This window comes from Erinaceus europaeus, chromosome 3, assembly GCF_950295315.1.
Source record: "Erinaceus europaeus chromosome 3, mEriEur2.1, whole genome shotgun sequence".
In the NCBI taxonomy this organism is placed as follows: domain Eukaryota; kingdom Metazoa; phylum Chordata; class Mammalia; order Eulipotyphla; family Erinaceidae; genus Erinaceus; species Erinaceus europaeus.
In genome coordinates, this window is record NC_080164.1 from 30151535 (window position 1) to 30408332 (window position 256798).

General features: G+C 47.8%; 5 protein-coding genes and 1 long non-coding RNA gene across 21 annotated transcripts; 3 read left to right on the forward strand and 3 right to left on the reverse strand.

Annotated features, from left to right (window-relative positions):
* The first annotated feature begins 14104 nt into the window (after nt 1–14104).
* Nucleotides 14105–72126, forward strand: PLEKHH2 (pleckstrin homology, MyTH4 and FERM domain containing H2). 9 transcript variants are annotated; one of them, XM_060186948.1, is made up of 31 exons: nt 14108–14175; nt 19640–19733; nt 21010–21138; nt 26620–26682; nt 33340–33489; nt 34125–34208; nt 34868–34949; nt 36102–36284; nt 39869–40698; nt 41590–41665; nt 43184–43278; nt 43863–43989; nt 44835–44971; nt 45059–45169; nt 45403–45486; nt 45742–45900; nt 49137–49217; nt 49977–50156; nt 52158–52266; nt 52984–53096; nt 53600–53779; nt 54076–54173; nt 55127–55304; nt 56190–56345; nt 58428–58525; nt 64184–64325; nt 64904–65046; nt 67000–67129; nt 67752–67838; nt 69889–70026; nt 70810–72126. In XM_060186948.1, exons 3-31 carry the CDS (start codon nt 21016–21018, stop codon nt 71116–71118), a joined length of 4446 nt encoding a protein of 1481 aa, XP_060042931.1. In that variant the 5' UTR covers nt 14108–14175; nt 19640–19733; nt 21010–21015; the 3' UTR covers nt 71119–72126. The 9 variants fall into 9 exon arrangements, with proteins under 9 accessions (XP_060042934.1, XP_060042931.1, XP_060042938.1 ...); XM_060186949.1 differs by lacking the exon at nt 14108–14175 and adding an exon at nt 15982–16081; XM_060186951.1 differs by lacking the exon at nt 19640–19733 and having other exon boundaries at nt 14105–14175.
* On the reverse strand, nt 71958–73151 carry LOC132537468 (uncharacterized). Its single transcript, XR_009548909.1, has 2 exons — nt 73084–73151; nt 71958–72771 (listed from the first exon to the last, which is right to left on the reverse strand). It is a non-coding gene; the product is annotated as an uncharacterized LOC132537468 (long non-coding RNA).
* Nucleotides 73152–73200: 49 nt separating this feature from the next.
* DYNC2LI1 (dynein cytoplasmic 2 light intermediate chain 1) lies at nt 73201–89901 on the forward strand. 3 transcript variants are annotated; one of them, XM_007537259.3, is made up of 13 exons: nt 73202–73352; nt 75079–75190; nt 78185–78219; nt 78428–78497; nt 79003–79091; nt 81206–81392; nt 82454–82522; nt 82957–83034; nt 84063–84139; nt 84636–84706; nt 85078–85175; nt 85410–85502; nt 89632–89901. In XM_007537259.3, the coding sequence occupies exons 1-13, from the start codon at nt 73345–73347 to the stop codon at nt 89692–89694; spliced, it is 1050 nt and encodes a 349-aa protein (XP_007537321.2). In that variant the 5' UTR covers nt 73202–73344; the 3' UTR covers nt 89695–89901. The 3 variants fall into 3 exon arrangements, with proteins under 3 accessions (XP_060042943.1, XP_007537321.2, XP_060042942.1); XM_060186959.1 differs by lacking the exon at nt 89632–89901 and adding an exon at nt 87576–88173; XM_060186960.1 differs by lacking the exons at nt 78185–78219; nt 78428–78497; nt 89632–89901 and adding an exon at nt 87576–88181 and having other exon boundaries at nt 73201–73352.
* A 1752-nt stretch (nt 89902–91653) lies between these two features.
* Nucleotides 91654–99693, reverse strand: ABCG5 (ATP binding cassette subfamily G member 5). Its single transcript, XM_007537258.3, has 13 exons — nt 99537–99693; nt 97949–98070; nt 97125–97261; nt 96907–97005; nt 96300–96432; nt 94975–95114; nt 94507–94636; nt 93838–94051; nt 93494–93699; nt 93004–93142; nt 92505–92690; nt 92311–92423; nt 91654–92207 (listed from the first exon to the last, which is right to left on the reverse strand). Exons 1-13 carry the CDS (start codon nt 99674–99676, stop codon nt 92014–92016), a joined length of 1953 nt encoding a protein of 650 aa, XP_007537320.1. The 5' UTR covers nt 99677–99693; the 3' UTR covers nt 91654–92013.
* An 85-nt stretch (nt 99694–99778) lies between these two features.
* Nucleotides 99779–110861, forward strand: ABCG8 (ATP binding cassette subfamily G member 8). Of its 6 annotated transcripts, none has more exons than XM_016194368.2 (13): nt 99779–99900; nt 101385–101489; nt 102600–102750; nt 105544–105782; nt 106088–106220; nt 106335–106604; nt 106866–107016; nt 107107–107190; nt 107735–107934; nt 108072–108161; nt 108439–108706; nt 108974–109101; nt 109310–110861. In XM_016194368.2, exons 1-13 carry the CDS (start codon nt 99838–99840, stop codon nt 109432–109434), a joined length of 2007 nt encoding a protein of 668 aa, XP_016049854.1. In that variant the 5' UTR covers nt 99779–99837; the 3' UTR covers nt 109435–110861. The 6 variants fall into 6 exon arrangements, with proteins under 6 accessions (XP_016049854.1, XP_016049853.1, XP_007537319.1 ...); XM_016194367.2 differs by having other exon boundaries at nt 108072–108148; nt 108427–108706; XM_007537257.3 differs by having other exon boundaries at nt 108072–108148.
* On the reverse strand, nt 110860–199783 carry LRPPRC (leucine rich pentatricopeptide repeat containing). The gene is made up of 38 exons (XM_016194366.2): nt 199506–199783; nt 185722–185915; nt 184671–184793; nt 183451–183572; nt 183289–183347; nt 181704–181790; nt 180902–181028; nt 180119–180263; nt 179519–179664; nt 179167–179272; nt 178979–179086; nt 173702–173820; nt 170644–170743; nt 166850–166919; nt 161124–161151; nt 158973–159027; nt 157825–157931; nt 157540–157617; nt 157191–157229; nt 156767–156883; nt 155657–155787; nt 154834–154919; nt 153209–153416; nt 141627–141751; nt 141130–141236; nt 136093–136161; nt 135442–135532; nt 132452–132594; nt 132209–132314; nt 129254–129380; nt 123460–123548; nt 120194–120398; nt 116094–116233; nt 115883–115998; nt 113775–113849; nt 112816–112900; nt 111990–112132; nt 110860–111570 (listed from the first exon to the last, which is right to left on the reverse strand). Exons 1-38 carry the CDS (start codon nt 199754–199756, stop codon nt 111517–111519), a joined length of 4281 nt encoding a protein of 1426 aa, XP_016049852.2. The 5' UTR covers nt 199757–199783; the 3' UTR covers nt 110860–111516.
* Between the last annotated feature and the right edge of the window lie 57015 nt (nt 199784–256798).

Below are 256798 nucleotides of genomic sequence, written 5' to 3' on the forward strand. Positions count from 1 at the left end.
CCAGAGTCTTTTACTTTGGTGTGATATGCCAATTCCATTTCAGGTTCTACTTGTGTTTTCTTTTCTGATCTTGTTTTTCAACTTCGGCCTGAGAGTGAGATCATCCCATATTCATCCTTCTGTTTCTGACTTATTTCACTTAACATGAATTTTTCAAGGTCCATCCAAGATTGGCTGAAAACGGTGAAGTCACCATTTTTTACAGCTGAGTAGTATTCCATTGTGTATATATACCACAACTTGCTCAGCCACTCATCTGTGGTTGGACACCTGGGTTGCTTCCAGGTTTTGGCTATTACAAATGGTGCTGCCAAGAACATATGTGTACACAGATCTTTTTGGATGGGTGTGTTGAGTTCCTTAGGATATATCCCCAGGAGAGGAATTGCAGGATCATAGGGTAGGTCCATTTCTAGCCTTCTGAGAGTTCTCCAGACTGTTCTCCACAGAGGTTGGACCAATTGACATTCCCACCAGCAGTGCAGGAGGGTTCCTTTGACCCCACACCCTCTCCAGCATTTGCTGCTGTTACCTTTTCTGATGTATGACATTCTCACAGGAGTGAAGTGCTATCTCATTGTTGTCTTTATTTGCATTTCTCTGACAATCAGAGACTTGGAGCATTTTTTCATGTGTTTCTCGGCCTTTTGGATCTCTTCTGTGAATATCCTGTCCAAGTCCTCCCCCCATTTTTGGATTCCAACGGCATCTTTTAATTAACCACTGTGGGACTATGTGAAAGCTTGGTAGAGCTTAGGGGAGCTCTCCCATCCTTGGATGGAGGTCTGGAAAGACACCCTGCTTGTTAGCCTCTCTCCTTATAGAGATGAGCCAAGAGGGAAAAGTCTCCCAGACTCAGCTTCTCCTTGTTAGTCTCTCAAGCTCACAGAAAGCCTACAGGCCTCTCACACTTAGTTCCCCCTGCTAGCAAGCCAAATGGCTGCCTGCTTGAGGGTTCACTCAAAGTTCACACATCCACTATAACTTCACCTTTTGATCATATAGGAGAACACACTCTATCATACACGCCTGCCAATACCAGGCAGTGAAAACCCCAAATTCTATTTTTTTGTGTTCTTTGATATCTGTGATTTACATCAAGTTTTGTTTCTCTTCTTCTCTACCTCACCTTACTGGTTTAACCACTATGCTTCTCTCAAATGCCTTTGGATAGTTAACTCGCCTGCATCATGGAGACTAATTGTCTTGACCTTTATGTGTCTCATCAATTCTTGTCATACCAGCCCCCTACCATAGGGGCAAGCTGACCTTTAAGAAACCTGTAACTTTTGATATGTGAAAAATGTTCTTTGTTTTACTCTCTATAAAAACCTGTACTCTTCTCCCTCCCAATAAATGAATATTCATACCAGAATACTCCCTGATGCCTCCTTTCTGCGTCGCGCAGTCCCTTGAGCTGGCGAGGGAGGGTCGGAGGCTTACCCCCTGGTTGGAGCCACTCCATGTGAGCCCCAGCAAACCACTGCAATCATTTGCATGTTTTTTTTAAAGATTTTATTTATTTATGAGAAAGGTAGGAGGAGAGAGAAAGAACCAGACATCACTCTGGCACATGTGCTGCCAAGGATTAAACTTGAGACCTCATGCTTGAAAGTCCAAAGCTTTACCACTGCACCACTTCCCGGACCACCATTTGCATGTTTTTTTATGTTTCAGATACACCAAAATAGCTAAACTTCAACGATCCCAACCCTCATTTGTATTTATCATTGAGTAAAGGAGGACCTTAAGGCTTCATGAGTTTGTCTTTCACCTTGTTTTTTTTTTTAATTTTTTAAATCTTATTGGTTTATTTTGAATATAGAGAGAAATTGTGAGGGGAGGGGGAAATACTGTGGGAGAGAGACACCTGCAGACCTGCTTCACCACTCATGAAGCTTTCCCCCTGCAGGTGAAGACCAGGGGCTTGAACCCAGATCCTTGCACATTGTAATGTGTGCGCTTAACCAGGTGCGCCACCGCCTGGCCCCCTTCTTGCACCTTGTTCATTGTGTACTGAGACATGGCCTGGTTCCCCAAATATGGCCAAACAGAAATATGGACTGCACCCTATGTGTGCTGCACACAGCTAGACAGGAATGCAAATCAGCCCACTTTTACAATGAGGCCCCTTGTGAGCACTGGTCTTTTTGTTTTCTTTGGAGCAACTCTAGATTAGAGGCCAGTTCAAACTGAAATCTGGCGAGTGCTTAATAGGCACTTATTTTATTATTTATTTATTTATTTTTGCCTCCAGCATTATCACTGGGGCTCAGTGCCTGCACTATGAATCCACTGTTCCTGAAGGCCATCTTTTCCCATTTTTGTTGCCCTTGTTGTTATTGTTATTGCTGTTGTTGTTGTTGGATAGGACAGAGAGAAATGGAGAGAGGAGGGGAAGACAGAGAGGGGAAAGAAAGATAGACAGCTGCAGACCTGCTTCACTGCTTGTGAAGTGACTCCCCTGTAGGTGGGGAGCCGGGGGCTTGGACTGGGATCCTTATGCTGGTCCTTGTACTTTGCACCATGTGCACTTAACCCGCAGTGTTACTGCCTGGCTCCACTTATTTATTCTTTTAAGATTTTATGTATATGAGAGAGAAAGAGAGAGAGATCACAGAGCACACTCAGCTCAGGCATATGACAGGTTGCAGAGATTGAACCTAGGGCCTAGCATACAAATCCTATGCTCTAGTGTGCTGAGTTATTTCCCCAGCCCTACCTATTTTTTAATCTCAGAATTTTGGTCAATCAGGAAACTGATATTTAGAGTCTAGTATTTTAAAAAATATTTATTTATTCCCTTTTGTTGCCATTGTTGTTTTATTGTTGTAGTTATTGTTATCGTTGTTGGATAGAACAGAGAGAAATGGAGAGAGGAGGGGAAGACCGAGAGGGGGAGAGAAAGACAGACACCTGCAGACCTGCTTCACCGCCTGTGAAGCGACTCCCCTGCAGGTGGAAACAAAAGTAAACATAAACAAATAGGACTACACGCTAGAAGAGCCGCACAGTTAAGGAAACCATGGGCAATGCGGTCTACTGAAGAGAAGATAATACGGTTTGAGGCCCCAGCTCCCCCCCTGCAGGGGGTCGCTTCACAAGCAGTGAAACAAGTCTACAGGTGTCTTTTTTTCCACTCTACCTTCCCCTCCTTTTTCCATTCCTCTGTCCCACCCAACAACAACAATGGGAAAAAAAGATGACCCTGGGTGGGGGTAGATAGCATAATGGTTATCTCACACCTTTTAGGAGACTCTCATGCCTGAGGCTCCAAAGTCTCAGGTTCTGTCCCCCACACCACCATAAGCCAGAGCTGAGCAGTGCTCTGGTAAAAAAGAAAAAAAGATGTGAGTTGAGTGTAGCATAGCGGGTTAAGCGCAGGTGGCACAAAGTGCAAGGACCTGCGTAAGGATCCCAGTTCAAGCCCCCGGCTCCCCACCTGCAGGGGAGAAGCTTCACAGGTGGTGAAGCAGGTCTGCAGGTGTCTCTCTTTCTCTCCCCTTCTCTGCCTTCCCTTCCTCTCTCCATTTCTCTCTGTCCTATCCAACAACAACGACATCAATAACAACAACAATAAAACAACAAGGGCAACAAAATGGAATAAATAAATTTTTTTAAAGAAAAAATATGGCCTCCAGGACCAGTGGATTCATATTGCAGGCACCAAGCCCCGGCAATAACCCTAGAGACAACAACAACAAAAAAATAAAATGGAAAAAGAAAAGAAAGGAGGGGAAAATACCACCAGGACCAGTGGCTTTGTAGTAATCCTGGAGGCAAAATAAACAGGTGATCAATAGTCTCATTGTCAAAACCACTGTGAGAAACCACCTCACACACCTTTTAGAAAGGCTGTTGTCAAGAAAACAAAAAACAAGGATCAGCAAGGATATAAGAAGGGGCTCCCAAAACCTGGAAGCAACCCAGGTGTCCAACCACAGATGAGTGGCTGAGCAAGTTGTGGTATATATACACGATGGAATACTACTCAGCTGTAAAAAGTGGTGACTTCACCGTTTTCAGCCAATCTTGGATGGACCTTGAAAAAAATCATGTTGAGTGAAATAAGTCAGAAACAGAAGGATGAATATGGGATGATCTCACTCTCAGGCAGAAGTTGAAAAACAAGATCAGAAGAGAAAACACAAGTAGAACCTGAAATGGAATTGGCGTATCACACCAAAGTAAAAGACTCTGGGGTGGGTGGGTGGGGAGAATACAGGTCCATGAAGGATGATAAGTGACATAGTGGGGGGTTGTATTGTTAAATGGGAATCTGGGGAATGTTATGCATGTACAAACTATTGTATTTACTGTTGAATGTAAAACATTAATTCCCCAATAAAGAAATAAAAAAAAAGAAGGGGCTCCCATGAATTGGCCCAGCCTCAGTGAGAACAGTACTGAGGCTCTTTGAAAACTTAAAAGCAAATGGGTGGGAGGGTGGGTAACATAATGCTTATGCAAAGGTACTCTCATACCTGAGGGTCTGAAGTCCCAGGTTCAATCCTCCTACACCACCATAAACCAGAGCTGACCAATGCTCTGGTTAAAATAACAATAACAGCGCACATGGCACAAAGTGCAAGGACCAGCAGAAGGATCCTGGTTTGAGCCCCCAGCTCCCCACCTGTAGGGGGTCGCTTCGCAAGCAGTGAAGCAGGTCTGCAGGTGTCTACCTTTCTCTCCCCCTCTGTCTCCCCCTCCTCTCTCTATTCCTCTCTGTCCTATCCAACAACAATGACAGTAATAATAAAAACAGTGATAAACAACAAAGGCAACAAAAGGGAAAAAATAGCCTCCAGGAGCAGAAGATTCACTGCAACTGTTTGTAGTAACCACAATGTGGAAACAGTGGAATTCTGCAGCACAAAGCTGGGTAAAGGTGGGTGGTTGTGGCTGTGGGTGTAGGTGTGGGTGCTCTCACATGAAAGTGTAACCACACCCACAGAACAAGTGTTACAGGAGATGTTCTGAGGCAGGTAACAGCTTGTGGTGTGAATGCCACATTAGTCCACATACCTATCTGGGACAGTCTACTACCTCCCCGGGTGTGATAGAGCCCACTGGGACCCCCTCCATAAGGGGATGGCATTGAGAGATGACTAAGGCATGCTTGGAGTTATTGTGTGAAGTGTGGGAAGTCAAGGCAAGAGCAGCCATATGGCTTCAATTCAACACTGAACCTAAACGATCTGCAGAAGAGCTCATGGGGACAGTGCACCTGTTTTGCCAAGTGCACAACCCAGCACAGAGGACACTTAGCCTTGGAGAGGGCCATGGGGACTATGATTAAGACCAGCTCAGAGGGCTCCAGGAGGCAGAACCTGTCAGAGTGGGTTGAGTGGGGATAGACTGGCCACAGAGGCCATGGCTAGTCCTAATAGGAGCCTTGGAGCAGCGGGGGACATCCTGCACCAGCTAACCACTACACAGGCCATGGGGAGTCCTGGCCCGTGGGGGCCCATGGTCCACAGGGCTGCTGGTTCTAGGGCCTCTCCCAGACCAGCACTTGGGGGTGGAGGAAAGGCAGTGGCGTCAGAGCAGAGCTCTGTGGCGTCAGAGCAGAGCTGACTGCTCAGGCCAGCCTGTGCCCTGACCTGTCCCAGCCTTCCCTCCCTGACACCCACAGTCCCTTTCACTTTCCCACTTCAGGCAAAGTGACCTTCAGAATCCTTATTTCTGCTCACAGAAAAGGTGCTCAGAATTGACTATTAATCAGTGTGACTGTGAACTCCATGCCTGGAGTACTTTCAGTCTTACACATTGGAATGCATGGAGTCACCCTCTGCCATCAGGTTCAAACACTCTGAATTCACTGTCCCCACTCTAAATTAGCCACCCATCCCCTGAGGCTGGAGGGATCCGTATCTGAAATCTGGGTGGGCAAAGAGACACATTGTGGCACCTATTGGCAGCTATCTCTCCTCACCCTCAGCACTTCAGAGAGCACCTCAGGCCCCGCCCCACTGTACCACTCTTTCTCTTTTTTAAAATATTTATTTATTTATTCCATTTTGTTGCCCTTGTTTTATTGTTGTAGTTATTATTGTTGTCACCATTATTGGATAGGACAGAGAGAAATGGAGAGAGGAGGGGAAGACAGAGAAGATAGACACCTGCAGACCTGCTTCACCACTTGTGAACCAACTCCCCTGCTGTTGGTCTGCTTCTAAGACCCCTTCTGTTTCATTGGTTTAATCCCTCCTGCTTAACACTGTATTCTATTTACATAACCACTGTTAACTAAGCACTACCCTGCCTGCAGGGCATTGGTTTAATCCTCACTGGTTCATGATGTCTTTTTGCTCCACCCCCTCTCATAGTACACCCTGATTTGCACCAGTCACTTTTTGCTCCACCCTCTCTACATCACATCCTGTTTCCACCCTACTTGGTGAGTATATATATAAGGACAGGATTGTGATTATAGATAGTTTAGATGGCTTAGATTGTGCTGCATTCTACATGAATAAAGAGATACTGCTTCCCAGCTTAGTCATGAGTCCCAGGTCGTCTGTCTCCCGCCCGCGAAGCTAGCCCAGCATAATGGCACCCTGCAAGTGGGGAGCCAGGAGCTTGAATGGGAATCCTTACGCTAGTCCTTGCACTTTGCACCATCTGCACTTAACCCACTGCGCTACCACCCAACTCCCCACTCTTTCTCTTATTTATATGCTTTTTAATGAAATAGACCACTCAGCTCATGTGCAGTGGCAGGGCTCAAACCCAGGGCCTCAGGCATGACAGTAATGTGCTTTTCTTCTGAGTCACCTCTCAGGGCCCAGCACCATCTCTGCCAGGCCTCTGCCCAGCTGTTTCTCCTGAATTCTCTGCACAGCAGATGCTCAGCCTGACCTGGTGGCTCCCTGTGGGGTAGTCCCCCTGCCTTAGACTATCACTGCAGTATTTCTGGTCTTTGCCCACTCATGGTCAGCAGCAGACCTCACAGGTGACAGTCACAGCTGGGCAGGCATGGAGCCTGGGGGAACAGGGTGGCTGCTAACATGCTCAGGTCAAGGTGCTGTGATAAGACTGAGTCATACAAGAGTGATGTTCAGAGTAAAGGTGCCATCCCAGAGAAACTGCACAGGACCAGGACAAAATATAACCACAGAGTCAAGCAGTATCACAGCAGTGGGAGCAAGTGGGGTCCTTCTGTGTACAGGTATCAGCTGACTAGGGCCTCACCCTGTGACCCTGTGGGCCTGGCCCTGAGGGCCTCCTCCCCCCAACAACTAAAAGGCTGAGGCCCAGCTCATTGGACGAATGGGCCACACTCTGAGTACTGAAATGTGACTGCCCTGGAGAGGACATGCTGGGCTGGGGAGGCAGTGACCAGAGGACCTCCTATGACACCCAAAGAAGACTTACTGGGCATGTCTGCCCTAGGACATCACTCTTGGGTATGGCCTGAGGCCTCTGGGAGCCACTGGGTGTCCTCGCCGCATCCTGCCTCCCCTCCAGCAGTATTCCACAGCACACAAGCCCCTGTCAGCCCTGGTCCCACAGACACAGCAGAGGCTAAGGGTGCATTTATAGAGTCAGAACTGTGGTTCCTCACCCCTACTACTAATCAAACAAGAGACGGTGGAGGGGTGGGTGCTGGAGCACTCAGTCACAGGTAGATGACAGACTCAGGCGCTAGTTAGTGCTAGGAGATGCATGATAGATTGAAAATAGATGGATGATGATCAATAGATAGCTGGAAGATGGCTGATAGATTAGATGACAGACACACCGAGGATGGGTGGGTGATGGGTAGATGACAGAAGCAGGCACCCAGCTGTCTCCAAATTACTGCCAGCTTTCACTCTAGGTCATTCTGTTCTCAGCACAGGTGAGTCCTGGGGTTTCCCACCATTGCTCTCTCCAAGGAATGGAGTCGGGAATCACATCCAGAAATAGAACTCCTATTCGTTCAGCAAATGACGAGTGTGTGCTCAGACACAGGGCCTGGAGCCTGAGGACTTTAAGTGCTGGGAACATGCATGTCCTGTTCTCTGGGGACCCCCCTCCCCACATACCACCCCTGAAGGCAGGCGAGACTCATGGCTGCAGAAGGACTGCGCAGATGCAGGGGACATAGACTGAGAGGCCACTGTGACCGAGGACATGAGGACACAAGGACAGCTGCAATGAAGGGCGAGCAGGGCCCAGCAGTTCTGGTCCAGGGAACCCTCAGGCGAGGATTGAGGGCTGTATGCTGTCAGCCCTTGGCGAGGCTACGAGGCTGGCTCTAGGGGGACAACATGCTCCCCCTGCCCAGGTCCCCTCTCCCTCTCTCTGCATGCAGCTCTTGCTGTGCTCCTCTGCTCACCAGGGCCTACTTCCTCCAGGGGTGCTCCCTCCATCACTTGGGAGTCTGTGTCCAAGGGACCACACCTGCTCCCTGCCAGCCTCCCCCTCCCTCAGGTCTGACAGCACCACCCACGGTGTGGAACATGCCAGGAACTGAGGACCATGTAGAGCAACCGTCTGTGGGGAAGGCAAGCAGACTGACAGACAACCAGCACAAGAACTATCCAGCTAGGTGGGGAAGGGGAGGTCGCCTGTTGTCTGGGTTGGTCAAGGCTGCAAAGACCCTGAGGAAATGAGCCCTGAAGACTCAGCAAAGAGGGTCCATTGGGAATATCGCCACCAGTGCTACTTCTCTTTCCTCCTCCTGACCCTCTTCCTCCGTTTGCTTCTAAATTCATTCATTGACAACAGAATAAGAACCACAGTGTCACTCTGGCACATTTGATGCTGGGGTAAGGCTCAGGACCTCCGCCGCCTGTGCCCACCACTCCCCTGATCCTGCTCCCACCACTGTAACCCGGCCCCTGCTCCAGCCACAGCTGTCTCAGAGCCTCCTGCAGGTGCTGGCACCTAGAAGGGCTTGCTTTTCTCTGTGTTCATGGGTAGCACCACACATTTTGTTAGACTCTTATTTTTTTAATATTTATTTATTCCCTTTTGTTTTTCCTGTTGTTATATTGTTGTAGTTATTATTGTTGTCATCACTGTTGGATAAGACAGAGAGAAATGGAGAGAGGAGGGAAAGACAGAGAGGAGGAGAGAAAAACAGACACCTGCAGACCTGCTTCACCGCCTGTGAAGCGACTCCCCTGCAGGTGGGGAGCCAGGAGCTCGAACCGGGATCCTTATGCATGTCCTGTGCTACGCACCATCTGCGCTTACCCCACTGTGCTACCGCCCAACTCCCTAGACGTCTTATTTTTTATTGTGGCTGTCTCTAGATACTTAGCAAAACACCTAAAAACTCTTTAATTTATCCTCATTTTATAAGACTTCCTGTAATGATCAGAAAATCTGTTTTTCAAGCATTTTAAAGCCTTCAACTAATGCAAACAATAGCTCCTATCAGTGCAAACATTTTATCTGTTGTCAGCATGTTGAGGACAATTAGCATGTCCCCCTCTACACTGGCTTAGTTCCCACAAGACACTCACACCTCAGGGTGCGTCCAGGGCAGGCAGCCTGCCTGCTGGGCAGCTCTCCAGTTCTGTGTTCCTGTGGACTGGCGCAGACTTGATCCAGATGCTGGGGAGCCTGAGGGAGGTCCGGAAGGAGCGTGGGAGGTGCCTGTGAGGGAGGCAGCATAGCTCTCACTCCAGTGGATGGAGCACAGTGACTGTTACAGCAATGTGGGGAGGACAGGGAAGCGGGGCTGATGAGAGAGAGCCATGGAGAGCTCACACTGCTCTGTGAGGGCAAAACATGCAGACCTGGACATGCTTGGCTAGCAGCTGCTGTCACACTTCCCAACAAGGTGGCTGAGCTTTGGCTCTCGACATTCTGAAATTAGCAATAGTTCTCTGAAGAGACCAAATATTTGAATTAACACCACTAGTGTTTGTTCAGACCTTTGTGGACAAAAGGTGTGTGGTGGGGGGCTAGTATTTGTGAGGCTGGAACCCTGGAAAAGGCATGTCCCAGTCTGGGTGCTTCCAGAGAGCTGCCTTGTCACTTGTGGATGATGCAGGGAGGGTGAGACAGCACAGTGGTTTGCAAAAGACACTACTGCCTGTGACTCTGAAGTCACAGGTTTCATTCCCGCTATCACCACTGGACAGAGCTGAAAAGGACTCTGGAGTGGGGTGGGGGGAATGGTACAGTCATAGAAAGATGTGCATGTAAGAAATATACTTATGTGATTTACTAAGACACACTTTCTTTTTAAAAAATATTTATTTATTTATTATTGTGTAGAGACAGAGAAATTGAGAGGGGAGCGGGAAATAGGAGGAGAGAGAAAGAGAGAGAGAGAGAACTATAGCCCTGCTTCATCACTCGTGAAGTTTCCCCCTTATAGATGGGGACCAGGGGCTTGAACATGGGTCCTTGTAAACTTTAACGTGAGCACTTAACCAGGTGTGCCACCACCTGGCCCTCTCCTCTTTTAATCCTAAGCTTTTTTAAAAAGAACTATCATGGAAGATTTGGTGTGGTTAAAATATGGAGAATTTTATGTATTTTGTTAACCTAGTGTTAATTTGACACTAGTGTTTAACACTAGTGTTAATTGTTACCCTGGTAACAATTACATCCAGCGACCCATATTTTGTGTTTATTCATTTATTTATTGCTCAGCTCTGTCTTTTGATGGTGCAGGGGGTTGAACCTGTGACCTCAGAGCCTGAGGCAGGCAAGTCTTTTGTATCACCATCATGCTATTTCCTTCGCCCACATGTCTGTTTCTTCTTCAGAAAGTATTGATGGATCTCTGTCTTGTTTAAGCAAAGTGAGTTAAAGATCTGGAAGTTAGCAGCTGGGAAGGTAGCTCAACTCTTAGAAATTGGGATTTGCATGCTTGACAGTTTAATCCCTGACGCCACAAGTATCAGAGCGATAGCTTCTCCACTCCTCACCACTTGTCTTTTTATGTCTCGTGTAAAATAAATAAATCTTCTAAAATAAGGGCCTGTAAAGCAACATTTAGCAAATATACTAAATCCTTATGAAAGATAGCATTGTAAAATGTAAAGTTAAACCCTTTTCACAGACACTCATCCCTACTCTATGTGGTTAAATTTAGAATTTGTTCCCTAAAGCAAGTTATGGATTCAGTGACGATCTACTGAATTCATCAAACCAATGTAAGAAGGTGAGAAGCCTAGATTATAAGAAAATTTACCCTGTTCTTGAGCAGCCTGAATCAGTGTGCAGACTTCATTTCTGTATGGTGAACTGATAGCCAAAGACTGAGTTATAGCAAAACTGTCCTTTTATTTTAAAATTCCAGCATTTCTTTCTTTTCTTCCTTTCTCTCTTTCTCTCTTTCTTTCTTTTTTCTTTCTTTCTTTCTTTCTTTCTTTCTTTCTTTCTTTCTTTCTTTCTTTCTTTTTAGCTCAGAGCTTCTTGCAGAACATTCTCTAAGTCTGCTTTCCTGTGCCAGCAAGAAGAAGCAGCCAATAACTTTTTTCTTTTTTTTAGACAGTTGAGACTGTCTTTCTGAACTGTACTTTGGGGTTGAGAGTGCAACAACTGTTGCTACTTTTAAATCAGTTGGTCTTCAGCGTCTCCCCAGAGAGGAAGAAGCAACAGAGAAGCATGTGGGAGTCAGTGCAGGCAAATAAATGGGACACTGTTTGTACAAAAAAGTTAATCTGGGAAACAAAACTAGTAGTGTTTCCTCATCGAGGAGGGGACATTTAGATTCAGAGAAGCACATTCCTCACATGCACTCAAGGCTGGCTAGCCTTGGTGGATTAGCACCTTTTTATCAAATCACAAATGACATCAGATATCTCTATCTCTCTTTATATATTTTATTCATTTGTTGGCTAGAGACAGAACAAATGAGAGAGATGGGGAAGGTAAGGAGGGAGAGAGACAGACAACTGTAACCATGCTCCAACATTTGTGAAAGTTTCCCCCTGCAGGTGGGGGCTGGAGGCTTAAACCTGGTTTCCTGTGCATTGTAACATGTGCAGTCAACCAGGTACACCACCCAGTGCTGTGTCTCTTAATTTCAAAGTACAGAAACAGGAGGGAATGTCCTATGGTCAAGCAAATGTGCCTTGCTTTTAAAGGAGGACATGCTCTGGGGAAGTTTTTCCCTCCTGTTGAGTTTCAGAAGGCCAGGAATGCTATCTTAGGAGTACACACACAGAACTCATGGACACAGATGGTGTACTACTCAGCTGTGAACAGGACGGATCCTGCTACTGATGACAGCAAGCGGGAGCTGGGGTTCCTGTGGGGTGAGATCAGATAACCAGAGTGAAGCGCCATCTATGTGACCCCAACTCCTGTGAAGGTGACAAGTGACCTGCTGCAGACACTAAGGATGGAACAGCAGTGGGTGACCATGGGAAAGGTAACTGCAAATGTGATCTGGGAGGGTGGGGCAACTGGGGCAGCAGAGGGAACTGAGACTTCTGGTGGTTGGGATGAAATTTCGCCTAGAGCGCCAGCCTCTGGAGCTGTACCCTAAACCTCCAGGGCATTTCAAAACAACCAGGGCTACTTCAGGGGAAGTTGGTGAAAACATAACACAGATCCATGGGCTGAAGAACCCGCATTTCCATGCCCTGCTCTGGGCTTGGTCATGTGGCTTTTCAAAGCACCCACCAGTGCTCCCATGCATCGTGCCTTCCACTCTGATTCTGGGGACAGTCACAGGTGTCTTCTCTGTGCCTGAGTAGGGGTCAGACCCTGGGTGACCCTGAGGCTACCAGGAGTGCTCTTCCTATTTATTCAGCTCAGGCCTCCACTGTGTTCTGTGTCTGAGGACCCCCCCCCCCCAACCACCACCCTCTGCCCACCAGCCCTGCTGGGTCTCTTGGTGTGCCTGCTCCATCTGTCCTGGATCCCTGCCCCCAACCTTCCCTCTCCACCAGGTCTCTTCTCCCAAGTCTCAGCTTCCTCTCAGGACCGCCAGGCTGCCCCACCTCCCTCTGCTTCTCTGTGACTGCTTGTTTTGAGAGCCTGGGCCTCCAGATGGAAGGGGAGCTTGTGCTGTTTCACCATTCCCTGGCAGATGTTTTCATTCAGTCAGAGAAAGAGTTTCTTGAGGTGCCGTAGCACTTCCCATGCTGTTCCCCAGGGCTCAGTTCTGGGCTGAGCACATGGCACAGGAATTGTCCTACCAGGTGAGCCCTTGCACCTGCCCTCAGCTGGTCAGTTCTCCAGGATGTTCACTCAGGGTCAGCTTGTCAGAGAAGGAAGCTGGGTGTGTGTGGGGGGTGCCCTGAAGAAGGGCTCTTTGACAGTGCTGCCCACTTTTTTGCTGTGCTGCAGGGGACCAGGCCCTAGTCATGCCCTGCCCTTAGCACCAGTCCAGCCTGTGGGGGTGTGCAGGGAGCTGGACCTGCCATCAGCTAGCAAGAAGGGGGCTACTGGGGGAGGGCATACAGTGTTGGCGTGGGATTGGGGGAGTAGCATGTTTTGTGGGGGACAGTGGGGGGCCTGGCAAGGCTGGTGTGGAGGGCAGTGTGTTTGGGGACACTGGGCAGGGTGGGGGTGTGCTTGCGGCTTAGGCTCTGGGCAGCCTTCCTCATGACTTTCTTGCTCAGGAGGTTCAGTGAGGACCAGACAAGGGCCTCACACTGCGGCCCTTCCCCCCTTCCCCTCCCTCCAATCCTCTCACCCCATCCATCCATGAGAGCCTGGTGACCTACTTCATGTCCCGGAGAGCCCACAGCCACCTAGAGGGATGGGGTCCCAGAGGGACAGGGTCCCAGGTGCTGGATGCCCTCACTTTCCAATGGAAGCAGGTCCCCAGATGGAAGGGGAGCCAATGGCAGAGTAGGGTAGGGAGCAAGTCATGGAGCCTTGGAGGCCCCCAAAGTGGGAAAGACTTCCGGCCAGAAGGGGTTAGGGGTATCTGCAGTCTGGGGAGACCCAAGACAGAAAAGGGAGGACTAGGGGGGAGGGTGGGGAGTGGAGGTGGCTGGGAGGCTGTGGGGGGCCCAGAAGGAGGGAGCGGTTTCCGAGAGTCAAGGGGATGTGGGGAAAGGTGGTGTGACTGAAAGGGCGGGGTGGCCCTGGAAGGGGCTGGAGCGGGTGTGGTTAGAGGAAAGACCCCCCCTCCTCCTCCCGCAGCTGGGGCGGGGCCAGGTAGACCACACCCCCTGACGTCGATGGGACCACCCCCAGACTGGCTAGCGGGCGAGGGGTGCGGACTCTGGAGGGGACTGGGGCTGGAGGGGACGCGTGGCTGAGGTAGGCGGGCTGGAGGCGAGGGGGGGTGAGGATACCGGGGACAGGCGGGGGACAGGCGGGGGACAGGCGGGGCGGCGACCAGAGCCCCTCACTCTGGTCCTGGAGACCCGCGGACCCAGTTTTTGGGGTGCCGCGAGCTCCTCTTGTCCTTCCATGGAGCAGCGTTTTGGGGGGCGCCAGGAGGGCTTGGGGCACTGCCGTCGGGGTGACCCCCAGACCCACACCCTTGTCCCCAGCACAGTTTGGGGGAGTGACCTGATCTGGGACGTGGGTCTTCGGGGCGCCGCACACCCCAGCCCTCCCGGTCTCCGGACAGTTTGGGGCGTGGCCGGGTATGGGAGTGTGGCTGTCTGGAGGGTTTGGGGACCCCCACTGGGATTAAGGGACTCCTGGAACTGCCGGAGGGTCCGAGGCCCCTGGATTGCATTGGAGGCAGGATGTCGTTCTGTGTGGAGTGACGGAGGGACCCACAGATGCCAGGCACTACTATGCCCCCAGAATGGTGTCACCGAGCCCAGCCTTTCCACTGTCTTTGAGGCCCGCTGCCTGGTGGTCCCTCTGTGGGGGTCCTGTAACAAGCCTTCCACAGACTGGTGACAGATGTCTGCTGTGGACACTGTCAGCTGGCCAGTGACTGTACTCGAGGGAGAGGGGTAGAGTGACCTCCCCAGCTGAGGGGCTATACCCTCCTTTGCCTCTCCTCTGGGGTCTTGAGGAGAAACAGGAAATGAGGCGCCTGGAGCAGGGCCTCCCCAGCTCTGTAAACAGTCCCCTGTGACAGTAAATATTTCCAGAGCTCTCCAGGGCGCTTGCAAAAACAGTCCCTCCCGCGCCTGTCCAAGGACTTAATGGCCAGTCAACTCCCAGGGAGGGGTTGGGCTGTGGGCATGGCTGGCTTCAGCCAGGCCTGGTGCCGTGGACAGAGTGGCCTCACTGGGCTGGGGTGCTGTGGGCATGGGGGAGGGGGGCAGAGCTGGCCTCAGCCAGGCTGGGGTGTTGCGTGTGAGCTGGCTTCCAGGAGCTTCCAGGAGTGGGAGGCCGTCTAGACTCACAGAGCTGCCAGATTCCCTGCAGTTCTGGAATGTCTGTGTGATGACCGAGCCCTGGGGGTTCCGGGAGGGGTGTGTGTGCAAGGGTGCAGGGGCACCAGCTGGCCACCTTCTGCAAGCTTCATGCTGGGCTGCACACTCCTGACCAGCAGTGCTGGACACACCAGGTGTGCTCTTGGGTCCAATCACTGAGGCCTGAGCTGGGCACAGCTGAGTGGGGATGAGCCTTTGGGGTTCCCGCTGAGCTGGGGGGACAGCCACACTCAAGGCCCCTCTGGTCTCCAGATGCCAGCCTCAACCCTTCTACTTGGACACTCCCTCACGCCTTCAAACTTGCTCTCAAAGGAGGCTGACTCCTCACCCCTGGACTGGTCCCTGCCAGCCACCTGCCTTTTCTTTTCTTTTTTTTTTTTTTAATATTTATTTATTTATTTTCCCTTTTGTTGCCCTTGTTGTTTAACATTGTTATGGTTATTGATATCATTGTTGTTGGATAGGACAGAGAGAAATGGAGAGAGAAGGGGAAGACAGGGAGGGGGAAAGAAAGACAGACACCTGCAGACTTGCTTCACTGCCTGTGAAACGACTCCTGCAGGTGGGGAGCCGGGGGCTTGAACCGGGATCCTTATGCCTGTCCTTGAGCTTTGTGCCATGTGCGCTTAACCCGCTGCACCACCGCTGCCGGACTCCCGCCACCTGTCTTTTCACAGAACTACACAACCACCCACACTGCCTGATTCTAGAACATTCTCCTCCCTCCACCCCCACCCCCCAGCCAACTGCTCCATCCCCAGGCCCTCATGCCAGTCTGCCATGCCCTGACCTGCTCTCACTATCCCTGGAGTCACCCTGCCTGTGTAAATGGGTCACACAACACGTGGCCAATGGGCCTGCATTTTCCCGTGTCATTCAGGTGCATCCGCTGTTGCAGTTTTTAGTAGTTCTTCATTCCTCTGGCATATGGGTACTGTGTGCCAGGCTTTAGGTGGGCACACGTTTGCTGTACCCTTGGGTGTGTGCTCGGCACTGGGCCCACTGGAACATCTTAGCTTTGTGTTACAGATGTCTCTTTCCCTAGCTCCCCCTTTCCTCTTGATTTCTTTCTATCTTTATCTAAAAAACCAAAATGGTACAGCCATTATGGAGAACAGTATGGAGGATCTTTAAACAAGTACAAATGGAAATACCTTATGAACCTGTCCATTTCTAGGCATTTACCCGATGCGTAGGAGTTTGAAGGGATATATGCACCCCTGTGTTCATAGCGGTTTTATTCACAATAGCAAAAACTTGGAAACAACTAAAATGCCCTCTAAAAGATGACTGGATAAAAGTTATGGGACATATACTCAATGGAGTATTACTCAGCAATAAAAAGATGATATTGTGTCCTTTGGGATAAAGTGGATGGAATTGGAAAAAATTATGCTCAGTGAAGCAAATAAAGAGGTGAAGGACAACTACAAAATGCTTTCATTCATATGCGGAATGTAGGGAATTGGACCTATGAACATGAAAAAAAAAGTCATTCTATAGCTAAGATTTTGGGAGAACTATAGTGGTTAGCTATGTGGGTGGGGATGGGGACACAGACCTTTGGTGATACGAGTAATTTAAAAAAGGAGACATACTGATATAGTGATATTATCTACAATATTCTTCAGTATTATTTGTGTTTTAGCAGTGATTTTTGAAATATACAAAATATAAGTAAAAAATACACTTGAATTAATACAAAAGTTGCTTTTATAAAGGCTTTTTTGTGGGGCCAGGTGGTGGTACACCTGGTTGAACACATATATTACAGTGCACAAGGACCCAGGTTTGAGTCCAAGGTCTTCCCCCACCTTCCACCACAGGGATTGGTGAAGCCATGTTGCAAGTGTTTCTCTGTCTTTCTCCTTTTCTTTTATTTTGCTTCCAGGGTAATCGCTGGGACTCAGTGCCTGCACTATGAATCCATTGCTCCTGGAGGCTGTTTTTCCCCTTTTGTTGCCCTTATTGTTTATAGTTGTTGTAGTTATGATTATTGTTGTTATTGCTGTCATTGTTGTTGGATAGGGCAGAGAGAAATGGAGAGAGGAGGGAAGACAGAGAGGGGGAGAAAAAGACACCTGCAGACCTGCTTCCCCTGCAGGTGGGGAGCTGGGGGCTTGAACTGGGATCCTTATGCCAGTCATTGTGCTTCGCGCCATGTGCACTTAACCCACTGTGCCACTGCCCAGCCTCCCTTTCTCCCTTTCTTTTTTTTTAATTTTAAATATTTATTTATTTTACCTTTTGTTGCCCTTGGTTTTTGTTTGTTTGTTTTGTTTTGTTTTTTTGCTTCCAAGGTTATTGCTGGGGCTCAGTGCCTGCACCATAAATCCACTGCTCCTGGAGGGCATTTTTTTCCCCTTTGTTGCCCTTGTTGTGGTTATTATTGTTGTTGATGATGTCGTTTGTTGTTGGATAGGACAGAGAGAAAATGGAGAGAGGAGAGGAAGACAGAGAGGAGGAGAGAAAGATAGACACCTGTAGACCTGCTTCACCACCTGTGAAGTGACTCCCCTGCAGGTGGGGAGCTGGGCGCTGGAACCGGGATCCTTACACTGGTCCTTGCGCTTTGGGCCACGTGCGTTTAACTCACTGCGCTACTGCCTGGCCCCTGCCCTTGTTTTGTTGTTGTTGTTGTTGTTGTTGTTTTATTGTTGTTATTGATGTTGTCATTATTATATAGGACAGAGAGAAATGGAGAGAGATGGGGAAGACAGAGAGGGAGAGAGAAAGACACCTGCAGACCTGCTTCACTGCCTGTGAAGCGACTCCCCTGCAGGTGGGGAGCCAGGGACTCGAACTGGGATCCTTATGCTGGTCCTTGTGCTTAGTGCCGCGTGCACTTAAACTGCTGTGCTACCACCTGACTCCCCTTTCTCCCTATCTCCCTCTTCCCACTTGATTTCTGACTGTCTCTATCCAATAAATGAATAAAATTTTAAAAAAATAAAGGCTTTTTGTTGGTAATAAAAAACAAAACAAAAAATGCAAAAACAGACAAAATAAGGGCTGCCAGGAGTAGTGGATTCATTTTGCAAGCACCAAACTCAGCAATAACCCTGGTGGCAATTAAAAAGAGTGGTTGACTAGTCAAAGACTTCCAAGACTTCCAGGCTTTGGCTCTTCCACATAGGCCTGTGTATTACTTGAGTTCTTTTCTGAGGGAGACCTGACACAGGCTGGGGGTGTGGTGGGGGGTGTGTGTATCACACACCTCTGTCTGCCCTGTATCTCTACCATGTGCTGACCTTACAACAGCTGCCCTGGGAGTCAGGTGGTAGCACAGCTGGTTAAGCTCAGGTGGCACAAAGCACAAGGACCCTCTCTGTCTTCCCCTCTTCTCTCCATTTCTCTCTGTCTTCCCCTCCTCTATCCATTTCTCTCTGTCCTATCTAACAACGACATCAATAACTACAACAATAAAGCAACAAGGGCAACAAAAGGGAATAAGTAAATATTTTTTTCCTCTCTTTTTTAAGATTTTATTTATTAATGAGAAACATAGGAGGAGAGAGAAAGAGCCAGACATCACTCTGGCACATGTGCTGGCGGGGATCGAACTCGGGACCTCATGCTTGAGAGTCCAAAGCTTTACCACTGCGCCACCTCCCGAACCACAAATATTTTTTTAAAACGATAATATTAAAAAAAAGAAACAGCTGCCCTGCTGCATATGGAAACTGGGGTGTGGAATTCCTAGAGATTGTCAAGATTGCTTTGATTATTCTTGGTGGGTCCTTGGACTTTCCACATGAATTTTAAGGGCTACTTGTCAATTTCTGTGGAAACAGTGTGGCTGGAATTTTGAGTGGGCTGTTGGTTATGTTCATTTGTTTGCAAAGAGTCCCCCTACACGCGCACACGCGCACACGCACGCGCACGCGCACACGCACACGCACACACACACACGCACGGCTGAGTCTTCCGGTGTGAGGTCTGGGTCTTCTTTCATGGATGCTTGCAGTTTTCAGAGGACAAGTCTCATACTTCTTTTGTTAAATTCATGTCTAAGTATGTAATTCTTTTTGATATTTCTGTAAGTGAAGCTCTTACACATTGTTAGCGTGGGGCCAGGAGAACACACATGTGAAAACACTGCAGAGTGGCTCCCTGGACCAGTTTTCCATTCTGCTCCCTCCTAGAGAGAGAGAAGCAGATGGACAGAGAAGAGAGACACTTCAGCACCATCCATGGAGCTGCCCTGCTGCTTTTCATGGGGCTCACATTTAGTGTCAGGGTTCAAACCCAGGGCTTTGCACATGGTGAGGCATGCACACTCTACCTGTGGAGCTGTCTCCCTGCCCCTGTTCTTGATTTCATTTTCAGATTTTTCAGTACTTAGCAGACAGAAAAATTATCAATTTTTGTTATCGATCTAGTCTCCCTGAAGTCTCGCTGAGCTCTAGTTCTGATCATTTTGTGAAGGCGGTTCCTTGGAATTTTCTGTGAACAAGACGTGGGCTGGGATACACAGTGAGTACACAGCAGATTTACTTATTATTATTTTCGTGACTGAGGCTCCTGAGCCTCGGGCTCCATCCTAGGCGGTTGCGGAAGCCCGGGTGAGCAGTGGCCAGGCCAAAGGAAAAATCCTGACATCTGAGAGTGGAGGGAGGCTTCCATCTCCCTTTCCAACCCACATCTTTCTAATGTGCCCTGGGTAAGGCCTTCTGCACATCAGAGGAGAGAGGGAGGGCAGGCCTCCCTGTCTGTTCTGGCCCTCAGCTCACCCCAGCATCAATAAGAGGTGTAGCCAGGACTTTTTAAACTGCTCGTGGTTGAAGGAGTCCCCTAGCTTCTACCAGTTTGCTGGCTATTTTTGTTGTGAAAAAATGTTGAGTTTTGTTAAGTGATTTTTCTATGTTAGGATGAATATATGACTTGATCTTTTATTTTATTCCATAATGTGGGTTCTGTTGATTTTCTTTTTCATTTGTGTGAGTGTATGTCTCTCTCTGTGTAAAATGTGAGTATGACTGCATGAGTGTGTCTGTGAGTGTGTGTGTCTGAGAAGTATGTGTCTCTGTGTGTTTATTTTTAGTTAATTAATTAATTAATTATTGCTACCGGGGTTATATTTGGGGCTCAGTGCCAGAACTATGAATCCACTGCTCCTAGCGGCCATTTTTTTCCGTGTGTGTGTGTGTGTGTGTGTGTGTGTATGTGTGTTTACAGAACAGAGAGAAATTGAGAAGGGAGGAGAGATAGAGCAGGAGAGAGATAACAATCTGCTTCACTGCTTTTAGAGTGCTCACCCCCCATGGGTGGGAAGTGAGGGCTCAATCCCAAGTCCTTGCACACGTATCTGTATGTGTTTATGTGAGTGTATGTGTGTCTGTCTGTGTAACGTGCACTCAACCAGGAGTGCCACAAGCTGGCCCCTTTGTGTGTCTGTGTATGTCTGAGTGTGAGTGTGTCTGTGTGAGTGTGTGTATCTGCCTGAGTGTGTGTCTGTGAGTGTGGGTTTGGGTCTACCTGTGAGTGTGAGCCGATGCCTCTCCTGTACTGTGAGAGCCAGTAGCCCTTCCCTGCTTCTCAGCATGGAGAGGGAGAGTCACAGTTATCTGCACCCCTTATCAGCATCAGGTAAACTGAGTCTCAGAGGGGTTCGGTTTGATGGAAAGGTCCACAGATAGGCCTTCCTCCCAGGAGTTAGCCTCTACTCAGCCATGTGTCTTGCTCAGGACTTGGGCTGGGTGGGTGCAGGCACCCCCTCTTATGCGTGCTGTATCTCTCTACTCTCTTTCAGGTCAGTATGGCTGAGCCCCCTGATGCTGAGGGGCATGTGGACTGGAGGGAGCGCTGCGTGGCTCTGGAGACCCAACTGCTGAGGTTCCGAGTGCAGGCCAGCAAGATCCGGGAACTGCTGGCAGAGAAGGTAGGTGAGCACCCATGGGGCTTCTTACATACCACACATTTCCAGCAAACAGCTTGAGGCTCTGTGTTGCCTGAGTTCTCCTGGCTTTGGCCTAGACAAGCGAGTCCTTGTAAATGTTTGGGGAGCACACCAGAAGTATGTGGTGACGGGGAGTCTGCCTACTCAGAGAGAAAGGTCTTACGTGGTTGTGCAGGAGGGATGTGGCAGGCTCATGTGGCTAGGTGAGCCCTGTGCAGAGTGACTGCTGGCACCACCGCTGCCCACACAGCTGTCCCCACAGCTTTGGGTGTCTGCCTCATGTGGACTAGCAGGCACAGACAGAGGGTCTCTGGTAGGCCAGTGCTCCTCTCCCTCCTCCAAGCCCTGTAGCGGAGTGCCAGTGGTGTCACGGGCATTTGTGTCCAAAGCCTGTGACCTGGCTGACTAATAGATTCATCAACTCATCTTTGTGGGGAATGGTGGTTTAGAGCTGCTGTGGACCCCTGCAGGCTCCCACTAAGGCAGCCTGGGCCTGGGGCATCCACCATCGGAAGCCTCCTTGGGTGTGCACAGACCACACAGCCAGCTCAGAGTCCAGCTCTGCCTTCTGCTTCCATGTAGTACTTGAACCCAGGACCTCATTAGGTGAGCTGTCCCGACCCTCCCCAAAGATCAAAAATCTTCCTTCCAGAGCTGATGTGGTGACTCTCAGTACAAAAGTAGCTAGTAAACCAGTCAGACCTCCTCCAGACTGAGCTCTCCTGTGTTCTCTCATGCAGAGCAGGAGTGGACCCTGGCCCCGTGGGCGCAGAACACTGTGCAGCCCAGCCTTGCAGGGCCCAGTGTCTCAAATGGAAAAGCCAAAGTGCATCTGGTCCCTGCAGTCCATAGGGTGGCCTCTGTGGGCATTGTTGGGTGGGTCTGTCCCGCTGACTTGCTTTATTTACTAGGACTAGAATCCCAAGGACAGCTTAGACAGTGGATGTGAGTGTCTGCAGGCAAGGGGTGGTTCGGCCACTCAGTGCCTCCTTCACTGCTCTCTCTCTATCTGTGAGAGCCTCCAAGGGTGCTGGGCTCCATCTGGAACCTTCCACTGAATGCCACCTTTATGATGACTGTCCCCATCTCTAGCTCCCTCTTCGACTCTCCCAAGTGTTGCCTGGCTCTCCACTGGACATGCTGCAGACCACGGTCTCCATCAAGAATGTTCTAGACTTTCTAGACCCAGGAGCTGGGCAGTGGCACACCTGGCCCTGGTTAGGTGCACACATTACCATGTGCAGGGACCCAGGTTAGTGCCCTTGTTCCCCACCTGCAGGGAATAAGCTTCACAAGAAGTGAAGCAGGTTTTCAGGTGTCTCTCTCTCCCTCTCTGTCTTCCCCTCCCCTCTCAATTTGTCTCTGTTCTATCTAATAAAAATAGAAAGAAAAAAAGGAAAAGGAAAGATTGGCCACTGGGCGCAATTGATTTGCTGTGCTAGCGCCAAGCCCCAGTGATAACCCTAGTGGCGATTAAAAAAAAGTTCTTGGGGCGGGGTGGTAGTGCATCAGGTTAAACGCACAAAGTGCAAAGCGCAGATCAGTTCAAGGATCCTGGTTTGATCCCCCAGCTCCCCACCTGTAGGGGGTCGCTTCACAAGTGGTGAAGCAGGTCTACAGGTGTCTATCTTTCTCTCTCCGTCTCTGTCTTCTCCTGCTTTCTCAATTTCTCTCTGTCCTATCCAATAACAACAATAGAAAAATATGGCCTCCAGGAGTAGTGGATTTGTAGTGTTGGTAGTGAGCCCTAGCAATTACCCTAGAGGCAAAAAAAAAAAGTTCTAGATTACTGAATCTCCTCTGCTTTCCTGGTTTCTCTGTGAGATGAGTGGGCCATCTATGAGCTATGACCTTGAAAGTCCACACTTGGGCTGGGCTGGTGACTTAGCATCAATGCACAGGACTTGCATGCAGAGGTCACCGAAGCAGTTCCCGGTACCCCATGTCGGAGTTGAGCAGTGCTGTGGTCTCGTAAGAAATAGATACATCTTTAAGGAGGATTTCTATAGCCTGGGAGGTAACACAGTGCATAAAGCACTGGACTCTCATACAGGAGGTTCTGAGCTTCTCCTACTCAATTCTCTCCCTCTCACCCTCTCATAAATAGATAGATAGGTAGGTAGATAGATAGATAGATAGATAAGATAGATCAATCAGTCTTTTAAAAGAGTATCCTAATTGGTGTATCGCACCAAAGTAAAAGACTCTGGGGTGGGTGGGTGGGGAGAATACAGGTCCAAGAAGGATTCAGAGGACCTAGTAGGGGTTGTATTGTTATATGGGAAACTGGGGAATGTTATGCATGTACAAACTATTGTACTTACTGTTGAATGTAAAACATTAATTCCCAATAAAAAAAGGAGAAAAATAAAATAAAATAAAAGAGTATCCTTAGCTGTCTGAAGTTATGGCCATAGTGTCCTGCTCTTCCAGAAGCCCTGAAAGACATCTCTGAGTGTCCCTCTCAGGCCGTCTGTGGGCCTGACTACTGGGCTGGGGGTCCTGTGTGCAGCTGTGGTCTGCCTTCCTGGCCAGTAACAAGTGCGGAGAGGAACATCCCCTGCAGGTTGCTATTTGCATTGGGCTTTCTGTTCCTTTTTCCAGTTGCCTGCCTTTGGCATGTGCTTCCCCTGCTCTGGCAAGAATGACAACTGGCATCAGTCTGGCAGGTGGCAGGCAGAGGAAGGACTATAGGCCACTTGAGGGTCTAAGTAGCCACTGGCTGGGCAGTGAAGCCTCTTACAGTGTTTGGCAGGGCCTCCCAGTCTTGCTTTCCCCAGGATTAGAGGCTGTGTTGGGTGTACCCAGCACTGATGGACCTGTGCTCAGTGCTGGGGCCCAAGACATTTCTCTGGATGCCTGCAGAGTTCTCAACCTGACCCTGCTCTGGGGCCAGTGTGGAGCTGCCCTGTGTGATGTCTGCTGAGACCCAAAGGTGTGGGTGTGTTCATATGAGCTTGGACCAGTGTCATCTTGTGCTCCTGGGGGACACCTGAGCCTCATTTCCATTCAGAGAGTGAGAGAGAGGGAAGAGGAAAGACACCATAGCACTGATCTTCCCCCTGTGCTGTGATCCACCTTGTGGTGCTGGGCTCAGCCTGGCTGACCTGTCTCTCCACCCCAGCTGCCTGAGGTTTGCTTAAAAGCAAACATGGTGAGGGTTTTATAATGCTCTCAGCCCAACCCTTGCCCTCTAGTGTGGAGCAGGTGTCTATGTGGTGGTGTGTCTGTCTGTAGAAACAGATCTTGCAGAGCCAGGCTGCCCACGTCTCCTCCTGCCCTGTGTGACCTCAGCAGTGGCTCCACTCCCAGGCACTGGGCCTGTCCCTGCTCAGAGATACACACACAACACACACTTCCCAGTGCCCCAGAGCAGAGCTGGCTCCACACACACACACACACACACACATGCACACACACACACACACACACACACACAGACACACACACACACACACACACACACACACACACACACTTCCCAGCACCCCAGAGCAGAGCTGGCAGCAGGAGCCACCTGCCCACTCAGGGACACGGCAGCTAAGGGCCTGAGTTTCCAAGACCGTTTCCCACTTTCCTTCCAAGCAGACACAGGTCTGAGAAGAGACTTAAACAAGTGCAGTCACAGACTGATGGAGGAAGGACACCTTTCTGGTTTGATCTGGGGAAAGTGCTTGAGCTGCAGCTGGGCGGTAGAGCAGTGGGCAGAGCGCTGGGCTCGATATGAGTTCCTGGGCTCCGGCCCTGCCAGAACAAGACTGGTTTGTTCTGCTTTCTCCTTGTCTCTCTGTATCTCTCTCATTGGTAAGTAAACAAACAGATCATTTGAATGTTGAGATGGTCTCTGTCTTTATAAGTGAAAATGGATTAAAGTTCCATGTACCTCATCATCTTCCTTGTGGTCGTTATTTTGAGCTGGAGTCAGGGAATGCATGGGATTATTTATTTGTTTATGTTGCTGTTGTTGTTTTACACCAGAGCCCTATTCAGCTCTGGCTTATGTTAGTGCTGGGGATTTAACCTGGGACCTTTGATGCCTCAGGCAGGAGAGTCTTGCTGCAGAACCATGATGCTATTTTCCTGGCCTTGTATGGGATTAAAACAACAGTTTCTGTACCTATTTATTTAATTTAATTATTTATTTAATTCTTTTCTGTCTTGATTGCCAAGTGACTTAGGTGCTGGGGCTGATGGAGAAAGGGGCCTTTTTGAAGTCAGGGGAAAGGCTGCCAAGGGAGAGGTCTGGGGAGGAATTTGAGGAATGGCTCTGGAAGCCACTTCACATGCCAGCTAAGGTCAGCGGGGATGAAGTCGCTTCCCTGCTTCAGGCCTTTCTGGTTCACTGTCCTAGTTGGGGCTGGGGTTGTGGGGTGGGGTGGGGAGCTTTTCTAAGCATACTGGCAGCTGCTCCCTCTCACTAGGTTGTGGAGGGGGCACGGTGGGAAGAATGTCCTCTCAACCTCTGTGGCTGCCATGTTCCAATGGGGGTTTCCCATTACACTGGCTGCCCTGAGGATCTCCGCCACCATTGCCCCTTCCCCACCACTGACTGAAGGCAGCCTGCCCCAGGGACCGTTCCCCTGCCCTCACTCTTACCCTCACCCTCACCCTTCTGAGTTGGAAATGGCTCCCTGATGATGGCTGCTTGTTTGTTTCTTTTTCTGGCAAAGCTTTACCTAAATATCTGATGATCTTTGGCAGTTCATCTAAATTCAAGACCCAAGATCATTTTTGGTTTTTTTTTCTTTAATGATGTGGTGGGGACTGAGCCCAGGGCTGCAGTCCTGGATGACACCTCCACTGAGCAACCTTACACACCCAGTTATTTCTTTCTTGACTTCTGATAGAGAGAGAGAGAGAGAGAGAAAGAAAAAGAAAAAGAAAAAAAGAAGGGAGAGGAGAGGCACCATAGCACTGCTCCACCATCCATGGAGTGCCCCCAAGGCTACTCACAGAGTTTCCTGTGGTGGTGACTCTCAAGCTTGGTCTTTGCTCACAGGAAGGTATGCACTCTACTGGGTGAGTGTCTTCTCAGCCCCCTGCTGTGACCTCATCAGCACGTTACATGTGCTGTTTGAGGCCTTAATGCTGTCCTAAGCTGTTGACCATCTCACTGCCTGTTGGTGGATGTTCTGTTCCTGGGCCAGCGAGAGAGATGTGAAAGTGTGTGAAAAGTGCTGGTCCGGGTTCAAGAGCCAGCCATGGTACTGGGAGGCATTGCTGCTGCACTGTCTCTCTCTTTCTTCTTGTCTGCCTCTGTCAGAAACACTGGCTTCGAGCAGTGGGAGTGCTCATGTGTGGGACTCCCGGGGACATTAAAGTGTTAAGAAGTGTCTAGCCTTCGTCACATCACTGGATGGGTTTGCACATGTGCTCAGGGGCTGGTGGCCCATGCCCAGAGTGATGTCTCTGGGGGGACATGAGGCCCTTCAGTCCCTGCTCATACCTGCCCTCCCCTTGCAGATGCAGCAGCTGGAGAAAGAGGTACTGGAGGCTGAGCGCCGGGCCCAGAGAGCCGAGTGGCAGGTGCGTGTTCATGGGCTGTGCTGGAGGCCTAGCCCCACCCTCAGAACCCCCAGCACTCCCCACTAGGCTGCACAGGCCCCACCCACACCCAACTCCCCACATCACCCCCCCCCAACAGGCTACACAGTCTCCCCTGTACCTCATGGCATACCAACCTTTCACAGGCTGGAACTATGAACGGTGAGGTGGTGCAGTGGGTAGAGTTCAAGAATTGCAGGCTGGAGCCCTGGGTTCTATTCCCAGCACTACATATGCCAGAGAAATAAATGCTCTGGCCTTTCTCAATAAAAATGTTTTACTGTCACTATTCACAACTTAAAGTGGAATGTAAGTAACTGGGGGACAGCTGGGGACCGAGGTACCCCCTTTCTGTGCCATCCCAATTCCACGCTGTGTTCTGAAAGATCAGGCAGACCTCACAGCACTGTCCATGGAGCTCCTCCTGTGAACCCAGGGCCTCAGCCACTGTGTAGAGTGTGCTCTACCCACTGAGCCATCTTCCAGCCAGCCCTGGGAGTCAGTTTCTTCCCTCACTGTGGCCAGGAGGAGCCGGTCTTCCTCCCATCACACTACAGGGAGGCCCCTGCAGCACCTCAGGTATGGCCCCCACAATGCATTGCCCCAGACATTGCCACACACCTCCCTGGTCTGAGCCCTGGCACTACTGGGAGATGCTGTGGCATAGCCCCCTCTTTGTCTCTCCATCTCTGTGTGTGTGTGTGTGTGTCTGTGCATTTTTGTGTGTATGTATGTATGTATGGAAAATGTGCCCTGGAGTGGGGAAGTTGCTCACTCATAAGACCCCAGTTCCACAAAACAAAAACAGGGGGACGGGCGGTATCACAGTGGATTAAGCACACATGGCTTGAAGTGTGAGGACCAGCGTGAGGATCCTGGTTTGAGCCCCCGGCTCCCCACTTGTAGGGGGGTCGCTTTACAAGCGGTAAAGCAAGTCTGCAGGTGTCTGTCTTTCTCTCCCCCTCTCTGTCTTTGCCTCCTCTCTCCATTTCTCTCTGTCCTATCCAACGAACAACGACAGCAGTGACAACAATAATAATAACAACAACAACGAGAAACAACAAGGGCAACAAAAGGGAAGAAAATAGCCTCCAGGTGCAGTGGATTCGTAGTGCAGACAAAACCCTAGAGGCAAGAGAAAAAAAGGGATTAAGATAGAGAGACCGGAAAGACGTCCGGCACTGGGCCTGTCCCCACTCTGGGAGGGTCTCTGCTCTTTGCCCGCTGCTTCTCAGGTGCTCATTCTTGTTTTGTTTCTTTGCTTGCTATATTCTAGAACATTGCTGAAGCTGGCAAGTGGCAGAAATTACCTCCTTACTTACTTGGAACATAGAGAAAGTATTGTGGGTGAACCAGGCTGTGGCTCACCTGGTTAAGCACACACACTATAGTGCTCGAGGACCCGGGGTAAAGCTTCACAAGTGAGTCTCTCTGTCTCTCTCCCTCTCTATCTCCCTCTTCCCTCTCAGTTTCTCTCTGTCTCTCTCCGATAATAAATAATTTTTTTGGCCTCCAGGGTTATTGCTGAGGCTCGGTGCCTGCACTTTGAATACACTGCTCCTAGAGACTATTTTTTCCCTTTTTGTTGCCCTTGTTGTTTTATCATTCTTGTGGCTATTATTATTGTTATTGATATCGTTGTTGTTGTTGGATAGGATAGAGAGAAATGGAGAGAGGAGGGGAAGACAGGGGAAAGTAAGATAGATACTTGCAGACCTGCTTCACTGCTTGTGAAGCGACTCTCCTGCAGGTGGGGAGCCGGAGGCTCGAACTGGGATCCTGATGCTGGTCCTTGTGCTTCACGCCATGTGCACATAACCCGCTGCACTGCTGCCCGATCCCCCAATAAATAAATAATTTTAAAAAATTAAAAAAGAAAGTTTTGTAGGGGCCAGGCGGTGGCACGCCCAGTTAAGTACACTTATTACCACGTGCAAGGACCTGGGTTCGAGCCCCCACTTCCCACCTGCAGGGGCGAAGCTTCACAAGTGGTGAAGCAGGTCTGCAGGTGTCTATGCTTATCTTCCCCTCTTTATTTTTTAACATTTATTTATTTTACTTTTTAATTTATTTGTAAAATAGAAAATATTGGCAAAACCACAGAATAAGAGGGGTGAAATTCCACACATTTCCCACCACCAGAGTTCCATATCCCATCCCCTCCACTGGAAGTTTTCCTATTCTTTTATCTCTCTGGGAGCATGGACCCAGGGTCATTATGGGGTGCAGAAGGTGGGAGGTCTGGTTTCTGTAATTGCTTCTCCAATGGACTGGGGCATTGATAGGTTGATCCATACTCCCAGCCTGTCCCTATCCTTCCCTCCTGGGGCAGGGCTCTGGAGAGGTGGGGTGCCAGGGTACATTGGTGAGGTTGTCTGCCCGGGCGAGTCAGGTTGACATCATGGTAGCATCTGCAACTTGGTGTTTGGAATGTGTATTCCTTTGCATCCTCCTTTTTTGTGGGGCTCGGTTCAGTAATTCTTGTAAAGTGGGGTTAATTGTGGCAAATTCCTTTGGTTCTTGAATATTTGAGAAAACCTTTATTTCTCCCTCATATTTGAAGGGTAATTTTTAAGGATACAATATTCATGGCTGGAATTCCCCTGCTTTAGAACTTTGAATATATCATTCCACTCTCTCCTTGCCTCTAGAGTTTGTGAAGAGAAATCTGATGAAAGTCTTATAGCTCTGCTTCTGTATAGTAACTTCTTTCCTTTCCCTAGCAGCCAGCAAAATTTTTTCCTTGTCGTTGACTTTTGATAGTTTAACAATAATGTGCCTTGGCATTGGTCTTTTTGTATTTATAAATCGGGGTGATCATTCTGCTTCTTGGATGAGAATGTTCTGATGGTTTCCTAAGTGAGGGAAGTTCTTAGCTAAAATTGCTCTGAAAATGGACTCTGGGTCTTTGGCCATGTCCTCCTCTTCAGATACACTTATCACTCTTATAGTCGATCTTTTGATGGAGTCTGCAATTTTTTTTTACATTTTTTAATATTAATTAATTTATTTATTTTCCCTTTTGTTGCCCTTGTTTTTTATTGTTGTTGTAGTTATTGTTGTTATTGATGTCGTCGTTGTTGGATAGGACAGAGAGAAATGGAAAGAGAAGGGGAAGACGGGGGAGAGAGATAGACACCTACAGACCTGCTTCACCGCCTGTGAAGTGAACCCCCTGCAGGTGGCAAGCCGAGGGCTGGAACCAGGATCCTTATGCCGGTCCTTGCGCTTTGCACCACATGCGCTTAACCTGCTGTCCTACCACCGGACTCCCTGGAGTCTGCAGTTTCATAGAGAGTTGTTTCAGTCTTTCTAAACCATTCCTCTCCCTCCTCTTTGAATTGAAAGAATGGGCTGGCCGTATCTTCTGGGTTGGAGATTATTTCTTTTGAATGTGTGGATCTACTTGCTAAGCCTTCTACCTGGGCATGGGTTTCAGTTAGAGTGTCTTTTACCCCCTGGAGTTCTGACTGAATTTCTTCTTTCAAGATTTGACAATTCTTAGTGATCTCTGTTATATAAGTTCCTCTCTCATGCATTTTAATTCCATAGTAACATGCTCTTTTAATTCTTGCTTAATTTCTTGGAGAGTTCTCATAATGAGCACTGTGTAGTCTGTCTCTGAGAGTCTCTCTAAGTCTGTAATTCCTTGGATTTTCTCTGTTTCATTTCTGTCTGGCTGATATGGCAGAGTTGGCTGTTTAGTTGTTTCTCTGCTTGTGCATTTTTTGTGCTGGTTATCGATGGCCAACAGGTGGTGCTATTGTGATCTCTAGGTTTCTCTTGTTTGTATGATCTACTGTGTGTGGGACAGGGTGTGGGGGGTGGTTGCTTTGGGCTGTCTGTCACAAATGTCCTGTTTTATGTTGTGTCCTTGCCTTGAATTCAGAAGGCTAAAGCACCTGAGTCAAAGATTGAGAGGTTTTAAGCCCCCATCTCTTTTCTTCTGGCACTAGGAACAATGTTACTTACTTGCTGTGCTTAAAGTGAAATCGCCAGAGTGGTGCAGCTCAGCGCCCGTGCCACCCAGAGCTCTGATTTGACTTTGCTGCTCTTCAACCCATACCTGTGCCCTTTTTCGCTCCAACCGCACGCGAGCACCCACCTGAGGCTGCAGAACTTGCAGTTGTAGATTATGACTTCAGTTGGGTCTCTTGTATTTATTTGTTGTCTTGGGAGGAGAGGTGATTTGGTCCCAGTTATTACATGGCCACGCCTCCCGGAAGTCCTCTATCTCTCCCTCTTTTTCTCCTCTCCTTTCTCAATTTCTCTCTGTCCTATCAAGTATAATAGAAAGGAAGGAAAAAAAAAAAAGGATAAATGGTTACAGATAGTGGTGGGTTTGTAGTGCTGTTATCAAGCCCCAGCAATAATTCTAGTGGCAAAAGAAAAAGTATTTTACACAGAGCCCAGAGCATTACTTCATTTACAATGAGATTATTTATTTACAAGAGAGCATCTCTTGCAGGTGTGGTGTGAAAGATAGAGCTTGGATATATGCGAAGTGTTGCTTGGACCCTGCCAGTGGGGCTACCTCCCTGCCACCTCCCCACCCCCTCCCAGGCCACTTCCAGGGCTCCCATTCTCTTTTCTATTGTGTAGACCTCTTTTGGGTCCCTTCTTAGGCTTCCTTCTAATCTCAGGAGAGTTACAGAAGATCCAGGGAGGGCTGGCACAGCCTAGACACTAGTACCCAGCGTCTACAGCCTGAAGGTGGCAAGCAGCAGAGTTTCTGACTTGCAGACATGAGGCCCCTAGTTCAGTCCTTAACATCGCAAACATTGGGCAGATGCTCTTGCTCTCACTCCTCCACCTCCAAATGATAAACAAGTCTTTTTAAAAAAGCAAAAAATTCAATCAATAACAACAACAACAACAAACACCAAGGGTCCAATCACCCACAGCTATATACACATTTCTCCATCTTGCTCTCTTCTTTGTGTCTTTGTGTCTGTCTCTCAATTGGGCTTTCTCCTGTCTGTGGGTCTGGCCCCCAGTGGGGCTCTCTCCTACCCTGGGCCTACAAGCAGGGCAGAGCCTCTGATCACTAGGTCTCCCCAGACAGGAACAGGACTTTGCTTGGCAGGAATTCAAGGACCATCCACTCAAACCAACAGATCAACACCTCTCCCTAAGCAACCCCCCACCTCAATTCTGACTCACTTTCTTCTGAGTTCAAAATTTGGGACTTCAAGATTGTTTTCCTTTCATCTTGTGTTTCTTTTTCACTGAGGTCCAACTTTGTTTTCCCATTGGATTAGTATACCAGGCCACTCAATAGAAGAGTTCAGGGGTGTAGTTTCACACCCACACTTGGCGTGTATGAGTTACCACACCCTCCACCGCATCTGCCCATCCCTGCTGCCATGGTTCTCACAAAGTCCAAGTGACAGTTTGCTTACCTTTTCTTGCAAGTTTACTGGTTTCAGTTCTATATATTCCATGTGTAGGTGAAACCACCCAACAATTGCTCTTCAAGTCTTTATTTGTCACTTAGCATAATCACCTCTAGTTCCATCCATCTTGTTCCAAAAGATAAAAGATACAGTGTCCTCGTTCTTGATTGAAAATATACCCCTTAACTTCTTTTTTTTTAGAAAATTATTTATTTATTCTCTTTTGTTGCCCTTGTTTTATTGTTGTAGTTATTACTGTTGTTGTCGTGGTTGGATAGGACAGAGAGAAATGGAGAGAGGAGGGGAAGACAGAGAGAGGAGGGGAAGACAGAGAGGGGGAGAGCAAGATAGACACCTGCAGACCTGCTTCACTGCCTGTGGAGCGACTCCCCCCCTTTAGCTTCTTTATTCAATTGTTTATTATTTAGCATTTAGGTCACTTTCATGGAAGTCTTTTTTTAAAGATTTTTTTTGAAAAAATTTTGTATTTATTTATTTATTGCCATTTGCTACCCTTATTGTTTTATTGTTGTTATTGATATCATCATTGTATTTATTATTGTTGTTGTTAGGACAGAGAAATGGAGAGAGGAGGGGAAGACAGAGAGGGGGAGAGAAAGATAAGACACCTGCAGACCTGCTTCGCCGCTTATGAAGCAACTCCCCTGCAGGTGGGGAGCCGGGGGCTCGAAGCGGGATCCTGACGCTGGTCCTTGTGCTTCATGCCACATGTGCTTAACCCGCTGTGCTACCGCCCGACTCCCAAGATTTATTTCTATTTCATATGGGGGTGAGAGAGAGTCAGCATATCTTGCTGGCACTTGTGGTGCTGTGGATGGAACCAGGAATCTGAGGCAGGTCCTCCATTCTGTCAGCTGAGCTAGTTCCCTGGATGTGAAACTCTAATCTCCACTCGCCTTCTCTGGGCTTCACATTCCTACTCTCCTTAAATTATGAGCAGGGAGGGTGGGAATTGGTGCTGTGCTTGTATGAAGTGTGTGTTGCCACAACTCTAGACAACGTATCCATGACTGCATGTGGTGACAAGGTCTGCAAGTCCTTGCCTTCCTGCAACTCCCGTTAACACCAGCGAGCAAGTGGTGTGCAGACCTCTGCATGATCAGCAAAGGCCTCAAGTCTGCTGTTGACCATTTTCCTTTACCATGGCACCTCCCAGGAGCCTACTATTAGAGTGACTTTCTGAGTGCACAAGTAACGTTCATGTTTTATCCTTTCGATGTAGGTACAAGTTATGGAAGAGAAGCTGAAAGCAGCTAATATCCAAACCAGCGAGGCAGAGACGAGGTTGTACAGAAAGTGTCAAGACCTGGAGGCACTGGTCCAGGAGAAGGACGATCTCATCCATAGCCTGGGGCTGCAGCTGGAAGAGCAGGTCAGGGGGTGAAGCAGGCGTCTGTCTTTCTCTCCCCCTCTCTGTTTTCCCCTCCTCTCTCGATTTATGTCCTGTCCAACATCAACGACATCAATGACAACAACAGTAATAACTACAACAATAAAACAACAAGGGCAACAAAAGGGAATAAATATTTTTAAAAATTTTCAAAGAGGTCTAATGTTGATTTTTCTATTTAGAATTGTGTCCACTAGGGTGGGGGTACAGCATAATGGTTATTCAAAGAGACTTTTATGCCTGAGGCTCTCAAGTCCCAGGTTCAATCCCCCACACCGCCATAAGCCAGAGCTGAGCAGTGCTCTGGTAAAAAAAAAAAAAAAAAAAAAAAAAGAATTGTATCCACTTTTAGAACCATTTCGTTGAGATCATATGTAGTGCTTAATTGAGTTTAAATTTTTCTCAGGAAAATCTGGGAGATTACTTAAACTGCTAAACCACCACAGAATTGTCAATGTGCTGTTTTCGGCCCATTTTTTCCCCTCTGGGAGGGTCAGTGCTTCTTGAGGTCTTAACTGAAAAACAGGCTTTCAGTGGCTTTTCTTTATATTTATGTTGTGACTTTCCACACCAGTGTGCTTTTATTTGAACTCAACAAGCTTCTCTTGTTCTTTCAGAAACAATTGAGGAAACAAGAAGCTAAAATCATAGAAGAGAAAGCGGCGAAGATCAAAGAATGGGTAACAGTTAAGTTAAATGAGGTAGTTATTCCAATATTTTGCCTTTTTCTCCCTCTGAGTAGATAACTCCAGAGATTCTGTGGTCATTCTGAGTGAAAGCCAGTGTTGGTCAGCTGGTGGTGGTGCTGTCTCTTGGTAGACGACAGCTAGATGGGTTTGGCTCTAGCAACCTCATTCTCAGTTGGAGTTTGTTGTAGGTAGTTGATTTTCAACACAGCACACCTGACCCTTGTGTGTTTAGGGGCAAGAATTGGGTAAAAAATGAGTGTAGTGAAAAAGGAAATAGAAAATGAAAATAGTTTCAAACTCTTAATTTTGGGAAGCAAAAGTAAATACTAAAGCCATAGTTGTCTAGGTTGCTAACCTGTGCTGATAAAGTCAGCTGAGAGTTGCTTCTCATTTCTTTTGCATCCTGTCTGTGAGCCACTAGTGTCAGTATTTCCTGAATGAAGGGGGGAGGGGTAGATAGCATAATGATTATGCAAAGAGACTCATGCCTGAGGCTCCAAAGTTTCAGGTTCAATCCCCCACACCACTGTAAACCAGAGCTGAACAGTGCTCTAGTTTAAAAAAAAAAAGAAAGAAAGAAAGAAAGAAAAGAAAAAGTATTTCCTGAATGTAAGTTGCTAGAGTATGTTCAAGAAGGGATCCCTGTGTGACAGAAACCCATGTTCTTTCAGCTGGAACTGGAGAATCAGAATCTTCGTCTGATCAACCAAAACCAGACAGAAGAGCTGGGAGCTATGCAACTGAGGCTGCCAGGTAGGGCTTTGCCTCAGACAGTGGTTCAGGTGGGCTCTGGTGCCCTGTGAGTGCCAGAGCGTGCCCGCCACAGCCTAGACCAGATGCTGTTATTTCCTTCATTTCCATGGATGCAGATCCAAGGAGGGCCTCATCCAGCACAAGTGGCTATGCCACTCAGAGTTGTGGTGCTAACTCGAGGTTGACCTTCAACTGTGCTTCCTTAGAAAGTCAGTCATGTGTTTCCACTTTCACTTTGTATTATGTCATGAAGCAAAGTGACTGTTTTGAGCAGAATTTGCTCTTATAAATTAGCCATTTGCTCAAGGGTCTAGTGCCTTATCCACTGCACCACCTCCGGGGTATAAATAAGGACACTCAGAAGTGGTAAAAGGTGTAAGTGTGACTTAGAAAGGAAGTGAAGACAAGACTGTAGATGTGAATAAACATGGGCAATATACCTATCTATATATACAATATATCTACCTCTCCATATATACATATATATGTGTATATATATAAAGATATATAGTCAACCCATATCTGTGACCTGGGGAGAACTATTACAGTTTCCACTGGAAGGGATGAGGACATAGAACTCTGGTGGTAGGAACAGTGTGGATTTATGCCCCTGTTATCTTATTATTTTGTAAATCACTAGTAAATCACCAATAAAAATTTTAAAAAATAATAAGCTCTTTGCATCTCTCCAGGCCTCACATGCATTTTTATCTTCAAAGCTGTGGGTGCAGGCCGGGCCACAGACTGAGGCTCAGTGACATTCTTTCTGGGGCAAGCCATGGCCTAGGGAATGAGCTGCAGGCTTCCAGGGAGGACAGGCTTCCAGGCAGGACTTGCATTTTCCAGCAGGTGTTCCCCACCATTTCCTCTTGGTCCAGGTGGGCTGATTCTGTCACACCCCAGCCCTGGCCCCCCCCACCCCCCTCTCTGATATGGAGGTCAGCCAGCTGACTTGGTCGGAGAGAGCTTCCCCAGCATCACCTCCAGTACTCACATGCCCTGTTAGAGAGCAAAGTATCTTCCCTCCTTGCAGCTCATAAACCAGCTCTGCTGATCTTCCCTTCAGTGATTCTTTGCTCAGTTGCCTGCTGTTAGTCCCCTGACCCACAAGCTGTCACCAAGCTTTCAGCTTGGTTTTGAATGTTCTTGCAGAAACTGAGGGGATGAAGTGCCCGGCTGCCTCTGTTCCCAAGGCCCCAGAGGACCAACGCCTCAGCAGCCTGATGTCTGGCTGCTTTTCTCCCCAAGCTAGGAGCCCTCCCCGAGCAGTGAGACTCGCTGAGGCCAGCAAGGCTCCCTCTGAGGACTCAGAGCTCCCTGGAGAAGTGAGAGCAGGTACTTCCATCCACTGGGCATCACTGGGATGTCTTCTTTTTATTATCCCATAAAGATTTATTTCTGTTTATTAATGAGAGAGGAGGCGGAGGAGGAGTAGGAGAGAAGGATAAAGCCAGAATGAGTCTGGCACATGCAATGCTGAGGATGGATCCAGGGACTTCACACTTGAGAATCCAATGCTCTAGCCACTGCACCACTGCCAGGTGCTTGGACTCCTTTTTCTATTATTATTTTGTATTTAGTTTTAATATTTCATTTTATTTATTTATCTATTTTGGATAGTGACTGAGAGAAGTTGGGAAGGGAGGGGAAGTTAGGGAGAGAGACACCTGCAGCACTGCTTTACCATTCAGGAAACTTCCCCCTGCAGGTGGGGACAAGGGCTTGAAGCTGGTTCCTTACACGTTGTAACATGTGCGCTCTGCCAGATGTGCTACCTCCCAGTCCTTGGACTTCTTTTTTTTTAAGAGGCTATCATTTGCTCAGGTTAAACAAAACAGAGGGGGCCAGGTGGTGGCACACCCAGTTAAGTTCACATAGTACTAAGTACAAGAATCTGTGCAAGGATCCTGTTTCAAGCCCTTGCCTCCCCACCTGTAAGGGGGAAGCTTCTCAAGTGGTGAAGCAAGTCTTCAGGTGTCTGTCCTTCTGTCAGTCTCCCACTCCTCTCTCAATTTCTCTCTGTCGTATAAAATGGGGGAAAAAAAAAAGGCAGCCAGGAGCAGTGGATTTGTAGTGACAGCATTGAGCCCCACCAAGACCCTAGAGGCAAAAATTCAAAAAATTAAAAAACCTAATAGAGTTTCATATTTTTCTCTCCCTGACAGCTAGACGAACTAAGAATGACTGTTGAGAACAGCATGTCTGTCCAGCCTGTCTTGGCATCTTAGCCCGTACTACAAAGGAAAAACTGAGTTTCCTTTTTGGTATCTTTTTTCCCTGCCTTTGGCCACAGGGATATTTCAATGCAAGTAGCTCTTTTTTAATTTTTTTTTATTATCTTTATTTATTTACTGGGTAGAGACAGTCAGAAATTGAGAGGGAAGGGAGGGATAGAGAGAGTGAGAAACAGAGAGACACCTGCAGCACTGCTTCACCACTTGTGAAGCCTTCCCCCTGCAAATGGGGACTGGGGGCTTGAACCTGGTCAAGCACATTGTAACATGTGTGCTCAACCAGATGTGCCACCACCCAGCCCCTCTTTTTTTTTGCCTCCAGGGTTATTGCTGGGGGTTCAAGTGCTTGCACTACGAATTCATTGCTCCTAGAGGCCATTTTTTCCCCATTTTGTTGCCCTTGTTGTTGCCATTATTGTTATTGTTGCCGTTGATTTCAGTGTTGTGGGATAGGACAAAGAGAAATGGAGAGAGGAGGGGAGACAGAGAGGGAGAGATAAAGATAGACACCTGCAGACCTGCTTCACCGCTTGTGAAGCGACCCCCCTGCAGGTGGGGAGCCAGGGGCTGGAACCAGGATCCTTATGCTGGTCCTTGCGCTTTGCACCATGTGCGCTTAACCCGCTGTGCTACCACCTGATCCCCAAGCAAACAGTTCTTGGTGCTTTCTGCGTGGTGTTTGTTTCAGTGCTTCAGATTAGAACTACAAACTCTCTGTTCACTGTTTGCTTTCAAATGGCCTGGTGTTAACTGGGGGATTAACTGTTATGTGACAGATGCACAAGGACAAAACTGGCAGTATCTTTGCCAGCCGGGATCCTTCCCTGAGGAAGCCATTTCTGCCCAGATGTTTAGAACTGGAGTGCATGTAGCTTACTGCCCTTAATCCAGTCCTAGAGCCCCTCACAGTTTGGCACTGATGTGCAACCTCTGACCTCCATCTTGTTCAGCGTGGATGGAGCCAGTGGCTCATTCTGGCAGTCACACTCTGGAGGGAAGTGGCTGTTTGGTGTTGCAAGGAGCGGTGACCTGTGGGAGGATACTAGAGGCCACCTCGTAGAACTCAGGAGCCTCATAGAGGCTACTGTCTCTTTCTTTGCTGCCACCATGGCATAGAGTGTTCTCTGCTGGCTGCTAATCTCTTCTGAGATCCTTTCAGCTTTTCTACCATGTTTCTTTGTGGAAAGCACTTCCCTTTATTATTATTTTTTAAAATATTTTACTTATTTATTAATGAGGAAGATAGGAGGAGAGAGAAAAAACCAGACATCACTCTGGCACATGTGCTACCAGGGATCGAACTCAGGACCTCATGCTTGAGAGTCCAAAGCTTTATCACTGCACCACCTCCTGGACAACAAGCACTTCCCTTTAGATACTACTGTGGCCAGATGCACAGACTAGCCTGCACCATGGGTGGAGCCCACTATCCCAGGCTAGGGGTGGACACCATGCAGACTGTTCCTAATTCAGCTCTAGACACAAGGCAAGAGATTGTACCAGGGATGGCACCTGCCCACATGCTGTCTGCATTTCTTCTTTTTAAAATTCTTTTATTTATTTATTTATTTATTTATTCATTCATTCATTCATTCATTCCTTTTTCATGAAAGAGAAAGAGAACAGAGTATGTCAACTCTGGCTGAGGTGGTGCTGCAGTTGAACCTAGGACCTCAGGACTTTAGGCATGGAAGTCATTTGCATAAATATTATGCTGTCTCCCCAGCATTTAATACGTTTTAGAGGGCTAGTAAGGAAGAGTAGTCACAATCTTTCTCTCTTTCTCTCTTTCTTTCCTTCTTTCTCTCTTTCTTTCTTCCTTCCTTTCTTTCTTTCTTTCTTTCTTTCTTTCTTTCTTTCTTTCTTTCTTTCTTTCTTTCTTTCTTTTTGCCTCCAGAGTTATCACTAAGGCTCAGTGCCAGCACTATGAATCCACTGCTCCTAGAGGCTATTTTTCCCATTTTGTTGCCCTTGTTGTTGCCCTTATTGTGGTTGTTATTATTATTGCTGTTATAGTTGTTGTGGTGGTTGGATAGGACAGAGAGAAATCGAGAGAGGAGGAGAAGACAGAGAGGGGGAGAGAAAGATAGACACCTGCAGACCTGCTTCACCTCGCTTAATTCACGAGGTTCTGAGTTCAGTCCCCAGCATTTTGAGTACTAGAGTGATGCTTTGCCTCTTTCTTTTTTTAAAATATATTTGTTTGTTTTCCCTTTTGTTGCCCTTGTTTTTTTATTGCTGTTGTTGTTATGATTGTTGTTATTGATGTCGTTGTTGTTGGATAGGACAGAGAGAAATGGAGAGAGGAGGGGAAGACAGAGAGGGCGAGAGAAAGATAGACACCTGCAGACCTGCTTCACCGCCTGTGAAGCAACTCCCCTACAGGTGGGAAGCTGGGGGCTTGAACTCGGATCCTTATACCGGTCCTTGTGTTTTGCACCACGTGCGCTTAACCCGCTGCACTACCACCCAACTCCCCCCCCCCTTCTGTTCTTTCTTAAGTTTTTATTCAGTACATTATTTTAATGAGAGAGATAGATATGGAGAAAGAGACCAGACCCCTATTTAGCTCTCTCTAGTGCTGGTCCCTGGGGATTAAACCTGGGACCTCAGAGCCTGAGGCAAGGGAGTATTTCAGAACCAACCACCATGCTGTCTCTCCTGTCCTGCTGTATGCTCTTCTAGAAGCAGAGGTTCCAGAAATATCCATGGGGGAGCAGAGGCCTGAGGCCAGTGGGAGCCTAAGGACTGGCCCTGTGATGTCCTGCATCTCAGCAGAGAAGGGGACGGCCAGAAGCAGCCACGACCCCAAGGGCGAGACTGGCGCATCCCCCTGCTCAGGGCCCCCTGCAAGTGACTGGAGCTCTGAGGACGAGGGGAGCAGAGGCAGGTCTCTGTCCAGGCACACGTCCACCCTGTCCAGCCAGACATCAGAGGAGGGGGCTCGGGGTAGTGATCCCTACCTGACGGCCTCGGACGACAACAGCTCCGTGTGTGATGAGGATGCAGGCAGGGGCAAGAGGCTGGGGCAGCGGTGGCTGCTGTGTTGGCAGCGGGAGGCCCAGCGCTGGGCACAGGGCGGCTGTGCAGGACCTGGGCGCTGGCCGGCAGGTACCTCAGGGCAGTGGAGAGGGCGCCCTTGGGACCCTGCACCAGACGGCTCATCCTCCTCCAGTGAAGCCGCCAGCCCCAGCCCCAGCCTGACCTACAGGCAGCCTGGCCCCCTGCTCTGGGGGGGTGCCCCCTGGCTGGGCCTCCCTGCTGGCCTGGCCCGGAGGCCCCTGAGCCAGCCACAGCCTTGCTGCGACCGTGCGTCCAGTGCCCACAGGAACGCCCTCAGCATGATCCGGCCACTGCGGCCACAGGAGACCGACCTGGACCTGCTGGATGTGGCCAGTGGCAACCAGGGCAGCCCTCGAACCCGGGACTGCCAGGATCCAGCCCCTGAGCAGGATGGCAGGGACACTGCCTGTGGGCAGCCCCCAACTCCGCCCCTGCACCGCTTCCCCTCCTGGGTAACCAAGAGGCCACACACCCCACCCCTACCTCCCTTTCCTTCCACCTCCCCTGCACGCCTTCCCCTAGGTGGTAGGGCTAGGTGCTAGGCGCTAGGGCTGGAACCTGTTCACATGCTTGGCAGAGCAGGTGATCTGTCCAGTGAATGTCTCTTCAACATAATTTCTTCCTTTTGTTGAGCTGGGACCTTATGGTGCATGATTTGACTCCTCCTGGGTCATGCTTTCATCCAGGTAGACGGGAGAGACACCATGGCACTGGAGCTTCCCCCAGGAAGCACTGTGCATGGCAAGACTGAAGCCTACCTTGTGAGCGGTCTCTCCACCCCCTGTTTTCTTCAGCCATGTTGATGGAGACAGACTATTTTTTCATTTTATTTTTATTTATTTGATTTGCTAGAACAGAAAGAATTTGGGGGTGAAAAAGAGAAGGATAGAGACAGAGAGATACCTGCAGCCCTGCTCCATCACTTGTGAATCTCCTCCCTTGCAGGTGAGGCGTAGGGGCTTGAACCTAGGTCCTTGCACAGGGTAACATATGTACTTAACCATATGTGCTACCACCCAGCCCCATGGGCTAGACTATCCAAGATGCTGTTTCTGTAAGTCAGTGCTTGGGAATAAACTTTCACTAAACCTTTCTCTCACCTTAAAAAGAAGCTACAAATACCAAGTACTAGCTTCTTTTGGTAGAAAAGAGGGAAAGGTGAAAAATGAGTCAAGTAATGACCCAAAATACACTTCCACCTGGCACCGCAGTCTGGCTCAGTGGGCACCTGCCTAGGCCCATCCTGCCCATCCCCACACTTTTCTCTCATCCCGGAACAGGGAAGCCTGCCTGCCGGGAGTCCTGGCTTTGCCATGGACCTCACTCTCTCTTTTCTGCTCCAGGAGAGCAGGATCTATGCAGTGGCCAGGTCAGGCATGCGGATGTCAGGAGCCCTCACCTTGGACAGCACCAGCAGCGGTGAGTAGCTTTGCAGCCAGGTGGGCCCTGAGGGAGCAGCATCAGTGGCCTTAACCTTGGGATCTTGAGATCTTGAGATCCAGAGGGGTAGGTCAGGTGGGGGCTGCAGCAGCCAGGAAGACATGGGGTCTAGGCTTGAAGGATGAGAACATTCCAAACTGACTTATAGTGCTTGAACACTAACATGCCAGAACTGTCTGCCAACAATGCTGGTGCTGGGGAAGGTCACTCTGAATTTGTCTGACCATGAGACATCTGCAGGGTCAACCTCTCAATGGGAATGCCCTGCTAGCACTGGGCAGCGTGATGTGGACTTGCCAAGATGGGACAGTGAGCAGCCCCAGAGCTGGGCAGGTGTGTCCTGTCACTCAGAGACAGAGGGGAAGGCACTAGCTCTGCCACCTTCCAGCTTTCTATTTTTTTTCTCTCTCTTTCTTTTTCTTTCTTTATTTCTTTCTTTCTATTTTTTTTTTGATAGGACAGAGAGAAATAGAGAAGGGAGAAGGAGATAAAGAGGGAGAAAGACAGAGAGACACTTGCAGGGACCAGACAATGGCATACTTCATTAATGGCACATAGTACTAAGTGCAAGGGACAGTGCAGAGATCTGGGTTTGAGTGCCCCCTCCACATCTGCAGGGAGAATGCTTCACAAGTGGCGAAGCAGGTCTGCAGGTATCTATCTTTCTTTCTCCTTCTCTACCTCCCCCTCCTCTCTCAATTTCTCTCTGTCCTATCCAGAAAAATGGATACCAGGAACAAATGGGGAGCGGGGACTTGAACCTGGGTTCTTGTGCACAGTAATGAGTCCACTCAGCTGGGTGCACCACCCACCACCAGGCCCCACCTTTCACCTGTTTATAGCTGTGAAATCTGGGCATTCTCCCCAGACACTAAACGTGCTCTTCTATTTTATTTTATTTTATTTTATTTTATTTATTTTTATTTGCACCAGGGTTATTACTACACAACAAATCCCCTACTCCTGGTGGCCCTTTCTTTCTGTCTGTTTTTTTTTTCTTGTTAGGACAGAGAAAATTTGAGAGACAAGGGGGAGACAGAGAGGGAGAGAGACAGTGAAACACTCACAGCCCTATTTCACATCTTGTGAAACTTCCCACATTTAAGTGGAGACTGGGAGCTTGAACCCAGATCCCAGCACATGGAAATGTGTGCCCCCAACAGAGTATGCTCCTGCTTGACCCCTCCTTCCTTTTCCTCTCTGTCAGATTGCTCACAGCTGCTGGGTGTAATGGCCAGAAACCCAGGCCCTGCCTGCCCCACCTCCAGCCATGCTGGACATTGGGCCCAGCGTATGTCCAGCATGGGTCAACTGTGGTCCAGCATGGGTCAAGTGTGTGTCTGCAGGCTGTGGGGCCACACTGCGCTGCTCTGAGCAGGGGGCCGTGGTGGCCCATCCTGTGTATCACCTAGTGTCCCTAGAGAGAGGGAGATGACTCTCTCCCCAGGATGCTCGGTGACATCCAGGAGGCTCCTGATGTGTCTGCTTGTGTTCCAGGTCCCACGGTGCTGCCCCCTGAAGGTACCACAGGCCCCTACATGGCGTTCATCTACCGGGACGTGACAGCCCCCGTCTACACCACCCTCAAGGGGGTAACTTGCTTCTTCCTGCCTTTGCCAGTGCCCATAGATCTCACTTTATCCACAGTGACAGAGACAGAGATAGAGACAGAGACAGCCTGGCATCACTCCCATCTGCATGCTGGTGCTGCAGGAAGCCCAGGCCTGCACAGCCAGGGCACCAGCAGACGAGCTCCATTCTCCACCTTCCCCACAGGCTTTCCCTTTTCAGGGCGCCCCTGCTCCCCCCCACTGGACAGTAGACAGCTGCTTGGGGCTCAGGGTGTTTGCACAGGGCCTAGTCAGGCCTTTATTTCACTCTCTTTCCATCCCCCACCCCTTCTTCTGGGGTCCGGGGTCCTGGGCCGGCTGTTCCCTGCGTCTCTGATAGCTGGTGAGGGTCCCATCTCAGATCCCCAGACCCCTGCTCCTTCCAGTGGAATCTGAGGTCCCCCTGGCCCCACTGAGCTCTTACCATGGCCCCCAGGTAGAGGGTGGACTCAGCTGTCCCTCTGCACCCTGATGCAGTTGCCCCTCAGAAAGCTGAATCCTGGGATTTCAGGTTGTCACTGTGTGAGAGGTGATTCTGGTGACTGGAGGCCCCTATCTCTCTCTAGAAGGCGACTCAGGTCAGCTGCAGCCCCTCTCTGGATGAGTCCTCTGGCTCTGAGGAGGAGGGTGGCTCTAGGCGCAGCTCCTGCACCTCAGGGCCCCACCCAGGCAGCCCCCCTGGGCTCACTCGAGGTAATGGGCATGGTATTGGATGGTAGGGGACCTAGGGATGTGGGGGACCGGGGGTGAGGGGGCCCAGGGATGACTGTGGGGAGGGGTTGGAGGAGTGAGGGGTGTCTGGTGGACATAGGGCAAAGGGGGTCTGGAGGCACAGGGGCTTGGGTGGGGAACTGGAGGCAAGGACCACCCCAGAGGGAAGGGGACATGTCTTGGGGGTGTGAAAGGCTCAGAGGCGACCCAGCGCCTGCTTTTAGCCCATTGAGAGAGGGCTGTCCAGTATGAGGGCCTGCCTCTGGTCCAGATTCCCTCCTGGCTCCGGGCACAGCACCTGGGGCTGCACTTTTTAACCTTGGGTCTGGGCGTGGGGAATAGGCATGTGTGGAGGTTGTGGGGTGTGTTTGTGGGGTAGGAGCATTGCCTCCGGGAGAGTGAGGAGTGCACGGGGTGGGGGTGCTGGGGGAGCCATGTTACTGGTGACAGTTTACCACATTAATGATGTCTGAGTTCTTAAGTGTTTCTGTACCCTGGGGCTGTATAGAGAAAGAAGGAAAGGGAAAGAGGAAGAAAGGAAGGGAGGGAGGGAGAGAGATAGGAAGCAAGGAAGGAAGCTCACCTGGATAGAGCTTTTTTGTCCTGTGTGCCACCCAGGTCTGAGCTCGACCCCACCTCACTGGAGAAATCTTCAGTGCTGTGGTCTCCCCCACCTCTCTCTGTCTTTCTGTCTTTGTCTCTCTGTGTGTGAAAACGTCACTCCAGGCTGGGGAAGTGCTGGGAAGACAAACAGGAGATTAGAGTGCTGGCAGCCAGGTAGGAGCAGCCTCCCATGGGCAGTGATACTGGACCTCTTGCTCTCTCAGGTGTGTCCCTGTCCTCAGTGGCTTCTGACGGGGACTACGCCATCCCCCCGGATGCCTATGGCACAGACCCCGAACCCAGCCAGCCTGAGCAGAGGCCCCAGAGAGGCTGCCCCACACCCTGTGATGGCAACAGGCAGGTAGGGCTCCCACCCCATCAGCAGGTTGCATGCCACCAGGAGCCCCCCCAGTCCCCACCCCATCCTTTAATACTTTGTCTGGACCAGGAGCCCCTGGAGAAGTCTGGCTACCTCCTGAAGAGGGGGGCCAGAGCACAGGCCTGGAGGAGGCGCTGGTTCATCCTCAAGGGCGCAGAGCTGCTATACTACAAGTCCCCAGTGAGTGCCCGGGGAGGTGGGCATCCTACCCCAAGAGCCCCAGGCCACTCCCAGGCTCCTCTTAACCTCCCCAGTCCCCCTAGGACCCTCCAGCCTACTCCAAAGCTTCCCCAAGGATTCTCCCATCTCCCAGGCTCCTTCAGCTTTCCCAGCCTCTCCTCACCCCTCAGGCCTCCCCAGGCCCCCCAGACACCACCAGGCCCCCCAATCTCTGCATTGCCTTTTCCCCCCAGAGTGACGTCACCAGGAAGCCCCAGGGCCACATCGAGCTCACTGCTGCCTGCAGCCTGCTTCGAGGAGACAAGCAGACCGTCCAGGTCCCCAGCTCTGTCTGTCCAGCCACAGGAGCCCCCCAACCCAGACGAAGAGAGGCCATAGCATCCTATTCACAGCAAGGCCCTTCCTAAAGACCTGACTTGTTTAGGACATGAGATAGCATTTGCCATGAGACGGACAGAGATAGACAGTATAGTCAGATCACCACTCTGCTCCATGTGGCCTTATGGGGGCAGTATGATGTGGGAAGGGGCATGGTCATCTCGTGTTCACAGTCTCCCACCTTTCCCCTGTAGTTGACCACAGAGAAGCAAACGCTCTGCCTGGGTGCAGACTCCCCCAACCTGCTGGAGGACTGGATCCGGGCGCTGAAGAGGGCACTTTGTGCCCAGGCTCACGGCCTGCTGTCCTTGCCAGCCGTGGGCAAGCCAGCCGTGCAGGGGCAGCTCACCAAGGTGGGGACCACTCACACATGTGCACACACACACACACACGTACACACAAGTGCACACGTGTATCCGAACCTGGGTGCCCACTCGATGGGGAGGGTGTCCTCAGCATGGGTCAGGGCAAATGCAGTAATGATGAGAAGTGGCGCGTCTGACCGCCTATGTAGACATGCCAACATTACTGTTTTAAAGCACAGTTTATTCTTCTTTTATTTATTTGTTTGTTTGTTTATTTATTTATCCTGTTTAAAAATGTGAGATGTGCTTAACACTATCTGAAGTCTGGGCCTGACACACAGAGTTGGAGATCTGACAGTCTGTGGAGGCAGAGAGGCCCCCCCCAGGAGAGTACACACCCACATGGGCTCTGCTGAGAGGGCTGAAGTGGCTGAGATGAGAAAGACTGCACCCAGCTGCTCACAGATACCCCACTCCACACCCCAGATAGCATCTGAAGTTACAGTGCGATTGTCATGTGTCTAATGAGGTCATTGGAATACAGTGCTACACTGTCCCCTCACTCTGCTTCACACCAGAAAATATCTGAATGGGGAAAAGCCCGTAGCGCATTGTTGCCCCTACTTGATATTTGTTCAATTTTACTTTTTTTTTTTTTTTTAAATATTTATTTTATTTATTTATTCTCCTTTTGTTGCCCTTGTTGTTTTATTGTTGTAGTTATTATTGTTGTTGTCATTGTTGGATAGGACAGAGAGAAATGGAGAGAGGAGGGGAAGACAGAGAGGAGGAGAGAAAGATAGACACTTGCAGACCTGCTTCACCGCCTGTGAAGCAACTCCCCTGCAAGTGGGGAGCCGGGGTTCGAACCGGGATCCTTATGCCGTCCTTGTGCTTTGCGCCACCTGCACTTAACCCGCTGCGCTACAGCCCGACTCCCCAATTTTACTTTATTATTCCCCCCCACTACTGGGGCTTAGTGCCTGCCTAGCCTTACCACTTCTGGTGGCATATATATATATATATATATATATATATATATATATATATATATATATATTCCTTTTAGCTAGAAAGTGAGAGACAGGGATAGAATTAGAGAGAGAGAAAAAAAGGAGGGACACCGAAACACCCTTCCACCCCTTGTGAAGCCTCCTCCTTAAGGGCACTCCTCTGTGGTGGCCTGGGCTCAAGCGTGTATGCCCTCTGGGGTGAACATCTCCTGGCCCCCCTTAATACTGTTTTGTACTATTGAGGGGGAGATTTCTGCTAAGATCAACATAATTAAGTTTTACCAAACAGAACATGAAGAGTAACCTACACAGCTATGTTACTGTGTGCTTTGCTTGTGTGAAGTAAACACTCAAGGCTGCCCAATGCCACCACTCGGCTCACACTCACTATAGGAATGGGCACAGCTGCATTCAGTCATGTTTATAAACACTGGCTCATTGAAAAGAGAAAAGACCCTCTGACACACTCAGCAAAGGCATGGACACTGCTCATTCCAGTCACACATCATTAGGATGTGCTCACTGCTGGATTGAGGAAAGCCTGATGCTGTGGCCCAGAGCTGCACTTGACACATTGTCCATGAGACTCCCACATCCTGCCTCCACCCCACCCCCTCCCCTCTGTACAATTCCTCTGTCTTCAGAGTCCCAGGCTTGGCTGCCAGGAGAACTTCTGCTGTGGTGCAGAATAAGCAGGTGGCTCTCGGGTTCCGTGGCCAAAGCCTTGGGGTTCAGGTGCCGATTGCTCTTCTCCAGGCATTTTCTGTGTTTTGTACCATTGTCTGTTTTCCATAGTAAGTCCACCTGTTTCAAAAATACTAATATAATCAGATCTGCATGTAGGAAGTTTTTTTTTTCCTCCAGGGTTATGGCTGGGTCTTGGTGCCAGCACTATGAATCCACCTCTCCCGGTAGCAATTTTTCCTTTTATTTTGTTCTTCCTCTCTCCCTCCCTCCTTTCCTTCCTTCCTTCCCTCTATTTTAAAAATATTTTATTCCCTTTTGTTGCTCTTTTTTATTGTTGTAGTTGTTGTTGATGTTGTCATTGTTGAATAGGACAGAGAGAAATGGAGAGAGGAGGGGAAGACAGAGGGGGAGAGAAAGACAGACACCTGCAGACCTGCTTCACCGCCTGTGAAGCGATTCTCCTGCAGGTGGGGAGCCAGGGGCTCGAACCGGGATCCTTACACTAGTCCTTGAGCTTTGTGCCACCTGCACTTAACCCGCTGTGCTACTGCCCAACTTCCCCTTCTTTCTCCTTTTATTAGATAGGATGGAGAGAAATTTAGAGGGGAGGGGAAATAGAGAGGGAGAGAACAAGACAGACACCTGCGGACCTGCTTCACCACTTGTGAAGTGTACCCCCTGCAGGTGGGGAGTGGAGGCTCAACCCTGGGCCTTGTGTATATAATGTGTGTGTTTACCAGATATCCCACTGCCCGGCCCCCTAGACTCTGCTTCTTAGACACAAATTTTGCAGAGAATTGGCAAAGGCTCTCGCTAATCTGTGCTTCTTCACAGGCACATTGGTCTGTTGTAAAGAGAGTACATTTCAGACGTACTCTCCCGGGTCTTATGACCCAGCCTTCAGCTTTGATGCAGCTTCTTTCTGGAGTGTGTTTAAAAGAAGGAAGAATGTGCATAACAGACTGTTTAAAACTTCCAGGATGTGGAAATGTATTTCTGCAGTTAACTGAAATGAAGCATTTTTTCTGCAGCAGTGTCCTGCACTCGCCTAAGTGCAATGGGAGGCTCAGAGCCTGCTCTCCAGGGTGGGAAGTGTCCTGCCCCTTCACTACACAAGACCACATGCTCTGGCTCTGCCCAGGAAACTAGGGCGGGCCTGGGAACTCAGTACATCTAGGAACTTTACTTAGAGCAACACTGGGTGGTTTTGTGTGGACCTAAAATGATGTTATAAATACTACAGTGGCCTTGGCAGGAAAAACAGCACCCCCACCCCTTCAGCTCAGAACAACCTGGAGGTCACCAGTGGTCCTGATTCCTATGTGTGCCACCCCATGTGTGGTGGACACACCTGTGAGGCATGTGTTACCACAAGGCTACCTACATAGGAGGGGACTAAATCCATGGTCTGAGGACACCATTCTAGAGCAAACTTTGGGCAGGCCTCACCTGGCCTCTTCTGAGTTGGGGCGGGGGGTATGGAGGCTGCCTGCCAAGAAGCATCCAAGGGTGCCTATGGAGCTCAGGGGAGCCGCAGACCTCGAGGTCGGGCCCTAAGCAGCAGGTGACTATGCCTCCTCTCAGGTGAAGCACGGCTACTCCAAGAGTGTCTGGTGTGCACTGATAGGGAAAACTCTCTACTACTTCCGGAGTCAAGAAGATAAGGTGTGTATGTGCTTCCGATTCCAGGAGGTTTTACTTACGTTGACTCTAAGTTTTCCTTTCACCTTTCCTTCCTCAAGCCAAACTGTTAGAACCTTCGGTAAGGCTGGGATTCGATGTGACATGGATTGCAGACGAAGTCACAGCCTGCAAAGGGCTAGGGGCTTTATGTTGTGTCTGTGGGTCCTTGAACCATGAGTGTTCTGAGAACTAGAAGAGAGGATTGCCCACTCGCACTCTCCCTGCCCCTCTGTCTCAGCTTCCCCAGGTACTGGCTGGCCAGAAAGTTCTGGAAGGGAGCAGTAGGTGAGGCCAGTGGGGGTGGCACTGGGCCACTGTTTCTGTGTGTGGTGCCAAGGTTCTTTCCATCTTTGACATGCCTCTGGCCCCTTGTGCTGTGCAGAGCCACTGCCCAGCGCCTTTCTTGGATTGAGCTCCCATGGTGCTCCCTTGTGTTGTCGGGGCTCGAACCCAGGGCCTTGAGTGGGATAAGACTGTGCTCTCCTGAGTGAACTGTCTCCTGGCCCTGCACTGGTGCTTTTGGCCAGTGGCTAAGTCCAACCACCTTTATGGGGAAAGCCAAGTGTGTGTATTAAGACACCCTTGCTGACTGTCAGCTGGCCCGGCCTGGAATATCATTGAGCTGTGTGGGAAGACAGTGGGTGTGCTGGTTTGGTTTGAGCTGCTGCAGCACCTGCAGTGCACCTGGGGACTCTGGCACCCTCCGGGTCCCTGGCCTGAGACTCGGTGCCCCCTCCCCAGTTCCCCTTAGGGCAGATCAAGCTCTGGGAAGCCAAAGTGGAGGAGGTGGACAGGTCCTGCGACTCGGACGACGACTATGCGGCGAGCAATCAGGGCCTGCTGTCCCCCCGTTACACGGTGGGAGTGCACCCACCAGGCCAGGGCCCCACCTACCTACTGCTCAGCTCCAGGCCCGAAAAGGTACAGGTGGGCGTGGGAAGGGGGCTCCTCTCTGAAGGGTGGGCAACACCCCTGTGTACATGCTGACCTCTGCCTTGTGTCCCTCAGCTCTGTGGTATACCTCACAGTGGGTGCTGGGCAGACTCTTACTGCCCATCAGTGTCTGCCTGACCATTTGAAAATCACAATTTAAAAAAAAAAAAAAGAAAAAGGGTTGCAGGAAGCCCTTATGTGTTGTTCTTCTGAGCCCTGAGCAGATGGTGGCATGTGGAAGTCTCCTTCCACAGATGGGCGCTTTCCACTTCTTTCTTTTTCTTTCCTTTTTTTTTTTTTTTTGGGGGGGGGAGGTAGGGAGGAATTTATAGATCTATCCAGAAAAGCAGAGGCACCCTCTGCCTATGGCTTGGGGGACTAGCTCTTGGGAAAGGAGGGAGCCCAGTTCAGGGCTCCACCAGGAGTGGAAAGCATCTGGAGTGAGGACAGGGAGTGTACACAGAGCCTAGCTTGGCTGCATGAGGAGTTGCCAGAGAGACAGCATCCACTTTAGTCTGTCCGTTTCCTTGGCGTCAGGGTGATGGTAGGGGAATGGTGCAGGCCAGAATCTGAGTCCTGGCTGTGTTCTGAACTGGCCTTGGTGTGCTGTGGGCTGAGGCCCTCTCATTTTGATGCAAGTGGATGCCCAGTGTCCCAGGGCCAGGTGTGAGATGGAATTTCAGTGTGGTTTTAATTTGCATTTCTCTAATGAAGAGTAAAATGGAACTTTTATTTTTTTAAGACCTCTGTACACTTTTTTAAAAAAATATTTTATTTATTTATTAATGAGAAATATAGGAGGAGAGAGAAAGAGCCAGAGAGCCAGACATCACTCTGGTGCATGTGCTGCCGCTGCCGGGATTTGAACTCGGGACCTCATGCTTGAGAGTCCAATGCTTTATCCACTGTGCCACCTCCTGGACCACGAGCATTTTTTTGTATATGTTTATTTATTCCCTTTTGTTGCCCTTGTTGTTCAATTGTTGCAGTTATTATTGTTACTGATGTCATCGTTGTTGGATAGGACAGAGAGAAATGGAGAGAGGAGGGGAAGACAGAGAGGGGGAGAGAACGACAGACACCTGCAGACCTGCTTCACCGCCTGTGAAGCGACTCCCCTGCAGGTGGGGAGCCTGGGGCTTACACCGGGATCCTTAAGCTGGTCCTTTCGCTTCACAACATACTTGCTTAACCCACCCGACTCCCAAAGTAGAGCATTTTTTCATGTGTCTGCAGGTCCATCTCTTTAGAGAACTGTCTGCTCACTTCTGTGGCCCCACTTTGGTTATCTTTTTCCTTTGATCTTTCTGGATTTTCCAAACATTTATGTGGTTGTCTGCTTGTTCTGCGAGTTGAATCTTTTTTTTTTGCCTCCAGGGTTATTGCCGGGGCTCAGTGCCTGCACCACAAATATACGCAGAGCCTACTGCTCCTGGAGACCATTTTCTTTCCCTTTTGTTGCCCTTGTTGTTTTATCATTGTTGTGGTTATTATTGTTGTTGTTGTTGTTGCTGTCGTTGGATAGGACAGAGAGAAATCGAGAGAGGAGGGGAGACAGGGGGAGAGAAAGACACCTGCAGACCTGCTTCACCTCCTGTGAAGCGACTCCCCTGCAGGTGGGAAGCTGGGGGCTCAAACTGGGATCCTTATGCCGGTCTTTGGGCTTTGCGCCACGCCTGTGCTTAACCCACTGTGCTACCACCCGACTCCCTGGGAGTTGAATCTTAATCCTGGTTGAAAACCTGGCTCTGGAGTTAGCTGGAGTACTGCCACAGAGGAGTGTTCCCCGGCTGTACCCGGTGCCTCCTCCTGACAGGACTACCAGTCTGGAGGTGACACAGGAGGTGAGAACATATATTAAGTACATCCCTCTCCTAAGTCTGCCTCCCAGTCCGACTCCACCTCCTGCTTGGCCTTTCCACTAATCTGTGTCCTGGTACCATCCAGCATTCTCCTAGACCCTAGGCTGACTGACTCTGCTTATTGCAGGACACATGGCTCTATCACCTGACAGTGGCTGCAGGTGGCAACAGCGACAACGTGGGCTCAGAGTTTGAGCAGCTTGTGTGCAAGTTGCTGAGCATTGAAGGAGAGCCAGGTAGGCTGGGTGTGTGTGTGTGTGTGTGTGCGTGTGCGTGTGCGTGTGCGTGTGCGTGTGTGTGTGAGAGAGAGAGAGAGAGAGAGAGAGAGAGAGAGAAAGGACACAGCTTCAGCCCCCTGCCAGATCTCCTGTTTGCTCTCAGGCTGTCATCTACCCAGACTCTTCCCCATGTCCTGTGACTGCTGCCTTTGCCCCTGGTTCCCTCTGTCTGAGTGCTCCCCAGATTGTGGGGGTCTTCCCACCCTCAGCCCCCCTCACCCAGGACAGAGAGTCAGTCCACAGGGAGAGTGATGTCCCCTTCCCCGCAGCACCTGCCCCTTTGTCCTGAAACTATTGCCCATTGAGAGGCTTTCTCTAAATCCAGATCCCACAGTGCCAGCACAGAGATGGAATAGCTGCGGTCTAGGGTATCCCCCATCTCTCTTCTCCTTCTGCTGCAATTTCTTCCCTAGACCTCTTGCTAGCCCTGCCATGTAGTCAGCAAGGTGACTACTCTCCAGCCCAAGGTGGTGCCCTGGGAGGTGCATTCCCACCTAGAAACCCAGGACCCAGCTCTTCTGGATCCAAATCAGGATCTAGAGGCACTGACAGCCTAGGGATGGAGAGTAAATAGCAGAGCCCGGAGGGGTCTCTGGTGAGCATACCGCTCCCAGCTGGGGCCCTGTGGACACAGCTCTGCCTGACCTCCTGCCCTGCCCTCCTTCTCTGACTCAGCCTCTCAGATCTGGAGGCACCCCGCCTTGTGTCACAGCAAAGAAGGGATCCTGTCCCCACTGACGACACTGCCTTCCCAGGCTCTGCGGACGGAAGCTATTAAGCTATTCAAGGTGAGAATTCACATCAGTAGCACATGAGGCTAAAAACTTAGCTGGAAAAGTTGTTTTTTAGCTGGAAACATGCTTTAGGTCACTTTAAGAAAATTTAAAATAATGATAATGAAGAAATTCATCGCTTTCCCTCACTGTGAGGATGTTTGGGGTTTGGGGATGGGTCCTCTGCTCCCATGTGCTTTCACTTCCCTTGCTGATGGGGACAAGTTCACAGAGACTCAGGCAGCCATCAGAGTAGAAGCTCTGTCCCTCAGCACACAGACCCGAGGACTGCTGTGCCCCTCTGGTTGTCATTGAGTGACCCCTATGGGGCCAGATGCCACTCTCTAACATCCCTCTATGGAGTCTGAGGAGCTCCCCAGGCATCTGAGGGTGGGTGTGAGTGCCCAAGCTGCTCCATCCCTGTGGACAGGGCTGTGCAAGGGGCCTCCTGCACTGTGTGTGTGTGTGTGGGGGGGACTGCTGACCAGCCTGCCCTGGGTGGGCTTTCTCGGCTTTAGACCTGCCAGCTGTTCATCAACGCTGCCGTGGATGCCCCAGCCATTGACTACCATGTATCGCTGGCACAGAGCGCACTACAGGTGTGTCTGACACACCGCGAGCTGCAGAGTGAGCTGTGCTGCCAGCTCATCAAGCAGACGCGACGGAGGCAGCCCCACAGCCAGCCTGGCCCCCTGCAGGTACTCGGCCAAAGGGTGGGGCGGGGTGCAGGCAGCTGGCCACTCCTGCCTGCCTCTGTGTGGGGTATGGGGGCCTGGTCTCCATCTTCTCCTGTAATATGTGAGCCCCACTGGCTGGTGTGGAGCTGTTGTGACCCTGTGGTCCTGTCCCTATCCCTGTCCTCATCCCTGTCCTCCCTGTAGATGAGTGGCCCCTGCTGGCTGGTGTGGGGCTGCTGTGTGGGTCACAGAGACCCTGTCTTGTGTGAGGGCACAGGAAGGCATCCAGCTGGTGCCTGACAGTGCCCTGTGTGCAGGGCTGGCAGCTGCTGGCGCTCTGCGTGGGGCTTTTCCTGCCGTCACACCCTTTCCTGTGGCTCCTGCGCCTGCACCTGAGAAGGAACGCTGACACCAGGTGCTCGGGGATGTGGGTGGGGGGAGTCCTGGTGTGCCCTGTCTTGGCTTCCCTAATAAGGGTGGATGTGGCCATGCCAGCTGACCCAGCTGCTCAAGCACATGTGTGCAGAGCCTTCTGGGGGTCATCCAGGGCCCCTAAGCCCCAGCCCCACGCCACTCCTCCTTGTCCCTGGGCTGTAGTGCTCCATACCAAAGTGTGTGTGTGTGTGTGTGTGTGTGTGTGTGTGTGTGTGACTCTTTCTTCCATGAGAAACATCTCGGTTCTCAAGGCCATGGAGGGGGGTGGGACAGCTCCTGGGCAGGAGTCGTTGGGGCCACTTTGTGCAAGTGTAGACAGGGACTTGGACTAGTTAGACCGACAGGAGGAAGGAAGCAGCTGCACAGTGGCACAATGGGAAGCCAGCCCCAGTTCAGGTCCACTGGGGGGCTCCAGCCAAGACCATGTAATGTTGGTGGGTGCCAGGACTGGTGATGCTATGTTCCTGGGATTCATGTGTGCACATATTTTTGTTTGCATTTTTGTTTTAGCCTGAGCTCTGGCTTATGTTGGTCTGAAAACTGAACCAGGGACCTTGGAGCCTCAGGCATGAAGGTCTGGTGTATAACTACTGTGCTGTCCTCTGGTTTCTGACTGGCCACACTAAGCAGAGTGTCTGTGTGCTTGTAGAGTGCAGTGTCCTGGCCCTCCTGCTTCTCACTGCGTCCCTCAGGTTGATGGGGTGGGTGGTTTCCCCCATGTTCTATGGCGGCTGACACAAAGATGAAGATGCCCTGAGTGATATTGACTGACTCTACCAGCAGCCAAAGTATCTAGAATGTGAGAAAGGTCATGAAGGTTTAATAGTCCTGGCTAGGTGAGATGAGCTCTGTCTTGGCCACCACAAAGCTGGCCTCACAGCCTTGTGGAACAGTCAGGTGGTCAGTCTGTCTCACCTTGCATTTCCTGTGCAGAACGGAGTTTGGAAAGTATGCCATCTACTGCCAGCGCTGTGTGGAGAGGACACAGCAAAACGGGGACAGGGAGGCCAGGCCCTCACGCATGGAGATCCTCTCCACCTTGCTCCGGAACCCGTACCACCACTCCCTACCTTTCAGCGTCCCTGTACACTTCCTCAACGGCCTCTACCAGGTGGGGGCTGCCGGCTAAACAGCCAGGCTGTGTACCTCAGTAGGATAAGAAGCCACCTCTGGGGATAGCATAGGAGTGTTGGCTCTGGGGACAAGAAGTGAGTGTCACCTCCAGGGACAGGAAAGGAGATGATCACCCTAAAGACAGGAAGTGTCACCTCTGGGAACAGGAAGGAAGATATCACCTCTGGGGATAGGAACTGTCGCCTCTGGGGAGTGTCACCTCCAGGGACAGGAAGGGAGATGTCACCTCTGGGGATAGAAAGTGAAATGTCTACCTCTGGGAACAGGCAGGATGTGTCACCTCAGGAACAGGATGTGAAATGGTCACTTCTGGGGACAGGAAGCATCACCTCTGGGACAGGAAGTGAGGTGGCCACCTTTGGGGATAGGAAGTGAGTGTCATCTCTGGAGACAAGAGTGGAGATGCCACTTCTGGGGACAGGAAACACATCAGAGATATGTAAACCCATGAGATCTCCTGTCAGGAGGGTTGAGTTTGAAGAGTTCTATTGAGAGGGCTCACCAGGAAACAAAGCCACAGGCACAAGTGAGGGAGTTGGCTGTCAGTGTGGTCACCACCACCCCATACTCCCACCATCAGGAGCTGAGTGCAGCTGCAGACCCAGAGGCCTCCACCATGTGAGGGTATCACACTTCCCATTTGTTTCCTCATGGAGGGCATGGGCTGCCCAACCTGGGCCTGCTCCTGGCATTCAAAAGGCGTGATCTGCTTCACCCTGAGCCCTTTGGCAGAAGCCTCAGCTCTGCATCTCCACAGCCAGCTTCTGACTGAGGGACACTCTTTCAGTGGAGCCACAGATGAAAGCCTGTGAGAGCCCTGTGGCTGTCGTGCTCTGACTCAGGGACACATCTCTTCTGCTAGGTTGTTGGCTTCGATGCCTCCACCACAGTGGAGGAGTTTCTCAACACCCTAAACCAGGAGGCAGGCATGAGGAAGCCTTCCCAGTCGGGCTTCGCCCTGTTCACTGACGACCCGGCTGGCCATGACACTGAGCACTGCCTGCAAGGCAACATCAAGGTGAGTCCCATGGAGCTGGACACAGGAATGGAGCAGAGCCATGGAGGTTGAGTCACAGGAGTCAGGGCTATGGGAGATGGGACCACAGGGAAGTGAGGCTATAAGAAGTAAGGCCACGGGGCGGGGGGACCAGAACCAGGACTCATGAGGAGGTGGGGCCACAGGAAGGCGGACCATGAAAGTCAGAGCCATAAGAAGGCAACACCTATGGGGAGGTGAGGCCCAGCTCTTCCCAAGGATGAACACTCACCTCATAAAGCACAAGGGGAGTCGGTGAAGCATAGGCGGTGTCTCAGTGTTGGTGTGGAGATTATTAAAATGATGCTGTGGGCTAACAGCAACATAGACAGCTGAACTACTGAGGCCATTGGCATGCCTGCTGTGTGCCCTCATGCCTGACCGGAAGCCAGAAAGACGGGCCCCACAATGACACACCTTGAGAGCTGACCCTGCTTATCCACCACAGGCTTGACTTCCTGCATCCGACTTTTCACTGCATTTGGGTACAGTCCTGTAGCACAGCTGCACGGCAGTGTAAGAGGAAGGTTCTCAGTACGTGACAGCGGCTGCACACATCTGACATGTTTTCAGGGGCAGTGCTTTGGTCACAGAACACATGTAACCTCAACCCACTGAGGTGACAGAGAAGATACAGAAAGACACATTTGCTGTGGTGTACCAGCCCATGCCAGCTGCACTCACATCTGGTGCCCAGGGCACAATTTCACCATTCCAAGGTCTCTTTTTCCATTTAAATAGAAAAGCAGAGGGGAGAGACACTGCAGCACTGTTCACCATTCAGAAGCTTCCTCTTTACATGGTGCTTCCATGCAGTGAACAGGGGCTCGAACCCAGGTCCTCGTGCTTGGTAGAGTATGTGCTGTAGTGAGTGAGCCACTGGCCAGCCCCCTCAAAGGTCATTTTTTAATTTGTTGCTTGTTTGTTACAGTGAGTGTTGAATCTTATTTTATCTTTGCAGACTGGGGCCTCATATATACACAATTTCACAACTTCAGGCCACTTTTTCATTCAGAGAGACAGGGAGGTGGGGAAAGGCACCACTGTACCAGAACTTCCTCAAGAGCCATGGCACCTCTCCTGTGATGCCAGGGCCTGAACCTGGAGTCCACATGGCAATGTATGTGCCCCACCTAGTGAGCAGTCTCTCCAGCCCCACATGACAGCCCCCATGAAGCCTATTAAGCACTTAAAGGCAGGAGAGTTACCATAATAGTTATGCAAAGATACTCTCATACCTGAGGCTCCAAAGTCACAAGTTTGATCCCCTACACTCCTATAAGCCAGACCTGAGAAGTGCTCTGAAAAGAAGGAGGAAGAGGAGAAAAAGAAAAAGAACCTTAGTCCATTAGTGTCTTGTTTAGCAAACACCCCTTCCACCTGCTAATTTCTTCAGCTGAGGGAAATCAGGGCAACTGACAGTCTTCTCTCTTCTGCTCAGGCAAGTCCTGCTGAGCACCATGATTCCTGAGATTCCAAGAAAGACATTCCTGGAACTTAGTCAGTGAAAGATAAGCTAGTGTTTGCTGTTGACTTAAACTCAGTAAATATCAGGGCTTTGGCCAATCCCTGCTTCCCACATTGCTGAGAACTGATGGTAATTGTGGAACTGATGGACAGGTGCAGCTGACAGACATGCATCTGGGTGCTGAAGTGTTCTTTCTCCTAAAAAGGCAGCTGGAGCTGTACCTCTGCTTTCACTGGGCACTCCGAGATGCTGGAGCTGGGACTTTCAGAGCAGGAGGCTAGTCTTCTTCAGTGACTGTATCTTGAAAGAATGTCTGGAAGCTTACTTCCTGTCCCTGGGGCCCTTCACTTAGTCCTTTCTGAACCCAAAGTCATGGTGACAATCCCAGGGACCCCCTGTACACAGGCTATGTGAGCCTGGAGTGTTTAAGACGAAAACGCCCAGCCAGAGTTGCTCTTCCAAAGCCACTATTCAAAGGCTCCCATCCCTTTGGTTTGATGACATTAATCAAAATTGTTCTACCCACAGACATGCTTGTCTTCAAAACATGCTACTTTGAAAAGAGCATAAATCTCCCTTTTCTGCTTCCCTCCTAGATCTGTGACATTATTTCTAAATGGGAACAGGTTTCCAAAGAACAGCCACCTGAGAAATGGGAAGGTACGAGAACCGTTCGTCTAACTTATAAGAACAGGTGTGTAACGCCCGGGCAGGTGTCCACTGTGCCCACTGTGGAGGCTGGGACGCTGTGCTTGCTTCTCAGTACAGATAGCTCCACTGTGCTAGGAGGAAACTGTCTCCCCAAAGCTTATTTCTTTAAAAATTATTTGTTAGGGCTGGTAAAACAGCTCATCTGGATGTTGTACCATAAGCATGACAGGTTTGAGCCCAATCCCCACTGAGGACGCTTCAGTGCTATGGCATCTTTCCCTTTCTCCCTCTCCTTCTTATTAGTGATTTAATACTGATTTGAAAAATTATAAGATAATAGGGGTATGATTCCATACAGTTCCCACCACCAGAGTTCTGTGTCCTGTCACCTCCATTGGAAACTGCAACAGTTCTCCCAAGGTCACCAATATGGGCTGATTCTATAACTATCTATCTATATCTATGTGTGGATATATACATCTACATATTACCATTTTTTAACCGTCCTGTCTTCAATTCCTTTTTAGTTTACCCCATACCTATTACTACTTCCAAGTATCTTCTTTTTCCTCTTCTCTCTCAGATAAGCAAAACTGTGCCTGGATTCCTCTGGTGTTTTCCAGATCTGCTTCCCTTTCATCAGACTTCTCTTCAAAAACTATAGAGGCCCCTTTGTCTCTCTGTCTCTCTCTATCTGAAAAAAAAAAAGGGGGCGGCTTGGAATGGTGACGCCCCAATGACAACAACGACAAAGACTGTGTTTATTTTATGAGGAGACACCAGCTTCCCTATCAGCTCTGGCACATAGTGGCGTGGCCGTCACTCCTGGGCCTCCCACAGGCAAGTCCTCGCTCCACCCACTAGCCAGCTGCCTGGCTGCAAACTTTGTTCTCTAATTACAGTCTCAATTTGTTAATAATTACATTTTATAAAAATATGCATTTTGGGCTGGGCAGTGGTGCACCTGGTAGAGAATACACATTACTGTGGTCTCGGACCCAGGTTCAAGCTCCTGTTTCCCACCTGTAATGGGGAAGCTTCACAAGTTGTGGAGCAGGACTGCTGGAGTCTCTCCCTGTCTCTACCTACATTTTAAAAAGGCTGAGGAGTTGGGCGGTAGCACAGCAGATTAAGCGCACGTGGTACAAAGTGCAAGAACTAATGTAAGGACCCTGGTTCGAGCTCCCGGCTCCCCACCTGCAGGGGGGTCGCTTCACAAGCAATGAAGCAGGTCTGCAGGTGTCTATCTTTCTCTCCCCCTCTCTGTCTTCCCCTCCTCTCTCCATTTCTCTCTGTCCTAGCCAACAATGATGACATCAGTAACTACAACAATAAAGCAACAAGGGCAACAAAAGGGAATAAATAAATAATTATTTTTTTAAAAGGCTGGGGTTCAGGTGGTGGTGCACCTGGTTGAGTACACATGTTACAATGCACAAGGGTTCAAGGCCCCAGTCCCCACCTGCAGAGGGGAAGTTTCACAAGTGGTGAAGCAGGCCTGCAGGTGTCTCTCAGTCTTTCTCCCTCTCTATCTCTCCCTTCCTCTCAATTTCTGGCTATCTCTATCAAATAAATCAAGATAATAAAAATTAAAATAAAAAAATATTGCAGGGGTCAGTTTGGACAGTGGTGCATGTGGTTGAGCACACACATCACACATTAGAATGCACAAGGACCCAGATTTAAACCCCCACTCCTCCCCTGCAAGGGGGACGCTTCATGAGCAGTGAAGCAGGTATGCAGGTGTCTCTGTCTCACTCCCTCTCTATCCCTCCTCAATTTCTGTCTGTCCTATCAAATAAAATAGAAAGAATGGAAATAAAAGGCCATCAAGAATAATACAGCTGGGGCTAGGTGGTGGTGCATCTGGTTACATGTTACAATGTGCAAAGACCCAGGTTCAAGCCTCTGGTCCCCACCTGCAGGGGGAAAGCTTCACAAGTGGTGAAGCAGAGCTGCAGGTCTCTCTCTCTCCCTCTCTCTCTCTCTCTCTCTTTCTCTCTCTCCAGTATTTCATTTATTAATGAGAAAGATAGGAGGAGAGAAAGAACCAGACATCACTCTGGTACAGAGTTCAGTGCTTTATCCACTGTGCCACCTCCCAGACCACTCTCTTTCCCTATCTCCCCCCCACTTCCTCACAATTTCTGACTGTCTCTATCAGATAAATAAAGATAATTTTTTTTTAAAAAATGATACTGCTGTGCAGACATCAAGCCCCAGTGGTAAGCATGATGGGGAAACAATTTATGTTTGGAGGTCCAGAGTGCTTACTGGGCAGGGTGTGGCCCCAGTTCAGTGAGGGAGGTGGCACTCGGGCGGGAAACTCTGGACTGTGAGCTATCCCTCTGTCTGTGTGAAGCACAGGTGGGTGTGGGTGAATGGACTTAGGCAGGGGTGAGGCCGCAGGAGTGAAAGTGACTTCTAGATGAAGATATGGGCAGGTGTCTCGGGCAGTCCCACCATTTCTCTTCCCCCCTTGACCTCAGGCCCTGGGGCTCTGAAGTCATGTCAGGTGTCTGTTTCTGACCGGATGCATGCATGCACCCCCACTCCTGTTCTCCAGGAGGTGTCCATCAAGCCTCCTGCCAGCCTTGCACAGCTTTGTGCCCTAAACAGGTGACACAGGGCACAGTCACAGTGGCTCACCTCCTTGATGGACAGACAATAGTGTCACAGATGATAGTGTCCTCTCTCAGAAGAAAGAGTGGTTTCCTCAGGTGGCCCAGGGGCCCACTTCCAGCCAAGAGTTGGGGTCAGTGGGCTTAGAGTCCCAGCAGCCAGGCCCAGGGGTTCTATATTAACCTGTTACTGGTGTCCCCCTGCATACCCGCACGAGAAAGCCCTAGGGAGCTGAGCGGATGCCACCCATCCCTGACTGTCACCAACCCCACAGCCTGGCTTCACACAGGCTGCAGAGGGAGCCCACGTTCTCCCAGACCCAATGGGTCCAGTGGGAGAAAGAGGCCTGCCCAGCAGATCCTGAGCCTTCCCTGTACCTGAGTGTGAGGCCTGGCACCATGTGGAGAGCTCCATGGATAAGGACCAGTGCTGCTGTGTCTCTCTCTCTGTGCTTCTCTGTCTCTTGATAGAAGAGACATGTACAAGGCCCGGAGTTCATTCCCTGGCATTGCTCTGAAAATCAGATAAATGGGGGTGAAATGGAGACATGGGCCTCAGAAACACAGAAGAGAATACATCCTAGTTCTAGTACACTCTAGAGAAGACAGAGTGTGACAGCAGTGGCCTTCTACATTTTAAAAATCTTTTCTGTGGTCTGGGAGGTGGCGTAGTGGATAAAGCATCGGACTCTCAAGCATGAGGTCCTGAGTTCAATCCCTGGCTGCACATGTACCAGAATGATGTCTGGTTCTTTCTCTCTCTCCTCCTATCTTTCTCATTCATAAATACATAAAATCTTTTTAAAAAATCTATTCTTTTTAGTTTTATGAGAGAGAGGGAGAGGGAAAGGGGGAGGGAGAGGGAGAGGGAGAGGAAGAGAGCCAGAGAAAGAACAGCTGAGCTCTGGGAGGATGTGGTGCCAGGACTGAAACTAGCACCTCTGTGGCTTTGGTGTGCAGGCCTGCAGTCTCCATGCTGCCTGTTTACACAAAACCTTATGACAGTTTTCTTTGTCATGAACACAGAGTGACTCACAGGGCTGGCTGCATTGTCACCAGCAGCTCCACAGCCAGTGCTGTGAGTGACTGGGCACCTCTAGGCCATGCTGTGACCTGTGACCAGCAAGACAGCCCCAGAGACTTTGGGACAGAGCAGAGATGCATCTAGAGCCCTCCTGGCAGCACGGACAGAGTGGGTGCCATCTGTGCAGCTGGTGTTCAGTCAGGGATGCTCGATGCTGAGGGGTGGCGCTGGGCTTGGTACTGAGACAAGCATCCTGGTGTCACGCTGCATCTCCCTGCTCCCTCTGGTGACGGCTTTACCAGGTCTGCAACACCCACACACCACTCTGCTCCCAGCCAGACAGGAGGCTGATGTCGCAGGCCATCACAGACCATCAGTATAGCAGACATTGTCACTGGTCTTTGTCACAGGTCATTGTCTGAGGCTGCCATCACAGGCCACTGTCACAGACTATCCTCACAGGCCCTCTGGGCCACTCTGCAGTGGAGGCAGCTGTCCCTTGTCCACCACACAAGCTCTGCCAACTAGCTCCTTGGCTGAGAAGCATCGTGACAGATCTTAGTCCTTCATGCTTTTTCCAGAGAAGCTTCCTGAAGGAAGCAGCTCTTGTGGGTCTGCAGCCTCTGGAGAGGACTCCCAGAGTACAGGAGTGGAAGGAGGAGGCCCCACCTTTAATGTGGGGACACTTTCCAGGGAAGACATACAGATGTGAGGAGAGTGCTCCACCACAGGTGTGATCAGAGCAATGCCAGTCAGACGACTTCACTCAGCATCAGAGAGGCACCAATCAAAACCATACTGAGACCCACCTCACACCCAAGAGAACATCCAAGTCAACAAAACAAGAGGTGGCAGGTGGTGGAAAGCATGTGGAGAGAGGGGCTCTCTCTGTTCCACTGCTTGTGGGAATGTCAGCTGGTGCAGCCTCTGTGGGAAACAACATGGAGAGTCCTTAAACCAGCAAAAATGGAATTACCTTATGGCCCAGCAATACCACTCCTGGGCAGTTATCCAGAGGACATGCAAACACCAACCAGGAGGGACATGCGCACTCCTGTGTTCATAGCTGCATTATTCACAACAGCCAATGAGTGGACACAGCCCAAGTGCCCATCCATAGACAGCCAGATAAAGCAGTTCAATGTTCAGTGGAGTACTGCTCTGTGATTAAATGGGTAATATTGTGTCCTTTGAGACAAGATTAATAGAAGGAAGGAAGGGAGGAAGGAAGGAAGGAAGGAAGGAAGGAAAAAAAGAAAAGAACTGGATAATTCTACTTATATATAGACTATGGGGTCCTAAAGCAAAAGAAATACTAACTAAAGTGTCTCCCAGCATCTAAAATCTCTGGTGGACATAGGAGCAGGTGGGGACAGGTGGCAGTCCCTTTGGTATGGTGGCATCGGACTCAGGTGATGGGTGAGCTGAGCCTCAGGCATGCATGGTGAAGTTGGACTCCTGACCCTGACCACATTGTTATGCCCACATGCACCTGCCACAAGATCCCACCTGGAACTCTGGCCTGTGGTCTCCATGGTCCCCACCAGGATTCCTCACTGCACTCATGTGTCTCCCTGTGAAGCAGGGGCAGGGCCTCTGGCCCAGGACAGGGAGGGCCTGGGCACCATCAAAGGAGAGGTAGACATTGTCTGGGAGGAGTGGGCAGAGCAAGACAGTCAGGAGTGGGGTGAGGCATAGTGGAGAGAAGCAGACGGTCCTGTGAGGATTCTGGGAAGATGAGGACAGTAGCTGAGGAGGCAGGCTCTACAGAGATGTGTGTGGGGCTGTGTGCAGCATGCACTGTTACACTGTGACACTGACAGCTGTGAGGGGACACTCACTCCGGTGTGGCACTGTCTGCTTGAGGGAACGCTGTCCCAGTGAAGTGATAACTATGTGTGAGGGGACATTGTCCCTGTGGGGTGGCACCATGGAGTGGCACTGTCCCTATGGGGTGGCACTCTCTGTGAGGGTCCCTATCCCTGTGTATGCCCCAGCCCATAGCCGCCCACCTGTGGCCTGGTGGTGCCCACCGTAACCCAGGCCCTTTCCTCAGGCTCTACTTCTCCCGACAAGCACGCGGTGAGACCGACAGAGAGAAGCTGCTGCTGGTGTACCAGGCCAATGCCCAGGTCGTGCAGGGGCTCTTCCCACTGAGCAAGGACCTGGCACTGGAGATGGCGGCCCTGCTGGCCCAGGTGACAAGCCAGTCCCCACCCCACCCAGGGCGGGTAAAATTCACATAACTGAGTCATGTTGCCAAGAACACTGATGTGGGCTTTGTCCTGGATGGGGGTGGGGGTGTGTGAGCTGGCGTGGTCTTCCTGGGTCTGGATGGGGTCACCCCCTTCCTTTGACTTGCATGCCTCTCCTCTAGCTGCCCTCCCAACACACCCACTTCCTGGGGCTGGGCTCGGCAGGGTGGGAGCACCCTCAGAGTGGGCTGTACCTTCCTGGGACTGGGGGAGCTTTATTTCCAATTAGAGCAGGGTGGCTGGGAGGGGGCACAGGTAACAGTAACTGCATTCACAGTTCCCCTCCGCCTGTCACTTCTCATCTGGCACCTTGGGAGAGGATAGCATCCGCTGCAGCCTGGACACCACCAGAAAGTGAGGGTGCAGTCAGGCAGCTGAACTTTGCAGCAACAGGAGTCTGTGGAATCAGAATTTCAACAGGCTCTGCTTGGTCCCACCCTGATGGCACAGGACCAGCCTCTGGGTACTGCCTCTATCCTAGGGCCCTACAAGCCACCTCTCTGCCCTGGGTATCCCCGCAGGTGGAGCTTGGAGACCTTGAGGGCCCCACGGTGGCCTTGACTGGGCCTGGGAACCAGAGCAAGGCCGAGCAGAGCCTGCGGCAAGCCATAGAGAAGTTCTACCCCCGGCGCTACAGAGATGCAGCCTCAGAGGACCAGCTGAGGTGAGGCCAAGTGGACGCCCACAGGAGGAGGCCCACTCACTCTGCAGGACACTTGGGTACCCGGGTGTTAAAGAAGGAAGCACTGTGCCAGCCCAGCCCCTCAGGGTCCTTAAAAACGCCTGCTAAGTCCTGTCCTTAGGGTGGCCCTGGGCACTGCAGAACCACATCCGAAAATGCTCAGTGAGGGAACTGACCTCATTGTCAAGATTTTCCTTTTATAATGTGGCATGAGAGGGTAACCCTTGTGCACAGTACCACTGAGCTGCCTCCCCATACAGTTTCTCATTCTTTATTTATCTATGGTGAAAAAGACCAGAAGAGAGGGAGAGACACATCAGCACCGCTCCACCATCCATGGAGCTCCCTTTAGTGATGACTGTGATGTTCCCACATGGTGTCAGGGGTTGAACCCAGAGCCTTGTGCATGGAAGGCACGTGCTTTCCTGATGAGCCAGCTGTAAGCCCCGGGACATTCACTGTGCCATTGCAATGGCATGCGTCTTCTGCCTTCACTAGTGAGGGAGACAGCAGAGTTGTGTTCCATTGTATATGGTGCCAGGGTAGAACCTGGGTCTTCACACAGGCACGCACAGTGCTCTGTCCCTGAAGCACAGCCCCACCCACTAGTTGTGACATTCTTCATTCACCTCTGTGAACAGGGAATTCTGGTCTTGGAGACCACTTGCAGAGAAGTAGCAGATGAAGAGAGAGGGGAGACCTGTCTGGCCATTGCCTTTCCACCACAGCCATGTTTATGACTGGGCTTTGTGGCAGCCTGACTCGGCCTGGGGGGTGGGGGGCTTCCTGTGTCTCCCTGCCAGGAGTGGAGCCTCCAAGCCCATGGTGGAGTCCCCTTCTGTGCCTCAGCCTCTTGTGTTCTACTTTAAATCTGAGCCCATGGGGAGTCAGGCATAGCAGATTAAGTGAAGGTGGTACAAAGTACAAGGACCAGCATAAAGATCCCAGTTCGAGCCCCCGGCTCCCCACCTGCAGGGGAGTTGCTTCACAGGCAGTGAAGCAGGTCTGCAGGTGTCTGTCTTTCTCTCTCCCTCTCTGTTTTCCTCTCCTCTCTCCATTTCTTTCTATCCTAACAAAGATGACATCAATAGCAACAAGAATAACTACAATAATAAAAAACAAGGGCAACAAAAGGGAAAACAAATATATATTTTAAAAAACTGAACCCATGGGGGCCAGGCAGTGCCACAACCAGTTGAGTGCATGTGCTACTACCCTCAAGTACCCAGGTTTGAGCCCCTGCTCCCCACCCACAGGTAGGGAAACTTCACGACTGGTGAAGCAATACTATGGGTATGTCTCTGCTTCTCTCGTCTCTACCTCCCCCTTTCAGTTTGTCTTTGTCCTGACAAATAAAATATAAAAAAGGAAAAAAGAGGATGCAGGTGGTAGTGCACCTGGTTAAAAGCACACGATTGCAGTGCAGAAGGACCTGGGTTTAAGCTCCTGGTCCCCACTTGCAGGGGAAAAGCTTTGTGAGCAGTGAAACAGGGCTACAGGTGTTTCTCTGTCTCTTTCCCTCTCTCTGTCTCCTCCTCCCCTCTCAATTTCTCTCTGTCTCTATCCAGTAATCAAAACAAACATATATATATAAAGGGTTGGCTGGCAGGAGTGGTGGATTTACAGGGCCAGCACTGAACCCCAGCTACAACCCTGGTGGCAGGAACAAACAAACAAACAAACAAACAAAAACACTAAGCCAGCTGCCCTGGAGCTAACCACTGAGCTACTTTATAGGAAAGTGTGGTGGCAGCTTCTCCAATGCCCAGGGGTGGCATGGGACAGAGGTGCTGATAGTGGTGATAGTAGTGACTGTGACACTCAGTGGCCAGTGCTGGGGGGGCCTTGTGGTCTCACAGGGGCTGGGTGTCCCATGAGTTGGACCTGGCACTCTATGAGTAGTAGTCCTGACATACCTGCTTCCTCTCCCTCCAGGCAGCTGTCCCAGCGGCTGGCAGCCAGATGGCAGGCTCTGCGGGGACACAGCTCAACCGACTGTGCCCGCATCTACCTGACTGTCGCCCGGAAGTGGCCATTCTTTGGGGCCAAACTGTTTCTGGCACAAGTAAGACAGACCAGGCCCATGTGTGAGGAGAGCCGTGTACCTGCTGGGGTGGGGCAGAGAGCAAGGGGGCAGGCCTTGCTTCTCCTTCCCTCTGCTTAATGCCCTACTGCTAACCCTCTCCCCTGCTCTGCCTTTCCTCTCCCTCATGGGGCCTCAAAGACTCTGCTCAGACATGGGTGAGTTCTGTGTCCCAGGCAGAAGCTTGGGGGACTTGGTATGAGATCTCAGTCAGTGGGGTGTGTGGACACTGCCAAAGTTCGCCGTGTTGGCAGCAGCACCTCTGAGTAGGGACCTGATGATGGTGGCAGTGGGCCAAGGAGGGAGCCAGGCCCTGGGGCGGAGGCTGCTTCGTCAAGTCCCATAATCCTCAAGTTTGGCCGCTATGCTTCAGCCGCCCCCCAACACACACACTGCTGATCCCCACGGTCCTCCCACAACAATAGTGTCTACACACAGTTGCCCCCCACATGCACTGATACTGTGAATCCAGCCCTGTGTCCAGATCCCACTGCGGGTGGGAGCTCCAGGGAGGTTTTCACTTACTTTGAGTGTCCATGGCAGACAGACAGGAGGTGTTTCTAGGTATTGCTGGGCATCTGTGACCTGCTTCTTTTCCTCTCAGCCACTCATACCCTCGTCACTGGGAAGCTCACTCCTGTGGCTGGCAATCCATGAGGAGGGAGTCAGCATCCTAGAGCACAGCTCCATGGTAAGAGCAGAACCCAGCCCTGGTGAAAACAGAGCCCAAGTCACGCCAGAACCCGGCTCCACGTGAAGCCACAGCTCGGCTCCATGATACATTAAGTCCTAGCCCCCAGACGAAAGCTGATTGCAGCCCCATGTCCATGATGAGACTAGCTGCAGATCAGGGTGCCACAGACCCAGGGGCAGGTTAGACTGGGCCTGGGGCCATGGTGATGCCGCTCAGCATGGAGCTGAGTAGCTGCCTCAGACTCAGTGCAGAGGATGTCTTCACATGCTCCTTTGGATACTGTGATTCACGTCCTCCTAGGGACACACTGTTCAGGCTCTGGGAAGGGTGGGCCAGTTCTTGTGCAAGAAGCAAACATAAGGTGCTGTGATCGGGGAGAAGCTTTGTGAAGCTCCAGCGGTGATTCATTTACTGTTCAGGTTTGTTTCTCTCCTCCGGTGTTGTCCACTCCTGCCATGAGTTAGCAGCTTCAAAATAAAATGTGTGTTGCGGGGGTCGGGCGGCAGCTCAGTGGGTTAAGCGCAGGTGGCGCAAAACGCAAGGACCGGCGTAAGGATCCCAGTTTGAGCCCCTGGCTCCCCACCTGCAGGGGAGTTGCTTCACAGGCAGTGAAGCAGGTTTGCAGTTGTCTATCTTTCTCTCCCTCTCTCTGCCTTCCCCTCCTCTCTCCATTTCTTTTTTTTTTTTTTAGAATTTGTTTATTTATTCATGAGAAAGATAGGCAGCAAGAGAAAGAACTAGACACCACTCTGGCACATGTGCTGCCGGGGATTGATGAGTGCCTGGACCACTCATCTCTCCATTTCTCTCTGTCCTATCCAACAATGAATGACATCAACAACAACAATAATAATCACAACAAGGCTCTCATGCCTGAGGCTCCTAAGTCCCAGGTTCAACCCCTGCACCACCATAAGCCAGAGCTGAGTAGTGTTCTGGTGTTTCTCTGTGTGTGTCTCTCTCTCTGCATCTCTCTCAAAAATAAAAAAAAATCAATAAAATTAAAAAAAAATCAGGAGTCGGGCTGTAGCGCAGCGGGTTAAGCACAGGTGGCGCAAAGCACAAGGACCGGCATAAGGATCCCGGTTTGAACCCCGGCTCCCCACCTGCAGGGGAGTCGCTTCACAGGCGGTGAAGCAGGTCTGCAGGTGTCTGTCTTTCTCTCCCCCTCTCTGTCTTCCCCTCCTCTCTCCGTTTCTCTCTGTCCTATCCAACAACAACGACAACAACAATAATAACTACAACAATAAAACAACAAGGGCAACTAAAGGGAATAAATAAATAAAATATTTTTTAAAAAATCACAACAAGGCTACAACAACAAGGGCAACAAAAGGGGGAGGGATGGCCTCCAGGAGCAGTGGATTCATGGTACAGGCACTGAAACCCAGCAATAACCCTGGAAGCAAAAAAAATGTGTGTTGTATGCATGCCCTGGTAGAGCGTCTCTGTAGAGACCTGCCCTGTCTCAGCCCTTATGGCCACCTGAGGCTTCCCCCAGTGACTTCACAGTGGCACAGAACCAGCAGCCAGCAGAGCTGGACCACTGGCTGCAGCTGAGGGCTTGTGTCAGACCATGGTGGCCTGGGGGTACACACTGTGCAGGGATGTCACCAGCCCGCTTGTGTATCCTCAGGGAACTGCCGCTCTCTGTGGTCTCTCTGCCAACAAACGACTTGATTTAAATGGCAAGACCAGTGTCTCCCTACCTGCCCTTTTAGAAGGTGCTCAACCTGCTTTTAGCATTGCATGGGATGATGTTTCTGAATAAGACTCATTTAACTCAATGTTTTTTGCTTATAATGGCTCATGATCCCAAAACAGTACAGTGCTATCAATTTAGGGCAGTTCTAGATATGATTTCAGAAGACAACCTTGGCTTTCCAGAGTCACTGATTAGTGTCAGCCTCTTCATGGAGCTGTTAGGACTTAGCGGTGCTTCAAAGTGGTGATGTGGCATCCAAGGGTCGGGAACGCTCTTGGCCATCTGCCATCTCTTATGGGAAGGAGCAAGCATGTGGCTGACATGGCTTCCTCCTCTCTGAAGAGGCCAGTGGTCAGCCACTCGTACAAGAGCCTCATGACCTTTGGTGGTTGTCGAGATGACTTCATGATCGTCATAAGCAGTGCACATCCAAAGGACAAGCCACCGGAGAAGTTACTTTTCGCCATGGCTAAGCCCAAGGTGAGGCTAAGCTTTTCTGCCCACTATTTTTTTTAAACCCTCATTCTCTTCAGACTAGTAGAACATTCCTTGACAAAATGAAGTCCTAAATAAAACAGAATTACTAAGACCCAAACAGCCTGGGATCCACATTCTGCCATTGTTCCTCTATTTCAGGTTTTAGTTCTTTTTTCTTTTAAAAGGCATCTTATTTTAATGAGAGCGAGAAAGAGAGAGAGACCAGAGCACTTAACTCTGGTTTATGCTGGTGCTGGGGATTGAATCCGGGACTTTGGAGCCTCAGATACCGAAGTCTTTTTGCACTACCACTATGCTGTCTCCCCCAACCTAAGTGTTGACTTCTTTTTTCTAAAAGATTAGATTTTTTATTATTTATTTACTAGATAGCCATAAATTGAGAGGAAGGAGATAGAAAGAGAAAAACAGAGAGACAGAGACACCTGCAGCACTGCTTCACCACTTGTAAAGCTTACCCCCTACAGGTGGGGGCCAGGGGCTTGAACCCAGGTCCTTGAACAGTGTAACATGTGTGCTCAACTAGGTGTACCACCACCTGGCCCCAGCATTGACTTCTTTATCTCAAAAATGTCAGGCTGTGGGAGGTGGCTCAGTTTGTGCAGCATGGGTCCTTGCCTGGGCCTGTCGGGACACAACCCCGAGGAGAAGGCTTAGGAGCCAGGAGCTCGCTCTCAGCCCGCCTGGCCCCCACAGCCCCTGACACCATCCTGTAAGTGTTCCTCGCTGGAGCTCAGGGTGACTGATACTCTGCTTTTCTGCTCACAGGTCCTGGAGATCACTCTTTTGATGGCCAGTTACATCAACAGCGCCCTCCAGCAGAGGGCGCTCCACCACCTCTCGGCTCCCGCGCTGCTCTCAGCCCAGGAGCGAGGAGCCTGGACCCTGCCCTTGGGCACACAGCTACCACCCCTGAGGACACAGGCCCCACCCCTGGGGACACAGTCCCTGCCTCTGGGGACGCAGGCCTCACCCCCGGGGGAACAGTCCCTGCCTCTGGGGACCCAGGCCTCACCCCTGGGGGCACAGGTCCCGCACCCCACTGGCAGGCCCACTAAAGCTCCCACGCTGCTCTGAGGGCTCCCCACCCCCATGCCTTCAGCAGGAGGCCAGCTCTTGTTCCCCATCTGGGATACTTAGGGGATACACCTGTGTCACTACAGGGTCACGCTGCCTTGGAGCCACCCCATATCTGGTGTGTGTGTGTGTGGGGGGTTGTCACAGGGCCGTTGGCTGATGCTCAGGGACAGCATTTTGGGTCCAAGACTGCAGGGTCTCTGAAGACATCACTGCCCACTGGGGTGCCTGGCCACAGGTTGGCCTAGTGGGACACCACCTGGCATTTGGCCTCCTGCTGTCTTTTTTTTTTTTTTCTGCTAGAGGGAGAGAGAGACCAACCAACCATAGCACCAAGTTCCCTTCCCTGTCCAGCCTCACCACTGGGGAAGCCCCTCTGGGAGCCCAAGACCAGCCAGAGCCTGAATGTGGAGAGGACTCACCCTGGGTCTACACCCCTATTCCAGCCAGGCAAGGCACTGTAAGAACCGAGTCCCTTCCATGTGGTGCTTTTTAAAAAATATTTATTTATTTATTCCCTTTTGTTGCTCTAGTTTCATTGTTGTAGTCGTTGTTGTTGGATAGGACAGAGAGAAATGGAGAGAGGAGGGAAAGACAGGGGAAGAGAAAGATAGACACCTACAAACCTGCTTCACCACCTGTGAAGCGACTCCCCTGCAGGTGGGGAGCCGGGTTCTCCAGGTGGGGAGCCGGGTTCTCCAACCGGGATCCTTCCGCAGGTCCTTGGGCTTTGCACCATGTGCACTTAACCAGCTGCACTACCGCGGGACTCCCGTGGTGCTTATTTTTGAGAGCAGAGAGAAAATATTTTGATGGAAAGAAAAGAAATGGACTTCCTGTAGCTGATGATGTGTGTTTTTTATTTTCTGGTAAATCACTGAGATAGCCATTTAGAAGATTTAAACTATGCCATTATGATTGGCCCCAAGAGGAAAATGTCCCATATTTCATCATAACATCTGGTATATTTTTCTTCCTACTCAATGGTAATAAATGATTTACAATGGCCACATCGAATGAGATCTTTTGAATTACCGGTGAGAGGCCCTGCTGCATCTGTTGTCAAATGGAGCTGTGGCACTGGTGCAATCATCCCTCCCCATGGGACTGTCAGCAGCAATGCTGTGCCCAGCATGCAGAAGGAAGCTGGCTTGGGGACTGTCACCTCCACAGTCATGCCTGTGAATTACAGCTGTTAAGATCATTTCCAATATGGCCCTTACTGGAGCTTGGCGCAAGTGGGGAACTTGATTAGGCTAGGTCCTAGCCCTTCAGCTCACACTTTCTTTTTCTTTTCTTTTTTTATTTATAAGATGGAAATATTGACAAGCCCATAGGATAAGAGGGGTACAATCCCACACAATTCCCACCGCCAGAACTCCCTATCCCAACCCCCCCCCCAACTTGGAAGCTTTCCTATTCATTATCCCTCTGGGAGCATGGACCCAGGATCATTATAGGGTGCAGAAGGTGGAAGGTCTGGCTTCTGTAATTGCTTCCCTGCTGAACATGAGTGTTGGCAGGTCGATCCATACTCCAAGCCTGTCCCTTTCTTTTGCTGGTGGGGCAGGGATCTGGGGAGGTGGGGCTCCAGGACACATTGGTGGGGTTGTTGTCTGCCCAGGAAAGTCAGGTTGGCATCAAACCTGGTGGCTGAAAAAGAGTTAAGATATAACAGTTTACACTTTATAAGATAGGGTGTGTGTGTGTGTGTGTGTGTGTGTGTGTGTGTAGGGAGCCTTCAATCTGGGGACATTAATGGGGGTGGGGCTTGTGTGCCGAATAAGCTGTACAGCCACTCTGGGGACATGTGAATTGTACCCTACAACACAATGTCCTATAAAACGACACTTCTCTCCGCCTCCCCTCCAACCCCTTCAATCAAGTCAGTCAGCTGCAAGACCATGCTCTCAGGTCAGTCTGCCCTGTCCCCGCCTGAGCCCCCATGTTCCCCTATCCAGGCACCTGTCCTGCCTGAGCACCAGCTCCCTCCTCTAGGCAGGCCTCGGAACTACATTTCCCATGGATCCCTGGAGTCGTGCGCCTCGCAGGACTACATTTCCCATGGATCCCCACCGCCAGTAGCCTGGAGGACGGCATCTCCCCTGCCGTCCCGCCACGCACGCAGGCCGCGACGTCGTTCCCATGACGACCCAAGGCTTGCGTTTTGCTGTGACTTGGACCTTGTAGTTGTACTGGGCCCGCTACCCGGTGATCGGAGCCGTGATGCCCAGGTACCGCCAGGCCCGAGGCAAAGACGACTCTGAGTGACCCAGAGCCAGGCCGTGCGGAGCCGCGGTCCCCCGTGGACCCTGGGGCAGCCAGCTCCCCAGGGAGGGCGGAATGTTGCAGAAGCAGGCCTGGGATGTTCTCCATGCGGGACTCCAGGTGTCCTAGAAACGGTTGCGGGTGGGGGTGGGGGGTCCTGGCCGCAGTGAAGAGCTGAGGTCCGCGCTGGGAGGGCGCTCCATGATGTCACACGTGGCCTGGCCCCAGGTCACCCACCCAGTGAGTGGGGACGGCGGCTCCTGTACAGAGTGGCCGGGACGGGCAGGGGGAGACAGCATAATGGTTATGCAAAGAGACTCTCATGCCTGAGGTTCCAAAGTCCCAGGTTCAATCCCCCGCACCACCATAAGTCAATGCTTTGGTTATATATATTAAAGGGGGGGTGCTGGTGGCGCAGCTGCTTTGAGAGCACATGTTACAGTGCACAAGGACCCGGGTTCGAGCCCTTGGTCCCCACCTGCAGGGGGAAAGCTTCACAAGCGGTGAAGCAGGTCTGCATGTGTCTCTGACTCTCTCCCTCTCTATCTCTCCTCCTCTTAATTTCTTTTTTTAAAAATATTTATTTATTCCCTTTTGTTGCTCTTGTTGTTTTATTGTTGTTGTAGTTATTGTTGTCGTTGTTGTTGGATAAGACAGAAATGGAGAGAGGAGGGGAAGACAGAGAGGGGAGAGAAAGACAGACACCTGCAGACCTGCTTCACCGCCTGTGAAGCGACTCCCCTGCTGGTGGGGAGCCGGGGGCTCGAACTTGGATCCTCATACTAGTCCTTGCGCTTTGTGCCACATGCGCTTAACCCGCTGCACTACCGCCCGGCTCCCCTCCTCTCAATTTCTAGCTGTCTCTATCCAATAAATAAATAAATAAATAAAAATTAAAATAAATAAATAAACACTATATATATACATATATATGTGTGTGTATATATATGTGTGTGTATATATATTTATATATAAATATGTATATTTATATATATAAAATATACATATATGTGTATATATATGTGTGTATATATATTTATATATATACATATATATGTGTGTGTATATATATATATATATAGTGACCAGGACAGTCACACTTGGTGATGTGCCAGCACCTGCCACCAGCTGCCGTAACTCCCAGGATGAAGGGGCGGTCACATTTGGAGGCCTGTCGCAGGGTGTCAGCTTCCAGGTGAAGAGATGAGGGCAGCCACACCAAGGTGGCCTCCGTGCCATAGGGACACACACATGTCCCCAGAAAGTGAGGTGTTAGGAAGGGTCACCATGTCCTGGGCTCCCTCAGAGGCACATCCTTGTCACACTTGTCACTGGAGCCACTAATGCAGGTGCTCAGTCCTTTTCCTTAGTCATCGGTAGGTTTCTTTCTTCTCGACACAGTCTGTAAGGTGATCTTTTTTTTTGGGGGGGGGGTGTTAGGGCTTCCTTCTGGAACCTGCTGTACCACAAGGGCATTCAGGGAGTAGGTGCCCCCCAACCCTGGTGGGCCGGCAGCTTCAGGCTGCTTCCGTGCTGGACCCTGCCACCCTTGGGGACGGCTACCTGGCCTCTCCTCTCAGTGTAGCTGTTTCCAGGTAGCAGTGCCTTTACCACTGTGACCACTGGGGACAAGCTCCCCACCTGGCCTGTAGCTGTAATGACATCTCTGCTGCCCTCTCTCCTGCCCTGCAGCGACACACTATGGGACATCGCCAAGGCCGAGGTGGCTGCGCGGGCTGGCCCAGGGGACAGCAGTGGAGACGGTGGGGAGAAGTCAGTGCTCTTCATTGGCAGCAAGAGTGGGGTAAGTGCTGGGCCTGCTCTGATGGCCACGGCAGCTGGTGGCCTGAGGGCTGCTCCAGGCAGACCTCCCACAGCTCAGCTGCCACTTCCTGGCTGCTCCTGGGGTGCCTCTCTGCTTAGCTGTCCCCAGAACTGGAGGGGCCGGGAGTTGGGCGGTAGCGCAGTAGGTTAAGTGCAGGTGGCACAAAGCACAAGGACCCGTAAGGATCCCGGTTCGAGCCCCCAGCTCCCCACCTGCAGGGGAGTCACTTCACAAGTGGTGAAGCAGGTCTGCAGGTGTCTATCTTTCTCTCCTACTCTCTGTCTTCCCCTCCTCTCTCTGTTTCTCTCGGTCCTATCCGAGAATGATGACATCAATAATAACTATAATAAAACAAGGGAAACAAAAGGAAAATTAAAAAAAAAAAATTAAAAAAAAAAAAGAACAGGAGGGGCCTGTGTAGTGTGAGACCCAAGGAACAGTAGCGGGACAGGCAAGCAAGGTGCTGGGACCCTGGGCTCTGAGACAGGGCGTCTGCTTCCACTTCGAGCCCCTAGTTCTGTACGTGAGGACCCAGTCTGAGTCTGGCCAGCTGGATGAGGCAACCCTGTGGCTGATTATCACCACCCTGTGACACTGCTTACTCTCCCACAGCTGCCTATACTAGCTCCGTGTCCACAGTGTGGCCCTCCCCACACCAACGTGGTTCCATCTCTGCTTTTCTTGTCCTCAATCTCTGTCACCAGGCTAGTTAGCCCTGAGGTCATCTTGTCCTGGCCCTCAGAGCCTAACCCCCAGGTAGAAGGAAAGTGGGTGCTTGGGGCTGGAGCCCAGGTCCCAGGTAGGGGGACTTGCTCCTCCAGCTAAGTTGCTGTAGACTGTGTGCCGTGTGCCGAGCGCTTGGGTATGGGACTGTGACCATCTCCTACCACAGCTGCCGCCCTGCCTGTCTGAGGCTCTGATCAGATAGGGCAGCTTCCTGGGTGAGCATCTCTGCTTCACAGCACTGACCTCAGTGCTGACGCCAAGACGCTTAGGCCAGCCTCTGCCCCTGTGTGTCAGGCTATCCCTGTCCCCTGTGTGAATCCAAGATGTCTCTGAAGACTCCGCACTCCTTCAGAGATAAGACCTTGAGATGTGCTGTAGTTTCAGGAGCTCACGGTGACACCCTGCTACAGGCCACCTGCCCAGGAGCCCTGCTGCCTGTTCCCAGTCTCCTGGTCCCCTTGCAAAAATTCCTGGGGCCACTCATGGGCCAGCACTTGTTGGCCTAGGGTCAGGAAGGACAGACACATGCTCCTCCAGGGAACGATGGATACAGTCCCAGCTGCCTGGTGCTGCCCTGGGGACAGGAGGACTCACTGCCTAGAGGCTGAAGCTGGGAGGCCCCCTCAGAGGAGAGGCCTACAGTTAAGGGGGAGAGTATCATCTCCAATACCTTCACAAAGTGCTTCTGGGATGTGTGGGGGGATGGGGGAGCTCCCCAGGGGCCAGTGAGCACCGAGTTAGTCCGGCTGAGACAATAATCTGAATCTGAATCAGCCCAGAGCTAAGTGCATGTGCCTAGTGTGGCCATACAGTAGCCTTCTTGAGTCTCTGTGAGATCAAAGTGAAGGCCAGAGGATGGCCCACCAGCTTGGGTGCTGGCCTTGCCATGCCCACAGCCTGGGATCAAGCCCTGGCACCACATGGGAGTGCCAGGGAACCTGAAGAGGCTCAGGTTTCATGGTGTCTCTCTCTTCTGTGTCTCTAAAATAAGGAGGAAGTCATCCCAGTTATGAATATCTCAGCACAGTCCAGCACCAATACTCCTCTTAGTACAACTCTTACAAGCACATTTTTTTGTTAAAGATTTTATTTATTAATGAGAAATAATAGGCAGGGAGAGAAAAAACCAGATATCACTCTGGTACATGTGCTGCCAGGGATTGAACTCAGGGACCTCATGCTTGAGAGTCTAATGCTTTATCCATTGTGCCACCTCCTGGACCACAAAAAAAATTATTTTTATTATATATATGGTTGGGCGGTGGCACACTGGGATAAGTGCACATAGTACAAAGCACAAGGATCCTGGTTTGAGCCCCCAGCTCCCCACCTGCAGAGGGGTTGCTATACAAGCGGTAAAGCAGGTCTGCAGGTGTCTGTCTGTCTCTCCCCCTCCTCTCTCAGTATCTCTCTGTCCTATCCAAAAAAATCGACCTATGTAGAAAGAAACCATCTTTAAAAAATCAAAACCAAAATTTAGTACAAAGTCAAACAATGACTAAAACCACTGAGTAAAGGTGTGGGCTAGAGCTTCATGGCCAGTGGTAGAGGTGGGGCCAGAATCTGCACCTTCTAGCCTCCAAAAATAAACTTAGGACAAGGTCATCCTGTGGAGACATTGGAGAAGAGTCTTTGGCACAGGGCAGAAGAGAAGGTATGCATAGGCTGCAGCACAGCTCAGGTGAACCCTGGCTCTGTCCTTATGGATTGTCACTCATCTGCCTGAAGGCTTACGTCCCCTCTGCTCAATGCAGTTTTCTACTGCTCCGGTGCCTGGCGTCTCTCCCTGTCTCCTTATCTCTGTAAGTGAAGATCGACACAGCCTCCCCGGCCCTCACGGATGGTATGGCTGGTGCTACATTCCTGCGTTGCCTTCTTTCCTTGTTAGCCCTTCAGCAGGAGAGCACTCTGGAAGACTCCGTCATCCTCTGAAGCGGCCATTAGTGCTGGCGAGGAGCAAGTGGGGAGCAAGTGGGGAGAGGCAGACAGCTGCCAGCTGACCGAGGAGGGGCTGTGGTGCATGTTTGTCATGGGGCCTTGCAATTAGCATGATTGCAGCGCAGCTGCTCTGATGGGAGTCGACAGGTAGCTTTTCCCACTCATCAAACTTAGCAACGATTTCAAAAGTTTCTAGTTTCCAGTTAATTTATCACTCAAGTGATTAAAAAGTTATTTTGGGCCACAGTCATGAGCCCTGAAATTATACATGTGGATGACAGTAACACATGGTTTTTCCTGAATTTGTAGGGAAAGACAACAATTATTCTGCGCTGCCTTGACAGGTGCGTGTCACGTTGGCCTGTAGACAAGTTTCTTCTCCCAGACTGGGTCCCCACCACACCGGGCTGTCACCCCAGCTGCCCCTCAGAGCCACTAAGTGCCTGAAGGCTTACGTCCCCTTTGCTCAATGCAGTCCTTCTCTACCGCCAAGCTCTGACACAGAGAGGCAGTGAGAGACTGCCACCCACAGTGATGCTGTGTCTGTCACAGGGATGAGCCGCCCAAGCCCACGTTGGCCTTGGAGTACACCTATGGGAGGAGGGCAAAAGGCCATAACCACGTGAGTGCCTCCTGCTGGTGACTAGCCTCTCAGCTGCCTCAGAAGCTCCTCTCCACAGCCCGCCCCAGCCGCCTCATGAGCCTAAGGGCAGGGGAAAGGTCCTCTGTGGCCTGGGGGGGGTGGGGCACAGCAGCTCTGGTCATGTAGCTCATAAGTTTTCTGCCTCCACACAAGAAAGTATTGAGGGAACTTCCTCCTTCCCATCCCTCCTCTCTGAGCCCTCCTCCCCAAGCCCTCCCCTACCCTCCTCCAGTCCTTCTCAGCCCTCCTCCCCAAGTCTTTCTTCCTAGCCCTCCTCCCAACCCCTCTTCCCTGAGCCCCAAGTGGTGACTGAACCTGACCAGGGCACGTAGGAAGCATGCCTTGCAGTGGTGATGGGTGGGAGCCACTGGTGCTCACTGGTGCTAGGCAAGTGGTGGACCTGTGAGGAGGGTGGGGAGCAGCCATGGTCATCAGTGCCTGGGCCAAAGACTACAGAAGCTCTGATACAAGACCTTATTTCCAGCCCAAAGACATCGCTCACTTCTGGGAGCTTGGAGGCGGGACTTCCTTACTGGACTTGATCAGCATCCCAATCACCTGTGACTCCCTGAGGTGAGTGACACAGGGCAGGGTGATGGGTAGTGGTGGGTGACAGGAGCAGATGTGGAGCCTGTGTTGACACCAGGTGGCTATTGGTAGCCCCTGGATGGGGCCATCACCTCTATGGTCAGAAGGGGGTATCCATTTCCAGCCCATGTTCCTGAACTTGGTATGTTCTGGGAGCTTAGAGAAATACCAGGCGACCTTGCTGACCTAGAGCAGGCCTTCCCACTCAGCATATGAAACCAAGAAACAGATGGGCCACTGAGCACTGGGGGGCTGGGGACGGGGGGCTCCCCACAGGAAGAGGTATGGTTCTCCAGTTGTCCACGGTGCCCAATCTTGTCTCCTTCAGCTGACTTGAGGTCTGTTTTGACTCAGTGCAGAGGAAGCACACCAGCCCTGCACACCTGAGGCCCTGGAAGACAAGGGTTCAGTCCCCAGCACCCCTATGCACCAAAACTGAACCATGCTTGGGTCTCTCCAACTCTCATGGGAATAAATAAACAGAAAAGTGTAAAGCTACTCAAGGCTTCTCCCAGGTGTGCGCAGCTCTAGCTGGGTGGGGACAGTGCCTGCTGGCCTTCAGGTGAGAGCCGGCCTCCTGCAAAGACTGTGTCAGCCACAGCAGATGTGGGAGAGTATGGTACCTCCCAGTGTCCCCAGTACCCATATTAGCCAGGAAACTTTTTTTTTAAAGATTGAATTGGGGAGTCCGGCGGTAGCACAGCAAGTTAAGCACGCGTGGCGCAAAGGGCAAGGACCAGCGTGAGGATCCCGGTTCGAGCCCCCGACTCCCCACCTGCAGGCAGTGAAGCAGGTCTGCAGGTGTCTATCTTTCTCTCCCCCTCTCTGTCTTCCCCTTCTCTCTCCATTTCTCTGTCCTATCCAACAATGACGACATCAGTAATAACAATAATAGCTACAACAACAATAAAAATACCAAGGGCTACAAAAAGGAAATAAATATTTAAAAAAAAAAAAAAAAAGATTGAATTGTATCTCATCAGTGAAAGAACCCAAGTATTCTTCAGAGTCCGATGCTTTATCTTCTGTGCCAATCCCAGGCCGCAACTTAGACTGTGTTAACCCTGGAGCATCTTATTCCTGCCAGAATTTAGCAGGAGTAAGTCACCTGTGAGGCCCCTGAGGACTGCCCAGCTGTCAACATTGGGTCTCCAACCCCCCATTAAAGGTTACTGCTGTACTCTCAGGCATGAGGTGCCAAGTTCAATCGCTGACTTCCCATATGAATGCCATGTCAGAGCAGGGAGTAGCTCCTATTCTTGAAAAATATTCTATGAATAAAATTAATGATTTACCTCCATCCTCTTGGCCCTGGATATGTGTGTGTGTGTGTGTGTGTGTGTGTGTGTGTGTATACACATATATGTCACCCACACCTGTGTAACTTTCGTGTCTCTCTTGGTCTGAGCTCACAGCTCATGATCACAGCTGGGAACGTTGTAGTCTGCTCTCGTTTCAGTACTGGTCTACCTCCAGTGGCAGGGCAGGATACCCCAATCTCCCTTCAGAGACTGGGGCAGTGCCTACCACTGCTGCTTTATGGTGAGGGCAAGGTCCTAGGAAGGCTCACAAGAGGGCTTATAGTGATGTTCCTGATGGAAGTGACCAGTGGTGGTGGAGAGAGGGATCCATTGGAGGTCTAGGCCCAGCATATTTGTGTGGGAATCCAAGGATTCCTTGACTAGGGCCCCAGAAAATGAGGTGATGTGCTATTGACCAAAAGGGCTATTATTAAGTGAGCCAGTCTCTTGCCCTTATCCAACTTTTGCTGTCCTCCCTTTAACAGACGTCTTTTTTAAAAAAATATTTATTTATTCCCTTTTGTTGTCCTTGTTTTTATTGTTGTAGTTATTATTGTTGTTATTGATGTCATCTTGTTGGATAGGACAGAAAGAAATGGAGAGAGGAGAGGAAGACAGAGAGGGGGAGAGAAAGACACCTGCAGACCTGCTTCACCGCTTGTGAAGCGACTCCCCTGCAGGTGGGGAGCCGGGACTCAAACCGGAATCCTTACTCCGGTCCTTATGCGCTTTGCATCACCTGCACTTAACCCACTGCACTACTGCCTGATTCCCTAACAGATGTCTTTATCTCTTCAGGACATTTTCTGTAGTTCTTGTTTTGGATCTCTCAAAGCCTAACGAGCTCTGGTCCACCATGGAGAGTCTGCTGCGAGCCACCAAGAGCCACATGGACAAGGTGATGCTGCGGCTGGCAAAGACAAACACCAAGGCAGCCACAGAGATGCGGCGCACAGTGTGGAGCGGCCTGCAGAAGGACCACCCCGTGAGTGTTCGACCACCAACGCAGTGCACAAAGTAATGCAGTATGCATGGCCAGTAGTACATGCAGCCACAGAGCACACATGTCACATGCAGCCACAAAGGACACGCAGGGCTGCTCCAGGGGCAGAGCTCCTTCGCCCTCCTGTCAAACAGCGGTCTAGGCTGTCCTGCCTCCTAGAGCTGTCAGGAGAAAGCACACCCTTGTGTGGTTTGTATGAGTTAGACCTGCCTGTGCCTTGGCTAGGCTGGCAGCACCTCCCGTGGGCTCTGTGTCTGAGACTATCCTGTATCCCACGTGGCCACAACACTCCCTCTTTTTTTAATAGCACTAGAGTAACCTAACAGACTCTTTCTTCTAAGATTTATTTAGTTATTAACAAGAGGCAGAAGCAGAGTGTCCCTCTGGGACCTCGTGCCTGGCGTCCCAAGGCATTGCCCACTGTGACCCCATGACCTTCTGAAGTCTGTGGCAAAAGTCAGTTTAGAGTTTTCACCATTCAGCACAGGTATAGCCGTGAGCATCGCCTTGGAGAAAGCTAAGAGGGTGGCCGGGCAGTGGCACACTAGGTTAAGTGCACATAGTGTGAAGCACAAGGACCTGTGCAAGGATCCAGTTCCAGCCCCCTGTTCCCCACCTGCGGGGGGGGGGGGGGTCACTTCACATGCAGTGAAGCAGGTGTGCAGGTGTCTATCTGTCTCTCTCCTTCTCTTTCTTCCCCTCCTCTCTCAATTTCTCTGTCCTATTCAAAAAATGGAAAGAAATAAATAAGCAAGGTCTGTACAACCCAGGCAAAAGCTCCCATGGGCCACACACATCAGTCCTTACCAGCTCCATCTAGGCTCAGAAAACAGCTTGCACTCACTATAAGAGCAAAGTGTGAGAGCCGGTGCCTTAACAGCAATTGCAGTGGCCCTCCCAGTGATTTACAGACTCACTGCCATCTCTGCTTGCTGCTTGAGAGGGAAAGCGGCGGGCAGCCTCCTCCCTAGCCGAGCAGTTCTGTGGATAGCCGAACCCCGCCTACAGGGCACACTGGCTTGGTGGGGTGTGTTTGCCAGCAGGACCGAGAGCTGATTGACCCATTTCCGATCCCTCTGGTCATTATCGGAAGCAAGTACGACATCTTTCAGGTGAGCCCCCACTGTGGGGGTCTTCCTTCCTTCTTTGTCCATGCGGCTCTGCTTTGTGGGGGAAATGACAGTGACAGAAGAGTAACCATGGGGGGGGTGAAGTCCAGGGGACTGCGAGGAACAGAGGGGCAGACATGGCCTGGTGGGTGGGCTAGATCTGTTGTCCCCCAGGTCCCACACAGCCTTCCTCCTGGGCTGCATGTGGTGAGGGAGGGACCTGGCTTCTTTGCTAGTCCCAGGACACCCAAAGGGATGCATGCTGGTGTCCAGACAAGGGCATCTCTGCCCCCTGCTGCAGCCCTGCTCAGGAGAAGCCCGGCAGTGGGGTCCTGCTGTTGGGGGTCACTGGAGTGGAGGAGTGCCCCTCCCCCCACACAGTCTGTCCCTTGCTGTGGGGAAGCCACGTCTGGAGTTATCCTCCCATGTCTCTGCAGGACTTTGACTCTGAGAAGCGGAAGGCCATCTGCAAGATACTGCGCTTTGTGGCCCATTACCACGGCGCATCCCTGATGGTTTGTACCCCACCCTGGCCCTCTGTGTATCTAATCCAGAACTGGCCTCCCCACAGAGGCTCAGTGCCAGAGCAGGGGGGTCCTCTCACAGGAGGCTGGAATGTTCTAGCAATGCCCATGTGACCAGCCAGCACCCAGGGGGACGATGAGCTGCCTGTGGCCTATAGCAGATACTCACAGTCTGATTGGGGGGTAGTGCACTCAGACGTCCCTTCGTGATGTGGCTGTCCCTCCATCAGGCACACAGTAGGCTAATGAGGTCAGTGCTAACTTCCCGGGGCCATGAGAGCTCACAGGCCAGCACAGAGGATGCACCCACTGCAAGGGCTTCAGAGGGGCGGGCAGGTGAAGGTGTCCTCTATCCCTCTCAGAAACACTCAAGTTTTCTGTGAGTTATTTTGACAAGAGCTCATGGTTGCTTTGGCTTGAGTGGGCCTGAGCACTGCTCACTGAGCCCCTCTGCACCTGCACTGGAAGCTGCTGCCCAGGATGCATCCTTGCTGAGGGCCCCTCCGCCCGGGTCAGACCTCGGCTCACTGCTATCCCCCTTCCCATGTCTTGTCATCACTTCAGTCCCTTAGTCCCAGTGGCCTTTGGGATTTCCTTCACTAAGTCTGACAGCCTCTGTGCTTGTCTCTGTAGCACTCAGACCAGACACCCCCACTGTGGTCCTGCCCCCCTCCACCCCTGGGTGCCTCACCCAAAGGCTCAGGTGCTCAGACACTAGGTGTCAGGGTCACCTGTTTGGGGTGGGGGGGCCTGTCTGTGGCTTCCACACTGGCTGCATAGAAAGCATAGGTGTCCCTGTGAGGTGTTGTTAGGCGGTGGGGGTGGCCTGTGCAGGAATGTGGGTGCCACTAGTCATCATGAGGGTGTTGAGTGAAGGCTGTGGGCACCTCTCCCTCATCCAGGGCCCAGACACGGGGCTGGAAGCAGGCGTGAGGCTCACTCAGTCTCTGTCTCCCTCATCCAGAGCCTGCCCTGGGGCCAGAAGTAGGCATGGGGCTCAGTCATCTGCTGTTTTTCAGTTTACCAGCAAGTCTGAAGCTCTGCTGCTGAAAATACGGAGTGTGATTAACCAACTGGCATTTGGCATTGACAGAAGGTAATGATGGGACTGAGTTTGGTGTCCTTACTTCCCAATCCTACCAGCGTTGCTTCGTCTTTGTTTTCTTCAGCCACTTTTTTCTCTTGGCCAGGAAAGAGCCCCACTGAGTTTCTCTTAGGAGGGAGCCCCCTGTGTCCTGCTTCTGCCATGGTTTCAGTATTCTCAGGTGTGGTGGCTCCTCTGGGACAAGTGTGAAGTGCTGACGTGCCCCTGCCCTCCTCACTGCCGCCCCCCAGCTCAGGGCCCCCTCTGTGTCTGTGTGCTGCCTCTTGTGGGTCAGAGATTGGAGCGGCAGCATTAGGCACTCACTCTTTCCTTAGCCTGGCTTCATGGTTGGTGGTCTGGTGCCTTCTTCCCTCTCATCTGGGTTTCCAGACACGTGCCCAGCCCAGCCTGATGGAGTTCCTGTGCTGTGTCCCCTGGGGCCTGGCTAGGGTGACTCGGGGCTCAGTGGGGCTCTTCTCTTCCACCCCCCCCCTCCACCCCACTGCAGCAAGTCTATCTGCGTGGACCAGAACAAACCCCTGTATATCACGGCTGGACTGGACTCGCTGAGTCAAATAGGTCAGTGAGCTCCTCAAGCTGTTCCCACCGCCCCCTAATTTCTTATTGATTGACCCAACTCTCGTTCTAATCATCTGCATGTCTACTTCATGGTCACCTGTTGTCCCATCTGCTGGGAGCTCATTAGGGTGAAAAGCTTCAGCTCCTGAGAGCTGGTGTCAGAACAAGCTCAAAATGATCTTTTTGGGCAGCAGCCTTCTAAGCCACAAGTGTGGCCTGGGGTCCACCAGAACCTCACAGTCAGCCAGCAGATGGAACCATGAGTCATGACGGATCACAGTACATCCTGAGGGATGGGGGCTGAGAGTTGCATGTGTATCAGCCCCTGTGACTCATCATGGGTCTGAGAGGGCTTGACTCCCTGTGTGCAGGGGCCCCCCCGATTCCTGACGTGGACCTTGGGCAGCTTCATGCCCACTCACCTTTGGACTTGTGGAAGAAGGTGTGCGATAAACTCTTCCCACCCAAGGTACGTGCTCCTGTCCTTCTGCCCAGCTCCCCACTGGGTCCCCGAGACCAACCTGTTCTGTGACTGCTCTGGGACTCCGGACCCCTCACTTCCAGCTGTTTCCACACTGGCCAGCTGGCAGAGGGAGGGTAGGGCAGGCAGAGCCAGGCGGCCTTCCTCCCAGTGGTGAGAAAAGGTGGCGTGGCATCTGGCAGGCCTGGGCAGGGTGTGGCTGACTGTGAAGGTGTGTTCCAGAACACCAGCATCCTGAAGGACGCCAGGGACCCAGCCAGAGACCCACAGTATGCAGAGAATGACGTTGACGAGATGAGGCTGCAGAAGGACCAGGTACTCCCTCACTCTACCCAGATCTCCTCCACTCCCTCACCTGCTGCACTCTCCACTTTTGAGTGTTTTAAACACAGCTCCATAAATAAATAAATAAATAGATAAATAAATAAATAGAAGAAACACAGCTCCATGGCAGGAAAGCAGCTCTCCTGGTAGCTCACACTTCACCCTGCACCCCTGGTACTCAGCCAGGAGGAACAGTGCTTTGCTGTCTCCTCCTGAGACAGAGATCTCTCTCTCTCTCTTTTTTTTTTAACCAGAGCACTGCTCAGCTCTAGCTTATGGTGGTGTGGGGGATTGAACCTGGGACTTGAGAGCCTCAGGTGTGAAAGTCTCTTTGCATAACCACTATGCTATACTCCCACCCCCTCTCTCTTTTTATAAAAAAAGTATTATCTATCTATTGGATAGAGACAGCCAGAAATCAAGAGGGAAGGGAGTGATAGAAAGGGAGAAAGACACAGTCTCCTCTTAAAAAAAATTTTTTTATTATCTTTATTTATTTATTGGATAGAGCAGAAGGGAGAGACAAAGAGGGAAAGAGACAGAAAACCACCTGCAGCCCTGCTTTACCACTCACAAAGCTTTCCCCCCCTGCAGGTGGGGACCAGGGGCTTGAACCTGAGTCCTTGCGCATTGCAACATGTGCACTCAACCAGGTGTGCCACCAGCCACGCCCTCTCTCACCTCTCTCACCCCCTTCCCTCTCTATTTCTGGCTATCTCTGTCCAGTAAATAAATAAAGATTTTTTAAAAAGAGGGAGCTGGGTGGTAGTGCAGCAGGTTAAGTTCACATGGTGCAAAGCGCAAGGACCAGGGTAAGGATCTTGGTTCTAGCCCCAGCTCCCTGCTTACAGGGAGTTGCTTCGCAAGAGGTGAAGCAGGTCTGCAGGTGTCTAACTTTCTCTCCTCCTCTCTGTCTTCTCCCCTCTCTCCACTTTTCTCTGTCCTATCCAACACCAACAATAGCTATGACAACAATAACAACTACAATAAAAACAACAAGGGCAAAAAAAATGGGGAAATGGCCTCCAGGAGCAGTGGATTCATAGTGCAGGCACTGAGCCCCATCAATAACCCTGGAGGCAAAATAAAAATAAATAAATAAATAAATAAATAAATAAATAAATAAATAGAAAGGGAGAGAAGAGAGACTGAGAGATGCCTGCAACACTGCTTCACCACTCTCAAAGCTTTCCCCCTGCAGGTGGGGACTGGGGCCTTGAACCCAGGTCCTTGATCATTGTAACATGTGTGCTCAACCAGGCACACCACTACTCCACCCCTGTCTCTCTTTCTCTACAATGAAAACTTGGATCATGGAGGCTACAAACAGTTTTTCAGGGGCAGGGTGTCCTAAGTTCATTCCCTGGCACTGTGTGACAAGCAGAAAGCATGCTTCTGACAGTTCACAGAGGCAGCTCCGGCAGCCCTCACCCACCACATTAGCATGCGATCGCTCTGTCTCCCTGTGCTAAGGGCAGCAGTGACCCTGCCCGGCTGCCGGGAAGGCAGCTTTACTACTGCTCTGCCTGCGGACATGTCCAGGAGATGCTGTTTGTACAGTACTTTCAGCTGTAGATATGCTTTCCTTGTGCCGGGACAAAAAGGGCTGACCAGGCCCAGGATCTCAGCATGAGAGGGGTGAACGCAGCTGTTCAAACCTAGCTCTCAGGAATGGGGAAAGTGGACGCAGCTCTGTCATGCCCCACTGGCCCCTGTGGCCCACACGTGAGGACTCAAGAGTGAGGAAGTGATTACATCCTGGTTGTCCAAGACTTGGACTCTCTGTTGTACTCTACAGCAGGAGAGTGTGGCTTCTCAGCATCCATGGGGCTAGGGTCCGAGCTGCCCGAAGCTCTGCCTCCCTATGCTCCTTGTTCTGGGGCCTGTCTAGAGTCTCTCACTCTCCAGGAAGGGGAGGGGTGGTGCAGCTGCAGACTCGCTCACTGACTGGCTCATTTTGAGAGGATGAGGAGGTTGAGCATAGCTCGGCTCTGGCCTGCAATGGTGCTAGGGATTGAACCCATGGCCTCTAGCACTCAGGTGTGCAACCTGATCCTCTGACAGGCTGTGCCGCCTCCCCAGCCCTGGATTTCATTGAATTTGACATCAGGGTCAACTATGGCAACAATGTCAGAGACACATGTCCATTGGGTCGCCACCATCATCCATGACACTCACAGGGGTGCTGTGTGTCCATGGTGCACAAGAGAAATGCTGCCATCCTGTGTCCCTTCGTGTGACCACTGCATGGAGCAGCAGGTGACCAGAGGCTGTAACCAGCGGCTGTGACCCTCCCCAGCCTCCAGCCCCGTCACCAGTGCTGGACAGGTATCAGAGTGAAGCTGAGAGTAAAGCAAGGGTGCAAGTGTGGCTTGGGCTGGCTGATCAGGTCTCTTGCATCCTGAGAGGCAACCCTTCCTTGAGCTACAGCTGCCTTTCTGCTGCTGCTCTCCTGGTCCCTGAGGCCCCTCGGGTCCCCTGTGTCATGGAGACACAGAAAGGCCTTGCTTGGGTCACTGGATCTAAACTGTAGTGCCCACACGAGTCTGCTCTTGAGGAAACATGAGGACAAGAGAGCAGAGCTGAGCCTTCACCTCCACTCTGGGTTTTTCTTGTCAAAGCTAAATAAAAGAAAAAAGCTGGGTAGACACGTATTTTTAAGGTCTTTTTCCCCAGCCAAGCATATCCTTCTTGAATTTCTGATTTTTTAAAGTCACACATTTTTCATTCTCAGGCCTATGATTCAAATGCACAGGTGCACACAGCCTGGTTCATCTATCGAGGGGAACACACCCTCTCATCAGTCACTGAAGACCGCTGCCCACTGATATCTGGGGGCTTTGGGCTCTTGGGATGGGGTGTAGGCCTTCCCTGGTCTAGAAGGACCATTGGAAATGTTGAAACCAGCTGGGGAGAAGTGTGGTGTTCGGAGTCCACCTCCCTCTCTCCCAAGGGCTGGTGTTTTGAGCTCTCAAGCAGCAGTGCTGACCTCTGGCCCCGTAGCCCTCTACAGCCCAGCCCAGAGTGTCCTCAGAGTCCACCACAGGGCACCTCAGCTGCACTGTGCCGCTCCCCATCAGTGAGAATGAGGTAACACTCCCTTGGGGCAAAGTCTGCCAACTCCATGTTTCTGGGTTGGCCTGTGAGGGCACGGCATGCAGATAGCTGATGCCCGGTAGTGACTCGGGTCTGTATGCTCTGCTGGGCAGGCCTCTTCCCAGTCCCTGGGGTGATGCGAGGTCAGCACAACATTCCTGCTGGGGCTCCTGGGAGTATGGCCCCAGAGATTATCTGCAAGTCTTGAAGAAGAGAATGGCACTTTCCTTTTCCTGGCTCCCTGAGCTCAGCATGTGAGTCAGTGTGGCGCCTCACCATGCAGATGCTCTGCTTTCAGCCTATCTGTGGTGGCCACACACTTTACACTCTATCAAAGGCCTTGGGAACAGTCGAGTCAGTTGTCTGCAGAACTCCCCCTCAGCCAGAATTGGCATGTGGTGGGCACGTGTGCTCACTGTTCCCAAAGCCACAGCAGCCACAAGGCACAAGGGCTGTGTGCCTTACCCCCAGACCCTTGCTCACCCAGGTCCTCATGGGGTCCTGTCCACACCCTCATGTCAAGTCCCTGCCAGCCTCAGCCAGGTTGGATGTGAGCTGCAGACAATAAAGGGTGAAGTCGCATGAGAGCCCTTGTGGTGTGGCAGGGGCAGGGGACCTCGTCTGCTCTGTCACACATGCCTTGTGCCCTAGACTCTGGGAAGAATGTAGGCACCATTGTTGACAAAGTTATCCTAGAGTTTTGAGGCTGATAATAAGGTGACAGGCACATTATTATGTCTAAATTCTGGCCTGGAGACAGCAAAGACTTCTTCCTGAGGCTCCAGGTTCAATCCCCTGCACCACCATTAGCCAGAGCTGAGCAGGGCTTTGGTCTTCCTTTCTTATTTCTCTCATTAAAGTGAAATAAAATATTTAAAAAAAAAAGAATTGCACCATTTACAAAAGTTCTAAGGCCATCTAAATGTGGTCATTGAGTTTTCTCGCCATGTGCACTTATCCCATTGTGCTACCGCCCGACGCCCTGTAATTGAATTTTCTAAAGTGGGGTTTTGTTTTGTTTTAGGAACTGGAACAATACAAAAGAAGTTCTTCCAAGTCTTGGAAACAGATCGAGCTTGACTCTTGAGGGTGTCCCCGCTCATGCATTTCCATCATCAAGCACAGGAACCTGAGGCAGCTAGCTGAACCACCAAGCCCCATACGTGCAGCAGCCGTGGCTGTTAAGGACAGAGCCTACTGTGCTGGTGCACCTCTATGAATACTTTCTGCTCCTTAGAAGAGGGCAATGTAGCCACATGCAATGTTTTTATAAAATAAAGAGTGCTCCCTCTCAGTCCTCGTGTGTGTGTGTGTGTGTGTGTGTGTGTGTGTGTGTGTGTGTGTGTGTGTGTCCGTCCAGAAGCTGGGTGGCCAGCCTCAGCCTCACTCTGTTACTATGTTGGAGAGCCCAAGAATGGCTGGCAGGACATCACTCTCCAAGGCACACACTTGACACGTTGTCTGTGGTGTCCCCAGGAAGCTATCTGTGTGGCCTGTGGGGGCACCTGTGATGGAGCAGAGCATCCTGAGGAGGAACCACCCTTCTGCTGCTTAAGCTCCTGATTTTCCTGCACCCCCATCCACACTGCACGAGAGCTTTGCCACACACAACACACCCCCTCCCGCGGGTGGCATCACTGCTCTGGATGTGGGATCAGGCCTTGCCCTCTCACCATCCACCATCCTTAAGCCTTGTGCCTATGGCTTCTGGGCCCTAGCCACTCCAGTAGACTACTGCCAGCATCTGCCACTGTGATAGGCTGTGCAGACATTGTCCAAGGCGTGGTGATGGCTGGCTGGCAGGGGTGCTCTCTGATGCCCCAAACCCCCAGGTTTCGCTCAAGGTCTGGATCTCACCCTGGTGTCCTCAGTGCAGGGGCCCCATGTGTATGGGTCTTGTGTTAGGACCTGTCTCCCTCACAGTCAGCTCACAGGCACAGGTACATGTGTGGCTCTCCCTCCGGCCCTGGAGACTGGAGATCAGACAGACAGATATCTCTGTGGAAGGAAACCGCCACGAGAGTGAGGGTTTGGACACACATTCAGGGCATATGGATCAGCCCCCTGCCCAACTGACACCGCAGCCTGTGGGATCAGCTGTGTGGGGACCACAGGCACAGGTTGTTCCCGCTCTGACTTCAGGCACATAGCTTTGGTCTCCTTACCTGGGAACTGAAAGTTGACCAAATATTGGGTCATTGGAAAAGCTATGACTTTGCCCCTATTTTTTGTTCATTTTTTTAATATTTATTCCCTTTTGTTGCCCTTTTTGTTTTTTATTGTTGTAGTTATTGATATTGTTGTTGGATAGGACAGAGAGAAATGGAGAGAGGAGGGGAAGAGAGAAGGGAAGAGAAAGACAGACACCTGCAGACCTGCATCACCGCCTGTGAAGCAACTCCCCTGTAGGTGGGGAGCCGGGGTCTCGAACTGGGATCCTTATACTGGTCCTTGCGCTTTGTGCCATGTACGCTTAACCCGCTGTGCTACCGCCTGACTCCCTTCCCTCTGTTTTTTTATTTTATTTTTTTATATTTATTTATTTTCCCTTTTTTTGCCCTTTTTTATTGTTGTTGTAGTTATTGTTGTTATTGATGTCATTGTTGTTGGATAGGACAGAGAGAAATGGAGAGAGGAGGGGAAGACAGAGGGGGAGAGAAAGATAGACACCGGCAGACCTGCTTCACCGTTTGTGAAGCGACTCCCCTGCAGGTGGGGACCTGGAGGCTCAAACCAGGACCCTTATGCCGGTCCTTGCCTTTGCACCACATGTGCTTAACCCACTTAAGCCTGAATTCCTTCCCTATGTTTTTCTATGCAAACACGAGTCATGACTTTTCTGACAACCCAATAACATCCCAGGGTTCCTTGCCACAATGGTTGACTTAGATCCCACTCGGCCGGGCCATCCCAGGGATGTGTGTGAAGTTAGGCTTATAGGTGGCAGTCTGTGAGCTCAGCCACACGCAACGGCCCACACACATCTGTCATCTGTAGCCAGCTTCACACCATCACCAAGACTAGCGTCCTTTAATCATCCCTTTTGTTCAAGTGCTTATTGCCATTTTTTATTATTATTTTATCATTTTTCCCCAGGCCACACTGGAGATTGAACCTGGGACTTTGGAGCCTCAGGCAGAAAAGTCTCTTTACAGAACCACTGTGCTATCTCCCCAGCCTTATTTTTAAAGGATAAGAGGGGGTGGGCAGAGCCCAGAGCATTCCTGGAGCCACAGACTGATCCTGCATCCCACATGGCTCCGTGCAGACCAGTCCCCAACAGCTGCGCCCTCTGTGTGCAGGCCCAGGCTGTGGGCATCTCCTATCTCCCCAAGTCCTGGTCAGTCTGTAGGCAGGCTGTCACATCTCTCCAAATTCCAGCAGATATCCTGGCCCCTGGTGCTCCCTACCGGCCCACGAGGCGGTCTCGGACCACAAACACAATGATGCCCAGCAGCACCAGGACTGGCACGAAGGCACCCAGCAGAAAGAAATTGGCCAAGAATCGCGTCTCCGCACCTGGGCAGGTGCTGGCGATGAACTGGGTGCCCTGCGTGAGTGCACACATAGGGTTCCCATGCACAGTGCCGCCCGGTATGCCTAGGGGTGGGGACATGGCCTCACGGTCAGCCAGACCAGGCCCCACACAGCCACCCTGCCCACTGGGCCCTAGGCTGGGGCCTCTGAGGCCACTCTCACTCACCGCACGTGAAGTTGAGGCCATGAAACTCATTTACCACCAGGATCTCACAGCAGTACTTCTGGAAGGTGAAGTAGGAGAAGATCCTGAACGGGACAGGCATATCTGCCATTTTCCTTGGGGACACAGAGGAGCATCAGGCTCTGGCTCAAGCGTGGGCCACGGCCGGGGTCTCTCCAGGATACTGGCCATCTCACCTCATGAAGCCCGAGCCCACCAGCAAGCCGATGATGCTGAGCAAGGCCACCAGGCTGTTGGCCAACGTGGGGTCCTGGACCAGCCCCAGCAGCACCAGAGTCAGCAGCTCCCCCAACATGTGTGGCAACAGCAGCGCCAGCGAGAAGAAGCCGAACCGTGCAGCCCCGGGGTGCAGGCCCAGCGCCCTGGGGGAGTCCCAAGTCAACCTGGCTCCCCTAAGCACTGACAGCCCCTGTACCCCCGGGCACTGTGGTCTTGGGTCCTCAGCCCCATCACTTGTCCCTCCCCACCCCTGCTCTGCACAGCTCTCCAGGACCACTGCCAACAGCTACCCCGACTCTGTCCTGTCCCCGGGCCTGTACCATCCGCTCGCTCTCTTGTCCCTATCTTCTCTCCTGTCCCCTGTTCTCTCTATTATGGCCTCTCTGCTTGGGTAGCTCTCTGCTGCCCAAGGGCAGTCCCCTGCAGACATGAGGGACACTAAGGCCTCGCCCTCACCAGTAGCAGACGGAGCTGAAGAGCAGGGTGGCAACCACGCTGAAGGGTAAGGAGTGCAGCATGTAAGCCAGCAGCATCTGCCAGCGCGGGTACAGCCCATCCTGGCTCTCCTGGTCACTGACTGCACGCAACACAGGGACTGGAGGACAACACAGTCACAGCAGGGCCTCAGGTCGAGGACAGCCCCAGAGGGGGGGCCCCCTGGAACCTGCTCTGTCTCCTTCCTCCTCCCCCGGGGAAAGAGTCAGGAGCACAGGTAGGGGCAGGCAGGGCCGCCTGTCCCCTGGGGGTGGATGGGTCCCTGCATCAGGACTGGGGTGGCAACACCCATCCCCTGGGGCCCCCACCCCCACTGCACTGCGTCAGGAGCCAGGTTTCCTTGGGTGCCCAGAGCAGGTGGGCAGTCGGCTCTAAGGCTCAGACAGAAAGTGGGGATGAGAGGTGGGGTGGTGCTGGGCCCCAGTATGAGGCGGCTGGGGGTGGTACTCACACAAGTTGACGGCGTTGAGCATGCCCGTGTAGGGCATGGAACCCACAAACTGGTAGAAGAGCCCCACTCGGTCTTGCACGGCCCCTGCAGCCACATCCAGGCCAAGGCGCAGCAGGAAGAAGAGGAGGAAGAGCCCCATCACCAGGTTCTGCACCAGACGCATGGCTAGTGCCGGTCCTGCCCGCAGCAGGTTCTGCGTCACCCTCCTGGGGGAGAGGCCCACAGTGTCACCCAGGCCAGGCCCCCCATCCCAGCATCGCCTCCTGGTGCCTGGCCCTCCACCCACAGCTTGACAGGCACCCTGGGCCCTGTCTCCCCCCACAAAAGCCCCCACTCCCCCTCACCTCAGCAGTACCCACTGCCTGGTGAGCACACCAGGGCCCTGTGTGGTCTTGAAGGGGACCTCAGGAGTCCCAGGCAGCTGCCCTGCCTGCTCAATGGCCTCCAGGCTGTGTTTGTAGATGGGGGACACTCTGTAGGCTGCCTCCAAGGCCTGCACACGCTTGGATGTCTCTGCCTCCCTCTCACGGCTCTGGGTGTCCACGGATGTCAGGTCCACTGTGGGCGACAGACACCTGGCTAAGCCTGAGCCTCAAGCAGAGCCCAGGCCACCCCAGGGGGCCAAGGCAGAGACCCATGCACCCCAGCACCCGGCAGAGCCCCCTAATACCCAGTAGAGACCCCTGCGCTCCTGACAGATTCCTCCAGTGCCAGCAGAGCTCCCCCCCAGCTTCTGACAGAGCCTCTCACTGCCTGGTACAGCCCCCCAGATCCTGGCAGACCTCCCCAAAGCCTGGTAGAGCCCCTCCAGCGCTTGGTAAAGGCCTTAGATCTTAGCAGAGTCCCTCAGCACCCGGCAGAGGCCCCCAGCTCCAGAAGAGCATCCAGCAGAGCTTCCAGTGCCTAGAAGATCCCCCCCAGCTCCTGACATAGTCCCACAGTACTCAGCAGAGCCCCCCCCCCCATGCCCGTGGGACACAGTGCTAAGCTCAGTGCTATGCGTAGCAGCTCACTGTAAAAGTCAAAAGGGTTGCAGTGCTCGGGACAGGGGAAGCCGCAGTCCTGGAAGAAGCACAGCATCTCGGCGGGGCTCCCACAGAACAGCAGCTGCCCACAGCTCACGATGGCCACCCTGTCAAAGACCTGGGCACCCAGGCCATGGGGAGGCAACTCATACATAACCCGGGGCTCCCCTCGGCCATGCATACAAGGCGTGCTGGTGTCCTCAGGGACACAGAGCATGCTGGGGCCCCAGGGAGAAAGGACATGGGCTGGAAGCCCGAGAGAGAGAGGACATGGGCTGGTATCCACTGGGAGAGAGGACACACTGGTGAATTCAGGGACATAGGACACAGGACAGGCAGGGGCCCAAGGGAAACAGGGCATGCTGGTGGCCACAAGGATCAGTCCAGAGTCCCCTCAGCTCCCCCACCCCCAACCATGGCTGTCCCCTGCCCTCCACTGTGTGCCCCTGGCTTCACCTGGAAGAGCTCGGAGCGGGGCTGGTGGATGGTGAGGATGACAATGCGGTCCCTGTGGGCCAGCTCGGCCAGAGTGGTGACTATCTGGCTGGCTGTCTTACAGTCCAGGCCCGTGGTGGGTTCATCCAGCAGCATGATCTCTGCCAGAGGTCACACCCAGTCACTGCCCAGCCCCCTCTGCCCACCCCAGCCACCTCCTCCTCAGCAGTCTCACACCATCCAGACACAGGGGACATGAGGGACACCTGAGGACACAGGGACCTCTTGGGGGACATGGGGGCCGGCTAGGACAGGATCCCCAATCCTGTCCCAAGAAGGGCATTCTTGCCAGCATCTAGCTGGCTCACTGGTACTCCAGGACTGTCTGGCCCAATGGGGATCTGCCCAAGCACCACATGGAAACGTGTGCAGCCAGGGGGAGCTCTATGGATAGTGGAGCAACACTGTGGTCTCTTCCTCTCTCTTTCCTCCTCTCCACACTCACCCCCCCCCCCCCCCCGCACACACAAATACTCCCATACAAATATGCTGGGAACCAAGTACAGGCCTTCATGTGAGGCCCAGCTTTGTCCTGGCCCTGCACTGGCTCTGGTGTGTTGCTTTGGCAGGAAGGATTCATCCGCTGTCAGGAGGCCTGTGGGGTCTGGTCATGACAGCAACCCTCCTGTCCAGTTCCCGGGCACCAGCATTCACTGCCCCAGCTCATGAGGACCTCTTGGGAGATGTGGGTGCCAGCTAGGACAGAATTCCTAATCTCTGTGGGACAGGGATTCAGGAGCTGTTTCCTCCCAGGGACCAAGCTGGAGGAGTTTCCAGGGCCAGCAGTCACCTCCTAGGTACCTTTCAGGGGTGACATCCCCAGTGGTGGCCAGACCAGTAGGGGGCCCCTCCCTCCAAATGTTCACTTTTGAGTGCACCACTCCAAGTCCTGCTTGAGATGCTGCTGTTTCCTTCCAGATCCCTCCAGGGTCTCCCAGCTCCCTTCAGATCCTTCCAGATCCCTCCAGGGCCACTAGATCCTTCCAGGGCCAACTAGACTCTTCCACACCCTTCCAGATGCTTCCAGGGTGACTGGGAAGCATCATTTGTGTTGGTGGGGCAGGGACAGTCAGGCAGGGCCCACATTTGAGGGCTCCTGGGGAGCATGCATTAGCAAACAGCCTACAGGGAGCCTGGGGCTTCAGCTCAGGCTTCCCACCCAAGGCCTTGGCTCCAGAATGCACGTCAGTCCTCGGTGCAAGAGCTGGTCTGCACTTGGCAGGAAGATCCCAGAAGCCCCATCGCCTCAGGTCTGCCCACCAGCAGCAGCCAAAGGCCCCACTCACTGGGGTCCTGCAGGAGCTGGACTGCGATGGACACCCGGCGCCGCTCTCCACTCGAGATGCCCCCCGACTGGTGGTTGCCAATCCGCTGGTCTGCCACATGGGCCAAGCTGAGCTCTGCTAGGATGGCATCCACCTGTGGATGACAGTGGAGGCTGTCACAGAGCCAGTGTGGCAGGGAGAGGACAGGGAGGAGGGGGACAGGGACAGGCCAGGGTGACTAAGGGATAGGCCCAGTAGAGTACGTATGTCACCATGCCACAGGACTTGGGTTCAAAACCCCAACCACCATGTGGAATCACCTGCTTCACAAACATTGGAGCAGTGCTGTTCTGTCTCTCCCTCTCTCTGTGTCTCTCAGCTTCTCTCCCTCTCCCTGTCTTTCCCTCTCTCCTTCTTGCTCCCTCTCCCCTTCTGTCTCTTTCCCTCTCACTGTCTCTTCCCCCTCTGTCTCTCTCCCTCTCCCTGTCTCTTTCCTTTTCTCCTGCTCCATATGTCTCTCCCTTTCTCTGTCTCTCCCTCTACCACCCCTCCCATCACTGGAGTGGTAAAATCTCAGGGGCATGTGGTCCGTGGGGACCAGAGCTCCTGGCTCTGGGGAAAGACCTACCTTCTTGTGGAAGAAGTCAGGGGAGTGTCCACTCAGGGCCAGCTGAGCCATGTACAGCAGTGTCTCCCGCACTGTCAGGCCACCCAACAGGGTGTCACTCTGCAAGGAAGGTCAGGGCCCAGCAGGGGTGCAGGGGACAGTTGGGGGGGGCATGTCAGGGTCAGGTGAGCAGGGGTGGGGTCTGGGCAGGGAAGCAGGCAAGACAGGGGTGGGCTCACCTGCAGCACGTAGGAGCAGCAGTCCCGCCGCTGGTCCCCTCGCAGCTCCCGCCCATTGACGAGCACCTCACCCGTGAGGGTCCCAGAGTGGCGCAGCCGCCCAGCCACTGCATCCAGCAGCGTGGTCTTGCCCGAGCCTGAGGACAGTGGGTCACATGAGCCTGTCCCCTGGAGGACCTGCATTGGATGTCCCTGGGTTGCAGTAGAAGTGCTGCTTCTGGTCACTAGGGTGGCTATCTCAGAGGGGCAGGGCTGAGCTGAGGAGCAGGGCTGGGTGAGTGGTCAGAGCTGCAGCCCCCAGGCCCTGGCTGTGCTTGGGGACACTGTTGGCACTGGACACAGCACAGTGACAGGGGATCCAGAGCTGCATCAATGGAGGTCACCATGTCCAGTATGGGAGTGTATGTTAAGGATGGGGGTGACCAAGTCCACTATGGGTGTGATTAGATTCAGTATGGGGGGATGACCACATCCAGTATGGGGATGACTCTTATCCAGTCTGGGGGTTGACTGTGCTCAGAACTGGGGCTTGGAGGAAAGGCCACTGGACAGGCCAGAGCCCAACAAAAGTCACACCCTGAGCACTGCAGTAACAGTGGACATGCCCAACACACATCAGCAAGTGCCAGTCAAAGCCCCAGGCCCCACCTCAGACATGTGGACATTGCAGCTCAGGGACCAGGCTCCTGTATAGGCATGAACAGTGAGGGACTGTGAGGGGGTCTGATGGGCACCAGCGAAGGGCCCTCATTGGGGAGCCAGCAGAGACGGGATGGTAGAAGGGACCCCCTCATTCTGTCTGGCCAAAGCCCTGGGCCCCTCACCTGAGCTGCCCAAGATGCACAGGATCTGCCCACTCTCCAGGTAGAAGGACACGTCCTGGAGGACCCGCCGCTGCCAGCGTCGCCGGAAGGAGGCCACATTCCACCAGGGCCCCACACGGTGGCTTCAAAGAGATCAGCAGGGCATGGGGCCCTGCCCCTCCAGTTGCAGGCCCTGCCCCTCCAGTTGCAGCTCCTGCCCCCCACAGCCCACTGTGTTTCCTGTTTGCATCATCCCCTGAGTGAGTATCAGGAGCACTCCAAACTCCCCACAGCAGCTCTGGCCCACAGGAAACAGCAGGGTAGACCTGCCCCACCTGCACTGACACTTATCACCATAGCTAGTGTCCCCCAACCTAGCACCCCCATCCTATATAACTGGACATACTTCAAGATAGCACACTCCCCCAGCCACCCATCCTGTGTGACCCCTCAACACCCAGATTCCATTCCATGACAGGGTGGGTGGCAGATGATGAAAGACAGGGAACACACAGGTGCAAGGCCATCAAGTGGTCAGCAGTAACGTGGATCCTATGTGTCCTGGAGGAGGGATCCCCCCTATCCCCTGATGACTACACCTCTCCAAGGAACCAAACAGTGAGATCCACCAGGGCACAGACGCACTACCATTCAGACCAGGTCATCCATGTCACAGCACCTTGTCCATGTCAAAGCAAGACTGTATAACAGTCATCCGTTCCTGTCACAGACCCTCAATTCTTGTCATAACCCACTGTGACAGTCAAAGCCTCCTGTCCTTGCACTGCCCTGGTACCAATTCGTGTCACAACCCCAGCCCTGTCACAGAACTGTCCCATCACAGCCTCAGTCCCTGTCACAGACCCTAACCCTTATCCCTGTCTCAGCCCTATCCATGTCACAGCCCTGTCCCTGTCATAGCCCTAGCACTGTCCCTGTCATAGATCCATTTCCATTCCTGTCACAGTCCCTGTCCCTGTCACAACCCTAACCCCATCATTGTCACAGCTCTAGCCCTGTCCCTGTAATAGCTCCTGTCCCTGTCCCTGTCACAGTCCATGATCCGGTCACAGCCCCCATCCCTGTCCCTGTCACAGCCCCCATCCCTGTCCCTGTCACAGCCCCAGTCCCTGTCCCTATCAGAGCCCCTGCCCCTGTCACAGCCCCTGTCCCTATCACAGCCCCTGTCCCTGTAACAGCCCCCACCCCTAACCCTGTCACAGCCCCTACACCCTGTCACAGCCCCCACCCCTGTCCCTGTCACAGCCCCTGCCCCTGCCCCTGTCACAGCCCCCACCCCTGTTCCTGTCACAGCCCCTACCCCTGTCCCTGTCACAGCCCCCACCCCTGTCCCTGTCACAGCCCCTATCCCTGTCCCTATCACAGCCCCTGTTCCTGTCACAGCCCCCACCCTGTCCCTGTCACAGCCCCACCCTTGTTCCTGTCACAGCCCCCATCCCTGTCCGTCACAGCCCCTATCCCTGTCCCAGCCCCTGTCCCTGTCACAACCCCAGCTTTGTCTCTCTCACAACCACATCCCTGTCACAGCCCCAACCTGTATATACAACTCTATCCCTGTCCCAGCCCTGTCCCACCGCCCGGGCCCTACCTGACACTGTAGGAGGTGTGGAGAACGCCCAGGCTGTGGCGAGGCTTTGAGGGGGCTGTGGGCTCACCCTGGGGGCCCTTTGGGGCACTTGTCTGGGGATCCCAGGACTCCAGGGGTCCCGCAGGCAGTAGCTCGCCCATGGCTGGCGGGCAGTGGGTCCTGGAGCCTCTGCTGGCCGCTTCTCCCGTCCCCTCACCCTTATCAGATGAACCTTTACCCCACTCTGCCAGCACAAGCTCTCAGCAGGCAGGCAGCGGAGTCAGTGAGCACAGGCTTGAGGGTCTGGACAGCACTGTGGGGCATGACTGAGATGGTCCCTAGAGAGATGGCACTGGGGCTCACAGCTGCTTCCCAGGACACCTGGGTGAGTGGGGTACCTGGGGACGGTGTGCCTCTGCCCTCCCTCAAGACGGGGGGGGCCTCAGCCTCTCACACACCCCAGTAGGAAGAGCTGGGCAGGACCCATCTTCAGGACACAGGGCAGGGGTCTTGGAGTGGAGGGGGGTCCTTGGACTGGGAAAGGGCCCTGGGGTTGGGAAATCCTGGGGCTGGGGGGTCTTGAGATTGGGGAACCCTGGGGACGGGGGGATGTGGGGCTGGGAGGTCCTGGGGCTGGAAGGGTTTGTGGTTAGTGTTCCTGTGGCTGGGGGTTTTGCACTGGGGTTCCTGGGGGGGGGGCTAGGGCTGGGGGTGTCTGTCTGTAGGACCTCTGTGGCTGGGAAACCGTTAGGGTTTGGGGACCCTTGAACTAGAGAGACCAGGAATGGAGGATAGTGTGTTTGGAGAACCCTGGGGCTATTGTGTCTGGATCTTGGGTGTCTGAGTCTGTGTGGAGCCCTGGCACCCTGTAGCTGGGGGTCTGTGTGGTTGTGGGGGTCTAGGTTGAGGAGTCGGGGCTGGAGGCCCTTTGAGGTGGGGTATCTGGGGATGGGGTTGGGAAACCCTAGGCTGGGGATCTCTTGGCCTTGGCTCACTGCCTCTGAGAAGAACCTTCTGGAGATCTTAGCTGGAGTCACCCCTGTAAGACTCACACCCCAGGGACCTGTCCTCCATGGCCAGCAACTCAGGACAGGGCCCTGGGTGACATGGTGGCTAGGTTATCCATGCAAGGACCATAGCCGAAGCTGGGGGGTACCAGGCTCAGAGGGGTGGGTGTCTGTCCCAGAGGTGGGTGGCGCTAGGCCTAGAGATTGTGCCAGTCCCCAAGGATGGTGTCAGGTCTAGAGGGGGGATGCCAGGTCCACAGGTGGGAGGTACCAGACCCAGATGTGGTGGAGTTCCAGGGCTCAGAGGGAGGTGCCAGGGCCAAGGGAGAAATTTCAGTGCTCAGAGGGGGCTGCCAAGTCCAGAGGGGGTGTCAGACCCAGGGAGGGGTATAAGGGACCAGAATGGATGTGCCAGGCCCAGAGGGGGGGTGTCAGGGCCCCAGGAGTGGTGGCAGGGCCCAAGGGGAAAGTGCCAGAACCAAGGGGGTGCCTGGCATGGGGGGCAGGGACCAGAGGGGTTGTTCCAGGTCTAAAGGGGGGTGTCTGGCCCAGAGATGCTGCGGGATAGTGGATGGTACAGGCTGTTTCTCCGCACTCTTCCCTATTTCTGTCTCTGCATCTCTCTTTGCTCCCACAAGAGCCATGAGCTCAGAAGTGGCACTTTGCCACGTGAGGTTCTGGGCTCATCCCCAAGGGATGGAGGGGGCTCTCACCCCACATGTGGCCATGTGGATGGTGGCCTGCTCATAGTGGCCTCAGATCCTGTGGGCCAGAACACCCTGTCGGGGTTGCATCAGTCATGTAATGGGGGCTGACTCTGACCTCCCTGCCGTGAAAGGGCTGACCCCTCCACTTCCCACAGGGCCTGCAGGAGAGCCTCTTCCCTTGTGAGAGTGACAGTGACAGCCTGTATTTCACCTATAGCGGACCCCCCAATACGCTGGAGGTGCGGAACCTCAGCTACCAGGTAGGTGGGAAGAGGGCCCTAGGACAGGGGGTGGGGCCCTTCTGGGAGAGCCCCCATGCCTGCGCCTGCCCACCACTCTCCCCCACTCACCAGGGTGATCCCTGAGGATCATGTGGGTGGGCAGGGGGATTACTTGTGAAGAGCATCTTCAGGTTTGCACACTTGACCATATGCAGGGTCCCAGGTTCAAGCCCTGGCACTGCATGGAGTGGGTCTCAGGAGTGGTGGAACAGTGCTGTGGTGCTTTGGTCTCTGTCTGGAAAGACTCTGGGAGGGTGCTGTGGGCCCAGTCCTTCAACGGTGGAAAAAAATCACAAACATAGAGGGTGTTTTCCTTGAGACTGGGATTGTGAGGTGACTATAAAGAAGAGTGGGAGGCCTGGAAGGTGACAGGAAGCAACAGAGGGAAAGGTCTGGACAGCTGGGTGGGCAAGGGGAGTTGTCCCCATTCCAAGAGGTGTCCCCATTCCAGGTCTCAGGTGATCCACAGAGACAGCTGTGGGGACCAGGAAGTCCACCACTGTCTGTTGGGTAGTATGCCAGCTCCCCCGGCTTAAAGCTAAGCTATCTCTGATCACAATCCTGTCCTTATATATACTCGCCAAGTAGGGTGGAACCAGGATGTGACAGAGAGGGTGGAGCGAAAAGAGACTGGTGCAAATCAGGGTGTACTACTAGAGGGGGTGGAGCAAAAAGACATTAAACCAATGCCCTGCAGGCAGGGCGGTGCTTAGTTAACAGTGGTTATATAAATAGAATACAGTGTTAAGCAGGGGGGATTAAACCAATGAAACAGAAGGGGTTTTAGAAGCAGAATTAGAAGCATACCAACAACTGTCCCTGCCAGCGTCTCCACACTGACACTTAGAATGCAAGGTGGGCATGAAGCAGACAGGAGGTCTGGCAGAGATCCAAGTGTGGGTACAACTTTGCCAGGCCCTACTCGGCATGGGGGTATCCCATGAGTGGTGGCATGGTCATCTGAGAGGGACATGTTGCAGACCCATAGGAGGGACAGGAGCTAGAGCCTGCCGACTCCTGCCAGCCATTCCATACCCAATGCTCAGCTCTTCCGGGTAGGGTGGCCTATGTAGTGGTGGGTGCCCACAGGTGGATACAGCCTCCCAGCTGTCCTGGTTCAAGCGGCTTGTCCACTTCAAGCTGCCCTGGGCTTCGGGCCGGGCACTCCACCTGCTGGGTGTGCAGCATCTGAGTTTCACACTGAGGAGCGGGCAGATGGTGGCCATCCTCGGGACCCCAGGTATGGCAGGGCTGGGGAGGGGGGTCCCAGTCCAGCGCCTGGAAGCCGAGGGATGTTCTGGGTGGCAGCAACAATGAGACGGGTTCAGTGCTCTTCTTTAGGCTTCCTCCACTGCTGGGCCAGCCCCCAGGTCAGGCCCCCCAGGTTAGATCCTCCTAGGTTAGGGCCCCCAGGTCACCCCCACCCAGGTCAGGCCTCCCAGGTTCACCCAGGTCAGGCCCCCAGCCTTGTTCACTGTGGGGTCACAGCCTCATCCAGGAGCCTGATCATCTGCAGAGGCCACACCCAGGGCCATGCCACAGTCACACGGTGCAGGAACAGTGTTTAGCCCTGATCTCACCTCTGACCACTGTCCCCAGCCACATGGGGGTTGAGCCACTGGGACAGCAGGACAGGTGCAGAACGCTGAGCAAGAGGGAGCCATCACCGTCCTGTGACCGAAGATCAAAGCCTGCCCCGTGTCCCCCCCACCCCCTGCAGGTGATGGGCACCCCTCCCCAGTTAATTATTGCCTAGGTGGACTCTGCCCGGCTAGGGACATAGGCTGTCCCCTGGTGGTGATGCCATAGCTGTGGGTGCAAATATGGGCTAAGCTCACATCCATCACCCCCTTGGCATTCTGCTGCTTGGACTGAGGGCCCAGCAGATACGGGAACTCTCCAGGCACCTCCCCAAAGCCTGCTGCCCCTGAGTTGGTCCCTGTGTCTGCCCCAGACCAGGTCTCAACTGGTGGAGGGGCAGGACAAGGGGTCCTGTGGCTTCCTGGAAACAGTGCGTTTGGTGCTTAGGAAGAAACCACATGACTGCCCCACCACCTAGCTGCAGGCCACTCAGTAAGGGGGCCCCACACACCACTCCCCAATCAGGCCACTCAGTGAGGGGATTCTCCAACTGCCAGCTCACTCAGTGAGGGGGGCTGACAGGTCACTCTCCAAGGCTCCCCATCAGGCAACTCAGTGAGGGACCCCTACCTGATCACAGGGCGGGGGGGAGGTTCTGGCCCCATGTGGCACTGAGAAGTGGGGGCTCTCCTGGTTCATGCTAGGTCAGTCCCCCCCCAGAGTTCTAGCTAGCAAATGGGGACCCCCCCATTCTCCAAGTGGGAACCTCTTGTGCCTTCCCAGTCCCTTCTGCTTTTAAAAAAATATTTGTTATTGGATAGAGACAGAGAGAAATTGAGAGAAGGGGGATAGAGAGGAAGAGAGACAGAGAGACACCTGCAGACCTGCTTCACCACCTGTGAAGGACTTCCCTGCAGGTGGGGAGCTGGGGGCTTGAACCGGATCCTAACTAGTCCTTACACTTCATGCCACTTGTGTTTAACCTGCTGTGCTACCGCCCGACTCTTTAATTTTTTAATATATTTTTTAATATTTATTTATTTTCCCTTTTATTGCCCTTGTTTTTTTTTTATTGTTGTTGTTATTGGATAGGACAGAGAGAAATGGAGAGAGGAGGGGAAGACAGAGAGGGGGAGAGAAAGACAGACACCTGCAGACCTGCTTCACCGCCTGTGAAGCGACTCCCCTGCAGGTGGGGAGCCGGGGGGCTCAAACTGAGATCCTTACGGCAGTCCTTGCACTTTGCACCACGTGCGCTTAACCCGATGTGCTTAACTCTCCCCTTTTGCTTTTGTGGCCCAGTGCCCAAGGTCCCTGTCCCATGGCTGAGGCTGAAGGGGGGCTGGGCTGGGTCCCTTCTCAGGGTTTCCTGAGTGTTTATTTTTTACATTTTAGTAAAAGGGAAACAAAGGCCAGGAGAGAGGGTGTCTTCAAGGTTCTTTTTTTTTTTTTGCCTCCAGGGTTATTGCTGGGGCTCAGTGTCTGCACTATGAATCCACTGCTCCTGGAGGCCTTTTTTTCCTTCTTTCCTTTTTTGTTGCCCTTGTTGTTTATCATTGTTGTTGCTTTTATTATTGTTGTTGCTGTCATTGTTGGATAGGAGAGAAACTACTGAGAGAGGAGGGTGGGGGGGGAGAGAAAGACACCTGCAGACATGCTTCATCGTCTGTGAAGTTACCCCCCTTGCAGGTGGGGGGCTGGGGGCTTGAACCAGGATCCTTGTACTGGTCCTTGCACTTTACGCCATGTACGCTTAACCTGCTGCACTACTGCCCAGCCCCCCAAGGCTGATTTTTTTTTTTTTTGCCTCCAGGGTTATCGTTGGGGCTTGGTGCCAGCACGATGAATCCACTGCTCCTGGAGGCCATTTTACCATTTTGTTGCCCTTGTTGTAGATGTTATTGTTTTCATAGCTGTTGTTGTTGTTGGATAGGACAGAGAGAAATCTAGAGAAGAGGGGAGACAGAGGGGGGAGAGAAAGATAGACACCTACAGACCTGCTTCACTGCTTGTGAAGAGACCCCCTTGCAGGTGGGGAGCTGGGGGCTCGAACTGGGATCCCTGCACAGGTCCTTGCACTTTGTACCATGTGCGCTTAACCCGCTGTGCTACCCGCCCAGCCCCCCAAGGCTGAATTTTGACTCTCATGTCCCTAAGTCCTAGCCGGTGGCTGGGTATTCATGGGGGCAGAGCCTTCCCTGCCCCTGCTGTGCTCCTCTGTGTTCCCTCCTCTGATGGCTCTGGTTCTGCACTGTTAAAAGTCGCCTAAAGTGGGCTTCTTGCATCAGCCGCTGAGCTGGCAACAGCTTTATGGCTGCCGCATGCACAGTGGGTTTGTCCCAGTGCTCAGACTTCCTGGGTGACTGCAGCCTCTGGTCGGAGTCACTGGCCTGAACTTCTAGGGACAGACCCTGCTGGGGTGCCATCCCCAAGTTCTGTCCTGCACCTGCAGACTGTGGGCGCGCCTCCCTGCTGGACGTGCTGACAGGGCGCGGACTGGCCGGAGGGGTGCGGTCCGGCGAGGTGCTCATCAATGGGCAGCCGGGCACGCCACAGCAGGTGCGCAAGAGTGTGGCCCATGTGCGCGGCCATGACCAGCTGCTGCCCCACCTGACCGTGCGCGAGACTCTGGCCTTTGTGGCACAGCTGCGCCTACCCAGGACCTTCACCCAGGCCCAGCGAGACAAGAGGGTGAGCGCCTCCACCCCGGGGGCCACCTGGGACAGTGTCATCCCCTCTTCCTTGCCAGGGAGCCCATCAGGGCCACATCCTTTCATAGCCACATCCCCACAGGGGCATGTCCTCCCCTCTCATACCTGGACAGGGCCACGTTCCTATAGGGCCACATCCTCAGTACAGATCTTGTCCTTGGCCCCTGCAAACCCAGCCCTGGGAGTTGCTGTAGGGTCCAGCCTTCTGAGGGGTCCAGCCTGGGTATCCAGCCATCTGGTGGTAGAGGTGGGTCCAACCCTGGGCACTGTACTTGGTGCCCCCAGGTGGAGGAGGTGATAGCGGAGCTGCGGCTGCGCCCATGTGCAGACACCCGTGTGGGCAACAGCTACGTGCGTGGGGTCTCAGGGGGTGAGCGGCGCAGAGTCAGCATTGGGGTTCAGCTGCTCTGGAACCCAGGTGAGTGTGATCCTGCCAGCCAACCTGTACCATGGCTTATTCCCCCATCCTGTGTCCCCAACCAGACCCCCAGTCTCTTCCAGCCCCATGCCCCTGCCCCATGACCTCCCTCAGGCATTCTGCTGCTGGACGAGCCCACGTCGGGGCTGGACAGCTTTACGGCGCATGCGCTGGTGCGCTCGCTGAGCCGCCTGGCGCGTGGGAACCGTCTGGTTCTGCTGGGGCTACAGCAGCCCCGCTCTGATGTCTTCCGCCTGCTTGACCTGGTGCTGCTGCTGGCCGCTGGGCAGCCTGTCTACCTGGGTGCCGCCCACCACCTGGCTGCCTACTTCAGTGCTGCAGGCCACCCCTGCCCACGCTTCTGCAACCCCGCAGATTTTTATGGTGAGCAGGGACAGGGACATGGGGAAATGGGGATATGGGGACACAGGGGTGGAGACGAGGGATAGAGTCTGGGGTGTGGGGACACAGGGACATTGGGATGTGGAGACTGGGGCTGCCCCACAGAGACCTGGAGTTCACAGGGGCCCAGGAGGGAAAAGGGGCAGGGCTCCTGCTAGCATACAGCCGCTGGGTGGGTGGCCAAGCATCAAGGACCTGGAGCATGTGGGGTCTTAAGTATGTGACCCAGTGCCCCACTCACAGTGGACCTGACCAGCGTGGACAGGAGCTGCCCCGAGAGTGAGGCGGCCAGCCGGGAGAGGGCGCGGGCCCTGGCTGTCTTGTTCAGAGACAAAGTCCAGGGGAACCCTGACTTCCTGTGGAGAGCAGAGGGCTCAGGACCCGAAATCAACAGGTAACCCAGGGGAACAGGGGACATGAGGGAGGGGCCAGGGACACCCTGAGGGCCATGCCACCCACTGTGCCTCCCCCCTCCCGCCGGCAGCCCAGCCCCCTTGAGTGAGCCTGAACACCCCCTGCGGGCCCCCAAGATGCCTGGCCCACTCCAGCAGTTCACCACACTGATCCGGTAACCACCCCCTGGGGTCCTGAAAGCTCCAGCTCCCCAAGATGGGCAGGCCTCTGAGTTCCTGCATCCTGTGATCTGGGATGCTCGGGAGGCCACCAGCCCCCTCATCAAACACCTGTCATCACAGCACCCTGGCCACTGTCCCCAGCTTCATGGGCACGGTCAGGTGGGAAGGGACCCACACCCACACCAGCACTCAGAGAAAGTCAGATCAATCTAGATAGCATAATGGTTATGCAAAGAAACTCTCATGCCTGAGGCTCCAAAGTTGCAGATTCAATCCCCCCCACCCCCATAAGCCAGAGTTTAGCAGTGCTCTGGTAAATAAATAAATAAATAAAACAGACCCGTCTGAACACAGTCTTCTAGATACTTCATGAACATGAGCGTTATGACAGCTAGAGCTCCCTGCACTTTGTTTTTTCCCCAGAACAGCACCTCCCCACACCTTCTGGGGGGTCCTGGGGTTCTTCCTGTCCCCTCTTGGTGTGTCCCCTCCCTCCCTGTGGGCCCACCTTCCCTCCTGAGTGACACTGTTCCCCAGGCGCCAGTTGTCCAATGACGCACGCGCCCTGCCGGTCCTGCTGGTGCGTGGGGTGGAGGCCTGTCTGATGGCGCTGGTCATCGGCTTCCTCTACTATGGCCATGGCGCTGCCCCCCTCTCGGCTATGGACATGGTGGCCCTACTCTTCATGACCTGTGCGTTAGTCCCCTTCAACATCATCCTGGCGGTGATCTCCAAGTGTGAGCTCAAGACCTGGGGAAGAGGAGGCTGGGGACTGGGGGCCTCCAGGGTCTCAGACCCAGGGCAGGGCAGAGGCAGGGGTCTGGGGTACCGCTGGGGGTGCTCTGCCACCCTGACACTTGATGTCTGTCCTCAGGCTACTCAGAGCGGACCATGCTCTCGTTGGAGCTGGAGGATGGGCTGTATAGTGCCGGCCCCTACTTCTTTGCCAAGGTGACCAGCCTGGGTGGGGATATATCCCCAGGACTGCCAGCACCCAGAGGCCCCATGCTCATTGTCACATCCAGTCCTGTGTCCCACCACTTGCTGCTCCCCAGCAGGGCCGGCTCACAGGGTGGCACCCATAGGTGCTGGCTGGCCTTCCCTCTGGGACAGCTCTGAGCTGTGAGCCTGATCATGAGGACACCCTTGTAGGCTAGTGGGTGTGGCTCAGGGCCACCCTGAAGGAGGGTCCTGGGGGTGGCCCCCTTTCTGCCTTGCCCCCCACTAAGGCCCTTGTGCAGGTGTTGGGCACACTCCCAGGTCAGGTGGCCTACGCGCTTACCTACGGGCTACTCACCTACGGGCTGGCAGGACTACGCATGGAGCCGGTGCCCTTGCTACTTCACCTGTTGCTGGTGGCCCTGGGTGTGCTGTGCTGCCGTGCCATGGCCCTGGCCATTGCCGCCCTGATGCCCTCCTTCCACGCCGCCTCCTTCTGTGGGAACGCGCTCTACAATGCCTTCTACCTCAGTGGTGGCTTCATGGTGCAGCTGAATGGCCTGTGGACCGGTGCGTCTGCCCATCACCTCTGATGCCCTGGGCTGCCCCAGATGCCCTGTCTTGAGCCACCTGTACTGCCCCGGGCACCCCACTCCAGAGCCCCCCAGACTTTGGGTATGGCTAAGTGGTGTCTGTCCAGTTCCCTGCCCCCGGCAGCCTCTTGCAGCCCGTCCCAGCCCTCATGCCCACACCTATCCCAAGCCGACCCCATTCTCTTGCTCCCATCCTCTGCTTACCTTGTTGGGTAGGGGTGACACCCTCCCCTTCCGTGTCCAGTGCCTGCCTGGATCTCCAAGGTGTCCTTCCTGCGCTGGTGCTTCCAGGGGTTGATGCTCATCCACTTCCAGGGACAGACGTACCCCCTAGCTGTGGGCAACCTCACCCTGCCCGTGCCCGGGGACCTGGTAAGCCCCAGTTCCCATCTCTAAGGCCTAGATGCCTATCCCTCGGTTCCCAATACCTGGATGCATGTCCTTTTGTCCCCGAGGCCTGGATGCCTGTTCCCTGACCCCAAGGGCTGGTGGATTCCTGTTGAACTCCCTTCACCCCCACCCCAGGTCTTCAACTCTACAGAGCTGGTCTCCTTCTGCTGAGCCCATTTCCTGTCCCCAGGTCCTCAAGTCCATGGGTTTGGCCTCCTGCCCACTCTTTGCCGTCTACCTCATCCTGCTGGGCCTCATGGTCGGCTTTCTGCTGCTCTACTACCTGTGCCTGTGCTTCATCAGACAGACATCTAGCCAGGACTGGTGATGTAGGGGCTACTGCTGCACCCTCAGCACCTCTGGGACAGTGCATCTTCAGCCTGGGTTTGCCCCCCAACCTAGGGACAGTGCAGCCCAGGACCCAGGAGCTCCCCATGACAATGGACTGCAGTGCTGGGGGCCGGCCACCAGGTGGCAGCAAAATAAAGATAGTGGAGGCAACCTGTACCCAGGGACAGGCTTGTCCCCCATTATGTCTAGAGAAAAAACAGCATGGGGGTATGGTACCCCCAAACAAGCATCTGGTGACCAATGGACTTGAAGCCTGGGACCCTGAGGATACCCCTGGTCAAAACCGTCTGCCCTGAAGCTGGAATGTCAGGTGGACAGAGCATTGCCACACAGCCCCACCTCCAGCTGCCTGAACACACTTGGCCAGGCCCCCATTCCCCCTGGCAGGCCCAGGTGCACACAATGCTGAAACAAGCTCCGTGTGAGGATGAGGACATGGGGAGCATGGGGCTCACAGGTGTCCTCATTGAGGTGTGTCAGCAGGGACAGACAACCTACCCCTGCATGGGCTCCTTGCTCTTGGCCTCTCCCTTCCAGGAGGCTGCCCCCCCATGGACCTCCTGCTCTGAGCCTGTGTCGCCTCAGGTCATGCATCCTTGAGCTATATGTTCTCTTCCTCCCTGCAGGTCAGTCCTCCCTAACAGGGCCTCACCTCTACAGCGCTTTAGTCCCAGAATGGCACTGCAGGGTGCACCCCACCTGAATCTGTAGGGATACATATAGCCCCTTCCTCATCTCAGCCCACCCCAGCACTACTGAGGGCTGACCCCTCCCTCAGCCCCACTATGGTCATGAGGGTTAATTGGGTCCTGGACGAGGGCAGGTGATGGCCCTGGTATGGCCGTGAAGGTCTGACAGGGATCTGCATGGCTGCTTGCCTGTGGCAAGTACTGTTATCAGTGACAGGTCACCCTGGCCAGAGGGGCTCAGCAGTTTGACCCTCATGAGGATGCAGACTGCCCCAAAGTTGGTATGTTGGGGGGCAGTGAGTTTAGCACTCAGTCCCTGGTATGACATGGGGCCTTAGGGCTCAGCTTCCAGGTATGGTCCTGGTCTGTAGGCAGCACACAGCTCCAGTGCCTGCTTGGACGTGGCCTGCGTGGGAATGAGGGGCAGAGAATGCAGCAAGGGTGACCTGATGTCCTCAGTGAGCATCCCCAGGGTCCAGCATTTGCCCTGCTGACTCTGAACACAACCCAAGTTTACTGGCCCTTCCACAAGCCTTGGATTAAACACCTAAAACCTGGCAGGACCTCTCTAGCTACCTGACAAGGACATTTTGGCCACACAGGAGTCATAACATACCACCCAACTCTAAAGTTTAAGGTGAAAGTCTTAGAAACCACTTGAGGCAGTTTTTTTAATGGAAAAATAAAAATAATTACCCAAGACATTTGACATTACTTTTATTGAGTTTACGTACATGAATGTACAACGACACAGGGCTCCTCATGTTTACACAGATGCCTGCTTTGTAGGCTTCCCATCTGACCACGGTTGGTGTCTCGGCTGTGACGGTGTGTCACTGCTCACCCAGCACTCTGCAGGGATGCTCAGAATCAACAATCTGGAGATGTCCCAAGGAGACCACTGCATTAATGAGGTGCAGCCACATGGACTTTTGGCTGCCCGTCGTGGCTGGTCTGGAGTGACCGACCTCCTGCTCACAAGGCCCAAGCATCCACCTCTTAGGGCTGCCGCTGTGTGGACAAGTAGGTGTATGTGGGTTAGGGCCCCCGCAGCAGACACCTCCCCAGCCTGGAGCTGAACAGGAGACAGTCCTCAGCTAGCCAGCACCAAGCTAGTGGCCAGGGAGCGCTTACTGTCCACATCCCCAGCAGGGGCACCATAGGGAGACAGACGCCAGTGGCACACCTGAAGCCTTGTATACAGGGTGGGTGGGGTTGGTGTCAAAGTTTGGAAGATGCAGCCAGATCGAGAAGGGAAGGTGGATGAGTAAAGTTTATTTTTCCTTTTCACAAAAAAAAAAAAAAAAAGTATCTTGGACAGTCACGAACACTATGAGACACAGGGGTGCCTGCTGCTTCACACGCTTTCCCTGGATTCCTTTTGCTGATTTATATAAAACTCAAAGCTTTCCTGTGTGGAGAGAGAAGAGGGTGTCAAGGCAGGAGAGATTAATATTATGGTTATGCAAGAAGATTCTCATGCGTAAGGTTCAGTTCCCAAGTTCAATCCCCCACACCACTATAAACCTGATCTGAGCAATGCACTGGTAAAAAACAAAACAAAAACAGAAGAGGACATTAGAGACTCTAAAGCCCCCCAAGGCCCCTGTCCAGGCCTGTAGGTGCTGAGTGTGGACCTCACCCCCGGGTCTGAGGGCATGTGCATGATGCAGTGAGGAAGCGTGCGTGCGTGTGACATCTTCATTAAACAGAGCTCCCTGAGAAACTAACTGTCGGACAGGTGACATATACTGTTGGTTGCTGAACTCAAGTCCCGGGAGGCCCCTATCACTGAGCCCAAACAATACCCTTCCACACTAGGCCACTTACAGGGGGCTCCTCGAAGGGGACAGGCTTGCCACAGCTCTTGAGCAGGATTGCATAGCGCTTCAGGAAGAGGTTAGACAAAGGCATGTTCTTCGCCATCAGCTGCGTGTAGAGTGCGTTAGCCGATGCCACATCCTTGCTCATGGCTGCGGAGAAAGACCAAACTCCAGATGAGCTGTCACAGCCTCGGAAGAGCTCGACAGGGCCTGGACTAGGGGACCAAAGGCCAGCACTCCTGCCAGAGGACATGGTCTGGCCGCTTCTGCTCAGAGCAGGTCTTAGGCTAATGCTCCTAGTCACAGTGATCACCATTAGCAAGCTGCACCCTCCATGGTATGCTGAGTAACTGGCCCGGCTCGAAGGACACAAACTTCTCCATAGCAGCCTACAGAGTGGAACAGGGCCAGCCACCAGGAGCAGGCATTTAGGATGCCCAGGCTGGGGTGGGTGGTGGTGGTGGGACAAGACCCTCTACTTTCTCTCCAGGAAGTCTGATCCTTTCTGGACTAACCAGGTCTTCCATCTTGCAGGAAGTGGCTGGGAGGAGCACCTCCCTTATCCACCCAACCTCACCCCCACCTCAGCAGTTCTGTGCTGCTGCTGGGCTCCGCTCACACTGCTTCCTGTGTGAGAGAGCTGCTACAAGGATTGTAACCAGCACTTTAGGCCAGGTACGTCATGCTAGCCTTGTGCAGGTGGGTCTGACCGCTGTGTCTCTGTGCTACCCTTGCCAGACTAGGGCCAGCAGGCCACAGGTGGCATGACCAGAGCAGGCAGCAGGCCCCCATGACCAGACCAGGCCCAATGATGTCCACCAGCAAGTCATTACCATAGCTCTTCATGAGCAAACAGTACAAATCCTCATTCTCCAGCAGCTCAGGAATCAGCTCCAACACACAATTCAACACTGGGACCTGGGGATAAAGATAGTGTCATCACTCAGCCAGTGGGGCGGGCCTGAGAAAGCAGAACCAGCCAGCAGCCACACACAGTGCGTCAGCAGGCAGCGTAGATGCACACAGCACACACTAGCAGCTCTCAAAGTCAGTGTGACTCCAGTGTCTACTGCCTTGTAGAACTAAGAGGGCAGCTTCTCTACCTTGTGGCACTGGAGCAGCTGAGGTGAGCAGCAGTGTGGAGATGGTCAGCCGCCCTCATGCTCTCCCTCCATGGGACAGCTTCCTGGAAACTCCTGGCTGCCTGTAAGGCCAGACCAGCAGGAGGAACACTCCCGTATTCAAGCTCTTTCTATTTCTTGAGGTTTATGACCACAAATTTCAAATAAAAGTCTATGAAAGGGAGTAAAAGGGCAACTCATCCCCTCGAGATGCCAGTAGGCCAGAGAGGGTGCAACGAGGCTGGTGGACACAGCAGGCATCCAGGCCCCAAGGTATGTGCAGACAATAAGAGGAAGTTGCCGGACCTGAAGCACTTTCATTCTGGCTCCTATGTTAAGAACAGCATTTGGCTGTTCTGTATCACACACACCTAAGTGTGACAAGCTGGACAGGACAAGGACATTATGCCAGAGTTAAGACCCTCAGTCAGCTCAGGGTGATGTTGTTGGGCTCACCTAGTGACATATATATCAGAGTGATGCATTCTCTCTCATTAATAAATTAATCACTCCTTAAACAAGCAAACCAACCTTGCGTCACCTCCCTCCTGCACCACAGGTCTCTGCCCCCACCCTCTGTCCCAGCTCTGCCAGGCCAGCAGCCACAGCCAAAGGCTGCTCTTTGCAGTGACTGCCTGAGGCTCCAGCATAGTGCTAGCATAGTGCATTACCATTCCTTTTCTGCGAGAGTTCCTGATGAAGAACACACGGAAGATAGGGATCTGCTCAGCAATGGCTCCACACCTCTGAGGAGGAGAAAGGACAGGTCAAAGTGATGGCTGAAGCACCAGGCAGCCCGTGGGCTTTCCAATCAGGAGAGCTCACGGGGCGCAGCAATACATCATTACCCGAGAAGAACTAACAGCCGACCCACCTTTTTAAGGCAAGAATAAAGAAAACAAGTGCAACCCATGCCAAGCTTTTGTGAATGGCGTCCTTGGCACTGTGCGGTGAAAGTTTGTTTAAAGAGAAAAGGGAAAAATTAAAGGAATGCTTCAACAACCACAGAATGAGGTTCAGGACTGCAAAGAAAGAGGAAAAAAGAAACACGATTCCTCTCCAATTATACTGCCAAGCATTCACAAGTGAGGCAGGGATCATAAGGTTAATTATACATTTAATAAGGTGTCAGGGAGATAACTGCTCGTTTCTTTATAAAAATTAAAATGTACAAAGCAAGTTCTCTTTAAAGTATAATTATCTACACTTATGCATACAAAAGGACTGATTTCAATCTCTCTATTTTATAAAAGGCTTTCATTGCAACAGACAGCCAGTGCTTGAGAAAGAGACAAAAGTTAAACTCAAATAAAAAAAAGTTTCTATGACAGACCAGATAAATCAAGTGTCTATCCAATCTCAGATGCTATAGTAAAATCAAATATGGCAAGACAATATTTTAGTTTATACTCATCACAGATGCCATTCTCTTCAGTGTCTAAAAGCATATTGCTCCTTCAAAGCTTTAAAACACTGTCAATACTCAAATGAACAATATAAAAGAACTTTTGGGGATGCAGAACATTTACATTATAAACTGATGTTTTTGACATCTGTGACTAAAGCATTTTCCCAGCGGAGGAAGGCTCCTTCCCAGTGTGGCAAGCAGGAATGAAGAAGGATGAGGCCACCACCTGAGCTCGAGCGAGCTCTAACGAGCAAGAGAAGGGAAGAGGAAGAGGCTGCGCTGCAACTGGCCTGTGTGTTCAGTCCAAGAGCACTGATGTCTGCCTCAGAACATGCTGGAACGCCCAGTGCATTTGCTCATGAACTGGACAGCAGCCAGCAAGCTGAAGCACCGGCATTTATTCAAGAGAGTGTCTGATATCCGGGTGGGCTGGTAGTAGCACACCAGATTAAGAGCAGTTAGTATGAAGCTCCAGGATATGTGCAAGGATCCTGGCTCCCCACCTGCAGGGGGGGGTTGCTTTGCAAGCGGTGAAGGACATCTGCAGGTTCTCTCTCTCTCCCCTCTCTGTCTTTTCCCATCTCTCTCGATTCCTCTCTGTCCTATCCAACAACAATGGAAAAAAGATGGTCGCCAGGAACAAGATTTATGGTGCAGGCACTGAGCCCCAGCGATAACACTGGAGACAAAAAATAAATAAATAAAAATACAAATAACACAACAAAACAAAACTGAAATCCCAAGCATAAATTCCCTTTCCCCAAAAAGGGGAGAGAGTGAGTGCGTGTGTAAGTGAAAAATCCCGTCACAGCATAGTTCCGAGGCCTCACTCACAAAGGGCCTGACCCCAGCCCCACACAGGGTGACTGCACCTTTTGAGGCTGCTAAGGGTGCAGGGAGCATCATACTCTTTGCTGTCACAGCTGGGGACAGGCCTCAATGTGACACGGAGGCAACACAAACAGTGGCGATGGTGACTGCCACCTGCTGGGACTCCCTAAGAGCCTGTCTGTATACATTACCCACTGCTTCTGATGGCACTTGGAGCTGCTTCCTGAAATGGCATCAATGCTGTTGTCTTCCTCCTAGAAGGGGGCTAACTGGACTAAGGGTGGGCCACAGGGATAAAGAGACTCTGGGTGAGGCCCTGAGCATGTCTGCATATGCCAGTGAGAATCTACACTAGAAAAGCAAACATTTCCTGCTTCCTGTTTGCAAACTATGTTGCCATGGTAATGAGGGGAATGGAGAAATCAAAGTGGACAGCTGAGGAGTGGGTTGTGTAGCTGGCTGCAGACACTTGTCTTCGTATAATCTCATCCCCGGCCTACCTGGCGGCGGCCGGAAGCAGACTGGCAGGCAAGGCCTTACCTGCAGGAGGTCCCTGGCGTCATCCACCTTGCCGTGTTCCACAAGCTGCAGGAAAAGGTCAGTGACAGGCTTGTAGACTGCAAACTGGTTGGCCAGTCTCTCGGCCATGATGGTGACTGAAAAGGACAAGAGGGTGAGACCATCCCTTGAGTCACGCCTTATCTACACAGAGATATTGCATTCCCTGCTCCTTGGGGAGGAAGCTACTCACTCTTCTCCAAGGCTGGATCCAACTTCTGATCTATCACTTTTCTGAATAAATAGGACAGGCCGAAGTACTGGGGACTAATGGCTTGGTCCCCGGAAGTAAGCATATTTTCAATCTGTTCTACTGCAACGTCTATGTTATTGCTGTAAAAGAAAATAAACTGAATTCTAAAGGAATCATAGCTGTACAGATATAAGTATTTCTTTCATATTGAGCCCACCATTTTCAGCTCAGGTCAAAAGCAACCTCAAAGTCATTGGTGCTGTAACAAGTGAACTACTGATCTTTCTTAAACACAGCTCTGGACATCATAAGAGCATCAATGATGACAATGCCAGAAAACTACTGCCTAAAATTTCAGTTGGCTTTGCAGCTGTAAACACAACGTGAGGCCTTGCGCAAGTGCTCTGACGTGGCATTGGCTGATTGATCTGCACAGTTGGTTAGTGGTACAGGGAACATCGCAGGGCCTGAGAGACATGGATGGCATCTCTAGGGCTACCCTCACATCACAACCCAAGGATACAACTTTTATTTTTGTGTAGTTTTACACAGCATGTGAAAAAATCAATTCTGGGGGCCAGGTGGTAGCCCACCAGGTTAAGTGCACACAGCATGAAGCGCAAGGACCTGTGCAAGGATCCTAGTTTGAGTCCCTGGTTCCCTACCTGCAGGTGTCTGTCTTTCTCCTTATCTTTCCCTGCCTTTCAATTTCTCTCTGTGCTAGCCAAAACTTTTTTTTTTTTTTTTTAAGAAAAAATGGCCACTAGAGTAGTAGATTCATAGTGCAGGTACTGAGTCCTAGTGATAATCCTGGCAGCTCCCCCCCCCCAAAGAAAATCAATTCTTAGAAAGTTGGGTCTTCACACTCTACACTTAAAATTCAAAAACGGGGTCGGCAGTGGCACACTGGGTTAAGTGCACATAGCGAGGATCCCGGTTTGAGCCCCCAGATCCCTACCTGCAGGTTTGCAGGTGTCTATCTTTCTCTCCTACTCTGTCTTCTCTCTCTCTCTCCCTCTCCATCTCCCCTTCCCCTCACAATTTCTCTCTGTCACTATCCAGTAAATAAATAAAAAGAAAAAAAATAAAAAAAAAAAAGATTTATTTTCATGTGGTCTGGGAGGTGACACAGTGAATAAGGCACTGGATTCTCAATATGAGGTCTTGAGTTCCCCAGCAGCACATGTACCAGAGTGATGTCTTGTTCTTTCTCCCTCCTCCTCCTTTCTCATGAATAAGTAACTTTTTTAAAAAAGATTTATTTTGGGAGTTGGGCCGTAGCGCAGCGGGTTAAGCGCAGGTGGCACAAAGCACAAGGACAGGCATAAGGATCCCGGTTCGAACCCCGGCCCCCCACCTGCAGGGGAGTCGCTTCACAGGCGGTGAAGCAGGTCAGCAGGTGTCTATCTTTCTCTCCTCCTCTCTGTCTTCCCCTCCCCTCTCCATTTCTCTCTGTCCTATCCAACAACGACAACAACAATAATAACTACAACAATAAAACAAGGGCAACAAAAGGGAACAAATAAAATAAATATTAAAAAAAGATTTATTTTTATGCAAGAGGGACTAGGGCACTACCCATCTCTGATCCTGAACCCCAGCCATGCCAGTGTTGTGCTCTAATATGATAACTATCCTAACCCTGGTTCTTAACCTTTAAGCTTAAGAATAAAATTGATGATTTGGATTTGGCACATTTTAGCATAACTAACGTATTAAGTATACCTTAACCCAAAGGATTTAAAGTCAGTTTGATTTGTTAGCTGTGCTATGTTTTTTATTTTATTTTTTTGCTTCCAGTGTTATCACCTGTACTGTGAACCACTGCTTCTGGAGGCCATCTTATTTTGTTTGTTTGTTTGTTTATTATTGTTGCTGTTGTTGCTACTGCTGGACAGGACAGAGAGAAATTGAAGAGGAAGGGGAGACAGAGAGGGAGACAGACAGAGAGACACTTGCAGCCCTGCTTCATCACTTGTGAAGCTTTCCCCCTGCAGGTGGGGACCAGGGGCTTGAACTTGGGTCCTTGTGCACTGTAACATGTGCGTTCAATCAGGTGCGCCACCACCTGGCCCCATAAAAATAAATCTTAAGGGAGCTGGGCAGTAGCGCAGCGGGTTAAGCGCACATGGCGCAAAGTAAAGACCAGCGTAAGGAGCCCCCAGCTCCCCCTCTACAGGTGTCTATCTTTCTTTCCTCCTCTCTCTTCCCCTCCTCTATTTCTCTTTGTCCTATCCAACAACAGCTATGACAATAACAACTACAACAAGCACATCAAGGGCAACAAAATGGGAAAAATAGACTCCAGGAGCAGTGGATTCGTAGTGCAGGCACCAAGCTCCAGTGATAACATTGGAGGAAAAAAAAAAAAACAACTTAAACAAGAAAAGTTTCAACTCTCAGAGTGAAGACTTTGAGGTTCTAACTGAAGAAAAAAAAAAAAGTTTCTGCTGCACGAAATAGGAGTAAACATCTACCAAAAGTGATTTTGTTGTCAGTCAGGCTTCAACATTAGACACACACACACACAGGGGGCCGGGCAGTGGCATACCTGCTTGAGTGCGCATGTTATAATGTACAAGGACCCAGGCTCAAGATCCCAGGGGAAAAGCTTCACAAGTGTTAAAGTGTGAATTTAATGCATGTTTGAGCATGGATGGCTGACCACCCCCCCCCCCCCCCCCAGAAGCTCATCTATCAAACTCCCCTTGGCATGCCAGCCTTGTGGTCGAGCAAGATGTGGCCAGAGTACGTGTGTGTACGTGTGTGTGTGTGTGTGTGTGTACGTGTGTGTGTGTGTGTGTGTGTGTGTGTGTGTATTTAATCCAATCTTCCTATCAGCCTTGCCACATCACCCCACCCCTCCTCCCTCTGGTAGGTTTCGCCTTCTATTTCCCCGTTCCTGCACCATCATCCATACCTTCTCATCCACACCTTCTCATTGCCTTGCTCTCTTTTCCCTTATAAGGAGACATTGATCTCATTGGCCAGCTTGGCTACTTCCCCTGCACAGCTACCCCTTTATGAACTTGTAACTAAGACAATAAAGTGTTCCATCCTCGTCCGCTGCCACAGTACACTGGGAGACCCCTCAGCGAGCTCACCCCTACCTCTGCTGGCCTGAGATTCCCTGTTCTCTGTCTGTCTCGTTCCCCTGAGAAATCCGACAGTAAAGCAGTGCTGCAGATGTCTACCTGTCTTTCTCTCCCCATCTCCTCCTCCTCTCAATTTCTGGCTGTCTCTATCCAATAAATAAAAATAATTAGAAAGAGAGACAGATAGACATATATACACACAACCACAGCATAGAAACTCCCTTCAGTTCTGTGGGGACCAGGCTTGAACCTGGTTGCAGGCATGGCAAAGCAGGCACACTATTCAACTAGTCTATTTTTTTAGCCCCGAATATTAGACTTTTAATATTATACCCCATCAAATGCATGTAAGACTTTAAGAACCATGTTCTCAAGGACAGGGAGAAAGAGTAAAAACAAACAAACAAACAAACAAACAAAACCACCCCAGGTTCAGTCCCCTGCACCACCATAAGCCAGAGCTGAGCAGTGCTCTGGTGGAAAAAAATAAAACAAACAAAACAAAACAAACAAACAAACAAACAAAACACCCACCCTGAAGTGTTCACTCCATGACTATCCTCATGAATAACTAGAACAAGAGCCCTGCTGGTAAGGTGAGCAAGAAACCGCTGGGGAGTGCAAAAGGTCTTGAAGGCCACGGCCGTGGCCAAGCTCCACTCCTCCATGTTTTGGTGGTGGTGGTGGTGGGGGGGGAGAATCACAACAAGTGCTGAGAACACACACATGCTGGTGACAGTGCTTCCACAAGTGGCTTGGCAGAGCAACTAGAACCCTGGCTCTTGAGGCAAGTTTATGAGCTGGAGGAGCTAGTGAATGCCGCTCAATCTAAGACTGAGCTGAAGCGGCGTCACCCGCTTGGTGGCATGAACTGGTAGTTAGGGAAGTGCTGGCGTGCCATGCTTTCCAGAGAAGGTTTGGAAAATGACAACCTAGAAGGGAGTAACAGGATGGCATTCCTCATTAGGTCCTCAACAGAGGAAAAGATGGCTGAGACATACTCACTTCTTGATTTGAGCCAAGGCGGTGTTATTGATGAAGAGCATGCTGGAAAGCCTGAGGGTGTCCTCCAGTCCGCTCACCATCCTTTGCACGGCTTGCACGCTGTCCACGTCACCCTTCAAGGCACAGGCCTGGACAAGGCGAGTCACCGAAATATTGGAAGGCAGCTGCTCCTGACTGCAGACTGCGCTCAGTGTCTCTAGGGCTTCTGCAAAGGAGGACAGGACAGACTCTTTCACACAAATGGAGGGGGCTCAAACGCATTTTGAAAACCAGCTTTTAAATATGGGTACTAAATAGCAATACATAAAAAGTTATAAATGATTTATTCTAGGTTACAGAAAATATCAATACTTTATGAGAAACCCCAGAAAACGATGAACTGACTACAAAAAGGTATCCCAGAGGACCAGGGAGGTAACACAAGTGCCAGCACAGAGCTTACATGCCCTTGGCACCAGGCACAACTCCCAGCCTGCTCTCTTGCCCTCCCTCCCAAAAATACAGTTCTTTTTAAAAGTATCAGAGAGCAGGAAATTTCTTAGTGAAGCCAGAGTTTTCATTCTGGGTAAGACCTGTTAATTCAAGGAAGCCAATAAGCTCAGGGAACTTAAAGAATAACTGAAGTCTCTATGAAGAAACTTCTACTCACATTCATGTGAGCCCGATTCACTACACTCAGAGACTAACAGTGTTGTCAAAATCTCCTACTACAAAGACTTCTGTAAGACAATGTCTCTTTCTAGTCCAACAAGCTTGACTGCCCAGGGACAAAGGATTAAACTATCAAAGTTCACATGAGCAAACTATTTATATGATTAAACGTCTTGTGGCTTTATCTTCTTGAATGAAGAGTGTTTCAGAGAGAAGAATACAGAGGAGACCCATGCGCAGAGCTGCAATCTCCCCTCAGCCTCAAACAGCAGGAAGCACCTGCTCCTGATTCTCCAGCTCATCACTGAGGGCAGTGGTGACTTAGCCTGACAGCCTCCACAGCCGGAGCATGCAGTAACAGGACTATCTAATGTGATGAAGGTAAAGACAGATTTGGTATTGGTGGCAAATTAATGTTTATGACTGTTCTAAAACCATGATTCTCAAATGGGGAAAAAAAAACAGGTTAAAAGGGGACAGACTCAATTAAGTGTTATAGATAAAGCTATAAAAAATGTCAGTAGTACTAATATGATTATATAAGCTACAGAAGATCATTCTCACTGGTGGTCATACAGTCTGTCCATCAACTTCAAACTGTTCTGGAACACTCTTCCCAGCAGTGAGAAAGCAAGAGAGTGGAGACAGACTAGCTGAGGGTGTGGGCACCAGCCCCTGAAGAGGCCTATCTCACAGGGGAGATCTCGCTCAGAGCCTACTCAAGTCCCAGTGATGGCTGCTGGCCACGCCAGAGGTGCACGGCACCTACGAGTGCATGGCGAGAGGCTGGGAGCACTGCAGGAGTGGGATTCCTCTCCACCCTTGGGAAGCTCAGGCTCCACACAGGGTTCCTTGCTCATGGACACCGAGAATGGGCCCCAGCACCCACCTACCCGAGTCCTACTCAACACCATCTCTCCCCTCACTCACAAGTGGTCAGGCGACACTGCAAAGGTGACGGGGGCCAGTATTTCAGAACATCGCCACTACACTGTTGATGGTAACATTTCTGAGTTGTACACATGTGTACACAACTAACAACTAATTATTCAATGATAATATAATTATCAGTATTTCAGAACAGCAATAGCTTAATATATATTAGTGATAATATCTCAGAACAGCTTATGAGGTTAATGACATTGTAACATTTTTTTTCAGAACAGTGCTAATTCGTAAGATTAGATGGTGATGGCATTGATTTTATTTTTTGTTCAGAGCTGAGCCTCCGGGAGCTCTGGCTCACAGTACCCCATGCATGTGAAGGCACTTGTGGGCATGAGAAGAGCTCCTTAGCAGGTATGGGGAGTAGAAGGACACGGCTCTCGGTCAGACTCAAGAGGGCTGGAGGGTTGAGAACAGATGTGAAATTATTTTCACAGCCTATAAACATACAAATCTGAGTTATCAAGAGAAGCCTGAACACAGAGTACTGTCTCCAGGGCTGTGAAAAGTCACCCATGAAAACAAGTTCATTTACACAGGCAGAGAATTCCTATACCTAAGCGTCTGAAAATTGCTGATCCTTGTATATGTGATAGCAACTTAAAAAAAAAAAAAACCTTGTCTGATGGGACATCACTGAGTCACACTCGGTAGCAGAGGATATCCTGGCTGTTGGGGGCATGGAGTCCCAGGGCACAGGGGCACTTGGGAGTGCCACTAGGAAGACACCGCAGAACGGCTCCCCAGGCAACCATGGCAGCCTCCCAGTTGGACAGCACTCTTTCTCGTGAGGGAGTGCGCTCACGAATGTCAAGTGCTGTCACACAGGACCGCCTGAGTTCACCTGCCCATCACAGATCTGCTCGACCATACCAAGCCCTCCTCAGGGCTTTGGCGTTAGCAAAGCCTGGGGTCACTTGCTGTACAGAGCTCCACCTACCCACCCATCCACTCATCCATCAAGCCAAACTAGCACAGGTCTATGATTCAGCGATATTCACTCCAGGGAGAGCACGTCAGTGCCCAGCTCCCTGCTGGTCCGAGCCGGCCGCATGTCCATCTCCCTCTGGAGCTGCCCCTTAGTAGTAACTTAAAAACTGCAAACTCCAAACACACTGCATCTTATTGCTACTGATATTATATGAACTATTAAAAAAGTATTAGATTAAGTTTTAAAAATCAATATTATAATCCTTTGGTGCACAAACCTGCACATTTAACACTCAATTTAACTCATTTGCTATCTCACACACAACCAACACAATCTTTGAGAAACAACTGCTGGGAATTGTTTCCAATGCTCTAGAGTATGTTAATTTCGCAGCAAAATGACTTGTGCTGTGAATTTTAACGCACTTGAAAGCCTGTACTTTCTCTCGTTCTGGAACACAAATTTTGCATGTCTGAAGAGCTGTGATTCATCTTAAGAAAACCCATCTTGTGTTAAATGGAATGGAAACTGGACTAAGTGGTCAAATGACAAGCACATTCATATTCAAGCTGTATTATAAATGCATGTACAGTAATTTACGTCTCTCAGCTACCACAAAAGGCTCTTGATAAGCAGGTAATTTGCTAAATGGACTCCTTTATCCAAGTATTCGAAGGGCGTTACAAGAAAAATCTGCAGCGGCATTAATGTGACGTAAAGGTCAAGCATTGTGACATACCTTTCAAATAATCCCGCCTAACTTGGGCTGTGATGAGGATGCTGCTGGCAGCACTGTTCAGTGTGAAGCCCTTGATGTGGGTCTCAGCGCTAAAAGAAGCAGACATTTAGAAAGGAATTACTGACATGCTTCTGATACGATAATAAACGGTTGAGCACCAAGGTGAAATTATAAAAACTACTGTTCGTATGTTAAAAATATTGCTGCAAAATATCGACCTGGAGACAGCTTTTGTGTTATCCTGTCAATGGTTATAGAAGGATAATTTTTTTTTGCATTCTGACAGATGACAAAGTTGGAAATGAGCAACAAAAGAAACAAAGTACAAGATTTTTTTTAAACAATCGGTTCAGATTCTTGAATGCTGACATATGAGATGACTAAAATAGCTGCATGCCCTGCATTGTTCCTCTGGATCCGAGCCTCTGCTGAAGCTCTGTACTCACCATAATTATCAAATGTAAAACTAGTCTTTCGCCAACAAAAATGAACATTTTCAGCACTGTATATTTTAAACATAAACGAAAGCATATTACTAACTAACACCATATCATTTGGCTGATTAATTTTCAAATTTCTGCCATCTAGATACACACAGCTTTTAACGCTGAACATACCATGGAACTAAAGCTTCCATTGCATTAAAATAAATTTCACAGTTTATCTTGTCTCAGCCTTGTATTTCAAATGAACCCCCTAAAACTTCTGTTCTACTTGTGACAGAAACGTGCAGGAGTGAAGATATCATATCCCTGGGGGTAGGGGGTTATGGAACATGACTGAGTCATATTGACATGGCTGCTGTGGGCACTGGTAGCAACCCCGATGCCTTGTAACCCCAACTCGGCCCCCCTGGGTTACAGAGGCAAAGCTGCTCCTCCTTTCCTGGCTGAGCTCCTGCCTGGTAAACGTCCAGGAGAACAGGGTCTCCACTAGATGAGTCTCATCAATCCCAAGAAAATTCCCAGGAAGGCCAGGACGTGCCATCTCCTTGGCAGCCCAAGGGCCTGGGCTCTGGATTTCCGGAGCCCAAGACCCATGCACGCTTTTAATTGCAGCAGAGCCCCCGCTGCTCTGACTAACTTCTCTGCTATCCCATCTGTCAAAGCTCTTCCATCAATAGCTCCTGCATGAGACTAAACTGCACAAAAATCAAGGATTTACTGAGTCTTTAGCATGATTAAACAAACAGAAAACAGCATTAAAAGCTCACTTCCCATGCCAATATTCTTAAATGTATTATGCTATACTTGCTTGAAAATCTTACCTAAAATTCATTAAAACCAAGAGGCAACAGAACCCTTTTCAAGAGGAAAAATCAAATGTGACTTCAAAGCACAAAATTATTCTTAAAGAATCTCTTCCACATTTAGATAGTTACAGATATAAAGTCAACCCTTTATATGACCGTGGGAGAATCACTGCAGTTTCCAATGGAGGTGAGAACACAGAACTCTGGTGGTGGAAATATTATAAAATTATATTCATCTTCTCTTAAAATTTTGCAAATCAGTATTAAATCACTAATAAAATTAAATTAAAAAAAAAACTCTTCCTAGTTCAAGAGAATGGGAATAAATACCAGAAGGAAAAACTCTCCTGAGATCAATCACATGTGCGCGCACGCACACACGCACAAGCACACACAAGTGCACGCGCACGCACGCGCGCGCACACACACACACACACACACACACACGTCTTACATGTGTGGAAAGTGACCAAACCAACTAAATACACCACAAACTAGGAGAGAGGAAAGCTGCAGAATGGCTAGTAGAAAGTTGTATGGTCAGCTCTGAACTTATCCATACAAGCAAAAGAAACTGACATCCTTATGATCATAACTTTGATCTTTCCTTTTGCCATAGAATTCAAGTCCAGAGCTGTCCAATTCAATTCCTGTACTCTTTATCAAGCATTCCATTAACCACCTGTAACACAGCCACTAAGATTAAAACCAAATGTTATTTGTCGTCATGTTAAGTCATGTGCATCTAGTAGCTGCTAGCTTATATAGGACAATATTAGCCAGTTCATTTATTTAAGACTTACATTATAGAGGAGATAGGGAAAGAACACAGATCAGAACATCACTCTAGCACACTTGATGCCTGGTTCCTCATGATTTCAAAAAGTTCAACATTGGAAGTCGGGCAGTAGCACAGCGGGTTAAGTGCAGGTGGCGCAAATCACAAGGGCCGGCATAAGGATCCCGTTTCGGAACTGGTGTAAGGATCCCAGTTTGAGGCCAGGCTCCCCACCTGCAGGTGTCTCTCTCTCTCCCTCTCTGTTTTCCCCATCTCTATCCATTTCTCTCTGTCCTATCCAACAACAATGACATCAATAACAATAACACAAGGGCAACAAAAGAGAATAATAATAATAATAAAGTTCAACATTAACTACTGAATGAACACCCAGGAAATAAATCCATTTTGTTTGTTTTTTTTAAATATTTATTTTATTTATTCCCTTTTGTTGCCCTTGTTGTTTTATTGTTGTAGTTATTATTGTTGTTGTCGTTGTTGGATAGGACAGAGAGAAATGGAGAGAGGAGGGGAAGACAGAGGAGGAGAGAAAGACAGATACCTGCAGACCTGCTTCACCGCCTGTGAAGCGACTCCCCGGCAGGTGGGGAGCCGGGGTTCAAACCGGGATCCTTATGCCGGTCCTTGTGATTTGCGCCACCTGCGCTTAACCCGCTGCACTACAGCCCAACTCCCATAAATCCATTTTTTGAAACTGCCAAATCAAAGGAAGAAATTCGATGGAAAGAGGTAGTATTCTTTCAGATTACAATTAGTTGTAAAAATCAAACTGTTTTAGACAAAGATGAGAGGTACTGTCACAGACTCAGGCTTCACGTCAGAGCAGACAGAGTAAGGAGTGGCTGAGGGGCCCTGCTGATGCAGCAGGAAGCAGGGCAACATGGTGATGCTTACTTCACTTACACTGGGTGACAGAAAAACTGACCAGCATTGTAAAACTCATGAGACTGACTTAGCATTAATTTAGAAGAGTGAAGCAGGAAGCGGAAGGGACCAGAGAGAGAAGTGCTTTTCCAAGGCCGAGCCAAGCTGTGCTGCAGAATTCTCAAATCTTTGAAGTGCACAATGTATAGTATAGTCAGAGATTTTAAAATAAGCAGCGCTGTCTCATTGAAAGATTTGACCATATGAAAAATTTTATTATGAGACAAGAAAATTTAATGACGCTAAAAGTTAAAGAAAGCTTGGCTCTTGGTCACAGTGCTCATGGATGAGGGAATCTCCGCTTCGTGTAATGGCTAATGTAAGGAAGCTCACTACATGTGTACTGGACGGACTGCAGCATATCTAGAACACAAATAGACATGTGCTTCTGCCAACAAAGAAAGCTGGTTGAAAATCTTCTAAGTCCATTTGTTTATGTCACATCACGTTTGAGGGTCTGGTTCTTGTTGGGAAGGTCCAACAATCATGAAATGGGCCTGGGGCAATAAAAGCCAGACAGGAGCAGCCTCTCTGGTCTCAGGAAGATGGCTACTCCAGAGCAGATGGGCAGCACATCCTGCGGACTCAGAGAGCCTGAAGGCACACGGGGATAAAATTACAGGATGGGGGAGTTGGGCACAGCGGGTTAAGCGCAGGTGGCACAAAGCACAAGGACCGGCGTACGGATCCTGGTTCGAGCCCCTGGCTCCCCACTTGCAAGGGAGTCATTTCACAAGTGGTGAAGCAGGTCTGCAGGTGTCTATCTTTCTCTCCCCCTCTCTGTTTTCCCTTCCTCTCTCCATTTCTCTCTTTTCTATTCAACAACAACAACTACAACAATAAAGCAAAAAGGGCAACAAAAGTAAATAAATATTTTTTTAAAAATTGCAGGACAGGACGGGGTGGAGCAGGGCAGGGAGCCAGAGCAGGCTACAGGGGCAGGGAGCTGTCACTCTCCACTCCCAGTGCAAAGAATGTGTGCACCCCAACAATCTTGGAACCCAATAATTTTGGAACCTTGGGCCTCTGGGCCATGCACCGACAACTCTTTTGGGCCCACACCAATGCATGGAGAATGGGTAGCAGCCATGAGGGGTTCTGGAAGGAGAACAGGGGCCCACACCCTGCCCAGGGCAGATTTACCATACACTCTGCCACTTTCCTTCTATTTCAATCCGGCTCTAAGTCACTAAAGACTTTCTACAGCCCCACAGTTGTGATAACAGTTTGAACACCAACTCTACATAATCACCCCCCCAAGCACAAGTAGAGAGGCTGGGTGAATATTTTGCTGTGAGGTAAGAAAATGGTTAGATCCGTATTTTTTTAAAATTTAATTCTTTTTGCCTTCAGGGTTATTGCTGGGGCTCAGTGCCTGTACTACACTACTCCTGGAGGCTATTTTCCCCATTTTGTTACCCCTGTTATTGTGCTTGTTGTAGTTGTTATTGTTGTCATAGCTGTTGTTGCTGAATAGGACAGAGAGAAATGGAGAGAGGAGAGGAAGACAGAGAGGAGGAGAGAAAGATAGACACCTGCAGACCTGCTTCACTGCCTTTGAAGCGACCTCCTGTAGGTGGGGAGCCGGGGGCTTGGCCATGATCCTTACACCGGCCCTTGCGCTCTGCGCCATGTGCGCTCAACCCGCTGTGCTACCGCCCGACTCCCCAGATCCGCATTCTTAAATCATGTCCTTGGAGAAGTTCCTATCTTGTGAAGATGCTCAAGAGGTCTCAAGCATCAGCATGCTTCATTATTAGTGAGGTGTGATGAAATGTCTATAAACCGGTTCTGGAATCACTAGGGATGGCTGCTACACTGTCATCTCTGGGGGACAGCCTGGGAGTGGGCTCAGTGGGACAGCACCAGACTTGCAAGTATGAGGGCCTAAGCTTGATAGTACCCTGCATAATTTCTCAGAGTGCTGCTGTGGCTTTTTTCTGTGTCTCATGAATTAAATAAAGAGGGAGGAGAGGGGAGGAGAAGAAAGAACAAACTTTAATAATAAAAAATAATAGTAAGACCCATAAGTGGAGGGGAGAGAAAGGGCATTTGCTCTGTACTGACCATGCTGGCTTTATCTGTGTCACTCTCTCCTTCCACAGTTAGAAGAAGAAATCTTATCACCATCTACTCATATAGAAGGAATCAGACTGGGAGTCGGGCTGTAGCGCAGCGGGTTAAGCGCAGGTGGTGCAAAGCACAAGGACCAGCATAAAGATCCCGGTTCGAACCCCGGCTCCCCACCTGCATGGGAGTCGCTTCACAGGTGGTGAAGCAGGTCTGCAGGTGTCTATCTTTCTCTCCTCCTCTCTGTCTTCCCCTCCTCTCTCCATTTCTCTCTGTCCTATCCAACAACGACAACAACAATAAAACAATAAGGGCAACAAAAGGGAATAAATAAATTAAATTAAAAAAAAAAAAAAGAAGGAATCAGACTTAGCAAAAGGCGACAGGGATTACAGGCAAAACTGACATTGCGGCCGGGGTTCTGGACATCATGCCAAGAGGTTGCCTGCATGAAACGGGCTCAGACCTAACTCGCCCATTCAGCGGTGTGAGAAGTCCCATCTGAGCATGGGCCTCATAAACGGGCCGCGAAATAGCACAAGGTGAGTAGTGCACCATTCTAAACGGGGTCAGAAAGCTGCTTTTTAGAGGCTGAAAGCTTCCACAACACTGGAAAGCCATTTCCTATGCTCTTAAAGAGCAGCTGAAGATAATTAACTGCTACCACAACAACACAATACTAGCAAAAAACCCTAATGCAGCTGGTAACCATTTTAAGTGAGAGGTCTAACAAATGAATGTGTACTTACACGCTTTTCACATGCATTGCATTAGTGAAGTCATCCTTCGACAACAGTAGTTTTATGAGGCTGCTGTAAGTGTCACTGTTAAACACAATGTTTTGCTTTTGTGCTTTCAGGAAAATTTGATACGCATCTATAAAAAAGTAGAGAAAATCTCAGATTACATCACTGTAAGAGCCCCAAAGCAGGTCCAGACATCCCAATATATGAAGTAGCCCGCCACTCTGCAGAGACACTCTGAACAGGCAGCAGGTGCCGGCACTTCTTTGAACAGCAGAAAGCCAAGTGGCAGTTCCGGACAGAAACCCAAGGGCTCCCCTCTGCATTTGTTTTCCACACTAGTCTTTGAAAACCCCCATTTTCATGACAAATAGCTCCTGTGAACGTTTGTCAAGAGATGATACCAATTTCAAAATAAGCTGCAGAATGTGTGTTAAAGTCCAAATAAACCAGAGGTATAATTTAGATTGAGGGGAGCAAAAGATTTATTTTAAAGCAATCTTTAATCTATAAGTGGGTGGTTATGATGGTTAACATTTCAGCACAATAGCATTAAAGTGAATATAGCCTATAATTCTAAAATTAGGAGATCAAATTATTTGGCTACGACAGGACTTATACAAAAACATACAATTTTCAAATATATAGATATCTAACAAGTAAACTAAGCAACATTTGTTTGACTGATTAACAGTTTTATTTCACTTGTTCACAATAACTGTCAGTGAATGAAAAGATGTTAGCAAAAGAGAAGTAACTGCACTTTTCAGTCACTTACTTTTCTGAAATGAAATTGACTGGCTTTAAACACCCAACTGAAAGGACAATCCCCCCTCCGTTGAGTATAAACACTCTACGCTAAGACAGGGCATGGCTGAGCAGGCACAGCAGCCCTGGAGGATAAAGCTCAACGTTAGAGAACACAGAGCACAGTCGGAGAGGGGCACTCGAGAAACAATGTGACTTCAGGCTTCTGGACATGCAGAAATTATGCGTGCATTTCATCTGATGGGGGAGGCTGCTTTCCTCCTTCAATTAAAATCGAGAGAGAGAGCGCGCGCGCGCACACACACTCACACTCTTCGGTATCCTTTAAGGTTACATTTGGAGAAAATGCAAGGAAAGCCATGATGATTATTTGCATCTTAACAAGGGAGCATAATCTGGGTATGTACATTAACTTTGAGGCAAAAGTTTGTAAAACATTCAGCCTTCCCCAAATTAATTCTTGCGTTATCATAAAAATTACCAAGTACTCCACACCAGTTTTGCTCGTTCAACATAAGCAAGCAAGGAGAAAGTCCACTATTGTCTTCTAATTTTTCTGTCAGACCTCTAGTTCACTCAGTGTTCTTTACATCTTTTTAACTGGAAGAATTCTAAGGCTGATCTTTATTAGAATACCAGCACTGGTCCATCGCAAACAAAACGAATTAACTGACCAATTAAAGTCCCTCGATACGTATCTGAAGCCAAGGCACACAGACAAGAGTCTGCTGTTCACACATGTGCAGATTTCCCTGTTTCCCTGGCTACAGAAGTTACGACAGAGTGAATTACCTCTACCTCCCAATAAATGTAAATACTAGTTCATCAGTTTGTTAAATGGAAATATGTAGTATGCACAATGTGAATACTCAAGACCAGTAAAATTGTTTTTTTAAAAAAAAACTTGCTAGTTATTTTCTAAAATTGCAGTCTTCACATGAAATTGGTGTGGTGTATTTATTATTCTCCGACAGTTTACAAAAAAGTGCTGTCACTGTAAATGCACTACACTCACTCACCACAGGTTTGTTTCTGGTGTGGAAGTCACAACACGTCTTTGTGTACACTAAACGACCAGGAATCCCATGTAGTGCTAATGCACGCACTCCATTTTCAAAGTATTCATATTTCCCTAAGCATTTGAACCCTGGGATATGCATGAAAGAAATGGAAAAACTTCCAAGATTTAATAGGATAAAACAAATTAGATAAAAGTAAACTGCATGGAAAGACTCGAAGAGGCATCTCTCTACATTTATAAAACACAAAATTATATCTAGTTCAATGTTTCTCTTACAAAGCCCCACAAATTAAAAAAAAAATTCAAAATCCTTAAACAAGGACAGAGAAAGGATGAAAGGCACTCCCACTACGACAATGGAAGAACACCTGTGTTGCTTGTTCTCACTTCAGATACTAGTCACCAAATTTCCAGTTAAAAATTAAGAGGTCCAATGTATTTCTAATATTTTAGAGTTCAAAACTGTCAGTACTAAAATGGAAAAAAAAAGTATTCCTTTAATGGCTGTATCAGCAAAAGCATACTTGAATATCCGAACAAAATCACTTAATTCCTGCAACTATTGATGTACTTTGGAGAAAAGTGAACTACAGTAAAGGAAGCCAAGGGTGTGGGGTGAGAGCACAAGGCAGTCTAGAAGGAAACAGGCGAACCTGCACCTGAGAGTCCTGGATGCCTCAAGGAGTCTAAGATTTCTCGCAGCACAGAGAGGAAAACTCAGGCTGAACCCTAGAAAGGGAGAGGAACACGGGCACTTGGCCTGCCACCTCCACCACAAAAGCTGGTAATGAATGAATGCCCCAATGTTTTTCTGCCTTCAAATAAAAGCAAATCATTTATCAAACACAGTATCTGTCCACAAAAAACCCACAATCAGGCTATTCTTAACGAGTGTCTACCCTTTTCAGTTTTCATTCTCTAATATATAAAATGCACAGAAAAATATAGCATGTGCTATATTTTTGCTTTTTATGGCTTAAGTATTTAAAAGTGAAGTACAAGCATCTGATAGTTTAAAGATCTCTTCCTACGTCACCACTATTAAGAGCAGTATCCTGAACTTATATGCCTCAGCACCTGTCTGGCATTTCCACTGGCCCTGATGCTGCTGTTTCAGACAAGCGTGTGCAGGGGGAGCCCACAGCCCCAGACCCACCTGCAGGATTCATTACCTTTATGTTTCTGTAGCTTGCAGGCACTCAACAGATCTATATGGAAATAAGTTTCTGTCTCTGGGGATGATGGAGAACTCAGAAAATCATTTTCATCCTCATACAACTTGCAAAGAAAAAAAAGAGAGAGAGAGAGAGAAAGAAAAATAATTCAGTTAAACAAAGAGGCATGCAGGAAGCTAGGCTGATGTGAATGACTTGACTCGGGCAGCAGTTATTACGTCACAACTGCAGGCACATTACCTCCGGCACGTCAAAGGGGACCTCCTGGTTATTGTTTTTGAGAATCTGCGCAAGCAATCTTAGTGTACTCCCACGAGGAATAACATTCTCTTCTTGCATTTTATTCCAGACTGCATCTGCTTTCTGCCAGTCATCATTTATTTCTGTAAAATTCAATTAAGTGGAAAATAAAGAACACACTAAATGGAATTTCTGAAAATAGTAAGAATTGCTTCTTACTGGATGTTGAAAGAAAAAACTTTGCAAGTACTGACTCTGGGGTGGGAGCAAGGGGTGACTGGGTGAAGGTGAGAAGGCCTTTCCTATAACTTTTTAACAGTTTTTTTGTTACATCATAGAAATGCTTTACCTCTTAAAAATCAACACTTGAAAATTACATGGATACAAAGCCTGCTTTGTCAGATCACCAAGAAATGCCCACTGCTGAAATCAGGCCTGTGTCTCCAGTGCATGACAGTCTCAAAGTTACAAGCTTCCTGGACTCAGCTGAGGAACACTGCCTACTCCACACCAAGAGTGTGAAAGATTTCTCAACAGATATGGCAATCCTATGAAAAATGCTAGGGTGAAAGAAGGGCTATAGGAAGAGATGGGAAGATTCCCTCACACTGAGAGATTTAGCTCCTTCTATGTGGTAGTATTTGTTTCACAAACAGTAAAAGCCTTGGGTTGAGACTATATTAGAAAATTCTAGTGTATTTTAAAAGAGCAAGTAAAGTCAGTTAATTCAATAAATCCTTGCTTGTGAAAAGGCAGAGCAAAGCACAAAGTCAAATGACACTATGTCCAACAAAACAAAGAAATACTGCTTCAAATGAGATCTCCAACCTGCAAACACAAATGCAGAGTAGCTTACCTGCACATGGTCAGGTCCCTTGTTTCAGAGCACAAGCATTCCGGAAAAACCCAAAATACTAAAACAACTGGGATTTTCAGAATGTTCACCTCAAATTGAGAGGATTTTTTAGGAATAAGGGCAAAGGTGGGGGTTACAGACAGTTTAAATGTTTACACAAGATCCCAAAGTAGAAAATCATATAATGTCTGGCTCAGTTTGCGTCTGCATTGTGTGCTTTGTTTGTGATATAGAATACATCCACACTTTACTTGGGTGGGGAAGGAGGGGGAGATGCCACACAGCATGGAAAGAAATATCAGTGGTTGTAGAAACTCAGAGTAAAAGTGCAAGTTGGATTTGCAAAAATAAGAGTAATTTTTATAAAACTACAAATGCAGGGCAGTTTTATTTTTGACAGAGTACTTTATACACAAAACAAACTGCTCTGCAAACTTAAGCAGCAACAGAAGACTTTTGAATAAGAAATGGTTGGCAAGGCTATGGAATGGAAGGTCACTAGACATAAAAGTGACTTCTTTCACAGACACCTAAATCATCCTGGAGAGATTACTGATTGTCTTGGGACACACTATGTAAAGCAGTCACAATGAGGGGTCAAAATGGAGCAAAGAGGACAGATGTTTGGAAGAGAGCATCAAGAGCACCACACAGCATAAGCAGCAGAAAACAAGGCAGGCCTAGTGTGTTTGCAGGACACAAGCAAGGCACATCCCAGTGCAAGTGCCGGCAAGAGAATGAAGGTGCTGTCTTAAGATAAAGGGGCTTTTAAGAAAAATATATGGGGACCAAGCAGTAGCACAACTGGTAAAGCACACAAGTTATCATGTGTGAGAACCCCAGTTCAAGATCCTGGTCCCCCACCTGTGTGTGTCAGGTATCCTTTTTCTTCCCAACCCCATCTGTTTCCCTCTGTATCATATTGGGCTGTTGGAGAACTCACAAGGCATTTTTGCATCGGAAAAAACCTCATGAACTTTCTGACAATTAATAACTAAATGCATTATAAAAAAGAGAGAGAGAGAGAGAAAAAGGTGTTCAAAAAAGTTCTGGTACGTCAAATGTTTTCGGGAACCCACAATCCGAATTATAGGTTTTTCTATTATAATATGACCATCCCAGTTATCATGCCATACCAAATGTTCCTCTAGTAACTGAGGCCACAATGCTTTTCAAATTGTGTAGCACCTGTAGGTGATGCTCTAAGTATGTGGTGTGCATGTGTAGGGTCTGCTGCAGGAGAGCGCATGCTCTGAAGGATGAGTGCAGACTCGGCCTGTCCAGCACTGCAGAGATGGGGAGATCAATCTGAAGGGAAGAGTGGACTCTCCAGTTAGGACATCAATGTCACTGAGATGCTCAACTCATAATTCAGATCCACAGCAACTCAATCTTAATGCAGCCCAAGGAAGCAAGGGTGTGGACATAGAATCAGGGGGCAAAGTCATGTTATACCAAAAAATCACTCTTTGCCCTTCAGTATAGCCATTCAGAGATGAGTCGGCTATTTGGATGTGATAAAATATGGGGTAATTTTGGGACACAGGACTGAATCGAATCTGGATCATAACATGGGCATGGATTAAAAAGGCCTTGTTGGGGCTGAGTGGTGACACACTTGACTGAGTGCACACAGTAGTGTGCAAGGACCATGCTTCAAGCCCCCATTTCCCACCTGTAGGGGGGAAGCTTCATGAGAGGTACAGTGATACAGGTGTCTCCCTCACTTCCCCCTAAATTTCTATCTCTATCTAAAATAAATTAAAATATTTAAAAAGCATGTATTGAGCATTAGGCCAGGAGGAAGGGACACACAGTCTCTTTACAGGAGTGACAAATTCACTTGAGGATACAAGTAAGAAAAATAGTTTCTCCTCAAAAGTCTCATTAAATCTTGTTTCTCTGAAGGCTATTCATACCTTCTCATTGTAGCATTTGCCAGGAGTCATGAAGGCAAGTGATGTACAGTGACACAATTGAGCACTTTGTGCTGATATGTCTTGGCCTGTGAATGCACTTTGATGGAGGAGACAGCCCCCCGCTCTGCCCCCCAAGTGGCTCCTCACCACAGCCTCCAGCAGAACACACTAAGGTGCCAGAAGCCAGAAGAGAGTAGGACAGCCAGAGGACTTACTGTAGAGCTTGAGCAGGCTGTAGTACATCTTGTCTCGATCACATTCAAACAGTTTCTCTGTCAGCTCCACTAACTTTTCCAGAGTCTCAACCTTAAAAATAAGATAGTCAGGTGAATCTATAGTACATAAAGGATATACTCTTTTATGCAGTTGCCTTTTTTTTTTTTTTTAAATAATTCAGTTGTCACTGTAATATTATTGCTGCTGCTGCTAAAGGCTGTAGGCCTTTCCCATCAAGAAAACTGCATGGACAACTGCCAGAGCACAAAGGCATACTAGGAACTTAGGGCTGGGAGAGCATGCCTAGCTCTGAGAGCACCTGGCCACATCACTCTCTTCACTGTGGCGAGGTCTTCCTGGAGGAGAGGAGGCAGTGATCCCACTGGACCCTGTGGCTTTGCCCAGGGCTGTGTAGGTACTCCTTCCACATAGAAGGGATGAAGGGAGTACAGACCCTTAGGCCCAGGCCAACAAACTAAGGGCCCCACTGCATCCAAGTAGCTGAAATAGGCTGAAATCAATTGCTGTTTCTCTGGTCAACTAACTAGATGGGGCCACAGATCCAAGCCTGGCTCTCTGCTTGGAACAGCCAAATACTGGCTTTCTTCTCACAGCCTGAGGTGTCAGGAGGCCAGAAGTTAAACACAAACCTGGTTGTTTGAAATGCATCGCTCACAAAACCACTGAAGCTTTGAGGGTCGAGCTCTAATGCCTGGCGTCTGTAGAAAAATAATCAAAGCACACAGAGGGAGGCATCACTAAATGTTATTTTGTTCAACAACAAATAATTCCCCATCTAATGAATGTGCAGCCTTCTTATCAAGTAGACATATGAAACGAAACCTAGAACTTAATCCCACTGTTATCCAAGGACTTTAAATCAGAATTAGAAGAGAGCATGAAATGCATCCTGCATTTAACCTGTGTCTAGAAGACTCAGACTATTTAAAAATGTTGCTTTGCAGGTCAATGTTCACAGCATAAGTCTTTAATTGAAATGGCTAAGCTTTACTTGATTTAAAGATTCCTTGAAACGGTAAACTAAATAAACTTATAAAATACGTCAAATTAAGCACACATACTTCACACTCATCAGCAAACTACAGAAGCAAGAATCACCAAAATGCTGTGCAGAATTATTAGCAACTGTCACGGTCAATAAGTAGTTGTGAATTCTGTAAAGGCTTTTTAAAATTTAGTGAGAGATGTACTGACTACCACACATGCTCTCACAGTATCTAAAAGTAAATGTTTATAAAGACTTAAGTGCTTAACACAAGCAAAGTACTTAAAATTAGCTCAGTCTTAGTTTATTTCAATAATTGAGATTACATTATAGTCTCAATTAAACTAGAAATTTGTAAAATTCAGTCAATAAACTCTGGCTTGAAAACAATTATTTTATAATTCCAAATATGAGCATAAAAGACCAACCATCTTCTCACCTAATTCCAAGAATGTCACTCAAAACGCATTATTTTGAGCCCCCTTGGATAGGTGTCCCTATACAGAACTACAACTCCATCATTCTAATGAGAAACCCACACCCTCACCCACCCTGGGTGCTCGATTTCCACTCTAGCTTCCTCTCTCAGCTGTAGAGTAAGTCAGGTACCCACTACCACCAACACCAAAGTTGAGCTCTTATTAGTAAGTACTCATTATTGGTTTTTTTTATATTTATTTATTCATTTTCCCTTTGTTTTTGCCCTTGTTGTTTTATTGTTGTAGTTATTATTGTTGTTATTGATGTCTTCGTTGTAGGATAGGACAGAGAGAAATGGAGAGAGGAGGGGGAGATAGAGAGGGAGAGAGAAAGATAGACACCTGCAGACCTGCTTCACCGCTTGTGAAACGACTCCCCTGCAGGTGGGGAGCCGGGGGCTTGAACCGGGATCCTCTTGCTGGTCATTGTGCTTTGCGCCACCTGCGCTTAACTGCTGTGCTACCGTCCGACTCCCTATTGTTTATTTCTTAAAGTAACACTGACATTGTTAAATTAAGAAGTGAAGCAGAAACAGACTGCTCACACTCTGGCAGAGGTTGAGTTCAGCTCTCATCTAACCACTCAAGTTCCCACCCACCCACATCTGAGGACACAGGAAATGTGGAATAAATCAGTTGTCGAAATACATTCTTTAATCCCTGAACACTTGCACTCTATTTCTATTCGAGAATGCTTTCACATTAGCTGTACATTTTCTGTGTACTGAGCTGAAGCAGACCCAGCATCAGGCTGTGCACAGTAGCCTGGAGACACAATGCTGCCCTCATCTACACAGACTCGGGCTCCTTGACGTGTGGCTCTCCACAGCATGACGCCTAGACCTACCACCCTGGCCAAGGGCTCCTTCCTAGCTGACTAATCTTCCTATGATGGCAGGGCAGCTGACTTATACAACACTTAGTACAGCATTTCATTTTGAAATTGAGAGCCGTTTTCACGTATAAATCTCAATCATCAAAAGAACATCTAGGTCAGATTAACTAAATCTCCCAGGCTTCTGTAGTAGTCATTTCTGGCTTATCTCTTAATATCTTATTGAATTTTAAACAATGTAAGATGAAAGCAAAAACAGAAATGAAATAAAAACATAGAAAAGGACAGAATTATAAATGGGATGTTGCAATAACCTAGCAAAAACCAATTAATGCTTAATTAAAACAAAGGATTTGCCCCAGCTTTTATTTTTGCTACACTCTTTGTTACTGAACAAAATAGGCAAATCACACACACACACACACAAAATAATAATAACTTCCATGATTAGACACCAAACTTGAACCATTATATCTCTTATGGCTTTCTTTTAAGATTTTTAAAAATATTTATTTATTATGTATTCCCTTTTGTTGCCCTTGTTGTTTTGTTGTTGGAGTTATGATCGATGTCGTTGTTGGATAGGACAGAGAGAAATGGAGAGAGGAGGGGAAGACAGAGAGGGGGAGAGAAAGATAGACACCTGCAGACCTGCTTCACCGTTTGTGAAGCGACTCCCCTGCAGGTGGGGAGCCGGTGGCTCAAACTGGGATCCTTATGCCGGTCCTTGTGCTTTGCGCCACCTGCGCTTAACCCGTTGCGCTACCACTGGACTCCCCATTATATCTCTTATAATCAAGTGTTATAAGAGATAGAAAGTCTATGTTGATAGCTGCATTATTCATAATAGCCAAAATGCCCATAAACAGATGACTAGCTAAAGAAGTTATGGGATATACATTCAGTGGAATATTACTTTGTAATCAAAAAGATAAAGATGGCATTGTTTCCTGTGGGACAAAAAATGGATGGAAGTGTAGGTGACTATGCTTAGCAAAGAACTAGAGATGAAAGACAACTACTAGAAAATTACTAGAAACTACTAGAAAACAACTACTGTGAAATCTTAAAGAGATCTGATTTACAAGAATTTGCTGCCCCCCCCCCCCAAGAAAACCCAAATAAAACAGAAGCAAGCAAACTTTAAGACTTGAGAGAACTATGGTGAGAACTATGGTGAGAGTCAGGTGGTAGCACAGTGGGTTAAGCGCATGTGGCGTGAAGAGCAAGGACTGGCGTAAGAATCCCAGTTTCAAGGCCCTGGCTCTCCCACCTGCAGGGGTCTATCTTTCTCCCCCCGTCTTCCCTCTTCTCTCCATTGCTCTCTGCCCTGTCCAACAACGATGACATCAATAACAACAACAATAATAACTACAACAATAAAAAACAAGGGCAACAAAAATTTAAAGAGAGATAGATAAGTGAACTGTTTTATCAGGGGTGGTGGTGGGGGACTAGAAGTTTAAGTTGCCTACAGAATGACATTTCTTATACTTAAGAAGGAAAACTTGCCCCAACCTGCACCGTTTAACTGCCAGTAGGCAGGTGTCCACAAGGGCACAGATGCTGTGTGCCCAGCATGCCCTAGACAGCAGTCCTGGGAAGCCACCATGGAAAGGTCACGGCACACTGCCTGGAAGCTACAAGGCCCCTTCATTTGTTGCCATGGTTGTGTCTGTCTACTTCTGACCCCTTCAGATTTTGAAGTGATCTATAGCAAGTAGCAAGCACCCAGCAGTCATTCAACCCTGGCAAGCCAACACGTCGCAGCCTGCAGCCAAGGACTTCTGTGGGATGAGGGTCTGTCTGCTGGACTGCAAACACTGCCCTGAATGTCCAAGAGGATGGTGCTGTGTGGGGGCAGTGCTGGAGAGTTAGGGCCTCCTCCTACTCCAAAGATAGAAGGCAAGACCTCAAGGCAAAGATGCCGCCACCACAATCCCAGCCTGGAAGGGGCACAGAGAATTAATACTATTGATCACCCCTAATCCAGGACACGGGAAAGCTGCTTTACATGCATTATGTGATTGCATTGAGAAGACCTTATACTCCCTTCTCACAGATGAGGAACTCAGAAAGGTTTAGGAAGGGGGGTAGTCACATAGGTGAGCAGGAGAAGGAGTCATCATCAAGTTTCCAGGCTCTCAGATCTGAGAACAAGTTGAGACACAGGACTTCGGGCTATAGTATGAGGCCAGCCCTCACCCCAACTGTCCTGCTCATACTCATACCATGGCCACAGAGTGGAACCCAGGCACGGTCAATGCAAGAACAGATCGCTTTCTAGAAGCTATAGGACAGTCCCAGTGTCCACTGCCAGGATGGACTGAGCTGGCCCAGGCAGACAGACACACAGTAAGAGCAGGTAGTGCTGTGCTAACTTCATAGCCCTGTCATATCACCTGGTTTCTGTGCAGGTAGAATGTCATGACAGGCATCCCCAGTGGCAGAGAAGCACCAGACAGCACCATGGCGCTGCAGTTTCCCTCACCGTGGGCGCTGGGGAAACTGCAGGTCAGGTGTGTCCAGTCAATTTTTCAAGGCAACAGATCTATGTTCCAAGGAATGTTTTATTTCCCTGGGGGATGTAGAACTGTTTAATGGTGAGATTAATCACAACTCGGCAGCTACCTTCTGAATCACCAATTCTAGTAAGCAGAATTTCAATCATGCCCAGATAAAATACATTAATCCAAAACCAGCCAGGTTTGTCACCTACCATTTCCCATAAGCTGCTTACCATGGGGGGGGGGGGGAAGAGGAATAAATTTTAAATTAAATGCCCAACAGTTGCAGACAGCACTTGTTTGGCTGATTAACTCGTAGACAAGCATTACAAATCAATCTGAGCCTGGTCTGTAGCAAATTAAATTCCACTGCTTTTAAGAACAAAGAATTCCCTGGCAAAGAGGATTAGCAACTTCACACCCAAGAATGCCAGTTTAATTTAATTGTTCCACAATCCAAGATTTAATATGCAAATATCATTTTGATATGTAACAGTGAATTTAACAAAGTGAGGAAACAAATTCCATATACAACTAAGCTGTGTCTTCTGAACTCTAATTACATACTATAAAGAGGTTGGCCGGGCCCCCTCTCCCATCACTGGAGCTGAATAATATTAACATGAATCAGAACAATGTAATTAAAGGTTAAAAATTTAATGTCTTCTAATTAAGAGTATAAATAGCTGCCGAATAATTAGAATATGGTAGTTCATGCAGCCTGGGAAATGGCAGAGTGGAGAAGGCACTGGATTCTCAAACATGAGGTCCAAAGTTTGATCCCAGAAACCGTATGTTCCAGAGTGATGCTCTGGTTCACTGTCACTAATATATATATATATATTAAAAAATACACACACCTCGATGATCTTCTTGGCCTCTTTGTAGTTTCCTGTATGCAGGAAGGCAAAGAAGAGGTCATAGAGCATGGTCATTTCCCCTTGCTCCTCAGTCACGAAGCCCATGGCTACAAGGGAAAGAGGAGCATGTTAGAAGGAAATGGAGAAGTACAGTGACATTGGGGGTTCTCGACAAACTCAGGGAAATCTTATGAGAACATCATCACAGTAACTTATAGATTCAGCTCAACCCACTAGCTACCCATCATAGTCCTTATCTCACAGTAACCCTGAAGACGGATTGCAAAGAGTAGGAGTGGGCAACAGGGGCAGTGCCAGGAGCTATGGCATCAGAAGCAGAGTGCAAGTTATGATGCAAACTTCCAGGTAGGCATCAGTGCTGTCCAAGGTCATGACAGACAGGTCAGTGTGGTCATGAGGAAGCTGCTGGAGCGAGCCTTCTGCCAGCCTAGTACACTCTGCATCAGCCAACTGGGGTCCAAGGAAGGATGGCTTACCTTTATGAACCAGATCAGTCTCGCCCTTCTCTAACAGCTTGCACAGCACGTCATGAAACCGTGGCAGGACCTTGTATTTCTGGTAGCACTTAAAGCAGACATTCACAGCAGCAGGTAAGTCATCCCTTGGAAATGTCAAAATGTTAAAATAAGTCCCACGCCAGAGATGCTGTGGCTGCCAACGTGTACAACACAGAGCTCGAGTAGAACCAGAGATCTCCTGACATAGTGACCAGCCCCATTTCCCTGCTTCCCCGGATGGATGGCACTCTAAAAACCCCACACAGGGCACAGGAGACAGCTCACTTGGTACAAGGTTTACAATGCACAAGAATCAGCCTTTGAGCCAGTGGTGCCTAGAGAGAGCACCACACACAGCAAGGGCTGCTGCATTTCTATTCTTTCTGCCCTATCTGAAACTAAAGGGAAAAAAATTCTGCAGGGAGGTGGGACTGCATAGCTATGAAGTTCTATTGCGCCAAAAAAAATAAGAGGGAAAAAAAATCCAAATAGTGAATTACCTGAGATTACTAAATAAAAGTTGGTTTGTTCTAGCTCTTTTTTTAGCCACCAGGTTACAGATGCTAACATGATGCCAACGAAACTTCCCTGACAGACAATCCCACCAGTGTGTCCAGAGCCCCACTTCCCCAGAACCCCGCCCCACTAGGGAAGAGAGACAGGCTGGGAGTATAGATCGACCTGCCAACGCCCATGTTCAGAGGGGAAGCAATTACAGAAGCCAGACCTTCCACCTTCTGCACCTCATAATGGCCCCAGGCCCATACTCCCAGAGGGATAAAGAATAGGAAAGCTATCAGGGGAAGGGATTGGATATGGAGTTCTGGTGGTGGGAATTATACCCTTCTTATTCTATGTTTCTTGTCAGTGTTTCCTTTTTATAAACAAAAACAAAGGGAAAAAAAAAACAGCACAAAGCAAATAAAAACACAAGAATGTATTATTTCCAAAACCAAAAACCATTAAACAAACAAAAAATGTCTAACTACATATGTGTCTGCCTGGGCCTCAATTCTAGATCGGAAGACTTTATTAAATGTCATTGATAGCTATCAGATAATTTCCTTTTTAAAAAATTTCTTTATTGGGTGATAAATGGTTCATAGTCAAGAGTAAAATACAACAGTTTGTATATGCACAACATTTCCACACACTACAACCACTATTAGGTCCTCCTCTGCCATAATGTTTCAGGACCCCCCCCCACACACACAGTCTTTACTTTGGTGCAATAAACATCAGATAACTTTCTACTTTGTCTCAGTTCTTTTTTCAAAAGGGATTTTTTGTATTTTTTTTAAAAGAGATTCACGAGAGAGAGAGAGACACTAGATCACTGCTCCTGTTATATTTGGTGCTGCTGGAGATTTAATCTGCAGCTCCCCACTATCCAGTCTCAGACACTAAACTGTGGTCCACTAAGGTTCACCAGCCTAGTATGGTCATAGTTTGTCAAGATAGCACCTTTCCAAAGAAGGAAATGAATTAAGAGTTCATCTACATACACACCTGCTGTTGCTAGCTGATACTAGATAGAATACTTTTATAGTCAGTGAATTCTCTTTTTTATTAAGGGGCAATATTTTTTTACAAAACTTGCCATGACTTTTCTGGTCATAAATTAGAAGATGAAACTACCATTCAGTCAGTTTTTAAAACAAATATGAAAGCACAGTTTTGTGGGTCTTCTAAAACTGTTTTCTTTAAAGGAATGGACTAAAGAGTTGGAGTGACGGTAGTGTGCATGTGCCCTACCCAAGAAGGAGGGAGGGAAGGGAGCCCAGGGCAGCTAGGAAGCAGTGGGAGGTGTGGTCCCCCCCCTCCACCCCATTAATGCAGCACGCTCCAGGAAAGCACTATTGTACGGCTCACCAAGTAAGGGCTGAGGTTAAGAACAAAGGACAAAAAATTAAAGATTCTGCAAAGCCCACAAGGCATTTCTAAAAAGTGTAGTTAGAAACATGGGTCAATCCAACCAGTGGCACTGCCCATATATAGGAAAATGCTTGTTTTTCTCACATGTGCAACAGTTTTCAAAAGGAAGCAAGCCCTTTGTTATTTCCTGCTGCAGACCTAGCATTCTGGCCCATTATACAAATGTTCTGTTGCCCCAGACTGAATTACTATTTTATCTAGATTAGGATTTTAAGATGCACAAGGAGGTAAAATACCACGAAGAAGCGCTAATTTCGCTGCAATAATCCTGACACAATGAAAACCCTCCTGGTGGAACCCCATCGTGTCCCTGCTCAGAGCCCTGTTTACAGTGCATCTCTGGCACCCCACAGAGTCATTTGAATTTTTGTCATTTGGGGTGAAGACTAAATTACAGGTTAATTTCAAAACGCAAGTAGATGTTGCAGGCTAGATTACTGTCACATAAGAGGAACGCTGCAGCAGCCACCACACAGGACATAAAACTTGGTGTCACCAGCACTTTCCCTGGATTCAGACATTTCAGCTACTGCCTTTTTACAATTCCATGTCAGGAAAACCACAGAAACCGTAACACATTCTTTTTTTTTCCTCGTCTTCTTTGTTTTTTAAGTGGTATGATTTGCTTTTTCAGAACAATTCCCAAACCGCAATAGTACTGTTTCTACTGCATTAGGTCAAAGCTACTGATAAACAAATAACTGTTTTGTCAATAAAAGACATGCTAAAATTCATTTGTTTCCAAATACATGCTTCTGAAGATCACACATGATCAGAACAACAGAAAAGACAAGGACACAAAGAGGGAATTCATTCATTCACTCATTCATTCATATAAGTGCTGGCTACTGCTCTCAGACTGCCAAAATGAACTAGAAATCTGTTTAACAAAACACTTCAAGTGCACTGATGCTAGAAATGAACTGTGGTGGCTCCCAGCATCCAGTCTGATTTGTGGGTGGGTTGCGCCCCTCTACAAAGAGACAGAAAGGTCCTTGTCTCACGTAACCTGATGTCCTATTAACCTCGTGAAAACATGAGTGGTGAGACTGAGCAGAATGAATTGGCCTCTAACGGCACTGCTGCTCTGCAGGTAGTTTTGAGGGCAGGGTATTTGAAGGTCAGTCCCAACTGACAGAAAATTACAGGTGAAAAGCGGCTACCAGAGGCACTAGGTCATCAAAAGCATGCTATTGAGTGCCTGTAGCCCACCACTGGTAGACACTCCATTAGAAGAATGTCCTGTGCTTGGCAGGGTACAGTCAACACAGCAGCAAGGCAGCACACAAAAAAGGTGGGCCCCACGAGGGGGATATCATTTAACCACACAGCTTACTTTTGGCTTCTGTGACTTAAAAAGACACTAATTTCCTGTACACTAGAAATGACTGGAACCCCGACTGTGAAATGTTCAGGATGCCGTGTTTCAGTTTAGATGCATAACCTCTGCAGCTGTCTGTGACATAGGTCACAGTGCAACCTCTGCTCTAGGGACCCCATGCCACAGTAAAGAGAAGTGACCTGAGCAACAGGCTACCTCAACAAAAAGCCCACTGTGCTCACTTCACTGACAAGACCCACACAAACGAAATACATAATTTCATGAATAAGACTATAGGTGCTAACAAAAAGCAATCATTTAAAAAAATATTTTGACTGATGCAAATTAACTTAATATAAGCTTTATCAAAATTCAGTGAGCCTATGATATGCAGGCAGAATAGAGGAAAAGAAGATTCTTATAATTCTACATTTTAGAAAGACACACTCTAGGTGAGCGCAGCAGATACTCTGAACACTTAAATGAGAGAATATCAACTTGAATGCATTCTCTTGGCCTGTGCTAATCCATGACCATATGTAAACCATTAGAAACTACAATTGTGAAAGGCAAGCATAGCCAACATAGTAAATCTGATGCTAACTCCTGCTTCAGTCCCTGTCATGAAGCTAAACAGGCATGCACACACAGGCTACCAACCAGTCATAAAACTGCCACATAGAGGGAGTTGGGCAGTAGTGCAGCAGGTCAAGCGCAGGTGACGCAGAGTACCAGGAACAGCGTAAGGATCCCGGGTCAAGCCCCCGGCTCCACACCTGCAGGGGAGTCACTTCAAAGGCAATGAAGCAGAAATGCAGGTGTCTATCTTCCCCCCTCCCGCGTCTTCCCCTCCTCTTCCCATTTCTCTCTGTCCTATCCAACAACAACAACATCAATAATAACTACAACAATAAAACAACAAGGGCAACAAGAGAATAAATAATAAATGAATAAATACTAAAAAAATAAATCTTAAGAGGATTGAGTATATATGGTGTGAAGTGCATGGATTGGCGTAAGGATCCTGGTTTTCATCCCCCGGGCCCCCGCCTGTGGGGGGTGGGGGTCACTTCACGGGTGGTGAAGCAGGTCTGCAGGTGTCTATCTTTCTCTCCCCCTCCATGTCTTTCCCTCCTTTCTCCATTTCTCTCTGTCCTATCCAACAAAAACATCAACAGCAACAATAATAACATGGGCAACAAAATGGGGTGAGGGGGAAATGGCCTCCAGGAACAGGATTTTTTTTTCAAGCACCAGTCAATAACCTTGGAGGCAAAGGGGGGAAAAAAAAGAAAAGAAAAAAAAGGCCAGGGGCTGGGGAAACGGCATAAAATGGTTATGCAAAAGCCTTTCAAGCCTGAGGCTCTGAGGTCCCAGGTTCAATCCCCAGCCCCATAAGCCAGAACTGAGCAGTGTTCTGGTCTCTCTCTCTCTCCCTCTGTATCCACACTTTCTCATTAAAATAATAAACTAAAAAAAAAGGCCACACAGAGGCACCAGGCAAAAGCACTATTAAATCGGACAAGTGACAACATACACATTCGTGGAAAATGTCAAGCATGTTTCAGTAAATCTGAACCTGTTAGAACAACAGCACTCAGTAACTATGACCAGTCCAAAAGTCTGGTTGGTTCTGTAAGTGGCTCTCCAGTTCAGAGGCACCCATGACTTCCACAACACCACAAAGTGACAAGTGCTGGTGTTCGGTTATGGGTAAAGGGCAACCACACTGTGTAGTGAGTGAAGTGGCTGCTATTTCTGAGAAGGTCTGCAGTAAGGAACACTTTCAAGCTAGAAGCCACTAAAGGGGAGCATCAGGGGAGCGGAGTCTAAAAAAAGAGGTTGGAAACACCCCACCCTCTAGAAACAAATCCTTCCAGAAATCTTCAGCAGATGCTCAATGTGGAGAGAAATCAATTCAGGAGAAATCATCATCTTCACAAAAATTATTCTGTGAAGAGAACCAGTTTTTGAAAGAGCTCAACGTTTTTTTCTGTTCATCATCTATAAATGAGGAATCTGCAAGGAGACTGGTGTTGCAATTACAACTAATCCTCCCCAAAAAATTAACTGTGTTGAAGGCTTTGTAATTTCCCTAGGTACAATTTAGCTGTCATTTACTTTAAAATTTACTCAAACATGCGTTCGGAACAGCACTAACTTCACATGTCAAGTGCTTTCCAGCCAATTGAGTCTAAACTGGAAGTCGGTGTTAAACAACTGAGTGATTAGACAAGATAGCTCATTTCCCTGCTCTTTTGTTCAGAATAAAATGCCACATTTACATTATCTGGCTCAACAGGATTTTCTGACAGAGGGAGAAAAACCCTAGTGCACTGTCCGCACCAAGCACATGAAGACTGTCATTTACCAATCATCCTTCAGAAAGCCACAGCCATGAATGTAACTTAATTACGACCCAATGATCCTTGACGAGGAATCATCTTATCACTGGCCTGTCCCCCTTGGGCAAATGAGCCACTTTTGTCCTCTGGCACCAATGATGCTAAATTCTTAATTGCAATAATGGAGTAAAAGAGCCAGACCTCAATTTCTTTTCAGCACATAGAGTTTTGCTCTAGAAAGCAAGCATTCCCATAAATAATAAAAGTATCCAGTACAAATGAAGATGCCAAAATTGAAGGGGAATGCACAAGGCAGGGCAACATGCATTTCCCATTTATGTAAGAACTTAAAGTGACTTTTAAAACCTGAGTTGATAGGGGTTCATCTTAGAGAAAGTATAACTTCTATGAAGACCTCAAGACTAACTCAGCCCCAGGAAGATCACAGACACAGTCCATGAATCGCTTAAATAAACTGTAGGTGGCGTGTATGGGCTGTAGCACAAATCAGCACCCAAAAACCCTTAATAGAAAACAGAGCTTGAGAGTCAGGCAGTAGCACAGTGGGTTAAGTGCATGTGGTGCAAAGCGCAAGGACCAGCGAAATGATCCCGGTTCGAGCCCCAGGCTCCCCACATGCAGGGGAGTCGCTTCACAGGCAGTAAAGCAGGTCTGCAGGTGTCTATCTTAATCTCTATTCTCTCTATCTTAATCTCTCTATCTTCCTCTATTCTCTCCATTTCTCCTAACAATGACAACATCAGTAACAACAATAACAGGACAACAAGGGCAATAAAAGGGAAAATAAAATTAAAAAAAAAAAAAAAAAGGGAAGCAGGGCTTATAGCTTTTTTGACTGTTTACACTACTGATCCAGTAAAGCAGCTCCAGACATTTTTCTTATGAAACAAAAACTAAAATAAATAAGCAAGAAAACAAGTGGATCTAAAATTGAATACGTATAAACCTAATTTTGGAATAACATTTTTAAGTTTCTTTCTTTTTGGATGCCAACAGAGAGAAACTGAGAAGGGGAAATGGGGAGGAAAGGGGATAGAGGGAGAGGTAGAGGGAGGTACCTACAGCACAAGTAACCCCCTATTCATGAATTTTGCCACTGCAGGTCAGAGCCTGAGGCCTGAGGCTTGGACCCAGGTCCTTGCACCTGGTTATGTGTGAATTCCACCAGGTGCACACCACTTGGACCCTCTAAAAGATAACATTTTATGAATTTCATTTCATTGGCGCAGCATCAAGTCTTTTAATGAAAGCACTTTTATTTGTTTTTGTCTCCGGGATTATCACAGGAGGTGCTCGCACTACAGACCACTGCTCCTGGGAGCCAGTTTTCCCCTTTTGTTGCCCTTGTTATTGTTGCCATTGCTGTCACTGTTGGATAGAACATAGAGAAATATATTGGGGAAGACAAAGGAGAGAAAGATAGACACCTGCAGACCTGCTTCGCCACTTGTGAAGCAGCCCCCTGTGGGGAGGGGGGGCCGGGGGCTCAAGCCCAGATCCTCGTGCTGGTCCTTGCACTTTGCACTATGTGCACTTCTTAACTGCCCAGTTCCCAAGAGCAATTAAAAAAAAAAAAAAAAAAACAATGTTCAAGCATGTCCTTTTTTTCTTAAAATGAAGGACCTAAGTTAGCCTCTAGAATTAGTTATAATTTCAATTTTAAAAACTGTTTATAAAACAAGTTAACAGCTGGTCCCCACCTGCAAGGGGAAAACTTCATGAGTGGTGAAGTAGGGCTGCATGTGTCTGTCTCTCTCCCTCCCCCTCCTCTCTCAATTTCTGCATGTCTCAAATAATAAAGATTATTTTTTAAAAAGTTAAAACAAAAACAATAAATTTCTTTTTTAACGTTCTGCTAATTTCCCTTATCTTTAATGGAAATGCTATTATTTTAATGATTACTTATTAACTTCTTTACAATTATGCAGTCCTGGTATCATTTTGGATTATCCTAAATGAATTAATAAAAGCAAAATGTGCGAATTTCCAGACTCAGAGAGTACTAGTTTTTCCTGCATTTTATCAAATGTTGGGAAAATTCAGTTCAAAAGTAAGAGCTCAAAGATCATCTAAGGGCCTCAACCTCATGGATCAGTTCAAACTGGTATTGTAATTTGTAAGTGATAACACTCTTTAGAATTTCTACAGTGACATTCCAAAAAGATGAAAGGATTAAAGATCCTATATGATGTTATAAAATATTTCTCACAGTTGCATCTTAAATCTGAAGAAAGAAGGCATAGTCCCCAGCTGAGTTCTACCTGCTGAGGTCAATTACACTATATTACTGAAGATTAAACATATTTAATTAAATCAAGTACATGTGGACTTTTTGGCAGGCTCATGCCATTAATCCTAGCACTGAATTCATCCTGACTCTGAATTAATTAGCTATCTTCCATCAGCTGGAGAAAACACACTTAAAAAAAGTCTACTCAACAAAAAGACAACAAATAACGCCATACAAAAATGGGGGGAGGACATGGACAGAATATTCACCACAGAAGACATCCAAAAGGCTGAGAAACACATGAAAAAATGCTCCCAGTCTCTGATTGTCAGAGAAATGCAAATCAAGACAACAATGAGATACCACTTCACTCCTGTGAGAATGTCAGACATCAGAAAAGGTAACAGCAGCAAATGCTGGAGAGGGTGTGGGGTCAAAGGAACCCTCCTACACTGCTGGTGGGAATGTCAGTTGGTCCAACCTCTGTGGAGAACTCTCAGAAGGCCAGAAATGGACCTACCCTATAATCCTGCAAATCCTCTCCTGGGGATATATCCTAAGGAACACAACACACCCATCCAAAAAGATCTGTGGACACATATGTTCTTGGCAGCACAATTTGTAATAGCCAAAACCTGGAAGCAACCCAGGTGTCCAACAACAGATGAGTGGCTGAGCAAGTTGTGGTATATATACACAATGGAATACTACTCAGCTGTAAAAAAAAAAAAAAATGGTGACTTCACCGTTTTCAGCCGATCTTGGATGGACCTTGAAAAAATCATGTTGAGTGAAATAAGTCAGAAACAGAAGGATGAATATGGGATGATCTCACTCTCAGGCAGAAGTTGAAAAACAAGATCAGAAAAGAAAACACAAGCAGAACCTGAAATGGAATTGGCGTGTCACACCAAAGTAAAAGACTCTGGGGTGGGGGTGGGGAGAATACAGATCCAAGAAGGATTCAGAGGACCCAGTGGGGGTTGTATTGTTATATGGGAAACTGGGGAATGTTATGCATATACAATCTATCATACTTACTGTTGAATGTAAAACATTAATTCCCCAATTAAAAGGGGGGGGGGAAGTCTAACAAGTCAGCTTTTCATTTACTGGCATAGTATTAGAACTGCTTTCTGCAGTTTTGTAAACATGCATTTCTTTATCTTTTTTATTATCCTCCTCACTCACCCAACAAAACCAGTAAAGAGGTATTGTTTACTCTGTGGAGAACAGTCTGGAAAACTCTCAGAAGGCTAGAAATGGACCTACCCTATGATCCTACAATTCCTCTCCTGGGGTTATATCCTAAGGAACCCAACACACCCATCCAAAACAGTCAATAAAGCCCTTTTAGCATGAGAGATGAAACTGGAAGTTCTTGTCATGGAAACAGCCATGCAGAGCAGAGACAGAGTCAAACAAAAGCAAGCAAGCCCCAGGGAAACAGAAGCAGGAGGCAATCATGCCGCCTGCTATGCTCTGACAGTACTCAGGAAGCAAAGAAAAAAGACAGATATTCCTCCAGCCCAGGGTCTGTGCTGGTCTGGGCCTGCTAAAGCACCGCAGGTAGAACTCACATTCAATGATTAAGGAGGTTTTTCTTAGCATTAAGTGCTAATATTTAAGTTGATAGTTTTATATAGTCCTCAAGTGATGTTATAAATAGTCAAATGGCCCTTGGCAGGAACACTGCCCCGTGAATGGGGCAGTCAGGTCTTCCTGGACAATGAGCTGACCATGTTGCCCACTCGGAAGGTCCACTTGTCCCAGGCACTCGTGGATCCTGAGTTCCACCTGCGGATCTCTCTCAGAAAACCAAACTGCCCCTGAATTCAAAGTATTTCATTTGTTAGATACTTTTCTACCTACCATGGCCTCGTTTTCACATTACTGATTTTATTTCTGCCCAGCAGTAGAGAAGGGTCTAATCTTCTGGGCACTGGGCCCACTTCTTTCAAACCTCTATGCAGAGCTCTGCAAGCAATTTGCAGAGATGGGTGTTTTAAACAATCAAAATTCTAGAAGGCAGCATATTAATTATAGGATTTCTATATAAATTTGGCTGTGAACACAAGAACTCAAGAAATACAGTAATTGTTTGAATCACTATGTTTTTTTAAGGAAAGGAATGCTGAGACTGTAGAGGTTAAGATTTGGCCAATCACTTCAGTTTATAAACTGCATTTTGATTGGACACAAAGGAACTGTTTCACAGAACATGCACGAGCATGTCTAAGTACATGCATGTATACATAAACAGTCTCCCAACAGAGCCAGTAAAGAGGTGTTGTTTACTCTGTGGAGAACAGTCTGGAGAACTCTCAGAAGGCTAGAAATGGACCTACTCTATTATCCTGCAATTCCTCTCCTGGGGATACATCCTAAGGAACCCAGCACACCCATCCAAAAAGATCTGTGTACACATATGTTCTTAGCAGCACTAAAAACAGAAAATTCTAATCACAAATTAAGCAGATTAAAAACTGCATTAAGCCATAAAAAGAGAAGAGGTGTGGGCAATGTGAAAAGAAAAAATAAAAGTGCAAAAGGAAAAAATAATAAAGAATGCTGAGGAGTCAGGCGGTAACGCAGCGAGTTAAGCACAGGTGACGCAAAGCGCAAGGACCAGTGCAAGAACCCCAGTTCGAGCCCCAGCTACCCACCTGCAGGGGAGTCGCTTCACAGGTGGTGAAAGAGGTCTGTAGGTGTCTGTCTTTCTCTCCCCTTCTCTGTCTTCCCCATCTCTCTCCATTTCTCTCTCTCCTATCCAACAATAACTACAACAAGGGCAACAAAAGGGAATAAATAATAAAAAAAAAATCTTAAAAAGAAAAAAAGAGTGCTGAATTATTTCAGTAGAATGTTTTGCTCATTTGAAGACAGAAGGCTGATTTCATGGTTTGCATTGTAAGGGTACCTTAAGTTGAGGATTTCAAATGGAAAAATTCTCCAACTAAATAAATGTTGCCCCAAAACCATCTCACCACAAGGTACACAGACACTGTCAAATGTATTTACTAAATCTAGCATAAGTACTGGTGCAAGGTATTCAAATAAAACATCAGTCAGAGGAAAGGAGGACTGAAGAGATATGGCAACACTCCATGGGAGTAAGTCACAATAACTAATCAAAGGCCCAGAAGTTCCCTTCGTGTTTATTAACTATTAGCACTTTCTTTTTTCTTTTCTTCTTCTTTTAATATTTATTTACTCTCTTTTGTTGCCCTCGTTGTTTTATTGTTGTGGTTATTATTGTTGTCGTCATTGTTGGACAGGACACAGAGAAATGGATAGAGGAGGGGAAGACACAGAGAGGGGGAGAGAAAGACCTGCAGACCTGCTTCACCGCCCGTGAAGCGACTCTCCTACAGGTGGGGAGCCGGGAGCTCGAACCGGGATCCTTATGCCAGTCCTTGTGCTTTGCGCCACCTGCGCTTAACCCGCTAGCACCCGACTCCCAACTGTTAGCACTTTTAAGGCTCAACACCTGGGAAAGGCTAGGTTTGATCTCGTGCAGGACTGTGTATCTTCATAAAAAGTAAGTGGGCTGCTGGTGCACCAAAGGGTGCCAGGATGTGGTCCTCTCGTGGTGGCAGACGACTCCCATGGCTTCCACAGCACTGAGTGTTCATACACTATCACACCAAGCCACTAGAATCACTCTCTGAATGTCAGCATTCAAAATCCAAAATTTCCTGAAACTTACTTTGCCAAATGCACCGTGACCAGGGGGGAAACTGTGTACAAGGTTGGTTTTGCTAGCCCCAGAGTCACAATGGCTTCATGCAACTGGTTCACTGTGTCGACTTCCCCTCTCAAAGCAGCATCATTTAGGATGTGGAAGAAGGACAGGGCTGTTGAATCTCTGATAAGAACATTCTTCTCTTTCATCTCCTTTAGAATGTTAATAGCATCTACAATGGAGTAACACAAAAGACCCTTAGGTAATTTCATGTAGGGAAAACAAACTGCTATTAAAACAGCATTTCAAGCCCAGCAGGAATGTAAATTCTAGTGTATAATGCCGATTTCAAGTTAATTACTACTTGCATTTCTAAACGAGACTACAATTATAAATCCACAATAGCACAGTTTTATCATTTCCAGGCGACTTTGACTACAAATTATAGATAGGGCTCATGCGCCCACTCTGCTCCACGTAACCCGGAGCAGTCTGCCCTATAGCTGCGAGATCCTCCTAAATGGATGCTTTTATCCTTCACAGCCAACAGCTGCTAAATCACACCATTGTTTCTTCAGCAGATGGCTTGTCAGGAGGCCAGATAATAAAGATGTGTTTACACTGTCTATACAGCCAGACTAATGGTCTGATACCGATAGGGCCTGTTTGCTATGTCGATACTAATTAGCCAGGCAGAGCCAATGAAAGCTTTCCAAGAGACTGCATGTTAATACATTAGATTCATTAAGCTTCATTAGGAAGGCAGAAACAAACATTTTAGGATATGGAATAAGTGCATTTTTATAATGTTGTTGCTAATTATTGCACAGGCAAAATGTTTTGACCGCTTTACAAAATGTGATTTTTAAAAAGCAGGGTAAATCCTTATAAAGAGTTTGTGTTAGCAATGCTTAAGGGGAAAAAAAATCCATGTTGAAATCAAATATTTTCCTCATACAACTTTCATTATGCCAAAAGTTAGTCTTCTCTAGGAATAAAAGGGAAGAGGAGAGACTAAGGAGGAAATTTCAAAACAAACCAAAATGAGAATGCTAAGAAACACACAAATGGAATGAATGTATTATCAAGTGTAATTAATTTTAATAGGCTTCACACTAGATCAACAATGGAATACAGAGTATGCAAATCCACTCACTGTGTGTAAAAGGCTAGGCTTACCTCAAAAAGTTCTAAGTAAAAACTTATTAGAGCAAACTTTGGTGAATGGCATTACTAAAAGTTACAAGACTACAGCAGAATTCATATTCTTAAATATAAGGTCACATTTATAGTTTTTATGTTTAGCCTTCAGATGCTCTTAAGCAAAAGCAAAGCCATTAGTGCAGGCATATCAGCAAATTGTGCCATAAGTCATGATCTTCAAGCACAATCTAAACAGCAACGCTAATAAAAATGAGCTGCAGAAATGCAAAAGGCACTGAGCTGTGCAAATGTAAATGACAAGCCTGCCAATCCATTCAAACTAATGGCCTGCACTGTCCATGCAGCTCTGGCTGGGCTCACATGCAAATCTGCATGCAAAGTGTCTCGGCACTTTACAGAACATGATATTCCATTAATATCCATTCGTGTGTTCCTCCACCTCAAGACACTTGCATAAGGAATCTCCTTTGTGGGCTGAGGCTTACCTTGGACCTTGCCTTCCTTCGTCAGTACTCTGACAAGGGCTATATATTTGCCAGTGTCAAGGACAACAGAGGAATCTAGGCGTTCTCTAAAAAGTAAAGCAAGAATTATATCCTGTTAGATACAAATAAACTGAAAAGGACTGCAGTATTTAAATACTCATTGAGCACAAATTCATCAGAAGCTCTAAACTGTTACTACCACTAGACACTGCCTAGGCACATATAAATTTGTAAGCAATTATATTCAAAGTAACAAAAGAGGGCCACATCTAACCAGATAAATATCTGCACTACTCCATCTGTATGTGGTATTTAGTTTTACTGCCCATTATCACAAACACAGGAATACTGAAACATACATGTAATTTAAACTTCAAAGTTTTATCAGCATGGAAGACCAGAGATGCTTGAGAAATGGGAAGAATCTTGTTCACGTCACTATGTAAGAAGAGGAATGTGTAAGAAGACTTATACAATGGTCAATGCTGCCACTGCTATCACATTTGGCTGTATAACTAAGGGGGAAACGCCCTTGGTTATGCCAAGAATGTCTTGCCATGCTTCAAGGCTTCTAAACGTACAGAATATATGTATTTTCACTCTGACAGAAGATTTGATGTCCGTGCACATCTTCATTGAGCAAGACTTCTAGATTAAAACAAGCGCTGATTCATTAAGGAATCTTGTATTATGAAATTTTAAAGGGGGGAGGGTGAGCAAAGAATTTGCAGAAGTGGTATTATGTTGGAGCAGCCTGAGTCTGTGTGGCCATTACAGATAGGCAAAAGTTGGCACACTGGAGGGCAGTGACCAGGGTACTCACAACTCCTGTTTCAGGGCGAGCCCGTCTTCTATGTTGTTTTTTTGACAGCACAAATTTATTAAAGCTGCATAGCCACCGACACTCATATCTGATTCATATTTTGCTTTCAATTCAAGAGCTTTCTGCATGTTCTAAAATAAGAAAGGAATAAGCATGGGGGTAAAATTTCTAGTTTAAATGCTCAGAGTTTAGAAGATGTTAATAGCACTGAAAAATGAATGAACTTGTGTTATTAATTCCAGGTTGCACTTTGGTCTTTTAATTTACCTTTTAGGAAGCAGAAAACTATGGTGGGTTTGAAAGAGTTGCTGTCTGTAATGGAAAACCAGCTACCTATACTGCAGATTGGCAATCTTAGCTTTATTAAAAGAGACCACAAATTCAATGAGGATCAAGCCAGTCCCTATCCCTATGCAGTCCAATTTCCATGTGCAGCTATATGTATGTTATCATTACTAAGTTCTTCTCTTTTCAGCTTAATAGCCAAGTAATAAGAATAAATATTTCAGCACTAAGCAGCAGTACCCTGTTAGAATCTTCAAGTCTGCTCTATTTTCTGCCCCTCAAAACAGAGTCAGATGACCCAATCCCATTGAACTAGAAGCTGGGAACATCTAGTGCTGTCCCACAAATTGCAGACACACACTGAAATGAGCACGTATACGTACAGCTGGACGCCTGCTGGAAAAGCCAGGAGACCTTTATCTCAGAAAGAGCTTTCTTCCAGGAGGAAAATGGAATTTCAATCCCTGCATTAACAACCTAGTAATATTTGACTTGCAAATGACTGCTGCATGTATCAGTTGCTTGACAATCTAGATATGAGAGACCGGAGCCATGGCTTGAAAGGACAGTTGGCATGTATGATAAACCTATCACGGCTGTTACCATCATTCACTCTGCAGATTATCGTAAACAAACTACAGCAACCCGAAAACATGCCATTCAAGGTGTAGCTGAAATTAGTTAACCTTTCATTTAATTGCATTCTTCACAGGCATGGCATATAATCAATTGTGAAAATTATAAATATTACATTTGGCTTTACTTTCTACTACCCCTATAGTTTTAACTGTAGTAGACTACTTGAGATATTTAAGCAAGTACTACCTCTTCTGAACAAAGCTTTAGTATAAGCTTCTTTAAGACATCTTTTATAGGTTGATTTTCATCTTTGAGACGTTCAAGCGTAGATTCCAATTCAGACGATGCAAACTGCTGCACACTCTACCAAAATAGAAAGTAAAAGGGAACTTAATATAAAGGAAAATGTACCCATTGTTATTCTTCCCTTTCAGATGACTTTCCCAAGTACCACTAATGCTGTCTCAGCTAATACTGTGGCTTGGGCTGGGCTCTAGGGATTTAGGAAACTCCTGAGACCATATATGAATCCCTCAGACATGCTGACTTTTATGAACTTCAGAGCAAAACATGACAAAAATGTTAAGAGTTACTGGACATGAAAACAGATTAGAATTCTCATATAGTGTGGGATTATAATTATGTGGCTTTTATTCCATAACCAACTTACGTTTTGAGAGTCTGTCTTGCTAATCAACATTCTAATATCCTAAAACAGGGATTTAAATTAGAACAGTTAGAAAACACAAGGAAAAAATAACTATTAGCAAACATATTGGCGAAGTCTCCCCAAAATCTTAATCTAGTTTTTTCTAAGATGCCCAGAAATTTACTATTAGCTAATGTAAAGTTTTACACATATTCTTCAATATGTAAATATTATTTATAATCAATGAAAATTCCTTTAATGATGCCAGTTAAGCTTATTCTGGCCTAAACAATTACACTTAAATAAAAATTGAAGCACGTCTTTATACACAAATTAACCACTTAAAAAAGACAACTACAAAGTCACACACCTTGATCAAATCGGGAACATGATGGCTATCCAGTAGGTTACGAATGCCTCTGTAGATATTTTCAGAAATATTTATATTCTGTGCAAAGGGAGAGGAGAAAAGCCCCGAGTTTTAGACAACCAAACTGAATTTTGTCTAACAGAAATTATCTCAGGCATAATTTAAGTCTCCAACTCGTGTATGTCATTGAGAAGTGTTCTGGTTGTGCTTAAAAGCAGCAATTTCAAATCTAATAGATACATGTCAGCCAGGACAGGCATTATGTAGCAAAAAATGAAACGGTACCATCTCCTTCAGCTGATGGAAGTATTGTCTCAAATGCTCCTCCTTGGCCTGTACCTCTGAGTCACTCATGCTGTCAATCAAGCTATAAAGAAAATAGCCAACAGCTTCTGTGGAAAAAAACAAGAGAAAGCATTCCACTGAAATTACTGAGACTGTCATGTTATCAAGATTAATTTATAAGAAATCATTTTGGTGTGAGATGTCACCCTGATGAGAGGCTCTGAAATGGCAACAATGATCACTGAGGCATAGAGATTATGTGGTTTGGGAGCACAGCTCTAACTGGTGAGTGAAAGGAATATTAATTATGTTCAGACCGAGTGACAGCTCCTCAGTACTGAATCTTACTTCAATCTATTTTTTTCCACCATTCTATGACAGAAGTGGTCCTGCCTGAGGCCTTACCTCTTTCCTGCCCAAGCCACAGTAATGAGAACAAATAAATGCCGTATACACATTTCTATACTTTTTATTTTGTGGAAATTATTAGGGGGGGTATATAAAATTAGAAAAGACTGCTAGATGTTGAGTATGGAAAGCTAAATAATTTTAAATAAGCAGATACCATAACCCTGTGGAGAGCTGCCTATTAGCCAATGAAAAGCCAAGATTAACAAAGATATTTTGTAACAACAGTAATTTTCCTATGTATTCAAGCATAAAATGTACAGGGCCATGTATGAGTACCTAGGATAGGAAATATGAACTTTCAAGGATACCCTCTAACAGAAAACCATGCACTCTAGGCTTTATTATATGAAAACCAAAAATTATTAAATGTCAAAATAATGTTAACATAGGCAATAAATTATATCTAAGTAGGAAATATCTATAAATCCCTATTACTACTTTCTGTGTTTAAAATAAATTACTCCTGTAAAACACTAAAATTAGTAAGCTCAAATAGATTGCTGGTTTTTACGTCTATTCCCACTGGTTGTTCTAGAAATATTTTCCCAATACACAGAAAATGTTCCAACCCCATCTTTAAAAAAAATGATGACATAATCACACAATTCCAATCTCAAAAACGCTGTAGTTATCAACATAAAGATCTGTAACTAAATGTTTTCAAATTTCACTTTCAAAAGGACCGTGTTTACTGCTGCAGCCCTTACAGCCCATCATTACACAGAGCGGCACGTTACCCTTGTGTCTTGAAGTTTCTTGGCAGAGTCCACCGTTATACAGCAGTTCTGTGATCTGGGAAGAATAAAAAAAAGTGTGTGGTTTAGCATGAGAAGTAGAGAGGAACAAGCACACCCTGAAATTGAATTCTTGAAATAGCAAATCCCCAAGAAGGTATTATTCTATATCATAGTAATTCAACACCACCCTCACCTGCCAAGGAAATTGTTTCGGGTTTAAATAATAGGTTTGTCTTTTAAAAACAAAAACCAATGTTCAAAGAATACACAATGTTTTATAAAATGTCACTAAGAAAGTCACTAAACTGATTTGTCTGTGCGTTGCTTTAAATGAATTGTTAAAACATGAATCAGCTTATAGAAATTATCAACCAGTATTATTTCTTGTCATACCGTTTGATCTTGAAATTGTTCCCACTTGTATGCTTTTAAATTAAGTTACAGAGATGAGAAAGTAAAATATCCTGAATTGCTAAATTATTTATTTATTTATTTTAGTTTCCTCAGACAAATATTATAATGTCACTATGTTAAAGCTTTTGTTCTCATGGACTCCAGCTATTGAATCAACACTGTAAGACAAATACAGCACAGACCTGTATCATTACCAACAAACTTTGAAAGAAAAAAAAATCCAAATTATATATTCTATGATGGAAATCATTATAAAATCTAAAGTACTAACTTGCAGCTTTTAAACCTAGCATCTGACTACAGGTAGATTTAGATGTATGGGCGGGTGGTTATCTTTGAAGTTAGAGACTACAAGAATGGGGGCAGCTATTTTTCATAGTGACATGAGCTAGGACTCTGGACCACATTAGTGCATACTACAACTGGATATTTACTTGGCACGTGTGGGAAGTTTCAGCAGCTCCAGAGCAATCACCTCTGACTACTCATTTGCTAATATGGAAAATCAGACAAAGTGATCACATTGCACTTCATTATCCATGGAACTCAAAGACTGGTTGTAGTAGAAACTCAGTAACAGAGAAAGCAAAACAAAAAGATCCTCATGCACAAAACTGCTTAACTAACATAAATGTGTAGAAGTCTGAGAATAAAAAGTACTACAAACTAGGGTAAGATAGCCACATTTAACAAACCAATAATGAGCAAAGGTACAATGGGGAAAAAAATTCTAGTTAAAAAAAATCACTTCTAAACAAATGCCGTGTGTATAGTTTTATGGTTTTTAAATTATTTTATTTATTTATTTTTTAACAAAAGCGCTATTCAGCTTTGGCTTATAGTAGTGTGCATGTGCAGGGAGTAGGGGTGGGGTCTGAACTTTGGAACCTTAGGCATAACTCTTTTTTGCATAATCACTGAGCTATCTCTCCCACCCCAACCCGATATTACAACTGATTACATAGGTTGAAAGTATAAGAAAAAAAAAAAACTGAAAGAAGTTAAAAGATTAAAAAAAAATATTTATGTTGGAAATTCCAATCAGAATCATGCACACATTTTATTACGCTATAACTACCACTTTTAATAGAGCATATGGTAAACTGTACTTTTTTTTAAAATCACCCCCCCCTTTTTGTTGCCCTTCTTGTTTTATTGTTATAGTTATTACTGATGTCACTGTTGGATAGGACAGAGAGAAATGGAGAGAAGAGGGAAAGACAGAGAGGAGGAAAGATAGACACCTGCAGACCTGCTTCACCGACTCCCTTGCAGGTGGGGATCCAGGGGCTTGAACGTGGATCCTTCAGCAGGTCCTTGCATTTCACGCCATGCGCGCTTAACCCACTGTGCTACCACCCGACTCCCGAACCTGTACTTCTTATATGAAAATAGTTAATCTCTTAAAAAGATCAATTTGAACTTGATCTGTACATCATTTGCATAGCAATCTTTTTACGTAGTGAATTTTAACATATGAATTTATTTTTAAATTATTGTATCTATAGGATCAAATGTCACCGTAACATTCACAGTTGTTCCCTGCAAAATGCCATTTCCTTATGAAGAATTTAAGACTATGTCAAGGGCTACATATAATAATTTTTAATATCCAGAAAGACAGTCTTGAAAGCACCCCCTTCATGATCCAGTAACCTGCAGCAGTGCATAAGTGTGTAGAGCTACTTTGCTCTGTGGTGTTTCATACATCACCTCATGGTCTCAAGCAGTACTCACCTTGCTCCAAAGAGTTACGTTCTTAGACCTGCAGGGGGCAGCAAAGGATAACAATAACAATAAACCCAGAGGTTTAAAAAACATGAAATTTAGTATTTAGCATGTAAGGCACACAGATCAAAACCTTAAAATAAATAACTGTTTCCAAAATCAAAATTAAGTTTCAGGACAGATGATTTAGAAAGGCTGATTCACTTACTTTGAACCACAAAAATCAAGTTTAGTAAAAAAGGATTTGTTTGAGTAAGAATCATGAAGATGTATGGCTGAGCCCTGGGTCCACATTGCATGCAGCAGAAGGGGGGAGAGGTAGGGTGGAGTATGTGTCAGCCTACAGACTGTATTTACTTGAAATGGTAGAAACAGTAACACAGGGCATGTGGTGACACACCTGGTTGATTACACAAGGACCCAGGTTTGAACCCAGGCCCCACCTGCAGGGGGGAAAACTTTGCAAGTGGTGAAGCAGTATTGCAGGTGTCTCTCATCTCTCTCGCTATTACCCCCTTCCCTCTTGGGTTCTGGCTGTATCTATCCAATAAAGATAATATAAAATAAATAAATAGAGAGAGAAAGTAACCACAGAATGGTGAAATCAAACAGCATCTTCACTAAGCAATCAGCATTAACACTGTGTATGAGATGCTATGGGACAATGCTTTCAGATGCAAAGAAAATGTCACCCCTGCAGCATCCCAGCAAGGACAGGTTACTACTACTACAACTACTACTTACTACTACTACTACTACAACAACAACTACTACTTACTACTACAACTACTACTACAACTACAACTTACTACTACTACAACTACTACTACTACAACTACTACTACTACTACAACTATTACTTACCACTACTACAACTACTACTTACTACTACTACAACTACTACTACTGTTTGAATTCACTTTCTTTTTTTTAATTTATTTTTTTATATTTTATTTATTTTCCCTTTTCTTGCCCTTTTTTATTGTTGTTGTAGTTATTGTTGTTATTGATGTCATCATTGTTAGGACAGAGAGAAATGGAGAGAGGAGGGGAAGACAGAGAGGGGGAGAGAAAGATAGACACCTGCAGACCTGCTTCACCGCCTGTGAAGCGACTCCCCTGCAGGTGGGGATCCTTGAACCGGGATCCTTATGTCAGTCCTTGCGCCACATGTGCCAAGCTGCTATGCTACTTCCCAACTCCCTTAATTCACTTTCTTCCACCTTGTTCATTTTTTATTGAAGTAAGATTACATTGTAACACTAATTATGAAGTATACAGTATTAAAAGGAAGTCTTATGATGCAGGCATATTACATAGTAAAATATCCATGGGTCTTTTTAAACCTACACCTACAATTATCTACAGGTCTTTTTTAAACTTGAGATTGGGTGGTTTTAGGTGGGCTGAACTTTGGTACAGTTAATTGACAGGCACTGACTCATTTAAAAAATAAATCAGACTTAAGTGATAAGCACAACTCTGATGAATCTCAGAGTATTATGCTATGTGTAAAAAAAAAACTTCACAAATGATATACTTAGGAGTCTGTTTATACAGCCTTTGCCAAATAAATTATAGAAATTAAGAAGAAGTGAGTGATTGTCACTTGTTTTGGGGGGAGGGGAGAATTGTGAGTCTTTAAGGTCTGGGCTGAGGGGCTTGGGGGAAGGCTGGATGGAGGGAGAGGATCTCCCCGGATCTTCCACAGGAACAGTGAATGCCGGAGTAGAGCGCACTGCACTAACAATAAAGATTAGGTTCCAATGACAAACTACACAAGACACAGCCACAGGAAGATGTCTGAAGAGCACCTGTGTTAAACCATTTCAAAACATAACCCTCTTCCTCAAGATGGCAATCCTTACGCTGAAGCATACTTTGGTGAAAGTATCTCATTTATAGGTAGGAAAGAATGCTTACAAGACCATGTGCTTGCTATAATTTTATTTTGACTTGGGGAAAAATTATTTGAGAAGCATGTTATAATAATAAAAGGTATATTGCACCAAAGTAAAAGACTCTGGGGTGGGTGGGTGGAGAGAATACAGGTCCAAGAGGGATGACAGAGGACCTAGTGGGGGTTGTTTTGTTACATGGAAAACTGGGAATGTTATTCATGTACAAAACTATTGTATTTATTGTCGAATGTAAAACATGAATTCCCTAATAATGAAATTTTTAAAAGCCAGAGCTGAGCAGTGCTCTAGTTATAAAAATAATAATAAAAAGTGGAAAAAAAATAAAAGGATCTGAGTTCAAGCCTCCAGTCCCCACCTGCAGGATGAAGAGTCATGAGTAATGAAGAAGATCTGCAGGTGAACATCTGTCTCTCTTCCAGTCTAGCACCCTCACCTCTCTCAATTTCTCTCTACCCTTTGTAGTAAAAAAGTGAGGTGAAGGGGGTCGGGCGGTAGCACAGTGGGTTAAGAGCTCTTGCGCAAAGTGTGGCAATCAGCGGAAGGATCCCGATAATAATAACCACAACAATGGTAAAACAACCAGGGTAACAAAAAGGAAAAAATGGCCTCCAGGAGCAGTGGATTAGTGGTACAGGCACTGAGCGCCGGCAATAACCCTGGAGGCAAGGAAAAAAGTGGGGTGAAGGGTGAAGTGGCAGCCAGGAGTCGTTAATTCTACTTGCAGGCACCAAGCCCCAACAATAACCTTGACAGCAAAATAAATAAATGAAATGATAGAAGGATCCAGACACTGTTAATTTATATAGATCATAGTAGAAAACAATCTCTCAGCTAGGAACCAAGATTCGTCTCACACATCCAAGGGTTACAAAGCAGACTTCTCTGACTACTTGCTATCTCCACATACAATGATGCTTTTCTTTACAAGCTATCAGTAAGCCCTCATGATCTGAGTGTGCAGAAAAAAAATCTATGTGGGTAGCACAAGTGTCTCTGGTTAGGCTGAACACAGGCCTGATTCTATATATTGCCCTGCAGCTGTCCAGGACATCAGAGGCACTCAAAGTAAGCCAACACTTTAGGGCTTCTTTGACTATATTTTGAGGTCTGTGTTACCAATCACTTTGCCAGTTTCCCTACTCTGGGTTGTATTGTTACATGGAAAACTGGGAAATGTTATGCATGTACAAACTATTGTATTTATTGTTGAATGTAAAACACTCATTCCCCAATAAAGTTAAAATAAAAAAAAAGGTATCTTTAGCTGGAAGTTTCTAGGCCTTTCAAAAGATAGTTCCACTGCATTCAGTTAAGCACACATGTAATTACCATGTGGAAGGACTTAAGTTTCAGGCTCTTGCTACCAAGCTGGAAAGCTCTTCCTCTCACTATGCTTTCTGGACTCCAAAGACTCCTGCCTCCATACCAGTACAGAGGTGCTTCTCTCTGAACCAAGTCTAAACAAGTTTCAGGACATATGGAAGGTACACTGACTCTGTTCTGCCATGCTACTGCACAAGAGGAGAAAAAGTCTTATTCAAGCTGAATGTGTAGTGCAAGGATAGGCCCTGGGCTGTAGGGCTGTAATAACACAGGGCACTGGTGGTGCAGAGGGAGACTATGCAGCCTGGCAGGCAAGACGTCCACAGCCTCAGCCCACGAGGGGTTCCACTGTACGGCCCTGGCTTATCTGCTGACTCTCCAGAGGTAAGAGGTGTCAATCGACCAACCCAGACCAGCTGATTGGATTTAAGTCTCATATAACTACCACAAGAAGAGGGATAGTGACTTGCCGAACTCCAGGACCACACAAGTGAGCCAAACCCTCGTTCCACACAGCAAGGATTCATCTCATGGGTGATCTACTAAAGTAGAAGTCAGTGGTGGGCAGCCTCAGAGCACCCACCCAGCGGGCTATGGTGCCCATGCAAGGAATGGAAAGTCACTTTACGGGCAGGAAATTTAGGTGGCCCATGCTATCACAAGGTAGCCAGCATGCAGACCACCATAAGCAAGTAACTAGGCTTGGCTGAGGGCCGCAAGACGAGAGCCCAGCACTCAGCTCCAATGTAAAACGAAGTGCCTATAGCCTAATTCTTCCTGCCACACACGTCCCAACCAAATTTTATCACAAGGGGAAAGGTCAGGTGATAAAATGCTGGGGACAGGCTCTCTATAGAGAAAAATCAGAGTAGATGCTTCAAAAGTCATTGTACTAAAAATAATCAAAGAGATCTGTTCCAATTCTGAAAATAAATATAGCAATCAAATGCAATGCATGAAGTGACTACATGAATACTCCAACCAGTAAAACATGTGTGGAAGAGCCAGGGACTGCAGACATTAGACCCTATGTCAGCACAGCTAGCATATGAGAAGTGCTATCAGCTTGGAGGTTATCAGAAAGTGGCTATATTCTCTAAAACTACTAGTAGTACAGGCACACAAAAGGAAGGGGGGAGGAGAGAGAAAGTGAGAGACACCAAGAGCGCAGAGTATGAGACAGAAAACAAGTAAATATGACAAAAATAATAGCAGGTGAAGGCACATATGGGGTATGCTGGTTATTTACTGTTCTTTCAATGTTTCTTGATGTTTGAGCATTTCAAAGTAACAAGACTGGGAGGGAAGGTCACTAATAGTCTGAGCACACAGAAGAGACAAGTATTATACTAGAAACAGTCACCATATAATTATTGATAAATGTTCCACATATAAATTAAACATACACACAAATTTTCTATAATTCCAACTTGCCATTTCAAAACAGTGCTTTTTTAATCTTAGAAATAACACCTTTATGCGAGTCGGGTGGTATCACAGCAGGTTAAGTGTACATGGCACGAAGTGCAATGACCAGTGTAAGGAACCTGGTTCAAGCCTCCCGCTCACCACCTGCAGGAGAGTCGCTTCACACAGGGTGAAGTAGGTCTGCAGGTGTCTTTCTCTCCCCCTGTCTTCCCCTCCTCTTTCCATTTCTCTCTGCACTATCCAACAACAACATCAATAACAATAATAACTACAACAATAAAAAAACAAGGGCAACAAAGGGGAATAAATAAATACATATTTTAAAAAAATAACACATTTACTAATTTAGCATGTATTTCCTATAGAAAAGATGACCACGGGTGGTTCAGGAGGTGGCGCAGTGGATAAGACATCGGACTCTCAAGCGTGAGGTCCTGAGTTCAATACCCAGCAGCACCTGTACCAGAGTGATGTCTGGTTCTTTCTCTCCTCCTATCTTTCTCATTAATAAATAAAATCTTTAAAGAAACGAAAAGAAAAGATGACACGGGTCTACCCATTTCACATCCTTAAAGGAAGACTAAAACAAAGGGAATGAAGTTACTTGGAAATGAGACTGTGGGCAAAAGAAAGGCTGGTTGCTGCAGAGGGCTATTAGTCCAGAATTTGGGGAGTTAACCAAGTCTATGGTGCTCAGCATGATGAAGTCTAAACACATTCGGATTATAGTGATGCAACCCTGGTACTCACATACCAGTCTTACTTTAAAAAAAAAAAGAATTTTTAAAGATGAACTAAGAGATGGCACAGATTACCATGCTTGAGGATCAGGGTTCAAGCCTATCTAATGGGGAGGGGGCCTGGGGTTGAAGCTTCATAGGCTGTGAAGCTGTGCTGCAAGAGTCTCTCCTTCTCATATATACACATATATATGGGTTATCTGTTCTTCCTCATCTATTAGAAAAGATAGGAAAAACCAACCCTTTATATCCACCCCACCCACCCCTCCTGCCAAAAAAAAAAAAAAAAAAATCCTCGGCACACGACGCACGATGTTCTTACCTCCTAAAGCATAGAATCAAGCTGTTTTTCAGAGATGTCCCTAAGAGCAGTTCAGTGGGGTTTGATTTCACTGCAAAGGAGAACAGTCATCATTAAACCCCCAAACAAAAGACTTGTACCATTAACTCTTCCAAAAAATACATTTATACTAATACCTTTTAATTTTTATCTTAGATCTTATTAAAAGATGAAAATGTTCTCACAAAAAAACTAAAAAACAATAGAATAATTTGCAACACAGTTTATCTTTTAAAAGCATCTCTACTTTGTTTCCATGAGAATTTACAAATACTCATTCCTGTAAAGGGGCACAAGCAGTATGGCAGAATGCTGGCAGTTGGCCCACACACCAGGCTGGATGCAAATGACTTCATGTACTGCAGACAAGAGGCTGTGGCTATCCTTGCCCACCAGCAAGGAAAGGGCTGGGTTTGCAACAGGACTAAATGACCTGTGCTTAAGCATAGGGCTATGCCCTATTACATAATTTGTTCCAATTGATCCATGTTGCCCAAGTGTGTGTTTGCTCTGCTTTTCATCTCAGCATTTACCACCTGTGGCCATGGCTGCCTGATGCCAATGTTAACACTAGTGAACCTGCATATAAGAGCCAAGCACTAACTCCTCAGGTCAGATTCTGCACAGAATACTTGCCAGGAGAACAAGGAGGAATCACACAGCCATCTCTAGAATTTTCTTGCCACTGTATTGAAACAATCCCATGTTTTATGTAACTGACCTAGAACTATTATAAATAATGCTAAGCCTTCAGTATATTTGGCAATGTAGACAGAAAATGTTCCAAATGAACCAAATTAGAAACTGTCTATGGAGTGGGTAAGATAGCATAATGGTTATGGCAAACAGATTCTTATGCCTGAGGCTCCCAGGTCACAGGTTCCATTACCAGGACTACCATAAACTCTGGAGAGGGAGGAGAGGGAAGACAAACAAAAATCTCCCTGTGGAAGAAAATTCTTGAGACAGAATAGTTTAAAAGTTTAAAACCAACCTGATTAAAAATTTTTTTAATATATTTTATTTATATATTCCCTTTTTTTGCCCTTGTCGTTTTATCATTGTTGTTATTGATGTTGCTGTTGTTAGATTTTTTTTTTTCAGGAGTCGGGTGGCGAAAACACAAAGACCAGCTTAAGGATACCAGTTCGAGCCCCTGGCTCCCACCCACCTGCAGAGGATTCGCTTCACAAGTGGTGAAGCAAGTCTGCAGGTGTCTCTCTTTCTCTGCCCCTCTGTCTTCCTCTCCTCTCTGCATTTCTCTCTGCCCTAACCAACAATAATGACATCAATAACAACAATAATAAAAACAACAAACATGGAGGCACCAGTTACAACTGGTGGCAAAATGTACACCAAGGAAGCCAGCAGATTTTAAGATTATTTACTCATAGTCCTACATATGAACAATTCAACAGAAAGAAAATTCTTTCAGAACAATTATATTCCCTAAAACAGGAAACATAAATTTCTCCAGGGCTTTATATTTATCACTTGAAAACCTAAACCACTTTGTCCTCAAGGCAAGTAAAAGGTCAGTAAAACCCCTCTCCCCACAAATACAAGCTGAAAATACAAGTCTTCTACTTCCCATGTTGACCCTGATCTGCACCCATGAGGCAGTGAGCTGCTCCTAAGCACTAGGTCCTCTTCAAATACCTCAAAGCACGACTCTACCCTGAGAATCAAGAGCTCTTCAGACATGTCAGGGTGGGGTGGGGGCCAAGATACTCCTTAGTCTAAGCTCCTGCCACTTTTAGCTTAATACACAACTTTTTGAAAATTTATTTTTATACCACTCGAATTAGTATTCTACAGGTTATGATCACATCTTTATTCCTTAATAAGGTGACCAGGAATGGCTTTGCTGAGGGCTGCTGACAGACTGCATCTAGTTTCCTTAGCAACAAGCGAGCCTGAAATCAAGAGGCTGACAGGAAGCAGGCTGATGTGCGGTAGGTAGCAGTGAAGGCAGCACCTCGGCAGACACCCCTGCACCCTGGCTTCTCTGCTAACATGCCTGTTTTCATCTTGTCAGTGCAGGAAATCAATGTTATACGGAGCAGACAACAAAATCAATACACTCAGCCAGCAGCAAGCACTCATGCCCAATCTTCCACTCAAACCTCAACAGGCAGGCAGGCCCTGGCCAGTTTTCAGACTGAATACCTGTCTACCCCGACACTGTTATGATGAGTGACTTAAGATAACAAATAAAGGCAGTATACATCAAAAATCTGGTATTTATAATGCTTCCACCTATAAGTTATATATACATTACTCAGAGTCTAGCTTCTAACACTTTAAGGGACTGAAATCATCATTTGCTTAGTTTTAAAATAATAACATTTTCTAAGTGTCAAGTTACTATCAGGAACGCTCAAAACCTAAAAGTCAATTATCTTGTTTACTAAAATTAAAATGTAGAATGGTAAAAGGAATAAGCCTAAAAAGATCCTCGTTTGGGGGTTGGGTGGTAGGTAGCACAGTGGGTTAAGCGTACTTGGCGCAAAGCACAAGGACCAGCATAAGGAGCCCGGTTTGAGCCCCCAACTCCGCCCAGGCAGAGAGGTCGCTTCAAAAGTAGTGAAGCAAGTCTGCAGGTGTCTACCTTTCTCGCCCCGTTTTTTCTTCCTCTCTTAATTTATCTCTGTCCTATCCAACAATGACAGCAATAATAGTAATAATGATGATGATGACAATAACAACAAGGGCAACAAAAAGGGAAAATATAGTCTCCAGGAGCAGTGGATTCGTAGTGCAGGCACTGACCCCCAGTGATAACCCTAGAGGCAAAAAAAAAAATCCTGGCTTCTGGCTTGGGAGGGGTAGAGTCCCAGGTTCGATCCCCAGCTACAACCTACCATAAGATAGAGCTCAATAGTGCTCTAGGTTAAAAAAAAGAAAAAGAAAAAAATCTTGCCTCTGGCTCAATCACTAATTCTGGGAAAATCATTTTACAGTTCTGTCTCTCTTCACCTACCAGTGGAGCGGACTATGCTAACATGTCACCAATGCTGTCAACCATCATGGCAAGTCTAAGTGCTCAGTAAACACACATTGCTTTTGTTACAGGACTGGAAGATGTCTCTGTATGATCAGAGACTGGGATGGGTATTGCCGTGATGTTCACCAGTCTCACAAGGAAGAGAGAAAAAAACCACCCCACTTCGTTACCCTTGTTTTTTAAAAATTATTATTATTGTTATATTTGTTATTATTGATGTCGTGGATCGATAGGACAGAGAGAAATGGAGACAGGAGGGGAAGACAAAGAGGAAGAGAGAAAGACACCTGCAGAACTATTTCACCTCGTTAATCGACTCCCCAGCAAGTGGCGAGCTGGGGGCTTGAACCGGGATCCTTACATCGGTCCTTGCGCTTTGCACCACCTGTGCTTACCCCGCTGTGCTACTGCCCGACTCCCAAACAACCCATTTTATGAAACTGAAGCAAAGTGGGTAAAGACAAACTCAGTTCCCTTAAGTCCCCAACCCAACCTAATACCAAGGCCCTTTTAATGTACACTTGCATCCAAACCACCCACAAATTCCACTTAAACTGCCTTGTCTGGCTGACATAAAGAAGAAGAAAAAAAATAATAATAACCAGAAAACCTCGTTTTGAGAAAGGTACCTGGCCCACCCCGAAGCAGGCACTGGGGGGGTGTGGGGTGTGGGGTGGGGTGTTGTCAGAACCTGTTGAAGTCACATGTTACAATGTATAAGGACCAAAGTTTGAGCCTGCCAGGGCTCAGAGTTCAGGCACAGACTTACAGAAGGAGAAGAAATAGTCCAAGTTTCCATTCTCTGCTTCATGCTTCATTTGAATTTGGGAGAGTATACTTATACTCTCTTCGGACAAGCAATCATTTTCCTGAGGATAAAGCATATTTCTGTAATAATGGGCTTTAGCTGAAGGTATTCAGATAAGCTATTTAAGCTTCCTGTTTTCACTTATTCTAAATCACTTTTTTGACAATCCAACATTAAAAACTGTTTTCTAGGGGGCCATGAGGTTAACACAAGTAAAAGTTAACATGTACAAGGACACAGGTTCAAGCCCCAGCTCCTGATCTACTGGAGGAACACTTTGCAAGAGGTGAAGCAAGTATTCCCAAGTATCTCCCTCCCATTCTTAATTTCTCCGTCCTATCAAATAAAGAAGATAAGTAAAATAGGTGAGGGTAGATAGCATAATGGTTATGGGGAGGGGGGTGCTGGCACACCTGAAGAAGTTAGAACCTGTTAAAGTCACATGTTACAATGTGTAAGGATCCGAGTTTGAGCTCCCAGCCCCACCTGCAGGGGGGAAGCTTTGCAAGTGGTGAAGCAGGGCTGCAGGTGTCTCTCTCCCTCTCTATCACCTCTTCCCCTCTCAATTTCGGGCTGCCTCTATCCAGTAAATAAAAAATTAAAAGAAAAATTTAACCTCCAAAGCCCTAGGTTCAACCCCCATAGTACAGAGATGAATAGTGGTCTGGTTAGAAAAACGGGTGGGGGGCTCAGAAAGTTCCGTAGCCAGTTAAGTGCTGTCTCCCCTCCTCTCTCCATTTCTCTCTGTCCTATCCAACAACAATGACAGCAATAAGAATAATAATGACAACAATGATGAAAAATAACAAGGACAACAAAAAGGGAAAATATAGCCTCCAGGAGCAGTGGATTCATGGTGCAGGCACTGAGCCCAGCAATAACCCTGGAGGCAAAAAATAAATAAAATAATAAAACTAATGTTTAAAATAAAATAGAAAAAAGCCACCAGAAGTGGTGGATTTGTTGTGCAGGCAATATCTGTTAGTAATAAAAAAATTTTTAATTGGCAGCAGGTGGTGGTGGACCTGGTTGAGAGCACAGGTTACAGTGCGCAAGGACCCAGGTTCAAGCCCACGCCAGTCCCTAACTGCAGGGAAAAGGCTTTGCAAGTGGTGAAGCAGTGCTGTAGGTCTCTCTCTCTCTATCGCCCCCTTCCCCTCTCAATTTCTGGCTGTCTCTATCCAATAAAGAAAGATAATTAAAAAAGTAAAATGTTTTAAAATTGTTTTTAATTTAAATATTTTCTAAAATAATAGATAAGCTGAAAATTGGAATTTCAGCAGAAGCCATGAGTTGATGTGCCAACATTCCAATGCTAAATTCTTATTTTCATAAATCTTATGATCTATTAGGCAGAGAGAGCAATCCTCTTAGGCAGAGTTTACTACTGCAAACACAAGAACCATTCTGGTTTATGGCAAAACGAACGGTTCGCCTTCTGTGTGCTTTGAAGTACAGTGAGACAAGAGAGCAAGCTGATCGATCGTCATTTAACTCCAAAGGGTTCACCACCTGCCCCAACAGTATCACTTATCAACTTAAGTACACGAGTCAAAATCTAGCTTGAATATATTTGTTGAATCATTATACTATAGCACAATATTAAAAACCACCTAATCAGTTACAAGCAGTGAGTAAAAAATGAATTGTGGCATGCCCACACAATAAAACAGCATGCAAGCACAATAATTTGTGAAATTATACACTGCACTGGAGAGGCGTCAGAAAAAACAGATGTGGGGGAATTAAGGAAGTGCGAAGAAATTCATTCAAGTATATTTAAACCATGTATGATGTATTGCACAGGCTCCAAATACTTTGCCGCCAAGTGCTCAGAAGAGAGATAAAGACTAATAACATGAATTCCACCTATTAGGTTATTATTACAACCAACAGAAAGAATAGTCCAGCAACCCAGGATCAAGCTGTGAGGTGGACATGGCCTTGTGTTTCGGGTGCTCCCATGTTGCTGTTAATTGCAAAGCAGTTTGTTTTTAAACTACAAGAGTCACTTCAATTATGCAATGCACTGAATAGTAACTTCTCCGTGTCTGCTCTTGTTGGGACAGCAGGAAAATGCTTTGGAATCAAGAAATCATCCAAAGGAAAAAGATGAATACACATGAATGCACCAAGAAAGTTCACAAAGAAGTAAAAAATATTCACAGCGGGAGTTAGGTGGTAGCGCAAGCGGGTTAAGAGCACATGGCACAAAGCGCAAGGACCAGCATAAGGATCCTGGTTCGAGCCCCCAGCTCCCCACCTGCAGGGGAGTCACTTCACAGGCAGTGAAGCAGGTCTGATGGTGTCTCTCTTTCTCTCCAACTCTCTGTCTTCCCCTCCTCTTTCCATTTCTCTCTGTCCTAGCCAACAATGATAACAACAATAACAACAACAAGGGCAACAAAAGGGAATAAATATTAAAAAAATGTTCACAGCATGAAAGTACAGCTGCACTGTAGAGTAGGATGAAGGAGCAAACACAGTTTATTTAGGCATTTTCTGATACTGCTTGTTATCTTTTCAAAAATAAGAAAAATATTGCTTCATTATTTGTCAGGTTTTAAGCTGAACCACAGAAATATCTTTAGAAAATGTACACAATGATTTTTTTTTTAATTATGCCCACTGCTCAGCTCTGTTTTTTTTTTTTTTTTTTTTTTGGAAACAGAGAGGGGTAAGGGAGAGAGAGAGAGAGAGACACCTGCAGCCCTATTTCACCACTTGTGAAGTTTTCCCCTGCAGGTATGGACCAGGAGCTTGAACCCAGGTCCTTGCACACTATAATGCGAGTTTAAGCAGGTGTGCCACTGCCTGGCCCCCTTTAGCTTTGGCTTTTAGATGATTCTACAGACTGAACCTGGGACCTCTAAGCCTCAGGCATCAAAGTTAGTTGCACAGATACTCTGCTATCTCCTTCGCCCCATCATTACTTTTAGTACTCAACTTAAGACCTTTTTATTTGGTTTCCACAAAGCATCACTTCAGCTGTGAAAAGTGGAGCCAAACTCAAACTCACCTTCAAAGCAGCTTGCAATGACTCACTGCTCTCAAAAGCGGGGAGCACGTAGCTGAAGTAAGTCTCCTTATTAGGATTCACACCCATCTCCTTCATCATTTTAAGCAAGTCTATGATCCCTGTGAATGGAAATCACACGAAGGAGATGAAAAGCATACACCAAATCAAGAGAGGGTTAAGAAAATTCATTTTTTTTATGTTAGAATTACCATGCAGGAACAATACTCAAGGATTTTTGTTTTCCTAAAGGAAAGCACAGAAATGGGGGCTTAAGAAAAAAAAACTAGGGGCCTAGATAAGTAAGGGGGGAAAATCAATTCCCCATTCTTCCATATTTTATTACTTCAGTAGTGTGTGCCAAGGAAACAAATAAATTATAACCCTAAGAAAATCTGAACCAACTAAGCAATAGGCCTAACAATTCTGGCACCCTGACTGAATAAGGTCATAAAGGCCATTGCTATTACAGAGTAATGACAGATGACACGACAAAACTTAGAAAGCAGGGTAGAGGATTATCAAGGCAAAAGTGTTTTGTAGTGAAGCACTTACATAGGCAAAACCCAATGTTACTAACAACTGTTTGAATTTATAACAGGAAAAAAGTGATCAGAGAACAATGGACTCTAATGAATTGTTGTCTCATTGTACTTAGAACAACAAATATCTCTGGTCAGTTCCTTTCTGCTTTCTTTTTTAAAAAATATTTATTTATTCCCTTTTGTTGCCCTTGTTGTTGTAGTTATTATTATTGTTGTTGTTGGATAGGACAGAGAGAAATGGAGAGAGGAGGGGAAGATGGGGAGAGAAAGATAGACACCTGCAGACCTGCTTCACCACTTGTGAAGCGACTCCCCTGCAGGTGGGGAGCTGGGGGATTAAACCGGGATCCTTGTGCTTTGTGCTGCCTGCACTTAACCCACTGTGCTACTGCCCAACTACCTCCTTTCTGCTTTCTACTGACTAAAATTTATTTTATTACTGTCTTAAAAGCCTTTCTATTATAAAGCGAGAGTAAGCTTCAAATAGCACTAACTAGTTTGTGTCAGATCAATTGAAAGAGCTGTCAATTTACCCAGGTATAGATAACCAGACAGAGGCCGCTATTTAATAAAAGGGATCACTTTACTCTTTAAGTCTATTCTTTATCTTTAGTACTTTACATTATTAGCACTTTCTGTAAAACTCTGTTTCTACCCTATGATGTGATCTACAGAAAAAACTACATTTGGAGGGGGTGGCATTGCACCTGGTTCTGTGCACATGCTTCCATGCACAAGGTCCTAGATGCAAGCCCCTGGTCCCCTCCTGCAGGAAGGAAGCTTCACAAGCAGTGAAGCAGTGCTACAGGTTTTTCTTTCTCCTTTCTTCCCTTTCTCACTCATTTATTCTCTCTTATCAAAAATAAATATGTAAATATTTTTAAATCACATGTGGACAGGACTCATCAAGGAGAGTGCAGAACTGATGTGTGAGGCCTGGGTTCAATCTTGGTAAAATATGTACCAGACCACTGTGCTCTGTTATCTCACATAAAATAGGGGAAAAAACTTGTAAAAATTACATTTCAAATTCTTTTATGTAATATTCACATTTCTAGCACAAAATCAGGCACTGCATACAAAAATATATATGAGACAGGGGCATATAGCATAATGATTATGCAGAGACTCATGCCTAAGTCTATAAAACTAAAGGTTTAATCCCCTGTACCGTCATAAATCAAAGCTGAGTAGTGCTCTGGTAAAATAAATAAATGATATGAGACTGACCACATTGTGAATATTTGGGTTTGTGATTTTTTAAAAAATATATTTATTATTTATTATTATTGTGTTGTTATTGATGTCGTTGTTGGATAGGACAGCGAAATGGAGAGAGGAGGGGAAGACAGAGGGGGAGAGAAAGACAGACACCCGCAAACCTGCTTCACTGCCTGTGAAACGACTCCCCTGCAGGTGGGGAGACGGGGGCTCGAACTGGGATCCTTGCGCTTTGTGCCACCTGCGCTTAACCACTGCACTACTGCCCTGACTCCCAGGGTTTGTGATTTTGTTGTTGTTGTTGTTTTTACTTAATGAGAGGGAGATTTCAGAGAACTGCTCAGCTCTGGCTTATATGCCTAAGAAGGGCACATTTAACACACCTGGGCCCACTCCTGATCAAGTAAGTTCACCCTCCCCACACACCTCAGACAGCCTGTGGGACTACCAGGACGAGAAACCGGTTCACGGGCCTGACATACCCACGTTCAACCTAAGCGATACAGTCTATGGTTCTTCCGAGATTAAAATAGCAGCCAAAAAAACTGCTCTACTAGTAGAGCACAGCACTCTCATGCCTGGTGCTCCCAATTTGGTCCCTGGTGCAATATGTGCCAGAGCCATACTCTGAATTCTTTCCCCCAAGTCAAACTATCTCACAGAAGATAAACCTTTCAAAAATTCATTTAGAAAAAGATTAACATAGTGTGGTCCAAGAGGTGGCACACAGTGGATAAGGCGCTGGACTCTCAAGCATGAGGTCCTGAGTTCAATTCCCAGCAGCACATGTACCAGAGTGATATCTGGTTCTTTCTCTTCTTATCTCTCGTCAATTAATAAATGTATTTTAAAAAAAGGAATGAAAAAAATTAACATAACCATAAATTAACTTAGATGAATATGGATTCCAAACCCCTGTGGGCTTTGCAAATGTAAATTAAGACTAAGCAACTGAATAAAATCATTTAAGATGCAGCATATGAACCTGAAAGAAAAGCTCCATTTAGGAAATACTGAAAGAACTAGAAAGGTCTGAACTCCCAGGGAAGGTGCACAGTTCACAATTAGAGGCAATTTATGGGCAAAGGGTAGATAGCATAAAGGTTATGCAAACACTCATGCCTGAGACTCTGAAAGTCCCAGGTTCAATCCCCCGCACCACCATAAGCCAGAGCTGAACAGTACTCTGGTTAAAAACAAACATTTATGGCGGGGCTGGAAGGGAATCAGAGCACTGCTCTGGTACACAGGTGCCAGGCATAAGAAGGGAAATCCAAGGGCGCAGCACTTCATCCGCCACTGCAGCCATTTCTTTTCTTTGCTATTCCTACTAGTTTGTATGTGACTCTCAAGCAAAGAACAAGTTCATTACACTAAAAAGAATGCTATATTCCTCTGCACGTACACTAAAGAAACTATGTGGAACACATACAGCCATTTGTTATGTGAAGGAAAAGTGTAGAAGAATATATATACTTCAACTTAGGACCTCCTGAAAAAGAGAAAACTAGTTTTTTAAAAAACTGAAATAATTAATGGTTCTGTACAGTCAACTTCACTTTCTCAATAAAGCCTAAGTTTTTCTATAGTTCTCAGTAAAACCTTCATGACTGGGATTAAGGTGGTAGCGCAGTGGGTAAGTGCAGGCGGTGCAAAGCCCAAGGTTCGTTGTAAGGAGCTCGGTTCAAGCCCCCGGCTCCCCACCTGCAGGGGAGTGGCTTCACAAGCGGTGAAGTAGGTCTGCAGGTGTCTTTCTCTCCCCCTCTATCTTCCCCTCCTCTCTCCATTTCTCTTTGTCCTAGCCAATAACAATGACATCAATAACAACAATAATAAATACAACAATAAAACAAGGGCAACAAAAGGGAATAAATAAAATAAATATTTATTTTTTTAAAAAAACCTTCATGATCACAAAATTTCGTTCACCTTTTTGCTGGGTTGTCAGACAATCATAGTGCATCATGATTTTTTTCTACGCAAAAATGAACCAGGACTTTTCTGACAGCCCAACAAATACTATTAATGGAAAGACCAATAATTTTTAGCAATAGCTGATAATTTGCAAATAATAAACACAACACAGTAGTTACAGATGTGATGGTATTGAAACATTATTTTTGCAGGACACAAGTCCTCAGTGGCAGTCCCAGTACTGCTCCTGCTCTTGGAGAAGAGGCTCATGGCATAGAAGCCTTAGTGTGTCTGGTCTCATTCCCTTAATTTGAATTCTACAATTCTACGGGGGTGTGCGTGTGCGTGTGCGTGTGCGTGTGCGTGTGCGTGTAGGGAGATTCATGATAAACCCCTTTCCCACTTGTTTGAGCTACAACCACAGGAAGAAATAAGCTGAATCCTTTCATGTTTACAAAGTAGTAACCAATTCAAGTCCCAGTACTGAGCAGTGGTTAAAGAAAGCAAATTGATCTGATGAAAAAACACTGCAAATGGGTACCAAAAGCTATCTTTCTTCCAGTTCAAAAGATACAAATGTACTAGACTGCCATGGGAAAATGTAAACTTTCTGTATGGTTCAGGCTTACTGGGTTAAAGGCTATTTCTCAGAGCTTTCAACTGGAGGATATGCAAAGAGTTAATCAGCTAGCATATTGTTTTCACAAAGATTTTTCTAAAAAGGATTTAGAGACTTTCATACTCAGAAACAATTAGGGAATACTTGTTTCACTATTTCCTTTAAACCCGAAGATCGCTACACATTTAAAATAAAATTGCAATATGAAAGTCTACTAAAAGCACTTTTTTGTTGTTTGTGCATTTTGTTTGTCACCCAGTGTCATACTAACAACTCTGAATCTCATTCTAAAGCACATTATACTGTGAGATAAAATGAAAAAAGACCATTTTTTGTTTCCCAAGGGGGAAGTACTTCTGTTAAAAGCATCTTTTTATGAGACTACTCTTTCTGAATTACCAATAATGCAAACCTAAGAATTAGATACTGTTCTCTAAAATTTAATGTTTGTTCAGTTCTTATTCATACCCTATAGACATCCCATGTGTACAGGGAAAAGTATGCTAAATGCTTCAGCCTACTTAAGAACCTGAAAGCTTGCACGTCTGTCCTTCTATCAGCAGGCTGTCAGACCAGGAAGTCTAGTTTTGCAGTGAAAGTTTTCCTGCTCTTCCTCCTATTACTAACTCAGCTCAGCTATAAAGATATAGGCCTACAAATAATATGGTCACAATTGATTTCAGAGCCTCAATTCCCAACACTTTACGTAAAGATAGGAACTATTTTTTTAAAAAGTGGTTATGCAAAGAAACTCCTGAGACTCCAAAGTCCCAAGTTCAACCCTCTGTACCAACACCTGCCAGAGCTAAAATAAATAAATAATAAATAAATAAAATACATTTTTAAAAGGTCATTTACCTAACACTTTATTATGGTTTAAATTAACTCCATTTATCTGAAGACCAAATACTCAGCAAGAAGAGTTCCCCTAGAACTCAATGGCATTAACTCTGAAAATTAGCAAAAAACAAAAAACCTTACCTTGAACATTTTTTTCCTTGAGATGTCCAACTAGCAGTGGCCAGAAATAGTGAGTTCTGATAGGAAACCCTTCTTCCTTCAGAGCCTTTAAGAGCTCTTTCACCAAATCTGAAAGAGGCACCACAAAAGATTACAATGCCACCTCACAAAGCTTACTAATATCAACTTCAATCGTAAAGAGGTAGTACCAGTTTTCTTGGCAAGTAAAGCACAGTGGAGCGTGAACTGCAGAGGAGAAGAGTGCAGCTGGGTTTCCTGTAGCTTCTTACAATATTCTTTCAGCTTTTCTGCAGACTGGGGAAAAAAGAAGGACCCCATCAGTCAGGTCTGCTCACATCACACCTTAACCTGCACCACCGCACATCTTAATACTCCACCACTTTAGAGGTGAAAAAAAGTAAAACTCTTACCCATTTTCCACCCACTATTCATGCAACAAAAATGCAAAGTTTTCATGTTTACATCTGGGCTAATTTCATGTCCTGATATTTTAAGGAATATTCTAGTACACTGCCTACAAAGAAAGAAGAGACATAATACCGTATTCATAGCCACACAGTGTCGCAAAAAGAAATTGCCAAAGTCACTGAGCCTGTCTTCCTTCGACATGGGAATGGCTACTAAGACTTGGAAGGCCACATCTTCTAATTTTTCAGTGACTAAATGCAAAATGAGGTTCATAGCATCTGGAAAGAAAACAAAGTCAACTTTATATACTACACCAAACCATATTTTGACACTGCAACCAACATGAAAGGCAAACTTCATAAACCGCAAAAAAAAAAAACCTGTTTAAATAAAAAGTACTCCCAAATCATGGGATTCCCACATATTGGCTCAACATTCCTAGCTTATTTTTAAGATATTTATTTATTATATAGAGACAGAGAAATTCAGAGGGGGAAACACTGAGAGAGACAGAGAAGCCTCCCACCACAACAGGTGGGAACCAGGGTCTTGAACCTAGATCCTTGCACACTGCAATGTGTGTACTTAACGAGGTGTGCCACCGCCTGCCTAGCCCAATCTTTCCTAGCTTATTAAGCACACTTTAAGAGGTGAATGTTCATCTACTGCAACGTCCTACTGCATCATGAAAGAACACCAATTCACTTTCATGGGGGGAGGGGTCTAAGTCACCTGGAATGTATCTTCTCTCATGAGTAAGCTTTCCCAAAATTTCTGTGGCATACTGAGGATACCCAGCTTTACTGAAGCTGAAGATGATCTGCAGTAAATCGCGGTCCATCAGGTACAGCTCAGACGTTGTCACCCTCTCCAGGGTCTACAGGCAGTTATAAAAAACAGAGGAGAACAAGTTATAAACCAGGACACTTTATTGAACTGAAGGAAGTGAAAACATGATTCTACAAACAAGAATATAAATCACACAAGCTTAAATCTTTTATGTAAGACAAAAAATAATCTGTTTTCCGGAGGTTGGGCACAGCGGGTCATGTGCAAATGGTGCAAAGCGCAATGACCAGCATAAGGATCCTGGTTCCGATTCAAGCCCCCGGGGCCCCACCTGCAAGGAGGGGTCACTTCACAAGCAGTGAAGCAGGTATACAGGTGTCTATCTTTCCCCGTCCTCCCCTCCACTCCCCATTTCTCTCTGTTCTATACAACAACAACAGCAATAACTATTAATAACAACAATGGCAACAAAATGTCCTCTAGGAGAGTGGATTCATAGTGCAGGCACTGAGTCCCAGCAATAACCCTGGAGGAAAAAGGTAGGAAGAAAGAAGAGAGGGAGGGGGAAGGGAAGGAGGAAAGGAGGGAGGAAGGAAGTTTCAACACTATTACAACCAAAAGGCAACCACCTACAGTGGCAATTCCACAGATCAACTACACTTCTCTGTTCACACATATTTACAGAAACAATTTTCAGGCATGTTTCTTCATGGGGTTGAGTCCTACCTGCCTAACATGATCCATGTCCCCCTTCTCAGCATATGCATTCAGGAGTGCAAGGTACGTGTCCGGGCCAGGCTCAATCCCAGCCTCGCTCATCACTGTCAGGATGTTCTCTGCATTCTCCATGTCCCTGTAAGTTGATTTAAAGAAAATGGTATAGGCGTCTACAAAATATTGCCAAGTTTAACCTTTCCATGTAAAGTATAATACCTATGCTTGCTAAAATTAAAAAGCCTTGAGTAACATTTGTAATTCTAATGGTATTAGCAAAGAACAAATGACTATTGAACTGGTAATAAATATTTGATAAATAATAAAAAAATGATACATGATAAAATTTCACTGCTAATATTTCTTTAAAAGAATTCAAATGGTATAATAATCTAAAGCATTAAGTAACTATGCCCTTTTTACTATATGGCTCAAATTTGTATTTTTTATGTAAGAATAACATTTAGCAAAGTGGTATTCAAGAGTTAGTATTTTCCAGGGCTCCAACAGTTTACAAACTTTGCAAAATAACTGTAGATCAGACTGCAAATTTAAAACCAGGTTTTATGAAATGGATAAACTTAAGAGACTATTACTACTAAAAGCACTTCATGGTATATAGCTCACTCACTCTAAACTTTTTTTGAGGGCAGTCAGACAAAGTCTAACAATTTTACCAAATCTCTCTAACAAGCATGAAGCCGTGTGTGTGTGTGTGTGTGTGTGTGTGTGTGTGTGTGTGTGTGTGTGTGTGTGTGTGTGTGTGTGTGTGTGTGTGTACACGCGCGCGCGCGCGCGCGCACGACTCCATTACCCAGCCCTGGAGTGGCCAGTGACCAGGGCACTGAACACTGCTTCTGTGACAGGAATGTCCTTCGTTTTCATGAAGCCAAGAATCTTGCTGCAAAGGGAGACAAAAATATTCCTTAAAAATATACCTGAGACACTTTTTCCTATGATCTTGTCAATATTTCCATTTTATAAATAAAAATTAAAAAAAAAAAATCTGGGAGTGGGGTGGTAGTGCAGCAGGTTAAGCACACATGGTGCAAAACACAAGGACTGGTGTAAGGATCCCAGTTTGAGCCCCCAGCTCCCTACCTACAAGGGAGTCACTTCACAGGTGGTGAAGCAAATCTGCCTCTATCTTTCTCTCCTTGTCTCTGTTGTCCCCTCCTCTCTCCATTTCTCTGTCCTATCCAACAATGATGATGACATCAACAGCAACAACAATTACAGCAATAAAACAAAGGCAGCAAAAAGGGTATAAATAAATATTTAAAAAAGTAATCTATATTAAAGAAAAAATATAGCTGAGAAATATTTTTAATTTATTTTCCCTTTTGTTGCCCTTGTTTTTATTATTGTTTAGTTATCATTGTTGTTGTTATTGATGTCATTGTTATTAATGGAGGAGGGGAAAAAGATACCTGCAGACCAGTGAAGTAACCTGCCCTGCAAGTGGGGAGCTGGGGGCTCGAACCAGGATCCTTATGCTGGTCCTTGTGCTTTGTGCCAAGTATGCTTAACCCACTGTGCTACCGCCCTGCTCCCGAGAAAGATTTCTTGAAATGTATGCCCGATACCACACACTCCCTGAAAATGTATGAGTAGCCTTGTACTAGTACTCTTGTTAAAGAGGGTAGATAACTTTTAGAAAACTGGTCGTTTATTTTACGCTACTAGTAAAAACATTTAAAAAAAAAAAAAGCATAACGTACTTTCATTCTATACAGTTCAATTACATAAAAATGAATTGTTCTTTCTAATGTATATTTTTTAACTTTTTAAATTTAAAAAATATTTATTTTAATTATTTATTCCCCTTTGTTGCCCTTCTTGTTTTACTGTTGTGGTTATTAATGTCATTGTTGGGGGGGAAGAAAGCGACTACCTGCAGGTGGGGAGTCAGGGACTGGAACTGGGATCCTCACACTGGCCCTTGCGCTTTGCGCCACCTGCGCTTAACCCATTGTGCTACCACCCAATTCCCATGTACTTTATTTCTTAAACCTTCCATCGAGTAATTTTATGTAAGCAGTGAAATGCTGTAACTAGTTCCATGAATCAGCAAGATAAATATGACCACTACCAGTTTTATAAGTAAGCACAACTTAAATGGTTAAGAACATTGGTAAAAATATTTATAAGTTTTTTTAAAGGCCAATTCATATCAATAACTTAGCCCTCTGCTAGTAAATTAAAGCTTAATTGAAATAGCAATTTTCACTTCTCTTTTACAGTTTTATATTATCTGAATCTTAAACCTTTACCTAGATTAAAATTCTTGTTAAATATTTGTCCTTACTAAGAAGAAAGTTCCAAAATCAAACAAGACAAAAAGAGACTCATGTTTATGAGACTCACAACTGTGTTGTCCTGGACAAGCATTTATTTACCTGGCACCTTCAATATCTCCCACATTACAGTAGGCAGCAATCAACCGCTGATATGTCACCTGTCAATGTAAGAGGTCAAGTGATATATTTTTAGTAATCACCTTCCAGGTTAACAAAAACAGATTTGACCCACATACATTAACTAACAGCAGTACCACCTACTCGATTTGGCTGGACGTTTGCTGCCTCCATCTGTGCCAAGAAATCCATCGGGGAAAACTTGTATCCATTTTGAAGGTAGACTTTTAGCAGAGCATTGTAGTGGCTTACATCATATACAGTACCTAAAAATAAAATTTAAGTCCAATTTTCATAAACACACTTCAAATGTCTTTTATTACAGCCAAATAAGAGCACTAGAACTTAATAAAAAGGGTGAAAGGATCATGACAGTACTTCTGTTTACACTCAGACATACTTGTAGAAAGATCCTTTATAGCAAAACAGAGCAAGACGGGCACCACTGGATCATTCAGCTCTGGTATATATAGTGGTGCTAGGGACTGAACCTAGACTCTATGCCTTGGGCATGCAAATCTGGTGTCCTACTGCAGCACTCTCCCTGGTGTGTTAAAGATTTTATTTCATATGAAGCAGTTTCACCTGAGAAACAGAAAAGCCAGGGCACCTCTTGGTTACTTGTGCTGGAGAAAGAATAGTCCCACTGAGGTATTTCCCAGGCTACCAAAAGTATTTCAATATTGTATGCATGTCCTTCAAAAGAATACCATATAATACTTCTCTGCACCTTATTTCTATTCTGGAAAAGATGCCTATACATCTTCTCCACAGAGGTCCAGGGTTGGGAAAGTAGCTCAGTCTGCTAAAACATGGGACTTGCACGCCTGAGGGCCCCAAGTTTAATCCCTTGCACCACGATATTTGAGAACTGAGTGAGCAGTAAGTGCTCTGGTCTCATAAAAACTTACATGTTTTTATGTTTAAAAAATAAATAAAACTTCAGCTTTTTTTTTAGCAGTTGCACAAATTCTAGGTTGTGAATGTTCCACTTTTTTTTTAATCCAATCTCCCAGTAAAGTACATTAGAGTTGGCTCCAAACAATTACAAATAAATTGTAATGAAAACTGTCATTATGAGATCATATGTATCTAAGTTCCAGGAAGAGAAACTGCAGAGCTAAATGCTGAGCGCATTCATGGTGTGGCAGACCAAATGTCTCACGTTTCAAGCTTACCAAGAAAGAAACACTTATGAGAAAATCAGTTTATCTTTAAGGCCCCTAGATGTCACTGTGATTCACCAAATAAGTCAACACAAACGATCATGAATAGCCCTTGGCAAAACTGACTTACACAGAGACTTCTCCAAATAAATGAGGCATCATTCCCCTATGTCCTACACACCATTTAATCCATCATACCCAGTTTCTGCAGCTTCTCCCATATGACATGAGCAAGTTTTGTCCTCTCGGAGAACTCAAGTTCAGGCAAAAGAGAGCCACAGCTGCGCAAAAGAAGCAAGGCCTGGTTGCCACCGGGGGTGCCTATGGAGAAAGGGCAGTGGAAACAGTGAAGCACAGAACTATTGTCATGTCTGTCAGTACCGAGACCCAAGTTGCATGCAGGGTGTATAAATTCCCATATTCTGGACAGATCCATCTTAACCCATGAGCACCACTCAGACTGTTACCAAAAGCTTTAAAGGTAGTCTTGAATGCTGAAGGAAGCTCAGCTAGAGTCTTCGCACTAATCAAGATTCCACAAGGCCTAAATGCAAAGGCCCTGGCTTGAAAGTGTGCTTACTGATGATAATGGGACAAACCAGCCCACTGAAAGCCTGGTCATATGAGATGTACATGTACAGTCAGTCCCAATATAGAAGCCACAGCCTCCTCCTTTACCTGCATGTCCTGGACACTGGCCTGACTGGCCATGCACAAATGCAGGCTCCAGATCTGGGCTGAGGGCGAAGAAGGGGTGAAAACTTTCTGTAGGGAGATGGTCTGTGCCAGGTGATGAAAATGCCCTAACAAGACCGTGCCAAGAGCTGCAAATACTGGCCAACCCTGAGGCACACTGCTGACTGCACCTTTGTCACTGGATCCTGTAGCTTCTCGTTGAGCTAAAGCCCCCAACAGGACCCGAAGAAGCCGTGACTGTCCTGAGACCAAAGGCAAGACCCAAAGTGTCTGTGCATGGCTAGGGGTGGGGCAGGAAGAGAGATGCCCTGCAAGCCTCCATCAGATTGTCAGAACTGCACGACTCAAACACACTGTACTGAGCAGAGTGAAAATAAAGAAATGATAATTTTGAAATAAGCATCTGAAACAAAATATTTTACTCAAACCTCTACCCTGGGGAGTTGGGTCAAACCAGGAGATCATAATCATAATATAAGTTTAGTCTAACAACAATGAAAGTATCTGGTGATGTACCCACAAGTCCACCATTCAGATGGGAAAGTCTTGATACCTGAGTGGCACGTGTTGGTAAAGACCTTCTGCAGCAGCGACCTGGGGATGCGACCAGTTCTTCGCACAGAATTGTCCAGTCTCTCCAGAGCCCAGTCAAATTGTCCTCCAACCCTTCTAGAAGAGAATGTGGGCTCCTCGGTCCATCTGTTCTCAGCAGCAATGGCATAGTGCCTGGCCTGGCTCTGTAGCCCACTGCAAAATCACAAGGAGTGGTAAGCTAGGTCATCTCCACACCTGCCATCTTTCTGAGCAAAAGGCACAGCAAGCTCTTACCAGGCAACAAACATCTATATCCACAGTATAAAAGCAAGAGTGAAGCATGATGTGGCAGGCAAGTGTTACATCTGCTTTAAGCAAAATCACACACAAACTCAGCACAGCCAATCTTCTGAAAAAATTATCTCAGTGTCTTGATAATCTTCCACATGGAATCACTTCAACAATGTGTACCTTAAGTATTTACTAAATGCCTTGTAGTCAAAAGGACTAACGAAAAAGCAGTTTAGGCTACAGCAAAGCCCTTCAAGACATTTAAAATATTATCTTAAACTCATAAATCACACACACATATATAATGTTCAAATGTTTTCTAGGTGTAACCTTGTTATGAGTTTAGAAGACCAACATCCAAGTGAAAAGTATGCATTTTTGAAAGAATGAAGTAGGACATAAAATGTTGATCTAGTTAACATTGGGCTGGGGATATAGCATAAAGGTTATGCAAAAGACTCACATGTCTAAGGCTCTGAGATCTCTGGTTCAACCCCCACCACCACCATAAACCAAAGCTGAGCAGTCTTTGTATCTCTCTCTCATTAATGTAAATAAACTATTTTTTTAAATCCAAAATATTTTTAAAATTGTTTACTGTAATGTAAGAGATAGAGAAAGGTAATAAGAGATTAGAGCACTAATATTCTCTAGTTTACAGATTGAAGCTGGGAGCTCAGAGCCTCGGGAATGAAAGTCTTGCATAACCATTATGCTATTTGCCCAATTCAAATTTGAAATATTTAAGAGATAATGTTTTAATCCTCAGTTCTCATTATTTCCCATCTGTCAAAATGGCACTTGTACAGCCTTCTAATTATTTTAACCACAACCATCAGAAATAAAACTTGGTGGGGCGTGGGTACACTTGGTTACTATACACGAGGGAAGACCTAGATTCAAGTCCCCACTCCCCATATGCAAGAGGAAGCTTCACCAGTGGTGAGCAGGTATATCTCTCCCTAGCACCCTTCTCTCTCAATTTTTCTCTATCCTATCAAATTAATTTTTAAAAAGTTAAATTTGGGGAGTCGAGCGGTAGCACAGCAGGTTAAGCACACGTAGTGCAAAGCTCAAGGACCAGCCCAAGGATCCCGGTTTGAGCCCATGGCTCCCCACCTGCAGGGGAGTCGCTTCACAGGCGGTGAAGCAGGTCTGCAGGTGTCTGTCTTTCTCTCTCCCTCTCTGTCTTCCCCTCCTCTCTCCATTTCTCTGTCCTGTCCAACAACGACATCAATAACAACAACTACAACAAAAAAACAACAAGGGCAACAAAAGGGAATACATAAATAAATATTTTTTTTTAAAGTTAAATGTTCAGAAAGTCAAAAGGAAAAAAGTGCTTATGAATTAGCTAAATATGTATTTATAAAGAACAAACAACTGTTAAATTGTCCAATACATTAATGTAACACAAAAGCCGAAACTTCTAAATCATAGGTATTTCATACCTCTTATTAGAAATACAGGCTTTATCAAATTTACAAACACACTGAGCAATAATGTGTATGAAACCACCATAAAGTTTCCTTTTTTTCTTTTTTCTTTTTTTTTTGCTTCTAGGGTGATCAATGAGGCTTGGTGCCTGCACTATGAGTCCACTGCTCCTGTGGCCATTTTTTTTTATTTTTAGGATAGGACAGAAAGAAATTGGGGGGGAGGTTGACAGAGAGGGGGAGAGAAAGATAGATACCTGCAGACCTGCTTCACTGCTTGCAGGTGGGGAGCCAGGGGCTCAAACTGGGATCCTTGCGCTTCATACCATGTACGCTTAACCTGGTGCGCCACCCCGCAACACCACCCCATAAAGCTTTAATTTAAATGTTTTTCCATTCAAACATAATTCTAATACAAAATCTCTAATTCGCAGATTTACAATTACTTAAAAACATATGGAGTTTTCCAAAAGCAGCCAGCAACTTCAACCAACCTGCAAGTGTGAACTCAAGCCTTCAGGTAGACGCTCACATACTAGCCCTTAGTGAGAACTGAGGAGAGCTTACTGAGTGAGCTAAGTGCCTGCAAGTCACTCAAGACACTTCTTCCTACTCGTCCCTCAGGCAGAAGCTTTCTAGGGCACTTTTCTAGCTTTGCTACTGAAGTGAGTGAGGTCTTTCAAACCACTCAAAACATGTGCTGGACTCGGAAACCTGAAGCTGGACACCCCAAAATAACAGAGACCTTAGCATAGAAGGTACCCAAGAGTGAAATTAACTGCAAAAGCAAACTAAAACCCTTGGAGAAAAGATCTAAGGATGAGACTATGGCTCACCTGGGTAAGAGCTCATATTACAGTGCACAAGGACATAGGTTGGAATCCCTGGTCCCTACCTGCAGGGGAAAAGCTACACAAATGGTGAAAACAGGGCTGAGGGTTTCTCTCTGTTTCCCTCTCAATTCCCTTTGCCCCTCTCAATTTCTGTCCAATAATAAATAAATAAATAAATGTTAAAAACACTCTAAGATCCATGCCAGGAAATAGCTCTCGGGTGGAGCAAACATCTTACAATTCACAAGGTGCTAGGTTCAAGTCAAAGCACCAGCTGAGAGAACCAGGATGGCACCAGGCTGACTTTGTTACAGATAGGGATTAGTCGCCATTTTTTACAGTAATCAGATATCAGAGACATGACTTTCGTGAGTATTTCCTCGAGGATGTCGAACTTGGATGCCTGAGTTGCACAGCAGATGTCATCGGCGTAGATGAACTTCCTTGAAGAAGTTTCTGGGAGGTCACTGATGTAAATATTAAAAAGCGTAGGAGCCAGAACAGAGCCCTGGGGGAGGCCACTTGAGACAAGTCTCCATCTGCTAGACTTGTCACCCAGATGCACCCGGAATCTTCTGTTTTGGAGAAGAAACAATATGCAAACAGACTCTCATGCCTAAGGCTCCAAAATCCCAGGTTCAATCTCCTGCACCACCATAAGCCAGAGCTGAACAATGCTCTGGTAAAATAAAAAAATTTTTTAAAAAACTATATATATATATATATATATATATATATATATATATATATATATATATATATATATCCCTATGTCCACCTGTAGGAGGAAGCTTCAGGAGCAATGACACAGTTCTGCAGATCTCTATCTCCCTCTCTACCCCCCTTCCCTCTCAATTTCTGCTCAATTAAAAAGTAAAGGTTAAATAAAGAATAATATAGACATATAAAGGGCTGGGGAGACAGCATAATGGTTATGCAAAGAGACTCTCATGCCTGAGGCTCCAAGGTCCCAGGTTCAACCCCCAGCACCACCATAAGCCAGAGCTGAGCAGTGCTCTGGTCTCTCTTCCCTCTCTCTATAACTCTCACTAAAATAAATAAATAAAATATTTTTAAAAAAAGACATATACAGACATATAAATTCAAGCCACACTGAAATATCACCTCACACAGCAGATTGGTCTACATAAACAAACAGAAGGTGACATGGTCATGGCGAAAAAAAGGGACTTTTGTACACTTATTGGGAATGGAAACTGGTACAGCTCCTGCGGAAAACAATAGGGAGAGTCTGTAAATAAAAATGGAAGTACCTTATGGCCCAACCATTCCATTCCTTGACATATATCCAAAGGGCACAAAAACACTGATTTGAATGGATATGTGCAACCCCATGTTCACAGCTGTAGTATTCATAGTCAAGTTATGGAAGCAATGCAAATGCCCACACTAGTGAATAACGAAGGCATGGGTATATACTCAATGGATTACTCCTGCTATTAAAAAGGATATTGTGGGGGCTGGACAGTAGTGCAGTGGGTTAAGCACACATGGTGTAAATTGCAAGGACCGTAGAGTAGGGCACCAAAGTAAAAACCCTGTGGTGAGGAGGAGGGTGGACATTTGGCTTCGGGGCAGCGGGGAGGAGACACTCCTATTAAATTGTAGTCATATAAATCACTAATTAATATGTGAGGGGAAAAACATTGTATGTCTCGAACTTTTTAAAACACAGACTAAGTCTTTTTAATTCATAGGCTGAGTCTTTGATATGTTGACTCTCTCAAAAACCTAGACCAGGGAGAACAGAAGCAACCAGTGTCACAGCTATATACAAGATGTTGGGTATTAAAACAACAAGGGTGACAAAAGGGAATAAATAAATATTTAAAAAAAAAGATGTTGGGTATTGTACAGCAAATCCTAACAAAGGGACCTCTCAAAATTAACCCAATTACCAAATAATGTGATGATAACAATAACTATCCATTGTCTTCTTGAACCCTAAGACAGCAGGAACCTCACATTTCCACTATAGAGCCTACATTTCCCCCAGTCCTAAAACCTTAGGGTGGAGCGCACTTTCCTGAATGCTTCTCTCAATTCATATCAAATAATATTGCATGCGCCGATCACAACCTACAACCTAATCAATGCAACGAGTGCCCCCCCAGCATGCTTCACCTCAGTCCAGAGACTTCAGGTGTGGAATGACAACCCTTCAGCTTCATTACTCGGGTCAGACCTTTCCTTTCATAGTATTCTCTAATTCCATTCCAGGTGGTTCACTTCCTAACAAAGTCCCAAAACCTAGATATAGACCAGGTCCCCTGAGATAGAGCGTATGTTCGACACGTATCCATAAACTAGGGCAAAATATATACCTGAAAGCAAAAGTACACAATATTCTGCAGTGAGTACCCCCAACTATTCCAGCCTTTAGGTCCATAATTGTTCAACAATTTGTTTGGCTTTGTATGTTAACTCTCTTTTCAGCCACCAGGTTCCAGATGCCAGCAGGATGCTGACTAGACTTCCCTGGACAGACAACCCCACCAGTGTGCCCTGGAGCTCTGCTTCCCCAGAGCCCCACCCTACTAGGGAAAGAGAGAGATAGACTAGGAGTATGGATCAACCAGTCAAGCCCATGTTCAGCAGGGAAGCAATTACAGAAGTCAGACCTTCTACCTTCTGCAACCCACAATGACCTTGGGTCCATACTCCCAGAGGGATAAAGAATAGGAAAGCTATCAGGGGAAGGGATGGGATATGGAGATCTGGTGGTGGGAATTGTGTGGATTTGTACCCCTCCTATGCTAGTTTTGTTAATGTCTCCTTTTTAAAATAAATAAATAAATAAATATTGCAAGGACTGACGTAAGGATCCCGGTTCAAGCCCCCAGCTGCAGCGGGGTCACTTCGCAAGTGGTGAAGCAGGTGTCCATTTTTCTCTCTTCCTCTCTGGACTTCTCTCTTTCCTACCAACAACAGCTATAACAACTACAAGGGCAACAATATGGGGGGGGGGAAATGGCCTCCGGGAGCAGTGAATTCGTAGTGTAAGCACCAATCCCCAGCAACAACCCTGAAGGCAATAAAAAATATATATATATTGTATCCCTCTGAGTAAAATGCATGGAAATAGAGACAATTCTGCTAAGTGAAATAAGTAAAAAGGTGAAAGACAAGTCCCATCAGGCAGAGAACTTTGGTGGAAATTGTGGAATGAAACTATAACCCTGAATCTTATAATTTTGTGAACCATTATTATTCTTTAAAAGTTTTTATTGCCATCAGGGTCAGAATCCACCACACTTAACTGGGTGCACCACTGCCCAGCCCTTAAACCATTATTAAATCACTAGTAAAGTTACATAAAAAGTATAGTTATACAGCCAGTCTTTACTATACAGCCTATTATGCATGCACATTAGGTAACAAAAAGTTAAAACCTCAAACCTCACTTTACACTTAAGGGGGGATGGCATAATAGTTGTGCAAAGAGACTCCCAAGCCTGCACAGTGCTCTGGTAAACAAATAAGCAAACAAAAAATTACAAGTCATGCCCAAGGTCACAGTAAAGCTGACCATGGCAGACAGTGGGGCAGGATCTGTACTCAGGAGTCTCATTCTGAAATGAGCTTAGCTGGCAGGGGCACATCAAGGAAATAATTCTGGCTGCAACAGGGCTTCAGACTAAAGTATAAAAAGTAAAACAGAGGGCTGGGGAGCCAGCACAGGTTATGCGGAAGACAGTGTTCTGGTATATCTGTATTTCATAAAAATAAAGATGAAGTGCAGGAAAGATAGCACACTGGTTATGCAAAAAGAGACTCTCAAGCCTGAGGCTTCAAAGTCCTAGGTTCAATACCATCAACCAGTGCTGAGCAGTCTGCTGTAACAATAAATCAAGAAGTAAATAAATATGTAACAATATTAAAGTAAACCAGGGAGAGTTGCCATGGAGGGGTCTGGACTTCATGCCGGGCTTATGACACGAGACTGATTTCCATGAAGGTGGAGTCTCAGCTGCAGGCGCAGGGACCTCACGCTGCACTCCAGCCTGGCTTCAGCCTGTTCACAGGAGCTGCACTGAATGAGCTCCAAATGCTGGGCCAGGCATGCATGCCCTGGACACCCAACTTGGTCATCACAATCTCCCCATTTTGTTTATATTCACTTATTTCAATGAGAGATACAAGGTGAAATAGAGAAAGCACTGCCCAGCTCTGGCTGGGGGTTGAACTTGAGACCTGGGAGCCTCAGGCATGAAAATCTTTCTACATAATCACTATGTTATCTCCCCAGCCCATACCATATGCAATTATTTTAATACATTTTACATATATGCTTGGGATGCATTGGATCGACCTTCTCGTGGTGCATCCTGTGAGTACCCATTCATTGGGGAAACTGATGATCCTTCCTAGCCGACTGAATCCACATGGATCCCAGTCACTTTCAAAGCCAGCAACAAGCAGCTCCTGACAGCTTTCAACCTGACGCTGTTGACTGGCTACAGAAGGGCAAACGCTAGAAGAAGAACATATATGCTGACTCCACTTCAGTGTTTTGTCTTTGTTCCCCATAGACTTTTGTTCTTCCTTTTTTTCCCAGATAGGTGAATACAGTACTCTCTCCTACTTCCTTAAAAAGCACCCCATATCCTCACAGAAAGGGAAAGTGACACAAAGAACACCACAGCCTATGAAGCTTCCCCATGTAGGTGGCTGGGTGCTCAAACCCAGGACCTTGCACTCAGTAAAGGATGTGCTCACCCGGGGTGCTATCCTACACTCCCTAATTCCATGAATTTAAGCATGTTAAAAATTCAAAAACCTAAGAAGGATGACAGACGACCTAGTGGGGGTTGTACTGTTATATGGAAAACTGGGAAATGTTATGCATGTACAAACTATTGTATTTACTGTTGAATGTAAATCATTAATTCCCCAATAAAGAAATAAAATTTCAAAGAGTTTTAAAATATTTCAAAAAGTTAATGACTCCTCCTGAGAGTGACGGGAATACACGAGGGGTTCCTCCTCACCCCCGCCCTGCTCCCAAGTTCGAGTCCCCCTGCCTACCCTGCTCCCCCCACCACCCTCCATCCATTCTAGTCCCCAGCTGATCAGAACACATGAGCTTTTGCAGCAAACCCCAACTCCCTCAGGCTTCATTTCTCACACAAGAGCCAAGTCAAGAATTGCAAACCACAGCCCCAAGGTCCCTCCACCTGTGTTTTATGCTTATTACAGGGGAGATATGCAGGGGAAATAGCACAGTGGTTATACAAAGAGACTCTCTTGCCTGAGGCATGAAGGCCCAGGTTCAATCCCCCCATAACCACCACCATAAACTAGAGTTGAGCAGTGCTCTATATCTCACATTAAAATAAAACATTTTTAAAAAAACGTAACTCTTTCATGTATTTTTTTTTTAATTGGGGAATTAATATTTTACATTCAACAGTAAGTACAATAGTTTGTACATGCGTAACATTCCCCAGTTTCCCATATAACAATACAACCCCCACTGGGTCCTCTGAATCCTTCTTGGACCTATGTTCTCCCCACCCACCCACCCCCACCCCAGAGTCTTTTACTTTGGTGTGATACGCCCATTCCATTTCAGGTTCTACTTGTGTTTTCTTTTCTGATCTTGTTTTTCAACTTCTGCCTGAGAGTGAGATCATCCCATATTCATCCTTCTGTTTCTGACTTATTTCACTCAACATGATTTTTTCAAGGTCCATCCAAGATCGGCTGAAAACGGTGAAGTCACCATTTTTTAAATATATATATATATATATATATATATATATATATATATATAAAATATTTATTTTATTTATTTATTCCCTTTTGTTGCCCTTGTTGTTCTATTGTTGTAGTTATTATTGTTGTTGTCGTTGTTGGATAGGACAGAGAGAAATGGAGAGAGGAGGGGAAGACAGAGAGGAGGAGAGAAAGATAGACACCTGCAGACCTGCTTCACCGCCTGTGAAGTGACTCCCCTGCAGGTGGGGAGCCGGGGTTCGAACCAGGATCCTTATGCCGGTCCTTGTGCTTTGCGCCACCTGCACTTAACCCGCTGCACTACAGCCCAAAGTCACCATTTTTTACAGCTGAGTAGTATTCCATTGTGTATATATACCACTCATCTGTGGTTGGACACCCGGGTTGCTTCCAGGTTTTGGCTATTACAAATTGTGCTGCCAAGAACATTTATGTGTACACAGATCTCTTTGGATGGATATGTTGGGTTCCTTAGGATATATCCCCAGGAGAGGAATTGCAGGGTCATAGGGTAGGTCCATTTCTAGCCTTCTGAGAGTTCTCCAGACTGTTCTCCACAGAGGTTGGACCAACTGACATTCCCACCAGCAGTGTAGGAGGGTTCCTTTGACCCCACACTCTCTCCAGCATTTGCTGCTGTTACCTTTTCTGATGTATGACATTCTCACAGGAGTGAAGTGGTAACTCATTGTTGTCTTTATTTGCATTTCTCTGACAATCAAAGACTGGGAGCATTTTTTCATGCATTTCTCGGCCTTTTGGATCTCTTCTGTGGTGAATATTCTGTCCAAGTCCTCCCCCCATTTTTGGATGGGGTTATTTGTTGTCTTGTTGAATTTGGCAAGCTCTTTATATATGTTGGTTATTAAACTCTTGTCTGATGTATAGCATGTAAAGATCTTCTCCCATTCTGTGAGGGGTCTCTTGGTTTGGGTAGTGGTTTCTTTATCTGTGCAGAAGCTTTTTAATTTGATGTAGTCCCATAGGTTTATACTTGCCTTAGTCTACTTTGTAATTGGATTCATTTCATTGGAGATGTCTTTAAAATTTATGTGGGAAAGAGTTCTGCCAATATTTTCTTCTAAGTATCTGATAGTTTGTGGTCTAACATCCAAGTCCTTGATCCACTTGGAATTTACTTTTGTATTTGGTGAAATACAGTGGTTCAGTTTCACTCTTCTGCATGTTTCAACCCATTGTTTCCAACACCATTTGTTAAAGAGACTCTGCTTTCCCCATTTGATAATCTGAGCCCCTTTGTCAAAGATTAGACGTCCATAGGTGTGGGGGCTCTCTTTCATGTATTTTTTAATTATCTTTATTTATTTATTGGATAGAGACAGCCAGAAGTAGAGGAAGGGGGAGACAGAGAGACACCTGCAGCACTGCTTCACCACTTGCAAAGTTTCCCCCCTGCAAGTGGGGACAGGGGCTCGATCCCAGGCATTGCAACATGTGCACTCAACCAGATGTGCCACCACCCGGCCCCTCATGTATTTTTTTTTAACAAGACTGAGCACCTTCTATAGATAAGACACTGACCCAGGGTCAATTCCTTCACTCGTCTAGTGAGTAAAGCTGGCAATCAGATAAACTTGAAAGGGAAAAAAGCCCAGAGGCCACATGGAGCATAGGGTGGACAGACCAAGGGCAACTCCAATGCTGTCCCTCCCTCTCTGTCTCTCTCACCCTATTAAAGAGTAATAATAAATCAGCCCAGGGAGGCTGCTCAGTGGTAGCATCATACATGCACCAGGCCCTGGGTTCATTCCCCAGCATGCAAGGGTTACATGATGAAGTAAGCAAGGAACAGGGAGGATGGTGAAAGATAAAGAGGCTTCCCAAGTGCGAGGAAGACAAGGGTGGACAGGAAGGGTGAGAGTGCTCCAGGAGGCAGATGCAGAGGACCTCAACCGGGCTGGACCTGCTTTAGATGTGCAGACCAGAACTACCCAGAGTCTAAGCACAGGGGCAGCCATGGCAGCTGTCTTGAGCCCACCAACCTGGCTGCTGGGAGGTCCCTAGTCCACCTCAAGGAGAGTCAGTAGTGCTCTCTGAGAAGACAGCGGTGTCCACTGCAGAATCCAGCCAAGGGGCTGACGGCAGGTCCCAGGTCATTAAGTCTCATCACACAACTATAGGAAGAAGAAAATGCCACAGAAGGGACCCAAAGCATTTGGGCCTAAAAGACCAGGCAGTTTTCATGGGCAAGCAGACTTGGGAGCAGAGCTCCCTGCCCCACCTGACCCCAGCTACCTGGTTAGCAGACCTTTCCAAGTACCCAGTCCTTCATGCGAGGACAAGTGCCTATCCTCTAAAGAGGGTATGAAGGAACAAAGTGAACCTAGAGAAGCAGTGTGAAGTTCTTCCCAGTCTTTTCCCAGCAAGGTCAGGTGAGCTTTCTCCCTGAGACACGGTGCAAGGCTGGGATGGCTTAAGTCCTGCCCAAGAAGCTTTCTGTCTAGTGGTGAGCCACAAACTGGGGGCTAAGAAAGCCACTTTCAGCACTTCTCTTGGGACAGTCTGTCTCCTGGGCCTTCCCCACCTGGCAACAGGTCCTAAGGGATACTTCTTTGCCTCACTGTGGAAGGAAGTGAGAGAGTCAATACATCAAGGGGCTGTGGTTTGAGGTGGAGCAAGCTAGTCTTCAGAATCTGTACAAAGTGAGTGGTCTGGAAGATGGAACAGTGGATACGACATTGGACTCTCAGGCACAAAGCCCTGAGTTCAATCACTGGTATCACATGTGCCAGAGCAATGCTCTGGGCACTCTCCTCTCTCTCTCTCATTAATGATAAATCTTTTTACAACAATTTGTAGAGTGAAAGAGGAATAACCTCACCATTCTAAAGATCCAGATTTCACAAGCTCTCTTATGTGAGCTCTGCTTTTAAAAACTTGCAAGAAGGCTGGAAATAGCAGTGGATTCATGGTATAGGCACCAAGCCCCAGCAATAACCCTGGAGGCAAGGGGGGGGAAAGTACTCTTGGGGTGAAGATAATATAATGGTTATACAAATAGACTCTCATGCCTGAAGTTCTGAGGTGTCAGATTCAATCTTCCCACCACCACTATAAGCCAGAGTTCAGTGCTCTGGTAATAATATTAAATAAATAAACAAACAAATAAATAAATAAATCTCCCTCAACTGATGCTGAGGTTTCAGGGTCAATCCCCAACAACACCACCATCAGCCAGACAGAGCTGAGCATGGCTTGGTTAAAAAAAAAATTAACAGGAATGGCCAGGAGGCCTTTGTCTGACAATGGCTCTACCTGGAGACAGCATCAAAGGTGGCTTTTGACTGGTTGCTTTTTCCCACGGTTTTGCAACTGCTCCTCAAGGCACAAGAATCTTAAGTTCAGAAGAAAAGTAACCTTGCTACTTGTCATGAACTGAGCACATAATAGCAAAACACTGTCAAGAAATTCACCTCCTAGTAAGGAAACAAAGATAACAGACATATAATAAGATCTGAGTGTGATATGACATGAATAAAACTGAACTGAGGTGTAAGACTTGTTCAAAAAAATATCTGTTGGGTGGGGGTAGATAGCACAATGGTTATGCAAACTCTCATGTCTGAGGCTAAAGTCTAAGGTTCAATCCCCCTGCACCACCGTAAGCTAGAATTCATCAGTGCTCTGGTTTAAAAAAAAAAAGGCATCTGAGTCCAGAGTGACATGTGACAGGACTGTCGGAATCAAAGTTAGGTTTTTAAAAGATTGGGGCTGGGGGGGACACACCTTAATGGTTATGCAAAAAGCCTCTCATGTCTGAGGCTCCAAAGGTCATATATTCAATCCCAGCACCACAATAAACCAAAATTGAGTCAGGCTGGGGGGTGGGGAGGAGTTAAACGCATGGGAAGTAAAGGAAACACAGCAGGCCCAATAAACACCCACCCTTTCTATTTAGACTGGCCTCTGCCTTCAGTTTCCCTCAAATGCAACATTAATGCCTACTCACCCTACGTCCTCACACCTTTAACGATTAAGAAAAGAAAACTGCCACAAACTTAAAAGAAATTGAGTGGCAGGGAAGGTAGCACAGTGGATAGAGGGTCTGACCTGCGAGGATGAGGTCCAAATTCCATCCCAGGCCAACCAGAGTCCAACCAGAGGTCCAACCAAAGTGATACTCTGGTTCTCTCTCAATCCCTCATAAATAATTGGGGGGGGGGGGGGGCCGCACACAGGACCACAACTTGAAAGTCCAGAGATGCAGTTCTATTAATACGGAAGCATGATTTCATTAGGTCACTTATTCAAGTCTTCTAAAATCACTGGCAGACCCAAATTATAGTAGGTAGAACTCTAAAACGCATTTTTTTTTTTTTTAATATTTTATTTTTGAGAGAGATGCAGAGAGAGAAAGACACAGAGAGGAACACCAGAGCACTGCACAGCTCTGGCTTATTGTGGTGCGGGTGACTGAACCTGGGACTATGGAGCCTCAGGCAAGAGAGTCTGCATAACCACTATGCTACCTACCCCCACCCTAAAATGCATTTCTTCCATGTAAAAGTTATGCTGAGAATGGGGCTTCTGGGCATCATTCACATCCTACAGAGCCCCAAATAACAGACACTTCCCTCAGATGTACAGGTCAAGTTATCATTAGGTGTCAGATCCCATGTGGCTTACACAATCAATCTATGTGTTCTCCCCTGATCACCATCACCTAAGAAAATGCTGGTCTGGCGACCTCAAGGTCTGCTGTGGAAAAGAGAGCCTGCAGCTCCGCACAGACCTACTCCACAACTCTGGTCTCCACACCTCTGGTCTCCCCAGACATACATAGTTTTCTCCAACCCTCAACTTCAGCTGCTTAGGGGTCCCCCCACATCAACTTCACAAAGATGTGCACCAAAGCTCCTTCCCCCGGGGACTTCGATCTGAGAGGGTCCTGCTGGCCCCTTTGGCACACCTTGGACCTCCAGGCCCGGCAAGTGTGCCTCATTCACTAACCCTGGTGAACTCTGACTCCTCGCCGATGGCGGGAAGGTCCAGCCAAGGACGTGCGGATCGCAGTCGACACTGGACAGCGAAGTTCCCATTAGCCCCCCCAGGCCCCCAAAACTCGGGACCCTGAGGTTCAAGTGCTGCTGGTCATCGCGGCGCTCTACTTGGGAATCCCCGGAGGAGAAATCCTGTCGTCCAGAGAGGCCACCCCCGGCCGTGGAGGGGTGGCGGACCAGCGGACCAGAGGCGGGATGCAGCACCTCCAGCAGCCTTGACCTTCGCCGGCAACATGCCCTGCCAACTTAGAAAGAAAGCGGCCCCAGGATGCTCCATGGCCTATGGAGGAGAGGAGGGCTGGAACCAGCCCGGGGAGCTGACCGGAGGCACAGATTCAGACCTTGATCCCCCCAAGACTTGACCACGGGAACGTGACCCCAAGGACCCGACAGGGCCTAACCCTGCCAACAGCAGACACCGGGCCCGGGAGACCCAGGTCCGTCCCCGCGGAGCGCACTCACCGAGGCAGCAGGCGCAGGGCGGGCGGCAGGTGCGAGCCGTCGGCGGCGCGGAGCAGAAAGCGCGCGGGCCTCAACAGTGCAGCCATGCCGGCGTTGCGGTAGGAAGCGCCCGGAAGACAGGCGAACACGTGAGCGGAAACTGGCGCCGGCGGCCACAGTGACCCGGAAGTCGGGTGTGGCACGTGAGCGGACGCATACGGGGGGCGGAAGGGGCGGGGCCTCCGGGAGAGTGGTGGAGAGCGGGTGGGCATGCGGCCGGAGGTAACGCAGCTGGGCCCCGCCCCTGGGCCCCGCCCCCTCCCCGCCCCCGCCAGGCCTTGGCTCGGTCCGGCCCCGTGTCTGTTGGTTCCGCCCACAGACTGCCCTCCTCACGCTGAGCCTCACGGGAGGGCACGGTGACGTCATCAGAGCCGACGGGGACGTGCCCTGGGCGCCGGGTGACGTCAGGCCGCGCGGATTGCCGGGAGCGCCATCCTGGAATTGGGTGCATCGGCGACGAGAGTGGGAGTGTCCCCTTAGACTCGGAACTTGGGGCGGGGGCTTCACTGGGCGTGGGGGGGAGGCGGAGGAAGCTCTGCCTCCGGGTCCCCTGGAGCCCTTGCGCCCAGTGGGGGAGGACAACACCTTCTGCGGCTGCCGGTCACTTATTACCTGGGACCTCGAGCCCAGTGGAACTGCCCAGTCTCTCTTCCACCTGCACCCAGGTGAGCTCACGGCGGCCTGGATCGCTCCCGGCGACAGGAATATGACCGCTCCTTGTCCGGAGTCTCCAGAGCTAGGCACTCGGCCAACTCAGTCTCTGGAATCGACGCATTTTCGGGTCACCTCTTTTCTCTCCCCGAAAATGGGAGGCAGGTAAGAAGAGCACTTTGCCGCGGCTCCCGACTGAGCCTCGGGAAGGTCACTCACCCTCCGGGACTCAGCACGGAGGCGAGACCCACTGAAGGTCGCCTTGCTAGCACAATCCAAGCCGCCAGCAGTCGCCGAGTCAGCGGCCCCTGACCTGCAAAGCTCAGACAAGCTCCTGACAAGGAGCAGCACCGGGGAGCCCCAGCGCCTGAGCTCGCCCCGAGGCGCCAGCAGGCGGCGGCCCGGGTCACCGACCTTGCGGGCTCAGTCGGGAAACGAGGCAACGTGCTCTTCTTAGCTGCCTCCCATTTTCGGGGAGAAAAGCGAGGTGACCCGAAAATGCGTCGACTCCATGGCCTGAGTTGGCGGACTGCCTGACTCTGGAGACTCCGGACAAGGAGTAGTCATATTCCTGTCCCTGCGCTCCCGGCGGGACCTCGTCAGGGATCCAGAAGACCTGTTCTGGCCCACTGCTATGGGCATAGTTCTTGCTGTATGACAGAAGTAGCCAAAACGCCATTGAAACAAGCTTTCCGTCCTCTCATTAAAGGTCTTGGGACCCCTGTGCCATCCTTCCCTTTGGGTCTCCCTTCATCTGCCCTCTGAACGTCCACCCCACCTCCCCAAAAGAGCCTAAACCTACATAAGTATTTTGTGGAGTGTCTCCCACAATTCTAACATGCTTTGCGCGGACACCAGGTGAAGCACAGAACACTGCCCTGTTCTCGGCCACCCAGTCAGACCAAGCCCACGGTGTGTTCCCCTCAGCTCCATTCCTGGGAAAGGGACACAAAGGAGGGACCCTCCGCAAAGCAAGCGGGGTTGGGGGGAACCAGAAAGGAAAGAAGGGTGTCTGTCGAAGCCTCGCACTAGCTATTAGGCCGGTGATAGGACAGTATCTCGGGCCACAAAACTCTAAAGGGAGACAAACGAATGTGACTCCACGTTTGTGGTAGAAACCAAGCTTTGAGAACTTGAATTTACGGGAGAGAAAGGGCAGCACAACCGCCTGTTCTTTCCCTGCCTGCACACCCCACTCTCCCCACCACTCAACTCTACAGAGTCCCAACACTGGGAAGGTGGTTTTTGTTTTTTTTTTTTGTAACCTGTTCACTTGTAGAAGTGTCCCTGTTGCACGTGGAGAGTTGGAGTTTGAACGTGGGTCCTTCTGCATAATACTATGTGCATTTAACTGAGTGCACCATGGAGGTAATTTTTTCACAGAGGCTTTTGCCCTGCCTCCTTTCTGGTTTACTATGGTTATATCACACCATGCTGACCCTTTCCTATTGCCTCTCTTTTCCCTGAAAGAGTAAAATTAATAAATCAGGACTTTTTGGTCCTAGGAAAAAAGATATGGGCAGTAGGGACAATGAACTGACAGTAGTTGCTGTAAATGACATCCGATTAAAATTACTTGTCCGGAGTCTGGCGGTAGCACAGCATGTTAAGCGCATGTGGTGCAAAGCACAAAGACCAGCAGAAGGATCCCCCACCTCCCCACCTGCAGGGGGTTCACTTCACAAGTGGTCCCAGGTTCAGTCCCCTGAACCACTATAAGCCAGAGCTGAATAGTGCTCTGGTCAAAAAAAAAGGAAAACATCTGCAGCCAATTAAGCATAATAGTTAATAAGCATAATACAACATCAGTAACAACAATAATAACAATGGCGGAGGGTAGATAGCATAATAGTTATGCAAAGAGACTCTCATGCCTGAGGCTCTGAGATACCAGGTTCAATCCCCTGCACTGCCAATAGCCAGAGCTGAGCAGTGCTCTGTTAAAAGAAAAAAATTATAAAGAAAAAAGAAAAGAAAATAGATTCTGTAAGATAAGGAAAGAGGGGAGGTTGTAACAGGTGGCAAGGACTCTACAGCCCATGAGAGGCTGCCCCAGCAGCCATGTGCTGGCACAGTGCATGTGGGATGTGAACTGTGCAGCCTCCCTTCCAGAAGTACAGCATGCAGAGACAAATTCCAAATAGACTAAGCCCTGGTATGTAAATTGAAACAATAACTTAATCTCCTCCCCCCCATCATAAATTTTCAGGGCCAGGTGGTTTTACTAATGAACCTTACCTAGCATTTAGGAAGATTGAATAGCAGCTGCTATTCAATGATAGTTCAACTAGTAGAGTGAAGCTTATGTGTCTGAGCCTCCCTGGTGCCACATGTAGTGTGCTCTCTTCCTCTCCCTCCCCACCCCCAATTCCCTCTCTAACCTCATGAGACAGAAGTCATAGAGAGGGGCCAGAGTAGCACTTTGGCATATGATTGCTGGAATCAGACTCAGGACCCGACCCTTACAAGTCCAGAGCTCTAACACTGCAACACCTCCCAGGCTGCTCAAATAAACTTTTAAACAAGACTTAGCCCCTCTCATTCTCAAACTCTTTCCCCAAACTGAAGAGGAGAGAATACTGATCAACTCATTTCTTGGGGCCAACATTACCCTGATAGCAAAGACTGACACACAAACTACAGGACAAACAGCACCTCTGACGGAGACAGACACTCAACAATTCTGATCAATTCCTGTCCACCCCTGGAAGCACACACCAAGATCTGGCACACTGCCACTATGATGTCTCCTCAACTCCGCAGCCCCCCCCCCTTTAATCTTCTGATTTATTGTGGATAGGAACAGAAAGAAAGTTGGAGGGGAAGGAAGTAGGGAAGGAGAGACACCTGCAGCTTCACCTACTTGCCATGTAGGTGGGAACTGGGGCCTTGAACCCCAGTCCTTGCTCATTATAATGTGTGTGCTCAACCAGATGCACTACCACCCTGTCCCTGTTCTTCTTCTTTTTTTTTTTTTTTTTGTGTGTGTGTATGTGTGTGTGTGTGTAAGAGGTAGGGGGGAATCAGAGCATCATTCTGGCACATGGGATACGAGGGATCCAACATGTTGGGCCTCATGTTCATAAGGCCAGGGCTTTACCCACTGGGCCACCAACAATTTTCTTTAAGATACTTCCCCCAAAGAGTAACAGAAAGGACTGAAAGGTTAAGGAAGTTTGACTATCTTGCCCAGCCCATGTTCCTCACCTCCACACCATCCACATGTTTCGATGTCAGTAAAGGAGAGGGTCCCGAAAGGCGGTGGCATTTTGAATTTACTACTCAATCCAGCACAGCTCAGCACCCAGCCATGTGTGGCAGTCTCAGACAAAGTGGTGCATCAGCTTGGAGCTTACACCTGTTCATCATAGGTACAAAACAACAGAGCCACCACGACCCTGAGTAGCAGCGGCCGCAGTTTCTAAGTCATTTTTGATAAAATGTGAAATCTCTTAAGACCATGGCCAGTTCAGTAACAGAGAAAAGTCTTTACTGAAAAATTAAGACTTAAAAATAAATAATAATAATAATGGGGAGACTGGCAGTAGTGCAGTGGGTTAAGCGCATGTGGCACAAAGTGCAAGGACCACCGTAAGGATCCTGGTTCGAGCCTCCAGGTCCCCACCTGCAGAGGAGTCGCTTCACAGGCGGTGAAGCAGGTCTGCAGGTGTCTATCTTTCTCTCCCCCTCTGTCTTCCCCTCCTCTCTCCATTTCTCTCTGTCCTGTCCAACAATGACGACATCAATAACAACAATAACTACAACAGTAAAATAAGGGCAACAAAAAGGAATATATATGAATATATACTGCCCGACTCCCAAATAAATATTTAAAAAATAATGATGATAGGGCGCTGGGCAGTAGGGCAGTGGGTTAAGCGCACATGGCACAAAGCTCACTGACTAGCATAAGGATCCCGGTTCGATCCCCCAGCACCCCACCTGCAGTGGGGTCACTTCACAGGCAGTGAAGCAGGTCTGCAGGTGTCTATCTTTCTCTCCCCCTCTAAATTTCTCTCCCCCTCTGTCTTTCCTTCCTCTCTCCATTTCTCTCTGTCCTATCCAACAACAATGACAGCAATAATAACAACAATGATAACAAGGGCAACAAAAGGGAAAAAATAGCCTCCAGGAACAATGGATTCATAGTGCAGGCACCCAGACCCAGCAATAACTCTGGAGACAAAAAAAAAAAAAAAAATTGGTGAAGGGAAGTAGCAATTCATGTCTGAAATTCTGAGCTAGGCATTCTGGTTCTTGTACCCTAAGTAGAAAGTCCAAGAGGTTATGGATGTGCATCTTGTTCCAGTCTGACTGGCTCTCTGCCTCCTTTTCTCCCTCCTCCTCTTTCTCTTCTTCCTCCTTCTCCTCACAGGCCGTGCTAGGTCACAAGCATCAGGGAAAAGTGTTGCCCATCCTCCTGATGTGTGATCGTCTAGAGGCGCATTCAGCTCTGCACAGAAATACCTTAGACAGCTGAGGCCAGGTTCCACAATTGCCTGGAGTCTGAACACCTGTCTTGCTTAAAGCCTAGATGTGTTTTAAACAGCATTTTAATGGTTAACTCTGATAGTGTTTTGTCCCAAGGCCACTTGTCAGTTGAGCCGAGGGCCTCTTCCATCTGTGACTGCATTTTCTCACATCCAAACGTATTCATGGATGTAATTCCCAATTATTCAAAGCACACTCTCGCCAGAACTCAATTTGCACACAGCCTGGGGTCTGCCTGCCCTCCCCACCCTTCAGCAATGCCCATGTCCATCGATGACTCTTTCCCTATGCATCCCCAAAGATATGCAGCACTTGCCATGAGGAGGGAAGCCATCCCTGGCAGGTCCTGTCATGAGGCCCCTGGCCAGCTTGCCCTGTGTGAGGGAGGGAGGACACATGTCTTTTTCCCATTAGGCAGACTGCAGGAATCAGAGCAGAACTGCCACACACTGAACAGACATCTCAAGCACTCTGCCATCGCCACCTCTCCCCTTCCACACACACACAAAATTCAGAACTGGAAAGCTCCCTTCATTAGTAGCTGCTGTTTCTGCTAAAACCTGGCGTGATGCTCTGACATTTCCTGTATAACTGCTGGTTTTTGTCTGTTGGCATTTCACCTCTATCTTTAAAAAGTAGATATATTTATCAGTGAAAGGGAACCAGAGCATCACTCTGGTACATTTTGTACCAGGGATCCAACTCAAGGCCTCATGCTCACAGGGCAGACAGAGGCTCTGCCCACTGCACTACCTCCTGGCCTCTCCTTCTACCTCTCCTTCCCTTTCTCTTCCTTCTTTTCCCTTTCCCTCTCCTACTCCCTCTCTTCCCTCTCCCTCTCATTCTCTTTGTGGAGCTTGGTAATGAAGCTAACAAGTCTCCCCTGCATGATGCTACTAAAACCACCCCCCAACCCAGTTTGTTGATTTATTTTACCACCAGGGTTATCTCTGGGGCTCAGTGCCAACACTATGTAGCCATCACCCCTGGCAGCCATTTTGTTTTTACTTTTGTTTGTTTTTTCTATTTGATAGGACAGGCATAAATTGAGAGGAGGCGGGGGAGGGAGGGAGAGAGACCTGCAGACCTGTTTCACCATTCATTAAGCTTCTCTCCTCAGCTGGAGGTTCCTTGAACATGGTAACGTGTGTGCTCAACTGAGTACCCCACCGCCCAGTCTCTGCAGCCCAGATTTTAGATTCTGGATATTTTCAGAGATGGGGGAGGGGAGAGAGAGAGAATGGGACCCCGCAGTTCTGCTCCACCAGCTGTGAAGCTTCCCCTGGTGCTGGCCATGTATGTGGTACTGGGGCTCAAACCCCCAGGCCTCCTGCATGGGAGGCATGGACTCCACCCCCTGAGCCACCTCCAGGCCCCTGTTATTTTGCTTTTAAGCAACTAGGAGATTCGTTTCATGCTCCCTAAGCAATAGACAGTGTGGGTTCCTTGTCTTCACTGGTGTTCCTCTGAGGGCTGAAACACATCTGGCGTTAGGAGCTGGACACTGCCTGCCACTCGCCTGCCGAGGGCTTCTGCTTGCTCTGCAGGGGCCTGGGCTGAGGCCGCTGTTCTCACTGCTCCCAGGTCACCCGGGGTTGCTGCACCCTGGGCAGGGAGAAGAAAGGATGCTGCCTTGGACTGTTTACTTCTGCTGTGAGGGACACTCAGCTTATATGAGATGGTAGTGCTTCCTGAGTCATGTGGCAGGGCTAGGGGAGTTGGGGAGTGTCAGCCTATGGCTGCCAGTGTCTCCTGTTTCTCTCTCAGGCTGCTCCCCAGCTGAATGTCTAACTTACAGAACTGTTGCCTCCATGCCTGGCCCCATCCTCCTGCTGGCCTTGTTATTTGGGGCCCACTGGAGTAAAGTTATGCCCAACATTCCACCCCCTGTCACCCGATGTCACCAGCTGCTCCCAGGCCTCAGTTGCCAGGTGTGTTTAGGACTAGACCCCAGGCAGAATAGATGGAGTTTGAATGGAAAGGGGAACACACAGGTCAACTCCGAGTTCCCCCAAAGGTTCCATGCAGTGGCCACTGTGTCACCCAGGCTTTCTTAGTGAGGACACAGGTCTAGGGGGCTGTGCAGCTTCACAGAGTCTGATTGGAGACCTAAGCCAGCCAGATGGACCCAGACCAGAAGCAATTAGCCCCAGGCCTTCACCGCTCTGAGGTGATGACCTCAGTACACAGGCACAGCAGCGACAGCAGCAGCCACCCAGTGACGGCCATTTACTCTCACTCAGCTGTCCTCCCAGGAACTGTCGTCCTGCCAACACAGACTTCTCTGTTACACTTCTTTACAATAATAATAATAATGATAATAATAATAATTAATGGTAATAATAATCATAATAAACAGGCCAGAGGGTGGTGCACCTGGTTAAGAGCACATACTACAGTTTGCAAAGACCCAGGTTCAAGCCCCTGGTCCCTACCTGTAGGGGGAAAGCTACCCAAGTAGTGAAGCAGGGCTACAGGTGTCTCTCTGTTTCTCTCCCTTTATATCACCCCCTCTCCTGTCAATTTCTGTCTCTATCCAATAATAAATAAATAAAAAGATTTAAAAAGGGAGTTGGGCAGTAGCATATCAGGTTAAGCACACGTGGCGCAAAGCTCAAGGACTGGCATAAGGAGCCTGGTTTGAGCCCCTGGCTCCCCACCTGCAGGGGAGTCGCTTCACAGGAGGTAAAGCAGGTCTGCAAGTGTCTATCTTTCTCTCCCACTCTCTGTCTTCCCCTCCTCTCTCCATTTCTCTTCTATCCAACAACAACAATAATAACTACAACACTAAAACAATAAGAAGGACAACAAAAGGGAATAAATAAATAAAAGTCTTTAAAAAAGATTTTAAAGAATTTTTAAAATAATAAAATATGTGTTTCATATAAGATACTGGGAAGAGTGAGTTTCATATCAGAAAGTAAGAGAGCGAGAAGCCAGACCACCTCTCCAGGTCATGTGGCACCAGGGATCAAACTGGGAGCCTAGGGCATGTGGGTCCTGCACTCTGCTCACTGAGCTATCTCCTTGGCCATTAAGATGGCCCCTGTGCACTGGCTGCCCTTCGCACCTGCCTGTCCCCCTCCTGTCCGAGCAGTCTGCAGTCTGCATGCTCCCCATGTGGGCCAAGTGTGTTCAGAGACCTATTTCCTGTGAGCTTGGGCCCAGTCAGCTCTTGAGTGTGTGCACCTGACATCCTGTCGGTCCCTATTTCAGCAGCTTTAGGCATTGCCCGGCTCTCTCTTTTCTGCCAGCTCTTTGTGTTGCTGATGTAGGAGCTCTGGGGACAACCCTCCTTGCCTCTGTGGCTGCAGTTCTGAGTCAGCTCCCTTGGAACTTTCTGGCAGACACTCCTCTGTGACTTGTGTCTATCCAAAGCCAGTGGCCAGAGAGCTGCAGATGTGGATGAGAACACTTGGGAGACTGCTAGAGGGAGAGGGGGTCATGCCAGAGCCCATGAATAGTAGAGCCCAGTCTCACTGACAGGAGATAATTACTTGGCGTTTATTTATTATTTATTTGTTCTTAATATTTTATTTACTTATTGGTTAGAGACAGAGAGAAATCAAGAGGGAGAGAGACAGAGATAGATACCTGCAGACCTGCTCCACCACTCATGAAGCTCCCCTGCAGAGAGAGAAATCAATACGAGAGAGAGAGAGAGAGAGAGAGAGAGAGAAATACCTGCAGTGACACTTCACGGCTCACAAAAGGCCCCCCTCCCCCCGCCACCACCACCTGGGGCTGTGGCCAGGTGGTGGTGCACCTGGTTGAGTGCACATGGTACAATGCCCAAGGACCTGGGTTCAAGCCCCCATTCCCACCTGCAGGGGGAAAGCTTTGCAAGTGAGGGGCTGGGGGGACAGCATGAGGTTATGCAAATGGAATAAATCGGGAGTCAGGCTGTAGCACAGCAGCTTAAGCGCAGGTGACACAAAGCACAAGGACCGGCATAAGGATCCCGGTTCGAGGCCCTGGCTCCCCACCTGCAGGGGAGTCGCTTCACAAGCAGTGAAGCAGGTCTGCAGGTGTCTGTCTTTCTCTCCCCCTCTCTGTCTTCCCCACCTCTCTCCATTTCTCTCTGTCCTATCCAACAACTACGACAGCAATAATAACTACAACAATAAAACAACAAGGACAACAAAAGGGAATAAATAAATAAAATAAATTTTAAAATGTTAATAAATCTTTTTTAAAAAGCATTCCACTTACAGTTGGAGACTGGGGATTTGAACCTGGGTACTTGTAAATTATAAGGACCAACTGGCCACACTACTTCCTGGGTCTTTGGAGCTGGTTGCCTGGAAAAAGAACTGCTGCTGGCTGTACTGATTGACAAGCTGAGACCTGGAGAGTCAGCTGGGCAGGGCAGGGCAGCTCTACTGTCGTGGCCACAGTGACGTGACTCCTGTAGGGATGGGGAAGAGACCAGGCCGACTGGGAGAGGCCTCAGGCCTGTGGAGTACAGGGTATGCTTAAGCCGTGGGCACCAGAGCAAGGCGTAATGGCCTCGGTGCCATTGGCTGCCCGTCATAGTCTGGGGACAGGCTCCAGTTGCTGCTGCCACAGCAATCTGCTCGGCTCAGTGCAACAGCATCCCCAACCCTACGGCTTGGGGGAGCTTTGCTTGCCCCCCTTCCCTTCGCCCCTTGGGAAGTTTCTGCATGGATAAATGGCAGGGCTTCTGTTTTCACATCTGAGCCCATTTCTGTTCACCTTACAGATCATTTATTTATTGGGGGGGGGGGGGATGAGGAGACAGGAGGGAGTGTCACTCTCCTCAGCTCCTGCACACAGTGGTACCCAGGAGGGAATTTGCAGCCACTGGCTGCTGGCCTGCTTGTCCTTTGCTCTGATAGGGTGAGATGTCTCAATAGCCCTCATTTTTTCTCTGTTGGTGGGAAGGAGACTTCCTTTCATTTTTTAATTTTTTTTCTTTTTTAATACTTATTTATTCCCTTTTGTTGCCCCTGTTGTTTTACTGTTGTAGTTATCATTGATGTCGTTGTTGGATAGGACAGAGAGAAATGGAGAGAGGAGGGGAAGGCAGAGAGGGGGAGAGAAAGATAGACACCTGCAGACCTGCTTCACTGCCTGTGAAGCGATTCCCCTGCAGGTCGGGAGCTGGAAGCTCAAACCGGGATCCTTACACCGGTCCTTGCGCTTTGTGCCATGTTCACTTAACCCACTGCACTACCACCTGACTCCCTTCCTTTCATTTTTAATTCAGGCCTGGAGTCACATTATCTAAGTGGATGTTGGTCATAGGACAACGTAAGACTAGAAGGCTGGGAGATAGCTCACCCAGGAGAGTATAGACTTTACCATGCAGGAAGTCCGGGGATTGAGCCCTAGCACCACATGGCAGTACTATGGATGGCCTTGGGGAAGCTCCATGGATGGCAGTGCTGGGCTAGCGTGGGGGTGCCTCTTCTCAGGCGCATACTCTCTGCGTTGGAGAGATTGAGACCGGAGCTAGCCTGGGCTGCTACTCACTCAGCGACGCGAGGGAGATGACTCAGGAACAAACTCCTAGTGGCCAGACAATTCAATTCTTTTTTTATTATTATTTTATTATTTTTAAAAGAATATTTTATTTATTACTGGGTGAGAAAGGAACTGAAAGGGGGAGAGAGAGAAGGAAAGAGGCTGAGAGACACCTGGAGCCCTGCTTCATCACTCATGAAGATTTCCCCCTGCAGGTGGGGACTAGGATCACCTAGTTCTGAAGGATCACTCACTGTCATGTTGGTCAGTCACCATATGTATGACAAGATTTGTTGATGAGTCCAGGATTTCTGCAAGAACTTCATTAATTGTAATTTCTTCTCCTGACAGAGGAGAGTATAGGCCACTAGCAGCTCTTACTATTTCCGAAGCAGCAAATTCATCTCATTTGTCCAAGTTTACAGCAACTTCATGCAGAATATAGGAAACAACATCTCCCATGGCCTGTGCAAAATAACCGATTTCCACTGTTCCATTTTCTATTGTTAGCCATCCATGTGAGTCTGTGAACTTACTCCATGATGGCAAAATGGGACCCATGCTCAGTGTCCAGAGGGTACTGCCACATTCCCCTCTACCCTGCCTCAGAGCTGTGGAGAGCACTGTGCATCAGAGTCAAGGCTGTAGCCAACAACAGAATGCATCCTGTACACCTGTGCATCAAAAAAGCATCGTGATGGCAGGGTCTGGGGTCTCGGGACTGTGACCCAAATACCCTAGTGTGTATTGGGTGGGGATAGAACAAAGGTAGCTGTGGATCTGAGTGAGCTGGAGCTAGCCAGCTTGAGGTGGCTGCTGGGAGTAAGTCTAGATTTTTAGTTGCTGGTGCTTCTTTTTTTTTTAATTTTTTTATTGGGGAATTAATGTTTTATATTAAACAGTAAATATAATACTTTGTACATGCATAACATTTTCCAGTTTTCCATATAACAATACAACCCCCACTAGGTCCTCTGTCATCCTTCTTGGATCTGTATTCTCCCCATCCACCCACCCCAGAGTCTTTTACTTTGGTGCAATACACCAATTCCATTTCAGGTTCTACTTGTGTTTTCTTTTCTGATCTTGTTTTTCAACTTCTGCCTGAGAATGAGATCATCCCATACTCATCCTTCTGTTTCTGACTTATTTCACTCAACATGAATTTTTCAAGGTCCATCCAAGATCTGCTGAAAACGGTGAAATCACCATTTTTTACAGCTGAGTAGTATTCCATTGTGTATATATACCACAACTTGCTCAGCCACTCATCTGTGGTTGGACACCTGGGTTGCTTCCAGGTTTTGGCTATTACAAATTGTGCTGCCAAGAACATATGTGTACACAGATCTTTTTGGATGGGTGTGTTGGGTTCCTTAGGATATATCCCCAGGAGAGGAATTGCAGGATTATAGGGTAGGTCCATTTCTAGCCTTCTGAGAGTTCTCCAGACTGCTCTCCACAGAGGTTGGACCAATTGACATTCCCACCAGCAGTGTAGGAGGGTTCCTTTAACCCCACACCCTGTCCAGCATTTGCTGCTGTTACCTTTTCTGATGTATGACATTCTCACAGGAGTGAAGTGATATCTCCTTGTTGTCTTTATTTACATTTCTCTGACAATCAGAGACTGGGAGCATTTTTTCATGTGTTTCTCGGCCTTTTGGATCTCTTCTGTGGTGAATATTCCGACCGTGTCCTCCCCCCATTTTTGGATGCGGTTATTTCTTGTCTTGTTGAATTTGGCAAGCTCTTTATATATGTTGGTTATTAAACTCTTGTCTGATGTATGGCATGTAAAGATCTTCTCCCATTCTGTGAGGGGTCTCTTTGTTTGGGTAGTGGTTTCTTTTGCTGGACAGAAGCTTTTTAATTTGATGTAGTCCCATAGGTTTATACTTACCTTAGTCTTCTTTGTAATTGGATTTGTTTCATTGAATATGTCTTTAAAATTCATGTGGAAAAGAGTTCTACCAATATTTTCTTCTAAGTATCTGGTAGTTTGTGGTCTAACATCCAAGTCCTTGATCCACTTGGAATTTACTTTTGTATTTGGTGAAATACAGTGGTTCAGTTTCATTCTTCTGCATGTTTCAAGCCATTTTTTCCAACACCATTTGTTGAAGAGACTCTGCTTTCCCCATTTAATAGTCTGGGCCCTTTTGTCAAAGATTAGATGTCCATAGGTGTGGGGCCTCACTTCTGGGCTCTCAATTCTATTCCTCTGGTCAGTGTGTCTATTCATGTTCCAGTACCAAGCAGTTTTGATGACAATGGCCCTATAATACAATTTGAGACCTGGGAGTGTGATGCCTCCAGTTCTGTTCTTTTTTCTCCAGATTGTTTTGGCAATTCTAGGTCTTTTCTGGTTCCAGATAAACATTTGTAGCATTTTTTCTATTCTCCTAAAAAATGTGCTTGGGAATGTTAATAATTTTTATGTCCTCTTGATTAACTGATCCTCTGAGCATTAAGTAGTGTCCATTCCTATCTTTTTTAATCCTATCTATTTAAAAATCTATCGTGTCAGATATGAGAATAGCTGTTCCTGCCCCTTTTTGTGGGCCATTAGCTTGTATAATACTTTTTCCATTCTTTCACTTTAAGTCTGTATTTGTCTTGTTGAGTTAGGTGGGTTTCCTATAGACAGCATATTGTTGGGTTGTATTTTCTGATCCATCTTCCTATTCTGTGTCTTTTAGTAGGTGAATTCAGGCCATTGACATTTATTGATATCAAAGATTGAAGATATTTTAACACCATTCTTGTAGAGTTTTAGAGTGTTCTGATATATGGCCTATTTTTGGTGGTCTGACTGTTTATAAGAGACCTTTCAGAACTTCTTTCAGGGCAGGCTTGGTGATAGTTGATTGCTTCAACTGTTGCTTGTCTGAGAAGGTTTTGATGCCTCCATCTAGTCTGAATGACAGTCTGGCAGGATACAGTATTCTTGGTTGAAAGCCTTTCTTATTGAACAGTCGATAGATATTTTGCCATTCTCTTCTGCCCTGTAGTGTTTGTGTGGAGAAGTATGCTGCTAATCTTATGGGTTTTCCTCTGTAGGTGACTCTTTGTTTTTCTCTTGCAGCCTTCAAGATCCTTTCTTTATCCTTATTCCTTTCCATTCTAAATATGATGTGTCTTGGTGTCTTTAAGTCTGGGCTTCTTGAATCTTTATGTCTTTGATGTTTTCTAGACTAGAGAAATTTTCAGCTATTATGGCCTGAAGAATGCTTTCTTCCTTTCCCTCTCTTCCTCTGGTAAGCCAATAATGTATATATTGTTTCTTTTGAAGTCATCCCATAGGACTCTGTTGTTGTTTTCAGTATCTCATAATCTCTTTTTGATATCTCTTACTTCTTTTTTAGCTGTCTCTAATTCATCCTTGATTTTGCTAATTCTGCCTTCAGCCTCATTGATTCTATTTTCTTTCCCCTCTACTGTTTTCTGGAGTTCATCTATTTTGTTACCCTGTTCTGATACTGTTGTAGCTTGTTCAGCTAGTTGTTTTCTTAGCTATTTCAGCTTTCAGCTCTCTAATAACCTTGAGATAATTAGTGTTTTCTTCCAGATTCTCATTTGTTGTTCCTGTATTTCTGATTACAATTCTTTCAAACTCTTTACTCACTCCTGTGATTATTTCCTTAGCTAGTGTTTGAATGTTGACCTCATTATTTTGTGCTTCACCCTTTGGAGGGCTTTTAGCTGGACTCTTGTCATGGTTCATTTCTCCATTATTTCTTCTTGTTGGTTGAACCATTTTATATATTATGTTATGAGTTCCCTCTCTCAGTACTTTTGAAATTACTGATCGCTATTGCCTGGATTGATTTGTGTCTAAGTAAGGTAATTAAAGGGTTCACAGTGGTGGAAGTTAACAGTTATTTCAATAGTATTTTAATCCCTGATTTGGAGCTCAGTGGCTTAAAAGCCTCTTTTGTGCTTTTTCTTCCCTATAGGCTATGGGAGCCTGAGGGCTTTTAAACTATAAGTAGGCTTCTTAGCTAAATCACTGACTCCTGACCAAGAGATAAAGCAGAGTGTGGCAGAGATAATCCAGTGGTTATGCAAAGAGACTTTCACAACCCTACATCTATGCCACTGAGGTATAGGTCTTCTCCTGAGTTTCCTGGTTAGATCTCTGCCCCCTGGTGTCCCTCCCTGCTGCTGCTCCAGATTCTGAGGGCAGTAACAATGGAGACTCAGAGTTGCACTTGGTGAGTCTCCGGGGAGTCCTCTCTTCCCTTCAGCTGTCCCCTTGTTGGTGGAACAGACTGGAGGTGGTGTCTCTGATAAACTGCTGGACTGTTACCAGCCACTTAATCTCTCCCTAGGCTCCTCTCTGTCCACCAGCCACACGTGTTTGCACTCACTGGTGATTTGGTGGGTTCCTGAAGTCATTCTAGTCCTGTCTTGTTTTGGTCCCAGGTGGTCTCCTTTGGTATTCCTAGTTGATCTGGGAGAGGAGAGGAAAGGATAGGAGAGAAACAGATCTGCTGCTGCTCGTAGCCCCACCTCACTGGTGCTTCTTGAGCAACCAAGACATTCAATTCTTATTGATCAAAGAGCCAAGGCTTTTAAAGGGCAGACCCGGAAGTGGCAAGTTGGAAACAGAAATGGCTTGACATGGTTTGGAAAGGGGTGGAGAAAGGCAAAGGGGCTGGGAAAAGTAGGAGCTTCCTTAGCAACTGTTGTGGGTTTTAACTGGTAGGATTAATAATACTACCCAGCAGGCAGGGAGGGTCTTGAGGGTAGAAAGAAGATAGATCAAAGGAATGGAATGGGTGGGGATCTTTCAGGCAAAACAACGATTATGTAGATAATAAGGGAGCAGGCCATACTATCCGGAATGCAGGGTGCTTTGTGAGGCAGGGAGTCTGATAAGACGAGAGGATGTATGTCCCCTCAAGTCAAGCCCTGCCAAGCTCAACCACATCCTCACAATTTCCCGACATGGCAGAGCAGTGCTGTGGTGTCTATCCCTCTCTCTATCTGTCCATCAGAAATCAGAATAACACAGGGATAGGGATGCAGAAGGTGAGGACTGCCAGAAAGCATACCACCCTCATATGGCTGCAAGGTGCTGAGGAGCCCAAGGCCTCGGTGAAGCTAGAACTGTGGAGTGGGTTCGAGGGCTGGAGCTGTAAGGACAGCCCTGTCCCCTGCCTGTCCCAGAGTGCTGCAGGCTGAGCTGGGAACAGGATGGGAAGGTGGGTTCAGAATCCCCAGTGTGTTTACACGGCAAGGAGCCAAGCCTGCTGGAGATGCAGAGGCTCTCATTAAACATCAGAAAGACCCAGGCTGTGGAGTACTGGGAAAATGCCAGATCAATTATTCAGAAACCAGTCCTGGTACTGGCCCTAAGGGTGGGAGAGGGACGTGGCTTGCAGTGTCCACACTGGAGCTCTTGGGGCAGCAGAGATTGAGCCCCCCCCTTGCTGGTAGAAAGGCCATGTTACCCTTTCCCACATAAGGAGCCAGGACTTCTGTTAGAGAGTATTGGCCCACACTTGAGCTTTTGCTTTTTGACCTCATCTGTGTTTGATAAATTGCAGTCAACTCGGGTTACAAAGTTCTCCAGGAACTGAATTATATAGTAAGCCTGAAGTTAGCAGATATCTTGTCTGAATATTGCTGTATACCATGGTGCTCCTATGCAGTGCCCGTAATTGAACCCAGAGCTCCCTTCATTGTAATATGTGCATTATATGCTCTCTGAGGTGAGCTATAGCTCTTATCCTCCAGATTGTCCACCTTTAGTAGACTCCTCTCCAGTCTCTACCTCCATCCCAGCAGCTCTGGCTGCCCCCCTTTACAGTGCAGTCCTTTTTGTTGTTGTTGTTGTTAAGATTTTATTTACTTATTCATGAGAAATGATAAGAGAGAGAGAAAGAACCAAAGACCCAGACATCACTCTAGCATATGTGTTGCTGGGGATTGAACTTGGGACCTCATGTTTGAGAGTCCAAAGCCTTATCCACTGCCCCACCTCCAGGCCACTACAAGGCAGTCCTTTTATTTATGTTTTTCTTCATTTTTTATTTGTGGTTGACTAGTTACAAAATTATAAGATCACAGTGTATAGTTCTACACCACCAAAGTTCTGTGTCCCCACTCTCCTACCTCTCAAATATAGCCATGGTAGTTCTCACAAGTCTTAGAGAAAGTTTGTTTGCTTCTGTTTTTTTTTTTTTTCCCAAGTTTATGTGTATCACATCTCTAGATTCCACATATGAGTGAAATCATTCAGTAGTTATCTTTATCTGTTTACTTATTTCACTAAGCATAGTCACCTCTGGCTCCATCCATTTTGTCCTAAAGGACACAATATCATCTTTTTTATTGCAGAGTAGTATTCCATGGAGTATATATCCCATAAATTCTTTATCCAGTCATCTGCCAATGAACATTTAGACTGCTTCCACTTTTTGGCTGTTGTGAATAATGCAACAATGAACATAGAGGTGCATATGTCCTTTCAAATTAGTATTTGAGTCTCCTTTGGATAAATGCTTAAGAGCAGTATTGTTGGATCATAAGGTAATTCCATTTTTTATTTATTCAAGGACTCTCCATAAAGTCTTCCAAGAGGACTGCACAGTTTGCATTCCCACCAGCAGTGGAGCAGAGTCCCTTTTTCTCCACAACCTCATTGACATCTGTCATTTCCCATTTTGATGATGTAGACCATTCTTTTAGGTCTTAGATGGAATCTCAGTGAAGTTGGTTTTTTTTCCCTTTTTTTAATTGGGGAATTAATGTTTTACATTCAACAATTCAACAGTAAGTACATGCATAACATTCCCCAGATTCCCATTCAGTGTAGTTTTAATTTGTATTTCTGTAATGATTAATGAAGTGGAGCACTTCTTTATGTGTCTAATGCAGTTCCTGTAAAGAATTCTCTGTGCTGCTGTCCTTCTCTACATTATCACTTTCCATTCCAGCTGAGACAAGCTGTTGTTCTACAACTCCGCTCACCAGCTTCCTTCTGATCCTGGGGGATGCTCTTCCTGGGCTGATAAGGGAATGCCCTCTCCACCCCACCCCCACAGCCTGACCACACCACATGCCCTCTTCAGCTTCTCTCTGCAGGCCACTCGCTGTAGCCACTGCACACCCACGTCGCCTTCTTGGAGAAAACACCTCCACTTCCATGAATGCTGATGTATGGACAGCCCTTGTGCTCCCTTGGCCATGGTCTCCCTCTGCCATTGGCACTTCCTGTCACTTCCCACTTCAATCCCCCCTCCCTGTGCCATCAGTACTTCCTGTCACATTCCCACTCCACACCCCCTTCATGTGCCATCAGCATTTCCTATTATCCCCTCTACACACACACACACACACACACACACACACACACATACACCTTCCTCATTGTCTTGTTGCGTACAAAAGATGAGATCACAGTGGAGAAGGTGACTTAGAAAATAGGGACATGTGGTCTAGGAGGTGGTGCAGTGGATAAAGCACTGGACTCTCAAGCATGAGGTCCTGAGTTCAATCCCTGGCAGTACATGTACCAGAGTAATGTCTGGTTCTTTCTCTCCTCCTATCTTTCTTACTAATAAATAAATAAAATATTTGAAAAAATCAAAAGGAGATGAGGAGCTCAGGTGGCACTGGCATCTGAGCCTCAGAGAAGAGGCACAAAACGCAAGGACCAGCATAAGGATCCCAGTTCGAGTCCCCGGCTCCCCACCTGCAAAGGAGTCGCTTCACAGGCAGTGAAGCAGGTCTGCAGGTGTCTATCTTTCTCTCCCCCTCTCTATCTTCCCCTCCTCTCTATTTCTCTCTGTCCTATCCAACAACGACAACAACAATAATAACTACAACAAGAAGACAACTAGGGCAACAAAAGGGAATAAATAAATAAATATTAAAAAAGAAGGAGGAGGAGGAGAAGAGGAAGAAGAAGAAGCTGCTCAGTGGTGTGTGTGGGTCTAGGCCTGCCTGTTTTGTCATTTCTAGGATTCAGGACAAGTAGTGATTCCACTCAGAAATAGAGATGGGGGAGGGGGAGACACCACAGCAAGATTCCATAGCACAGGGCTCCCCTTGGTGCCATAGGACCTCCAGGTGGTGCCAGGGCTCAGACCTGTGATGTGTGCATGGCAAGGCCGGCCTCCTACTCAAGATCTCTCTTGCAGCCACTGCTTTGTTAATGGTGTGTGTGTGTGTGTGTGTGTGTGTGTGTGTGTGTTCAGGTTTCCATGCCCATGAAGGAGAGCACAGCTCCTTCTGCTCTGGGGAAGAGTCTGCAGGGCTATGGAGGCCTGGGGTGGCAGCGCGGGGGGGGGGGGGGGGGTATGGGAGGGTTGCTGGGAAGCCTCCCTTTTGTCTCCTAATGCTAATAGTTCTGGATTCAAAATCTTTTCTCTCTTTGACTGGACCCAGAGATAATGAAACAAAAAAAAAAAACTTACAGCATGTAATTTGGCATTTTGCAGGTATGGGAGGCTCATACAAATTTCATTCTCCCTGACAAGGCTCCAGTAATTCTATCAAAATAAACCTCTGCAGGAAAAGGGCGTTCTTTTACATCCATGAGAAGCCTTTTCAGGAACAAAAATAACATTTAAAACTGGTATTCTGTGTATCTTCTCTTTCTTTCCCTTTTTCAGAAGAAATTCTACCCTTTCTGATAATAGAAAATAAAAATGTCAGGGGGGAAATGTCAAAATCTGGCATGTTATAGAGAGTGGAAATTTCCTCCAAACCTACCTTGAATTTTAAAGAGCTTGGGCCCAGACTATGCAGGAGTCACTCATGTCCTGCGTTAGTACCCACATCCCATGTCCTCAGAGGCAGACATCCTGTAGCACCCACACCTTAACATGGGTTGGGCTGGCTATCTGGGAAAGCAGAATTAGGGTGCTCTCTGGAGAGACATGGGGTGAGGAGGGAAACAGCTACAGTATTCCCCCCCTCCCAAAAAAAACTGACCAGCCTGACTGGATATCCCACCAGCACTTGGGGACCCTAGCTCCTCACCCTCTCCCTCATACAAGTGGCCTCCCCAGACTCAGGAGACTCAGGACCACAAGCCCCGTGTCTCACTCCAGTGCTAGGGTCAAAGTGCTAGAGACAAGGTCATGTCCCAGCTCCCCTCTCCCAACCCAGCAAAGTGTCTCCAGATACTGGGGCTCCCCACCCCTCCCCATCTTTGTTTCCTCATCACGGTCTACCTCTGCCTTTGCAGACTTGAGCCTATTCCTCATAATTCTGAGAGCTTTCCAGATCTGCTCAGCTTGAAGAGGGTCAGTTATCTGCTAGCGGGTGTGTGTGTGTGTGTGTGTGTGTGTGTGTGTGTGTGTGTGTGTGTGTGTGTGTGTGTGTTCCTGACCCCTGACTTTACTCCTCTTGTGGCCTTACTTATCTCAGATACCTCTAATGGGGTTCTTACCCTCTGTCTCTAAGCTGAGCTTTCCTGGTCCCTGCTGGGACTATGGGAGTAGAGAGGGGCTGGGGAGTGGAAGGAAGAAATGTCAGTCACAGTTGCTTTCCCTGGCCAGCAGCAATTTAGAGGGTATTTTCCCAGAGTGTCCGAGCTAACAAGTCCTCCTTTGGGTATCTGCCCCCAGGGACTGGCACCTTGCTTGCGGGTTGCTTCCCGATCTACTTCTGCTCATGGGAGTGGAGATCTGTTTCCGAACATCCTGTGTGTAATCATGCCTGTGAGAAATAAAATGAGGAGGCCAGGTGGTGATGCCAATGGTGAAGTACACACATTACCATGTATGAGGACCCTGGTTCAAGCCCCTGGTCCCCACCTGCAGGGAGAAAGCTTCACAAGCAGTAGAGTAGGGCTGCAAGTCAATCTCTCCCTCTCCCTCCCTCCCCATGTCTCTTTGTACTTCTCTCTTTCTATCATAGTTACAAATCAATCACTAAATAAAAAATTTTAAAAATAAATAAAATCAAATGTATGGGAGTTGGGTGGTAGCGCAGCGGGTTAAGCGCACGTGGCACAGAGCGCAAGGACTGGCATAAGCCCCCAGCTCCTCACCTGCAGGGGAGTGGTTTCACAAGCTGTGAAGCAGATCTGCAGGTGTCTGTCTTTCTCTTCCCCTCTCTGTCTTCCCCTCCTCTCTCCATTTCTCTCTGTCCTATCTAACAATGATGACATCAATAACGACAATAATAATAACTACAATAAAAAACAACGAAGGCAACAAAAGGGGAAATAAATAAATTTAAAAAAATTAAAAAATAAATAAAGGATAAATTAAATGTATGTCACAAAAAGGAAAAATGAATGAAATTGCATTTTTTATTTTAATTTTTTTTTATATTGCCACCAGCGTTATTGCTGGGGCTCGATGCTGGCACTACAAATCAGCCACTCTTGGCAGTCTTTTTGTTTTTCCATTTTATTGGATAGAACAGAGAGAAACTGGAAGGGGTGGGGAAGATAGTGATATATATACATATACATATACATATACATATACATATACATATACATATACATATACATATACATATACATATACATATACATATATATATATATGGAGAGAGAGAGAGAGAGAGGGACCAGTGAGATGTATATATGGAGAGAGAGAGAGACCTGTAGGCCTGCTTCACTGGTTGTGAAGCATCCCCCCTGCAGGTCAAGAACTGGGGGCTCAAACCTGGATCTTTCATACTATGTATACTTAACTAGCTGTGCCACTGCCCAGCCCCCCCCCCCGTTCTTTCTAAGTTTTTTATTAGATAAGACAGAGAGTAATTGAGTGAGAACAGGGATATAGAGGGAGAGAAGGGGCCTGTTAGTGGCACACCTGGTTAAGAGCACATGTTATAAAGAGCAAGGACCTGGGTTCAAGCCCCCAGTCCCCACCTGCAGGGGGAAAGTTTTGTGAGTGATGAAGTAATGCTGTAGGTTAGGCTTCCTCCATGACCACAGCACCTTCCAGCTGCCACTAGTGCTCACTGCTAGGCCATGCTCACACCTGGGCCTATACAATACCAGATGGCCTGGAGCTCAGCCAGCCGAATGAATTCTTTTTTTTTTTTTTTAAGATTTTATTTATTTATTAGTGAGAAACATAGGAGGAGAGAAAAAGAGCCAGACATCACTCTGGTACATGTGCTACTGGGGATTGAACTCGGGACCTCGTTCTTGAGAGAGTCTAATGCTTTATCCACTGCACCACCTCCTGGAACACCAACCGAATGAATTCTGTTAAAGCTCCACACAGCACTGTGTGAGGAGGGCACATGGCTTTCTCAGGAAAGGGTGCCAGCAGGCACCTGCTCAGTTTGGGGGCATTGGAGAAGGATGCAAGCAGGCAGGGGCTATCTGGCTGTGGCAACTCTTCCCTGTGGTGCACAGTCACAGGGGAGCTATGCCTGGGTGACCAGGAGATGAGTCGTGGGCAGCTGGTAGGTCCTCAGATGTCCTCATGTGATGTCCAGTAGGACAGTGGAAGAGCTGGCCCTCAAATGTGGATGGCCGTGCCCCACTGCACCCACCTGACTTCTGGAAGTCTCCTTTCCTTGACTGCACAAATGGGCCTGGTCCCCAGTTCCTCACATGTAGTCAGTCACTGTTTCCAGGAGCTGAGGGGCTCAACCAGCACCAGCCTGCAGCCCACAGAGAATGGTCCCTATGTCTGTTCCTGGTCTTCTTGGTCCTGTGTGCCTGTTTGTGGGGAGGAGAGGGAGAAAGGCAGGCCAGGGTGGGGACTGCCCAGGGCCCAGAGGACTGAAATGGCAAGAGTGTTTACCAGGAAGGCAGGGCAACCTGTGTGAAAGAAGGCAGTGCCTGGCCCATCACAGCTAATGAAATTGAAACAGTTATCAAAAATCTCCCCAAAGTGGTCCAGGAGGTGGTGCAGTGGCTAAGGCACTAGACTCTCAAGCATGAGGTCCTGAGTTCAATCCCTGGCAGCACATGTACCAGAGTGATGTCTGGTTCTTTCTTTCTCTCCCCTATCTTTCTCATAAATAAATAAAATCTTTAAAAAAAAATCTCCCCAAAAATAAAAGTCCTGGACCAGATGGTTTTACAAATGAATTCTACAAAACCTTCAAAGAAGAACTAATACCTCTACTTTTAAAAGTCTTCCAGAAGATTGAAGACATTGGAATACTCCCTGTCAGCTTCTATGAAGCCAACATCACCCTGATACCAAAAGCAGACAGGGACACAACCAAAAATGAAAACTACAGACCAATATCTCTGATGAACATAGATGCTAAAATACTGAACAAAATTCTAGCCAACCGGATACAGCAGTATGTTAAAAAGATTGTTCATCATGACCAAGTGGGGTTTATCCCAGGCATGCAAGGTTGGTTTAATATACGTAAATCAATCAATGTGATCTACCACATGAACAAAAGCAAAACCAAAAACCACATGGTCATATCAATAGATGCAGAGAAAGCCTTTGACAAAATACAACATCCCTTTATGATCAAGACACTATAAAAGATGGGAATATATGGAAAATTCCTGAAGACAGTGGAGTCTATATATAGCAAACCTACAGCCAACATCATACTCAATGGTGAAAAACTGGGAGTATTTCCACTCAGATCAGGTACTAGACAGGGATGCCCACTATCACCATTACTATTCAACATAGTGTTGGAAGTTCTTGCCAACAAGAACTTCAGGCAGGAGCAAGAGCAAGGAATTAAAGGGATACAGATTGGAGGAGAAGAAGTCAAACTCTCCCTATTTGCAGATGACATGACAGTATACACAGAAAAACCTAAGGAATCCAGCAAGAAGGTTTTGGAAATCATCAGGCAATACAGTAAGGTGTCAGACTACAAAATTAACATTCAAAAGTCAGTGGCATTCCTCTATGCAAACACTAAGCTAGAAGAAATTGAAATCCAGAAATCAATTCCTTTTACTATAGCAACAAAAACAATAAAATATCTAGGAGTAAACCTAACCAAAGAAGTGAAAGACTTGTATACTGAAAATTATGAGTCACTACTCAAAGAAACTGAAAAAGACACAAAGAAGTGGAAAGATATTCCACGTTCATGGGTTGGTAGAATTAATATCATCAAAATGAATATACTACCCAGAGCCATATACAAATTTAATGCTATCCCCATCAAGATCCCAAGCACATTTTTTAGGAGAATAGAACTAATGCTACAAATGTTTATCTGGAACCAGAAAAGACCTAGAATTGCCAAAACAATCTTGAGAAAAAAGAACGGAACTGGAGGCATCACACTCCCAGATGTCAAATTGTATTATAGGGCCATTGTCATCAAAACTGCTTGGTACTGGGACATGAATAGACACACTGACCAGAGGAATAGAATTGAGAGCCCAGAAGTGAGGCCCCATGCTGGGAAATTGTGCAGATCCCGCTTCCCTACACCTTAGAGTCCTTGTTAAAAGATAAGTTCTTTTTCCCCATGAATCACCCAGGACCTTCCAGATAACAGCTGACTACCATGACAAATAATAATAATAATAATAATTAATAAATAGGAAAGATACATCCCCCAATACTCAGTTGGCTAAGGCACCAAACCTCTTTTTCTTTTTTTTTTTTTTTTAAATATTTTATTTTATTTATTTATTCCCTTTTGTTGCCCTTGTTGTTTTATTATTGTAGTTATTATTGTTGTTGTCGTCGTTGTTGGATAGGACAGAGAGAAATGGAGAGAGGAGGGGAAGACAGAGAGGAGGAGAGAAAGATAGACACCTGCAGACCTGCTTCACCGCCTGTGAAGCGACTCCCCTGCAGGTGGGGAGCCGGGGTTCGAACCGGGATCCTTATGCAAACCTCTTTTTCTATAAAACATTCAAATCAGATGCCCTGCTAACCACGAGAAGCAGATTGTTTGTGTTTCTTCCACAGGAATCCCGGAAAAAAACATCTGGACCCCTGCACACCCTGACATCACCCACTAGATGGCACGACTACAGTGGCACACCCCCTGGAAACCCTAGATGTCACCTGACGCGATCTGAAGAACCTGATTCACAGACTCCAAGGACAGAAGTTTTTTACTGCCTGTCTGCCTTTCCTGCTTCTGCTTTGACCTGTCACATTTTGGCGGTTCCAGCTCACTCTCTACAGAAAAGCAGAATTCCAGAGGCTGACCTTCCTCATGCAGCATTTCATCCCCTGCCATTTCTCCCCCTAGTCGCCTACTTTGGACTGAGACTTCTATCGGACTTGCTGGTATACCCTTTGGACACTTTAGACAATTTTACAGCAGATTCCTTCCCTTCACGTTGCTGGTTTTTCATAGACTGACCCTGAGTAGTTCATAGACTTTACACACTGTTGCCCTGGGCATTAGATAAAAGGAAAGGGAGAGATGCTGGGAAATTGTGCAGATGCAGTCACATCTGCCATGTTGTCCCCTCAGGCTACTGCTAGTTCCCTTGAAAGTTGGGACATTCTTGGAGTGCCTGTTTCACCATTTTGTGCCCTCAGGGCATTGTCTATTTCCCCTGCGATATTTGGAGTGCTTTGGTCACTCCTCCCCCCTCCCATTCTCACGAGAGTTATTATCCTATCCTGGAGTGCTATGGTTACTCCTCCCCCTTCCCATTCTCGGGAAAGCTGCTCCTATAAAAGTCCTTCTTCTTCCGCACCTCGCTCTCTTGCCAGCACTTCATGTTGTTTTCGCCAGGCTATGTTGTTTTCGCCGGGCTGGCTTCACGGGCGGGTAACAGACGGCTAGGGACTCATGGTTGAGCTGTAGGCAGTATCTCTTTATTCATGCAGGACGCAGCACAATCTAAGCCGAGCTAAGCTAAACTAACAACTACAAACAACAATCTTGTCCTTATAAATATACTAGCCCAGTAGGGTGGGAACAGGATGCGACGCAGAGAGGGTGGAGAGAAAAGTGACTGGTGAAAATCAGTGTGAGACAAGGAGAGGGGGCGGAGCAAAAACATATCATGAACCAGTGGGGATTGAACCAATGCCCTGTAGTGGTTATGTAAATAGAATACAGTGGTTATGGAAATAGAATACAGTGGTTATGGAAATAGAATACAGTGTTAAGCAGGGGGTATTAAACCAATGAAACAGAAGGGGTCTCATGCATACCAACAGCTTCACTTCTGTGTTCAGATGCCTGAAAGGCTACTGCATGAGGCGGCCATTTTCGCTACCTCCACGTGGCCCAACCTGCTTCTCTAGCACCCAACTCTGAGGTGCCAGCGCAAATAAAGATTTGTGTTCCCTCTTCGCTCCGGACCTCCTCTCTCTCTTCTCCGTGGCCTGAACAACAACAGCCCCACACCTATGGACATCTAATATTTGACAAAGGGGCCCAGACTATTAAATGGGGAAAGCAGAGTCTCTTCAACAAATGGTATTGGACAAAATGGCTTGAAACATGCAGAAGAATGAAACTGAACCACTGTATTTCACCAAATACAAAAGTAAATTCCAAGTGGATCAAGCACTTGGATGTTAGACCACAAACTATCAGATACTTAGAAGAAAATATTGGCAGAACTCTTTTCCGCATAAATTTTAAAGACATCTTCAATGAAACAAATCCAATTACAAAGAAGACTAAGGCAAGTATAAACCTATGGGACTACATCAAATTAAAAAGCTTCTGTACAGCAAAAGAAACCACTACCCAAACCAAGAGACCCCTCACAGAATGGGAGAAGATCTTTACATGCCATACATCAGACAAGAGTTTAATAACCAACATATATAAAGAGCTTGCCAAATTCAACAACAAGACAAGAAATAACCCCATCCAAAAATGGGGGGAGGACATGGACAGAATATTCACCACAGAAGAGATCCAAAAGGCCGAGAAACGCATGAAAAAATGCTCCCAGTCTCTGATTGTCAGAGAAATGTAAATAAAGACAACAAGGAGATATCACTTCACTCCTGTGAGAATGTCATACATCAGAAAAGGTAACAGCAGCAAATGCTGGAGAGGGTGTGGGGTCAAAGGAACCCTCCTACACTGCTGGTGGGAATGTCAATTGGTCCAACCTCTGTGGAGAGCAGTCTGGAGAACTCTCAGAAGGCTAGAAATGGACCTACCCTATGATCCTGGAATTCCTCTCCTGGGGATATATCCTAAGGAACACAACACACCCATCCAAAAAGATCTGTGTACACATATGTTCTTGGTAGCACAATTTGTAATAGCCAAAACCTGGAAGCAACCCAGGTGTCCAACCACAGATGAGTGGCTGAGCAAGTTGTGGTATATATACACAATGGAATACTACTCAGCTGTAAAAAAAAAATGGTGACTTCACCGTTTTCAGCCGATCTTGGATGGACCTTGAAAAATTCATGTTGAGTGAAATAAGTCAGAAAGTGAAGGATGAATATGGGATGATCTCACTCTCAGGCAGAAGTTGAAAAACAAGATCAGAAAAGAAAACACAAGTAGAACCTGAAATGAAATTGGCATATCGCACCAAAGTAAAAATGTCGACTAATCCCTGGAGGCCCCAGCGAGATCTCCTCGGACGGAGATCCCTGAGGACACCCCATCCCGGGTCTGGACCCTAAGCAGCCTTGGAAGCCCGGCGCCGGTAAGACAGGCCTGTTTTTTTCTGTTTGTCTTTTCTTTCTTTTGTGTACGGTACCGTTCAGGTGTCCCCGTGGGGCTAAGAGATCTGAGGATTGCGGGACACCGCGTTGAAATCCCAGATCGTGGCACTAGGGAGTGACGACTTCCAGTGCCAGGTTGGGTTGGGTGATAACTGGATCTGAGACAGGGTCCGCACCCTAAGGATCTGAAACAGGGTCCGACAGCCCAGGTTGAGTTGGGTGATAACTGGATCTGAAACAGGGTCCGACAGCCCAGGATATTAGTTCCGTCTCTTGTGGCCACTCTTTGTGTCTGTCCTCTCTCTGTCTCTCCCCTTTGGCGATTCGCGAAAAGGTTAACCTTGTTAGTGCAACTGATGGGTCTGGCCGGAGCTACTCTTCGGTGACTCCTGAAGGCCTAACTCGTGATGCCTTAGTAGCGGCGGCCTGAGAGGTAATCGCCCTCCCTTGACTGAGTAAATGGTTTGATGTGAATGCCAGTGTGTGTGTTGCGTGCCTCACGGTCAAAAGACTACGGGGCCTGATTGGGCTCCAACCTGCGTGTCCGTGGAGTCGTTTCAGCTCAGTGGAGATTCTCAGCCTGCTGAGACCGAGGCCGGGGTTTATACGGCTACTCCTAAGCTAAGACTCCTTAAGGTCCCGCGAGGGGCCCGGCCAGGCGAGCATAGTTGTTTGTCTAACATCCATCGGGTGTTAGTTCTTTTTCCAACACTCACTGTTTGTCTCTTTCTGTGTCCAAACGCCAACATCAGAAAGGGAACACTTAGGTAGGAAAACTGGAGTCCTTGTTTATAGAAGCTCCACACAGCCTAGAAAAGGGAGAAGGACCCAGGTGGACACCTTTTGGGTCAGTAGGAAAAATGGTTGAGAGTGAGAGAACGTGTGAGAGTGTATGGTGTGCTGGCCAGCGAGTACAAGGAAGGGTGAGGGGAATCCTTGGACTAATCGCTGTGATTCTTGTTGCAGTGTTTGTCTCCCTTCTGTTCCATTTTGACGAGGAGATGGGACAGAGCCAGTCCAGAACCAGCTCACTCACCCCCCTTGAATGTTTGACTAAAAACTTTTCAGATTTTTCTAGGAGAGCCGCTGGGTTTGGAGCCCGGGTGGATGCCTTCACGCTGAGGAAGTTCTGTGAGAGGGATTGGCCAGCCTTTGATGTCGGTTGGCCTGAGACGGGAAGTCTCAACCTAGGAAAGTGCGTGGTGGTGCACGATGTGATCTTTGGGAAACCCGGGCACCCTGATCAAATGCCTTATATTGAGATTTGGATGAGCATTGCTTATGATAAACCAAAGTATGTGCAGAAATGTCAGGGAGACCCCAGAAGAAAGAAAAAGGTGAAGAGCAGGTCAAGAGTGTTGGTGGTTGAGGGCAAAGGGGGGGAGAGTTTTCTTAGGAAGCCCACAGCTCCTGTCCTCCCCACTAATCCCGAATCCCCCTCTCAAATGAGGAAGAGGAGGGACGGAAATCCTCCACCGTACGTTAGCACTTCAAAGGCTACCACTCCTGAACCTGATTCCACTTCTGGGTTACCCTCAGGAGTCCTGAGCCCACCTCACACCCGTGCGGGAACTATGTTTGGTTCAGGGTCCACACCTGTCGGGACTTTTCCTTTACGGGAGGTGGGGGAGTTAGATGCGTCAGGACGGCCCCTCAGAACTTATGTCCCGTTTAGCACTTCTGAGTTGTATAATTGGAAGAACCAAAACCCTCCTTTCTCTGTAGACCCAGAAGGGGTGGCAACCCTACTTGAGTCAGTCTTTTACACCCATCAACCTACTTGGGATGATTGTCAGCAGCTGCTGAGTACCCTATTCACCCTAGAAGAAAGGGAGAGAATTAAAATCGAGGGAAAGAAGCAGGTCCGGGATAGAAAGGGAGAGCACCGACCAGGACATGGGAGCACCGACCAGGACATGGTAGAGGAAGTATTCCCCCAATCTCGACCTAAGTGGGACCCCAACACAAGCACCAGATATGAGGCCCTCACCAGGTACCGCCAGACTCTATTAAGGGGTATCCGGGCTGCGGGTCGGAAACCCACCAATCTGTCTAAGGTGACCGAGTGTAAGCAGGGTGCAGACGAGAGTCCGACTGCCTTCTTGGAGAGGTTGTACCAGGTATATCGAACCTGGACGCCAATAGATCCCAAGGCCCCTGAGAATGTACAGGCAGTCACCCTCCAGTTTGTGGCCCAATCTGCCCCAGATATTAGGAAGAAGTTGCAGAAGCTAGAGGGTTTTGAGGGGAAGTCTCTCTCGGAGCTATTGGCTGTAGCCCAGAAGGTTTTTGATAATAGAGAGGACCCTGCGAAAGCCACTCTGGAACTGAATAAGAAGATGGCGCAGGTCCTTTTGGCTAAGGAAACAGGAAATAGAGAGGAAAGAGGGAGGTATGCGAGAGAAAAAGGGCAGATGAGGGGAAAAGGTAAGCCTCTAAGAGGACTAAGAAAGAATCAGTGTGCCCTATGCAAGGAAGAAGGGCACTGGAGGAAGGAATGTCCAAAAGGAAAAGAAGAGGAGGGAAGGAGGACGGGGAAGGAAGCCCCCCTCTTGGTTTTAGACTGAGGAAGTCAGGGCTCCTCCAGCCCCCGGGAGCCTAGGGTAAAACTCTCGGTAGGGGGGAAGGTAATTAATTTTTTGGTGGATACCGGGGCCACCCACTCAGTAATTCAACAACCAATTGGACCCACTGGAAAAGATAAAGTTAAGATTATAGGAGCCACTGGGGAAGCAAGGAGTTACCCAAAGTCCATAGGAAGAGTCGCCGGCCCTGGCCTGAGGACTATTACTCACTCTTTCCTGGTGATTCCTGAGTGCCCTGAGCCACTGTTAGGAAGGGATCTCCTTCATAAGCTACAGGCCACCATTTCCTTTGAGACAAACGAAGGACCAATAGTACAAGCAGGTGGCCGAATTTTGCTCACCATGCCGGCAAGGGAGGAATATCGTCTCTATGAAGCGCCACGGAATGTAGGCAACCAGAACCTATTAACAAGGTGGAAGCAGGAGATCCCAAGAGTTTGGGCCGAGACAAACCCCCCAGGGTTGGCTAAGCATGTAACTCCCATAATAGTTCAATTGGTCAGTGCTGCCACCCCAGTCCGCGTCCGGCAGTATCCCATGAGTCGGGAAGCCCAGCATGGTATCAGGAACCATATTAGACGCCTAAAAGAGGCCGGTATCTTGGTGCCCTGCAAGTCAGCTTGGAATACACCCCTTCTCCCAGTACGAAAGCCCGGAACGAACGACTTCAGACCAGTGCAAGACCTACGAGAGGTAAATAAGAGGGTAGAGACGATTCATCCTACAGTCCCCAACCCTTATACTCTCCTCAGTCTCCTGTCACCTGATCGAACCTGGTATAGCGTCCTAGATTTGAAGGATGCCTTTTTCAGCCTCCCCTTGGCCCCGCAGAGCCAACCTATCTTTGCCTTTGAATGGACAGACCCCGAGGAAGGGGAGTCAGGACAGCTGACTTGGACCCGACTTCCCCAAGGTTTTAAAAACTCTCCCACCTTGTTTGATGAAGCACTGAGCAAGGACCTATTGACCTTCCGAGGTGAGCATCCCGAGTGTAGCCTCCTACAATATGTGGATGACCTGCTGATCGCGGCCTCATCTCGTGAGGACTGCGAAACGGCAACTAGAGACCTGCTCGAGGCACTGGGGAGCTTGGGATACCGGGTATCAGCCAAAAAGGCTCAGCTGTGTACCCAAGAAGTAACCTATCTGGGCTACCAGATTAAAGAGGGGCGACGGGCCCTGTCTGAGGGAAGAATCCAAGCTATCCTAAAGATCCCAACCCCCACTACCAAGAGACAGGTCCGGGAATTCCTGGGGGCAGTAAGCTATTGTAGGCTATGGATCCCAGGGTTCGCTGAACTAGCAAAGCCCCTCTATACCGCCACCGGCGGAGGCGACACTCCTTTGAAATGGACTGAGACGGAGGAAAGGGCTTTCCAGGCACTGAAGGAGTCCCTGGTAAGTGCCCCCGCTCTAGGCCTCCCTGACCTGAACAAACCATTCCAGCTGTTTGTAGCAGAAAGTGCCGGTGTGGCTAAGGGGGTACTCACTCAAACCCTGGGCCCCTGGAAGAAGCCTGTCACCTACCTGTCTAAACGACTGGACCCAGTAGCCGCCGGGTGGCTTGGGTGTCTGAGGACAGTGGCGGCAGCTGCCCTACTAGTAAAGGAGACTACCAAACTGACTTTTGGGCAGACCCTAGAAATCGCCACAGCCCACAACCTGGCCAGCCTACTTCACTCCCCTCCGGACCGATGGATAACCAATTCTCGGATCACCCATTACCAGGTACTGTTGCTGGACCCACCTCGCATTACTTTCAAGCAGACTGCAGCCTTAAATCCAGCTACCCTGCTCCCCAACCCAGAGGAAGACATCACCCATGACTGTGGAGAAATCTTGGAAGCCCTGACCTCGTCAAGAGCTGACCTGATGGACATCCCACTACCGGACGCACAGGAAACCCTCTACACGGATGGAAGCAGCTTTGTGGAAGACGGTGTACAGTATGCGGGTGCTGCGGTAGTCACCAACCGGGAGGTCCTGTGGGCTGCATCCTTGCCACAAGGGACATCAGCCCAAAAGGCGGAGCTGATAGCACTCATTCAAGCACTCAAGTGGGGAGCAGGGAAGAAGATAAATGTGTACACCGACAGCAGGTATGCTTTTGCCACTGTCCATGTCCATGGGGCTCTGTATCAATAAAGAGGACTGCTGACAGCCGGGGGAAAAGCTATCAAGCATGCCCAGGAAATATTGGCCCTGCTAACAGCTGTTTGGGGGCCAGAGAGGGTTGCTGTCATCCACTGTAAGGGACACCAGAAAGATGACTCAGAAGTCTCACGAGGCAATCGGTTGGCAGACCAGACAGCCAGGGAAGTGGCCAAAAGACTAGTGGGGACCCCGGCCCAAATGGTGGTGACTACCCCCATACCAGGAGAAGTGAAAAAAGGACAGAAACCAGTATACTCGAAACAGGAAGAGGAGTTGAGCCGGAGACTGGGGGGGAGACGAAATGAGGAAGGATGGATCGTCCTCCCTGATGACAGGATTTTATTACCCCAGCCACTGGGAAGACAGGTGGTCTCTCAAACGCATCAAGGTACCCATTTTGGGGGAAACAAATTAGCTGAATTGATCAGTAAATTTTATTTGATAATTGGTTTGCACAGGATCTCCCAGAGTGTGGCAGGTCGCTGTGCAACATGTGCTAGAGTCAACGCTAACCCAGTACAAGTGAAAGGACCAGGAACCAGGTGGCGAGGGGGGGAACCTGGAGAACATTGGGAACTGGACTTCACTGAGATGCCTGTGGCTCGAGGAGGATATAAGTATCTCTTAGTTATGGTAGATACCTTTTCAGGTTGGGCCGAAGCCTTCCCCACTAAGAAAGAGACTTCCCAGGTAGTAGTGAAACAATTGCTTTTTGAAATTATCCCTAGGTTTGGGCTCCCTTATTCACTGGGGTCGGATAACGGCCCGGCATTCATTGCCAAGGTCACCCAACAATTGGCAGAAATTTTAAAAATTAAATGGAAGTTACATTGCATTTACCGCCCCCAGAGTTCGGGGCAAGTAGAAAGAATGAATAGGACTATTAAGGAAAGCTTAACCAAGTTAAAAATAGAGACTGGTGGGGACTGGATTTCCCTTTTACCTTTTGCTTTGCTTAAAAGTAGGAATACCCCATATGTGTCTGGATTTACTCCGTTTGAGATTGTGTATGGTAAACTGCCAACCCTGGTGCCCCGGGTTGAGACTGAAAAATTGGCCGAAGTGTCACGGGGCAGACTCCTCAAGTCCCTACAGGCCTTGCAGGTGGTACGAGGGAAGGCCAGAGCCACCGTCCGGGACGAAAATCCTGGGACCCGGAGGGAGGAAAGCCGACACCAAGCCCCCTTGTTCGAGCCTGGTGATTCCATACTGGTGAAGAAGCTGCATCCTGACCATCTTGAGGCCTGGTGGGAAGGACCATACACCGTAATCCTGAGCACGCCGACTGCCGCTAAGGTCGCTGGGAAACGACACTGGATTCATCATACCCTCCTGAAGAAATCCGTGGCGGACCTTCCCGAAGTAGAGAATCTGAGGAAATGGTGCGCCGTACCCACGCCGGACCCGATGAAGATCCGCTTGGTCTCCTGCTGACCTGTGTGTGTTTTTTGCCTGGTACACTTCTGTTTTACCTCTGTCACTGCCCGAGCTCACATGCCTCTCACCCCCAAGTGTCCTCTCTGTATGTATGGGAGCTGAAAAACAAAGAGGGAAGGGTGGTCGCTAACCAATTAACCGCTGGGCAGCCTACATTCACTCTTGATCTGTGCGATCTATTTGGTGCCAACTGGACCAGAGTGATCTATGCCGGCCAGACTGCAACCGGGGAGATTACCGTAAATGGGGGATGCGGCTCCATTGACCTGGAGGCTCGCCTTTGGGACCGACCCTATTATGTCTGTCCCAGAGAAGACAGCCCCATCAAATGTAGGGGAGAACCATATTTTTTCTGTGGGTTATGGGGGGAATGTCTGACAGCATCTCCAGTGAAGGACGATGATAAGCACCTGAAAGTCACAAGAGTGATTCGACCAGGCGACCTGACCGAACCAGGAAATTGCTACATTGGAGACTGTAACCCTGTGGAGGTGACGGTTAAGACTTGGAATGAGACTGATTCATGGACAAGAGGGAGAATGTGGGGCATTAAGATCCCTTTTTCGGGAAAGGACTTTGGGACATTATTCACTATTCAACTGCGATTGCTGCCATGGACTCAGAATCCTATTGGGCCCCTGAGACCCATCATTCTGGGAGAGGACCCCCGACCTACTCTCTCTCCCTCTTCGGGGATGGGGGGAGAGAATGAGACTGATAGGGATCAGACTGACGTTGCACCAAGTGACACTAAAACGACTGACGCAGAACCCTTGCATCCCAGGGTAAAGCCACTAGTGAGAACTGTGGAGTTAATGTATTACCTTCTGAATGAGTCTGACCCTAACATAACCAGAAACTGTTGGCTGTGTTTACATCCTGAGCCCCCTTATTACATAGGTGTAGCCGCCTCTGCAGGAATAGGTAGCAAAAAGGGAGACATTAGGAAGCTGGCTCTATCCTCTAGCATCTCAAAGGGCCCAGAATGTAAATGGGGAATACAGCCCCACATGACACTGGGAGACATCCAGGGAGCAGGAACTTGTATTATCACCTCCAACTATGAATTGGACTCCTCCCCATACAGGGGAAATTGCAACTTAACCATTAAAGTTAGTAAGACTCAAGAGTGGGCAACCCTCCTCAAAGCCCCTGAGGGGACTTGGTGGACCTGTACTTCAGGCATGACCCCCTGCATCACCCCCTACGGAATGAAAAAAAAGGACCTCTGTGTTTTGGCCCATATCCTGCCCCATGTATACTATTCCCATGGTGAAGAAGGGTGGGCACACCTTGAACGGCAAGGAACAGACTACCTCGGACCAATAAGACGAAAGCGTGTCCCGATAGTGGTTCCTATACTTGTGGGGGCAGCCATAGCGGGGACAGCGGCAATGGGAGCTGCGGCCCTAGCTAAGGAGACTACTCTAGTACAATTAGACCAGCAGATCAATCAGGATATGGCCACACTAGAGGGCACTATTGAATCTCTTGAAGGGTCCCTATCTTCATTGGCTGAGGTGGTCCTGCAGAATCGCAGGGGACTTGATTTACTATTCATGAAACAGGGAGGGTTATGTGTGGCCCTGAACGAGGCCTGTTGCTTTTATGCCAACCACTCTGGAATGGTGAAGAAAACTTTAAGCGAGGTCAAGAAAAGGATAGAAGACAGGGATAACCGTCTAAGAGACCTAAGCGAGGACAGCTGGTTCGCAAACCTATTTTCCTGGCCCTCTTGGTTAAAAACACTAATTAGTTCCCTGGCAGGGCCTCTGATCACCCTGCTTCTACTCCTTACCCTGGGGCCTTGTCTATGGAGGTCTTTGATTTCCTTGGTTAAAAGGAGAACTGAAAAGGTTATGCTCCTGGAGTCTCATGTCGAGGTACAATACAGCTCAGAAGAAGAAGAAGAAGATGAATCAAGGATTTGATTCCCAGCTAAGACTAGTGGGGAATGTTAGAGGCAGTAACTACAGAATAGTTATAAGTATAATCACTTTTGAGTTTTAAGAATAGTTTAAATATAGTTGCTTTTTGCCCTACTGCCCAGTGAGGTGGGAAATTCCTTGCCCTTTTCCCCTCAACAGAACTTAAAAGGCCATCAATTACTTTAACAGACCCTGCAGTGAACAGACCTCCTCATGACCTTTGCATAGGGATACTGTCACCAGGTAGTTCAAACAGATGGCCTGATGAATTACAAACAGATGGCCTGATGAATTACAAACAGATGGCCAGGTGGTCCCAACAAACAGCAAAGGAATGTGGTGACCCCCTCCCACTTAGGTGGGGACCTATTGGTCTGGTGTGATGTTTAGAACTAGCCCATGCTTTATTCTGAATGGATCAGGCTATTGATAAGTTTGAAATGATTGGATATAGGCTAATAAGGTGATGTGTTCCCCCCTCCCTGAGTGGAGTCTGAATTCCTATAAATTGTGTGGTTTGAGCCTTGTTCAGGGTCGAGCTTGGTAGACTAACACCAGTCACCATCTCGGCCCAGATTGCAATTCGTGAATAAACATCTTTTGCTTCCTTGCAGTGGATGGTGGTTTGATTTTGCTCGCTAACAATCCCTAGCACTGCAAAAACGGTATCATCTGTTTTCCATCTACACCATGCCTCGGCCTCGCATGAGCTTAATGTGCAGCTTGGCGATACGAGAATCCGGCATGAAGCCCAGCCAGTCTATCTTGGTGTTACTCTCAATCGCACTCTGTCATTTCACGAACATCTCATAAAAACTGCAGCAAAGGTGGGCGCAAGGAATCACATCATTGCAAGACTGGCCAGCTCCTCATGGGGCGCGAGCGCTTCCACACTACGATCATCATCTCTGGCATTATGCTATTCCACTGCAGAATACTGTGCCCCAGTATGGTTCCGTAGCCCCCATGTCCACTTGGTCGATTCCAAATTATATTCCTCCATGAGGATAATTTCTGGAACCATCCGTTCCACCCCGGTTCCATGGCTGCCAGTTCTTAGCAACATCGCCCCGCCAGATATTCGTTGGGATGCGGCATCATCTAAGTTCATTTCCCATGTCTACACTTGACCGGACCTGCCAATATACGCTGATATCTTCGCCCACCCTGTCCAACGCTTGACGTCTCATCACCCAATCTGGTCCCCTACGCCTACACTGAACTTCTCTGTTCCAGACTCTTGGAAACAGAGTTGGCAGTCAGCTGAGGTAAAGAACAAATACCTCATCACAGACCCCTGCAAGCATCAACCCGGCTTTGACCTAGCACGTTATGATCAATCATATCGCTATCGAACAGGCCATGGCCGGTGCGCCGCTATGTTCCATCGCTGGGGAGCCAGAGACGACCCGAACTGCCCCTGCGGCTACAGACAGACTATGACCCACATAGTCAACGACTGCCACCTCTCCAGATTCAAAGGAGGTCTCGAAACTTTACATCAGGCTCAACCTGACGCTGTTGACTGGCTACGGAAGAAGGGCAAACGCTAGAAGAAGAAAACCAAAGTAAAAGACTCTGAGGTGGGTGGGTGGGGAGAATACAGGTCCAAGAAGGATTCAGAGGACCTAGTGGGGGTTGTATTGTTATATGGGAATCTGGGGACTGTTATGTATGTATAAACTATTGTACTTACTGTTGAATGTAAAACATTAATTCCCCAATAAAAAATAAATAAATAAATAAATAATAAAAAAAGAAGGCAGTGCCTGTGCATGTCCTAGATGGTGGCCTGGTGGCCGGAGTCCAGAGACCCCTGCTCCCAGCCCCCCACAGAGGGGTCACTAAGGCTGGTGGTCTGGCTAGACAGAAGACCACAGATCCCACTTCCACTGTCCCCAGGATTTCAAGAAGTCCTCGGACTTCCACCCCCCATACTATACACAAGGGCCCTGGGCAAGGAAGAAAGGGAAAAGAACTCCCTCATGAGATGAGGACAGGTCCCTTGCTGGCTCACCCCAGAATGAACTGAGCAGTTGAATCTTTTTCCTGAGACCAGCCAGCTGATTCCCCCACATCTCCCCTTTGTGTCAGCCTCCATAGGAACCTTTGTTCCCAGGATCATCATGTTCTAATGGCACCCTCCCCTGGAGCCAGAACCAATTACTCAGTATTTGTGGGGTCCATGGAAATCTTAGGGGTGCTTTGACAGCTGAGCTGTTCTGAAGGTCCCTGCCCTGGCTCCCCATGTGGGAGGGGCTGAGAGTACCAGGCTGGTCAGGACACCCCACATGTGTTTGGGGGGGGGGAGCATAGGGAGCAGCCCAGAAACTCAGTTGCCTAGCTGAGGTGCAGGGCTGCACCCTTCTCTGTCTGTTCCCTAGGCAGCCTTCTGGTTAAAAGATAATTAAAAACAAAAACTGAGTGGTCTTGGAGGTGGAGCTGTGGATAAAGCATTATATTCTCAACCATGAGGTCCTGAGTTTGATCCCCAGCAGCACATGTACCAGAAAGATGTCTGGCTCTTTCTCTCCTATCTTTCTCTAAATAAATAAATTCCTTAAGGGGGTCAAGTGATGGCACAGCGGGTTAAGTGCATGTGGCACTGTGGTCAGGGAGGTGGCACAGTGGATAAAGCATTGGACTCTCAGGCATGAGGTTCTGAGTTCAATCCCCGGCAGCACATGTACCAGAGTGATATCTGGCTCTTTCTCTCTCCTCCTATGTTTCTAATTAATAAATAAACAAAATATTTTTTAAAAAAAGTGCATGTGGCACAAAGTGCAAGGACCATCATAAGGATCCCAGTTCGAGCCCCCAGTTCCCCACTTGCAGGGGAGTCGCTTCACAGGCAGTTAAATAGGTCTGCAGGTGTCTGTCTTTCTCTCTCTCTCTCTGTCTTCTCCTCTCTCCATTTCCCTCTGTTCTATCCAACAATGAACGACATCAACAATAACAATAATAACCACAACAAGGGCAACAAAAGGAGGAAAATGGCCTCCAGGAGCAATGGATTCATGGTGCAGGCACTGAGCCCCTGGAGGCAAAAAAAAAAATTCTTTTAAAAAAAATGAGGGTGGGGTGGGGGTAGAGGAGACATACATGCAGATTCTCCATGGTGCTCCCTTGTGGGCTGGGGCTTGAACCCAGGTCCTCACGCATGTTGGTCTCTGCACTCTCTGGAGAGCTGCCCTTCCTTGCTGTGGCCTTAGGTGGATCCCTGGTTTATGGAAGTACCACGCCCCACTCAACTCCAGAATGATGGGCCTGACAGGGTCAGCACCCTAGAAAACTCTCTTCAAGGAAGAAGAATTCTGGGAGTGAGTCTTGGCATCCTGAGCAGATCTAAATTGGAAACTCTGATTATTGTTTTCATTATGTACATGGTAATGATGCTGTGTAATCAGGGACAAACAGCCCCTGTTCCCAGATTAGATACAGATGAACAGGAAATGAGGTAGACAAAGTTATAGGTCATCAAATACATAAAGTTTTAGGGAAAATTCTTCTTCTTCTTCTTCTTCTTCTTCTTCTTCTTCTTCTTCTTCTTCTTCTTCTTCTTCTTCTTCTTCTCCTTCTCCTTCTCCTTCTCCTTCTCCTTCTCCTTCTCCTTCTCCTTCTCCTTCTCCTTCTCCTTCTCCTTCTCCTTCTCCTTCTCCTTCTTCTTCTTCTTCTTCTTCTTCTTCTAGCGTTTGCCCTTCTTCCATAGCCAGTCAACAGCGTCAGGTTGAGCCTGATGTCTGCTTGTTGCTGGCTTTGAAAGTGACTGGGATCCATGTGGATTCAGTCGGCTAGGAAGGATCGTCAGTTTCCCCAATAAATGGGTACTCACGGGATGCACCACGAGAAGGTCGATCCAATACTTACTCACTTCCTCTTATGAAATATGTTAAAACTCTAAGTAAAATACTATCTGCTAAGCCTATTACTCAGAAATGCATCACCCCATAAAGTACGACATTTCTGTGTAAAACCGCAAGGCCATCTAATCAAGAAATGAGCTTTACTTTCTGTTTCAGATATTGTTTATGTAAGGCTGAAAGATATATAAGTTCTCACTGGCTGATTAAAAATTGAGTTCAGATTCACCCTCTAACAGAGTGTGGTGTATTCTGTTCTCCCCTGTGCCGATTCCTGACCCACCATGTGGTCGCCTTCGAAATTCCCTGATCCTTCCTGCTGCTCCTCCGCCTGAGCGGTCCGTCATGGAAGGACAGGTTGGGGATGGCTCCCGAAGATGTGGGGAAGGGAGCTGAGGAGAAGCTCAGGAGCAGGGTTGGGGGCACAGCTCCTTGCGCTCCATGTCCCCAGCACCCCCCCATGCCCACCACCCTGCCCCGAGCCCCCCAGCTTCTCTTGAAGCACATGCTTTCATGTGTTACATCAACAGCTCTGCACAGATCTCCTGCAGATCCTGCTGCTCAGGCTGCCCCACCCCTCCTACCTAATGTCATGGTGTCAGTTCACATTAGCTGGGGACAGCAGAGCGAAGGTGACAGAATGAGCCCAAGCTGGCTCCTGGCTTTCAGGGGAGGGCAGGGCCTGGAGGGATTCAGAGTGCCTGTAGCTCTCCTTCTTGCTCAGCTGTCCCCATGGGCACCCACCGGTCACTAGGGGTCCTACAGAGCCTCCCATGGGTGGACAAGGGGCCAGTGCTCCCCTGTCCGGGCACACTGCAGCTCAGACATGGGCTGTCCCTATGACTTACTGAGTGTTTTCATTTTATTTAAAAATTTTTGTGTTTTAATTAGTTAATTAATTAGTTGAAGAGAGACAGAGATAAATTGAGAGGGAAGGAGGAGACAAAGAGGGAGCGAAAAAGAGAGACAGACACCTGTAGTACTTGTTTCACCATTCGTGAAGCTTCCCCCTTGCAGGTGGGGAGCAGGGACACAAACCCGGGTCCTTGCACACGGTAACGTGAGCTCAGCCAGGTGCACCGCGGCCCGGCTTCTTTTGTTTTATAGGCTCTAGGGGGCTTGATGCCTTCACAACTCATCCACCACTCTCGGTAACCTGTTTATTCTCTTTTTTCTTCTTTTTGATAGAACAGAGAGAGATTGAGAGGGAAGAGGGAGCCAGAGAGGGAGAGAGAAAAAGAGACACCTGTAGACCTGTCTCACCACTCATGAAGCTTCTCCTCCTGCAGGTGGAGAGTAGGGGCTTGAACCCAGGTCCTTTCACTTGGTACCTCTTTGTGCTCAGCAAGGTGTGCCACTCCCCACCCCCATTACTGGGGTTGAAACTGGTTCTCTTGACTTTCTTGGATTTGCTCACACCACCTCATCCCTTGACCCATACCAGCCCAGACTCTGCAGTCAAGGGCCCCATGGAGAAACCCCTCTGGACATGGGGTTGTACGGAATCAGCCCCTGGTCACCTGCCTCCCCTGGTCAAATGCAAGAATTGGCTCTTGGGTTGGGAAGAAGCTCACCTGAGAAGGATGCACCTGCCATGCATGTGACCTGGATTTGAGCATATGCACATTGTAAACATGTGAGTGTCTGTAGTCTGTATAAGAATGTCCATCTGTATATACTTGCAAGTGTGGGTGTGCATGTGAGTATGCAAATAAACACGTTAGAATATGCACTGCCATCAAGGTCACGTCTTTTAAAAAATATTATTTATTTATTTATTTACTAAAAGAGAGATGCAGAGGGAAATATACAGGGAGTGAGATCAGAGCCCTACTCAGCTCTGGCTGATGGTGGAGCAGGGATTGAACCTGGGACCTGGGAGCCTCTGGCAATAGAGTCCTGTGCAGACCCACTGTACCATGTGACACCCTCCCCAGCCATTCTAAACATCCTAAGACTCAGAGGAGAAGAGCTGCCACCTGCCCACCTCCCAGCTTCCATAATAGTATTGGTTTCCTAGCTTTGATTCAGCTTTCTCTCCTTGCTTTCTCCTGCCAGTGAGCTAGTTTTCTTAGACTTATTTTATTTGGGGATGTAGGTAGTGGTTAGAATAACATTCCAGAAGTCAGGTCACAGTGCAGCGGGTTAAGTACAAGTGGTGCAAAGTGCAAGGACTGGCGTAAGGTTCCTGGATCGAGCCCCTGGCTCCCCACCTGCAGGGGAGTCACTTCACAGGCGGTGAAGCAGGTCTGCAGGTGTCTATCTTTGCCTCCCCCTCTCTGTCTTCCCCTCCTCTCTCCATTTCTCTCTATCCTATCTATCTAACAACAACAGCAACAGTACCTACAACAATAAAACAACAAGGGCAACAAAAGGTAATAAATAAATATTAAAAAATAATAATAACATTCCAACACATATGGTGCCAGAGGACAAACCTGAGTCCAGGTGTGCAGGTCCTGCACTCTTTCCACTGAGCCAGCAACCTCAGCCTGTCTGCCAGCCCAGAGCAGACAGAAGGCTGGTTAGTCACTGCTCCAGAGCAAGTGGTGTTGCAGGGACGGGTTCCACATCCTACCTGATGGTGAGTCTTTGTTCTTACCCTCTCACTGGCATCTAGCATGCAGCTTCTGAGCCTGGTGTCCTGGAACCTGTCTGTGTAGGAGCTCTATTCCTGTGGACATGTGGGGCGTTCAGGGGGCATGAGGTTGGTACCCCTCATGCCCCACCCCCCATGTCACCCCCAAGATACAGGCCTTTTGATCAGCCCAACTGACTCTCAGATTCCTGGGACAATTTATGGCCTGTCAGGAAATTTGTCTCTTCTCTGCAGCCCCTCAGGGCTATATGGGTTAGGGTGACTCTGAACTGAAGGTGGGTCCTCTCCTGAGGCAAGGGCAGACACATGGGCTGCACTTCCCGCCATGGACACTAGATGGCAGGCTTACACTCCTCACGGCAGGACCTCTTCTGGGGAGGCCTGACCCCAACCAGCTGTGGCAGTGCAGGTCAGCTCAACATTCACATCACCGTCCACCATCAGAGGAGCCCACTATGTCTCCTCAGCACAGGGGTGCAGCTCAGGTGAGAATGGCTCAGGATGCAAAGGCCCTGGAGTGTCACCCCTCGCCCCTCCATGGCCTCCCAGTCCTCTCCCCCATGACCCCCTGCTTTGGTCAGACCCAGCTACCCTAGATGCATCTGACTGGTCACTCCTTAACTGCCTGTTGTGTCAGATGAGGACAGAGAGATAATGTGGATGATGTGTGAGAACAAGTCTTGGGACAGGGACAGTGGCCACGTGCTGCCTGCCTGCCTTCTTGTCTCTGACCAGGTATCTGGGACGCTACAACTCCTTCTTCCCCTTTCTCACAGTGTATAACTGTGTTAGAGCAGAGAGTGGTGCTTCCTTTCCATTTCCATGTAATCCATTTCTGTCCCTGGGTTCATATGTGCCAACATTTTTTTTTTATTTCTTTATTGGAGGATTAATGGTTTACAGGAGGATTAATGGTTTACAGTCGACAGTAAAATACAACAGTTTGTACATGCTGTGCCTGACTTTCTGATGCTCTGGAGCAGCCCCACCACCAAAAAAACAAAAAACACAAAGAGCTTCTTCACCATGAGGATGCAGGGCAGACTCCACTGCCTGCTGCCGGCCTCTGCATCCCTGCATCCCCCAGCAGAAGAGCTCCCCACAGCCAGACTGTCCTCAGGGCCCTTGGAAGACAGAGCGGGAATGCTCCCCAGCAGCCATGCCTTCCTCAGGGCCCTTGGAGGACAGTTTCCTGGGGGAGAGTGCTGTGGGTCTGGGAGCTAGGAAAGCAGCCTGCCAGGTGTGCCCCGTGTGAGGGGTCTTCAGGTGGGCACATGGTAGTGCCTCAGACAACAGCCTGGGGACAAGACTTTCAGTGTTACCTGAGGACCCACTGGGTAGCTGGTGAAGTCTCTGCTGGTACTGTAGGCAGAGGTGAGCACAGCAGGAACCTTGTAGTTTAGCTCAGGAGGAGTGGTGCTGGCTCTGCCAGACTGTGGGGCGTCCCTGGCTCCCCACTATGACAGGCCTAGGGCTGGGAGAAGGAAGGGGTTGGGGGGCAAGCATGGCAGGCTAGGGAGAGTGGGTGTCCTCGGAGTTAAAGGTCAGTGGTCCTCCCTGCCCCCTCATGCCTCTCGGCTTCTCAAGTTTCCCTGAGAGGTAGGAGCACTCAGTGAGCAGCCCAGGGCTTGGGAATCCCAGGCCAACTTCTTTCCTCTGAAGACAGGAAGCAGGAAGTGAACCACCGGCTGTGCTCCTGTCCCCAGAGGAGCTCCTTTCAAAGCCAGGCTTCATGGTATTCCACAAATTTGAAGTTCTGAGTGATAGCCTAGTTTAAACCCACACACCATCTGGGTAGGAATGGAAGATACTTGTTAATGAGCCTTGTCTGGCTGGCCTGTACCCACCCTGCCCTCTCGACCAGCATCCCTGTGTGTTGAGAGCTGGAGACCACCCTTCACCAGCTTCAGAGCTCTAGACCTCTTCTGTCCTGCCATGTCCTTTTGTAGAAAGTCACTTCCAAGGTTTTCCTGAACACACACACAGAACTGTAAAACTCAAATGACATTAAAGGACTTGTGAAATTTAGTAATTTTTCTCCAGGGTCCTTTCTAGTTCCCAGTCTGATTCCTCCTGGCATTGACACATTGCTGCATTTAAATAATGTGCATGTGCCTTTCACTTCTGATTAAGTCATTGAGATGCATTCTGTCCTGCTGGAGTCATGAAGACTTGCAATTCCTTTCTGAAGTCCCCTCTGCTGTGTCTTTCTGGTCCTCCAGATGTGACTGCAACATGATTATGAGCTGGATGAATATTTGGTGTTGGCATCACCTTATATGCTGTATGATGCCCTGATGAAGCCCTGCAGATGATCACTCCCGGTTAGACACATGCTCTATGTATGTAAAGAAAAGCAGAGAATGACTGTTTTTCCTTGATCCTTTTTTGTTTTTCCTGATGTTAATAATTGCCTTTTCCCCCATGCTAATGAATATATATCTTTGTGGTGTCTTTGGTGGAGAGTCTTGCATTTGTGCCTAGATTTCTCTTTTATTATTTTTTTTACTAAATTTATTTATTTTTTATTTATAAAAAGGAAACATTGACAAAACCATAGGATAAAAGGGTACAACTCCCCACAATTCCCACCATCAAAACTCCATATCCATGTGGTCTGGGAGGTGGCACAATGGATAAAGTGTTGGACTCTCAAGCATAAGGTCCAAAGTTCAATCCCCAGCAGCACATGTACCAGAGTGATGTCTGGTTCTTTCTCTCTCCTCCTATCCCTCTCATTAATAAATAAAATATTTAAAAAAAAAGAACTCCATATCCCATCCCCTCCACTGATAGTTTTTCTATTCTTTATCGCTCTGGGAGTATGGATCCAGGGTCATTATGGGGTGCAGAAGGTGGAAGGTCTGGCTTCTGTAATTGTTTCCTCACTGAACATGGGCACTGACAGGTCGATCCATACTCCCAGCCTGTCTCTCTTTTTCCCTAGTGGGGCAGAGCTCTGAGGAAGCGGGGCTCCAGGACATATTGGTGGGGTTGTCTGCCCAGGGAAGTCTGGTTGGTTGGCATCTTGGTAGTATCTGGAATCTGGTGGCTGAAAAGAGAGTTAACATATAAAGCCAAACAAGTTGTTGACTAATCATGAACCTAAAGGCTGGAATAATGCAGATGAAGAGTTGGGAAGTCTCCATTTTGTAGATAACTAGTAGGCCTATTTTAGTTATATTCCAAAGGGCCTGTGACTATATTAGTTTTTTTTTTTTTTTTCCTGATCCTGAATCTTATATGCAGGTGGATCCAAGTTATTGTCTGTGGAGATGATGTCACAGCTGGAAAAAGGACCTGAAAGCTGGATTAGGGAAGATAGTAGCTCCCAAATATGGGACAGGTGTATAAATATCGTTGACTGTAAACCCCATTGATTTTATGTGATCTGGGGCCCATATTCAGCTTAGGAGCCTATGTGACCTCTGTAGATATGAGCTCACATTCTGTGGTCATGAGTAGGAATGTTTCAAGCCATCCCAATTTCGGGACCCATCTTCCTTGGGTGGAGCATAGAGTATGTTGTCCATCCTCCCTTCAGAGGATGGAACATTCTCTGCCGTTGTTGATTCAAGTTGAGGGCAAGGTTCTATGAGGGCCCACAAAGGGGTCTGTTGTGTTGTTCCCTATAGAGATGACTGGTAATGTTGGGGAGACGGATTTATTTGAGGTCTAGACCCATCATGTCTGTTTGGGAATCTCAGGGACTTCCTGACTAGGGCCCTAGCTGATGAGGTGGCCTGATAGTGATTAAAGAGTCACTGTTGAAGTATGCCAGTCTCTTGCCCTTATTCAGCTGTTGCAGTCCTTGCTTTGATAAGCTTAGTTCTGGAGTGAGGGAAGTGTAATAGGAAGTAGGTGAGGAGGGTATCTAAGTCTAAGTAGACACTATTTCATTCTGAACTTTATACTGACTCACTGCAGACTACTGTGTACTTTTGCTTTCAGGTATATATTTTGTCCTAATTTATAGATACATGTGAACATATGCTCTATCTCAGGGGACCTGGTCTATATCTAGGTTTTGGGACTTTGTTAGGAAGTGAACCACCTGGAATGGAATTAGAGAATCCTATGAAAGGAAAGATCTCACCCAAGTAATGAGGCTGCAGGGTTGACAGTCCACGCCTGACGTCTCTGGACACAGTCTGAAGTGAAGCATGCTGAGGTGGTACTCGTTGTGTTGATTAGGTTGGGATCGGTGAATGAAATATCATTTGGTATGAATTGAGAGAAGCTTGCAGGAAAGTAAGCCCCACCCTAGAGGTTCCAGGACTGGGGGAAATATAGGCTCTATAGAGGAAGTGGGAGTTCCTGCTGTCTTAAGGCTTAAGAAGGTAATAGATAGTTATTACTATAATCATATTATTTGGCAATTGGGTTAATTTTGAAAAATCCCTTTGTTAGGATTTGCTTTATCATACATAAATTTCTCTTTTGCAGAGAACAGATTTAGCTAACACTTTAACCGTCTGAGTCCTGAGTGCCTCCTAACTCACTGAAGAGACTCCAAGTACAGCCCTTGTCCACCATCAGTTTCACTTTCCAAAATGGGTCACTCTTCAGGCCTGGTGGTGACACACCCAGCAGAGTGCATACAATACTGTGCATGTGGACCTGGTTCGAGCTTCTGGTCCCTACTTGCAGGGGGGATGCTTCACAAGTGATAGGAGAGTGTTACAGGTGTCTCTACTCCCATTACTTTCTCTCTCTCTCCTTTTTTTTTTTTTTTTGTTTCTTTGTTTTAACAGAAACAAAGGGTCGTGCAGGGGATTGAACTTGGTGTTTTGGAGCCTCAGGCATGAGAATCTCTTTGCATAACCATTATGCAATTTAAGCCCCCCACCCTCATTCCTTACCAAAGGAATGAATGATTGTAGGGAGCAATGAAGTCATTGCACACATACTGGTAATAACCCTGGTGGTAAAAACAAGCAAACAAAAAAGGGTCACTCTTCAATGACTAATAAACTGGTGATAAAATAAGTCTGAAGTCTGTTTATTTTATTTCTTTTTTTTTTTACTATTTATTATTTTATTTTATTATTTTTTATTGCCACCATACATACACTGGGGCTCCATGCTCCCACTATAAACCTACCACTCCACACGGCCACTTTTTCTCTTTCTATTTTTATTTGATAAGACAGAGAGAAATTGAGAGAGGTGAAGGAGATAGAGAGGAAGAGAGGCAGAGAGACTCCTATAGACCTGCTCACCTGCTCAACCACTTGTGCAGTGTTCCTTTGTAGGTGGGGAGGAGGGGCTCAAACCTGGGTCTTTGTACATGGTAATGTGTGTACTTAACCAGGTGTGCCACTGTCCAGCTCCCCCCCTTTTAGTTTTTGGCTACAGTTAGATTTTATTAATGGGTATATAGGATTGCATGTCTCTTTTTTTCTTTTTTTTTTTCCTCCAGGGTTATTGCTGGGCTCGGTGCCTGCACCATGAATCCACTCCTCCTGGAGGCCATTTTTCCCCCTTTTGTTGCCCTTGTTGTTGTAGCCTCCCTGTGGTTATTATTATTGCCATTGTTGATGTTGTTCGTTGTTGGATAGGACAGAGAGAAATGGAGAGAGGAGTGGAAGACAGAGAGGGGGAGAGAAAGACAGACACCTGCAGACCTGCTTCACCGCCTGTGAAGCGATTCCCCTGCAGGTGGGGAGCCAGGGGCTCAAACCGGGATCCTTAAGCCGGTCCCTGCACTTTGCGCCACATGCGCTTAACCCACTGCGCCACCGCCCGACCCCTGCATGTCTCTTATAGTGAATACAGATGTTTTAAAGCTATTTACACATTATATTTATTTATATATTTATAGTTAATTATACTTTAAACAGTTTTTTAAGGCTTATGAGAGAGCCTGGGAGCACCACTTGGCTCTTGCCCTGGTGGGAGAGGACCTCTGAATACACACATGACTTCACCCCTCAAAGGGCATCTATGGCAGCTCCTCTGTTTCCCTTGGGGGATGTAGACAGCAGGTACTGAGCACAGTCTCCCACCTCTCGAGGCAGTTGGTACACAGCACAAGCTTCTCCAGACTTCCCAAGGTTGACACTGGTGCCAGCTTGGTGACCAGATGCTCAGAAGATTCTAGAAAGCAACAGGAGTGAGTGTGTGTGTGCAGGCGCTCATGTGCACATGCATGTGCATGTGTGCTCCTAGGGTCTGTGCTTCTCCTCTGAGCTCTGACCCTGGCACCACTGCCTGTGCATTGTCACCATCTGAGCTGGAAGCTACAGGTTTGCTCAGAACAGTGTCCCAGGTGGTGGGTCCTTCACCCCCAGATTCCCACCCAGTGCCAGGCTGCCCTGTGGGACTCCATGCAGCTGCTGGAACCCAGGCCTACATCAGTGTCTCTGTCCCCCAGGGCAAAGAAATCAATTGAAAACCTCTTTTGTGGATGCCTGTGGATGTCTCACAGAGCCACTCAGGAAGAGGCCACAGCCCAGATCTCCTGACTGTGACAGATCAGGGGCACAGGAACCTGAGATGGGAACATACCAACATCAGAGACACAGAGAACAGCCGGTCCAGGACCCCAGGTCCCAGAAGAAGGGGTGGGGAGTTAAGAGAAAATAAAATAAAGATAAAATAAAATAAAATAGGGCCTGGGGGGAGACATGATCCTGCAAAAAGGTTTTCTTGCCTGGGGCTCCAGGGTCACAGGTTCAGTCTCCTACCCACCAAAAGCCAGAGCTTAGCAGGGTTCTGGGGAGAAAAAAAAGAATGGAAAGGAAGCACCCTCACTGGGCTCTGTGCAGAGACACCTTTAAGTCCTGTGCAGCTATGTCCTCTGTCTTATGCTATGGGGATTCTGAGAGCCCAATGCCGCCTCCCCTCAGTATGCACAGGACGCAAAGTCTCTGCACCAGCACCCAGGGTTGGGACCAGCTGTTTGAGGCAGCATGAGGGCTAAGCCCAGGTTTAAATCCCTCCTGGGCTCCAGTTCTCACTTTGACTCTTTCCTAAACTCAGATGAACATTGTCCCCCTACTTGATCCCCCCCATCTGTCCACCCCACTGGCCTAGCCCTGGCTTGCCACACTTGGAAGTCCAGCCCACTTCCCTGTCTTTAGTGATGCAATCACTTATTAGTGAAGGGCTGGAAGAGGGATCAAAGTGTCACTTTAGCACATGATCTGCTAGGAACTGCACTGGAGGCCTCATACTGGAAAGCCCAACACATTACCCACTGCATCACCTCCTGTGACTCTTTCCCTCTCCCTCTCCCTCCCTCCCCCCCCCCTGTGTGTAATGAGGAACTGGGAATAAACCAAGGGCCTAGTTCTGCATTACAACCAACATTCTCATTCTATATTATTTTAGAGAGGAAAGATTCCACAGCACCACTCCACCATCCATGGGACTCTTTTTTGGTTTTTTTTTGCATCCAGGGTTATCGTTGGGGCTCAGTGCCTGCACTACAAATCCACTGTTCCTAATGGCCCTCTTTTTTTCATTATTGTTATTGCTGTTATTATTGTTGTTGTTGGATAGGGTAGAGAGAAATGGAGAGAGGGGAAGACAGAGAGGGGGAGGGAAAGATAGACACCTGCAGACCTGCTTCACTGCTTGTGAAGTAACACCCCCTCTACAGGTGGGGAGCCGGGGGCTCTAACTGGACTTGTGAGAGTCCTTGTGCTTGGTACTATGCACATTTAACCCCAGCACTCCTTCGGTACTGTCCTTGGTGCTCACATGTGGTGTTGGGACTTGAACCTAGGGTGTCATGTGTGGAAGATAGGGCTTACTACTCAGTCTGCTCTGCCTGTCCCTGAGCCTTTGACTGAAAGTCTATTTTTATATTCCTTTCTTTCCTTTTTTTGTTGCCCTTGTTGTTTTATTATTGTAGTTATTATTGATGTCATTGTTGTTGGATAGGACAGAGAGAAATGGGGAGAGGAGGGGAAAGGGGGAGAGAAAGACAGACACCTGTAGACCTGCTTCACCGCTTGTGAAGCAACTCCCTTGTAGGTGGGGAGCCGGGGTTCAAACTGGGATCCTTACACCAGTCCTTGTGCTTTGTGCCACATGCGCTCTGCTCAACCTGCCTGACTCTCAGTATTTGTCCTGCTTTTTTTTTTTTTTTTTGCCTCCAGAGTTATCTCTAGGGCTCGGTGCCTGCACTATGAATACACTGCTCCTAGAAGCCATTGTTTCCCTTTTGTTGCCCTTGTTGTTCATCATTATTATTATTGATGTTATTGCTATCATTGTGTTAGATAGGACAGAGAGAAATAGAGGAGGGGAATACAGAGAGGAGGAGAGAAAGATAGACACATGCAGACCTGCTTCACTGCTTGTGAAGCAACCCCCTGCAGGTGGGGAGCCTAAGGCTGGAACCGGGATCTGTTTTTTTTAGAGAGAGGGAGATGCAGAGGGAATGAGAGAGACAGAGAGAAACACCAGAGCGCTGCTCAGCTCTGGTTTATGGTGGTGCAGGGGATTGAACCTGGGACTTTGGAGCCTCAGACATGAGAGTCTGCTGGCATAACCATTATACTGTCTCTCCCGTCCCCAGGATCCTTAACCCCCAGTACTACTTCCTGGCTTTTTAATTCATTCAGTCACTCTGAATTTTTTTTTTTTTTTTTTTTTAACCAGAGCACTGCTCGGCTCTGGTTTATGGTGGTGTGGGGGATTGAACCTGAGCCTCAGGCATGAGAGTCTCTTTGCATAACCATTGTGCCATCCACCCTGAATCTTTTGACTGGTGAATTTCAGCTATTCACCTTTAGGGTGATTACTGATAACTGCAGTTTGCTTACGGCCATTCTGGTTTTTGTTTTGCAGTTGTTTTACCTGTTTGTTGACTCTTCTCCTGTTTGCTTCTGATTGTTACTTTATGTGGATGGCTTTCTATAATGGTCTGGCCTACTGTACATGTTTCCTATTTTTATTTGTGTTATATTTTGTTTTGTGGTTATCATGAGTATTGTGTCTAACTTACAATATCTACAACAGTTTTTTTTTTATTTTATTTTTGAGAAAGATGCAGAGAGAGAGAGAGAAACACCAGAGCACTGCTCAGCTCAGGCTTATGGTGGTGCTGGGGATTGAACCTGGGACTTAGGAGCCTCAGGCTTGAGAGTCTATTTGCATAACCATTATGCTGTCTCCCCCGCCCTACAACAGTATTTTTTAAAGTTGAACAAGATTCACCAAAATTTGACTGTATTGCTCTGTGCTATCGGCATACCAGCTCTGATTTGGGGCCAAGACTCAGCATTCATTCTGGATCCCACTGGGCTCTCATTCTAACTCTGTGTCAGATGTTCCTTCTGCGTCTCTGGGACCAAGCCAGGTATGCTTCCCAATCTTAGTTTACACTACAAAGCAATAGTTATTAAAGCTGTATGATACTAGAATAATAATAATGGACACTTAGACCAATTAAATAGAATCAAGAGCCTAGTGGTCCGGGAGGTGGTGCAGTGGTAAAGCTTTGGACTCTCAAGCGTGAGGTCCCAAGTTTGATCCCTGACAGTACATGTGCCAGAGTGATGTCTGGTTCTTTCTCTCTCCTCCTATCATTCTCATAAATAAATAAAATCTTAAAAAAAAAATCAAGAGCCTAGAAATGAGCCCACATATATACAGTCACCTAACATAAAACAAAGGGGCCAAAACCATTCGCTAGAGTAAAGAAGATCTCTTCAACAAGTAGTGCTGGGAAAATTGGATGGCCACATCTAGAAAAATGAAACTAGACCACCATCTAACACCATATACTAATATCAAATCAAAATGGACCAAAGACCACGATATTAGACCAGAAACTCTAAAATGTATAGAAGAAAACATCAGTAAAACTTTGCAGAATCTTCATGTCAATCTTCATGCATTTAGAGACTCATGCCCCTGGGCATGGAAAATGAAAATAAGAGTAAGGGGCCTGTTGGTGGTTCACCTGGTTAAGCACACACATTACAGTGTGCAATGACCAGGTTTAATCCTCTGTAGGGGGAAAGCTTCATGAGTGGTGAAGTAGAGCTGCAGGTGTCTCTCTGTCTCTTTCCCTCTTTATCTCCCCCTCTTCAACTTCTCTGTCACTGTCCAGTAATAAATAATAAAATAAATAAAAATTAAACAAGAAAAAAAGAATGAATAAATAAATGGAACTACATGAAACTAAAAAGCTTCCACACATTGAAAGCAAACTACTCTAGAATAACCAGGCAGCCCAGGAAATGGTAGGAGATATTTTCATACCATGCATTCAATAGGTGATAGATATCAAACATCTATACAGAATTGGTGCAGCTCTACAAAAGAAGTAAAAAATGGGAGTCGGGTGGTAGTGCAGTGGGTTAAGTGCACGCAAAGCACAAGGACCGGCATAAGGATCCGGGTTTGAGCCCCCGGCTCCCCACCTGTAGGGGTGTCGCTTCACAGGCGGTGAAGCAGGTCTGCAGGTGTCTATCTTTCTCTCCCCTTGTGCCTTCCCCTCCTCTCTTCATCTCTGTCCTATCCAACAGCAATGACATTAAGAACAACAATAATAACTACAACAATAAAACAATAAGGGCAACAAAAGGAAAAATAAATAAACATTTAAAAAAAAGAAGTAAAAAATAACACAATAAAATGTGGACAGTAGAACTAAACAGGCAATTTTCTTTTCTTTTTTTAAATTTTATTGGTGACTTAATGTTGATCCACAAAATTATAAGATAACAGGTGTATAATTCTATACCATATCCACCATCAGAGTTTTGAATCCCCATTCCCTCCACTGGAAACTATAGCAGTTCTCTGAAGGTTGCAGATATGGGTAGACTATTATTTCTTTTTCTTTTCTTTTTTTTTTAAAGAAAGCATTCCTTCTTTTTTTTTTTTTAAAGAATTTATTTATTCATGAGAAAGATAGGAGGAGAGAAAGAACCAGCCATCACTCGGGTACATGTGCTGCCAGGGATCGAACTCAGGACCTCATGCTTGAGAGTCTAGTGGCTTAGCCACTGTGCCACCTCCCAGACCACTAGACTATTATTTCTATAACTATCTGTATATAAATATTTGCCCCCCGTCCTTTTTTTTTTTTTTTTTTTACCAGAGCACTGCTTTGGCTTATGGTGGTATGGGGGGTTGAACCTGGGACTTTGGAGCCTCAGGCATGAGAGTCTCTTTGCATAACCATTATGCTATCTACCCCTACCCTATTTGCCCTTTTTTCTATGGTCCTGCCCTCTCTCTTTTTTTTTTATCCTAAGAGTTTTTATTTTTTATTAGTGATTTACAAAATGATAAGATAATAGGAGTATAATTCCACACTATTCCCACCACCAAATTTCTGTGTCCTCATCCCCCTCCAAAGGGAACTGCAGTAGTTCTCCCAAGATCACAGATATGGTTTGATAGCCTGAGAATTTTTAATAAGGTGAAAATACCTCTCTCTCTTTTTTAACCAGAGCACTACTCAGCTTTGGTTGATGGGGGGGGGGGGTGAACCTAGGACTTTGAAGCCTCAGGCATGAGAGTCTCTTTGCATAACCATTATGCTATCTATCACTGCCCTACCTCTTTTATCTTATTTTATTTTATTATATGGTGGTATGGGGAATTGAACCTGGGATGTTTGAGCCTTGGGCATGAGAATCTGTTTGCATAATCATTATGCTATCTACCCTCTGCCATTTTTTTTTCTTTTTGCCTCCAGGGTTATCATTGGGGCTCTGTGCCTGCACTATGAATCCACAGCTCCTGGCTGCCATCTTTTTCCCATTGTTGCTGTCATTGTTGGCTAGAACAGAAAGAAACTGAGAAAGGAGAGGAAGACAGAGAGGGGGAGAGAAAGACACCTGCAGACCTGTTTCTCTGCTTGTGAAGTGACCCCCCTGCAGGTGGGGAGCCGGTGGCTGGTCCTTGTACTTTGTACTATGTGCACTTAACCTGGACCTGGTGCACTACCACTTGCTGCCTCTTCCTTTCTTTTTTTAAAAAATATTTATTTATTCCCTTCTGTTGCTCTTGTTTTATTATTGTAGTTATGATTGTTGTTATTGATGTCATCGTTGTTGGATAAGACAGAGAGAAATGGAGAGAGGAGGGGAAGACAGAGAGGAGGAGAGAAAGACAGACACCTGCAGACCTGCTTCACTGCTTGTGAAGAGACCGCTGCAGGTGGGGAGTTGGGGGGCTGGAGCCGGGATCCTTACTCCCTTATGTTTCTGGCCATATGCACTTAACCCGCTTTGCAACCACCTGCCCCCTCTTTCTTTATGAAAATAAAGTATGAACTTTATTTGTTATTGGATAGAGACAGAGAATTTGAGAGGGGAGGAAGAGAGAGAGGGAGAGAGACAGAGAAACACCTGCAGCCCTGCTTCATCACTCATGAAGCTTTCCTCATGCAGGTGGCGTCCAAGGGCTTGAACTTGTATCCTTGCACACACTGTAATGTATGTACTTAACCAGGTGGAACACCGCCTAGCCCCTGGCCTTCCTTTTCTCCCTCTTCTCTCTCCGGATCCTGATGGAATTGGAGTTCAGAACCCTCTAATCATATTCCTCTAACACTTCTCCCCCTGATGTCAATTAAAAAGAAAGAATATAAATCTAATAGCTACAGCATTTCTAGTGATTATTATTGAAAATATAAGTTCTCCAAGAAAAAATGGAAATTTAGTATCATTCAACTTTTCTTCCTTCTTTTCTTCTTTTCTTCCTTCTCCCCACCCACCTGCCATCCCTCCTCCTCTCCCTCCCTTTCTTCTCCTCCACCTTCTCCTTTTTCTCCTATTCCCCCCCCTTCTTCTCCCCTTTCCACTCTCTCCCTCCCACCTTAAATGTCCCTGTTAAAGAAATACTTGGTCATTTTCAAGTTCACATGAAAGACGCATGTGGAAGCAGCAGCTCCGTTATTTGTCAGGGAGTGGCAAACATGAGTATTCTCTCCATTTGGGGAGCTGGTTGCTGCCAGAGGGGAAGCTGTCACCCACCTAAGGTCACAGTAAATGGAAGTTTTGCTCACTAGACTAAAAATAGACATGCTGGTGAGTCAGCAAGCACTACTCACAGTTGCCCTCTTAGGAGCTTCAGCTCTGGCTCATTCTGCTGTTAGAAACAAGGCCATAGAGTGTCCAGAATGTTCCGTGAGCCACGGTTGGGTTATATTTCACCCAGGCACACATAAAGCATCATTTCTCACACTGCATGTCCCAAGCCTGTCCTGGATCAGGCCACAGTTCATGATTAGTAATCACAGATTAAGTTCCTTTAAGAAATTCTCAGTGGAGTCTGAAATGTGAGTTCTGGGGCAAGGCTTCCTTTGTCCTGAACCTGCTCTGCCTGGGTTCCTGCTGTGCATCTCATCTCCAGCTTTCTTTGCCTAGGGCATCTCTGCCCTCCCCCTCAGGTATCAGCCTGTGCTGGACCCCTCTACCTCAGCCCAGGCATGGTCTCATTGGGAAGGTGGCAGATGTCCTGAAAGGGGACAGAAGCAATTGGAAGCCGGCTGTCCCCAAGGCACTGACCTCACAGTTCTTGGCTGTCAATTGGGAGACACTGTAACTGCTGACACGTAAAGGCGCCCCACTTTCCAGAGCCTGCCTCGCCCCACTTATCTGGAAGCTCCAGAGTACACCAGGCTTTGCTCACTGAGAGCAAGCCAGAGGGTTCTTGCTTTTGCAACAATTAATTATAATAAATTTCAAAAGAGGGAGTTAGAGGGGGTCGGGCTGTGGCGCAGTGGGTTAAGCGCATGTGGCGCAAAGCGCAGGGACCGGCTTAAGGATCCCGCTTCGAGCCCCCGGCTCCCCACCTGCAGGGGAGTCGTTTCACAGGCGGTGAAGCAGGTCTGCAGGTGTCTATCTTTCTCTCCCCCTCTCTGTCTTCCCCTCCTCTCTCCATTTCTCTCTGTCCTATCCAACAACGAACAACATCAACAATGGCAATAATAATAACCACAGGGAGGCTACAACAACAAGGGCAGCAAAGGGAAAGATGGCCTCCAGGAGTGGTGGATTATGGTGCAGGCACCGAGTCCAGCAATAACCTGGAGGGAAAAAAAAAGAAAAAGAAAAAAAGGGAGTTAGGCGGTAGCACAATTGGTTAAGCGCACGTGGCACAAAGCACAAGGACCAGCGTTAAGGATCATGGTTCGAGTCCCTGGCTCTCCATCTGCAGGGGGGTCACTTCATAGGTGGTGAAGCAGGTCTGCAGGTGTCAATAACAACAACAATAAGAACTACAACAATAAAAAAACAAGGGAAACAAAAGGAAATAAATAAATTTAAAAAAATTAAAAATTAATTTAAAAAGAAACAGTAGGGGGTCAGATGGTAGCGCAGCGGGTTAAGTGCACATGGCACAAAGCACAAGGACCAGCATAAGGATCCAGGTTTGAGCCTCCATCTCCCCACCTGCAGGGGGGTCACTTCAGGGACAGTGAAGCAAGTCTGCGGGTGTCTATCTTTCTCTCCCCCTCTGTCTCTCCTCTTCTCTTGATTTCTCTCTGTCCTATCCAACAACAGCAATAACGACAACAGCAATAATAATGGCAATAAGGGTAACAACAAGGGCAACAAAAAATGGGGAAAATGGTTTCCAGAAGCAGTGGATTTGTAGTGCAAGCACTGAGCCTCAGCAATAACCCTGGAGACAAAAGAAAGAAAGAAAGAAAGGAAGGAAGAGAGAGAGAGAGAGAGAGAGAGAGAGAGAAAGAAAGAAAGAAAGAAGGAAAGAAAGAAAGTAAATGAGCACTCAGTCTTTAAAATGATCTATTCACGTTTCGAGTCCCTGGCTCCCCACCTGCAGGGGAATCACTTCATAGGCAGTGAAGCAGGTCTGCAGGTCTTTCTCTCCTCTCTGTCTTCCCCTCCTCTCTCCAATTCTCTCTGTCCTATCTAAGAATGATGACATCAATAACAACAACAATGTTAACTACAACAACAATAAAAAACAAGGGCAACAAAAGGGAAAATACATAAATAAGTTTTTTAAATGATCTATTCATAAGACAGAAAACCAGAGCATACTGTGACACATGGGTTGTTGGGATGGGCCATGGGGCCTCACCCTGCAAGTCTTCAGTCACTACTGAGCCACTAGGCTGTGGGCAACTGTCTTGTGGCAGCACCCAGAGCAACAGTCCCTCTATCCTCACCCCTCAATGTCACTCCTGGTGACCACCTGCAGGTGGACAGGAGAGGAGAATTGGGTGGGTCTGGGAATACCCACACTGTCTCCATGTGCTGGAAAATTGTGCAGACGCAGTCACATCTGCCATGTTGTCCCCTCAGGCTATTGCTAGTTCCCGCGAGAGTTGGGATATTCTCGGAGGCCTGTCCCACTGTGTTGTGACCTCAGGGCATTGTCTATCCCCCCCCCACAATGGTTGCAGGAGGTCAGGGGAGGAGCCCCCAGGTGGTCAGACAGGTAGCCCTGCCTGAGAGTGAGGTTTTGGCTGTGAGGGGGCAGAAAGCAAGCTCCACATACTCCTGACAATTCAGTCTAGTTCTTCTTAATGGTGTTCTTCCTGAGGGAGACAGATAACCTAGAGC

Bases quoted from the DNA above. Each gene is read 5' to 3' on its own strand.
- PLEKHH2 (XM_060186946.1), top strand. From the start codon at position 16,025: ATGCCAGTCTGCCATGCCCTGACCTGCTCTCACTATCCCTGGAGTCAC. The intron at 40,699-41,589 runs GTAACCAAGAGG...TTTCTGCTCCAG, and splicing joins TGCACCGCTTCCCCTCCTGG to GAGAGCAGGATCTATGCAGT. The intron at 45,487-45,741 runs GTCCCCAGCTCT...TTTCCCCTGTAG, and splicing joins GAGACAAGCAGACCGTCCAG to TTGACCACAGAGAAGCAAAC.
- DYNC2LI1 (XM_060186959.1), top strand. The intron at 78,498-79,002 runs GTGAGTGCCTCC...CCTTATTTCCAG, and splicing joins GGGCAAAAGGCCATAACCAC to CCCAAAGACATCGCTCACTT. The intron at 83,035-84,062 runs GTTTGTACCCCA...GCTGTTTTTCAG, and splicing joins ACCACGGCGCATCCCTGATG to TTTACCAGCAAGTCTGAAGC.
- ABCG5 (XM_007537258.3), bottom strand. From the start codon at position 99,676: ATGGGCGAGCTACTGCCTGCGGGACCCCTGGAGTCCTGGGATCCCCAG. The intron at 96,433-96,906 runs GTAGGTCTTTCC...TGTCATCCACAG, and splicing joins CTGACTTCTTCCACAAGAAG to GTGGATGCCATCCTAGCAGA. The intron at 94,052-94,506 runs GTGAGCTGCTAC...TGTCGCCCACAG, and splicing joins CAACCCTTTTGACTTTTACA to TGGACCTGACATCCGTGGAC.
- ABCG8 (XM_016194367.2), top strand. From the start codon at position 99,838: ATGACTGAGATGGTCCCTAGAGAGATGGCACTGGGGCTCACAGCTGCT. The intron at 102,751-105,543 runs GTATGGCAGGGC...CTGCACCTGCAG, and splicing joins GGCCATCCTCGGGACCCCAG to ACTGTGGGCGCGCCTCCCTG. The intron at 107,935-108,071 runs GTGAGCTCAAGA...GTCTGTCCTCAG, and splicing joins CCTGGCGGTGATCTCCAAGT to GCTACTCAGAGCGGACCATG.
- LRPPRC (XM_016194366.2), bottom strand. From the start codon at position 199,756: ATGCCCACCCGCTCTCCACCACTCTCCCGGAGGCCCCGCCCCTTCCGC. The intron at 129,381-132,208 runs GTAATGAATCCT...ACTTTTTTATAG, and splicing joins CAAGCTACAGAAACATAAAG to ATGCGTATCAAATTTTCCTG. The intron at 116,234-120,193 runs GTGAGTATGTCT...TTTCTTTTACAG, and splicing joins GCCTTGGCTCAAATCAAGAA to CAATAACATAGACGTTGCAG.